At 39.6% G+C, this 268,297-nt stretch overlaps 3 protein-coding genes, 1 non-coding gene and 1 pseudogene across 10 annotated transcripts; 2 read left to right on the top strand and 3 right to left on the bottom strand.

Annotated features, from left to right (window-relative positions):
• Nucleotides 1–7,172: 7,172 nt before the first annotated feature.
• Nucleotides 7,173–7,291, bottom strand: LOC120618737 (uncharacterized; annotated as a pseudogene).
• A 37,375-nt stretch (nucleotides 7,292–44,666) lies between these two features.
• LOC120618417 (putative claudin-24) lies at nucleotides 44,667–45,329 on the top strand. The gene has a single exon (XM_039882611.1). It carries the CDS (start codon nucleotides 44,667–44,669, stop codon nucleotides 45,327–45,329), a length of 663 nt encoding a protein of 220 aa, XP_039738545.1.
• Nucleotides 45,330–46,829: 1,500 nt separating this feature from the next.
• CLDN22 (claudin 22) lies at nucleotides 46,830–47,509 on the top strand. Its single transcript, XM_039882610.1, has one exon. The coding sequence runs from the start codon at nucleotides 46,844–46,846 to the stop codon at nucleotides 47,507–47,509; it is 666 nt and encodes a 221-aa protein (XP_039738544.1). The 5' UTR covers nucleotides 46,830–46,843.
• Nucleotides 47,510–48,622: 1,113 nt separating this feature from the next.
• On the bottom strand, nucleotides 48,623–219,334 carry WWC2 (WW and C2 domain containing 2). 7 transcript variants are annotated; one of them, XM_039882607.1, is made up of 25 exons: nucleotides 143,651–143,675; nucleotides 140,220–140,329; nucleotides 129,513–129,716; nucleotides 128,630–128,706; nucleotides 107,686–107,765; nucleotides 102,898–103,027; nucleotides 99,507–99,653; nucleotides 98,831–98,904; nucleotides 95,132–95,374; nucleotides 91,041–91,130; nucleotides 89,615–90,234; nucleotides 86,079–86,208; nucleotides 85,648–85,755; nucleotides 85,401–85,481; nucleotides 85,222–85,308; nucleotides 81,948–82,140; nucleotides 80,206–80,370; nucleotides 74,640–74,761; nucleotides 72,589–72,787; nucleotides 71,347–71,511; nucleotides 70,095–70,187; nucleotides 66,495–66,737; nucleotides 54,760–54,887; nucleotides 54,499–54,613; nucleotides 48,623–51,433 (listed from the first exon to the last, which is right to left on the bottom strand). In XM_039882607.1, coding segments are annotated over exons 1-25 (3,666 nt in total). In that variant the 5' UTR covers nucleotides 143,653–143,675; the 3' UTR covers nucleotides 48,623–51,373. The 7 variants fall into 7 exon arrangements, with proteins under 7 accessions (XP_039738541.1, XP_039738537.1, XP_039738540.1 ...); XM_039882603.1 differs by lacking the exon at nucleotides 143,651–143,675 and adding an exon at nucleotides 219,167–219,334 and having other exon boundaries at nucleotides 48,685–51,433; XM_039882604.1 differs by lacking the exons at nucleotides 48,623–51,433; nucleotides 143,651–143,675 and adding exons at nucleotides 53,333–53,368; nucleotides 219,167–219,334.
• On the bottom strand, nucleotides 86,612–86,730 carry LOC120618779 (5S ribosomal RNA). Its single transcript, XR_005657289.1, has one exon. It is a non-coding gene; the product is annotated as a 5S ribosomal RNA (ribosomal RNA).
• Nucleotides 219,335–268,297: the final 48,963 nt, after the last annotated feature.

The following is a 268,297-nucleotide window of genomic DNA, read 5'->3' as shown; positions in this document are numbered from 1 at the left end:
TTTTTTTTTTTTTGTATTTTGTCCTGGTTTTTTTTGTATTTTGTCTGAGGGGAATGCCCGAAAGGAGAGTAACAGCGAAACTGTGTACAACTCTGCCCAAATCTCTGGCTGATTTCTGAACACACAGGCCAGAAGCAGACTTAAAGCGGCCCAACTAAGGACAGAAGAACTGAACTGAGGTTTCAACTGCTGCCCGACAAAGTCTGCAGTCTGAATCCAAACAAGTTAACTACCTGGTAAGATGACAACAATAACAAAACCAACACTGTTCAGTTTTTATAGCTGTTATCTGTGGAAGAGTTGGTCCACTAGGTGGTTCCTTGCTCATGACCAGAAGCGAATCTCTCTGCGGTCATTCTTATCCATCATACTGCAAACTTTATTTCATGTGCTTTTTCTCTACCAGGTCTGTCTCATAATTCTCTATAGGCACTTCTATCTCTCTTCTGAGCCATTTGCCACGTCTCCAGCCTTATGACCGTGTTTCTCCCTGAAATCCCTACCCTGCAAGGCAGTTTCAGTGTGGATTAGTGATGGACTCCACTCAACATCCGGAAGCAATTAGTGCCCACACTGCTTGGGCTCTGTTCCATATGTGAACTCATCTGACTTTTATCACAACTCTGCAAAGTAGGCATCATGCTCTCCATACTGTAGATAAGAAAACCAAGAGTCAGTAAAGTTATTCTCTAGGATAACAAAGCTGGCAAGTGGAAGGACCATAAAGGAACTTCCTTTCACGCAGTGCTTCTCCCTTTTTATTATTAATGGAGGTGGGGGAGAGGGCAGCTTAGGACAGCGTAAACGGATACCTTTGAATTCTTGGTGTTTTGAATATTATCTCTGTTGACACCAACCTGCTTCCCTGATTGTCACCTGTATTTCTGGCACTAATTCCTTATTTCACACATGAGGGATTTTATGTCACAGGCGAAAAGACTGTCGCTGTTCAGTGCCCAGATCCTGCTGGGTGGTGGGTCAGTAATCATCCAAGATAGGGGCGGACTTCCAGGAAATGAACACTTTAACAAAAATTCCCAACACCCACTATGTAGAAAACTGTGCTTAGACAAACGCTTTTTTTTTTTTTAATGATCTGATATACATAAAAGGAAAAGTTCACCAGTGAAAGTTAGAAAACGATGTTTTACTGTGAAAGTGTCTCTTGTGAAATGTCATGCTGGTTAATTCTACCATTTTTTTCTCCTTAGTGGCAGGCTGAATATATTCAGAGGGACCTTGAGAATTTGCTCCGAGGAAATGAGTGAATGTGGACCGGATACATTCGAAAAAGAATTGCTGCTGAAACAAAGCTCCATGGAGGGAACAAGTGCTAACTCTGATTTCCAGATTCCAGTTAAGATCATGCTCACCTGGTCTGGTTTCCCCCACAACATTTTATTATAAACATTTTCAAACGTACAGAAGAATGAAAAAGACTTTATCGTAAAGGACACACATATACCCACCATCTTGGCTCTATCGTTAACATTTTACTATATGTGTTTATCACATCTCTATCCATCTACGCATTTGTCAATTCATCTTAATTTTTATGTAATTAAAAGTAAATTACAGACATGAGTGCCCAGAAAGTTTCTGAGCTCCAGTCTTCCTTCTCTTCTGGTCATGGAGCCTGTCAGATTTACATTTGTTTTATCTCTGCCACTCTTAATCTAAGAGCTCATTTTGCTCATAGAGGTCCCCTCCGGTCTCTTCCCTTTCAGGTCCTTATCAGCCTTTTTGCACCCGTGGACCTATAGCGATGCCCACAACTCCCTCCCTCCAGCACGCCCAGGGGAGAGGCAGCCTGGCCTTGCAGAAGGGCTTCACCCCTTAGGAGGTCACCCTCAATATTGTGAGAAGGATGAGGCTGGGGATTAGGTTACAGTATCATCTTCCACATACACACATATGATACCGTGATTTATAATAAGAAATATATACTTAGTCTTCGCCCCTGTTTCTGGCATAGAGCTCCTAAAACCCTTGGAATATTCTAGGCAATGAGAGCAGCAAAAGCATCTTTTGTTAAATTAATGAGGTGACTTTTGGCTTTGTACCTAAAGATGGGGGATGTGGCCAGGGGACCCAACCATGTGATCAGAAGGTTGGAACTTTCAGTCCCACTGCCTGACCTCTGAGGAGGGGACATGGTCTAGAGGTTGAATCAATTGCCAAGAGGTTGAATCAATTGCCAATGGCAATGACTGAGTCAATCATGCCTGTGTGATAAAAATCCCAAAAGGATGAGCTTCTGAGAGCTTCTCGGTTGGTGAACACATGGAGATTCAGAGAGAATGGTACCAGGAGGGCATGGAAGCTCCGCGCCCTTTCCCTGTACCTTGTGCATCTCTTCTACCTGGCTGTTACTGAGGTAGTTATATCCTTTTATAGTAAACTGGCAATCTAGTAAGAAACATGTTCCTCTGAGTTCTGTGAGCCGCTCTAGCAATTAATCAGACCCAATAAGGAGATCTTTAAGACCTATGATCTATAGCAGGTTGGTCAGAAGCAGAGGTGACAACTTGGCTTTGTAACTGGTGTTGGAAGTGGTGGTGGTGGGGACAGTCTTGTAGGATGAGCCCTTAGCCTGTGGGAATCTGACACCATCTCCAGGTAGACAGTGTCAGAACCGAGTTGAGTTGTGGGATCCAGTTGGTGTGTGAGAATTGAGTTGGTTGTGTGGAAACCTCCCACTCTCACGTTGGAATAATTGATGATCAGAATCTTAGTCACTGTCAGAACACACCTTGCACATCCCCCCTACACACACACATACACACACACACTCCATCACCATCACCAACACAGCCCTACCAGCACCTACAAGGTTGGAGAGCCATCAGTTGGCCACAGTTGTGCAATTTTCAAAATTCCCCCAAAGTGTTTTCTGCTACTGGTGGTAGGCGGTAAATCATCAGAAATATTTTATTAATACAGATGTCCTTCTGAATCTTATACTAAAAATATTCACCAAAACCAAAATCAGAGCAAAAAAAATTAAAATGTACCACGAAGTATCTTTCTTTTCTGGTCTGCCACCTGATTTTTATTTTGAATGGATTCTGTTTCATTTTCCTCATCGTACTGGAGTCACTGCTAACAGAAGAGCAGCTGAAAAACAATATGTTCCCGTCACATTCCTTCTCTCATTTTCTCTGACTGTATTTTTCTTTCTAATTCATCTCCATGGGCTCCATCTCCTCAGTAAGCTCTATCCCATCATTTGTCCTCCATGAGTTCTTTTATTGTGTCTCTCTTATTTCTGAAATGGTTACTACTTAAATGTCCCACACTTCTTACATCTCCAAAGCATTCATAACCAATGGTATCTCCCTCCTCTCCTGCTCCGCTCCACGAGGAGTCAGGAGTATCTTTCCTGCAGACCTTGCTTGGAGCTGAAGGCAGAACTGAGAGCTCCAGACACCTGATTGTTTTCTTTCTAATGAACCAATCCATTTACTTAGATGACTTGACGCTTCAGTTCTCCACATCTAAGCGTGGCCAGCCCTTTAAAAGAGGAGAAATCTTTGTCAGAAATAGTCTTCCTTTTTCTCCAAGAGGCATCAGTAGGGAGTATCACTTTATAAAGGAAATGCAAACAACGATGTAGTAAGGAAGAAAGTTGCACTTACAGATTTCGCTCACCTTGATTTTCTTCTCATTGGTGCCCTGCCTCGTTTGGAGGGCTCGTCCCATCCCTTCCCACCTTTGATTGTGGAAAAATGCCAATTAACAAAAGATAAATATTCCCTAAGTTTTCAATAGTACCTAAAATACATGTAATTTTATTCTATTCCTGGCACATTTTGATGGCTTCCTAGGTTAATCGATCTTCTTATTGAATTATTGAGTAAAAGCCTTAAATGAACACATCAAAGTGTCCTTTATCTTTTTCTTCCCCAGCCATGGGACAGGCCAACCTTGCAGCTCACTTCCTTCTCAGAATACTGACACCGTCTACACAGCGTATTCATCAAAACCGCACTGGGTCAGAGGGTCCCTCAGGGCTCTCCTGCTCACACGCTGCCAGGCTTCCTTGTGGGAGACAGAGTCCTTTTTCTAGTCCTGAACTGAATGCTCTTTGTTTTTTTGACAGTTCACGCACTACAGTTCTTTTATTGTATTCTGATGCTCTGCCGAGACTGCAGAATAGGGCCAATGCTTTGGTTTATAAACAAAAAGGGTACATGTTTTCTAAATCTTCCATAATCTTCCATAATACCTAACTCACGTAACTTTATTCTTTTCCTGACTAGTGTTGATGGTTTCGTGGGTTAATGGCCCTTCTGATTGAACTACCGAATCATTAAACCTTGCATAAACAGTAGAAGTTCCTCTTCAGAGATGTTCAATAAAGCAGAAGCTTGACAACTATCCTGCAAAGTAGGGCTGTGTAGACCACCAGCCTGGAAAATTCAGTTTTCAATTCTGTTTTTCCTTGGTTATGTCCTAGGCTGGTTAATGGAGGCTAACTCAGGTTAGAAATTGAAGTGACCTGAATTCCTCTGGTTAAGATTTAATTTTTGCGGTACAACTATAATTAATGATGTCTAATAGCTGTGTTGTTCCTGAAAGGTTCTATGTGAATTCCATTTTGGTCATTGAATAATTTTCTCATTTACTTTCCCTATAAATTTTAGGATGCTTTACCTTGGCACCTAATTATCTTTGAAAGGCAGTTATTTCCAACGTTTCTCTTTCTGTTTTTCTGCTCAGAGGCTTCTGATAAGTAGCTATTACCCCCTTAATGAATGCTTACAAGTGCCTTGGAAGATACACTTGTAATAAGACAATGCTTTTATAAGGCCTTAATTTATGTCTTTCAAACAAAATTTCTCATGGTGGAGTTTCTTTAAACAGAGCACACCTATGCTGAGCAGTTTTGCAAATCTGACTGCATGTCAGGCTTAGGAGGGGCTACCTTAGAGGTGCCATGTAGCCCAGTGCGCCAAAACTTTGCAGTTCGAAAGTATGTTATCTCTCATGCTTCAGTGGCTTGGCTGGGCTCAGCTAGGTGATTCTCCCTGGCGGGGCTGGGTGTGGGGGGCGGATCTCTCAGGCACTCGTAATCAGATGTTGGCTGGGGCTGGAGTCACCTGAAGGTGCTTAACTGGATATTGAAGAATGCTTCTTTAGTCACAGGTCAAGCGTCTAGGCTGGGATGACTGGAATTTCTGGGGGCTGGCTGGGTGCCTCTCTCTCTCCAAAGTCTCTCTCCACGGTTAGCTTGGACCTCCTCACAGCATAGCCACCTCAGCGTAGTAGGACTTTTTTACTGCCAGTGGTTTCCCCATGAGTGAGCCATTCAACAGAGTGTGGTAGATATTATAAGGATTCTTCTGACCCAGCTGTGGAACTTATTTAGTGCCACTTGGGCTGTATTCTGTTGGTTATAAACAAGTCACAAGACAAAACCAGATTTCAGGGGACAGGGTTACACAAAGACATGGACGTAAGAGTCATCAGAGAGCTATATTGAGAGCTTAGCTACCACACCCTGGTTATAGGCCTATTACTATGTGTTCAGTGTAGTCTCATATTTGTAAAAAGGGCTAATTAAAGCTAAAGCTACTTCTTTCAGTTGTATTCCTGAGAACACCTAAGAATAATAATATTCTTAGGTGTTCTCAGGAATACAACTGAAAGAAGTAGCTTTAGCTTTAATTAGCCCTTTTTACAAATATGAGACTACACTGAACACATAGTAATAGGCCTATAACCAGGCAAGGCCTCTATTTCTGTTGTTCACAATCATATTCACAGTGCTTAAAACAATTTCTAGCACACTCACGGGCCCCATAAGAAGGCGTTGCATGGATGATGAGTGCCTCTACCTCCACCACAAAGCTCTCCCACCCCGTCCTCTTTTCTCCAGATGAGAAAATTGAGTCTCTGTGAGGCTGACTTGCTCAAGGTTGCATAACTCATACCTTGCAGACGAGTACCAGGGCCTCTGACTTCCTGTTCCTTGTCTGCATCACTCTCTGGCCCTGAGGGTGAGGATTCCAACTGCTGGCCCTCAAAAATCAATGCGCAAACTTGCCAGGATGGTTTCCTTCTCCTCTTTGCTGCCATAGACCAAGTTTCAGTTCCAAACTGCACTTACGTGGGTGACCTCCGGGCTCTGATATGTATTCTGACCTGTAGTAACAGAGAGCAAAGAATATGGATTCCTGCCTCTGGATTTGATCTGAGAGAAAGTGACAGTGAGATAGTTTTAAACAATTTTGGGAGCTGGTTCTCTGGCTGCCGTCGGCCTGCTGGTTGTGTAACTTTATTACTGCTGTCCATGTGCCAGAAGGGGTTAACAATGAGAACATTTTTCAAGTCTAAAAATAAAAGTCAATAAACAGATGATGAGGATTGTCAAGCTACAATAACTCACACACAACTGAATTTTTTTCTGAATCCCAACTATTTGTTTCCAACACTGACAACAATCACAGGAGCCATGGTTCAAATTGTCCCTTGTTCCTCCTCCTCACCTGCAGAGCTGATTTGAATGGCAGCCTGCGTCCTGTTCTGTCGGCTATCAGCAGAGCCATTATGAACCACTTGCCTGGGGTTAGGTTTATCTCTGCAATGATTTGCTTCAGGCTCAGGCGTGCTGTGTGGTTCCTGAGCAAAGACCCAAATTTTCCTGTCAGAGGAGAACACAAATAACGCAATTGTTCCTGAAAATTTTGTTTACAAAACCACAAGGAAAATACAATAATACAGGAACTATATTGAAATTAATTAACAACCTGAGATACTGCCCTTTAGATTTGGCTCAGGCTTCCAGTTAGCAGGTCTGTTTAGAACAGCTTCTGTATTTTCTCACTAGGCCCTATCGCTAAGGATTTCTTGCCTTGAAAGAACAAAGCTCTACTGTAATTAAATCAAAGGATGATATTATTCTCCCATTGAAGTGTAAAAATTGAGGAAGAGCTATGGTAAAAAATCATCAGAGGTCCGCCTCTGTGTTTTCAAAGGATGGTTCCATTTGGTGGCAGCTGCTGGGGTCAGGGTCAAGCTTCCTGATCCACATAGTTTCTTTTCTTTTCTTTTTTTTTTTTAAGGCGAGGCAACCCTTGGTTGACCTCACAGATTGCAAGGACCTTGTCAGCTTACAATCCCTTATTTTATTATTATTATTATTATTATTATTATCATTATTATTTTTACGCCTGCAGCACCTAGTCTTCCTGGGTGGTCTCCCATCCAAGTACTAACCAGGCCCGACGCTGCTTAGCTTCCGAGATCAGACAGGATCAGACTTATTCAGGGTGGCGTGGCTGTGGACCCGCATAGTTTCTTGATGGGGTCTCAAGAGGTCTGGCCACTTCTCGGCTTGTCATTGTGCTATGGGTTAGAAAGGAATCAGGGGAACTCAAAAATAATAAATATAAAAGTAAAAGGAGGAGGGAGAATATTATTGCGTGGAGAGAGGTCAAATCCCCTTGAGTCCTGTGGCTTTGATTCCTCTTCTAATCTTCATTGTGCACAGAGCTGAACCCTTCCATCCCGCCCAAAGGAAAGTCTAGGCTGAACACCCTCAAAGTTCCTTTCCTTAGTGTCTCTTAGTACAAAAGAGACAACCTGTCATTTTTGAAAGGGCACGGACAAAGCAAGTAAAAACAAAATAGCTGCAGAAAAGATCAGTAGCGTGCAAAAGTCAAATTTCCCAAAGACAGATTTCTGATCCTACCACGATATCCTCGCTCCACAGGACAGTGCAACTCCACAGGCACCAGGGCTGTCCTCATGTGATGGGTGCCCCCTTAATTCAGGTTAGCCAGGAGCTGATCTCCCCTTGGTACTGAGGAAAGCCCCGTGCCCAGATGCTTTGCTATTGAGTTCTGGTTTTCCAGCTGAGGGATTCACCACATGGACGCCAAAGGTTAATACAATGAATTGTTCACCTCTTGATGGGACCTGCCAACCCCCCTTACTGGAAAATGACATTCCAAGTCTGCAGGTCCACTTACATAACAATAGATAAAATATATAAAAATTTATGATCTTTGTATAATCATATACACACATTGTATCTTCAGACACTAGGACTTGCACAGATGAGGAGCTCAATAAATATTAGTCGAGTGAATGAATGAATAGCACTTTATTTCTCAGACTGATTTCCAGAGCAGAAATGATTGACATGCCTGTAGCCCAGAGAATAGTTAAATAAGCCTATTGAGGGATTTACCAACATCCCCAGGTTCTTCTAGACTGGGTCATTACCTAAGTCTTTTACCCTCTTCATTCCCTCTTTCCATCCACCCAAAGCCTTCTGCATGGATGCATTTTTGTATAGAGAGAGTCAAGAACAGGTTCGCATTAGTGAGAAGGTCTTGCCTGAGCTCTCCAAAGCAGTGGTGGGTATTGAGGGAAAGTAGGACTGACAGCGGCCCCTGCGTAGATGGAAAGAGACACGAAGGTTGAGTGCCATAGAGCACAGTGAAGTCAGGGAGGTTTGGGCAAAGGAGGATACGAGGGACCAACTTCAGCTTCTGAACAGTTTGCTAGAGGTATGAAGTTTAAGCATATCTTTGGGAAATTAAGCAATTAGCGTTCTGGAACCATATACACATGAAGGTAGGCTTGCTAAGTGTCTTCTTACAAGTGAACGGGACAATAGAAAAGTAACCAGAAACCCATATACATAATTGCTATGAACACGACAACGAGAAGCATTTTTGGCCTTAGGGATTGGCAAAGTTTAAGAAGAATGTGGGTTAACAGGGGTGCCTATGGAAGTAAGAACACAAGTGCCTACACACCTGCGAGGGGTAGGGTACATTAACACAAGGTGTCTGGGGAAATGATTAGCTAAGATGTAGCAAGGGCTTTATGAAAAGTGCATTTCCTTCTAACCAAAAAATACTCTGTACCTCCCCCATGAAAACACTGATCACACTTTATCTGAATTCCTTGTTTAATACTTAAATTCTCTACCAGACTAACTCTGAAGGAGGAACTGTATCTGGATTATCGTTCCATTCTCAGCATCAATAGAGATGTGTGTTCGGCACTCAACACGTGTTAATGAATTAGTGAATACCTCCCACTTCTAGTATGTATCCCCAGGAAACAAGCAGACGTGTGCAAAAATATTGTTGGAAGGCCATTTATCTCTTCACGCAGTGGTCCCCAACCTTTTTGGCACCAGGGGCTGGTCCTCCTATGAGAACCCAATGCCTGATGATCTGAGGTGGAGCCGAGGCGGTGATGCTAGTGCTGGGGAGCGGCTGCAAATACAGATGAAGCTTCGCTCGCTGGCCCTCAGTTCACCTCCCGCCATGCGGCCTGGTTCCTAACAGGCTGTGGACTGATACCAGTCCGTGGCCCGGGGGTTGGGAATCCCTGTCTTTATGCCTTCTAAAATGTCTAAAAATGAGAGATTGATCAAGTAAATTAAGGGAATCTATCCAATAAGATACAACGCAACCATTTAAAATGACGATCCATATTTATTGGCATGGAAAGATATTCACAATATAGAGCTATAGAAAAATAAAGCCAATTACATAACTGTACACCACCTACTATAGAATTTTTGTAAAATAAAAAAGCTGTGTGGTAGGAAATCAGATATTTTTATTTTCCTCTTTGGGTTTCTGTGTTGTCTGACTTAAAAGGAAAATTTTCTTTAAAAAATTCCTTTTACAGTGTGAAAAGCCAATAAAACCACTTTCATTTTGAAAACAATGCAATTGTTCCTTCCCATTTGGCCTTTCTCCATTTATGGGGCAATTATGTGTTGTGCTTGTGAAAGGGGGCAAAACGGCTCCAATTAGAGGACACGAGAAACTAGCACCTCATTAATGAAGGCATTAAAAAGAAGGAATTGTGTCTACTAGAGGCCCTGTCTTTTGTAGCAGACAAAAAAACTGAAAAGGCATTTAATAAAAGCCAAAAAAGTAAGAATGCATCACGGGCCACAAATTGACTTTGTGCCCAGTGAAGACTCAGAACAGCAAATCTGGAAGGATGAATCACAAGGGTTTCTATTCTTTTGACACATACGCGTAATTGTGCATAATTGTAACTCAGTGTCTGCTGCTTGGGCAGCCCTAAATCCTCCAGCCTTTGGCAATCACCCTTTTCCTTTAATATCCAAAGACATTTGCATGAGGCCCTATACCATGCTCTGGCTATGGGATGTTTGTGGCCTCCCACAATTTCTGATGTCTCCCAGATTTGGGGTAGCAGGGAGAGCTTATGTTCTCACAGTCATTTCTTGCTACGTACTCTTGCTTTTACTGAATCTGGGTGACTTGTCCATCTTCTCACCTCCTAAGACGGCTCTCTCTTCCGTACCGCTTTGCCCACCCCAGATACGGCTCTCCCCTTTCCCAGAGCACCAACAGCATCAGAATCTGATGGACGTTTAGGGCCCAAGAAGAATCCCACAGAGCTGCTCAGAAGAGGCAATGACTTGCAACTAAATATCAAACATCACAGCCCTGAAGTCCCTTCACAGCTGCTGCCATGGGACCCTTCTCCCTGGCTACCCTTCTCATGTGTCTGCCTGCTGCCATGTTTTCTCAGGCTTCCTCTTCCCTTCTAGACCCTTCTCTTACACATCTGCTCCTCTTTACATCTTCCAGGCCTACACAATCTTTTTCCTCTTGAACTGCCTGAGGACCATGCCTACGTTCCTCGTTCCTCTTACTTTTTTAAGAAGAGCAACCTAGCTCTCTCTCACTACTGGCCCTCCCCTGCCTATTCCCTACCCATATAAACTGCACAGGGGGCTTCATCTTTGCTGACCAAAAGACACAGACTTGTTTTCTTAACCATATGAACCACCAACTTTGAGTAACTACTTTTTTCCTAGGATGTGAAAACTTTATAGTGATTTAACTTTTAACTAGTAATTTCTTTTTCTCATTAAGTATACATAGATATCAGTCAGGAGCACCTAACTATATGAATACTTGCTACACTTCTGTGTATACATGCTTATGCCTATACGTACACAATTAGTTTTTTAAAATATATAAAAACTGGTAAATGCTTTAAGAATCTGTTCTCCTTTCTGTTGTACATGCTTTAGAGGTGAGGCAGCAATACAAGAGTGTATGCAAAAGGTATTTTGGGGTTTGGCACAGAAGTTTTCTAGAACTCTCAAAGCAGCTATGTCTCAGAGTGTATCTGCAGAGTGGGATCTAGATCCATGCAAAAAAGACTGTCCATTTTGATAGCAGTGCGGCTCTCCAAGGCCTTCAGAGTCCTCGGACTGAGAGGTTTTGGACTCTTGTCTCTTGCAGAACGTCCCCTGGAAGTTCCCTACTCAGCTGGGCTTTTTCTCACTCAACTCCAGTAGAGAAGGCACCGCCAGGGCCAGAAGAAAGATGGTATCCTTTGAAGTGGCTCCAGGATGTATAGTTATGATTTCTCCTTGGCTTACTCCAAGCTTTTCAATCCCTAGTCTCCATTGACGATTCAACAAATATTTGCTTTCCCCACCTCTTTCTGCTTTTGATTGCCCTGGAAATGTTTAATAAAGTATCTGACATTGAGTCTGTGGCTAAGCATTCAAGAAACACTACTAAAATTACCCAAACACATGCATGTGCATTGACTGGAACCAGCATAAATATTGTCTCAAAGTCATGTCCGGGAAGCATTATGGACTTATTGTGGGTATCCACGCTCTGGGGGGACATTTATAGCAACAGTGCAAAGGCTAGATAATGGCCCCATTTAGAACAGCCATTTAGTCCCATAAATACATTTCCTCAAATAAATCTGCTGATTACCCTCACACTGACTTGACAGCTCAGCCAAGTGCTTTGCCCTAAATGCTACAAAAGGCCCTGTCGTGTGTCCATCCACATCAGGGACCTCAGATGAGGAAATACAATTGGTGGGCCCTTTTTGGAAATGATCGCACAAAATGAAGAAAGAAATAGGAAAAAAAATCTCACAGGAGCAAGCATTTATTATCTAGCTAGCTGCCTATACGAAATCATAACTACTGCTTCAGGAAAAAATCGACCACAATTCAAAACCCAGACAAGTGTTACTACAAATATCTTTGAGATGACAAAAGGAAAACACAAGTTTTCTTTCAGATACACTATAAAGATGGCGGGTGGGAGGGGTGGGGGACAGTGTAATGCTGGTTTGTTAACTTGTTAGGGGGTCCGCTTGTTAAAAATTCTTCAGCCCCTCTCCTGCCCCTTGGATAAAGTTCCAGTTTTCAGGATGGAACGAAAGACGCTTCTTGGTTCCAGTGTGTCCTCTCTGCCACCGGTAGCATTCCACGATCCGCTCTAACCTTGCAAAACCACCAGCAAATGTCTCTTGTTCTCTGGAGTTTTCTCTCCTCTCCTCTCCGCACCTTTCTTCGCCTAGTGGAATCTTATTCTTCATTAGGAATTCAGTGTACAGGTCATTCCCTCTGGGAAGTCTTCACTGAGTTTCTTCCACTGCCGCTGACTGATTTGGATGTCCATCCTCCTTGTTCCCTGGGCGCTGATGGCCGTACTGGTCTTCTTGTGTGGTTTTCTTGTCCATCTTCCAGGAGGCTGAGAGAAAGGGCCGAATTCCTGGTGCTGGAACATAAGAGGTACTTGATAAACATTCCTTAACTAACAAGAGACGACATGTACTTGTTTCCTACTCTGTACCAAGCACTCTTCATTCATTAAGTCCTTCACATGCTTCATCTCTTCTCCTTCTCTCAACTGTCTTATGAAGAGGAGACTAGGAATAGCCTCCCTTTACAGGAGAAGAAACTAAGTCACAAAAGTTCTGAAAAATATTCCCAAGGTCAGTTATACAGCTCATGAGAGTTGGGGTCACGATTTGAATCCAGGCAGTTGGATTCCTGAGCCTGTATTTTTAAATACCATGCTGGTGGCGGGGTGGGGGAGAGAAGAAATGGATAAATAAATACACGATGGGGAGATATCTTTCTTGATGTTATTGCTTGAGAGTGGAGGCGGGCAGGAGAAGGTGGAGTTAACCTTCATGATAATAACATGAATCCTAATGCTTACACCAGAGCGTAGCCCCTGGCTCAAGTGAACCTGATGCCTGTTGTGGCTCCTGTGGGGTGGGGTGGGAGGAAGCAGGGGGGTAGGTAGGGGGTGGGCAGAGATGTTCTTTCTCTTGATATCTTGACTTCTTGACAATTTGTTCCTTTTGGGGGTAAATAATTATAGATTATAGGGGTTGGTACCAATTATTTCATTTTCTTATGCTATAAGTAACAGATCCCACTAGCCCTATTTACATCTACTTAGACATAATATCTTAGAAGAAACGTCTCCTCTCCAGCTCAGCAATTCCTCAGACTGAAGCTGCCACGTATCCCTCCCACAGGCACTGGTGTCCCAGCCACAAATCATCGGTGGCTCTATGACTGCCTCCTTCCAGGCTCTGATGGTTGGCCACTCAGAGTGAGTGGGGATGGACTGAGAGGTGATGAGGATGAATGGCAGGAGCCAATCCAGGAGGTGAAGTGGCAGTGGGCTCCAGTGGGGCTTTCCTCTGGCTTCTGCAGAGAAAATGGCTATCGGACACTACCCCTGGAGAAGGGCAGAGGGCAGACCTGCAGGCCATGTTCTTTGGACATTTCTAGTGCCTCTACCCCCAGAGCAGTGCTCGGGGCTTGGTAAGCCCTTGGCACATGTTTTTTGCCTGTGGAAAGTAAGAGGGAAAGGAGAAAGAATGGACTAAAGGAAGGAGGGAAGAAGGGAAAGAAGGAGGGATAGAGGAGAGGAGGGAGGGAGGGAAAGGAGGAAGGACCAGGAGGATACACAGAAGAGGTGAGGACTAGACAGAAGAAAAGAAAAGCCGTGGGTCGCAGTTACCTCAAGGTGGACTCACACTTGAGAGTGGGAGTGGTGTTCAGGGTGGTGGGTTTTATTTTCAACTTTTATGTTCACATCTTCTCTTTCCCAAACCCAGGTTTCTTTTAGGTTCTTGGGTTCATGTTAATTTTCCTGTCTACAGGACTTGGATTTTTGGTTGAACAAATTGCTACATTGTTTTTTGTTTGTTTGTTCGTTCGTTTGTTTGTTTTTTTGAGGAATAATTGACATATAATACCTTGGGTTTAAGCAGCCCTGCAAGATCCCACGGTGGCTCCAAGGGAGACGTCCTCAGTCACAACTCTTTCCTGTACTCACCCAGAGTCTCACGGTTCAGATCTGTTGTGAAACTTGAAATATGAAGTGAGTTTGCAAGAGGCATATTTTAATTTTATACAGAATTGTTTTTCAAAGCAGAGAATGATTCTGAGATTTCAGAATAGGTTATGGAATTAGTTCACTGAAATTCAGGTCCCACGATCTCCCCGCAAAGGTCTCCGAATGAGATTATATCTAAGCGTTACACAGTTGCTCGTTTTTTATTTTTCCTGGTTTGCCCAGATAGCGATGACGAACCTGACTCTGATTATTTTATCCCGATGAGGTCAGCTCAGTGAGAGATCTCACGGCGGAGACCCAGAAAATATCATAACTCACTCAAGATAAGGTCAATGTCACGGGGAAAAATCACACACTCTATAGTTAGGACAACTCTCCCACATGAGCTGATGTCCATTTTCAGACATGTTCTTTAATCAGTCCCTCCAAACAATGCATTCTCTATTTGCAGGGTTTGCTGCTTTAATCTCAGACAATAATGGCCATTCACTCACTCATGCCGCAGCTGCCTTCTCCTTCCTACTAAAATTCCTTAATTGGAATCACCCTCTCATTGACCTAAACCATTCATTACAAACTCTTCCAGACAGGCTCCTGATAACCCTGGAGGAGAGGTGGCACCTGTTTGTCTCTCATTTAAGATGCTTTTCCACTCTGGGAAGCTCTAGTCACTGCTCAGAAAACGAATCTCTCTCGTCTTCATGTTCACAACGAACAGCTTTCAATTTAGTAGCAAAACCTGGGATCACTTAGTCTTTGGGTTTCCTTATTTATCCAACAGGATGATTAGAGCTGGTGCTGGGAAATGCACTTCTGACGGGAATATAAATTGATATAATATTTCTGGAGAGCAATTTTGTACCATGTAGCAAAAGCTTTAGAATTAAATTAGTACAGAATTCATACTAATACTAATTAATTATAATTAACATGAGATAGTAATATTAAATACATGGCTAATAATTTAAAATTATTTGTTCAAACAAGTGTTTGTCTAGGTATTTATCTTAACTAATCATGGCTATGACAAATGATTGGATTATAAAGATGCCCATTGAGACAATCCTTATAAATGCAAAAAAAACCAGAACCACCAAAGTACATAATAATAAAGAAGCAGTCAAATTAATTCCTGGAGTATAAATAAATTTTTATAGCTCAACCACACAATGAACTAGTATCAGTCAGGATCTCGGATTAGAATAATCTAAGGAGGATTTCTTCACAAAAGGATTAAGTATGCAAGTGTGAGTCATGATGGGAGCCCCAAGGGAGAGGGCAGGAACACCAGCAAGCAGCAGCAGAGCCCTTACCAATTCTAGACCCAAAGGGACATGGAGTGGAGAGCACGACCGGAACGTGTAACCAGAGAGGGGCCTTGCAGAGTGGGAGCCAGGAGAGAATAAATACTCTCCGATTTCTGGTTCAGGCTCCTCTTGATTGAGCTAAAACCAACCACAAAGGTAATGGGCCCTGTGGATGGCATTCATACAGGGCGGAGGGCAGGCGGAAAAGGGCGGAGCATTGCGGAGAGGGTCTGCAGGAGCAGTGCTTAGTTTCCTGTGGCTGCCATGACAAATCGCCGCTAGCTTGATGGCTTGAAACAGACGTTTATTCTCTCATAGTCTGGAGGCCGGAAATCTAAAATCAAGGTGTTTGCAGGATTGGTTCCTTCTGAAGGCTCTGAAGGCAAATTTGTTCCATGCCTCTCACCTAGCTTCTGGTGGCTACCGGCAATCCTTGGTGTCCCTTGGCTTGTGGACGCGTCACTCAAATCTTTGCTTCTGTCCTCACATGGCCTTCTCTGCTTTTCTCCTCCCCTTCTCTTTTCTTCTAACAACACTGTCACTGGATTTAGGGCCCACCTGCCTAATCCAGAACGAGTTCATATGGAAACCCTTAATTTAATCATATCTGTAAAGACTGTTTTTTTTCCAAGTGAGGTCACATCACAGGACTGGTGGACATATCCTTTGGGAGGGGGGTACTATTCCACCAACTACAGGCAGGCAGACTCTATCTGGTACAATCAGGGAAAGGGACTCATGCAAACACATAGGTAAAGGGCCAAGAGAGCTGGAAAAAAACAAACACTGTGTTCTTGTCCATTTTTGTAGGAAAACCATACATATGTGTATCTAGGCCTAAAAAAGTAATTGCAAGAGCACACCTGGAAGTGTTAGAATGACTGTCTTTTTGTGATGAGATTACAGGTGATATTTATTGATTTCGGTTTCTACATTTAAAAAGATGATGCTGTATTACTTTTGTGATAAAAAAGCAAACAGAAGCAGAGAGAGAGAGAGAAAGAGAGAGAGAGAGAGAGGGCTGATACCTGGTGTGTTATGATCTGTGTAGGAGAACGAAAGGAGTTTGGTCATTTATTATATAAATATAATAAAGCCCCCAGGTATGATCAAGTATATGACATAATTTGATCTGCACTTCTCTCTCGATATCATAAAAGGAAAAAGGCATTCATGCTTCATTTTTAAAGTCCCAAAGCAATCCTGTTGTTTTCTGTGAAATCTTTAACCATTGGCTCCTGTCCCATCACAACACAGGAAAATGGCCACGTCCTGGCTTTGAGAGAATGGATGTAATCGTATTTGCTTACACAAACCAAAGTAGGGGCTGTGAATAACCATGCCTACAGGTGGTGAAATGCTCTGACATCCTCCTGGCCTCAGACCTTGGCGGGGTAAGAGCTCTTTCCCACTCTGGGTCTGCATCCTGGAAAGAAGGTTTGAAGCTGAGTGTATAGTGGCAGCGGTAGGGGCGGGATGGGTGGGTCTTTGAGTGTTCCCAGCAGAGCCCTGGCCCCTTCACTCAGTATCTCAGTAGATATTTTCCTATTTAGACACTTCTAATCTAGCCCAGGTCTCCTGTTGGAGCTTCTTCATAATTTGTTAAAATATCTTTAGGCCATCAACCTTTGTATAGGTGTGATGGACTGATTAAAGTTCTTTGCATTTCTTTCTCCTTGGGGATTGGTAAAATAATTATCCTAACTATGATTTGCAAGAAGATTAAGGATAAGATCTTCCATTTCTGCGTGGCTTTGAGGACGGCAGAAGCTGGGGGAACTCATGCAGTTAAGAAATAGGTACAACATGCAAAAGCTGGAGTGTCTGAGTAGGAGGAAAGAAAAAGGTGGAGCTCTGTGCTGTAGGAGGGAATTTGAAATCCCCTGTGATCCAGTTTATCTCCTGACACCTGAAGAGGTACACACCCTACCAGGAGGGCTCTACCTCTACCGAGGTTTCTTCTGCATGCATGGCCATGCAAAAGTTATTGAAAACCATCTCTTAATGGATAAAAAGTATTTTATTACCCAGTAGAGGAGGAAGGCATTCACAAGTTATTTAAACTCTTATTTTCCCACTGCACACTGTGTAAAATGACAAAGAAAAAGTTTTTGATAGTCATCCATTTGAGCAGAAATTCCATTTATCTTGCTAGCTGGAAGTCCCTGTGTAGTGGGTTGCATGGTGGTCTTCCACAAAATGTCTATTTGGAAACTATGAATGTGACCTTATTTAGAAAATCTACTTTGCAGAGGTAATTAAGTTAAGGATCTCGAGGTGAGATCATCCTGCATTATCCGGTAGGTCTTAAATTCAATGACAAGTGTCTTTACAAAAAGACGAGACACAGACTGAAGAGAAGACAGTGAAGACCATGAGAAGTAGAAGGCAGAGAATGGAGTGATGCCACCAGCCACTAGAAGCTGGAGGGGCATGGAATGGAATCTCCCATAGAGCCTCCAGGGAGAGCACAGCCCACCCCTTGACTTCAGACTCATGGCCCCCAGAACTGTGAGAGACTAAATTCCCATTGTTGCAAGCCATCCAGTTTGTGGCAATATCTTCGGCAGCCTTAGGAAGCTAATACACACTGTCTTTGCACATTATCCATTCTTGTATTCCTCTGGTCACCTGGTGGCCCTGGAGGTAGTTAGCTGATACCTGCCTATCATTCTAGAAAGCACTCTTCCATTAAAAAGTTGTAGCTGTTTTTGAGAGCATGTCCTTAATATATTTCAACTTGTCCTCTTGAATGTTTTTCTTCTATTTCTGAATCTCAGTTTCTTTCTCTTATTTCCTCTCTGGGCACCCCTTGACTTCTGACCCCCAGAGAGCTCCTCAAACAGGAGAGGGGATCCAAGAGGCCAGATACTGTGCTTCGGGTCCAGCCCAGCTATCCCAGAGCCCTGCTGTCATCTGTGATCCCGTGACAGACCTCCTCTTCCATCTTTTGCCCTTTCTTTTAGAACCTGAGTGAGTACTTTATCATTTTCCTGCACTCTCATCCATACAGGGAGATGGGGTCCCTCTCCTAAGAAGCTTAGTAGAACCCTTTCACTGTTGATTTCCATAGACTTAGTGGTAACCCTTTTGGTTACCACTATGAACCAAGTAAGATAGGCAGGGAATCCATCCAACATGAATGGCTTTGCGGGTTTGTTGTCAGTTCAATCCAGAACAGAAAAGGAGCAAAGAAAGCCATTCAGCTTGAGCCTGATGGGTGGGAAACAATGCAGGTGAGACAGAGGCAATGAGCGTACCAGAGCCAGGAGCCAAGAGCCAGGCAGGAGAGGCTTGACACCACGTTCAGGTCACCGAGTCTAGTCTACCCTGCCGGTAGTGCCAGTCTGGACCTTCGATACCTTTTTGATTAAAGTGAATCATGATAGGTTTTTGTGGCTTAAAATCGAAAGAGCCCAGAATCTTGCCCAAGTCTCTTATAACTGGGAAGCAATAAAGCAGGTCTTAGGACTTCTAGTCCCATGTTCTTGCCATTAGGAGTAGAGCGTATTCTAATCCATCTCAGATACCAGAAGCAGTCACATCAAAGAGGTGGTCCAAAAGCTCAGTAAATGATAAACCGAAAAAAGACCTCAATTGAAAACGGACACAAGATTAATGTCTACTATGTGCTTTCCTGCCATGCTAACACACTGGTGTCCCACGTGGAATCTTGTTGGTGCAGTATCTGAAACTCCAAACAGAAGGACCGTCTTAGCAGATTTGATGGTTTTGATGATGGCCAATCTACTTCCTCGCATGTCTGGTCTCAACTGAGAGATTAATCCAAAACTTACAAGTTAATAAAGCAACTGCCATATGGTGAGTACGTTTTTACCTGCCCCAAATTACCAGATGATAAGTGATGAGCAAAAGTTACATGATGCATAAAATTTGACATTTTCGAAGAGCATTACAAACCCACTAACCAAAGTGAAATTCATTGGATGCTCAAGTGAAACCTGACTTGTCCACTGCCTGCCCTGTATTCACTAGTCGGGAGAATCGTGAACCAAACATTTTGATCACGCCTCCTGTTTTTTTGTGCAGCCATTTGGACTTTGGGACTCTCTTTCTCTGATGAACTTGAATATGTGCCATCTTAGATACCCTCACTCTAGTTCAGATGACTGAGTGTGTGGCTTTCTGAGATTCCTCTTAGTTCAGAATCATAATCCTGCTTTCTCTCATTCTGTTCAATCCAAACAGGCCCCACATATTCCTTTGTCCAAGTCTTCTGCTTCTGCTCTTCTTTTGACCCCTGCTCCCTGTCTTGAACTTTGCTTCTACTCTCCACTACAATATGCCACTTGTTCCTCTTCTATTTCCACATGCCCCATTCAATCATCCATCCATCCATCCATCCATCCATCCATCCATCCATTCAGCTAGTGTGTAGTGAGCATCTGCCATGGGCTAGGTACTGTCCTAGGTGCTGGGAACATGGCAAAGAACAAAACAACCCAAAATATCCCTGATCTCCTGGTCCCTCTCCTCCCACGTCATTCTCCATTTTCTGAACTCTGTCCTTCCAGTTTCTCAGGCCCAAAATTTTGAGGCAATCCTTGCCTGCCCTCTGTCACTCATACCCCACATTCAATCCGTCAGCTCTAACTTCAGATATATCTAGAACTTACCCACTTCTCATCGTTGCCTTCGAGGTGCCTACTGGCCACCTAGGAGGAGACATGGAAGAGGCAGTGGGACATGTAAGTCCAGAGGTCAGGAGAGTGAGCCAAGATGGAGATATAAGGTCGGGAGTAGTTAGAATGCACGTATGAATTTAAAGCCATGAGATTAGATGTGATTACTAAATGTAGAGCAGAGAAGAGATCCAAGAACTGAGTCTCGGAACATTCCAGTGTTAAGATAAAGGAACCAGAAAAAGAGACTGCATTAGTTTCCTATGGCTGCCATAATAAGGTGTTACAACGTAGGTAGCTTAAAACAACAGAAATGTATTGTCTCACAGTTCTGGAGGCTAGAAGTCTGAAATCAAGGTGTCAGCTGGGTCGGTTCTTCAGAGGGTTGCGAGGGAGAATCTGTTCGATGTTGCTCTCCTAGCTGGTGAAGGCCAGCAGTCTTTAGCATTCCTTGTCTTGTAGATGCATCATTCCAATATTTCGCCCCAACTTCACTTGGCATTCTCCCTGTGCCTTCTCTTTCTGTCTTCACACGGCCATCTTCCTATAAGGGCATGAGTCATATTAAATTAGAGCCCATCAAGAAAATTATCTACTCTCATATGACCTTATCTTAATTAATTACATTTGCAATAACCCTGTTTCCAAATAAAGTCACATTCCGAGGTACTGGGGTTAGGACTTCGACATATCTTTTATGGGGAACACAATTCACCATGTAACAGAGACTGAGAAGGAGCTGCCAAGGGAATGAGCTGGTTCTGGAACGTAAATGAAGAAAGCGATTCAAGGAAGAGGGAACAAATACTACTGCTAGGTCAACTAAGAAGAGGAAATTGTTCATTTCACAGGACTGGTGTGGACAAAAGTCTGATTGGCATGGGTTCAAGAGAGAGAAGGAATAGATAAATTGGGGATGGCAAGTATAGAAAAATCTTTTTAGAGTTTGCTGTGAAAGAAATAAGAGATATAGAGTGGTCGCTGAAGCAAGCTGTGGGGTCAAGAGAGGGTTTTGTTGTTGTTGTTTAGTAGAAGAAGTTACAGCATGCTGTCAAGACAGATCGGTGAAGGGAAAAAAATTGATGATGCCAGAGAGAAGAGAGACTTGCTAGAGGGTATGAGATTTAGGGGTCAAAGGCAGGGGTTGGCTTAGAAAGGGCAGTGACAGCCCCAATAACCTAACAGGAGAGAAGGCAGAGTGTAGAGACTGTATGTTTACAGTAGATGGGTGGGATGCACAGGAGTGGGAAGGTGTGGTGGGGGGAGCATGTACAGGCTCTTTTGATTGCTTCTATTCACCCAGAGAATTAGGAAGCAAAGTCATGTGATTCTTCAGCAGCCCCATGGATCAGGGTGGCAGGTGGTGGGGACCAAAAAGTGAACAAATTTCCTTCAAGTCACCTGGTTAGGAGAAAAGCCAAATTAGGGTTCAGATCTCCTGAGTCTTAGTGACAAGGCTTTTCACACTGCGCCAATCACTAAAAGAGGATATTCAGCCTGAAGCTCCCCTCATCACGCCCCAGCCTGACTGACTGACACTCCAGTCCTTTGGGAAGCCCTCTGACAGATGCCACTGCAGGCAGGAAGCTTCACCCCGTGGGCTGTTCTCCAGCCACTTTGCTCTCACCAGTTGAGTTGTGCGCTTACCTCAAATTAGTGGTATTTGTTTCCATACCTGCTTATGCCATTTTTCTTTGGTATTAATTTGTAATTTAGTTAAACCTCACAGAAACTGGTTAACTATGAGTGGGAATTAAGTTTGTTTATATGAAAGCTAGTTTGAATGCTTTGGAAAAATTGATAGAGGTGAATAAAAAATTGCTCTTATATTAGGTGTCGGTGAGACAATTAAAGATTAGGAGAAAGTCATAATAATCTTAATGTCTTCTGCACCTGAAACGCTCAAGTGCCTTAAGTTTTTACTTCACTTTAAAGAAACCAAGAGTGGAACTGGTGCATGCTGAGTTCAAGTGCGGTTCCTGCACAAGAGTCAAAGAGACACCCTGGTCAGCTGACCCATTGTCATACAACGGAGTATAGCCTGATGTTACCGGATGAGTGGGTGAATGTGTCTTTCCGTCTTTGAAAGTAAAGTAATATGATTAAGGTGAATGTGTTTTGTTTTCCATGATTACCTACTTTATGAGACTGTTTTCATTAAATGACTAACTACCAACGCTGATCTTGTCTGATAAGAGGGCTCCTGCTCTACTTAGCAAGTTACTCATTCCTTATCTCCTGTTTGAACACAAAAGTGCACAAATCAGCAGTGGCTAAAGGCTCACATGCCTCTCTTTTAACTGTCTTTGGTTGTCGTTTGCCTCTGAGTCAAGCGCACACAATTTTTGACAGTGAGGTGACAAACTTAGATACGCACCGGGGCCAGGCAGGTAACATGAATGAGTAAAGTGGGCCAGTTGTAAGAAAAATCGATACAGATATGACCTATTTTCATTTTAAATGTGTAGGAATACTCTTTACACCTACGAATAAATATATCTTTTTTTTTTTCTTTTCTTTTAATGGAAACATTTGCTCCTCCCATCTGTCTTTAGTTTCACTGCTCTGGCTCAAGATGTGGGTGCCTGCCTAGAACAGGCAGATCCAGGTTTCATGGTGCCTGAGGCAAATGCAATTTTAAGGGTGTACTTTAAGAAAAGAATTGCAATATGCACCTATACTCATGAGCCACTTAAGTGCATTTTAAATTGCTCTCATTGTGTTGAGCCGCACAGATATGAAAGGACTTTAGATGAGGTACACTGACTTACTGATGAATACGTGCAGCTCCATCACTGGAGATACTCGTCTCCTCAGGTTATTTCACTGCATTTGTACGATTTTGCATGTTGTTTTATCTGACACTGTCAAACTTCATCACGACAAAAGATGTGTCAGTTACACGAAGTCTTGACATGATACGTTGGATATATAAAACACGCAACTTCACGCACAGATGTACTTCCTGCTTGATGCACTGCTAGAGATTCGTGCCCTCAGACACAGGGATTTTGTTAAACTTTATTTCATACCATTCGTCCCCAATAAAGAAATATGGTGCATTTATGGTGTGCTATGCATTAAGAGCTATATTTCCAACAAGAGAGACCTACAATGTTGACAAGGCATTAACGAGAACTGAATTCTCTGCTTCCAATTTCGTATGTCTGAAATTGGAAGGATTTTCCACAGACCAGCTTTTGACTCTATACATTTCAAACCTGTTTCTCCTCACACTGCCTGCGCGTTTTGTGGGGAGTCACTTATGGACATGTGAAATCGTATAACAAGGAACAAGGATATTTGTGTACTTGGCAACAATGTAAGAAGTTGAGATTGTAAAGCGCTGGGAAAAACCGGGAGGTAACTGTTCACATAGCAATCACTGCAAATTCCTTGCTACAGTTTAGCAGAGAGTTCTGAGCTGTGAGAATCTCATTGTTCTACTAGATAAGTAATCTGGCTAACCTTGGTTCTTGACTACTGTTTTTCTCATTGTAATGGTATAAGTAGTGTGTTCTAAATAAACTCGGGGACACAGCTTGAATCTGTGCTCCCTCCTGCAATTCTGTCTGTCTTCTTTCTTTTCCTCAGTCCATGCTCCCCCTTTCAGGTACCCTCAATTACTTTGTCGGCTGGCTTCCGACAGTGTTTCTGGTGCCAGCTCCTGTAGGTCACAGCCACATTGCCTTTGGACCTCTGAGCTGGCATCTTCCAGCCATGGTGCTGGCTGAGTCAGCACAGTGTGTGGGGAGACTCCTAGGGGCTTCCTACACTGGGATGGCTATCAGCAGCTTAAGACTCGGACATAACGAAGAGCCACATAAATATTTCCACTAACCTCAATTAAATGTACCCTCAACTCATTTGCTCTTTAGCCAAACCTCCCAAGAAGGAGATGCTCCAACTCTGACCCACATGGGGCTGGGTGGGGGGAAAAGTGACAGAAAAGGTGATAAAGGGACAATCAGAGCAGAGAGAGCGTGGTCTTGACTGATTGCAGTGAAAATATCTTACTCTTGCAAATTGAACAAAAAAATATGAGCATGTGAACAAATCGTTAGGGCCCCTCCCAGTGTTTGGAATGTACTCGTGCAGGCCAGGGGCCCTAAAGTTTAGTTTCATTAGCATCATGGAACAGAGATGGTTTTCGACAATGAGAAAACTAGTGAAGCTTTCCAGGCAAGATCACGGACTGCCACAGGCTGTGGCTCCCCATCTCCAAATCAGCCCTGGAGAGACAGAGGCATGGATTAGAAGGACTAACAAAAGTAACAAGCTCTGCTTTTTCCTGTTTCCTAAGAGGCTTCCGAATAATCATTGCCCGTCCATGTGCCACAGAAATCAGTGGCAACAATTCAGGCCATCGTTGCCTGTATCCAAGGCACGGGGATCAGGGCGGGACAAAAGTCAGGACAGGAAGGGGAGGGAGGGAGGTGGATGAGAACAGTCGGGGCTCCATTTGCTTCAGTCTTCAGTCTTCAGCTCCACCCTCTTCGGTCTTCATGGGGAGGCTGTCTTCTCCCCACATTTCTCACTTAAGACTAGACGAGAGGAAAGGAGTTGCGTGGTAGAATGGCAGCACTCAGAAGAGTTCGGCCTTGACCCCCTGCCACGGAGCTCATCCCTCATGCCCCTTAGCTTCCCAGAGGCACCCAGACTAGGACCTGGCCTTCATCCCTGATGAGCATTGCCTATGGGTGGCCAGTACTCCAAGGGAACATAAGCTTAGGCTTTCCAGGAGCAAAATATCGCAAAAGAAAGACTAAAAATTAGAGCAACATATACTTTTCAAAGCAGAACTATTGGAATACATGGACTAAGACTTTAAAATATTTACAATTTACATTTATTTTACTAGAAAAGGGAATTATCGGCAATAAAACAGGAATAAGAAGTCATTAGTTACAAAGACGTAACTAAAATTATTCACTAAGAAAACTTTTCTGGGTGAAATAAAGAACGTAATAGGTATGGTAGGAGGGTTTGGTATCAGACAAGGGGCAGCAGTGGGAGCTGTGAGAAGCTGTCCACATACATCAAAAGCCCAGCTGATGGCAGCCATGGGCGGGGTGGACCACTGCGATCATAAAACATCCTGAATCTTCAACAGAAGTCAGAAATCTTTTTTTTTTTTTAATGTGGATTCTCAGCAATTTTAAATGTTGTCTTAATTTTAAAGAAATACTGGACAAGTCAAACAAAATACATAGTCTATGGACTCCCGGTTTGCAAAATTTTAAGTGCATAGCCATGAGGTTCTGTTTAACTCAGTGGATTCGTAATGTATGAGCTGCTGATAGTCTATATGATAATTCTTCACATCGAGGATCAGTTATAGCATGAATTAAACTGAAGGTGTATTAGCTACACACCTGATATACAATAGAGTACCATCATTTAATGCCTATTTTGTGACAGGTGCTTTACACACATTATTTCATCTAATTCTTACAACAGCTTGAAAGATAGAATGATTATCTCCATGTTGCTGTAAGCCGAGGCTTAGTGAAGCCAAACAGAGCTATGCAGATGTGTGGTAGAGCACACACTGGATCCCACACTCGGGTTAGATGTGAATATACAACTGGACAGTGGCCAGATCATATTATAAAAATAGAACTCCAACCCATAATCTGCACAACCAGTCCAGGAAACCAACTCGTTACCTCAGTAACCAGCCCAGGAAGCCAGAATGCTCTCTCTAAGTCAGACTGTTATCTCTAGCAACTGGTCTAGGTGGCCAAATCATAATCCCGTGACAATAAGCCCCAAATGGCTGGGATTGGATTAATAACTGAAAGCTTCCATAATTTTTACCTCTGCTTCTGACTTAGGACCAACCAGAGAAAGCCCAATATGTACCCTAAATCATCACATAGGACACCCTGCTTCTAATTAGTGTGCTGGAAGTGTCCCTGGTCCAACAGCCTCCATTCAGGGCACACCTGAGCCTCCTTTTTTCCCACTACAAAGCTTTCCCCTTCCTCTGCCTGCCTGAGTCCCTGCCACAGTGCTAGGACGGTGGCTGGCTCCCACTTTGTTGTTCTCCATTTACTTCCACAGGTCTCGTGTTGAGACGAATGGTTTGAAATTTTAATCCAATCCAGTAAAAAGTAAAAATCATGAAGAAATTTCTTGATTGAAAAAACCTCTCTCTATATATGTATACATATATCTATGTATACGTACAATCATTATTGCTAGGTACACAAAGCAGGTTCCCTTGATATAAGTTCAGAGAAACCCGGCCCTCCCCATTAATGTCAACTATGATGTTTTAAACTGTCAGTAACTAAAAACTGACCCAAATTGGCTTAAACAATAAGCGAAGTCATTTTCTCATAACAGGGAGTCAGGAGGTAGGGCAGCCTTCAGGCAGTTGGCTCGGTGTGTTACAGTTTTACCAAGGACGCAGGTGTCCTTCATTCTGGCATCCTCCATGTTGACTTCCTCCTCCGGCCAGAAGCAAAGTGGTTGGGGCAGTTCCACGTATCACACATACATGAAAAAAAGGGACTGTCTCTTTCTGTGGGTCTCCTGTAGGGCGGAGGAAACATTTCCCTGTTGGGCAGAATCTGATCCCATGTCCATTCTGGAACCAATCGCCAGGAGGTGAGTAGAATGACTCTCAGTTCAGACTGGCCCACTCTGACTGATCGGCTTCCCCTAGGCACACAGTTGCACTCGGGGAGGGGTGGCTAACCAAACAAAGTTGGGTAGGGGGAGAGATCTGTTAGGAAGAAATAAGGGGGAAATAGACACTGGAGGGGCAGCCCACTGCGTCCACCACACTGGGCAATTGTCACTCCTTCGACAGTAAACTTTGTATTGGTTCTGCGATGACAAGTAACGATGTTCTTCTAGAATTATGCGTGGCTTTTTGTCTCTAGTGCAGATGCTTACGGCATATTTGAGGTAATGAACACTGTGGGATTGGCAAAAGAGACAGAATGTATGTGACAAGAGAGCAAAGTGAGCTTTGTATGTTCTTCAGTGATTTGAGGTGAAAACTGTTTCTAAAAAGATAAAAACATGAAATGCACACTTAATAAATACAATTATGCAAATGATGCACTTGTAGTCAAATAGCTACATTCCCCTCTTCTATCAAGCCCCCGACCAGAGGCCTGGTGTTGCGAGGCGGCTTCCAGTTCTTGCTCTCAGCGTCCCACCTGCCGCCCTCCTGTGTCCCACTGGTGCCCAGCTTTCCCTGGGGCCACTGCATGGGCCGCCGGGGGCGAGAGACCAGGGTGGGAGCACTAGGGGGCAGAGTGGGGTAGAATACAGTAGGTCTTACTTCTCACGTGTAGAATGGAGTTGTGCTACTGTCATGTAACCCCGAAGGGCTGAGTCACTGAGCACACACCTCGAGCCTCTCATGAAGGTTCTATTTGAGTGTGGTCAGGTGTGGCAGGACACTTGACCCCAAATCAGGATGTTGTAGGCAAACTGCTGGGGTTGGAGGAAGTGAATTTCAGTGGAGAAATGCCACAGCGAGGGGTGGGTCGGGGGGTCCGGAGGAAGGAGGCAGGTCCAGAGTGTGGAGGAAGGGGGTGCTACGCAGGGGGTGAGTAGGTGATGCATTATAGAGGTGTGGTCTTGAGGAAAGGGAGTTGTGGGGGCCCTCAGGAGGCTGCAAGTCACCTATGTCTCCCCAGAGCTGAAGTCTTGAACTCGAGTGTCATAACCCAAGCAGTAAAGAACTGACTTATTTTAGCTGCACAAGAGCTTAAAACAAGGAAGAGCAGAAACCATTGAATTGTAAATGGGTAAATTGTATGAATTATACCTTAATAAAGCTGTTACCAAAAAAAAAAAAGTCTTTGGATTGGAATGTAATAGACAATGAAAAAAAAGAGAATTGGTTGGGGCCATTTCCTGAAAGCCACAGTTTGCGACAGGGTTGGTGCTCACAAGCTTCTTAGTCATTAGACCTCAAATATCTTAAATGTTAAATCGTTCTCATTTACTTCTTGTGCATAACTTCTTCACATCCCAGCACAGCAAACACCATCCCAGCCAGCCCAATCGTCCTGGAAGAGAGGGGGACAGGCCGCCAAATTGAACATTTTCTACCTCCCCCTCCTCAATTCCTGCTGGGCACTATGTGAAGTAGAAGCGAGACAGAAGGCTTCCTTTGCGTTGGACGGGCTGGCTCGCAGTACTCAAAGAGAAGAGACACGTGTATTCTGTGTGAGGCAGGTGTGCAACACAATGTGCTAGTCAGAGACCAAGCGGCTTTGCGAACAGCAGCCTTATCCCTTATTTCCTTGTGGGTTCTCTTGTGGTGTTTCATTTGTAGAATGCTTACGTACTTTAAAAAATATGACTACATTCAGAATGTGCATGCTGCTTTTACATTCTATCCTTGCTTAAATATTCAGGTCCGGATGCACTGACGTGGTTCATGTACTTGTGGCTGTTAATAGCCACAGAGTATTTCATGTCACCGTGTAATTTGTTTAGCCATTTCCCCCTACTGTGTGTGTTTGGGTCATTTCACTTTTAGTCTATATTGAATTGCAGCTCCTGTGTATACATTTGTACATATTAGGTTTTTTTCCTTTGGAATTATTTTCTTGTTACATATTTCAAAAGTGGAATTGCTGGGTCAGACAGTTCTGTAGCTCTTGTTATGTATTGTCCAATCCTTCTCAAGAAAGAGAACCACTGCAAAGAGCCGCCAGTATTGTATGAATGTGCTTATTTTCTTAAAGTCTTGCCAGCATTGTGCTTTATTCTTAAAATAAAAATTGTGCTAGCTTAATAGATGGGAGGTTATTCTAAGTGACATGTCTGTCACTGAGAGGATTTGAAATCCCTCAGCATGGCATGGGGCCAGATGTTCACAGGTCTGTGTAGGGATCCTAATGCAAAAGAATGCAACAAGCTGCACCCAGACAAGAAAAATGGGGTCAATCAGGAGGCAACCTCAGCCATACCTGGTGTCCTTCCCCTATAGCATAAGCCACTTCTAAGAAACCACATGTGCAAGGCACACAGTTGGTGCTCTGTGAATGTTGACTCCACAAATTTTGTTCCCGAGGGCAGACTCCAAGAATTCTTGGATATTAGTCTGGACCTGTAAACTCTGCCTTAAAAGACCCTCCTTATTCACCTTTCCAGAAAGTGGTTGGTGTTAATGTGACAAGTTTGGTTTTTATGAAAGCATGAATTAAAATAGAGTTCTGTTGGTCTTGCAGGGGTGCTCTGGGAAATCATGCGGGGACTGAGAGTTCGCCTCTGTCCCTGCTTCTCCCCATGTACAAAAAGAGGAAATTCTATTCTCTGAGTGTTTTGAGACTCAGGCCCTAATGCATCCGACATCTCCCCTCCACCCAGCTAGAGCCCATGGTGCTGACTGAGTCCGGAGGTCCCCACAGACAGACATACCATTTAACCCAGATGACACTATGTTGGGTGTTTCCCCCTGGAGGCTGCTTCAGTTCTGGGCATGTTCTTGACTGTGGAGATTCTCGAAGTCAGCCAAGATGATCTTGACAGGAGAGCTATCGATACTTATTGGGGTTCCTTGCCTCCCAGCCTCTAGACCTGTTGTTTCCTCTGCCTGGATGACTTCTTCCATCTCACTGCTCTTGCTAATGCCCATCATTTAAACATCATGTGTTCCAGGCCCTCCGTCTGGTGAGGAGCTACTCTCCGTGCTCCCACAGCATCCTGTCCTTTCCTCTTTCTTGCACTCATTGCTCTGGACTGTGGTGATTGTGACCATGATTGACCCATCTCCACATATGCCCGGCTACGGTGCCTAGGGCATGGCTCAACATGGTGAAAGGATGGATGGATGAATGAATACATGTGACGATGAAAGGATGAATTAACTGATGCTGGTACTTACAGCAATCCAGGGTTGAATCAGAAATTCATGAGCTAGCCAGGACAAGTGAGCGCTTGGGTTCGCTTCACTTTGGAACCTGGACGTGAGTGAGACTGATACCCAAGTACAAAAGCAAGAGAAGAACTCTGGGATCCGACGGGCAACTAGTTCTATGGTTATCCTGCAGCTTTAGTAAAACTAATAATTTCTTCCAAACATGTTTCAGGCTCTAGTCTTTGTTCTAGTGACCTCAGAATCCCTTTATATAATGAGGCCAGAAAATAAAACATAAACAAAAATGATCAATTAAAATTTGTTGTGAGGAAGCAGATTTCCTTTTCTTTTATGTTGATCTACAAAGACGTTACAGAATAGCACACATGTCTCACAACCCATTTTAGGTCCATTAATCCTCTCATTACCACACTTCATTCAGTTTAATTTACATATATTAATGAGCAACTACAAAGTTCTAGACACACTACACTGGAGGGCAGGGTGGCTCAGGGTTCCTTGGGTTGGGAGTGGGTGCAGAAATTCTAATCTGAAGCCACTGCAAGGAAAACAAAAACCAACCAAACAAGCACACGAACGAAAAAAAGATTAGAGCTGCGAACTGTGCTAAAAGCTCCACCTAAGAACAAGAACACCCAGGGTGGCCCAAACAGAAGCTCACAAGGATTTGTAGGCAGAGGAGAGGGCGTGGGCGTCGTTAGTAAGGGGAGGACGCACGGTCAAGGTCTTATTTTGAGTGGCTACGGCAAAACGGTCCCAGAACCAAATGTGCTATGAGTAGAAAAAGCTTCCAGAAAAGAATAGAATAAGTCATTGCCTTTGAGGACTTTCTCAAACATCCAGTCATCAGGGAAGGCAGAGAAACAGGCTACTCATCACAGCACACAGAATGGGGCTGATAAAAGTGAATAATATTATTTCCCATCCATGACCATTTTAATTTTTTACAATGATGATAAATACGTTAACAATAACATTTTATTTAAGAATTTAGACGAGATGAACAGTAATCTTCCCTTAAGCAGAGTTTACTTAATATGTCTTTGATATTAAAGATGGTTATATAATCTTCAAAATTATAATGTAATCTTCAAAATTTTAAAGTTGTGTATATTTTGGAGAAGAGATAAATCGATAAAAACTAAAAATTCTTGTGACAATGTTTTACAATTTATAATTGTCTTAGCTAACTTCAGTGTCTTTAGGGAAGTAGATTACATGGGATATAAATTGTAAATTAATAAGTACAAATAAAATCCCTCGATTCTACTATTTTGTCTCTACCACAGGTTTTAATCACTTATAATTAAAATTTATTTGTTTTTTTTAGTATATTACATAAAGACAGCAGCAACTATTCTTTCTCAGGCAAATAGATATCCTATTTACTTTATAATTTTCCAGAATATACAGTTTCTCAAACTGAAAATCATAGATCCTAGACATCCACAAGCTTTTAATTTTGTATTTTTGTCTTAGCGATATATTTTTAGGTTAGCAATTATAAAGAGAAAACTTACAATGGTAATAATTTACATTTGATATTTTCATAAAAAGACTAAGTTTCTTAAGTTATTGTCTTCTCAAACTGGGGTTCATGAGCAAATTCTGAGAGGATTAAAAAATTATTTCCCTATAAACTCCTCAGGGTTAAGAAAGGCTGTTCTAATACATATTCTCATAATTCAAAACCCATTCTTTTCTCATTCTTTTGAGCTTCAAATGAGTGACATATTAACACTATATCTCACATTTTGTAATATCTTTTTGACATTAAATTATATGCCTATTTGTTAAAGATCTACTCCTACTCTTATTCCCTTTTGTTTTTCCACAGCAGGTCTTAAAATTTGCCAAGAAGCACCCCCCACCTAGCAAGATCATGACTTTCTCCATTGTTATTAAAGATGCAAGAAGGAGTTGAATGAATTCCGCGAGGGAAGTAAAATATTTTTATCTTTTTCTTCTTGTAAGGATTATGAAACTCTTTGAAAGCTTCACATTGTGACCTTCACAAAAATAAATTTTGAATTATGGAAGGGTCATGATTGCTTTACCAGTCCAATCAAATGCTGAAGACACAGTGGAATAAAATTCAGATACGGATGGTTTATTCGCAGTGTCTGATAGTTTGAGCTGGACCTTTAATAAGGAAACATCAAGGAGTAAGATAAAGAATTTCAATCTGGAATTACTCTCTACTGGTAAGAAATAAAGCATTTAAAATTAATTTTATTCAAATCCTGCCCAACTTTCTGCACTAAGTTCAAATGTCACTTTCTTAACGATGCCTTCCCAAATCAACCTATATCTTCTTTTTCCATGCCTGGCCCTCTCTTTAACGCATCTCCTTTATTCTGTACCTAGCCTATGGTGCTCCCCATCTTTACCTTGTATGTTAGTTATTAGATGGGTGTCTTGTCTTCTCTATAAGATTGTATGTCATCTGCTAAGGAGAGGCCACATCCAACTGCCCAAAGGATTCATAGCACACATTACATACGTATTTCGTTAATTAACAAGTAAATTCTTGAATATGAAATGTTGCTTGTGGGCTACGCTCCAAACTCTGGGGGACCATATGTATCCATCTTTGTGTGAGACAGAGATCCTACCACAGGGACTTTCATCTCGTCAGTTCTCAATAAATGTCAGCTGAATGGATAGGAATGGCAAGGGCACCACACGCGAACTTCAAAAGCACCAGAGATGCTCTGCATCCATCTAAGCACCTAATCTGGACCAGAATAGGTGGAACAGATGGTAACACCTTGGAGATTTTTTTTTTCACACTCTGTTTGAAATCCACAGATAAATCTCTTCATGCCACATCACCCCCTTACCCCAAAATTCCTTTCCAGAGTTGAAAATCCTTAGTGTGGTATGAGCCATTCAGTCATTCAACAATCATTTACAGCACCCTAATATATGCAGAGACGTGCCTCTGACAGGTTCTGAAGATACGGAGGTGAAAAGACGGACAGACTCTGCCCACAGAGAGCTCATGACCTAGGAAAGAGGGGACAGGGAACACAAATACACAGAAGTGGGTGGCTGGGAGGTTGGGCAAAAAATAGGGGCAGGAGGAGCTAGCTAGCTGAGCTGGGTCAGGTGTTTGTATTCTTGGAGTTTATAAACTCCAAGAAAAGGGTCCTTTGCAATGGAAAATGGGAAAAATTACATTTTCCACTAACTTCTAACTGTAATTTAGCATTTCCTTTAATTACGAATATGGGCAACAAACCAAAGTGGTTTAGTAGTGCCAGTGGTTTGACACCGATGGAAACCACAGATATTTTTGTATCATATTGTGGTTGTCGCAGATGTGCTGAAATAGTGACACTTGTCACCAATTGGAAACTATGGTGCAAGTAGTCACTCTGCCAGAGCTTGTTATTTAATGTGTTAATAAAGAAGCACATCTATTATTATTCAAAACATTTTAATAACTATTTCAATGTAATTGGCTTTCTTTGTGAGCTTATGCATTCTATCATTTTTCTTTATGCATTTAAAAACATTGTTCTGAAAAAGAATCCGTAGGCCTCATGCAAGTGCGCAATGGGTCAACGGCTCACAAAAAGGTTAAGACACCCTGAGCCCAGCCCTTTCTGATGGCTGCCAGCGGCCTCTCCAGCCTGGAAATCTGCTGTGACCTCTGGCCTCTGGGCCTCATATAGTCTGTTCCTCTGCCTGCACTGCCTGTTCCTTCTCTCTGCTCTGTTGGTTCCCACTGTACTTTTCACGGACATGAAACATCACCCATTCCAGGAAGGCTCGCTGACTGTGCAGCCCCAGCATAGGGAACGCGCAGCATATGTTCAGTCTCCCTTCTGCCTTCCACTCCTCACTTCTCTCTTCCTCTTGCTCCACCCTTATCCTGCTGCATTGAGTTGCTTCTTTGCTTGTTCATCTCTCTGAATGGCCTGTGAGCTACTTGACAGTGAAGATTCCTCTCTCTGTCTCTGATATCCTTTGCTTCATGTGTTTGACATGGTTGTTATAGGCGCTCAACTTGGGGATACATGGTGCAGGAATGAATGGGTAAATGGATGGATAAAAAGATGGAGGGATGGGTGCATGGGTGAGTGGGTGGATGAATGAAAAGATTCCCGGCAGGTGTAAAGCATTTCACATTTACAATCTCTTTGATGAATTTTTCTTCTCTTAGATAAAACATTTTCCTTTTTGCTAAGGCTGATGGAAATCCTTATGCTGATAATATCTCTAGCCCTCCTCCCAAAGCAGGAGCCCAGAGAAACCTGGCACGAAGCCAAGCCTCCCAGTCCCAGCTACAGGTCGAGCAGGTGGGATGGTGGGCACAGGAACCACAGTTGATGACCCAGGTACCTGATCCTCTTAATCTGAAGGCAAGTGAGACAGTCACACAAAACTGCCATGGATGTCCCAGCGTGAGAGAGGGGCAAGCTGGTGAGAGAACCATTCACTTGTGTCTGAGGAGAAAGGGAGAAAGAATGGGTTTCACAGGCAGGCAAGCCGAGCCGAGCATGCCTGCCAAGGCTTTTCTGATGTCACGAACCCCAAGTTCAGGAGAATCAAGTTGTATAAAGACTTTGGAAAAGGCACCTGTTTCAGCCAGTGTACAATAACCAATAACCCAGAGAAGAAGAAATGCAGTTTTACATCATCCTCTGCAGGTGGGTTTGAAAGACAAAATACTAAATAAAATCACAACTGTCATTTACTGAGAGGCTCTGATGTGCGCTGAGATTTCTGTCATTATCCCCACTCCTCTCAGCCCCCTGTGCATGCTGGAGTGTTGTTACTATTATCACTGTTTTACAGGTTAGGAGACTGGGGCGTAGCAGTTGTCTCCGTCACGAAGGAGTAAGCGGCAGAGTTAGGATTTGAACCCAGGCTTTTCTGATTCCAGAACCCAAGCTCTTTCATTTCCTTGAAATAACCTTTGATTCACGGAAAAGACTCATTCTCTTGGCAGGGGAAAATCCATGTCGTAATTCTGCAACGAGACCATTTTTATGGGTATTAGGTGGGGTTTTGAAAGGGCCTTTACGTTGACTGGGTGAAGCAGCGCCCCCTGTGGGAACTGCTGGGCGCAGCTTTATTCTGCGAGGCTCCATAACTAGGTGGGGCTGCAGCCGCGCATCTCCTCTTTTCAGAGGTGTGGTAACAGGTAACGAAGGGTTTATGGGGGAATAAAAAAGGCCATGACAAACAATATTGCTGGGCTCTATGGATTTCCTTTGCAAGGGGATTCAGGAGAGAAATCCCCATCAGACCCTTTCATACACTGTTTTCGGGAAACTGGGATGGAACAACCTGTTGAAAGAGCAAACAGCTTTGTATTCGGGGAGACGGGTGTGCCTGGCAGAAGCAGGTGAACTTTCGTGGAGAGACCCAAGGTAGGCAAATCCGCCCCCACAGACCTCTCGCCAGCCCAGGCAGCTGCCTGAGGCTGGGCAGCGCCTGTGTGGCTCTGAGCTGGAACTACCTAGCCGTCCTCCAGCGCTCCAGGCCGCCTCTCACGCCTCTCGGTTAGAGCAGCTGGCTGCTAAGATGAGTCCTCAGGAAGAACCACTGAATTAGAAAGGTCTTTAAGCTTGTGACCTGAGCTCTTCCACTGTGCTCCATGCTCTTTGAGATTTCAGTGGGGGGGAGGGGGGGGCGGGGCGAGAGCGGGGCTCAGGCATGATGGTAGCAGAGTTTTCCCAGCCCCAACAACGCGAGGCCTTCCTGAGCCCAGAAGGACCCTCCTCCATTGCCACGGGTGGTGGCAATTTCCTGCTTCTCCCTGGCGTGTGTCTGGGTGTAGTGAGGCGACCAAACTGGGGGTCATGGTTCCCAGAACCCAGGACTGGACATGGATGCTTGTAGGCACTTCACTCATCTGATTGCTTCTCCATTGATGGTTCCATGTAGTTGTTGAATGTGTATTTGTAACCCAAAGCTCTTAGACCCCAAGCCGCAAGAAGACAGTGACCATGACCTATGGCCAGCACTAGATAGTCAATAAACACTTCCACTGCATTCTGCGCAGACGGCCCTCCCGGGACCTGTGCAACGTGGAGGTGCCGATCGAAGGGCCCCGGCAAACGGGGCACAAGCAGCAATGAAAATTCGAACTTTACCTTTTGTTCCCTCAAGATCCTCATTTCCCAACTCCTGGCTGGGGATGACTTGGGCTCTATATTGCTACCGATGTCCCCCTTGAAGTCGTTCTGGATGCAGGACCAGAAGCCCTCTGTGATACGGGGCAGAGCTAGCTAACCCTGGGGGATCCACACGCTTATCGTGTGGAGCCCCAGACATTCCTGAGCAAACCCAGGGACTCGTCGGGATGAGTCTACACCTGTTGTTCAGAGAGTTGGTCACAGGATTCAAAAGGTTGTAAGTAGATGTCACAGGCACTGCCCTGAGTGGCAGTAGTCCCAAGAACCCCACGGACCTAGAAGCTTGAGCGGTCCTGTGCATGCGTCCTCCATGGGCCCTCTTGCATTAGGGAGCCCTCCTTGGCCTGCTGCTTCCTTTGCTTTTCATCTTCTCCGTCAGTAATCTCCCCCCAGCCCAGGGCTTCAACTATTACTCGCCGATCTGAAAAATTCCATTTCCAGCTGCAGCTTCTTTGCTGAGCACGAGACCCATGAAGCCACAGGGGTGGACCCTCAGGCACCTGGAACTCAGCCCGTCCCAGTTGGAGCTCAGTTCTGCCTGTCCCCACCCTCCCGCTTGTCCCTACCTGAGGCACCTCAAGTTCCCTTCTTGGTTAAGGTGTCACATTCTGTGTATTAATATTGCAATCTCTTCCTATCTTATGGATCACCAGGTTCTGGTGCTTCTACCTTCACTAGCTCTCTTGACTCTCTGTTTTCACTGCTCCTGGCCTACATTAGGCCTCAAAGCTTTGCCTTCGCTGCTGGTCTCTTTCCCTCTGGCTCACTCTCAATTCAAACCTAATAATGTCAATCTCTTGCTTCAAATCATTTTTAGCTTCTTTTCCTTGTAGGACAAAGCGCACATTCTTATACATAAAATACAAGGTCAGGCTGCCTTTGCCATGAAAAAGAATCTCCTCTCAGCAGCGTCAGGCAGGTTGGTCACGCCATCGGACGGGAAACATCCTCCTTCCCTGGCTCCCGCACCCCATGTCTGATTTTCCACTGGTGCTTCTCAGTCACCCGTGGGGCTCATCCCCCCACCCTTCTCCTAGATGCTTGCATTCCTAGAGTTTCAGTGTGCAGTCTCTCCTCTTACCTCATTATCCCTTAGTGATGGTGTCTCATCCATCTTTACATACCACATGAAGGCTAATGACTCCCAATTTAGGTCTTCGGCTTGGATCTCTGAGCACCAGACGCTCCCATCCAGCCACCTACTCACATCCCTATGTGGACGACTGATAGAATCTCGAATGTAACACAACTCAAAGAATCCTTGATTCTTCTCATCCTTCTCTCCCCTCATGTCTTTCCCACTTCAGTAAATGTTGCCACTAGCCACCCAGAGGCTAAAGCCAAGAACCTCAGTGTTGCCATTTACACCTCATCCCAACTGTCACTGTCTGCTCCTCATCCCCGGCAGCAGTCATCAGTAGGTCCTGCCCACTCAGCCACCAGAGGACACACCTGGAATTCTTCCATCTCTCGTCCTCGCCACTAATCCCTCCCCAGTCTGAGCGACATCATCTCGGCTGCAAGGGCCCCTGCCCTAACCATTTCTTCCAGCCGCCAAAGGAATTGATTAAAAACACACATCGGATCATGTCAGTGCTCCAGGCTGCAGCAAAGGAAAGGAATTACAATGAAACCTCAGTCTTTGTTCATACCCTCCTGACCTGCATGTGGTGCGCCCCCACCTCCCCGGCCTCACCTGGTCTCCACTTCACCTTGCTCACAGGTCTCCCACCACATTGCCCTTTGCTTGGTTCCCGAAACAGGTCAAGTGTGTCCCATCCAATTTTATATTCATGGTCCCGCTGTCTGGAATGGTTCCTCAGGTGTTTGGTTGACTTCCAAGTTGGTTAGTCCTCTGCTCACATGGTCCTTTCTCAGGGAGACGTAGAACATCTTATCAGAATCCGGGATCACCTTGTTCTTTCCTTTCTACTCTATCGTCTATCTCCCTACCCAAAGGGCAAGGACTGTGCATTTCTCGGTCATTTCTCTAAGCCCTGTGCCTAGCATGGTGCCTCACACAGAGTAGCCGCCCAATAAATATTTGTTGAATAATTAATAACTGTGACCCCAGACTATTTTTCTAGTGTTACTTCTTGTCATCCCCCCGGCCCCCCACCTCATCCTCCTTCTGGCAGGTCTCCAGGATCTGGGAAGAGGGGCTACCGCTCATGGCTCTGCCTCTGCTCCTGCCACCTCTGCCAGGAGTCATGCCCTCCTACCTCACTCTGCCCCTCCCCTGGATCCTAGTACAGTTCTCAGAGCATTTTCTTCAGTTAGTGTTCACAAAGACAAACACTCTGAAGATTAGGGCACCACCTGGGGCCATGGGTTCCTGCCAGAACGGAAAAGTGTGGGAGAGTGGAAAGAGCCCGCAAGCTGACTGAGCCTGGAGGCCAGGTCCTAAACAGGGGTGTCTGGTCTCCAGGCCTCAGCTCCCTTTGAAATGAAGCTGCTGCAGTGTCTGAGGTGTTGGCTGCCTCTGGGGTCCCGTGAGTCTCTAGACACTCACCTCCTTCAAGAGTAGGTGCCAAGGCTGTCACTGCTTTGCAATGATTTCCCCACTAACTGGAAATCGACCTAGCCACAAGCATTGTGAGTCTAGATTAATATTTAGAAAGGATTTACAAAGAAAAAAGCCCAGTTAATCCTAAGGTAGAGGGCTTTTCATTTCTATTTGTTTAGCGGGTGGAGACGGTGTCTATGGCTAGGACATCCCATATTCCTCCCTGTAAAGCCCCTTTGCTGTCACAGTGTCTGACTTGACAGCCACAAAGCCAGCCTAAGCTTCCTCGGCTTCAGCCCCCATGGCTGTCAGATGCACTCAGCCACTGACTCTGGTCCAAGGAAAAGGCCTTGGGGAATGCCAAGGGTTAGCAGGTACAGCTTCTACACAAAATGCAGAGGCAACGGTGACAATGGCCAAAGATCGCTTTCTACAGCATGAAATGATTAAGGCCTGGACTTCAGTGTTCCACAGGCTCAAGCTTAATCTTCTGCTCTGTGTATGGCAAGCTAATTGGCTTATTTAAACCTCTGATTCCTTATCTGTCAAATGGAGGTAATAATGTGCCAACATCCTAGGTTTCTTGTCAGGATAAGTAAGATAACACAGATAAAGCCCTTATCATAATGCCTAGCAAGCAGTAAGTGCTCAGTAAATACTGGCCATTATGATCACGCTTTATTCTGTCTCTCCTTCTCGTTGGTCACTGCACAACAGGATGTTCCCTTCACAATCCAGAACTGAGATCTCACATTATTTTTCAAGTTTTAGTCATTTAAAGGCTTGGAATAAAATCTCAGCTGGGGCCTCAGACACAGAACCACCAGATAATGATGTTCAGAAACTCTCCATTCACACGAACCCGGCAAAAAGGCTTTCAACCGGCTGCTGGAAATTCAGAGAGGCCTCCATGCCGGTGTGCACAGGGGAGAGCAAGTTGGTACTGAGTGGGGTTCTCCCAGTCCTCTCTTAAGTGCCGTCCTCTGAAACTGACTGAGGACACCCTGGAGCCGCTCCTAAATCAGAGTGACTGTGTGTGGGTGATCATCCTGTGTGTACATTTGCATACCCTCTGGTCTGGGAGGCCCCTGGGAAGGGTCCACATGCTCCCCTCCTATCTGTCCCCCAGATGTTCTGCTGGGCACTGAAGCTTAGCCTTGGGCTGTGGAGATGGTGGGCTCCTGGCCGGGCCGGGCAGGTCAGGTTCTGCCAACTCCCTGCCTACTCCACTTACCTCTCGATTTTTGCTGTTTGGTTCGAGGTGACTGCTCTGAAATATGGACGTGGTCCCTTACGCCTTTGTGTGTCAATTCCCCAAACACCATCAGCTGAATGACTCTCAGGACTCCAGACATTTAGGACATTGGTGGTTAAAAAAATTTTGTTTTAAAATTCATAGCACTTATCAATAACTTGCATTGATTCATTTAATTTATAAGTGCCAGGCAGGCTATTAGTATCAAAAAGTTTTGGATAGAGGAAAAGAAAAAGAACTAGTCCTTGCCTGCTGGAGCGTAACAAAAAGGTGGGGTGCAGGGAGTCATCAAAAGACTGAAAGGAAAAATATACCAACGAATAGAAACTAATGCTGTTCTGCAAAGTTTAATGCATCTGTCTGGGTCTTTAAACTCACAGCCAGCGGCTTCCTACGTTGGAGGATTTTTGGGAAGTCAGAGCCTGAAAGTCGTTCCCTGGCCTGACACGGTTTGTTCAGGACACTCTGGGTGGTGAACGGTTTGGAGCCGGTTGTCTTTTTTTTTTTCTCTTTTATAATATTTATTTTTTCTTCTCACAAGAATCTTACATGGCTTGTAGAAAATTTAGAAAATATAAATAATAAAAATAAAAAGAAAAACACCCATCTCTAGCACCCTTGAACATTCCGGTATACTGCCAGCCTTCCTGTATCCCCCCAAACGTAGCATCTGCCGATCTTGACACCTTTCCGGAACAGAACACTCTTGTTTGCTGCCTCACGATGTTTTGCCAGTGTTTCCATTCCGGGAAGGTGGGCGATTCGGTTCTCTTTTTTTAGAGTTCACTGATCGTTCTCAGACACGTCAGGGTGACCTTGTCACCATCATTACGAAAGGTACTGGCATTGGGAACACATTTCTAGCGTTGGCATTCCATATTTGTACTCACTATCATTTAGAAGGACCTACCTCACCCATTTATTAGACACATATTTGTTGAACATGTGGTAGGCACAAGGCGTTGTGCTGTGCGGGTTGTGAAAGCAACAGCGTTTCTTGTCCTGATTGCTGAGCTCATAGTATTAATTGTGATAATTACCATTTAGCAGGACAAGACATATCAAGAAAAACCAAATAAACTATAGGTTTTCTTTTGATCAAAAACTTGTGCTTGACAGGAGGAACCTCTGTCTTTATTCTCAGGTCAAAGTGACTAGGAGGCCAAAGGCGCCTGTAGGAGACAGGGCAGCTGTCCCTGTGGGCAGACGTCCCGGCCCCTCAGAGGGGTGCGCACTGATCTCCAGGGCCTTGGGATTTATTAGCAGTAATTTTGACAACAAGGGATTTATATCTGTCACTCTAACACTCTCGAGAAACACCTTGCGCCCCCACCCCCATCTCTCTTCCTCTGCAGCAGGGCCACCATCCCCAACTGAAGAAGTGGGGGCCAGAGCAAGCCCTGCCCAGGGGTCATGCAGCCGTGGCATGGCTTCAGGTGGGCTTGTCTCTGCGGCTTTTGTATCTTAGGCGAAGCTTATCATTGGAGCTATCAGTCAGGTTTCTAAAATGCAGAAACAATTGTCACACCCTTGCTTATAGTCCAAAGAAAATGATTTAGCTGTACATAACCATGCCCCACGGCCTCATTTTCTGTGGGCTTCCTCACTCTCTCCCCACGCACCAGCTGTTAAAACAGCTTCCCACCCACCGGACCAACTCTTCCTTTCAAGACACCTTTGCTTCCTTCCCCTGAAATAGCCACCCCTTCCTCAGCACCACCTCTATTAGAATATGTCACATACTGTCTTTTTCTTTGAGTTGGTCTTGCTTGAGAACAGGTCTTTGTACCCCTAGCTCGCACGTGGTCACTGGCACACAGCTAGAACCTGAACGTGGGAGGCTGAATCAGCGAGCCACTCTGGGGACTCCTTTCTCCGACGGCAACCCCAGGTAATAGGAAGAAGATGAGCCGATGAGGTAAACTGCACAGGCTGGCAATGGCACGAGTTTGTGCCAAACCTGTCAAAGTCTGCATAACCCAGAGAGTTCAGTTGTGATTATAAACTTAATCTTGAACATGAAAGCATAAAATCGAGGAGATAAAGAAGAGTCATTTTTTTCCATGCAGCACCTGCCATGCACCCCTGGAATCTAGATTTAGTCCACGGCTTCATTAACGGGTCAATCCGATTTACTTTTGGTGACAGATTAATTTCCAAAAACGACTACAAAAGTATTTCCAGTCCCACAAGCTCTTCTAGGACCTTGCTATTTCACCATCAGGAGATGGAGCCTACTTTTCCTCTCCATGAACAGGGCAGGTCTTTGTGACTGCTTCGTCTCTGAGGGAATGGCAGAAGTGATGGGTGCTCCGTGACTTCCAAGACTAGGTCAGAAAAGGTGATTCAACCTCAGCTGACACGGCTGGGAGCCGAGACATTGTCCCTACTGAGTGTCACCCAAACCGCAGATTCATAAGAAACATACATTTATATGATTGTTGGTTTCAGTGACTAAATTTTGGAATGGTTTATTTGGGGACATTTATCAACTCTTGCCCTAGACTGAGCCATTTCCTAAAATGTGTGTGTGGCTTTAGGCAAACTGGGATGATTGGTCACCCAAACTTTTCGTTTATCAGAAATGCACATGATCTGCCGACATCTTGGGTTCTGTTTGAGGCCTCCTCCTCCCGTTCTCCTCCTCCTCCCGTTCTCCTCCTCCTCCTCCTCCTCCTCCCTCCCTCCGTCTGCTCCCTCCCTCCCTCCTCCCCCCTCCTCCAGTTCTCTACATGTTGAACAATGTGGTGGTAATAGTATTTGTTTTCCTGAATTTAATTCCACCCCACCCCACGCCCATCCCCCGGAGCAGCATGGTCTAAACAGCTAATCCCCAGACTGAAAAGCGGAGTCAGGAGCCCCCAGGCCTCGGGCAGTGCTCCTGTCTTCCAGTCCCAGGGCTGTTCCCTGTGGTTTCCTCTGCCGGGAATACTCCCACCCTGCTCTTTTCATTTCTTTGAGTTCTCTTATTTTCTTGTTTCTCGATGGGCAGGGCCCGTAGCCATGCTGGTCGTGGTTTTGTCATCAGCATTTACTGCCTGGGAGGTGCTCAAAAAATATTTATTAAATGCTGGAAGAATAAATGAGTTGAGAAGACACTTAGAGATTATTCAGGTCCAGCTCTCACCATGGCAGAAATTTCCTCTATGAGAGCCCTGGCAGGTGAGCTTAGCCTTTTATAAACACCTTTGGGATGAAGAGCTCACTACCTCAGAGCAGCCTATTCTATTAAAAAAAAAAAGTTTTAATGTGATATTAAGAATCATCGCTCTGTAACTGTTAGCGATTGCTCTCTAGAGCTTTTTCCCTCCTTGTCATCTCAGCTCCTGGTGATGACGCCCTGGGCAAATCTCTAGCTCTTTTTGGACCCTATGTCTTCTTGCAAACTGGGACAATTTCTTATTTCGGTCCACTGAGGACAGCAATATATCTGAAGGGATTCTGCAAATCAGTAAAAGGTAAGAAAGAATTGATCTTTAAGATGATGGAGAATGCTGAAGACAGCCCCATTTATCCAACCCAATTCTAATGCTTGGTTCGGCTACATCAGGATGAGAGTTCTGTCTCTCCTATCTCCTATTGAGCAACATCATAAAAGATCTTCTCTGATCCTGGACTAGACTCACCTGCTGAACTGTGATGAGCAGTGGTTCCATCTCACCAGGGCAGAATCTCCCAGGGCAGTCACTCCCTGTTAGGAACCTGCGCGTCTTGACCCATGAGGGCCCATAAGACCTTGTTTTCTCACTATGGGTGCAGGACACCCAGGGGCCCTGCGGTCCCTGAAACAGCCCTGGGAATCTGGCATGTGACCTCTTGTCTTGGCCTGCGAGGCCCTGTGTTCTCTGAGGGGCCAGTTCTGCAATATGCTCTCAAGGTGTGGCCTAAATCAAACAAATAAACAAAATCGAAAACAAGATAAAGCCTCAAAAGTCATCCTCACTGTGGCTCTTGCTTTCATGCCATAGCCTTTAGTCTTGGAACTGCCAGGTGTCTTCGTGCTGGGGCATCTTTGTCTCTGCAGGTGTGGACAGAAAACACCTCTTGGACACAAAGAAATCACGCTTTACCCCAGGTCCTTAGCAAGGATGGAAGAGATCTTCCAGTGACATCTGGAGCTTCCCAGGATACTCCCTTCCTTGCTGAGTACCTCTGGGCATGAGCCTCCATCTCTTTCATTTTAATTAACCCAGTGAATCAGCCTCTGAGGGAAACTTTCCTGCCAAGTCCCGACTGAGTCCCTGTGACATGCAAGAACGTGGGCCAGGCTCTTGTGTAGGTTAAGGAAGTCCGAGGAGAGTGAAGATTATAGGGAGACAGTCTACCTTTCTTTACAAGGGCTTGTTTTGCATCCTGAAATCTCAGATTCGGCTATTACAATGAAGTCCTGTTATAGAGAGAGCTGGCCTTTTATCACCACTTAAAATCTAATTAATCCATATTGAAGCACAAAGATTTCTGTTGTCTTTTAGGGTGAGGGGTCACAGAGCCCTCATTGTTCATCCTTAGACTTATAATCATCGAGCATTGGGGATATAATTTTACTAAGCAAATTGGAAGGTAACAGATCAAATCCTTATCAGAAAGCCTAACTCATAGTTTTAACAGAGTCCTTCGTCCTTTACACGAAACATTATATTCGAGAAGAACAAAAACGCATTTCAGAGTGCCCAAGGAGTTAATGACCAAAGCTTATATTCCAGGCAGCATAGAACCAAAACCGTCACACTACTGTCAACCACAAAGACAGTGGTTCCTATAGGGGTGGCAAGAGTTGCAAGATTTGTTGCAATGGCTTTAGTCTTTAGAGTGGCAATGCAATTTGTTGGACTTTTAGCGTCTTTGCTGGGATGGGTTTTATCCATTATTACAACTTATCTGCCGCATTGGAAGAACCTCAATCTGGACTTAAATGAGATGGAGAACTGGACCATGGGACTCTGGCAAACCTGCGTCATCCAAGAGGAAGTGGGGAGGCAATGCAAGGGCTTTGACTCCTTCCTGGCTCTGCCTGCTGAACTCAGGATCGCCAGGATTTTAATGTTCCTGTCAAATGGGCTGGGGTTTCTGGGCCTGCTGGCCACTGGGTTTGGGCTGGATTGCTTGAGAATCGGAGAGAGACGGCAAGAGCTCAAGAAACGACTGATAATCGTGGGAGGAACTCTGTTCTGGACAGCGGGCATCGCAGCCCTGGTTCCCGTGTCATGGGTCGCCCACGTGACAGTCCAGGAGTTCTGGGATGAGACCCTGCCTGAGATCGTGCCCAGGTGGGAGTTCGGGGAAGCGCTCTTCACTGGCTGGTTTGCTGGGTTCTCTCTCCTCCTAGGAGGGTGTCTGCTCAACTGTGTGGCCTGCTCCACTCACGCTCCTCTAGCTTCCGGCCACTACGCGGTGGAAGAAACACAGACTCGGTGTCTATACCTGGAAAATGGAACTGCAGATCTGAACGTGTAACTTTGACAAGCTCAGAGAGACGTATTCTCTGCATCAACTCTGACGTAGGGGTCCACATGAGAAATGGGTCTTTGTCATGTAACTAAATCTGTGCTGCTCACATTTTCTCATTTAATAACTATTTTTCTATCCTAGAGTTCTCCAATCCTCCCAAACTATGGAGAAGAGGCAATCTTATATCTAAAAGAAAATTATTACGTTAAGCATTACATAGGTGTGAGCAACAAAATTTCATTGATCTGGTTATTTAAATCAAAATGTGGTGGCGGTCGTCCGAGGTAGTATTAAGCTTTAATGTGTTAATTTTATATTAGAAACTTTTTTGTTTTTGTTGGTAGCTGGAAATAACTAGTTTGTTTCCTAAAGAGAAAAACTAACAAACTGAAATCTTTTAAGCATTCTATACTGGCAAAACCAAAGGTTAAGCCGAGTCCAAAGTGTTAGTTCCACAATGATTACTTTAATCTTCTTTGCTCAGAGGTGGTTTGTGTTTAGGAAATTACAACACACGCTGTGTGACAGGGTTTTATGAGGCTTAAAGGTTTTTAGTACATCATGATACTCTCAGATTCAAAATACTGGCCAGTCTCCTCTCTTGTCTCTTCCCTCAAAAGCTTCATATTTAAAAAAGATAAAACAATTAAGAAAATTTTTGCATGACGAGATATTGACAGTTCATTTGCCCTAACAAAAACTTTCTTGGTTCGATGAAAAATTACAGGCTTGAGGATGTATATACTTTAGTGGTGCATCACGAGAGTTTGATTTTAACCTACGAAGTTCTATTGTTTAACTTTTCCACAACATAGAAAGTATGTTTAAGCAAAGGAAAAAAAAAAGTGTTTATGCACACATGTATAAATTTGACAAAAAGGCATGTGGGTATACAGACTTGGTATTTAGTTCAATATTGTTTCATATGTTATGTATGTATTTTTAAAAATAGGCTTGATTTAAGGTCTAGAGGGATTTCTGATAAGATTGATTTATTTGGTTAAGAAATACTTTCCTTGAACCTATTTTTTTAAAAATGATAACACTCAGTATTATCACAATATGTGTACTAAAATGTGAGAACTATAACAGATGAAAATCAGACAGGACCAATTAGTAAGATATAAAGCTGGAGGAGTTGAACCAAAACTGTCAATTAAACATGGTGCATTTAAACTTAAGTTTTTGAGCTGCAAGAAAGGTTGGGAACAACATGAAAGCCATTTCGACATTAACAATAAAAGGAGGGTTATTACTATTCAATGTTATTTTGGGGACAAACTATTAAACTAGAAAATTGATCTTGGCCACACCTTGGCATTACTGGTTTACGGAATTATTTCCCTATCCTTTTCTGAAACCTATTCAACGTGGAATCAAACAATAGCGACTCTGCCAAGAATCCTCCTATACACACAATGAAAAAATATTTCTTCGTTCTGCAAATGATAACCCAAGTATCACACTTTTCACAGACACCGAAAGGCAGGAGTTAGTTTGGCTAAAGCTCGCAGGACTTTATGATGGCTTTAATATTTAGAACTGTGGTACAATTAGCTGGAATTTTATTATCTTTGCTGGGATGGGTTTTATCCTGTCTTACAAACTACCTGCCACACTGGAAAAACCTCAATCTGGACTTAAATGAGATGGAGAACTGGACCATGGGACTCTGGCAAACCTGCGTCATCCAAGAGGAAGTGGGGAGGCAATGCAAGGGCTTTGACTCCTTCCTGGCTCTGCCTGCTGAACTCAGGATCGCCAGGATTTTAATGTTCCTGTCAAATGGGCTGGGGTTTCTGGGCCTGCTGGCCTCTGGGTTTGGGCTGGATTGCTTGAGAATCGGAGAGAGACGGCAAGAGCTCAAGAAACGACTGTTAATCGTGGGAGGAACTCTGTTCTGGACAGCGGGCATCGCAGCCCTGGTTCCCGTGTCATGGGTCGCCCACGTGACAGTCCAGGAGTTCTGGGACGAGACCCTGCCTGAGATCGTGCCCAGGTGGGAGTTCGGGGAAGCGCTCTTCACCGGCTGGTTTGCTGGGTTCTCTCTCCTCCTAGGAGGGTGTCTGCTCAACTGTGTGGCCTGCTCCACTCACGCTCCTCTAGCTTCCGGCCACTACGCAGGAGCAGAAACGCAGTATCTCCGTCAACGCCTGGAGATGACGAACACCTACCCGAAAATCTAAGCCAGACGTGATCTGGGGTGTCCACTCGGGAGATGCTGGCCCACCCTGGACTTGGTAGGGTTTCTTCCTGCGGAGTCACCCAGTCGTCACGCTTACGGTTTTCTAAAGTGCATTTTCCCTGTGGCTATTGGCTTCTAAAACTATAATTTCTTTCCAAGATGATAAAGCACTTTTATCTTCTACTCTGAGACCACAACCAATCAAGGCTTACTAGTAATCACACTCATTTTCGTGGATGAGTTTTTTCAGTTTTAAAATAGATTCAGTGATTGCACAGAACTGGTAAATAAAACGTCGTATTAGTATTTATATGTCTTTGGAGGTGTTATTCAGAGATGAATATTTGGGAATTGGAAATGTTACTGCTAATTATTTACTTCTTTCGAGTGTTTAAGATCACCTATTATACTGAAACTACAGTCTCACTGCAGATTTATTCAAAATGTATGACATCTGATTATACTAAAAAAATTGCTGGCTCTCTGAAAGCTCAAGAGTGAGAGATGTGGGCTGCATCTCTTTAATCGGACATGTCGGTGCCTTCACGGAACCCTTCCCACAGGTCAGCTGCATTCGTTCATGCCTTCTTTACTACGTTAGAAGTAGAGTAGAGCGGGGCAGTCTCATGTTTTGGAAGATTCACATGAAAGCCACCATACGTAAGCCTTTGCTCGTGGCCTGCGTTCCGCAGTCGATGGCCAACCTCACCCCTTCCAACCAGCAAGGCTGCCCCTGGCTCTGTGGAGCAGCCATAGCAGGCGCCGCAGGTCAGGACTGGTGTGTGTGGGCAGAGGAAGCACCGGATCTGGACCTGCTGCCCCTGGCTGTGAATACACCACCAGTACAGGCCGTGCCCTGACAGAGTTCATATTCTGGAGTCCTTTGTTTTACTCGAACAATGAAAATAATCTTTTTTTTTTTTTTTGAATCAGTAAGACATATTCTCCAAACAAGAAGTATTCACAACAAACTGCTGGCTTAGGGAATTCTTCAGGAAAAATTTTGTATTTGCTCAGTACACAGTTCAAGTAAACTCTTGTGTTTGAGCCAGTCCAGGATATTAATTGAAAAATAAACGACACTGAAATAAAGCATTAGGCAATATGTATCTTAAAAAAAAAAAAAAAAACCATTGAATTTTTTCCCACCCACAAACATATGAAAAGTGCAGAAACCAAAGTTAATCTATGTGATGTATTTGCACACTTTTACAAACAGGACAAATTAAAACAGAAACATATTCAGAATTTAACCTGATTAAATATTTAGTTCAGTCCTGAGCTTTTGATATTTAATACAATATAGATAAAGTAATAGCAAAAAAAGATTTTAAATTTATTTGATTTGCATGCTACAGAGATTCAGCTAAACTTTGTTCATTTGGCTAGCAAAATTCTTTTTGTACCTGTAATGCTTAGATTCTGATATACAAAATTATAATAATATACTGATAATTCAAACTTGAGAACTAAATATTACATTCTTTTTACCCTGTGCAGAATAAATTCTACCTTTAAAAATAGTATTTATAATATTAAAATTCATATTGACCATATGGTTTTGTGATCAAGTTATTAAAATGTTTTGTCACTGTGAATCATTTGGGTTAGTATAAATATAACAGGATTGTTAAAAGCTGCCTATAAATAGATAACACAACTGCTGATTTTTAAAGTGTGGAAAAGGATTATATTAAAATAAGTCGATGTTTCATGTTAGAAATGAGCAAATTTTGTAAAATAAAACCGAAAGCATCTTGGTCACAACCGTTAACTACCAGCCTGAGACAGATTTTATTCTTTTATACTTGTCTGAAACTTTTTGTATTACAAAAAGTTAACAGCGAATCTGATGATTTATAAAGCTGTGAATATTCCAATATAGCCTCTTCTATGTCAAACATTTAAAATGGCCAGAACCGAACTATATATTAAAACAGAACATAAATAAGACCGTAAATAAATAAATGAAGAAAATAAAATCGTACGGTACAACTACACATAATTCTATAAACATTTTCATGGTCGAATTAAGAAGCTGAAAACAGCTGACCTTCATTTACCTCTACATTAAATAAACTTCTGTCTTTCACATTTGACCTTGACAAGAATGAATGGTATTCTTTTTCTAGTTTTCCTCAGTCATTTAATAGAATGAACTGGACAGTCCTGAGCACAGGGCTGTGCTTAGTCAATTCACGAGGCTGGTTTTTGTTCAACGTAGTGTCACGTCCAGTTATAGCTTCTAAGATATTTGTATATAAGTGGTGGGACACTTAGAAAAAAAATAATTAGAGTTCTAGGCTCATGAACTGCTTAATTTGAATTTTGATTCTGATAAAATGAAATTTCCAAAATATGTATAATTACTTTCATGCCAATAAAAATTCTTGCTAATGAGGATTCTAGCTTAGAAATAGAACTTGTGTGTGTGTTTTCTTTAAAGGGGCCCATTCCTTTAAGATAATTTTGGCATTTCTAAAAAATAAAATTGATTTAGTTTGCTCTATAAGATGGCTAACCAAAAACTGCCTCTTCCAGTCTTACAGATTGAGTATGATTTAAATTGCATAAAACTATTTATTTTAAAACCCTTTAGGCTGGCAGAGCTACACTGGGGATTTGTTTCTTTTAAGAAGTGCTTGGGTTGGGTAAGCTAAAATTCTACCTTGGAAGATGCTTTAGTCAATTCACATCTCTAAACTCATTCATCTAGAATGGTTTTTTTAAAAAACAAATGACTCAGCCTATACTTCGAATTAATAATCTCACAGACACACTCTTCTCTTTGCCTCCAAACTCCTTACCATAAACTACAGATGGGATCCCCTAAATGAGAGCTGCAAAGTAACCGCTGGTAAATGTTAGAAATCTTTTTAATAAAGGGGCCACAAGATTTTTTGGCAACTTTGATTCAATCAAGAGACGCTTTCCTCTGTTTCTGGTTTCACCGAACGAGTGCTGATGTGTTTCCTTCCGCGTCACCTTAGAACACGGGCCACCACGTTCTTCTACTTGACACCATTCTCACACTGAGGACGAAACATTCTGGAGCACGCCAGAAACTCACCTTGGAACACTTACCCTAATTGAGGCTGAGTTAGAAGCAGCAGCTGTTCACTGCTGTTTATTTTAGTGTGCTGCAGGGTCACTGGCTTTTTCCTCTCATCTCCCTACCCTTAATGTCATAAGTCACAAGATCTGCAGTGTAGCCAGGAGGACTGCTCCTTGGCATTCTTATGTTCTTGAACTCAGCATTTTGTTTTTGTCTTCTTTAGACAAATAGAAAAAGACGAAAAGCAAACTGTTAAGATAAAGTGTTCCAACGTAGGTGACGGAAATGAACACAGCGCCTGCTTCAGGTGGCCCTGGAACTCTGCACTGGAGCTTCTGCTCACGCTTAACTTCTAAATGAAGAGCCGCTTTCTAGCACAAAAACGTCACATGGCACTGTTGCCATCTTCACAACCTACTCACAAGAAAACAGAGGAAAAGCAAAAACCACCTTCTGCTAAAGTGAGTTATTTCTCAACAGTCAGTTCAATAGGATATACACTGGGTACTGCCTCGATTCCATTTTTACAAAATAAAGCCCATTGGCAATACGCGTATGCTGGACAACATTTGTGTACCAGATCAGCCCATTTTGGTTATCTCATTTTTTTGCTTTTTAAAACATATAAAGATTATATTCAAGGTACTTTACAAATTAACATTTTGAAAATCTGATGTGAAATAAAAGCTCTTCAAGAGTTGACAGTTATAGTACAATCCCCCACCCCAAACACAACCACGTTCAGTCTTTTGCCCGCCCTAAGAAATAAACAGGTGAAAAAAATCATCTCTTCGGTGGCGGAATCACACGTCATCGGCCGGCAGGGACGGGATGCTTATCTTCGCTCTGGTGAAGTAGGCGATCTTCTCCCTGGAGTCGGAGTGAGGAATAAACTCACTTAAATACGATGTTGAAAATACTCTGTGACTATTACAAATGGTCCCAGGACCTCCAGCGGGGTCTCCACAAGCCTGGACAGGATCTGTCTCTGGGGCAGGACTCCACTAGAATCAAGATGGCCTCTGCCGTTCACACCAGGATCTAAGGGACGGCAGCGGCTCTAGCTCATGGTACATCATCTACAGATCAAGAGAGTCCGTTCCCTTCCGGGGTTTCCAATGTAAGGCGGGCAGGGGTCAGCCCAGGTATGAATGTCTCTCAACCAGGTAGCGGAGGAGTCAAGAGGGCCGAAATCCTAGGAAATTTCTCAGGAACCTCACGAAAAATTACATGATACTGAGAAAATTCTTTAAAATCAGGGTTATGCAACTTGACGAGTAATAAAAAACTTAAATGAAGGGAGGAAAAAAAAGGAACCCGACTGTTGTAAAGGAAAACTGTCCTGCGTCCCGAAGCAGGGAGAAGTAGAAACGACCTGAAAGGAAGAAGCTGAGAAAGAAACAATGGTTTCAGAGGTTAGAAGAGTGTTAAAAAATGAGGCTTTAGGATTGTATAGTTACCAAAGAGCAATATGTCTTTTTTTTCTACGAAATCTTCACCTCGTACATACTATGCCACCAACACGCATTTACTGAGGGCGTGTTATGTACGCAGGGCACGTTGGTGACCGTGAAGAACAGGCACCAGCCCCTCCTCTGAGGAACAGAGTCTAGATGGCAGAGGACGTGCGGGGTCAGAAGCAGGAACTCAGGGGGACAGACGAAGGAAACGAGAAGAAAAGGAAGAGTGAAAAAGTTATGGAAACGGGAATGAGAGTTATTTTTGTGGTACAGTGTCCTTTTGATTTGTTCAATTCCAGAAGAGATAAAAATCAAAATTAAAAGAGGCAAATGCGTGTGGTCGTGATTTTACCGAAGGCCACAGGCGAATGGAAACTAGGGACCCCCACCTGGACGCTTCCTGCAGAAGGGTTCTCTGGTGCGTGTGGTGTTTTAAATGCCTGAATTAGTTGCCAGTGTCCACATTTGAGATATTTCACATACAATTTCTGATTTCTAGCTTCCCTTGACAAATCAGAAGACCAGGGAACACAGGGCTCTGGGTTCCAGATGAAAGAGGAAGCTGGGGCGCCGCAGCCTGCGCATGGGCAGAGCACCCCAGGCCTGCCACCCCCCACTCCCTCACGGCCCCAGGCCCGGCGACAGTGACCAGATGCCTCTGTGTGCTTCCAGTACAGCCTGTCTCATCCAGTTCATCTCACTCATTTTCATCAACTACCCGGTGATATAAATGGGTTAGTATATTAGGGGACACGGAGTGTTTATAAATCTTTATTTTGGGTTTTAGCAGCAGCTGGGGCTTGTATGATGTCCCTGCTGGACGACATTGCTGACCTCAGAGGGACCACAGCACCAAAGGCACAAAAAGATTCCTCTCTCTACCCTGGAATTCCAAAAACCCAAGGAGCAGCATCTCTGTAAGTTGCTGGAGGGATTCAGCAGCCGCGTGGAGGCAGGAGAAACTCGTCTCTTTGCTATAAACTGTCATTTAAAGAAAGTCTGAAGCCCACGATGCCTTGGCTTCCTTCCCCCCCACCCTGGGCTCATTCAGTTAGCACCGACCTCCACCTCCTTCCTCTGGCCTCAGCTTCGCCTGGCACCCAGTCCCACCCCTCCCCACTAGGCCGGCCCTACCATGCATCTCGATGTCTGTCCCCACACATCTCCCCCTCCTGCCTAACAGCTTTGCAGACTCTTCTTCTATGTAACATAAACGCACACGCAGCCAAACCCAAACCCAAACCCAAACCCAAACCCACAAAAAACAATACAACAAAACCTTTTCTGTGGCCCTGCTCTCACCTGACTGGATGTCCCCGCATGGTTAGCAGTGGTCTCCGATCCCCTAGTTGTGGCGGGGGTGGGGGGATTATTTTTCTATCCTCTCTTTCCTTGCTGCATGTGACAGTAACAACAATCTCCTCCCCCTCCAGCCCCAGGCCACGCTCTCGTTTCTCCTCTGTCCGCTCCGGCCCTTCCTTTTCACATTCTGGCTACGAGTGAGCCCTCGATGGGCAGCGTCCCCCAGACCTACTCTGCCAGACGCCTCTTCACATCTTCTGGGATGTCTGACCCGTTTCCATTGATGGATGAAGAACCCCCATTTTACATCCCATCCTGACCCTTACTCCTAGCTCTGGATTTTTATTTCTACTTGTCTACTGGTCAGTTACCTGGGCTGTCCTACTGGAGCTGTCAGTCTGCCGTGCGCGAAAGCGGAACTCACCACTCTGACTACAAACACGCTGTCCCCCAGTGTCCTCAGCCTCGAGTGCTGGCACCTCGACGCAGTGCTCTGCCCGCCTCGTCACCCACTGACCTCCCATCGCCTGGCTGGGCCCCTCTCCAGTTCCTGCCCTGGCCACTCTCTGCAGTGCCTCTAATGTCGGCTCCACATAAAATCTACCCTCTTCACTTACTTTCATGCCTGGAGACTCCAGCTAGCTCCCTCACCAACTAAAACCCCAGGCGAATACCTTCGGCACAGCGTGCCAGGCCGAGTGTGGTCTGAGCCCATCATGCCCCACAGGCCCGGCTGCTGGCGCTCCAGCACACGCGGAGCTCGGCCTGACCCTGAAGGCTCTGTGTCTCTGTGCATGCTTGTCCCTCCTGCCCCGATGCCCTGCTCCAGCCTGCGTCACCGAGTGCCCGACATACTCGCACCCATTCCTCCTTATGGTTCGCACACGGCCTCTCTTGTAAACCCCCCGCTGGCTTCTGCGGGCCCTGCACAGTCTTAGATTCCTCGTGCGTGCGCTTGCAGGACCTGGCTAGGCCTTCAGTTCGCTCTTTCCACGCGGCATGGCCATGGGCTGCTTCCCTGTCGCCCCCCACGGCCCACCCCTTGGCGAGCGCAGGAGCACCTGCTTCTCTCTGCACCACAGGGCCCCATGTGGCATGTGGCTTACGGGGGTGCCCGAGGAATGTCTGTTGAATGAGAGAACAAAAAACCCGAGGCATATGCTTTTTCTGTACCTTCTTGTATGTGTCACTGAGATGCGCTACTTGCTTCTGAGAGCTGAGGACACCCTGGGTTCCTTGAGAGCCAGGCTTTAGTGGAGTCAGGACTGTGGCCAGTGGAGTCTGTACCCTCAGGAAGGAGCAAATGGAAACTCACATGTCTGGAGGAGAGGGTTCGGTGTCTCATGTCCAGACATTAATGTCCAGTGTACTCTGAGGAGGACTCCTACATAATTCAGGCCACAGGAGGACAACCCGGCCCAGCCGTTCGTTTACCTGAAGGACTGCACCTGCCGAGGCACCTTTCGGCTCTGTTCCCGGAGCCGGCACACATCCTTGGAGACCTGCCTCATCAATTTCTCCGCATTCAAACCTTGCTTCTGCTCTTCTTTTGACTGTTCGGCCTGGCAAAGGATATAAAAACACAAAAATCCCATAAAACACTAATTAGAAATTCCCCAAGACATACTATAAGGCTTGAAAGATTGCAAACTGGAGCCAGGCGGGTGCCTAGGCAGCTGATGACCGGTGTCTTCTCACCCCCAGGGGACGACATCAATGCCAAACTCATGCTGGGGTGGCACGGTCTTTGATTCGGGGCAAGTTTACTTTATAGCATTAAAAAAACCTTTTTATATAGGCAGTATGTGATCACTTTATTACATCTGGACGACATAAGAACCCTCAAAAAGGAAACTAAAAACTAATTATGGCACCGTGTCTAATATCTATTGTCAACATTTTGGTGAATGTACTTTTAACCTCTTATTCATCTTTTCAGCCCTTGTTTTCCCTATCTTAGCTACTTAAAAGCTGTTTATCGAAGTAAAATTTACATACCAAAAAAGTGCACATAAACGTATAGCTCAAAGGACTTTTACAAACTGAACACACCCATGTAGCCAGCACCAGACTAAGAAACAGACATGCTCAGTTCCCAGAGCCCCTCGGCCCCCTCCGGTGACGAGCCCCAAGGGCTACCAGCCTCTGACTTCTAACAGCATCGGTCACTTTTGCCTATATTGTTTATATAAATGCAATAGGATAGCAGGTCTGATTTCTTTTGCTCAGCATTATGCTTATGAGAATCATACACACTATTGCATGTGCCCGTAACCTGTTTTACTCACTGCTGTATAATATTCCACCATGGGACTTTACCACATTATCTGAGCTATTATCAATGGATATTTGGGTATTTTGCACGAATGCATTTAAAAAATAAAAATGGAACAATAAATACTATAATAAAAGTTCCCTTTTCATTCATTCATTCATTCATTCATTCATTCATCTATCCTTCCATCCATCCAATCAAGAAATATTTGGTGACTGCCTTCTAAAGAAAGGTTAGGTATAAGTTAGTGAAAAGCACAAACTCTAGAGCCTTATTGCTTGGGTTCAAATTCCATTTCTGACAGTAACTAGTGATGTGAATTTGGGCAAGCTGCTTGCCTTCCCTGTGCCATAGTTTCCTCATCTGTAAACTGAGAATAAGTACTTACTTCAACGGGTTACTGTAAAGTTTAAATAAGTTAATATGCCTGAAGTACTTAGAGCAGTACCCAACACATTATTAAATCCACTACTTCAGTGTTTAACTATTATTGTTTTTTTTTTTTTTTAAACTACATGCCAGGCACTGTACTAGGAACTAGGGATGTGGCTATGAACAAGACAGTAAATGGACCAAAAAGACCCTAAGATGCAGCTTTTAATAAGCCAACTCACAGACCATCCTGTCAGGGATACAAGTGACGGGAGTTTCTGATACTGCGAGTCAGAGTAGCAGGATATGTCGCAGCACACAGCAGCTTTCCAGAGCGCTGCCTGGGTAGCTAAGTCTCCCCAATGTCCCTGGTGAGATCTTGAGGGAAAGTGAAGAGGAAAGTTACCCTGTCTCAGCACCAAACATTTTGCTCAGAATTCTTTTTCTTAAAGTGGCTTTCCAAACAAATGCCAAAACCAACTCACATGTTTATAAGGTCTCTCTGTCCCCCAAAATGCAAAATAAATTAGATTTTTACTTCTGTCAGATGGGGATACCTACTGCTTTTAAGTGCGTATCGAGAAGACTGTTTTTACATGACACCGCATTCCTTGAGTACTTATGTATTATAGTCTTAAGTCTCCACAGAAAGCTAAATGCCTACAATGAGGCATCCTTTGCACTTTGCTAATGATAATCTACTGTAGTGACCTCTGATTGTTTTCATCGCAAAGAATCTCTTTTCCAGATATATTTTACTGCCCTCCTTTACTCTCCCTATTTTGAAAGATTTTCTTTAGAAAACTGGTCTGTATTTGTTAAGTAACAATTCTCTCTTGAATATTTTGTAATTGATAAGTTTAACTATCACTTGGATCTTCTGAACTTATGTAATTCAAGTTCAAAGCAGACAAAGGTGACATTTTAGTTCCTTTGAAGCCTTATCTTTAGTAAATGGATGCTTTTTCATTAGGTCCCAGGTAAGGAACTACTGACTTAGTAAACACAAAGAAATGACTTCTATCATGACGTGACATATCAAATGAGTAAATTAGTAATTATATTAAAGTATCGCTGTTATTCTAATTCTTGGTAACTTATGACTAAACCAATCTTCGACTGGCCACCTGCTTATTGACTTGAATGACAGAAAGATCAAGAAAAGCCAGAGAAGGAAGGTCCATGCTAGGCATACTTAGGTAAGACAATGTGACCAGGTTTCCTCAAGAAAATGTGCTTATCAGATCAAAAATACAACAGGCCCTGGGATCCTGCTCAGTCTTTTGTCATCTTCCATGTGAATGGAATCACGGCAATGTATTTTATCCCCTACAGAGAACTATTAAGACAGTCTCTCTAAGTAGTCTGATGGCTTCTGATAATGACCAGCATATTTTGTGGTGACTGCAAAATCACTTTGGAACTTGTTTTGTGCAAAACGAGACTGATGGAAACATGAAGACATTCTTTTTCCTGCTGAATAAGAACATACTTTACTGAAGACTACATTTGTTTCTGTGTTTATATATTTATATCTGTACCTATACCCATATCTTTCTTCAAAAATCTGGGTGACAAATTTTTGTTAGCTATTAATTATCAAAAGTAGTCAACTTTGCAGGCAGTTAAATATCCGTGTTGAATACTTTGTTGCAATCTTCAGGATTTAATTTTGTTGAATGAAGTTTATTAATATCTTTGACATATAATTTTCTTAGCAGATTCTAACTTTTAAAAATGTTAACATTTGTCTTATCATAAACTTTTCTGAACTTTGGCGTTTTGACAAGAAAACACTCTGAGGAAGAAAAAGAAATCTCTCCTTTGTAAGCAACATGAAGCTCCTTTGGAAAAATGCCAACCCTCCCTCGGCATACCTCTCCCTTTCCCACCCAACAGGTCATGGAAAGCTGCCTGGTTCACAAAGACCAGAAGCCACTTTTTATGCCCCAGATTTCAGAAGAGTGTGATTAACCTTCAGTTTACACAATGGGAGCCTGACCTTCAGAAAAGTCCAGTGATTTACTTACGGTCGCGTTAAGAAGCCTAACAGAATAAGGAGCACAACCCTGTCTTAATTTACAGTCCTCCGTTTCCTGCTCTGCTTCCTCAGGGGGTTGTACAATACACGAGGACACTGACTCTGATTCAGTTTTTATTCCAAGCTACAAAACAGACTTTCATCCACCAAGGAGGAAGGTTATGGAGTGTGACCCTGAGACCCGACAACTTCCCTGATAAGGGAGGCAAACCCAGGATCTGCTGCTGGCTTCAATAACTGCTTTTCTGGGAGCCATATTTTTTATTGCAATTGGCAGGCTCTTTGCTCATCGTTAGGCATTTTATGAGCGCCCTGCGAAAGTCTCGCACATATCCAGCACTGCAGGGACATGAGAGGGCAGTGCTTGAGTGTGTGCTGGTGTGTCCACATGTACATAAAGAAGAGCATGTGGAAATGAAGAGCAAGCAGGAGGGATAGGTCAATGGTTATTACCGATTTCTGTGGCCATAATGGAAGGTACACAATTGAAATAGTCTGTGTTTTCACAGAGCTGGCTATTACAAACTTCAATGGTGACAAAGAAAAGTACATAGCTCGAACAGTCTATCTGTACGTACAGAGTCAGTAAAAATGAAGATAAAATCATCAGGGAATCAGATTGTTTTATAAACGGTATAAATGTACTTTGTTTTGAGAGCTTTTTCTTTACTGTTGCTTGATGCAGAAGACAAGGACGGCGGGGCAGCCAGCTTGGAGGTTTCCGACAGTTCTATGAGATCTGCTCTGCGTGACTTGCGAACACCTTTATATGGGAAAGCTTCAAGAAATCGCACCTCACCTTGGACCAGAATTATCAAAATACTCCATGTGCCCTAAAAGTTTGGTTCTTTTAGGCCATGTAGATAAGACTTCAAGTTCTACACATTTCCCTGAATCTTACTTATCACTGGAAGCATATAAGATTTGATCTCAGACAGATCATAGAATTTTATAACTAGAAGTGCTCTTTGTGGCCCTCTAATCCAATTCTCTCTTATTTTATAGACAAGTATGCAAAATCCTATTTGAGCACAGAAAAAACAAAAGCCACAGATATGCAAACTTGTTCTGGCATTTTATAAGCTGATTTGTTTTTATTTCTTGTTTGATGAGAAAGAGGAGAGCTGTGAAGGGAAGGAACGGGAAAGGTGATGAGAGCGCAAAGCTTACTGTAGCGTCAGAGGCTCCAGCTCTCATCCCAGAAGTGCCCATGGGTCTCCTGGCCTTGCTGTTATCTAGACCCTATACAAGGACCTCCAGCATATACCAGTGACTTTTCACTGGGTACCAAAAGGTTAGCTACAGAGTTTTAGCCCTGTATTGCGAAAATAAAAACCAACCAAACAAAAAACATCATTTCGTGCATGATTTTCAACTCCTCAAAGGAGTTTTATACTGAGTTGTTAACAACATCCCCATATGGTGTTCACAGTAAGGATCTAGGAAAACAATGGCAATGGTATGGAGAAAGCCGAATACAAATGATTACAACAGCTATCTCAGCTCTTAATGACCCTCAGTTATTTAGATGTATCTATCTTCACGTTTAGTTAGGCTGGACTGTTCTTGAGAATTGGAAAACATATATTCTCACTGAATCAGACACCGCTAACACGTCAGCTCAGATCCTCTCAACCTTTCCTGCTTCCTTGTGTTCGCAGCTCTCTGGGGGTCTGGTGGACTTCACGAAGGCACAGCTAGAGTCTCCCCTCATGTCCTTCCTGAGCCTCTGGCCCCTGCCATAGGTTCTCCTGTTGAAGCCAAACGGTACCATGAGATTGTCTGGCAGCCACACGTGCACTCTGGTGGGACAATTCTTTCCCCTCTCTGCAGGATGTCTGTGAGATGCACTCTGCACGGCTTGTAGGGGCCGGTCCTATGGAAGCCAGGAAGCAGCATGTGTAGTGGCCACCAGCTTTCTCACCCCTCCTCTGCTCCCTGGGGCTGCAACCCCTTCACGAAGTTGTGGAACAGAAACGTTTATCTCAAGCTCTGCGCAATCACAAGAGTAGCCTCCTTGAGCTCTTCTTCTCTCTCAGAATCTTGGTGTGCAAACTGATTGTAAAACCAACTCAGTGCTGGTTCATCAGATAATGCAGACCAGAGATAGAATTAAATTTCTAAACGAAATCGCCAATGCAACTTATGTAAACATGATTACAATCATCAGTCGAAACTTATTATGAGCCAGAATCATGCATAAGTAGGTATCATTTAATGACTAAACAACTGCAAATTAAGAGAGAAAAAAAAACAAAACCATAAAGCACTATTTCACAAAAAACAGTTCTAAAGTGTCTCTCTTCTGAAGACACTTCCAAAGCTGCAAAAAGATGTGCTTACATCCTGCACTGGGCAGGACTCAGCAGACTGTGGCCTCTGAATCTTTACATTCTTGATGCTAACTGGAAAAACCCATCAGCTCTGAAGTATTCTGGGCAAATCTAAGTGAGCAGTTGTTACCTTATCTAAATGAGTGTTGTTACGTTGGTGAGGGAAGGCCTGTTCTGTGAGCAAAATGAATCCAATGTGGCATTAAAGTTAACTCTATCGGCCAACAACGCTTGGCTCTGTGCAGAACTGCTGCATTGTGTTGAGATTTTAAAAAGCAAAACTCCACATACCTACAGCAGCACTTTTACAGAGATGTTGATTCTGAGGTTGACACAGGAAATGACAGCACCAGGTAGGTATGTCAGCCAGCACCCACTTTTTAGATGGTGACTTGCAGTAAGGATAACAGAAATGCTAATAATTAGGTGATGAAAGGGGTAAATGTCACTCATGTCACACAAACGGTTGCCTGAATGGCAGAGATGACAGTTTTCAAAGAGGTTATTTACCAGGGAATTTATGTTCAACTTTATATTATGCCTGGAAAATCGGCCTGACACTACTATGATCATTTCTGTCACTAAGAATGGTATGACAGGTTGGTTTGACAGATTTGAAAACAAACAAACACGGGGCAGTCAGGCATCCTGGCAGTGTGGGAGGTGTGACCAGGCCACCTTCTCCTTATCGCTGCCATTATTTTCCTAGATCGTGACTGTGAACCCCACATGGGAAGCTGGGCACAGAATAGCATAAAACTCCCATTTCAGAACAGTCTGTCAGAGAGTTGAGGCTAATATGCAACACTATCTTATACAGACAGCCAGGAAATACTAACTGATTTGATCCGGTAATATCCCTAGACCATGGTACTCCTGCAACTCGGTTCCAGAGACACCAAGGCATAGCCTGGAGCAGGGGTGCCCACACGGGTGGCCGTGTCTAACACGGAGGCAGGGCGCAGGCCCGCGGTTGCCCAAGCTCTCCTGGAGCCACACACAGTGCCCACCAGTCAGTTTCTCATCACTCTCTATATGCTGTATTTATCTCTTCACCAGTTAGGTCCAGGGGAAATCCTTTATCAGAGTGGGGATAAACAAAACTCCAAAGAGGATAATACCATGTCTGGTAAGCAAGGTCAGAAGGCTTTAATGAGGCCAAAGAGATTTCGCCAAGGCTGGATGGGACATCTACTTCAAGGCACAGTAATGCGGAAGAAACAAAAAGGTTGCCTCATCCCCCACCCCACTCTGGGGTGCTTACATGCTAAGCTGAAGGCACCCTAGCAGAGAGAGGATTTGCACTGAGGTTTTTCTTCTTTACAGGGGACGCTTCTGCTCAAGTTCCCCCAAGAAACCCCTCTCAGAATTTTCTGCAGCTGAAAACAAACACACATTCTTGACTGGCTTAATAAAAGGAAATCATTAAAATGAACAAGTATGCAATAAACATCAACTTTTTCTCAAGTGCAGGTTTCAGAGGCTCTGAGAAATGCATCTAAGTCAGCCCTGATGATCTATCTCCTGGGCCATTAGGTTCTATGCTCCTTCCTGTTTTCATCTACTTGGACTAAGGGTTTCTTTAAAGTAGAAGGAAAACAAGCATTGCCCTAAAAACCTGCAAACCTCGAATCTTCCGTTAATAGCAGCAAAAATCTTGGCAGAATTCTATAATAAAAGACTGAAAAACTCATTCAGGACGAAAGTACATTTATGATACTTTTACCTTCAAAAGGATACTTCCGTACTGTATCTTTCGATCGGTATTAGACAGACTGCTCGGATCTTGCCCAAGCTCCTCTGACTGTATTTTGTGGAGATGGTCTAACCCCAGGGACTTGGAAGAACCTCCCCGTCTAGTTGATATCACATACACATCACCACCACACAATATTCCCAAAGAGTTCGTCTTTGAGATCTTCAGTGTCTCCCCATCACCTAAGATATTCAAGGCTTTTAACAGTTTTGCTCCAATCTACCTTACCTCCAACTATTTGTAGGAAACAAAATAGGTGCTGCAGACAAGATAATCAAAACATAAAAAAGATACGTCCTATATTTGTTACTAGAGTTTTCAACCTTATTTTTGACATTTAAGTCCTTAATCTATCCCGAGTTGATTTCTGTATATGAGGCAAGGATCCAATATCATCTTGTTCCACATGGATGATTTTTCTAGCTTCACTGATTCAACAGTCCCTCCTTATGAATGCTACCTCCGTCACAGAGCTATGCTCTACATACACACGTCTGTTTCTGGGCTGCCTATTTCATGCCATTGATCAGTCTCTTGATTCAACCTCCGATTCTGTACTGTCTATCTACCTTAGCAGCTTAACAAAGCTTGATTTCTTGCAGGGCAAGTCCCCCTCCTTATTTTTCTTCTCTAGAAGTATCTTCTTTTTAGCATAATAAAGTACTTAAATGTTTTTAATTTAAATTTTAATTTTTTCAATTATAGCTGATGTTAAATATTATATTAGTTTCAGGCATACGGCATAGTGGTTAGATATTTATATAATTTATGAAGTGAAAGTGATCCCTCTGATAAGACTAGTACCCACCTGACACTATACATAGTTATTACAATATAATTGACTATATTCCCTATGCTGTACTTTACATCCCCATGACTATTTTGTAACTGTCATTTTTTGCTTCTTAATCCTTTCTTCGGAAGTTATCTTGGCTATTCTTTGTCCTTTGTTCTTCATTAATTTATCAATTTCCATGAAGAACCATGTAGGCATTCTTCTTGGAATTACACTAACTTTATGGTACATTTCAGGGAGAACTGAGCATCTCCACAATATTAATGCTTCCTCTATATTGGGAGCTGGCAAACGATAACCTGCCATTTGTATAACACAGCCACAGCCAATTCTTTACATCTTGTCTGTGGCTGCAGCTGTGCTACATGGGAGAGTTGAGTAGCAGTGACCCTATGGCTCATAACACTTAAATGTGGCCTTTTACAGAAAAAGTTTCGTGGCCCCTGTTCTATATGAATGTGGTATTTCTCCATAAATTTAGGTGTTTTTACATTTCTTCTCATAAGGTTTTGTAATTTTCCCTCTCCCGTATTGCACATTTTTGTTAAATTTATTCCTTGATACTTGATATTCTATGATACTGTTGTAAATACTTTAATTAAATTTACTAGTTGATTCTGGTTGCTGTACAGCAATGCAACAGAGTTTTATGTATTCTTGTATTTACATATCTTGCTAAATTCTCTTAATATTTGTAATAACATGCAGATTTTTTTAATATACACAATTGTGTTATCTGTAAACGATTATAGTTTTATGTTTCTAGTTTCCAATCTGTTTCTACATTTTTCTTGTCTTACATTGGTCAGAATTCCTAATACAATGTTGAACAGAAGAGTGTTTAATGTCTTGTTTCTGATTTTAAAAAGAATGATTCCAGTGTTTGTCTATTTAGGACCACATTTGTTTTATCAAATTAAGGAAGTTCTCATCTTCTTAACTTACTAAGAGTTTTAAACATGAATGGTTATGACTTTTATCAATATTCTTCCTGCACCTATTGAGTTGATCAAATGGTTTTTCTCCTTACTCTGTTAAAGGAATTATACTGAAAGATTTTTCTAATATTAAAAAAAATCACTGCACAATTCAACATAGTCAAAATGTAATATCTTTTAAGTACATTATTAGATTCCACTTACTCATATTTTAGTTAGGATTTTTGCATCTATATTCAAAAATGAAATGGCCTGTGATTTTCCTTTTTGATAATATTGTCTACTTTTGGTATTAGGGATGATGGTTACACAGAATAAGCTGTGAGGTATTCTCTCTTTTTCTAGTATTTGGAAGAGTTTGTATAAAATAGAGAGAACCTATTCTTTGAAAGTTTGGTGGAAATTATGTATAAAACATCTAGACCTTGTGTTTTCTTTGTGGATAGATTTTTAATCACTGCTTTCATTTCTTTAAGAGGTATAAAATTTTCTTTCTTACCCCTCTCCTTTCATTAGTTCTAATATACTGTATTTTCCTAGATATTTGTCCAAATTGCGGGCATATAGTTTTGATAGTATTCAAATATTTTTTAAACTTCAAACTGATCTGTAGTTCTGTCCCACTTTACATTTATAATTTTCTTTATTTGTATCGTCTCTTCATCAATCTTGTCAGAGCTTTGTCAATTTTCTTTTAGTTTTTTTTTTCCCCAAAAAACCAACGTTTTGTTTTATCGAGCCTCTCTCTACACAATGGAGATTAGACAGCAGTCAAAGCAATGCACATAACAAGCAATTTATGGATGAATCTTATCAATGTGATATGAAAAAAAGTCCCAAAGTTTTTATAATTATTGATACCTAGGGATCCAGAATTTCATATCGTGATAAACTAGAAACAAACAAACAAACAAACAAAACAATAATAAACCTAAAGATGCAAAGCTCTGCTTGTATTTATAGTTGTAAAACTCCAATCTAGCTCTGAAAGCCTTTGACCCACAACAATCAAAAGATGCTTCTCTGTGATATTAAAGTTGGTCAATGTCAACCAAGAGTTTGAAATTATTGCTAATGTTGAATTGAAAGACTCAAGAGAGTGAAAATGATGACAAGTATTATTAAGGTTAAAAATATGTGTGGGTCATTTCAGCTTTTAACTCAATCTCCCATTTTGCAAATGACAGCCATGCTGTGGCCCTGCTCTCCTGCAGGCTCTTGTCCGTGGACCTTCCACTGCCAGGAACTCTCTTAGATCTTTACTATTGCGGAGTCCTGTACATGCTGGGCCTCTTCACCCCCACTTGGGATGAAGTTCTGCCACCCACTCTGAGACCAGCTGAAGTGCCACTTCCTCCATGAAACCTGATCTCAACAGGAAGCGATTTCTCTTGACCTGGCGTATCTGGCTCATCTCTTTTACCAAACCACAGGCTCTTTAAGGGCACGACAGTGTCTAATGATCCTGGTGTCTGCTATGGTGTCAAACATAAGGCTTACAATTCAATTCCCCACTGAACAGACATTTACCGAGATCCTACTATGTGCTAAGGTTTCTTTCTATGAAGTAGGATATAATACAGATATGTGATATGTTTTGTTGCTTAAACTCTCTTTAAAAATTACTGGTATCAGTTTGGTATCAATAATTCATATGTTAAATTTATAAGTTTCATCTAGGATTGTAGTGCTAGTCAACTAAATGACTCAAAGTTTCCCTATAGTACCATACACTGCATAATCAAAAACAACTCTGGGCCAAAAAGAGAAGTTTATATTATGGATAAGAGTTTCTATTAGCTTAAAGAAGCATCTGATCTATTTCAGATTTTCATCCAAGGAGTTGAAAGAAAACAATGTTTTGTCATTTGTAATATTTTAACTATGTGAAAAATTCTATTTGGATACTACATATGGATGTAAACATATACTCCTATACCAAAATATAAACTCTAATCTCGAGAAGATGAATCAATTTCATAAATGTGCAGGTTCTTGAAATTTTGGGTCGTATTTAGATAGGAGAATAACAGAAATATTATCTTAAAAATACCTTATTTTTTATCAGTGATTTACTCCTATCTTGTATAGTTATATGGTGAAAGACAAGGGAGAATGCCAATATGTGAAGTGTGACCTTTCTTGTAGGTAAAAAAGAATGTGAAAACTTAGGAGCATTAAAATTAGCAATACCTTTATAATTGATGTGGTTAATGAATCTTAAAGATCCACTCATAGAAATTTCAAAGAAAAGGTATCATTTACGTTAAAGGTTATACTATATTTATTTGCCAAGTCTCAATGTTGAGACAAAGGAAAATGCTGAGCAGAAATGAAGATGATCACTTCGCATTTGCTGCCCCGTCCCTGTCAGGAGGCCAGTGGCCACCAGAGCTGCCGTTGGTGGGGGGGGCGGCGTGGAGTGGTGGGGGGACCCCTTATCTGTACCTTGTGGGTGGCAGTACGACCCTTAGCAACATCCTGGGTTTAAAAAATATCTATAATGATGGAAAAAAAATGTATTCCAAATACTTGGCAAAGGATTTGAAGACTTGAGCAAAACTGAGTTGTGAAGTGGGTAACTTCTACATGGCAGACTTTAAAAAAGGTTGACTCTATGTAATCCCTCAGAGATAACGGAGACACTGAAATCTGTACCTGCTTCTCGGCTTCTTTCAGGAGCTTCTGGAATCTCTCATCTTCCAGCACACCAGGTGGAAGGTCCGTCTCTCCCTGAGCTTTCAGTTCTTCCAGCTTTTGCCTCAAGCCCCTCAGGGCCTGCAGCTCATCATTGAGGCGACTCTGCCGGGTTAGAGATGCCTGAAGATCCAGTTCTAAGTCTAGAGATGTGCGCACCGGGCATTCTTGTGCTGTTCTTCTAAGGACAGGTTGGCAAACCGTCTGGGTAGTGGGAAAACAACAAAACGCCTTGATTATATTGGCACTCATTATTCTGCTTTCCCTCCTTCCTGGCATATGATGAGGTGGGATTTCATTGCTCCTTGAGTGAGGCATAACCAGCCAAGTGACTTGCTTTGGTCAATGACAGGTGAGTGGGAGTGATGTGTATCACTCCTAGGAAGAAACTTTTCAAAGCTAGTGTGCCATCTGTACTTTTCTGTCACCTGCGAGAGAGACAGTAAAGATCCAGAGATGGAAGCCCCATCAGCTTGGGTCCTGAGTGAGGACAAGGGGCAGAGCATCCAGCCAGCCTGCACTGAACAAGTAGCTAAGCAAGAAATAAACATTTACTATTTTAAACCACATTGTTTTAAAGCTGTTACCACCGTACAGCCTAGCTTAGCCTGACGAATTTATTACACAAAGGCTGCCCTCTGTGAAAAACAAATACATTATAAGAAACTTACATTTCCTCCCTTTTAGGACACATAATTGTATCCCCACAGCTTATACCTTTTCCTATCATTTCCCTAAATGCCAGCCAGAATGTAGCTGGTCGGCAGAGCTAAGATTTGGACTCTCTCCTCCAATCGATGTGCTTGAAACTTCAGCTCCTTCTTCAATTTCCCACTGTCTAATATCTACTTTCACCCCCAGATTGCCGGTGTTCTTCCTGCAGCCAATCTTATCCATTTATCAAAAAATAATTATTAAATATGTATGAATAAATGACTGCTGTGGGTTTGTAAGCAAAACACTAGGAAGAGAAGACATAATTTCTAACCTTGAGGACTTCAATCAGAGACTGGCGGGAGACGATAAGCAACAGAAAACTGCCAAGTGGCGACTTCTGTGCCACAGGAAGTCAGGGAAGGGAGGGATCATTCAAGGCTGGTCAGACTCGCTTGAGGAAAGGAATTCGGGTGAGGCTGGGTGAGACAGCGTGGGCAGAGGGGAACAAACAGGGCATTTCTTGCCTAGACCGTTGGCAGTAGGAATGGAAAATAAGAGCTTACTAATAAAAACTGGTACTATTTGATACAAGAGAGAGGGGACTCAAACTTGAGAAGTATTCTAGCTTGAAGACCTGAAACAATGGTGGTGCTCATGACACATGAAAGGAGGAGGGCCTGTCTGCCCCTCTTCTTATTTCGGAGCCTTAGCTCAAGTCTGAATAGCTTTCATTGTCTGTTCCTGGTTCTAACATTCTGTAACGTTCTTAAAATCAGGTTCCCTTTATTCACCCTCTGCTCTAACAAACTTACTACACAGCAGGATCATCTAGACACATATCCCCTTTGATTGTATTACTCATTTTTCAAAATAGGAAATACTTCCTGGTTGTCACGCTCATGGAGCCTTTCTAAGGACCCCAAAGTGCAGTGGTCTGCTGGTGAATGTCTGACAACTGGCTCACTGATATACAGGGTTGGCCAATGTCTTTGGCGTGAATACTCCCGCCATAACTGTTTTCAAGTTGTTGATGTGATGTCACTGAATTGGGAAGAGATGTGTAGCATTGGCTTTCGTGAGCCAGTATGAGGCTCCAGCACAAACCTCATGCTTTATGCGCCTGACACTTTGCTTTTCTGGTCAGGTAAATTTTTTACTGATCTTTTCAGATGCTTCCATTCTCTCACACCCCTATACCTTTTTCACACTGTAACTCCTAAATCGAAATACAGTTCCCTACTCACTTCTACCGAACCTTATCTACTTTAAAAAACGTATTACGATCATCGCCTATACAGTGTTTCAGGATTAATCTTTGTCTGGTTCCAGGAGTTCTAGCAACTGAGTTTATCAGTAACCTGACTGTTATTCAGCTCTACTCAATTCATAAACACTTCTGGTTAAAATTTCCCTGAAGAGAGCTACCATCCTCTGAAAGGACGTGCTGTTTAAAAATGCAGGTGATGTATAAAGGAGTTGGGAAGAATTTTCATTCAAAATAATGGAAATTCAGGTGCTTTTTTAAAGGATAAAACTTGATAATCTGAAAGATCCACACCTCGAACCTTCCTGAAAATAACGATGTTATATAAATGCTAGCACATTTACCTTTACGAAAAGAAATAAGCTTATTACTTTCAAGTAACTAGGAAATTAAACCAGGGAACCCAAACGTTGCCTAGTCCTGTATCTAGTACTTTGCACAGAGTCATTAAACCAGAGTCACGAGTGAAGATAACGACTACCTTTGCCGTCTTCCCTCCCAGCCATCATCCACAGTACCTAAGCTCTGGCTGAGCTTGATCATTCCTTGTCTCTTGAATGTATTTTCCTGCCCGGTGTCACTTCATGCCACCTTCCGATAGCACCTGGTACCCATCCCCCACCTCCCACAAAGCTACCATTTTCTTTCAAACTTTATCCAGGTGTCAAGGCCGCAGACCTCCCCCATGAGGCCTTTCTGATTCTCCCAACCAGAGGAGCTCATGCTCTTCTTTCACCCACAATGCTCTCATCGTCCTGTGTGCCCTCCGAGTACCTCCTCTGGACTGGAAACTGCTGCAGGCGGTGCCTCATCACCTACAGAGCTGAGCTCGAACAGTGCTTTGTACTTACTAAACAATGTACTTTAAGCTGAATTATTTGTACTTACTAAACAATGTACTTTAAGCTAAATTATTAGTAAATAAATTATTAGTAAACAAAAAATTTCCCATTAGTATTTCAGCTCTTGGTAAGTAAAGAGGAATTTCTGAACTACTCGAACTGCCCAACCTTATTTAACTTATTTAAATATTCTGTCAGATTTATTTTTTAAAGGTCATCCAGAGACCTGTGGCCTCCAGGAACACTTGACTTAAGCTTACTCATCCACATTAATCCTAACCTTCTTAAAATATCTATTTTTAAGCAAGTTACTAAGACTGTTACTTCTTTACCGAAACATGCCCCTTAGAAAAGGTACAGTGTTACATTTTTCTCACAACTGCTCAAGAGCCAGACATGGTGTGGAAACCAGCAGCCATCAGCAGGAACGTGTGCAACCCACCCAGCTGGCCCCTTCTCCATAGATGCTGCAAACGAAATTTCTTGCCTTCATTGGCTCAGCATCCAAACCAATGATGAATGAATTCTCTCAAGTGCATTCTCTCTCCATCTCTGTAACTGACATAATGTGTTTTCCTGTCCCCTTGTGTCATTTCTCACCACCTACCAAGAGCACCTGATATCCATCCCCAATTCACAGCCAAAGGGTATTCTCTAACCTCATCTGCAATCACAGCGGCTTCATTCGATGGCCCAAGAGCGTGCAGCAATGACGCTCAAGAGTTCTGGTATTTATGCTTTGCAATAATGACTCTGGATCGGTCTAGGACAGGGGGCTGTTGCCAAGGGAATACGTACCCTTTTGACCCTCAAACTGCGCCGTTCAGTGGAGTTTCTTACAAACAGTGATTTTTTAGCCAGGGTCGAACTGTCACTGTCACTTCGATTTAACTGGCAACAAAGGATAAAAAAAAGATCACTGCACATCAATTGAGAAGTTTATCAGACAAAGCAGGTAATGATAAGAGAAGTTTATTTCTTTAAAAAGATCCTCCTCAAACAAGTTTTTCTCTGTCCTATGCTTTCTTAAATAACTTAATTTTTAAAAATAATTTAAACAATTGCTTTTCGGTGGCAGTTATCAAAAATCATGTGTTAAGATAATTATACATACTCTGAAATAATATTATGCTTTGCATTTTTTAGCTAATATGCAATGCTCATTTTTTTTTAAAAGAAAGGTTGATGTACAGAGCTCAAAATTACAGTTAAGACAATCTAAATCTAGTTTGTACAATCTAAAACACCCAGCCCAGGCAGCCCATTCTCAATTCCTCTTATTCCATGGCACTAGCCCCATCTAAGACACTTCACATTCAGTCATCATGTTTATTGTTTGGCTCAACTTATAAGAATGTAGGCCCTGCAAAGGCAGAGCTCTAAGTCTTTTTTGTTTAGAGAAATCCCAAGTATCTAGAAACATGCTTAATAGTAGAAGCTTAATAAAAATATTTGTTGAATTGAATGAATAAATCTAAAAAGTATTTTCTAAGCCATTTGATAATATTAAACCTATATTACTACAAATCGTGAATACTGATAAAAGTAGAATTTGGTAAATTGCTGCAAATCCCACAATCGTTCTCCACAGAGCTATGAATCTGACTCAGTGTCTGGAGGCATTATTAAAAGATGATTTCTGTTCTAAAACTCCATTCACAATACTTGGCTCAGCAGGACTAACATGGTGTACGATATGCAGCAGAAATATACAAAATAGAAATCTCGGGTCACATTAAGTTTCTGAAGTACAAATTTAAAGTACAAAAGCCACATCCTTAATTTCACTTATTGGAGAAGTAAATGGCATTAGAGCCAATGAAGCAATGGGAAAAGAAAGTAAAAACCCAAAACCCAAATTAAAAAGAACGGTAAGAGTTGTGATATTTTATGTATATTTTATAAAAGCATTTCCAGCAATTAGTACTTGTAGTGGGAATCTGAAGACTCCTACTACCCAGTGTGTGTAACAGGCTGCTGGCTGGTGGGAGTGGGGAAGCTGGGCTCCCAGCGCCCGGCAGGAGCGCTGGTCCCCCCACGGTCCCCTTACCCGGCAGATATACTGGTTCCGCTCTCCGGGAGAGAAGGTCTGGGAGCGCACAATCACGCTGCTCCTCACGAAGGGATGCTGCCGAGCACTCAGCCCGCCGCGGTCTTTGGGGCGAACTGCCATGCTGGCATTATCTGCCTCATCGGTATTTGTCTCTTTATCAACCTAGAAGAGAAAGAAGTCATTTGTCAGGAGATGACAGACGTGGATACCTTTGTTCTCCTTTCTTCTAAGTACAAAAATATCTAATCTTACAACAGAGACTCATCGAGCACTAGGGCCACTTCTGAGAGAAAGGTTTCACTGACTCCTGATGGGGACTCCCAGAGATGGACCCACAGTGGGTGGGACAGTATCTGTCCAAACAGGGTTACCCACAAATGGAGGTGCCACTTCTACCAGACTAGGCCTAAAGAATGAAGGTTTACATTTACAGAGGGTAGATGTGGCTCTATAAACAATCTTATTTGGGCGTGCTTCATCATTAATCATCATTAAACTGATTAGGTTTTTTTTCAGAATAGTAAAAGTAATTAACTATAAGAATATGACAATATACTACAAAGTTACAGGTTTACATAGAATATGTAATTAGATGTATACATATATATGAAATTTTCAGTCAGGGTACATATTTTTTTCCTCAGGAATAAAGAATTGAAAATTTCTAAACTTGTTACAAGACCCCAAGTTTGCCGGCATCGCAAAGCTTGAAAATGGTTTCCCCCTCTGGGGATGGCAGTCTTAATATCTCTCATGTAACTACCAAAGTCACGTGCTTAATAATTCGGCTGGTGCCTGCGCCTAGACCGAGCCACTTGCCATCTTCCAGAAGAGATTTCAGTCAGACTGCCCTCTAACCAAAATGAATTCAAACGTTTACTTCATGTTTGAAATCGAAATAAACTTACAACATTTACGAAACTTAATACAATTAAATAGTCATCCTGGTGTTTATCCAGGAAATTCTGAAAATGCTTTTAATTAAAATTTGCAGAACATTTACCGAGATCTAAATAGCACTGTTCATCTTCTTATATAAAATTTAAGTGGAGAATGAAAATTTGGGGCTCATTTGAAAATTTTAAAGCATTTACATTGCTTCATACAGCCTGCTCCCACGAATGTCTACCCTGATGGGCTTTGGCTAATCCTAATACGAAATTACACCTGAGGAGACAAACTTAGTCGACATGGTGCCTATAAGAGCTCTGCTTTAGGAGTATAGTTGGAAATATTCACCAAAGTGGGTATTCCAGAAGGTGGCTGACTTCCAAGGTCTTTGACACAGTTGTTTTCCTTCCTACTTGTGTCTTCACTCATCTCAGGCATATGCGGGCATGAATGTAGGTCTTCTGCATGGCTGCTGCCCTCTGGCAAAGTAACTTCAGCCTCTTCTTCAGCCACAATCTCATCTGAGGCCTCTCTCAGCATTGTTAACCTTTGGTGAAATAAAATGAAACCCATTTATGTCAAACAGGTGTGCTCTGGGAACAGTGCAACTGGGGCACATTCGCCTGTTATGTGGACAAGGAACAACACACTCACACATAATGATCAAGCCATTTCTTTGCTTGAGACTTGTACTAAATTGCACATGAAAAATAAAATCATCTCTAGCAATCTACAGCCATATCAACATAGTTTGGTTACTAAAAGGTAAATTCATGATACTTGAACTAATTCCTAGAGATTAAAATAGATATATACTGAAAATCACATATAAAGTTTAACCCCACCATTTAAAAATATCAATATAACAATATAACTTGGTATTATTTGTTCATTACTGTAAAATTAATCATACTATGGAATGGAGTGACTCTCTGCTAAGAATGAATGATTAAAAATACCCATTGTCAACTGTGCTTACAGTCTAGCAGAGGTAGAACTTTGTGGAAAGGGAGTTTTATTACTGAAATAACAGAAGACTCTTAATACCATATGACCTTGTTTTTAACAAAAGCCATGGTATGGTCTTGGGTGGCATTATAAGTGGGGGTCCAGAATATACATATGGTTTGTATTCTGTATAAACTCTATTGACAGGAAGGCAGAAGTACCAGAGTGGTTTTGAATTTCTCATGCTTTATGGAGTTTCATGTTCTTAGAATGCAAACACTTTTTCTACTGATAACTAGAAGTTAAACTTTAATTGTGATTGGTGACATACTGACAAATTGGCACAGATTAGTTCCTAAATGCCTAATCATGAAATGGACACAGGAGAGCTAGCAATGAATACACTGAGTTATAAATTCCTTTATGATACATACTAAGTGTATTTTTTGAAATGTGTGTGATGTAAAATTGCATTTTACATACACAAAGAAGGCTTGTTATTTAAAGATACCATGATGAAACTTATAATCACTCTCATATTTATTTTTTTTGCAGTGCTCTGATTTTTATTCACTATAAAGGACTTTCGATAACAAGGTATATCTGTACCTTTTTATATCACTGTAGTAAGCTGTTCCTCTCAAATGCCCATGATTTTGTTTTTATGATATATCTTGTTATTATAATTTTCAAAAAGCTTTATATATACACATATATACAAATGCATGCTAGATATGTATATGCATATATGGGTTAACAGTGGCTCAATCAAACATAACAATATAAGCACTATATATACAAAGTTAATCTAAGTGATTTTACATGTATATTTAAAAAACTAATGCAGTCACTCAAATATTGTTTTTAGAGAAAACAATACAAACCGGGAAAGATAGTTCTTTATACATATGTAAGTCTAGACAGAAGTTATAATAACTTTCTCTCTCTCTCTGTTTCTTCCCGCCTCCCTTTAAAGAATAGGGTATGAATAATGAGAAGAGAACAAAAAAGAAGGCGAAAGTGGTAACAAATAGAGAAATGACTACACAGAAGCTGTTTTCTAAATATCTGCTTCGACTTACTAGAACCTAAATAATACTTCCGGTAGTTTAAAGGAAAAGAGAGTCAGTTTTAAAATTTACCTATAAATCTACAATCAATTACCATACCTTTCAAAACAGTTCAAGACTTGAAGTTTAAAAAGCTAAAAAATTACTGAAAAATAAAGAATCTCGCTGATGTATTAACTTTGCCCACAATCTTGCCATTACCTCCTTCGACTCTCGAATGACCTAGGAGAGTTGTTCCTCTAGGGATACATGCCCGAAGCCACACTGCTTTCCATAATACTAGAATAAGATCTGAACCTATAAAGGTTTCTCTGAAAGTTTCTTATGAGAAACTAAACACATCTTTGAGTTCTCAAGAGCAAAAAGAAATAACTGCTTTACCAGTCTCCATCTGGACGCCTTTGCTCTTCTCCCTGCCCAGGTTCTTCTACTTCTTGTGCTAATTCTTGTTCCACGGCCAACAGCTCAGCTGATGTTCTTGCAAGTAAGGCTGACACTGCATCCTAGAGAGTGTAAAACATATGGCAATTAACATCATATGCTTCTAGAAATTTAAAAACTCATCAGAGGGGGACTTATGTTTCCAGTTATGAAAAAGAAGCTGGTATTCGGCCCAATTCTTCTGAGAATATGAAAGATGAATAAAATAAAACAAAAGCTAAGAAACAAAAACTCCAGGTGTTTTAAAGCAATGAAGAGCAACAAAGGCAATCAGGACTAGAGGGCCACGATCCCAAGCAGAAGGGAAATGCAAGGAGGTGAACCAACCATCACTGCCACTCTTTTCCCTTGGAGGCATATGCCAATTCTAGTGCTGAGGCATACGAGCTAAACAGACTGTGGCTGCCCTGTGGCAGTGTTGGTAGAATGCAAAGATGAAACCTGAGTGGAAGACCACCATGCAGTCAGCACACAAGGGACCAGAGAAAATGAACTCTAAAGTGAACCCAATATTCTGCGCAAGATTCCTATTGAGGCAATTGCCATTCCTAAGCTGCAAATGTGCAGAGCAAGCAGCTGAGAAACAAAGCAAAAACCAGCTGGTTGGAGGTTAAAACAGCAAGCACATATTTCAGTTGCCTCACCAACCTAGGAAGAGAAAATTTGGAATTCAGGTCCCCCAAGTGATCCAGGTGATCTGCCCATATTGTAAACTGCCTTCCAGAAGAAAATTAAATCCTCCCTGGAGAAAGCTATCAGCCAGAGACTCTATAATTCTTCATATATAATATTCAGCATTCCACTGAAAAAAGAACTGAAAGCCAAGAAAAAAAATAGACAAAAGAGGCAGACCCACAGGTGATCCATATACTGCAGTTATTTAGAAAAGGAACAAAATTTTACAATTAATATGTTCAAGAAAACTGAAGAAATGATGGAGAATTTCACTAGAATAAACATACACCCATAAAAAAAAAATCACATTAGCACATCAGAGTGAAATTGTTGAAATTTGGGGAAAAAAAAAAAAGGAAAATTCACAAGCAGTGAAAGAAAAAAAGATGCATTACCTCTGAAAGACCAACAATTTTGCAATCTCTCCTCTGGGTATCTACCTGAAAAATTTTATAACATTTGTTTGTAAAGATATATGTACCCCATGTTCACTGTAGCATTTTCACAATAGCCAAGACATGGAAACAACCTAAGTGTAGGTCAATAGATGACTGGATAAAGAAGATGTGATACATATATACAGTATAATATAATGTAATACAATATAATATAATATAAAGCTAACAAACGTCTATAGAATACTCTACCCAACAGTAGCAGAATATACATTCTTCTCAAGTGCACATGAAACATTCTCCAGGATAGACCATAGGCTAGGCCATAAAAACAAGCCTCAATAAATTTAAGAAGACTAAAATCCTACAAAATATGTTCTTTGACCACACTGTAATGAAATTAGAAATCAATAAAAGGAAATAAGAAATGAACAAATATGTGAAAATTAACACATTCATAAATAACCAATGAGTCAAAGAAGTCACAAGGAAAATTACAAATACTTTGACATGAATGAAAATTAAAACACAATAAACTAAAACCTATGAGATGCCACTAAAGCAGTCAGTGCTCAGAGGGAAATTTATAGCTGTTAGCACCTATATTAAAAAATAGAAAAGATTTCAAATCAATAACCAAACCTCCCACATTAATAAAATGGAAAAAGAGCAAAATAAACTTAAAACAACTGAATAAAGACTAGAGTGGAAATTCATGAAATAAAGAGAGAAATATTAGAGAAAATCAATGAAAAGATAAAAAAAGTTGATGAACCTTTAGTGAAACTAACCAAAAAAAGTAGAGTGAAAGCTTAAATTACTAAAATCAGGAATGAGGGGATATTACTATCAGCTTTACAGATATAATAGATAAAGGGCAATACTATGAACACCAGTATGCCAACAAATTAGATAACCTAGATGGGTAAGTTCCTAGAGAGACACAAGTACCAAAACTGACGCATACATAAAAATTCTGAATAGACTTATAACAAGTAAAGAGATTGATTTAGTAAGCAAAAAACTTCCCACAAAGAAAAATCCAGGCTCAGATAGTTTCAGTGGTGAATTCTACCAAACATTTAAAAAATAATTTATGTCAATTCTTCTCAATCTCCTCCAAAAGGTAGAAGAGGAGGGAAACTTCCTAATTCATTCCATGAGGCCAGAATTACCCTGATATCAAAACCAAAAATATTATAAGAAAACTATGAATATAGACCAAAAAAAAAAGTCCTCCATGAAGTAACAGAAAACTGAATCTAATAACATATAAAAAAATTATATTCCACGACCAAGTAGAATGTATCCTAGGAATGAAAGATTTGTTTAACATGGGAAAATCAACAAATCATATGAATAGAATATAGGAGAAAAATCGCATGATCATCTCAATAAATGCTGAAAAGCTCTTCTCAAATCCAACCGCCTTTAATGATAAAAACACTCAACAAACAAGGAAAAGAAAAAGAACTCCTCAATCAGATAAAGACATCTACAAAAAACAGACAGCAAATTCATCCTTAATAGTGAAAGACTGAAAGCTTCCCTGTGAAGATCAGGCACAAGACAAGGATCTCTGCTCTCACCATTTTTAGTATTGTACTGCAAGTTTCTAGCCAGGGCAAATAGGCAAGAAAAAGAAAAGACAACTGGAAAGGAAGAAGTAAACTAACTCTATTTGCAGAACATAGAAAATTGTAGGGAATATACTAAAAAGCTATCAGAACTAATAAATGAGTTCAGAAAGGTTGCAGGATACAAGATAAATAGACAAAAATTAATTGTGCAATGAATAATCTGAAAATTCAATTAAGAAAATAGTTCTATTTATAACAGCATCAAAAAGAATAAAATTAACAAAAGAAGTACAAACTTTGACTTTGAAAACTATGAAATATTGTTGAAATGAAGGAAGACCTAAATAAGTAGAAAGACATCCTGTATTCATGGGTCAGAAGACTTAACACTTAAGATGACGACACTCCCAAACTGACCTACAGACTCAATGCAATCTCTATCAAAATCCTAGCTGTTTTTTTCCCCCCATAAATTGACAAACTGATACTAAAATTCATATGGAAATGCAAGAGACCTTGAACAGCCCAAGCAGTTTCAAAAGAAAAAGTTCAATGACTCATATGCTCTGATTTCAAAATAACTATAAAGCTACAATAATCAAAGCAGTGTGGTACTGGCATAAGTACAGACATAAATATTAATGAAACTGAATTTGGAGTCCAGAAATATAAATGCTCACACTTATGGACAATTGATTTTTGACAAGGGTGCCAAGATAATTCAATAGGGAAAGAATAGGTTTTTTCACTAAATAGTGTTGGGACAACTGTATGCCTACATACAAAAGAATGATATTGGAATGACCCATTCCTCATATTACACATAAAAAACAACTCAAATAAATCAGAGACTTAAAAATAAAACTAAACTTTAAAACTCTCAGAAGAAAACACAGGAGTAAATCTTTGTGATGTTAGGTTTGGCAATGCCTTCTAAGATATGACCCCAACAGCCATAAGCAGTAAAAGAAAAAAATACACAATTTGACTTTTATCACAATTTAATACTTTACTGCAAAGGAAATCATCAAGAAAGTAAAAAATAACCCAGAGAATATGAGAAAATATCTGCAATTTATTGGATAAGAGACTTATATCAAGAATACATGAGGAACTCATAACTCAATAATAAAAAGATAAATAACCCATTTTAAAAAGACAAGGGATCTGAGTAGACAGTTCTAAAAAAAAAAAAAAAAAAAGAATGTACTAACGGCCAGTAAGTCCATGAAAATAAGCTCAATATCATCAGTCATTAGGAAAATGTGAATCAAAACCACAGAGCTCTCCCATTAACGCCCACAAACATGGCTAGAATCAAAAAGACAGGCTCATGACATGTGGCACTGGAACCCTCCTGCATTGCTGGTGAGAATGTAAATGGTGCGGCCATTTTGGAAAACGGTCTGACAGTTCCTTAAAATGTTAACACTGATTCACCATATGATCCAGCTATTCCACTCCAGGTATAGTCCCAAGAGAAACGAAAACATATGTCCATATAAACTCTTGTATAAAAATGTTCATAGCAGCATTATTAATAACAGGCAAAAAGTATAAATAGCCCAAATGACCATCAGCTGATGAATAGATAAATTAAAGGTAGTATATCCATACAATGAAATATTATTTGGAAATAATAAGAAATGAAGTATTAATACATGCTGTTATTTGGATGTTCCTTGAAAACATAATGCTAAGTAAAAGGAGACAGTCACAAAAGAACAAACATTGTATTATTCCATTTATATGAAATGTCTATAATAAACAAATTTATATAGAAACATTAGTGGTTGCCTTGGGTAAAAGGGTTTGTGGAGAACCAGGAGCAACTGCTACCTAATGAGTACGGGCTTCCTTTTGGGATGATGACAATGTTCTAATGTTAGCTTGTGAGGATGGTTGCACAACTCTGCGAATTTACTAAAAACTACTGAATTGTGTGCTTCAAATGGGCGAACTGTATACTATAAATGGGTGAATCGTATATGTAAATTACATTGCATAAAGCTGTTAAAAAAATTTATACACGGTGTGACCATTATAAAAGCATTCTAAAAGGTATAAATCATACTTCATCATCTTTACGCCTTACTTGGTGTCTACCACAAACCTGGGTGTGTAATGTAAGTTCTACTAACACTTTTGTTTCCCTTTTCCCACCTACCACAATGTCCACTATAGTTTCTTGCACATACTAGATGATCAATAGAGAACTGTTGCTTTAATTATCTGACTTATATTTAGTAAAATCTTTCCTTATAGACAATCTAAAATAAACGTGAACTCAGAAACAATATCTACAAATATAAAAATCACTGATGAATGGCCTCATTACATGTCTTTTTGTAAAATTTTTGAAGTACTTAAGTATGACTGTTGTTTTCAATAGACATTTTAATAGAAAATGCTTATGAATATTGATATTAAAAATGGAAACTAAGATACTGTTTAAGCTTAAGAATTTTTAACGTTTGCAAAATAAAATAGTTCCAAATGTATAACTTGACAGTGAACACAATGTAGGAAAGTATAAATTTAAATGAAAATGTTTTTTATGGTCGCTTAAAACAATGAAGCCTCAACATTGTTTTATTTTTATGGAAGGACGTGTGAGCAGAAACAAGCCATTCTTTTATAAACTATACTTGAAGCAGAGCTAGAAATTCCCCCTTCCCTTCCCTTCCTCCCTTCCTTCCTTCTATTTTTTAGGAAGCTGGGAGAAAAGGTAAACTGTGAAAGGAAAAAAGAAAGGATAGTGAAAGTGAATAAAAACACATTGGTATCATAGCATTCTATAGCATTCCATATTATTTTATTTAATTGTAATGACTTTTTTCTCTAACTTTGACTCACCAAGTCTATAGGATCTACTAATGGCTGGTTTGGTTGAAATACAGAATCCTCATTTTCTTCTTCATTCTTTTTGGAAGGCATTTGCTTAGAGGGAAGCAAGTTATACCACAGAGTGAAAATCTCATTGGAAAATGGTAAATCTGCCAGACTGATTTGAGTTCCAGCCTATGAGACGTGGAAAAAAAAAAAAGAGAAAATAAAATGTTTAAATTCATATTTGCTCCTCCTGATATAAGATTATTGGGCAAGCTTGTTTTAGGGTTAAAAAATGTAGTACTCATTATAAAAAGCATTGATGGATTAAAAAAAAAAATGACATGTTTTATATTTTCAGGTGTGAGTAAATAAGAAATAATCCCTCTAAAAGCCAACCTTGGGGTTATTTTGTGAGATACTATTTTGTCTAAACCTAATGATTACACATGCAGCATTTTATAAGTATGAAATTATTTTAAATAAAAGGTTTAAAAAATAAAAATTAAAAAATAAATGATTAAGTATAAAACATAATACGTCTTATAATATATGTTATAAGAATGATTTATTATTCAAAAGAATCCATATCAACTAAAAATTGTAAAAGAAACAAATGAAAACTCCACTGCGGTTCTTAAGTAAGAAATCAGCAAATTTTTTCTTTGGATAAGTAAGTTAGTAGAATGTCAAAAAAATTAAAGGTTAAAAGCTTTTCTATTCCACCGAATTGCACATATCAGCCAGAATCTAAATTAAACTACCATTTTCTAAAAGGCTATCAATTAACATATTTATTAACTTTATGGAACTTCTGACATATCTGACATATCTAAGCCTTCTGACAGCCTAATGAGTCTGTTATCTTTGCTTCTTTTCTTTCTTTGTCAGACAATATCAGATATTTTTTATATACAGATAAAGAAATATTAATAAGAGATCACTTTTTAAAAACGTTGTTCATTGTGAAACATGTGTTTCTATGTTTCCTATTGTACTGCAGAGAAAAGTTCAACTAAAGACCCACACCTTTGAATACCTTATGTAAATTTACGGATATATAATGATTTTCTGGTTATTATACACAATGGTGCGTTAAACTTACTATTCATTATGCACGAAGTCTCCTGCTTTAGAATTTAAATATCATATTGCTCTAAACAGCAACACGTATGTGTGAGAGCTTCCTAGAAGCTCTAATACCATGACTGGCAGTAATGAACTGAATAAAGGAACTATATACTAAGTGTCTTGCTTAATTTAAATTTGTAACAGTGAATTATGTGTGGGATGTCTTTTTGATATCTGGGTCCATCATTTACTAGCTGTGTGACTCTGGACACATTGCTTCTCTAAGCAGTCTTCTATATGAAATAGAGGGACTTATACCTTTTTCATAAAATTGTCAGGAAGATTAAATGAGATAATGTATACAAAGCACCTAGCACAAGCCTCACACTGAAATAAGAAATATACTCCATAGTGATAGTCATAACAGAAGTCAAAGTGCTTCTTTAGCCAAAGGGTAGAAATGGAAAGTAGATTTTACAGAAAATCACAATTTATAAGCAGGTGTTAAAGGTCTAGATTAAGAGAATAAAAACTTGAAATCACTACTTCGGATAATAAATAAAACCACCAGTGGCTCTGTCTGAGGCGTTGGGAAGATTTTTAGTGGTACCAGGGCTGACGAAATAGCAACTAGAAAATTCCTCCAGAATCTCCAGTCTTAAGATTTATTAGATAATGGCAATTACGAAAACTCCTACCAGGCATTCTTCCCTTCGTTGTTTACTAACACAGCAAAGGTCTACTCTCAGTGTCTTCTGCTGTAAGGCTGTCTGAGAAATGGCCACTCTGAACATATCACTGAATAAGATGGATTCCGTGGCTGGATGGACTTTTGTTCGAAATAGACAGCTGACATCAGTTGAGGAGGGAAGTAGAGCGACCCTAAAATACCTGCAAAGAACGAGAGCAAAATGGATCTCAGAGGTACTTCGATGATAATGGATTTACAGTCATCGTTTGAAATTATCTGCAAAAGAGAAACACGGGGGAACATGGAGTTTGCTATCAACCTGAAGCTTTGCTGCCACAATGGGTCTGGTCTGTCTGCGCTCAGCAGCATGGAGGTTCTGTTCCTAACTCGCCCGTGCTGGCTGTGCCCCTGCCTGTGCCCCAGCCTGCCACGCCCCACGGGCCGCAGCAAAGGCATTTGACAGGGAAGCAAATGGGAGCAACATCTGCCAGGCAGATAAACTGAACCTCCCACCCGCCCATGTACAGCCAAGTCCCAAATAAGTTATTTCTGAGCTTGGGAACATAGGGACACACTGAGTGGATACTGGTGACTTTGCCTCAAAGAATACACATTGAGTAGTAAACAAGAGATGCTGATAATCATGTCCCAGGAATGGAATACATTTTCCTACTAGAGGAAAAGAAAGGCTAAGTAGCATATTGTTACTAATATTTAAAACAGATGAAATTCAACAGCCCCCAAAAAGCACTGTCTAGCATCCCAGAGGTATCAGAAATGACAAACTGTTTTAGGAGTCTTATGCTTTGTAAAATTCAGAAGAGTTATAGAAAAAAAAGTTTCTAATACCGCTTTAAAGCAAATTTTCTGAGCATACATTATATGAGGACTCACAATTCTTGGAAACAGCATGAGATAATTTCTTTTAAAACCCAGAAAGAGAACACTCATTAAATGTCCCTCCCTCATTGCCAGGCTTGTCTAATTCATATTCTAAGAGATGCTTTTCTCCAATGATAAAAACTTAAATTCACATGGAAGACTGAGGAATGTCATATTATTTCTGTATTTATATAAACATGGATTATGGAGATTCAGCATTAAAAACCTAGTGGATCTGGGGCCGCTGCTGTTAAAGCTGGCGATTCAGCAGAAGAAATTTTTTTTCTCTGCCTTCACAGAAAAGCAATAAAAAAGGGGGGGCATGTCAGAGAGCTGGAATGGAAGGAAAGAATTTTCTATGTCTCCGGACTTTAGTTTTACTCTGTACCAGTGGCCTAACAACTTATGTGATCCTAAAATGTTGCCCTGTGGAACAAAGTGAAGTTTTACATGGTTAAGAGCCAAAGGCACAGGGGAAAGAAGATAATGGTACTTTCCCTCTCGTTCTACTGTAGGGGGTTTTCTCCCAAATGAGTCAGGAGCCACCCACAGAAACTGTCACTGTTGCTAACCAGCTGAGGCATATACACTCTGCTGGTCGTAATTAATAATCAAAAAATATGTTTTGAAACTAGGGGAAAAAAGAACTATCTTAATGGTATGTCATATGAGCTGTCATTTTTAGCAGTGTCATTATTTGGGCCGAAGCTTTCACGTATGGGTTTGAGAACGTGCTGCTATGCATCGCAGGAAGGTTCAGACCAATTAGACAAGGAACAAGCACACCAGCCGGGGAGCAGAAGCACCTGCTGTCCTCGTAACTTGAGAACTACTATTGGTCCTGACCTACACTGGCCATCATCATACCTCCAGAGGGCACTGGTTTGTGACTTCCTACAAGGTGAGAGTGACTGTGATCGGTTTGGCAGAGGTAGAACATCTGTGGATGCCCACTCGTACAATCTGAGTTTAAAGAAAGGACATGTTTTGGGGGAGTTGTGTAGCTTTCTCCTGGACTTGTGGGTTGACTTTCACTGTTTACTCATAGATTGGGTCCCTGGTGGACCTGTCTTCTCTCTGATATGCCGTAAAAAAATTAAAAGGCAGATAATGACACAATCCAATATCCCAGGATACTCTTTGGTAGACAGAAGTCACAAATAATATGAAGCCAGTCTTCCGTGAATACTACTGACTAGTATTCCTAATCTCAGTCCCAGAAGCAGGCTCTCTGGGGGAGATCTAGCTACTTCGTCATATGCCTTCCCTCCTTTCTGGGCTCGCTAATAATGTGGATCCTCCACGATCTGATCTCAGGAGGTCCTCCGCCCACTCCTCACCTGGAATCCTATCCCTCTCTAGCATGGATGATGGTCAATACATAGTCATCCACTAGCTCTATTCTCTTGCCTACTAAATAATCTCCTTGCAGGTCTTTTTTTCTTAGATCTAGTTTCTTTTTTGTGACAATTCTTAGAGTATTAGAAGGTGAGCTTAAAAGTAAACCCACAGGGAAAACATCCAGAATCCTCACGTTTACTCTATTAAATGTCCTTCTCCTTGAGGAATATAGTCTATCTTTAAGGGAAGCATCCACCTGGCAGGATACAGCGTCTTGAGGGTCCCCTCCCCAATAGCTCTTTCTTATTTCCAAGCCCTCGGACTAGCACATTCAATGTATATGAGAGAGATTCTGGATTCTAAGTCAGAGGTGCTAAGTTGAAATCTGGCTCCCTTCTGGTACTTTCAAGCCATGGGCCCTTAAGAGCGTCACTGAAACTCTGACTCCAGAAAGTGTGAATGGTGGTAAAAATCTCGAAATAGCTGTCAGGAAATAAATGGTACCTAAATGATAAGTGTGTAGCATTATGCCACTACTTCATTGGGATTTATGGTTTGATGAAGTGAAATAACTTTAAGAATTATTGGTCACAGGGAAGTGAATGTTTGATTACAAAAACACAGCACACTACAAGTAGCAAGATATGATGTTTGGCGATGTTATGCTGATAAATAAAACTTAATCAGTACGATTTCATGTAAAAGATCAGAAAATTCCTCCAAACCAACAGTGGTCACAATTAGGCAATAACAGAAATTTTAATTCTATTTCAAAAAATCAGGCCTCAACCCAGCATAATACAGAATTTCTGGATGAAAAGGGAGATAAAAAGGCTTGATTCCTATTCCTAATAATGAATCGGTTGAGTAAGAATCAAACCCAAACTGCTTTTTTTCACATTCTCCTTTTCTCTCTGTCTGTATCTACTGTTGATTAAGACATGACCAGCTCTTCTCTGTCCATATCTTCTTTGGATGGATCACTTGATTGCAATGTAAAATGATCATATGTGGACAATTTTAAGCTCCTCAAATTGTTTTTCACTGATTTTACTTACACTTTTGAAGTATGAGGTATCAGGAAGGCGTGAAGATTTCGGAGTTGTGCTATAATCACCATGAAACTTGACCTTTTTGCATCACATCTGTCAAAAGAGAAGCTGGTGAAGCGAAGAAAGAGCACTTGTCGCTGTGTGGAATTCTAGAATCGTCCCTTGCCTCATGCACATTCCTTTACCTGAGTCCGATCTGCACCTGGGCGGTCTCCACGATGGCAGCATCTTCTTCACTGTATGTAACATCTTCGACTTCACTAGGCCTGGGGACCGGGAAACAGTGAGCATGGAACGGTTTACGGGATGTCCATGGTTATGGTGACAGTTTGCCACTTAATGATTCCAAATGAAAACCTGAATTAATAGCACTTCTATACCACCCCAGTGGGACTGATGCCAGTGCAAGCTCACTCTGAGATCTTTCTTCACCTGTCAAGAGGAGTCTGCCTCTGAGACTTTAGGGGAAAGGCTTTCTGATGTCCGACTTTCCTGAGCCTCCCTGGGGTGTACCGCAACCCTGGACACATTCCAGGCTTTCTGAAATATACACGAGAAGCTTCATGTGCCAAGTAGGCAGTGGCCAACAACTTTACTCCAACATTCCCATTAAAATCAAGCTTTAAGTCTCAAAGAGGGTGAGGCGTCTCTGAGTACCCTGACCTGTTTATCATGTCCCTGGCTGACGGCATGTGCTTGGGGTACTGAAACTTTCAGGTGCACCTTTTCTGTAATGCCCTCAGCCCTGAGCACTGCATAGAGTGGACTGATGGCAGCAGCACATTGCCATCTATAACCCACAGGCATGGCTACGGGGAGATTCGGTGTAAATGAAAAGCACTCGTGTGGAAATGAGCCCTTACTGTTTCACGAAAGCTTCGTAGACCCCACTGTCTCCAGCCACAGACTCGTCAGATACAGCAGCGGACACACAAGAGCTTTTCTCCCCAAGCAAGTGGAGTACTCTTCTTTTTGGTAATGATTTTTCCACATCTACGGAGGGAAGAGTGACAGCACTAATTACGATTTCATATTAGGAAAAGTTAAATATAAATAGACACACTGTTTGGTTATGGGAAATCCAAAATATAATTCCCGTCTGAGAAGCAATGACGTTACCATTCAAATCAACAGATGTGGATGATTCAAGGCACTGACACTTATAAGATTCCTGGGGTGCCAGTTGTTTTGGTCATTATTTGAGGAAGAATATGGTTTTTCTTTGTCTGGAAATATTTTTAAGGGAAGGAACGAATTACACACATTCTCATTGGTCCCTCTCCTTTCTCTTTTAGGTATTCGCTGCAATTACCACACACACAGGGGTAAGAAACGGTTTGCCTCCCTAAGTATTAGAGCTATTTCACTGATTGATTCATTCATTCATTTTATTTAACGCCTACAGCACCTGGTCTTCCTAAGTGGTCTCCCATCCAAGTACTAACCAGGCCCGACCCTGCTTAGCTTCTGAGATCAGACGAGATCAGGCACATTCAGGGTGGCATGGCCGTAGATTAGAACTATTTCTGGAATAGAGAGCACCTGGCTTCTCAAGGGCAAGAAAGGACCCCGCATCTTTTGCTCTCCACATGCCACAGTCCACATCTTCTGGGCCGCTGCACTAATAGAAGTTAAAGAAAAAAAGTCTCTAACTTAGAGAATTTCTCACCAGCTAATACCATTAAAAAAAACTTTGTGCTACTGAATCTTTAGCACCAACTACCACTTAACTTTTATCTCTAACGTATATTCATACACCAGCATCCTGCAGTGAGCAAGGAGCATTCATTTAGAGCTGTGTTCCTACGTAATAAGCTGCAAGCCTGTGGAGTTCTTTCATCCTCCAGCCTGTGAGCAGGGATCAGTATTTGTATGCATTCCACCCCCTTCTGAGTCGTGACTTTACATCTTGTTAAGATGTTTAAGTTTTAAGGCTTCAGATTACAGGATTGATTGCTGGCAGTGGGAATGCTTTTTCCTTGATGATGAAGTGCCTTCTCTCCGCCCACCCCCCTTTGTGAAGGGTGAAGGTGATGACATGATTTATTGATTACCCCCAGGAATAACCACAGCAGCCTGAAATTGACTTTGACAATGACAGAGACTGACTGTGGAAGGACTTCGTAGTTATTCCAACTTGGTTTCTGTCATCCAGCAGGGATTGGTGCTGGAGAGCAAAATGCCTATAAAAGGAACTCAGCTTTACCTGCATAAAACTCTAGAGTACTGAGGGAGATGTCACTGTCACGGCCATGAGCCACCCGCCTCCACATGAAGGGCAGACATCCCCTGAATAAACCAAGCCTTGGTGACCTGACCTGAAGAGAATTAGTCTTTACGGTGAAATATATGCTTTCAGTTGTTTTCACTTATGAAACTGAATATTATCTGCAAACAAAGCTCTTGGATATATTGTCCCTTTGGGTGACTTTTTTAACTTTTAAAATGCATATTACATAATTTGTTTTGTGCAATTAATATATATAATTATATGTTTCATGGAAGCTTCAGAGACACCGATCGCTAGGCACAAGCTTCTCACAGACAGAGGAGCAGACCCAAGGGTCAGCAACCAGGCAGGACAGGGACTCCAGGCCTTGGGATCCCCAGGTGGGGATGAACCTTGGGTGATGTTCTCGCTGTTCTCTCTCCTCCATCTGGCTTCATTTACTGGCCCCTCCAAGTTGACTGAATGTTGAGAATTTGTCACTAGAGAACACTCCAAATATATGCAGAGCAAACGCAGCTTTGAAATGTTCAAGAAACGTAAGACCCTTCAAGTCTAAAGCACAGAACACAAAAAAACTTTCTTCTCTCTCCTGTTCTTTCCTCCTTTCATAGATTTCAATGGTCTGTGGTAGAAACTGTGTTTAGCAGAGCGCGTATTACTTATCATCATATGTAATAATAATTACCACAAACTGAGTGCCGGGCACCAGGCACCAATAGATGCTTTAGATGGATTATGGCATTAATCCTCCCAGGATCCTATGAGATAGATACTGTATCATCCCCGCTTTGCAGATGACAGACAACAAGCTGGAAAGAATGGATAATGTGCTCACCAGACCACAGCCAGTCAATGGGGTAACCAAAATGTGAGTGCAGGCGTAGCTGGCTCCAGGGGTTGAGAGCACCATACCGCACACTGCACGCCCGCTGGAGGTGGATGGAGGCCCGACAGGGGCTTTCTGCTTTGCTTTCTTGGAATCATTATGTAAGCACCACTCTTGTGCTTATTTTCTTTGTAGTTGGTTATTATTTCAGTAACACGTTACTTGTAGCTTTGGCACCGGCCAGGCAGCGGCACATAAACCATAGATGTCTCCTGTGCCCTCTCTCTGCCCCAGGCCACTGGCAGGCAGAGTCTCAGTCTTCAGTATTTGAAATCATAGAAACAAGGTGGATTCTTTAATCTGTTTAAACAGCTGAACTGCCCAAATGAGTGATACTCAGAATTCCTAGGACCGTAAATACAAAATAAATATGCTTCTGGAAACAGCAAGAAAATACTTCTTGAGAGGCCTGTCCTCTTCTGTGCTGTGGACACACAGTAACACATGCAGATCTGGGTCCCCTGGGGGCCAGCACTGGAGCTGTTATTTCATATTTTGTTCCAGGCTCCCTTTCTAACAGAACCACTCTCCGCCGACCACACCTGTGATCATTTGCCAACACGGGTACCATGCTGTCCTCTTAACAACCACATCTAATATATGAATAGCTTCTGCTTCCCCAAGCCAAACAATTACAGAAAAAGAAAATTAAATTCTCCCTCTGTTTCTGAATCTATGAGTGTAAATGCAGGAGTCAGAGCTCAGCCTGCTGCGTTTTCCTGGGCTGCAACTGGTGCTGCGGCCAGAAGAGGGCGGGGTGACACTATGCAGCGGAACCGGCTCTCTCCAAACTACCTCTAGGCAGAAAGGGAGAGTCCGGCGCGAAACAAAAATTGTATTTATATAGAATTCCCTGAACAACCTAAACATTGAACCCTGGTACTAATTAGCTAGTATGCTAATTGCTTTGCTTTTAGGCCAACTTTTTAAAAAATGCCCTCTTCTTTGCCTTGTTCTTTCTGAATCAGAATCTGTTGAGAAGTATGAAGTGTGTTCGCAAAGCATGTTCCCAGACAGCTGCCGTACCCAGAGGGTGTCTGAACAACAGAACAGATACCTAATGGTTAAATTACTATATAGGGGAAGTAATTTTTATTTGATAAAGAAAAAACGTCCAGGTATTTCAACTAAAAACTCCTCAAACGAAACCAAAATGAAAAAAAGAGCAGCAGAAAAAGAAGGGAGTCTAGTGCCATTTGTTTATATGGAAAGAATAACCCTCCAATCGTTCCCCTTAAAATAACTAAGAGGGAACACATGAAAGCCCCAAGGTCCCCACTTACCTGCAGTTCCTTCGTAGAATGGCTCCCTAGCACACTCGTGGAGGTCTTTATCCTCTAAAAGAGACTGGGACGCGCCTCCGGAGTCAGGATCCAGCAATATCTGATTTTCACCAAGGCCAATGTCTGCAAAATGGCTACTCAATTCACAGTCTTCAAAGTCAGCAGTGAACTGATGGAGAGGGACGTCGTGAGAAGACATGGGAAACGTGCCTTCTAAAACCAAGGGAGAGCCAGGAGGGGACAGGGAGGAAAGGGAGGACCTTGAGGACAGGGACGTCACAGACTTGGGGGCCTCGGTCAGTGGCGGAGTGTGGCCTGCCGCTGCGGCTGCCGCCCCGCAGGGCCCACTCTGGCCTGGTTGGCTGGGGGACTTGACCACTTCGTTTTCATGGATGGTGGTGATGGGTCCGGAAGGAATGTAACCACCCTTTTCTTGCAGAAGGAAGTCCAGTTTATACTGATAATCCGCGTCTATCTGGTCGCCCTGACTGGTGTAATAGAGCTCGCTGGAACTGAGGGAATTGAGTGACCCTCTGCTGGAGGTGTTCAGAGACCCTCGACTGGAGGCTAGGGAACCCAGGCTGCTACCAGATGACATGGACAGGGTGCTGGCCGAGAGGCTGAGAGAAGAAAAACACACATTGTAAAAACGGGTATGATATGGAAACCGCCCCGAGCACAAATCCTGCTGGCTTATCAGACCCCACAGGAAAGGAACCCAGTGAGGCCTAAGAACATATTCGATGACAGGGAAAAAAACTGCTATTATACACATATTTCCAGGTTTTTTAATGAACATTTTCAACCTGGCTCTCTAAATACTCATCAAGCAGCAATCCTACTCTTACTAAAAAAGAGTTACAAAAGAAGCGGGGGGGAATCAAATACCTATTGATAAATCCAGCTGCGCACTCATAAGCAAGTATATAATTTAAAAATGTGGAAGGAGGAGGGTAGACAGTACAACGTGTTAGTGCAGTTACTTTGTTTAACGGATAAAACTTTTTCGTTTGAGAGAGAAAAAGGCAAGCTTATAAAGAAAAAGAGTGATGCAAAGGCCCTGGGGCTTACCCATCAGTGAGTGTGTATTTAAATAGTGAATATGTGGCTAAATCTCCCTCACCCTCCTTTAAAAGGAGGGACACTGTGGAGAAATTGGGTCATTTTCCTAAGTATGTACTGAAGCTAAAATATACCTTCTTCCCACAACGAATTCCAAATATATTCCAAATATGACCTTTGGGTTCATGAAAAAAAAAATCTATGCAACTTAAAGTTTGGTCATCCAAGTTTTAATTGTACTGGTATAATTATGTTCTTTTCTTTTAAATAGTTGAACGTAAAGAGAAAAGTAATCAGAGATGAACAAAAACAAGCCTGAAGGTAGTCAAGAAAAAATTTCCCTTCGGGAACCAAATCGGTTTACCTTTTTAGTTGTGAATGCAGGTAAGTCGTTAACTTAGTAGTTTCTTCAAGTTTCTGTAGTAGCTCTTTTCTTCGTTCTTCCAATTTCAATCTAGGAAAAAAAAACCACAGAAATGAATTTATATATTAAACGATTACAATAAACTATGAAAACTTAAGGAAAAGAAAAGCAAGATTCTTATTCTACAGATACTACATACCCCAAAAAGGAGAAACCCAAATTTCGACAGAAAGCAGACAGAACCTCCAGCAAGAAGCAAAGTCGGCAGAAGCGTCCACGGCCAAGCCTACTACTGAAGGGGGATCTATACCAAATCTCAATGTAACTGAGAATTTTTTAAATTTGGTATTCCAACACTTTCTTAAATGAGTAAAAGAACCTCATGATTTTGAGATAAGGAAAGACAGTGAAGAAGTAAAACAAAGAACAAAGGTTACAGAATTCTACAGGCCTGCGACTGGGCTTACATTACTAAAATATTTAATAGCAATAACACAGAATTATAAAAGATCATCCTACGTATTAAATTTGGTAGGGGCTGTTCTAAAATAGTACCTAGTGATAAAAATTCCAATCTTAAATTTGATGAGAATTTTAGCAATTAAGACACAAATTATTCCAAACCGTTTAAGCAAGAAAGACAAAAAATGATTTCCTTTGTTATCTATAGCACGTCTCATCACCTATACCAGGTTATCACGAAATTTCATTCACTTGAATTCAACCGCACTAGTGTTTAAGGTTTTTAAAAAATTAAAGTATTATGGAATTGTGTACTTGAATAAGTCATTTTAAAATATATTAAGCACCCAAAGGTTTATGCAACTAGAAGCCTGCCTGAGGGTCGTCTCAGGGACTTTAGACATCATGGAAACAGCCCGCTCCGAGCGTTCAATGAGCAGCAGGATGGGACCCAGAAAACCAGCACGGTTTGTAGGCTTGGATTTGCCATATTGGTCGTGTGTGCTTAGGAAAGTCACTTAATCCAGGTCTCAGCTTTCTTATCTGTAAAATGATGATTATAATCCTACTGTGTCTACCTGCCAAGTCTGTTAAAGGGATCAAATGAAGAATGTGTCTGTGGAACTGCTCTGTAGACATCAAAACAAATCTTCCTTGTTCTAAGCCTCCCCATGCCCTGGAAGGTGGTGATATAAAAATTAGCTACTCTTCTTTGGAAAAAAATAAAATTTCCTTGGTTTTCAACTTCTTTGAAATGTTATGTATGTTTTAGTCACTAAGAAAACATGCCCATATTTTATTTATAGGCATCTATCCTTTGATGTGTCACCAATACAATTTCATTTTATGTTAAAATAAAAAGGTAATTCTTGTCATTTTGTTTAATACTTCAAAGGGTGATAAATTCTTAATTCACAGCTTTCAAAGGTGTATTTTGAAAAGGAGTCCAGTCCTTACTTTTTAAATCTCTTAAATATAAATACAAACTCAACAGGGAAAAATATTAATACAAAATACATTAACTGAATTAGAAGGTACATAAAGTTCTGGAGAAAGCCCCAAATCTATTAAAATCCACGTCTTCTGAAACAGGAAAAACACTTTCAAAGTAAAATTTAAAACTGCATATTTATTGTGCAAATGAAGGCTTTTCTGGTGTGTTAAAGAGACCTCAGTATGACATTAATGTTTCACACTGAAATTTAAAATCCAAAGCTTTTCCCGTCCCAGTCACAAGCGATCATCCCCACTCTGCCTTCTTCTAGGTGATGGCTCAGGCGCTGACACTGTGAACTTCTGAGGCTGGGCTTTCGTGTTCTTGTTCACATGTTCCCCAGTCAGATCCCAGCCTCCTGGAAGGCAGGCATCGGCTCTTTCTCCCTCTTCTACCCAGGCTGCGTGAAGAGTCAGTGCCCCTCCCCAGCTTCTTCCAGACCAGGAATTAGAAGAAACTGCATATCTGTCCCTCTAAGCCCTTCTCCGGTCTCTGTCCTCCTGGGTGAGAAGGGATCTTTTCAACCAGTTCCCTAAAAGATTCCGCCTGCTGGTCCTGCTGCTCCGCACCACCCACATGGCTACCTCTGCAAGAAGGGTGCGGGGCCTTAGCCTGGCCCTGCTCGTCCTGGGTGCCCCAATGGGGAGAAGCACCTGCCTGATCTCTCCTGATTCAGACTACCCAGAAATTTCCACCTAGGGAAAATTTCATAGCATCTATAGAAACAGTAAGTTCCTTTTCCATTAAAAAATAAATGACATTTATACCCCCATCTACCAGCTTTAAAATTTTCCCCAGAATCAGTGGCAAAAACATTCATATACAATCATGAGCCACTTAACGATGAGGATGTGTTCTGAAAAATGTGTTGGTAAGCGATTTCATCATCGTGCAAACATCACTGAATGAGCTTACACAAAGCTAGCTGGCACAGCCTAGCACACATCTTGGCTACATGGTGTACTATTGCTCTTAGGCTACAGGCCTGTACGTCATGTGACTGTACAAAACAACACAAGATCAAATCAAGAACAAGAGAAAGTAATTCAATCAAGAGATGCAGTGAACATGAGATGTATGAGGCTACCTACTGATGACGGCACATGATGTATCATTTTTTTAATTGCTTCTTTTTTTATTGCTCTTTACAACGAGCTTTTCAAAAGTACTTTTTCTAGAGCACACTCAAAAATAACGATAAAAAGTATAGTATAGTAAATACGTAAACCAGTAACATAGTTATTTATTGTCATTATCAAGTATTATGTACTGTCATAATCGTATGTGCTATATACTTTTTTACATGACTGGCAGTGCAGTAGGTTTGTTTTTACCAGTATCACCACAAACACATGAGTAATGCATTGAACTACAACCTTACAATGGCCACGATGTCACTAGGTGATATAAATTTTTCAGCTCCATTATAATTAAGAAATTATTAAGACATTTTTGCAAGATGGAAGACAATACCTCTAAGATTAGTGAGAAAGTAGGGAGCAATATTAAGATCTTATCAGCTAGAGAAAAGCCTAGTGTTTAAGGAATCTCATTAAGTGTATGGAAAGAATATGAAAGATGTTTAAAAAGTCCTATATTGCATGACTTTTTCTCATTTGAAAGCAATTTCTCTTTGCTGATGATCCCTCATAATGAGACCTCTCTTTCTGATGTCCTTTATCACCACTAGGTGGCGAGCTCGGTCACTGCTGTCTGGGAGTTAGCGCTGGCAGGCACAGATCACACATAGGACGTAGGATCACACATAGTGTCAGAAAATTCATGTGAGTTTTTGACGGTTATTATATGTGTGCAAACAAAAGTTTAAAAGACAATGTCTAGGCACTCAGAAACAAACTCTACTTTTAACATTACATTACTAGTCATTCCTGAAGCTCTAGCTCTAATAAAAAAGACAAACAAGACATCATACCTATAAAAGCTGATTAAAGCAAACAAACAAATGCCATTTTCTCTCTCTCCAGAACACATCTAAGAGCTGTTTACAGGCCCTTCCCAGATTCACATACTACAGAGTAGAGTTGATCTGATTACAGAACTGGATATTTTAGATTAAGTGATCATTTTACACGTTCCTATAGAGATCAGAAAATTGCTTAAAGTGTTCCCCTTTACCTTTTACCTACTTCAGAGGAGGGTTTCAAAGGACAAACACAATCCAAGTGAACATTCTGTGACCTGTTAAGATGTCAAAGAAAGCAAGCTGTCCTTTCCTGGTGAAATGAAAAGCAATAAATTTTTGCATTCTTGTGAGTAATAAAACTCAGAATAGGAAGCTTCAGTTGCAGTAATAGCCCAGATAATCTTTCTTATCAGAACGCAATAGTTTACAGTTATTGTTATCAGACTTGGTCAATGATGTACTGCATTCCTGGTTTTATATCAAGATTCCTTAGTTATTCAGCACCTGTCACAGGCATTTTTACGTTCTAACAAACACAGAAGGGCTGACGCTGAGGGGCAGTAGGGGGTGTGCCTTGTTGCTCTATGGAAAGTCCTTAGCTCTGGTTCTCAGTCTACTAAAGACAGACGCAGACCAGGGAAATGGCACCCAGGCACAGCTAAGCCGCACTCACAGGTTTCGCCTCTCCTGTCCCCAGGGAAGAAAACCAACCTCTCGGCCAAAGCTTGGCTGGGCGCACCCCTCACAGACAGCAGCTCCTCCTCCAGTCGCTGGCGTTCGGCTTCCAGGCGCTCTAATTCATCGCGAGTGCGCTTTTGTGGAGTGACGAACTGAAGCTCTTTCAAAAGTTCTTCTTTTTCATGAATCAGCATCAGCTTCTCCTTCTCAATATCCAGTGCCCCAGGCCAGGCCTCACTGTCCAATTTCGACAATTCGATTTTTAAGTTGGCCATGCTGAAATAAAGAGATAAAAGAGGCGTGCACATACTTAGGACTCCCAAGAAAGGGAAAACACAAACCAGGCTAAGTTTGGGGTTTAAATGCTAAATTTCCTCAGAAATTTACCAGAGAGGGGTGTGATCGCCTGGTATGAGTAAAAGCAACAGCCTATATCCCAGTCTCTGGGCTCTATACTTAGTTGTTATCTGCTTCATTTTCCCACTTTGAAAATATGAGTGAGCACAGCCACCTATCTGAAAAAAGGTGAAGGTCGAAGCACACAGAAGCTTAAAAAAGTGGAGAGCTCCGGGAACCCTGGGCAGGTCAGTCCTGATGTGTGACGACTACTATGTGGAGTGATAGGGGGATACCTGGAGGGCTTCCATAAAAACGAAAACAAACAAACAAAAACACCCTGAGGTAAACGATGCTTGAAATGCATTATAGATTTTTGTTCCTATAGAAAAAGATGCTGTCCCCTAGCAAAATGGTTGTCCCCAGGGTAGATTGGGCAGCAACTAGGATATTAGCTAATCAAGGGGGGAAGAGGGGAAGAAGAGAGCAGCAGATTGGCCAACCAGTATTAAAACAGTCGATCCATCAAGAAAAGGGGGCAAGGCTTGGCTTCTTCCACCAGCATTCTCCTTAAGCTGTGCACTGTGAAATCTCCTTCCTATCACGGTGTTGATTGGTGTCTACATTTATTGAGCTGGTACTGTAGACATCATTGCATTTGACCTGGCTTGCCTCTGTAGATAGTCATTTGGCTGCAAAGGAGCAGACAGCACCTGCTGGATCTCTAGCAGCACAGGCAACACCAGAGTGACAACAGGTGCTGAAGTGTGGGAATGGGGATGGGAGGAAGAAGAAGAAAAAGCAGCAAAGGGAAACTTCACCAGTTTCATAATTTTGCCTGAGCCCGGATTTCACTCTTTCTAGAGCATTATATTAAATGGTCAAGTTAATCCCGATTCAATAAGAATGTCTCATCACCTGACTCAAATAACTTGCTCTCTGTCACTGTGAGGACAATATGGATTATTCATAAGGTAAATGGCACTTGGCTGTTTTGTCCATAAGCACAAGATCAAGATACACTATGAATACAACTGATATTAGCACAAAGAAGCCATATTCTTATTTAAAAACAAAAAGCTGGATGATTACTTTATATGTTGTTACAGCACATACCAGAATATAAAAAACAAGCAGAAAGGGGAATTTTGTTTTTCCTTTTTGATGGACGAAGTTGTAGAAAGGAAGATAAAAGGTGAGCAAAAATGTTCAGGACAAAGATGGAAGTAGTTCACATTCTTGTGCCATAAGTTCCTTGTTTTAGTTAAAAATAAAATTGCCATCTTAAATTGGCACTGCATATATAATATACTTCCGATTTTCACCCACCGTCTGCATTTATGATAGATCTAACATCAGCTATTCTTCAGCTTTAACCACAAAACCATAAACAACTGTCTCAACGTACTGGAAAATTAATCATCAAAATGCTAAATAAGCATGGTATTATTAGCTTCATTAAGCACATAAAACAAAGGCTGGAGGAGAAAACAGGTTTCAGAGAAACACAGCCCGCCTCTTTACTTATTCAGAATTTAGGAAGAAAAAGCATTTCCTACATATACATAAACCCTTGAGAGTTACCTTCTTGACAGCATCACTAGTTACTTTAAAATAAAACCCCAAATTAGGTAATAAATAGCAATGCAACCAAATGGGAAAGAACCAGCATCTTAAGTTTTGATGCAACTGAGTTAACCAATTGAAATGGTAGCAACAATGGAAAGAAGGAAAGAAAGTCACCAATGGCTTGTGTGATCAGGCATTATTATGTAGGTCTTGAATTTTATATGGAAAGAGTACACCAAATCTGGGGAACAAAAGAGGAAGATTTGGGGGAACACCTGTGACGAGAAGTGCTGTGCGAGTTCCAGATGGAACGAACCATTAGGAGTCCAAGTAAAGCAAAAGCTCAAGTTGATCCAAGGGAAGTTGAGTCAAGTCCCACAGAACCCAAGGCATGAGGCCTGGCTCTCAGGGTTAATGCTAAGTTATGGCCATTCTCCTTCAGAAAACGAGGCACAAATCCTGGGCTTTGTTTACAGGAGAACCCAGGAGTTCTAACAACTAAAGAACCGGATTGCTCACAGCTGGAGGGCTGCAAGCTGCCTCCACCAGCAGCTTCCATACCACTGGTTCACAAAACCACAAAGCAACCCTCAATCTTTAGTGAAGGCAAGGTGCTACCCTGGGCACCGAGAAACAGGCAATAAAGTATACAAAATTCTTCCTAACCACAAGAAATTTATAATCTGCCTGGAAAAATTTATAAGCATGAAAACTAGCCAAGTGAAATGTTGTTCAGAGAGGCCAAGTGACTTGCTCAAGCTCCCATGGTTAATAATTTGTGGAACGAAGCTTAAGGTTCTTTCAATAAATCGAAGAACTAAGTAATATTAGTAACAGGCTACACAGAGGCAAATATTATATTTAGGCAGATCGAATAATTACTTTGTTAAAGCCAGATAACCTCTAAGAACTTTGGCCAATTACTTATAAATATCATCATCGCCAGTAACAATAGATATACCTCAACACCCATCTGATGGTCTTCCTGATGGTAGGAACCTCTAGTAGGTTCTCAGTTGAGCTTTTCATGCTCATAAAGGAGAATCGTGATAAATTTCTCTGTCACTTGCAAGGTGATAATGCAGTTTTTTTCCCCAGTGTCTTCCTAACTTATCTATCAATAGCATTTTTAAACTCTTAAAAGGGAAATGATATCAAATGTATCAGTAGGGCTCTCTCCCTCAAAATAAGCAAGGTGTCCTATATTATGAAAACAAGTTGGGTCTGCTTACTAGGTAAGAACGGTGAAGTCTCTTATGCCTTACCCATGCAGAGTCACAAGGTAAGAAAAAGAGAGTAGACGGTTTAATAGGAGTTGATAAGGAAAAGGAGAGAAACAAGCATCTCTCTTCCTTCTCCCAGAAGTCACTGGAACAGACACCTCAGTATCTTCAAAGATATTAGCAGGAGGTCTTTCTTCCTTTCGAAGCAAAGAAACATGCTTAAAGCTATTTATCTTAGAACTCATCAACTGTTATCAAGTCCTATACCTCAGCCACTGTATCATGTTTGTATCATCGCACTTTTAATTGTTACGTATTGTACCAGCTCAATGCTTCTTTCTTCCAGAAGAGAAGGAGACAATTTCATCCCCACACTTCTTACTAATTCTTGTTCTTCCTTTGGGGGCAGGGGAAAGGAAGAGAGAGCGAGCAGAGAGGGGACTCTGCAACCCCAACATTCTAAAACGCCGAGGGTAATCTCAGTCAGAGCACGTGTGGGTGCGCCCAGCAGATGGCACTCTAGGAGTAAAGATTAATTCTGGAAAAGAAAATACTGTCGGAGCCCCTGGACCACTGAACCAAACAGTTGTCCTACTGTTGTTACCTTCTTTTGGCTTCTTCATACTGAAGGCTCAGCCTGACCTTTTCAGCTAAATTTGATCTACTTCTCACTCCGATCTAGTAAAAAAAAAGGAAAAAAGTCAATTAACTCTGCTAATGAATGAAGGTAAACTGCTTTTGTTTCTGAGAAGTACAAGTAATTGAAAAACTAAAGAAGATGGTACTGAAATTGAGAACACCAGTTTAAAAAGGCACTTACTTTATAGTCCCAGTAGGGGCACAACATTTCTCTTTAATTCAAGCTTGTCTGTCTATCAAAGACATTAACATCATTTCCTCCTCACATTAAATTCAAGACAAAAAATATCACGTAAATATTTCTGGTATCTAAGAATTTATGAAGGGTATACAGGTCAATAAAATTTATGAACTAGAACTAATTTCCTCGTCTTTATGAGCCAAAATTTCCATCATTCAGCTTTCAACTGCATAAAATGTAAACCGAATAACTTCAGAAATGAATTTTTCCAATAGGCAAGCCCTACTGTTGATCTCTACCTATTTTACTTTCATAGCACATAACTCAAAGAAGCCTGATAGGATACAAAAACAACTGGGAACCCTGCTAATGGCCCCAAACGGGAGAACACACATTCTTATTGTAATTAAGGCCCATCAAGGATGGTGCTGGGGCTGGCCCTCCCACATTGGTAACTTACATCTCCGGAAATGCTCGTTTGTGACCCCGCATCAAGGGTCTGTCTGGAGAGAGAGAAATGAGAGTTCACAGGACTGGATCTCAAGTCTGGCTCAGATCTGCCAATGCTCTGATCCAAATGAAACCGCTCCTGCAGCTTAGCAAGACTCTGTTCAGGAAATACAAAGTACTTCATAAAGCTTAACATTTAAGAGGGCAAAACTTCCCTACCAGGTAAATTAAGTTGAAAGAGCTAATCTCTTTAGAAAAAACAAAGACTTTAATTTAGTAGGTACTTAGTGCTTTAAATTACTGAAAAAATAAGGGTAGAGTATAATTTTGCACATACGCACGTGACTTTGAAAGTATGTGAGAGCATATTAAATAGGTTATCTTAATTTTCCCAAGATAGCCTGGGAATTATTCACCCTGTGAATAATGCTCTTTATATTTAATACGTGTATTCCTTATTTTTAAAATTTCATTAAAAAGAAGTCTCTATTTTAATAAGAACTACTCACTTTATGCAGTAAAAATTATGAAGGCATGGAACACCTATAATACAATCTCATTTTAGAAATAGCAAGACGACTTCTTAGAAGACTTTTGCCATTATGCCATTTTACATCTGCACGGGACCTGAGAGATTATTTAGCTCACATTGATGTCGGTGATAAGGAAACTGAGGCCCAGAAGTCACAGTACTTGCAGCGGATCAGAGCCTGTCTATATGTCAACTGCAAGGTGCTGTCTACAGTGACAGTGACACATTTGGTGTGGTAAAGTGAATAATCAAAAGTGAACAACATGCCTGCTGTCCGCACCAGGTAAGCTTACTTCAGAGGAAGGATGTGAGCAAATTAAAGTATGAAAAAGAAAAAGAAAAAAAAATTATCTAAATTGCTACCAAAAAAACTTATAAAACACTGATAAAAATGGTAAGAAATAAATTATCAACTTTAAGAACAAGAATTTAATCCTGATATTTAAAATTCTCATGATAAGGAATTAGAACTATAAGAGATCTGATACGCACGCGCGCGCGCGCGCGTGTGTGTGTGTGTGTGTGTGTGTATACATTTTTTTTTTTTAGGGTGAGTTAACCCTCAAGAACCTCACACAAGTGATCTTGTCAGCTGGACAACTTCATTTTTATTTTTTATGCCTACACTGGTCTTCCTAGGTGGTCTCTCATCCATACCAACCAGGCTCCAACCTTACTTAGCCCAAGACTGACAGGATCTGGGTTGTTCAGGGGTGGCATGGGCCACAGATCAGATGAGGAGAGCAGTAGATATCGCAGATATATATATATATATATATATATATATATATATATATATACATATATATATTAAGGCCTTTTATATATTTTTATATATAAAAATTTATATATATATAAATATATATATATATTTTTTTTTTACCTAACCTTCTATATTTCTTTCAAAGGGATATTTAAGCAAAATGTATGTGCAAGAGGGATAAAACTTAAATGATCACACCAAATAATATGTCACAGAAAAGGACAAAGAGATCTTTTAGTGATTTTGAGCAAGTCTTTTCTATTTTTCCATCTGTATTATTATCAGTATTTTTCAAACCCACCTGTGATGATGATGCACTCAATTAATTTAGGTCATGATCATTATGCTTTTTAATGAAATAGAAGGGACTAGAAAATAAAATCAGAGTACACTGCTAGTATTAAGAGCAGGCATATTTCTGTGAAATTTGTTTTGTGTATATCTATAAGTAAAGATATTTGTGTGGTACTGGGTTTTGATGTACAATATATTTCTTACTGTGTGTCATGGTCAAAGAAGTTTAAAAGTCACAGGAGACGTCTAATGCCCCTTTCAGCTCTATTGTTGATTTGTGTTATCTACTGATTAATTATTTTATATATATTAGTAACTGAAAAGGAATTTAATCTTTTAATTCAGTCTGGCTCTGTATAAATCCAAAGTTTACATGAAGAATCAAAAATGACCAAATTGCTGAATTATAAGATTACAATGTAAATTTGTTCGAGTTCTATTAACATTTTTCAAAGGACCTATTATATGCATTTCAAGAATTAGTGATTTAATTAGCAGGATCACTGCAGAACAAAAAGGAACATCCAAGTAAAGTCTCGTGTGTTATGTTTATGTAAAACCATATAGCCTGGAGGAAGACTACCTGGGTTTGAACCCAAGTCCTGACACTTACTAGCTGTGTGACTTTTAGTAAGTTACTTAACTTTTCTATGCTGTAACTTCCTTGTCTGTAAATTGAGGATAATCTCAGTGCCTATCTTTAAAGTCGTTGTGAGAATTAAATGAATTATTTCTACGGAAGGCAAGCAGAAGATTGCCTGGCACAAAGTCAGTATATACAAGTACTTACTATTACTACTGTTGTTTTTTCTATTTGATCTCTTCTTGCGAAATTCCCAAAATGCAAAATTATATAGGTTTGAGAATATTTACCTAATTCAACTAGCATTTTGAAAACTGACATGAAGTAATCAAATACAGTTTTTAAACGTAGAGGTTCTACTAAGAATGCAAACATCACCATTGGCTCCAATATTTTCCCAAAGATACAGACTAAATCCTTACTCAGCTAGGTAAAGAATTCCAATATCTGAAATATAAAGAATTCTGAGCTTGTGATACGGAAAGAGGAGGAAGATATACACTCTTAAAAAAACAACAACACACACTTGACTTTATCTGCTAAATAGATATTCGGAATGTAGAACACTGATCATTGAATGGTTGTTTTGTCTTTTTTTCTATACACGAGGTTGAGTCGTTAGGAATTAAGACCTGTACAGTGAGAACTATACAGGTGTACCCAGGGGATCTACTGCCATTAGCAGATCTCCTAAGGTGAATATACAGATATCCCCATCCTGGGTCAGCATTCCTCACCCCAACCCTCGCTAGGACCTCAGAATCAGCTGGGGTGGGAGAAGCTTTTCTATGATCCTTACATAAGATCCTCCTTCCAATCAGGTATATCTTCTACTTACTGATGACAAGTAACATGCCCTTTATGTATCCTGGGCTGAGGATCACTGGTTTGGGTAACCCTACTTACCAGGGTTCCGCATGAAGTTTCCAGTGAGTTGCAGGTGCACAAGGATGCCATTCTCCTTATATGGGCTCCAGGACCTACTACCCACTGTCTCAAAGGCCATCCAAAGCCTGTCTTCAAATGAGCGTATCAGAACCTTGGAACCAATCTGTTTTCTTCCAAGGCAGCCTTAATGCCTATAACAACCTCCTACAGTACCATTCTGTATGAATGGAGTGGGTATGATAAAAGGCCATCCAGACTCCGATGGAGAACGTCTTCTTCAAAGAGAGTTTCTGGGCCCCAGAAGGTAGTAGTTTGACTTAACAAAATGTTCCATCACATACCTGCATCAGATCTTGTTTTTCTTTTTCTCCTGAGCTGATAGCCTTTCTGATAGATTTCAGTTCGGTTAGAATGGCTTTGGCTTCACTAAGTTCATAGCCACTCTGGCCTCCAGACATTTTTTTATCAATTCTGTTAAAAGAGTGGGGGGAAAAAAAGAAAAAGAAAAAAAAAAGACAAAATACAAGTTAAACAGACAGGAGGAACTGGTTTGGGATTGACTCAGTTGGCTGATTGTTTTACTCCTTGACTCTCACATACCAGCGACATCCTTTCAAAATGATTGTTTCTCCTCCTGTCTCTTCTAATCACTTCTAGCTAAGATTCTTTTTACTCCCCACCTCATACCCAGTCCCTTTCTAATCATTTTCAGGCTCAGTCTTTTTGATTTCAGTCTGTCTGGGTGATTCTGCAGCTGACAGAACTCAAAGCTCTTCACATGCTGATGCTGATCTCCACCCTGAGAAAGGTTAAAGACATAAGGAAATGATTTAGCAGAAGGACAGAAGTGTCAATAAAGTGGACAACTGCAGGAACTACAGGATTCATCACTGCCGCCTAATTTTACCTGCCATAATGTCTGTTGCAAAATCTAGCAGAGTGCCTACAGTGTGATAGGCTTTTAATAAATGGTAGTAATTATTATTTACACTAGTGAATAGCCTACAATATTTGGATCCTGTGATTAGTTTCTCATTTCTTTTTAAATATATGAAAAGTATTTATTCTTTTTTTGTAAGAACCATGTATTGGGATAAAATTGCTTGCCTTGCCAAATGAGTTCAATTCTAGGCATAAGGTAGAAGGGCAGACATGTTCATTTGTCAGCTAACACTAAAGAAGGAACTCTTCAATAGACTGATATATTACCCCTGCAGATCTGCTACCAAATGTCTTTATAGTTCTCAAGGTCACCCTATGTCAGAGGATTTCATGTAACCTATATCTTTGTTTTGAAGGGCCCAACCAAATTACCCAATTCTTTTTAAAAATGGTTTAACAACTTCTTCACTATCACTCTCCTGGTTCTTCCTACCACCTATGTTGCCCATGGTTCATTATGAACATAACTGGGCTTCACTGGGGGATGTGTGGCTATGCCTCCACCATCGGTCAACAGTTCTTAGACATATTCTTGGTCATATCCACAAAGGAAAGCCACTTATTAAATCACGGAAAACTGGCTCTGAGCTCATTTGGTTTAAAACATTTAATAATTTATATTTATTTCAACTTAAAGAGTACAATCTAAAAAAATCAAACAAAAAACAATGCCATCTTATTCACGCTTCCAAAGTTTACTAAAACAAGTGCAGTGTGTAGATAACGTATTTCCCCAAGCACTATTTTAGTAAATATTTTATGATGCTGAACAAGCAATTAAAGTCTTAAAAAACCCCCCAAAATAAAATACATTCTGTCATTTGATAATAAGTACAAATAATGAAATCTGAATTAAACTGAATTACGTACACACACACACACAGAGTTGAGGGTGGGAAGAGACCCTAAAGATTTAGTTACGCTTCCTCCAAATGAAGAAATTGAGGCCAGAAAGTTTATGCAAATGTAGCTCCTAAATTATCTAAACACTTAGCTAGTAGGGTGACTACCTTAAAATGACAGACTAGGCTTGGGGCTCTTATGACTATTACACTTAGAAGATTTGATAAAAATACTGGAAGTACTTTGAATATTGGTTAATTCCATTTATTTGGGAAGAGATTTATCAATGAAATCATTGAATCCCTTAAATATCAAAGTTAGTTGAGGCAAAAAACTTATTTTGATAATAATTTGTGAGATTTCGTGACATAAATCTCAAACTGTGTCAAGGTGAATTTCTAAAGCCCAAATAACTTTTCCATTTATGTAAAACCTACAGAATTTAATAGTACAATAAATTAATTTAGAAATCAACTTTAACATTTGAAAGTAAAAAGTAGGTGAGCTGTTTTCAAAAACAAACTGTAACATTTAAAAATAAAAGCAGGACTACTTCGGCACTGCTAATTTAAATTTCAGAGAGCTTTAAAAATAGATGAAAATTTCTTGGGTATCCATTGCTCAATTGAATGTTGAATATGACAAGAACAAGCCGTGTCGTCTCAGGGTCCACCAGGGAGCCCCTTTTGAATCTTTCTTTCCCTGCTTCTGTCGCCTTTGAATCTTTTTACTTTAAATGTTGTTGTTTTTTTTCCCTTTACCTCCACATTTTTCCTTTTTCTCTTCCACTTTTCACCTTCTGCCTTTTTACTTTTTTTTGATCCTAACTGACAATATAATAAAATATTAGCATTACTTGCTGATTTTTTAAAACAAAGTACTTTGGTTTTTGTTCTTAATTTGAGAAATACCATTTTATATTTTTCCTTAAAATTAAAAAAAATTTTTTTGGTTTATGTATAACCTATAATTAATTTTTTCCATATAACTTAGTCTTTTCTGAAAGAAATTATCATTTACATGACTTCCCTGGAAAATAAGTACCCTTAGATCCAAAGTTTCATGGAATCTGTATAAGCTTTTGGCTTTGTGGGTGTTTCATCATTTCCCCCTTTCAAATTCTGACTACACACGGGAGGTGGCAAAGTGGAAATACATTTCTTCCTGGTATCATCTACACATATGCTACACTATTGCTTAGGCCAAAGTCAAATTTAGAACCAAAGACTGAAATGAATAACATAGAGAATAAGACCACATTCTCTCATCTGGTATGAACTATTATACCAAGTAAAATGAAAGCTGAGTTTAAGTTACATTGTAATTCCAGATTCAAGAAAAATATTTCATTCTATTGTGAATGAGTGAAAAGTTGCAAAAGCTGCAGTGGGATTCTATTTAAATCTTTTCCTGAAATATATTTTTTGTTATACCCCATGTAAAAGTCTCTTTATAGTACCAGGAATGTGGTTTCTTGAAAACTATGGTCTCTGGGTTCAATCAATTATTATTCAATGTTATAGTCGTTGGGTGGTTAACATTTGAATGAAAACAGCTTTATTTTGTCTATAGTTAAGATCGACAAGAGAGGCCTTCTGATGTTAGATATCATATCTTCCTGCTCTTGGTTCAAGGAATTAGAATCATTACAAGAGAATGCCTGAGTTCCTACAACAAATGTCTATTGTTTTCTTGTGGAATGTTATTGACAGATTCTTAAACATGCCTTAGATTCCTATAAAAACTGCTTGTAAGCAAACTGCTTTGAAACAATACGGCATTGTTATATCAATATAACAAAAACAGCAAGTTTGGCTAACCTTTAATCCCGGGTGGTGACATGAGTTATAATTTCACGTGCCTCAAAAATGTTTAACGAATGGCTAAGCATTTTGTGGTGCTCTTTAAAATTTGTTTTCTCTCCCCACTCCTGCCGCAAAGCCCTCCTTTATGTTGACATACAATTACTAAATAACACATCTGTGTCATTCTCGGTCTGCTCAGTTTTTAGGGGAGCTCTGCAACCAACTGAAGTTCTGAGAACATAGCACTGCTTAAGAACTACATGGGGAGTCATAAAATACACCTGGGATGGAGGACTAGAAACATGTTATTTTAAGAGCTCTTCAGATTATGTTAATATGCAGTCAGGTTAGAGAAACACCAGGATGGGAGCATCTGAAAGAATAACATGATCAAGATTACATGAGGTGAGCAGGCAAAACAGAAGAGTGAGCCATTAAATCAATATCTGAAACTAAAGTCACATGACTGGTGGTCAAGGGTAGTGACTGGATGTCTTGAGATATAATTCATCATCCAAACAAACATACAGAACAAACAGCTTATGTCTGCCTGGCCAGCGAACATACAGGATCTTTAAAAGGGGTGACGCATTGCTGCCCTGGATTGCTACTGAAGGAGATGCGGAGAAGAACACAAGACGGATCAGGGAAATCCCTATAAATACTGCACCACAATTGGTGGCACAGAGCCCTGCATCACAGAGGAGGGAAGTCAAAAGCAGTTGAAGTCCTTTCAAAGGATACCGCCTTCTGGTCATGTATCTGTGAAAACCATCGGCTTCCTCCCTTGCATCAGCGCCCCTGGGGGTGGGGACTGTGAGAGGTGGGGAGTCTTGGTGAGCCTGTCAGGGTTTAGTTAGGCCAGGCCTCTTAGTGGGGAGTACAGCGACTTCCAGGGACTGGCAGTGGGGTAGGGGTTTCCAGATCCTGCAACCCTCTGTCATCTACACCTTCATTTAACCTGGCCCAGCCAGAGCTATGCCAACGGCCTATGAGACTTCAGCATAGAACTGGGAAGGACAGAAGGCACCTGGAAGTGAGGGACTCACTCAAGCTTCTCTGCTGACAATCCCAACTCACCCTCTGAGATCAGTCTCGGTTCAACTCTGGGTCATGGCTGGGGCTGACAGAGGCTGAGGGACACCTCCAGCCCATGCCTAGGGCAGCAAGAGGAGGTGCATTCAGTGCCGCCCTGGGGAAGAGCATGGAGAGGCACTTCTGTGCCCAGTCTCAGCCTCACACACCCTTTGATCTTGGAGCAGCTGGCAGGTGCCCAGGAGACAAAGTAAAGTTTTTCACTTTGGTTTCTTTGGATTTCCAACGATTAATAAAAACTTCGGACCTTTTCAATGTATATAGATTTTCCCAAGCTTTTTGTTTGTTGGTTGATTGCTTTTTAGGTTTTTGGTTCAGAACTTTGAGATTTTTACTTTATGTTTCTTTGAGAAATCTCTTATTTAATCTGAACTTCTATTTTCTTTGTATTAGTTAGTGGGCTTTGAATTACTCTAAAATCAATTTCGGCATTTTTATACTCACTGTTGCAATGTTTCAAAGCCTTGTTCTTTATAGAGCAATTCTTGCTTCATCTGCGAGAGTTCCCTCTTCAGCTTTTTAACCTTTTGTGAGAAATCAATGTAAATATGAATGTTTGTAAATAATTAGCAACACTGTTTTAAAATATAATCCATTAGTAAACTATTAAACGCATAAACACAGCCCTTGGTTGAACATTCACTTTACTAGTCTCTCCCTGACATAAATTAAATGAAGGATAGATAAATTATGTTTAAATTATCACTGATGTACATTATTACTAATATTTACCCTCATTTTATTTAGCAACATGTCTGTTATGCCCATTTTGTAATAAATAGCAAGTAAAGGGAGAGTCAGACTTTAAGCCAAGATATCTGTGACTCTAGAAGCTTGTACTCATCCTTCCTTTGCTAGGCGTCAGGACCACCGAGCACAACTCTGCTTCTCAAAGATGTCTCAGTGCCTCAGTGCTTCTGCATGTGCCAGAAGACTTCTCCCTCCGGTCTTCTATACTCAATTCCTTGTCACTCAGGTCTCAGCTCACATGTTACTTTTCGAATAGGACTTCTCTAACCACCCTACCCATGTCATTACTCTGTTTTATTTGTTCATAGTATTTTTCAAGAGCTGAAATTTTCTGTGTACTTGTTTACTGTCTGTCTCCCATGGGAAAGTAAGCTGCATCACACCAGCTATATTCCAAACTTCTAGAACAATACCACGCAAACAGTAGGTGATCAATGAATATCTAATGTCAAACTGATAAAAAATATTTTTTTCCTATTGCCAAATATATTCTTTGGTAATAACAATACTAAAATTCGATAGGTCAGAAGAACAGCTAACGCTTGGTTTAGTCACAAACTAGGGTTCTTCACATGGCTATCAGAAACTTATTTCTGTGTGTTAAGTTATAGCCTGAAATTTTAAGCACATTCTATTATATGGTATTTCAATGTGCTTTTGAACATTTATTTCCTATTTATTTTACACATTCCACAAATATTTATTGACTTTCCACTATGTGGCAGGTCCTGGGTCTGAAGTGTGAACAAAACAGACATGATCTTTGCCCTCAGTAGTTTTTTTTTGAACAATGGGGAGCCAGATATTGAGCAAATAATCATCGAATGAAATAAAGCTTGCCAATTACCATAGGTGAGATAAAGGAAAAGTTCAGGATACTTCAAGATATAAAAGGGGGTTGGATAAAGCCTGTCTGAGGAAATGATGTTAAACTGACGGGATTAGTGGGACTTCACTTGGTAGAAAGGGGGGTTCTCAAAACCCTAATCTGTGGCAGGGGGAAACTCATCAAATCTCTGGGATTTGAAAAAATGCTATTGTCGCTGGATTACAGAGGTGGTATGTAGCATGAGATAGGAACTAGAAAAGAAGGCCTGATTATATGGAGTCTGAAGCCATGTTGAGGATTTCTAAATCTTATCTTAAGAACATAAGAATCAAGGAGGGATTTTCAAAGTGTGATCTGCTTTAAGATTTTAAAAGACCACTGTGATGACTCTGGTGATTGCACCAGAGTGGCCAAAAGAGGTACCTGTACTGTGAGTTGGCATAAAAGCAGGGCTATAGAGAGGAGGGCCCAGAGGAAGATGCTATTTTGGAGGTAGAATCAACGGGACTTGATGAAGGATTCAATGTGGAGGGAGGATAAGGGAAAATATGTACCAAAGATCACTTCGCAGAGCTTGGCTTGCCAATTGGGCGCATGCTGGTGCTTTCCTAAAGAGTGGGACCAGATTTGGGGGGAAAGATCAGGATTTTCTTTAAGATATTTTGCTGATACCAACGAAACTTCAAAGGCAATTGGAATATGTAGACTCTGATGTTTAGAAGACGTGTCTGTAAGAGAGATACTAAATTCAGAGTCATTGACATAAAGACGATATTTTAAATGAATGAGAATAAATGGGATCACTCAGAGCACGTGAGTATCGAAAAGAGGAGAGAGTTCAGAAACACACCTTGGCCATCTTCATATTCAGAAATCTACTAAAGGAAGAGGCAAAATACACCATGAAATAGCAGCAAGAAAAGTTAGAGGCAAAAAATAGAGCGTCATGGAATGTAAGAGAAAAAGAGTCAAGAGGAAATCCAGGCACTATGAGTAATAAAATGACAAGGACAAGTGCTGTATAAGGCACAATACTGTGGATATAGTAAATATTTAATAATTTATCTGAGTGTTTGCCAGTTTGTGCCTTACAGCATTTGTATTTTATTAGGGAAAGAAAATACAAATAATTGTCCTGCAAGGCCAGATTGATAACTACAAAGAAGTATAAACGATGGAATCCTAAGGAGGAAAGGGCTGGGGATAAGGGCTGACCTCATTCACAGTGTATGGTGAAGACATTTCAGTTTTAGCATTAGACTGTTATCATGTCAAAGAGCCATCAGTAATCAATAGCTCATTTCAGATGTACTTTTACTTCTGACGGTACTCCCAAGAGCATTTTACCAAAAAAGATTATAACATTTTATTTTAAAACAACAATAGTTAATCCAAAAATCAATAGCAACTCAAACAGCTGGGCTGAAACCTGTCTTTACCTTTGAAAACACAGTTGATAAAAAAAATAGTGATAGCCTACTTAGAAATGAATTAAAATAATTAGTATATCTCACTGACAACAAATAACATTCTACTTAAAATCATTTGGGCTGTGATGACACACCAATTTTTTTCAGAAATTAATTAAAATCTAAAATTAACATTTGACAATTCAGACCTCCTCTCTTTAAGTGATGTGACATTTTATTGTATGTTGAGTGATAGTTATAGAGAAAGCTAACCTTTGTTTTGTTTTCTTCCGCATTATTTACTTTACCTAAAGTTAGTTGTAAGCTACTGTTTTTATTTTAGAGGTTCTGCTTAGTGGATTAGCTGAATGATTCTCAGCTCTGGAATATCAATATTGCATTCTATTTTGTTAGGTATAAAAAAGTCTGATTCTATTATATTGACAAATGAAAAAAAATATTATTTCCAACTAGACATTATTTCTAATTGCTCCTGGTGTTAAAACTATGGTCTTAATTATTTCAACAGCCTTTCTTCTTGGAGAACCATTTGACACTGTTAGCTATTAGAGGATCACTACTTCTACGCTTCCATTCTCCTACCCATCCTGAAATGTAGGACACAGAATGTAAAAACAAATGTCCTTAGATCCCAGCTAAAGGATTAAATTAATGCTGACTTGCAAATTTACCACAATGTGGACTCTACTAGGAAGCAATAATGAGCTAAAATTCAGGAGCACTTTATGTACTCCAGATATTGTGCTACATATAAATAGCTATTTTTTTTTAATGCCAGTTTATTTTTTTCATACTATATATACATAATTTTTTTAACATTTTAACATTTTATTTTCCCCCTCCCCCCTCCCTTCTGGTAACCACTCATGTCCATGAGTCTCTGTTTATTTGTCCTGTTCATTTGTTGCTTTTAGGTTTATATCTCACATATGTGATACCATCCAAGTAGTTGCATATGGCAGTATTTTACCTCTTCTTATGGCTGAGTAATATTCCATTATATATATGTACCACAACTTCTGTAGCCAATAATCTATTGTAGGAAATTCAGTTGCTTCCATGTCCTGGCCACTGTGAATAATGCTGCTACGAACCTTGGTGTGCAAATATCTTTTTGAATATGAGTTTTCAAGTCTTTGGGGTAAATACCCAGTAAAGGGATTGCTGGATCATATGGTAGGTCAATTCTTAGTTTTCTGAGGAACCTCCATACCGCTTTCCATAGTGGCTACACTGATTTGCAGTCCTACCAGCAGTGTATGAGGGTTCCTATTTCTCCACATCCTCTCCAACATTTGTTAATACTTGTCCTGTTGATTATAGCCATTCTAACAGGTGAGAGATAGCATCTCATTGTGGTTTTGATTTACATTTCCCTAATAGCTAGCAATGTTGAGCATCTTTTCATATATTTGTTGGCCATTTGTATGTCCTCTAGGGAGAAGTGTCTGTTCAGGTCCTCTGCCTATTTTTTGATTGGATTGTTTGGTTTTTTTTGTTGTTATTGAGTCATATGAGTTCTTTGTATATTTTGGATATTAGGCCCTTATTGGAGGTGTTGCTTGCAAATATATTTTCCCACTCCGATGGTTGTCTCTTTACCTTGTTGATAGTTTCTTTTGCTGAGCAGAAGCTTTTTAGTTTGATGTAGTCCCATTTATTTATTTTGCTCTTACTTCTCTTGCCTTTGAGGTCAAATTCATAAAATCCTCTTTAAGTCCAAGGTCCTTGAGTTTAATTCTTATTTTTTTCTTCTATGTTTTTTATTGTTTCAGGTCTTATATTTAGGTCCTTAATCCATTTTGAGTTGATTTTGGTGTGTGCTGATAGACAACAGTCTAGTTTCATTCTTTTGCAGGTGGCTTTCCAGTTTTCCCAGCATCACTTATTGAAGAGGCTTTCTTTTCTCCAATGTATGTTTTTGGCATTTTTGTCGAAAATTATTTGCCCATATAAATATGGGTTTATTTCTGGATTCCCGATTCTGTTCCACTTGTCTGTATGTCTATTTTTCTGCCAATATCATGCCGTTTTGATTACTGTCGCTTTGTAGTATAATTTGAATTTGGGAAGAGTGATGCCTCCAGCCTCGTTTTTTTTTCAGGATGGCTTTGGCAATTTGGGTTTTTTTGTGCTTCCATACAAATCTGATGATTTTTTGTTCTATTTCTTTAAGAAATGTCAATGGGGTTTTGATGGGGATTACATTAAATCTGTATAATGCTTTAGGTAATAAGGTGATTTTAACTATGTTGATTCCTCCAATCTAAGAACACGAAATATCTTTACATTTCTTTGAATCTTCTTTGATTTTATTTAATAAGGTTATATAGTTTTCATTATAAGGTCCTTCACATGTTTTGTTAGATTTATCCCTAGATATTTTACTTTTTTTGTTGTTGTAATAGCAAAAGGAATTGTTTTTTCCACTTCTTTTTTTTCTGACATTTTGTTATGAGTATTGGAACGCTATGGATTTTCGAACATTGATTTTGTATCCAGAGACTTTACTGCATTTGCTTGTTTCTAGTAGTGTTTGTGTGGAGTCTTTAAGGTTTTCTATATAGAGAATCATGTCATTCACAAATAGAGACAATTTAACTTCTTTGTTTCCTATTTGGATGCCTTTTATATCTTTCTCTTGTCTGATTGCACTTACTAGGACCTACAATGTTATATTGAATAACAGTGGTGATAGTGGACAACCTTGCCTTGTTCCTGATCTTAGAGGGAAGGTTTTTAGTTTTTCACCATTAAGTATAATGTTGGCTGAGGGCTTAACATATATGGCCTTTCTTATGTTAAGGTACTTTCCTTCTATACTGATTTTGTTAAGTGTTTTGATCATAAATGGGTGCTGTATCTTGTCAAAGGCTTTTTCTGCATCTATTGATATGATCATATGATTCTTATTTTTTAATTTGTTTATGTGGTGTATCACATTAATTGATTTACATATGTTGAACCATCCCTGTGCCCCTGGGATGAAGCCCACTTGATCGTGGTGTATAATCTTTTTAATATATTGCGGTATTTGGTTCGCTAGTATCTTATTCAGGATTTTTGCATCTGTGTTCATGAGAGTTATTGGTCTGTAGTTTTTTTGTGTGTGTTATCTTGACCAGGTTTTTGTATCAAGGTAATATTGGCCTCATAAAATGAGTTGGGAAGTATTGCCTCATCTTTGATTTTTTTGGAAGATTTTGAAGAGAATAGGTATTAAATCTTCTTTGAATGTTTGGTAGAAGTCACTGGTGAAGCCATCTGGTCCTGGACTTTTACTTTTTGGTAGGTTTTTGATGACTGTTTCAATTTCCATACTGCTGATCGGTCCACTTAAATTTTCCAGTTCTTGATTCAGTCTGGGAAAGGCTGTATTTTCCTAAGTACTGATCCATTTCTTCTAGGTTATTAAATTTGGTGTTACATACTTTTTCATAGTATTCTTGTATGATCCTTTGTATTTCTGCGATGTCAGTCGTAATTTCCCCTCTTTCATCCCTGATTTTGTTTATTTGTGTCCTTTCTCTTTTTTCTTTAGTGAGTCTAGCCAGAGGTTTGTCAATTTTATTAATCTTCTCAAAGAACTAGCTCTTCGTTGCATTTACTTTTTCTGTTGGTTTTTTGTTTTCAATTTCATTTATTTCTGTTCTAATTTTGATTATTTCTTTTCTTCTGCTGACTTTAGTCTTCATTTGTTCTTTCTTTTCTAGTTTTTTAATATGAAGCATTAGGTTGTTTATTTGGGCTTGTTCTTGTTTTTGGAGGTAGGCCTTTCTCTTATGACTGCTTTTGCCATGTCTGAAAAGTTTTGATATGTTGTACTATCTTTATCATTTGTTTCTATGTATCTCTTGATCTCTCTTTTTATTTCTTTTCTGACCCAGTTATTCTTCAATAGTATGTTGTTTAATCTCCATATTATCTGTGGTTCTTTCCACTTTTTTTATATAGGTGATCTCTAGTTTCAAAGCGTTATGATCAGAGAATACGGTTGGTATGATTTCAACCCTCTTATATTTGTTGAGGCTATCTCTGTGTCCCAGTATGCGGTCAATCTTTGAGAGTGTTCCATGTGCACTAGAGGAGAATATATAAGCATCTGTTTGGGGATGGAAGGCTCTGTAAATGTCAATTATGTCCAGTTGGTCTAATGTGTCATTTAAAGATGTTATTTCCTTATTGATTTTCTGTTTGGATGATCTGTCCATATCCGACAGTGGGGTATTTAGGTCTCCTACTACGATAGTGTTTTGTTCTGTTCCTCCATTTAGTTCTGTTAGTAATTGTTTTACATATTTTGGGGCTTTCTGATTGAAAGCACAGATATTAATAAGTATTATGTCTTCTTGGTGCATGATTTCCTTTATCATTATGAAGTGTCCCTCAGTATCTTTACCTTTTTTTATTTTAAAGTCTATTTAATCTGATATTAGTACTGCTACTCCTGCTTTTCTCTGAATGCCAATTGCCTGAAACATCATTTTCCACCCTCTCACTTTGAGTCTATATTTGTCTTTGGAACTGAGATGTGTCTCCTGGAGGCAGTATATGGTTGGGTTTTGTTTTCTGATCCAATCTGCAATCTGTGTCTTTTTATTGATGAGTTCAATCCATTTACATTTAGGGTGATTACTGAAATATGAGGTTTCTTATAGCCATTTTATCTTTTGATTTCTGGTACCTCAGTGTTTCCATTGCTTCCTTGTCCTTGTGTTCTGTTTTCTTTATTTTGGTTGGCTTTTGTGGGTTTTGCTTCTGGTCCTTCTTGTTTTATGTTATATACTTCAGTTCTAAATCTTTGGCCTATGGTTACCATTACAAATATGCGTGTGCCTTATCTCCATTCCCCTTTGCAAATCTGGATCTTTGAATCCTCCCCTTTTCAATCTTTGTTGTCTCATTTTGTCCCTATGTATGCTGAGTGTTCATTACTATCTTGCTATAGCAAATCTCTTCTTATTTTAAGCGTATAATGCCTTGTTTATAGTAAGGGTCGTACTCCTCTGCTTTTATCAGCCTGCTAGTCACCTTACTCTTAATTATGTTTTTTTTTTTTTTTTTGGTCATTTTGTTTTAGGTGAGCTGACCTCTTTCGGTATTTTCTGTAGTGCAGGCCTCGTAGTGGAGAATTCCCTCAATTTTTGTATGTCTGGAAAATCTTTATTTTTCCTTCATATCTAAAGGAGGGCTTAGCTGGATACATTATTCTAGGCTGGTAGTTGCTTTCATTCAATAGTTTGAATATTTGATTCCACTCCTTTCTTGCTTGTAGGGTTTGTGCTGAGAAGTCCGACGATAATCTAGTAGGTTACCGTCTTCTTTTCCCTGGCTGCCCTGAGAATTCTCTTTGTTGTTGATTTTTGATAATTTTAATACTTTGTGTCTTGGTGAAGGCCTTTCTGGGTTGAGATAATTGAGTGTTCTATTGACTTCTGGAATTCCAAGCTCCAGCTCATGCCTTAGATTTGGGAAATTTTTGGCAACTATTTGTCTGAAAATGCTTTCTAATCCCTGCTCCTTCTCCTCCCCTTCGAGAATGCCCATTATGTTTCCTCTTCTGACAGTATCAGCTAGTTCTTGTATTTCTCTTTCATTATTTTTCAGTCTTTGGTTTCTCTCTTCTTCCTTCTGATTTATTTCTAGATTTCTGTCTTCAATATCGCTGATCCTTTTCTCCATTTGGTCGACTCTATTTCCCAAGCTTGTTATTTGATTTTTCAACTCTTGCAGTGTGTTCTTTCTCTCCAGAAGGTCTATTCGGTTCTTTTTGAGGGGTTCAATCTCCTTGCTAAAGAACTCATTCTACTCAACTAGTTATTTTTTCAGTTCCTGAAATTGTTGATATGATTTGTTCCGGATCTCACTGAGTTTTTTCAGAAGTATCATCCTGAATTCTCTGTCATTTAAGTCACATATTTCTATGTCTGTAAGCTTATTTTCTGGAGACTTTTCTCTTTTTTTTTTTCCTGAGATGCCTTGTCACCTTGGTTGTTCATAGTGTTTAATGGACTACTTCTCCTCTGGGCATTAATGGAAGTATGTTCTGCTTTTTTTTCCCCAGAAAGACGATTTATTATATAATGGTCCCAACCTGTTGCAAATAAGGTGTTTTTCTCTTGGTTTCCAGTAGGTGGCGTCTAAGCCTCTTGGATCTCTGCTTTATATAAAGTCTTAATAATGTTTTTTTTTCCTCCTTATGGATGTTTAATCATCCTCGCTACCCTCAGTCTCAGTTCCCGCCAGTGTTAGTGACAGACAGTTCTGGTAGCATTTGCTCAGATTCCCCTGGGGCTCTATGGCGTCCTGTCTCAGAGGGTATTGGGGGAGGGGCTCTCTGGGTTGGGGGTTGGAGGCTGCAGCTCAGCCTCAGTTTTGCAACCGTGGCTGGTAAAAACCAACCGTTGTTTCTCTGCCATTCCCGCTTTTCTGCCATCCCTGTTTCTCTGCCTTCTGCCCTGATGATTGGGCACTGACGCTGGCTGCGTGGAGCTCACAGCTCTCTAAAGCAGGGCTGTTCAGGGAACTCTCTGCTCCTTCTCCCTCCTCCCTCCTTCTACAGGGAGCTAAGATTGCAAGAGGCAGCTTCTTTGTTTCTCCCAGTCCACCGCCTGACACTCGGGGTTCTGACCTGTAGTAGCTCTTATGCGCAGATCCCGCACTCAGACATCCTGGTGTGCAGTTTGGGTATTTTTTGTTGTGTTTCAGGTGTTCAGCTTATTGTTGTTTCAAGGAGAGAGATCTGGGGACGTCTCTCACGCTGCCATGCTTAATCCACTCGCCTAAATAGCTATTTCAATCCTCACAACTCTTCTCTTAGATAGATACAGTTTAATTTTTATTTAATAGGTGAGGAATCTCGGACCTAAAGAGAATAAGTAATCTGCTGAAGGTTTCATTCCTATTGAGCAGCAGAGAGCAGTCTAGAACCAAGGAGAATTTTTTTAGAGCTATGATTATAAAAGTTTTGGTTATTAATGGCATGATAATACATAGAAGATGAAAGACAATGTAGAATTGTAGCAAAATGACTGAAATAAAGTCTACAGCCTTTATTTTACGTTAGAAACTTTATTATTCCTATATCCCACTCAAACTGAAGATCTGAATATCCCCACAAGCCCTAGAACCTGTGTTTTTTTTCTCTTTACCTACTGGCCATAGCCAATCATCTCACTGTACAGGCCTATATCTATGTAATCAAATCTCAAAACCCAGAGGACCAAACTGGAGACAAGAGAGCCATGACTTCTGCACATTTCCTTCTTTCTACACTGACTACAGTAAAGCAGCTGATATCTTAAAGTGATTTTAATGTTATTTCTGAAAATCAGGAGATGCCATGATTAAGTGTGATAAGTAAAACTGTAAATCACAGAGCTTCTTATCATTTCCTACAATCCTACTGTAATAAATTTCATTTTAGCAAAAGAAAGAAGATGACAACGAAGGAAAGGTAAATTCCAGAAACCTGTGGACCTTGGAAAGATCCACAAGATCTTTCCAAGACAGGCAGGTTTCATAAGTTTGCCCTAAAAGTGAACCTGGCAACATTAACGCCATAACGAGCAAAATGACATTTTACTACTGAATATCTTCCATTTACCATGATCTCTATTGTCTTGCTGGGAGCTCCTGAGCAAGCCAATAAAGGGCAACTGTCAAAATGCTCCTTCTGGAAAGCATTCTCTTCACTGCTGCTTCCACATCACTAAAAACCCTCACCTTTAAGAAAAATGAGAAATTAGCTCCAGATAGTCACAGGATTGATGACAAAAAAAAATTGTTTTTGACTTTACTAAAGAATAGAGGAAAAAAGAATCCCAGATGCTGTTAGAAACATTTGTGATGTCTAATAAGTGAACTGTCATTAGAAACAATGTTGAATACAACATTGTTTAAAAAGTCCAAACTTTGGTTAACAATAGGAAGGAAAAAAATGTCACTGAGAAAAATTATATGAAACATTTATGAAATATACTACCCTGAGATACAAATAATAGATAAAAATATGGAAAGTCAATGCTAGATCTCCACAATTAAAATAAATCAGTAAGTTGCCATAGGACTCAGCATAGCCTCATTTAAGATCTCCTTTGTGAATATTGCAGGTGCACTTGAAAATAATATGTACTTTGCCGTCTTTAGATAGCATGATCTGCAAATGTTAATTTGATCAGGTTGGTTGATGATATTGTTTGCAATTCAACAACTGTGCTGATTTTATCTGTATATTCTATCAGTTACCGAGAGAGGAGTGTTGATACATCTGACTGTAATTGTAAATTTGAACTTCTCCTTTCAATGCTACTGGTATTTACTTCAGGTATTTGAAGCTCTGTCATTATGTATTTATATCTTTAGGGTTATGTGTATACATCATTATGTCCCATGATGAACTGAGTTATTTGTTAACAGAAAATCCCTAATAATAATATCCTTGTTCTAAAGTTTACTTGATATTAATGTGGCAACTGCAACTTTCTTTGCCATTTGTATTTTCAAGGTATATATTTTTTATTCCCTTAATTTTCAACCTGTGTCTTTATATTTAAAATAGATCTGATGTAACCATCACAGAGTTGGTTCTTATTTTAACTATTCTGATAATTTCTGCCTTTTAATTGAAGCATTTAGACCTTTTACACTTAATGTAATTATGGATATAATCGGGTTTAAATCTACTATTTTTATATTTGTTTCCTAACTGTCACATATTCTTTTATCCTTTCTATCTCTATTCCTACCTCTTTTTGGATTAACTTTTTTTTTTTTTTTTTTTTAATGATTCTATTTTATCTCCACTATTGGTAATACCCCTGCATTTTCTTAGTGGTTACTCTAGGGCAGGGATCAGCAAATGACAGCTTGTGGATCAAATCAAGCTTGTGGCCTAATTTTTCATGGATCATGAGTTAAGAACAGTTTTCATGTTTCTGATGATGTTCCCCCCAAAAAATGAAAAGAAAAAATCTGACGGAGACTGTATGTGGCCTGCTACATCAGTTTTGTGTTGCTGAATAAATTATCACAAAATTAGCAGCTTAAAATTACATTCATTTAATAGCTCACAAGGACTGGCTGGGTTCTCTCCTCAAGGTATCACAAAACTGAAATGGAGGTGTCAGCCAGGCTGAGTTCTCATGTGGAGGCTCTGGGGGGAATCCACTGTCAACTACATTCTTGTTGTTGGCAAAATTCAACTGTTGTGGCTCTAGGTAGGAAAACGATTTGGCTTCCTGGCTGGCTAAGAGCAAAGGTCACTTAGGTCCTTTCTGTGTGGCTTTCTCCATCGTTAGTATAGAAATGGTGCACGAAAGCTTCTTTATTTCGAACATCTTACTTCCTCCTCTACAATCAGCCAGAGAAATACTCTGCTTTTAAATGGCTCATGTGATACCTTCAGCCCACCAAGATGATCTCTCCATCTCTAAGTTAGCTGTGCCATACAGAAGAACTCAATCACAGGAGTAAAATCCATCATATTCAGCCTAGAGGTTATGCAGGGTGCGTACACTGGGGAAGGTGGGGAAGTGGGTGATCCTGGAGAATATCTTAGAATTCTGCTCACCATAGCTTCGAAACTTAAAATAGTTACTATTTGGCCCTTTATAGAAAAAATCTGGCCACTCTTGCTCTAGTTTATCAAATATACAGTCTACCTACAAATGATATTATATCCCTTTGTGAGTAGGGTGTTTGCCTTATGACAATATCCTTCCATTTTCCTATCCTTTCTGATATCCCAAATTTTACTTCTAAATATTTTATAAACCTCACAACATATTTTTATTCTGATTTAAATAAGCAATTATATTTAAAGAGATTTTAAATTATTAAGAAATTATCTATTTACACACTTATTTGCTATCACCTACATTTTTCATTATTTTATAAAGATCCAAATTTCCATGCAGTATCATTTCTATCTGTCTGAAGAAAGTCCCTTTAACATTTAATATATTACAGTTCTGCAGGCAATCAATTTTCACAGCATTTGTTTGTTGGAAAAATTCTTTATTTTGCCTTCATTTAAAAAATTTGTAATAATTGTCAGTTACAAAATAGTCACAGGAGTGTAAAGTACAGCATAGGGAATATTTTCTGCTTGTCTCCCTTCCTTCCTGCTCGCTCGCTCGCGCGCTCTCTCTCTCTCTCTCTCCTTCCTTCCTTCCCTCCCACTCTTTTTTTTTTTAATAACAGTCACCCTAATGGGTATATCTCATTGCGGTTTTGATTTGCATTCTCTTAATGACTAGTAATGTTTGTCATCTTTTCATATGCTTGTTGGTAATTTGTATATCTTTTTTGGAGAAATGTCTATCGTAGTCCCTCCCCATTTTTGAATTGGGTTGTGTGCTTTTGCTTTCAATTTTGAAAGAAATTTTCACTAGGTATAACAATCTACGTTGACATTTTTCTTTTAGTACTCTGAAGATATCAGTCCATTGTCCTGTAGAGCTTGCATGGTTTCTCATGAGAAGTCCGTTGTAATTATTATCTTTATTCCTCTGTATGTAATGTGTCTAATTTTTATGCCTGCTTTTAATATTTTCTCTTTATCACTGATTACCAGCAATTTAATTATGATATACTCTGATGAATCTTCTTTGTTTTTATTCTGATTTGGAATATCTTCCTGTACTTACAGATTTATAATTTTAATTTCTTCAAATATTTTTTGTGATTTCCATCTCCTTGCTCTTGTTTTGGGGACTCTAACACATACATTAGACCCTTTAAGACTATACCATAGGACACTGATGTGCTGTTAAATTTTTCTCAGTATTTTTATCATCTGTGTAATTTATTTTGCATAGTTTCTATTCCTACGTCTTCGAATTCACTGATTTTTATTCAACATCTAGGCTATTCTCATCCAGTGCATTTTTCATTTCTGATATTGTATTTTTAATCTGTAAAGGTTCCATTTTGATCTTCTTTTACATTTTTATTTTCTCTCTCTTCACCATGTTTTCCTGTACATTCTTAAGCATATATGTAGTATGTTTTAACATGTTTGCTAATTAAGTCATAGCTGTCATTTCTTCTTTTTGTTACAAGTCATATTTTCTTGCTCTTTGAATGCCTGATAATTTTTAATGTATAACTGGCTTTTACTATTTGGCCCTTGATGTATAACTGGCTTTTAATGAAATAAATATGTTTAAACTATATACTTTGATAAGTGCTGACATGTTATACCCATGAAACCACCAACAGAATCAAGATGATGAACGTATCATCATTGCCCCAAAGCTTCCCACTATCCCTTGGTAGTTCCTTCTTTCTGCTTTTCCCCACTTCTCCCATTCCCAACATGCATGGAAGTTTTTGACAGGCTGCTGGACACTGTGTATTTTACATTGTTGTTGGTGGATTTTATTGTTATTCTCTTAAAGAATGCTGGACTTTCTAGTAGCACTCAGTTAAATATTTTAAATCAATTTGGTCCATTCAAGGTTCGCTTTTAATTTTTGTTAGGGTATGTTTGAAGCAGCCTTTAGTCTTGGATTAATTTGGCCCCACTACTGAGGTCTCTACCTAATGCTCCATGTCTTACGAGGTCCCTCCATTCTGGATGGTGGAAACATGAACTATTAGCAGCCCTGTGTAAGCTCTGAGAACTGTTTGTCTTGCTGTTTTCTTTGAGGAGATCCTGTGAAAAATCTCCAGAACTTGCTCTTGCTCTCTTTCTCTCTCACTGTAGCTCCTTCCTCTCCAAAATGCTCCACAAATCCTAGACGCTTCCACTTCACTGAACTCTAGTCTTCTGTCTCTTCAACTCAGGCACGCCACTGGATTATGGGTGAGCCCTGTGCCCTGCACTGAAGATGGTACGATCTCAGGGCTCACCTCCCATTTCCCTTCAGTTAGAAACTAGTATTCTACTGCCTGTTAGCCAATGTCTGAAAACAGTTGTTTTACAGAGTTTCTCCAGTTTTTTAATTGTCTGTTGTTAAAGGACAATTCCTATAACAGTTAATCCTTCCTAGGCAAAATCAGAAGGTAGTGAATATTTTAAAAGATACCGATGTGATTCCAACATGAATATTAGGCAGAATATCTGAATTTTAGGCAGACTCCCTGTTGGACCTATTTCATCAATCTTTTTTTCTCTCTCTATAGGCACAGTATCTAAATTTGGGATCCAAGTGACTATTCTCAAATCATACAATTCTATTTCTCTATATCTTGAAGGAGCTCTCTCAGATTCTGGTTCTTTGACTAAGTAGAAGCTGTAGTACTATGTCTACCACCTTCGACTCTAGAAATAAATATGTACATGAAAATGCCGAAGATTGCAAAATGTATGTAGTATAAAAAGATGTTTTTATCTCTCACGACTTCATTGTCATGGCCTCAGGAGAGTGATTCTCCCAAAATTTAATGAGAACACATTAAGCCAATGTATTTATTGAGTATATGTCAAGAAAAGGTATTGAAATATTAGAAAGTGTAGTTTGAATGTATTCATTATAATATCTTTACCTCATACAGTTTCATATAGCCGTTTAAAAAAAATGAGAGAATGACTTCTGCAGGCTTTATAGAATCATTTAAAATCGATCATTTATGAATCATTATTTTCCTATTCTTGTCTGCTTAAACTGTATAGTCTCTCATGGGAGAAGTACAAAGCATTTAATTTTGTAAAATGCTATGAGCATTAAGGGTGTTTATGAATTAAGATGGACAAAACTAGAAGTCACAGCCAGAGAGATTGATATCACAGTTAATCTAGGTGAGGAAAAACTAAATATCCCCTCCCCAACAACACAGTGTCGTAGAAGAATTTCTTTTGAAGCATATATATATTATTTGGTCTACAGTATGATCCCCTTCAAAGACAGAAAGGAGATGAAAATCATTAGAAAGAAACAAAACATTACGAAATCAATAAATGTGATTAAAGTGTTATAGTTTTCTCTACTCAAGGTCTGAGCATGCATTTTGAAAAAAAGCACTAGTGGGCTATGAATTTTAATTATTTCAAGTTACTAGCATATCGTAATAGAGACAACACCAGTTCTTGCACTAGTCTCTCTCTCTCTCATTTTCTCTTTTAGTCTTGCTCTCCTTTCTTTAGTGACTGTGAGTCATTATCATTCTTCATTTCATTCAAAATTCACTAAGACTGGTTTACTATTTTCTAACCCACACCAACCACTACAGAAATTCAGTTCCAAACATCCTAAAAGAAGATTAACCAAACCTAATGCACGGTTTGGTGCTGCGCATTAGTATTGCTTTATCTCCTTCAATACCCTGAAATCAGGTAAGTCACAGCTGAAAGAATTTGGGATGTAAACTAAGATTTAAATGTAGTGCAAGTAAAAACATCTCTCTCATGTCTAGTCAAGAGATAAACCTTGTTTGTAGCAATTTACATTCTCAGAAGGCATATTTCTTTTCTTTCGAAGCATACTGTTATGATTTTTGTATGATAGTTATATCAGTGGTTAAAGTGTCTTAATTTGATGTACACTTGAGTTAACTCTATTCACAGTTATAAACTAAACCTTAAATTCAACTGCCATTCTTTTAAATCTGTGCCCAAGTTTACAGATTATAGATAACTTTTCTAAGTCAAAGTGAATTCAAATTAATTCAAAGTGAATTCAAAGTGAATTCATACTAACAAGGTGTGAATTCATTCAAAGTGAATTCATACTAACAAGGTGTGAGTGAATATATTTGGGACCATAGTACATTATTATTAATAACAGTGCACACTAACCAGCCATGTGTGTAGAGTACAAATAATTTAACCAAAGGAGCCTTTGTTCTCTCTTTCTCTCTCTTTTTTTTACAAAATTAAAAGTTGGATCAGAGGATATGCTACGGTGCTCAATAAATTTCTTAAATGCATTGGTATTTCTGAGGATTCTTTTACACTTCTAATACTTTATTTTGGTTTAATAAAAAAAATAGTAGTAAAAACCTTAATCAAATTCACTGAACATTTTCTCCACCAAATTTTCATCAAACCTCAACTATTTGTAATTTGGGATATATATTTTTAAAAACATTAGTTGAATTTAAGTTTTAGTTTGTATGAGATATTCCATTCCCTACTCCAAGATGACTATGGTTTAAGTCTCTATTATGAATAAATAATAAATTTTGCGGTAAAAATTTTATATTTCTCTCCAAACATTACCTTAAAAAGTTACGGTATATTAATAAAAAAAAGCATTAATTTATTCATTTCACTATTTCGAACAACTAGAAATAAGATGCCAAGAAGTTATCTTTATTCCATTTGACCAAGGAGGAAACTGAAACCCAATGATCATCAATACCTATGACCATAATATAAAATAATATAAAACAGATGTTTTAGACAGATGGTTCTCAAATACTTGACCCCTGCTAATACTGTTGCATCAAAACAATGAAATATGAAGTTAGCGTTTGGCTCTGCCTAAAAAATTGTTACTATAACCCAAAATGCTGGCAGGTACTCCAAGACACCAAAATGATAAAGAATTAGTTCATTCCTGAGTTACTATTTCTATGGCATTAATTTGTGAAAGGGACTATTGGTACACACAGGGATTCTTATGGGGTAGACGAGCCAAGAAAGGCCAGTTTATCAAATTCCATGAGACTCTGCCAAGTTACTCAATCACTTCTGAATGGTCGGGGCATTCTGAAAGTGGTACTTGGCCAAAATGTGCACAAAATAGCAGGGAGAGTGCACCATCTATCCCACAGTGTTCAAACCATGACACAGCTCAAAACATCACAATAGCAATGAGGGCCAATTTGCTAAGGGAGCATTTCTAAAAAGACATTTACATTGACGGAAAGTATTAAGCAAGCACCAATAAAAGAGATGAAGAGAGTGTCACTTCTGATTTTTAATTAATTATTTAAAAGTGTTTTATATCTTCTTAGTGATGGAAGGACCTTCTTGAGGAAGGTACTCCTGTATTCTCTGTGGTCGCGCAGTGACAATATATATGAAACACAAGCTTCTGATAGTAAGAGTATGTTAAATCTGGCATAAAATAAGCTTTATCTAAGATTCTGCTGCATTAGGAGCCAGATCTGGGGCGCGTGAGCATGTGGGCTCTCCTGGGATCTTCCCAGGATTGAGGTGGGGCTCCATTTCCTTCTACATGGTTATTTGTATGAGCTAGCCTATATATTTTTTGTTTTTAATTCTCTTCCTTAGTTTGCATCTTTCCTAAAGGGGGATTTACAATGTGTCTTCCAAAGATAAGTACTGTGAAAAATGGTTAAAATTTCAAAGGACAATAATGGCAAGTAATAACTTCCTGAGAAACGCGCAGCTCAAGTAAGTCCTGAGGTTTATTAAGAGTAAGTTTTGACAAAATATCTTCATTTCCCCTTTTCAGATAGGGTATCTAGCCTAGTCGATCATAGAAATGTGGACATAGAACAGAAACACGGCAACGAGGCATTTGACAAACCATCACAAGATACTCTTGAGAAATGTACAGAGAAATATGGGTGGAGTGAAAGAGTACAGGGTCTGTGGTGCACAGGAAGATGTTTATAGTAAAAAGACACAGAACGCTTCTATCAACGCCTCCCGAAATTTAACCCAGAAATCCAAACTGAGGAGAGGTTTAGCTTCCACAAAGTATAAACAAACATTTTTTACACTCTTTTTCTGAGAACAAGTAGAAAAGTTATGAGAAAAAAACAAACAAAACATCTATTTGAAAACACTGGCAAACTACCAAGGCAGCAAGAATTTGTATTAAAGACCCAAAAGATAAAGGAAGCCCATAGTCATGATCCAGACTGGGCACTGTTTTCCCTTTTGAGGCATTTGCATATGCAACAGACAATGAAAAGTTGGGAGAATGTAGTGGCTGGGAGCCCTGAGATACGAACCGGCAGTCCCATAAAGCTGAGCCGCTTGGGAGAAATCTGGAGTGCAGTCTCCATCAAGCATGTGGGGGCCTCATGAACCAGCACAGGGGTTTGGCTGGGATTCTGAAGAGCTTTTGCCCTAAGAGGAAGGGTAAACTGGAAATAGGCTCACTCTTACAAAAGGAATGAAATCCAGATTTCAGATCCCAAACACTGATTGAATTAAATTACCTACCCCTGGCCTAACTCCCTACAAGAAGTTAAAAACTAAATTCTCGCTGAAGGATGACAAGATCATCCAAAACCTCAAATTATCTTTATACTTTTTCATACATAACACATGGCTCTTAATAAAAAAGTAAGCAGCTGTAAGAAGTCAAATATTGACCAAAAATCAAAATCATTCTTCAGATCATACTGAAGATTCCAACATATAGGAAATCTAGATGTTACAAAATCAAGGCATGAAATTTAAAAAGTAACTGTGATTATTTTATTTAAAAATTATATGTCAATGGTCGAAATTTGGGCAAGTAACCGGAAACAAAAAACAATCAAAGAGAAATTTAAGAATTGAAAAATACAGTGAAATTAAGCTGAAATCAGTAATAAAAGATAATAAAATTCTAAACTATTTAAAAATTAAGCAACACGGTCATATGAGAAATCGTAAAGAAGTTGGAAAAGTTAGAAAGCATTTTTTTAAGAAGAGGAAAATAGAAGTTTATTAACATGCATACCTCATGCATACACATGGAGATACTCAGGGAAAAAATGCATCATTCTCTAAGGTGGCTTAAACATACGCTTAAATATCATCTTAATAGGAAAGGGGGAATGTAGGCCTCTTAGGAAAGAGTAAATGATTTTTGAGAAAGATGAATGGGTCCATAGAAGAACAGACATAAGATGTGACTGTGACAAAGTTTGTCTGGGTATGGGGTTCACTTCCAGTCTCCTCTCCTTTAATAAGAGTCAATATTCCCTGGCTGATGAAACTCCTCATGAGGGGATTTAGGACAACTAGTTCCTTTTGGAGGATCTGTCCTTAGGCAGATAAGGGGAGCTCAGAGAAAACCTCTCCCTGCATTTGCTGTTTTCCAAGCACGTATAGCTCAAAATAATCAATATACTGAAGAGCAAGGGAAAGCTAAAGACGCTCAATCAGAATGGCACAAAAAAAGATGCCAAGACCATAAAAATAATTTAAGGAACACATGGGACGCTATTAAGAGTCCAAATATCCGTCTGATCGGCATACCTGAAGAAAATCAAGATGTTGAACAGCTGTTTGAAGAAATAATGATGGAAAACTTCCCTAACCTGGTGAAGGAAGTGGACATAAAACCCCAGGAAGCTCAGAGGACCCCAAAAACCAGGGATCCAAAGAGGCCTACACCAAGACACACCATAATTAAAATGCCAAAGTTTAAATACAAAGAAAGAATATTAAAAGTGGCAAGAGAAAAACAGATAGTTACCTATAAAGGAACACCCATAAGACTGGCAGCTGATTTCTCAAAAGAAACTATTCAGGACAGAAGGACTTGGCACAAAATATTTGACGTGATGAAGACCTGGGATCTACAACCAAGGATACTTTATCCAGCCAAGCTATCATTTAGAGTTGAAGGACAGATAAAAAGCTTCCCAGACAAAAATAAGCTAAAGGAATTTATCACCACCAAGCCAGTATTACAGGAAAGGTTGAAGGGACTTCTTTAAGAAGAAAAACCATGTATCAAAAACAGGAATAAAGAATGGTGACAACTACATTCCTATCAATAAGCACCTCAAATGGAAAAGAATTAAGTGCTCCAACTGAAAGATAAAGTAGATGAATGGATAAGAAAACAAGACCCCTACATATAAAAAGGAAGGGGATGGAAAAAGATATTGCTTTGATGGACCTGGAAGGTATTTAAGTCAGACAGAGAAAGATAAACATTATATGATTTTACTCATATGTGGAATCTAAAGAGTAAAAAGGACAAACTAATCAAAAAACAGACTCACAAATAGAGTGGATGATTTGGTGATTTTCAGAAGGGGAGCCTTAGGGGCTGGGAGAATGGGGTGAAGGGTTAAAGAAGTACAAATTAGCAGCTGATGGATGGTCACAGGGATGGAGAGCACGGGAATGCAATTAGTATTAATATGTTGGCTAGGTGGAGGGTCAGAGGAGGGAGGGAGCAATTGGGAGGATCATTTTATGAACTATATAGATTCCTAACCAATGTACTGTATACTTGAAACTAATTAAAATAAATTAAATTTTAAAAATTTTGATTCAATACATTAAATGCAAATAATAAAACTACCCAGTAATGAAACACACTTTGTCTCAATAACAAGAACAAACTCAATCATTGAAAAAGTTCTAACAAAGGGAGAAACACCACCCATCAGGAATAAGTGGAGGAGGATCCCACACTAAATGGAGATTGCAGGTGACCACTAAAGCCCTATCCCCAACTTCAGAGTCTATGCAAATGTTCAATGTAAAACCGCAATAAAAAATTCTTACCCTTAATCGCGTGGTGGAGATCTCAGCTTTTAAAATATCAGGATCATATTTAGTACTAGATGAAGATCCTGAGAACACTTTTCAAAGAGAAAAATGAAAAACATAGTTACATAACTAGCTCTCAGTTTAGAATTTACAAACTCTAAAAACAAGATTTACATGCTTCTGTGGATACTTACTTACTTTACAATTCCTTTATTGTCATTCATCAGACACCTAAATATAAAAAGTAATCTTCAAACCTTTTATATATTTTAAAAAACTCAAGAAAGAAAATGTCATAAAGACTCTGGCATACTTAATTTTCTTCTGGATTTTATACCAATTTATAAAATCTTAGAGGACCTTATTGCGGGTACAGTTTATCAGAGCTTCGCATTATCCAGAAACTTATAATTTAATAAAACTTCTGAGTTTATCTTAGCTGCTTCTTTAAACAAGACCTGCTCCAAATGATCGGTTTTTGAGAAGAAAGAGAGGTCAATCAACTCAGGTGGACAACAGAAACTTCACTTTGGCTAATAGTTCAGTTCCTCCCCACAACAAATAGAGTGCAAGAATAGCAAAAAGGACTACATTATTTTCCTTGATCTGACAAGGCAAAAATTAATTCATGAATAAATAAAAGACAATCGGGCAGAGGGAAGAGAGAAAACAGAAGGGATACATAATCCCCAAATAAGGAAACTCTGATCTGAAACGGGGTCCAGGGGTTTTATCGAGAACTCTGTGGTGTGCCCCCTCTCCCCCAACACACACACACACAATGGCTTTAAGGGACTCTTCTGGCAGAGGAAGGAACAGGACCCAAAATGAAACTCCACTGAAATCCAAGTGCCCTTCTGTTATCTACGGTTTGGTCCCCATGTTAAACTGTACTTACAGCTTGTGTGAGAACTTGACTTCTCCTTATAGGCATCATTTAATCGTACATATTCATCCAGGGCCAAAGCCAGTCTTTGCTCCTTCACGTGGTACAGCTCCTTCTGCGTCCTGAGGGCATCCTGAGCCACTGAGAGATAGTCCTTGAGCATCTTCTCCTGTTCCCCTCTCCATTGTTTTCTTGGATCTTCAATCTGTGTGGTTTCTGAAAAAAAACAGAAGGTTATTTTTTTAGAATTTAATTTTGCTTTTTCTTGGGGGTGGGGAAGATTATCTAAGCGTTAGAAAAAGTCGCTATCTTTAATTCCTATATCTTCTAAGTAGTTTATTAGTATTTGTGAAGTGACTTCTCTAGAAATTTGACACAGTTTTTGTTTTATTTTACCTAATCCCTCTTCGTCCTCATCCCCCTTCAGGTCTTGTCAACAATTTACTATGACTTGAATCCATCACACACAATGTTGTCAAAGTAAATTTCCATGGCTGTTATCGGATCCCTTTTTTCAAGAATTCTCTGGCTCCCCAATACCTACAGAAGAAAAGCCAGGCTATTTACGCCAGCATTCAAGGCCCTGTATGATCCGAACCCAATCCACTTTCCATGGCACATGCTTCCTCTCTCACTGAATGCAGGACCCTTGCCATGTTGCCCTCTACAGCCCTACTCAAGGTCTGGTCTGCAGACCAGCACCTGTGCCTGCACTCTGTTATGTGTCCATGACAGTAAGTGTAGAAATCAAGAGTATTTTAAAATTTTTATACAGTTATTGTATATCTGTTAACTCTAATAATAATATCAAGAATTAGTTTGTATTTCCGCCCCCCCAAGATTTTTCTAATAATTTGTTTTTATTGTGTTTTACAAAAGTATCAATCAGTCCATAGTGGATTAGAAATTAAAAAACAAACAAACAAACAAAAAACTCTGGTCCTAGTTTGAGGAGAATACTTGAAGGCACAGTTCTTGGTTCTGCACTTCTGCACGTTAGAACCACCTAGAGAGCTCTAAAAAAACTCTCAGCCCAATGAGATTTTCTGCAGGTGGAACCCAGGCAACGGTAGGTTTAAAGCCCCTCAGGTGATTCCAATGAGCAGCTGAGGCTGCACACCCGTGCTCTGCCACAGGCCGCACACTGCCTCCTCTGTGAAGTTATTCAAACTATCCAAGCCTACACTTGCTCAAACTTGCCTACCGAGCCTCTCCAACTCCTCCCTTGGATGCCACAGTAAAGACTCTGGCCCAGGCTTCCTCTTGCACTCCTTCTGCCACCTACCTGACCCATGGCTTCCCCATGTGGCCCTGTGTGGTCACTCAGTCACCTCTAAAAATTAAATCCAGGTACAATCAGAACAGGTGGGTCATATGAGAATGACTATGAGAACCCATTCCTGACCAAGTAGGACAGGAAAATTAATTTATTAATTTGCTGGAGTGTCTAGTGGCATGGACTGTCTTCAGAATGCTTTGTGTGTGAATCCCAATCTTAAAGAACCCCAACTCAGTATGTCTGGCTGGCCCCGAGGGCTACAGTGATATGAGGTGATCTGACGTGACTACAACAATCCCTAGAGGCTAGTTCTGGAAAAGTTCAACCTGGTTTCTAGGGATAAGGGATAACGCTAAACTAAAGTTGTTCAGGCTGTGAAGCCAAGGCCACCGTAGGGCCAGCAGAGGCCCCGGCTGATTAATGAAGTGGCCTGGGTCCACCAGACACACTGCTACCGCTCTACTTTCTTTAAAGTAGTATTTTGAAAACTAATTTTTAAAAGATGTGAATATTTCAATATGCAAAAGAGGAATATCTCATGTAATTGTGGGACAAATATGTTAGAGTAGACGTTTAAAGAAGAGATGCAGGAGGGGACAGCCCTGGGTGGACAGCCCCTCTGGTCAAGGATCTTCGAAGACATCATCACCGTGCGGGCAGCCTGGCCACGTGGGGACCATGGAGAATAGGCAGAGATCAGCCAATAGGAGCCTTCTCAATTTTAAATGTTCATTATAATTCAGGTCTCTGGCTGTCTAAACATGTAATATTTATATATATGAATGCAACCTGACTCAAAGTACTTAAATTATCCTCTAATGAATAGAACTTTATGGTCTTTAAAAAGCTTTTATAACTGTGGATGACCCGCAACAATCCTCACTCCTAGTATTCACACTCTTGAATATGGGCTAGACTTCGTGACTCATTTCTAATGAACACGACAGAGACTAAGTGATGGGACATCACCTGAGACTAGACTACAAAAGGTTGTAATTGCCATCTTGATTTTGCTCTCTTATCTCCCTGGCTCTGGGCTTTTTTTGCTCTAATGAAGCAAACTGTCATGTTGTAAGCCATCCTACGGAGAGGCCCACTGTGGCAAGGAACTGGGGGGAGCGGGGCCGGTGGAGGAAGGTGGGCCACTGGCCAGCAACCAACAGATCCTTCACCAGTCATGGCTGGAGATGGCTGCAGCCTGCTAACACCTTGAAGAAAGCTGTGAAAGTCCTTGAGCCAGAGGATCCAGCTGAGTCTTGCTTGGATTTGTGACCCACAGAAACCATAAGATTATAAATGTATGTTAAGCCACTAAGTTTGGGGGAAATTCGTTATACTGAGATATATAACTAATAAATTAACTGAATAAAGAAATAATATAAATTGAAATGTATGTGAAAAACTTGTAATATTTATAACTTATAATAGTTATAGTAAGATTTTACTCCCAGTTCTCTCTCAATATTCTTTAGAGGGTTTATCTAATCATATTTCCCTACATTTTGGAGAATTGGCATACTTTCAATAAAATACCTGTCAACAGCTAAACTGCCATAAAACACTGAAAGTAACAGTGACTGACACCTAAATGAATAAAGTGTAATAATAATAATAAAAAACTATCATTGTTTGTTTTGGATGGATCAGTAGAAACATTACAGAAACTAACTCAAATATTGTGCACTATGGGAGATTTGGTAGGAAACAGTCACACTTGTGAAATACAGCACAGCTCAAAAATGGACAAAAGTGCATTCCCAAAGGCACCTCAGGGGCTTCGTAAAGCAGGACTGCGCTTCATCTCTATCAGCTATGTTTGCCGAATAGATTTGTGGAGAATATTTATTAAATGTAAACACTGAAAAAAGAATATTATACAAATGTGGTATTTTTTATTAATACCTGGTGGCCTTGGGAGATCATAGTATTATAATGCAATATAATTTGCATGTCATCTACTATATGAAAGAAGTAATATAGCACTTACTGTTAAAATGTCATGTATCTCAAGGAATTTACATTCCATCAGTTTTATAGATGTGAAACTTTATAGACAGAGAACACACTGTGAGTTACAAGAGCTTATCATGGGGGATAATATTAGACTCTTCAGAGGAATATTATTTCTGTCTATCATGCATATTTCTATTTTTTCTTCTGTGCTCAGGAAGAATGAATGAAATGGATATGAGCAACTTTTCTTATCTTCTTTTTTAAAGACTACTGCTATGTTTATTTATTACTTGTTTGTTACTTCTACAGACAATTACTGACCATCTACCACATGCACCAGGGGAAACGATGTTCAGGCGTGATCCTTCCAAGAACTTATAAAATATAAAACACATTGTGACACATGAATTTATAAAACCACACAACTCTTTTATACAGTAGAAAGTAATAGGAGCCTTGAGAGGAGAATGCTTAAGTGCTACGGCAATTTAGAGACACAGGGATGTCCCCTGGCTGAAAAAGTAAGGTTCGATGCAACAGGCAGTGATGAAAGGGGGCTTTGAAACGTTCCAGACAAGAGTCCCGTAGGAACCGAGGCCCTGTTCACTTCTCTGTCCCTCTTCTCCCGTCCCATCCACACCAGCCTTCAGCTGCAGGAAATTTCTTCTCTTTCCTTCATCAAGCCCTGCTTTCTGTGGCCTCTCCAGACCTTTTACTTTACTTGTGGTCTTCCTTCTTGCAGGAAGTTTCTCCTTTTCCCAACCTCCAAACCCTACCCCAAATCCCTATTCTCTAGGTCTGGCTAACTCATTCTTTGGGTATTGGCTTAAAGACCTTTCTCTAAGTAGCCCAGCTACCCCCTTCAGAATGCGTAGCAAGCTTCTAGTTGTTCTCCTTTGTTCTCTTAGCGTGATGATGGCTTTTTTTTTTACCACATTCTACTATACCTTCTCATTTTCCCCCCCAAAACTCCAAGAACTTACTGGGGTGATGTGCATATTCTGTATCTTGACTGCAGTGAGAATCACAAAGGATTACACATTGTCAAAATTCACTGAGATACACACTTAAAATCTGTGCATTTTCTTATATGCAAATGAGACCTCAATTACTAAAGGAAAGACAAAAAAATTAGAGTATAACTCTTACCCTACCAAAAAGTGATTTACTCCTGGTTATAGTGATAATATAACCTTATAAACCCAAAACCTTATAAACAGTACTTCATAATTACCTTCTGGTTAGTTAGCATTCCCCTCCAAAATCTATACCTTCACTCCACACACACCCCTACTAAAAGCTGAAATCCTTCATAAAACACTTAAGGCCTAATATAACTATCATTGTCAAGGTCAAATCTTTTACTTCTAAATATTCAATAGTGTTACAGAGAAATAATATTAAATAGCCAAACATTCTTTATTTCATTTTTTATCAAGATAAAGAGAAAATAATGCTGAAACTACACAATGTCAAGATACAACATATGTGCGGACCAGCTGTTATGAGAAGATAATACCATTTGCTCCCTACACTACTTCACAGGAATGTCTTTAAGATTAATGAGATAATGGACCAGATCCTTTTTAGTGGGGAAACTACTTGCTGTTGGTAATTGGGGCACTTTAGGGCACAGTAAATCCATCAGGCCACTGAGACGCCGCTACCGCACTAGAGCAAAATGGCAGACGTAAAAATTTATAGTGAGAATCAGGTTTTTAAATATTCAGAATGGTGCTTTCTGAAGCATAATTTATACTTGAAATGCACTTTAATTTCTTTGAAAACAAACAGAAAGCTTTTAATCTGCAAGTTAAACAATAAAGCTCTTCCTTCTAGCATTTAAGAGTTTATCATTATACTAAGTACCCAAGGATAAAAAACAAAGATGCAGCCACTATTCGCAAGAAGCTGACAATTCAGTGAGTAAAGCGTACAAATAAATAACTTAAATAAATATGACAAGTGATTTTTAAAAATGCCTTAGTACCTGGTACTATAGAAATACCTGGACAGGGACCCTAATTCAGGATGGAGGTGGGGACATGCAAGTTGGAGGGTTGGGTACTAGAGATGGCCCTTGGGAAGCAGTGGGGCCTGAGCAGATGGACCCTAGAAGGATATGGCAGTAGGCCAAGAGGGCCTAAGGGCTGGGCAGAGAGTGCTTGGGGCTAGAAACAACAAATGCAAAGAAAGGCAGAAAAGCCAAGGAAGCACAGGGCATAGAGGGACAGTCCTCCAGAGCCAGGGCAGGGCAGGAGATGAAAATGGAGGCCAGCGGTGGCAGACAGCAAAGAGCCTAATAGTAAGGAATCAAATATACGCATTCGGAACTCTGGGAAAGGCTCTGAGAGACAAATTTGGCAGCCATCGGCCTCAAGGAAGTAACTGAAGTCATCACCCAGGAATATCTGCAGAGTGCAAACAGAAGACTATTATGGAAATCCTACTAACTAGGTACAGGCGAAGAAGAAATAAGCAAGAGAAAATCGGGCAGAAATAGCCAGGTATGTAAAAGAAATTCCAACAGAGGGCGTCATGAAATCCAAAGGAGTAAAGAGCCAGAGTGACAAGGACTCTGTCAGATCAAGGAAGACAATACTATGCTGTTGTTTGGACTTCATCATTTGTGGGGTCTCAGGTGACATCCTCAAGAGCAGTTTCTATTGGCAAACAATGGTGGAAGTTGAGTTCATAAGGATGGTGGCTTTCAGTCAGTTTCACGGTGAAGGGAAAAATAGAGAGGACCATAGCTGGTAAGGGATTTGTGTTGAAAGATGGTTTTGAGTATGAGTGAGTGGGAGAGAGGAAGGGAGGAGGGAGAGGCAGAGAGGAAGATTGTTTTATTTGGGTTTTTTTTTGTAGTTTTGGTTTGGTTTTATTTTGAGAGTTTCTGTGTTTAAATACCAAGATAAAAGAACCACTAGAAATAAAAATATAGAAATGGTGAGAGAAAACTTTAGAATCAGGAAATGACTGGTAAAGAAGCAAAGCAAAGTAGGAGAGAAGGACGGGAAACAAAAGTTAAGAGGGATCTTCGCGTGAGGGGGGTGGTGTTCAGAACACCTGTCCCTCTGAGAAGAGAAAGCCCTGAGGTGGGCTCAGAACCCCAAGAGTCTGGACGTAGTGGGAGGGAAATAATTTTCTCATTTTAGTGCCATGAGAGCTTATTTCTGTCAAACCGAGACAAGTACGCTTGCTTTGGATTCCCTAAATGATATTTAAGAAAAAAAAAAAACTTTTATTCATATAAAATAAGTATAAAAGTGAGATTTAAATATTTATACATTATAGATATTCCACCGAATTGTTTATTTTCAGTGACATAAGAATGAATTATGACTATTTAAAAAGAACTTAATTTTACTAGAATTAGTTCCTTCTATAACATTAAAGTATTTGGCTGTCAATCCTTGATAAGCAATAAAACCTAGTATATAATAATATAGTATTGAGAAAGGGTTATTAGAAAATGCAAAAATAAAAGGTAACTTTAAAACCCACAATTAAGATTTCTTCATGGAATGTACAGAAACATTCTAGGGAGAGATAACATCTCTATGAAAAAGTTACATTTTTTCTAATATAAAAAAGAAGTGGAGACAAAACATATAGAAACTTGTTGTTTGTATTTATGTTAAACTAATGTATGCATAAAAACTGGTTCCCAAACTATGTGCACCAGATGTAGTTAGTCAGGTTACTAACTACATGCATTTAATGAAAAATTGATTTAATACTTCCCAGTCCTTGCTTCTTTCAACCCCTCTATCTTATCTACCTGTGAGAATTAGACAATCTCATAGTCTTCAAACCTATTCTGCCATAACTTTTAGTGATTCACACTGCTGCCACGCTTAATAGTCATCATCTCTGATGCCACTGGGTTGGGGGTGAGCATTTTATTATCCATTTTTTGGTTGTCTCTTAGGCAGAGCACCTCTTTTTGGTATAAATTACTGGAGTGAGTCCCTCATCCCAGTCACACTTTTCCTGGAGCCTTGCACCAGATCACTTGGAGGCACAAAGCCTTCTCGTCCAACCCCACACACCCCACGAACTTCAGCCTCTGCAGATTTGAGGCGCAAATGGCGCAGTTCGATCAGTTCTGGAACCCCTTCCAATCATCCTGGGAAATGAAGATTTGCCCAGATAAAGAAAGACCTCAACAAAATCAACGCAAGGGTATTTTCACAAATTTGATATGTGACGTAAACACACTTTACATATTTAACATTTTTAGATTTCTAAGAGATATTAATATGAGTTTTTTGTGCCTCTCAAAAACTTCATGTACCTACACAAGGGCAGCTGCAAGCCATCACTAATAAACGAACAATAAATAAAATAATTTTCTATAATGATATTGTTCCTAAAGATATTAAACAGTATTGTATTATATAAATTTTTAATATATGAATAGACCTAAGAGAATTAAGATAATAAGTATAAATGTATTATGTATTTTTCAAAATCTATAAATATGAAATTATTTTTAATTGAAATAAGAAAAATGAATATCAGTATTAATGCGACCATATGAATAAATTTTTCAAGGGGTAATAGAGTTAAATATAAATAGAGGGGAAAAAATGGTGTAGATAGAAGCTCTGTTCATCCCTCTGGCAACCAAAGCAAAGTTGTGACAGAAACAAGGAGCAGCAAGAAGGAAAAATCGCCTGGGATCTAGATGAACAAGCCTTACAACTAGGGAGAAATCTAAGAAATCACCCTGCAAAGGCAGAAGGTAGGACGAGGGGAGGACACGGGGCTGCCCGGTCCGCAGAGGCTGAGTGAGACAGAGGCTGCAGCAGCAGCACAAGCTTCTTAAAGGGCCACATCCTCGAGCAAACTTTCACGGTAACGGACCTACTCACTGTGAGCACTAGTGCCGATTCTGTTGTGCGCAGGGGGCACCAGAGACTTATAGGGAGACGTTGTCAGAGTGAGGGCCGAGGAGAGATTCGCTCTGAACAGAAGTGCCAATGGTATCTATTGTTCATGTTGAGCCCTCCCCTCTCCCAGTGCCACCATGGCTGTGATGTCATCAAACTGGATAACAGAGGCTGCTCTGCCCAGAGGATTCCCTGAAACCCCACCACCCCCAACTCGCAGCCCCACCCAACCCCATCCAGGTGTATCCTCAGTGAGTCAGGTGCTCTTTGCTGAGCAGCACCTAGACTCACACGGGAGGCAGCTGGCCTCGGTTTCTAGTGTGGCCTTTTGAGGTAACTATGAACACAAGCACCTGCAGATTGCTTGCTGAATCTTAACAGGTGGCCCCGGAGGGGTAGAGGCTTGGGCTAAATTTGGCCTGCAGCGAAATTTGGCCTTCTCAGGACTGTGCCACTGGACACCTACCTTCACAAATCCACACTAATAAGACTGAGAGATTTAGGAGCTTTGCTTAGTACAAAGAAACAGACACGGAAAGGCAGCCAAAATGGGAAGACAAAGAAGCAGAAATCATAGAAGAGAACAGAAATACAGATATAATGGAGTCAAGTAATCTAACAGATGCAGAGTTCAAAACACTGGTTATAAAGATGCTCAATGAACTTTGAGAAGTGTCGATAAATTCAGTGAGAACTTCCACAAAGAGATAAAAAACATAAAAATGGAAATGGAAATTATAAAAGGAAACCAGTCTGAAATGAAGAACATATTATCTGAGATGAGAAGTATATTAAATGAATAAAGGAATAAACGAAGTGAATAAAGAAAAGGATCAAATGACCTATTTAGAGGACGGGAAAGCCAAGGACATGCAATCAGAATGGCAAGAGATAAGATCCCAAGACTATAAAAATAATTTAAGGAGCGTATGGCACACTATTAAGGGTCCAGATATCCATCTGATTGGCATAACTGAAGAAAATTAAGATGCTGAACAGCTGTTTGAAGAAATAATGATGGAAAACTTCCCTAACCTGGTGAAGGAAGTGGACATAAAACCCCAGGAAGCTCAGAGAATTCCAAAAATCAGGGATCCAAAGAGGCCCACACCAAGACACATCATAATTAAAATATTAAAGGTTAAATACAAAGAAAGAATAGCGGCAAGAGAAAAACAGATAATTACTTATAAGGGAACACTCATAAGACTGGCAGCTGATTTCTCAAAAGAAACTATGCAGGACAGAAGGGCTTGGCACAAAATATTTGACAGCATGAGGACCCAGGACCTACAATCAAGGATACTTTATCCAGCAAAGCTATCATTTAGAGTTGAAGGACAGATAAAGAGCTTCCCAGACAAAAATAAGCTAAAGGAATTTATCACCACCAAGCCAGTATTATAGGAAAGGTTAGAGGGACTTCTTTAAGAAGAAAAAATACAAAAGACTCACTTCAGATTAATAGACACACACAGACTAAAGAAAGGGGATGGAAAAAGACATTGCTTTGATGGATCTAGAAGGTATTTAAGTCAGACAGAGAAAGATAAACACTACATGATTTCACTTACATGTGGAATCTAAGGAATAAAAAGAACAAACTAATCAAAAACAGACTTACAAATATAGTGGACAATTTGGTGACGGACAGAGAGGAGGGCGTTTTGGGGGGCTGGGAGAATGAAGTGAAGGGTTAAAGAAGTACAAATTAGTAGCTGATGGATGGTCATGGGGATGGGGAGCACAGCATAACGAACGCAGTTAGCATTAATACGTTGGCTAGGTGGAGGGTCAGGGGAGGCAGGGAGCAATTGGGAGGATCATTTTATGAACTGTATAGATGTCTAACCAATGTACTGTATACTTGAAACTGATTAAAATTAATAAATTTAAAATATATATATATATATATATATAAATATAAACACACACATACACACACATATATAAACAAACCAAAAAATACTTCAAGTGTGTGTTTTAAAAAGTTGTTCATGGCCACGGTAATCCTCTGTCTTAGCCTTCCCATGTCAGGGATGTGACAGATTTAAAAGCTATTGAAGTGAGAAGTGTTCCCCTTCCAACCACAAAAAAATCAGGAAGCAGAAACAAGACAAGGTTTAGGGCTTTTCTGTAGCTACAGCTGCACTGTCCAGAGTTGGTGATGAGCATCAGTTCCTCCCGTGACCCCACCATCGACACACACGCAGCTGTGCCATTAGACCAGACTGTACCAATGTCCACCTTTTCCATGGCAAGGACAAGAGGAAGCCCAATCTGAAGGTGCAGTGGTCACAGCAGGAGGAGCCAAAGGGTTCATGGTCTCCAGTGGCCCCTAAACCTTCACTCCCTACGAGGCAGGCAGACAGACCAAATGCCTACCTCTCTCTGTCCCCACAAGCCCCACTCTACACACATGCCCCAAATTCCAAAAGTGGTTTTGGAATTTCAGCTAAACATTAGTCCCTGAGAAAACGGGGCTTAAAATAAAGAAATACACTTTATAAAATGTTTACTTTTTTGTATGACTCTAGATTTGGGGGGGATTACTTTTCTGATATATTTGCTTTGCCAAACAGAATAACTTACTGTTGACGTGATCGATGTAGTAGACACCAATCTGAGGGTCAAACCCTGCTTCCCATCCCCACGGCAGCTCATCCCCAACGCAATCCGCAAACGACAAGGGCTTCGTTAACCTATAACAAACCAGAAAAATGCACAGGTGATTCTTTCCATCAAACCATATAGGTCAAAATTCAGCGCCCTAACCACAGTTAAATGTGCAGGCTGCCTTTCCTTTTGGTTCTTGATCGTTTGTAGAGATAGCACCGCTGTGTTTGAAACCTTACAGAAAAAAACGACAAGGATAAAATACAGAGATGAACATCCAAAAAAAAAGCAATAAATCATAATACCCTTTTGAGAGCTCACAGCTTAAGACTGCGATATAAATCTATATAATAAATAAACAAGGGCATCTTAAATCAGGAAGAAGGAGGGCTGGGATCTAGCTGCAAGTAGCTCTACAGCTAGTTATCCCATTAAAAAGAAAAATTCGCTCCAGGATTTGAGTATTGGCATCATGGAAGTCATCATATCAGTACCTCTGAGGCGAGATATACATCAGGTTACACTAACTTCAGGTTTGGATGCTCTTTATATAAATGAATTAAACACTTACATAGTGGTGAGGTCCACTGTGAGTTCTTGAGAGGTGAGACAAACATATTTTGATAAGTATCTTATATATAATAGTCACTCAACAAAATTTTTAACAGACCGAAACACACAAAGCACCTATTATCAATGTAATATCACCTTCTGAAACTGCCTTATACTCTCTTTAAGCTTTAAAACTAATGGGGATTATGCTGAGTGAAGTCAGACAGAGAAAGATGAATACCATATGATTTCACTTATACGTGAAATTTAAGGAACAGAACAAACTAATCAAAAACCGACTCACAAATACAGAGGACAATTTGGTGACAGAGAGAGGGGGTTGGGGGTTGGGAGGTCTGGGAGAATGGGGTGAAGGGTTTAAGAAGTACAAATTGGTAGTTGATAGATGGTCACAGGGATGGGGAGCACAGCATAGGGAATGCAGTCAGCATTAATATATTGGCTAGATGGAAAACCAGAAGAGAGAAGGAGCAATTTGAGGGATTGTTTTATAAACGATATAAATGTCTAACCAATGTATTGCATACTTGAAACTAATAAAAAAAAAGATGATAAAAAAAATAAAGAAACCACCGTTTCCTTAGCAGAGTATAGGTTTCAGACTTAATTATGGGTTGATTTTCTCTCTCACTTTCTTCATTTTTGGTTTTAAGATTTTTCCTGGGTGTCAGAGCAGCCACCAGCAGGCTAGCACTACAGATTAGTGATGCCCAGTTGTAGAGCGGCCAACATCAGCTGACATATCTTCTAATTCAATGCAATGACACCCCGCACCATCCTACATAAGAAATCACCTGGAATCCCTTTAATTCATGCAAATGAATATCAACGATCTCATAGCTCAACTGAAATATAGCTCGCTTCCAGAATTACATCAATCATCTGAATAACAAAGTACATCATCTACCCTCAGAAAATTGGGAGAACAATATGAAGAGAAGGGAATCCCCATTCTTCCTAGGCCTAGCCTGCAATAGCTCTCCTCCAAGGACATAAAACACCAATGAATGAAAGGAAGGAAGTGTCTCTCTTTACCCCTTGGAATGAAGTCTGCTTCTGAAGATGGCTCCAGGGATACTAACCTTCGAAACCAGTTCATGTGACAGAAATACAACCAGCTCTGCCACTGACTCGCTGGGAGACCCCCTCACTGAGCGCCTCTCTGCCTCAGCTTCCTTCTCTTTTAGGTGGTGATCACACCTCTATCCTCTCCCTGCAATTAACTATCTCCAAAGATTAATGGAAAGATAAAAAGGGATTAATTTACAACAGTGTCTAGGACACGGTAAGTAGTCAATCAATGTTAGCAATTAATACAAGCATGACATGTGAATTGTCTCATTACTCTCTGGAGGAACTGAATCAGACAGCATAGTCTAGAACAGTGGTTTTCAAAGTACACCTCACAATCAGCAGCATCAACACCTAGGAACTGGTTAGAAATAAATTATTGGGCCCTTTAGTGGACCTACAGAATCAGAAACTCTAGGGCCCAGCAACTTATGTTTAATCAAGCTCTCCAGGTAATTCAGAGAACTTGGGAACCACTGGCTCAGAAATTGAGCTTAAGATTTGGCATCAAAGAGACCTGGGTCAAACCCTGTTCTGCCACTTACTTGCTGCACAACCTAGGGCAGGTTAGTAACCTTAAAAGCCCCTGTTTCCCAACCTATTTTTTAAGGGCGGGCGGGGGAGGAAAAGCTTAAATGGGAACTAAAGAGTATAACGCCTGACAAATGGTAAGCTTCAATATATATATTAGATGAGTGAAATGAATCTCAGATGTGTTAAGCAATGTGCCCAAATATGGCAACTTGCCATATTTACTTTTGCAAACCAGGAGTCAATATGAACTCGATCTGAGTCAAAAAACCGAGCTCTTTAGAATTGTGCCCAAATTCCATTTTCTATCATATAAACTGCCCAGGAAAATTGAGTTTTCTTTTGACACAGAAATTAGATACTATATCAAAAAATCCGCATGCCACAGGAAATGGCCTTGTCTCCATACGCTGTCTATAAGACTGATCTTTGATGACTTCAATAAAGCTGATTAGACAAAGCGCCGGTGCCAGGATATTCGGCATGTTACTCTGTTTGAGGATTTTCTTTCCCTAACTCCTTTCTCAATGCTGTCTATAAAAGGTACATGCATTCTAAAGAAATGAAGAATAAGAAGACTTGGAAATGGAAGTTTAAATGACAAAAGAGAGATACTATACAAGTTTTATCTTGGCACCAAATCAACATGTTTAAGCATGAATATGACATGAATATATTTAATAGTCTTAGAATCAGAAGTCACAAAAGCTTCAGAACATGTGCTATAATTACAAGTCATGGTAACTTGATTATACTTGGAAATAATCCAGTTTTCCCCATTAATTGTTCAACAGATAATAAGTATTTTATTAACTGTCGCTGTTCCAAGACTAGAATTAGATCTATATGATATATATAACTGTGAACTCAGCTAAAAATTCAGACGTTTCCATTCCTGGAAAGTTTAACATAAAAGTTTCCTTGCAGCGTCACTTCAAAAGTCAATTTAATACTTTATTTTCTGTATCTGGATAAATATATATCTTTTCCTCACACTCTATTATGAAGCAAACCCATTCATACATATTTGTAAATTTCGAAATTTTAGGATTTAATTTTTATCCAAATTACAAGATATAAATAGAATAACATTCTCAGGTACCAAACCAAATTAAGCAGTCAGTTATGCTGCTATCCTGATAAAGGGAACATATTACTATGATATACAAAGAATAACACTAAACAAATAACAGATGTATTCCAAAATTAAAACAATATGAATTAGAACATACATTGTAAGTAGAAATGTTGATTAGCTTCTAAATTTCTTCTTGTTCTGCCCAAGGAATCTCTGAAATATTCAATCCTTCTTTGATGTTAAGGAAGCGAAAATGGATGGAGTTTGTTTTTTGTTGGTTCCCCACAATGGAGCAACATCATGCAAAAAGCCTAAAATTAACAAGAGTCTTTATGCTAAATTCCAGAGATAACTCTTTGCTTAAAAAACAGTCTTCCTTTGCACCGTGACTAATGTGAAAAAAATGGCAATTTACTGCAGCACTTTGCCAAAGTTTACGTATAAAATTTGAACTTTGCATGGTATTTCCTCTCCTTCTGGGCACTGTATCATTCTTTTACACAATCTGTCATTTAGTATTTATTCTCCCATTATGGATATCTGTTCTATGACATGAGATGCCACACACAGATATATTTATTCTTCATAATTACATGATGGTGAATACTGTGTGCGCACAAGCACAAATCCAGGAAAACTGAGTTTGTACGTACTAATTGCAACAGAGTGTGTACTAATTGCACCAAATGAAAAAGCACTTAACAGAGAAACCATTTTCGGGTTAATAAAACTCTTGCCACAATTCAAGCCTCCCAAATGCATAGTTTAGCATGAACGTGAAAGGTCTTAACAGTTATTTTTACTTGGTAGCATCTGCTGCTGTCATTGTTTAGCTAACTCAAAGCGGAGTTCTCACTGTCAACTGTCTGATTACTACAGAACCTGCCCCCACAAACATCTCAATCTCACAGAGAGAACAGGGAGAAAGGAAGGATGGGGTTCACAATTTGAATTTTAAAGGGAGAGGAAAATACCAGAAATCTTTCTATAGTTCTGAAAGAATTTTAATTTATAATGATGTTGATTAGTCCTACCTAAACAACTTCTGTTTCTATCACTCTTCTAGCCATGGAAATCAACAATGCACAGGAACAAAGAGAGGAAAGAGTGAATGGTGGCAGCAAGAAGAAACGGCTTTTAAGAGAAATTATACAAACCACTTCAGAGGAGGGTAACAAGGTTAGTTCTATGTCTTTGAGGAAATTAGCTTCATTTCTTCAAAAGGAATTACATTAGACAGGAGAACTGCCAGAAAGGGAAGGCCCCAGGCCTGGTGCAATGGGTCAAGGAGGAGGACCACTGCTCCAAGATTCAAACGACTCACCCAATGTTCTGTAGCTGGTAAGCAGCATAACTGGTAGTCTAACCAGGCTCATTTCTTCAGATTTAGTTCATGTCATCTCTGCACCTGCTTGAGTCCTCAGACAATTCTCTTCTATGTTGGCCCTAGGTCTGGTCTTCCTATAGCTTTCACCACCCACTGGCGCCACTTTTATCCCTTGGTGCCCAAAACCAAACCAAACCAAAACAGAACAAAAACTAATATAATCCCCTTCCATATGATGGGCTTTCCAATATTTGAACACAATAATCTCAAACCCAAATGCCTGTTCCTCTCACTGTTTCTCATATTCTTCCTCCACGCAAAAGCCTGCCAATCTGCCCTTAAACCCATCCGTCTCTCCCTCCTCTGCAATCTCACTCCATAAACTACTGTCAAGTATTAATCGCCTCTCATATGATTAATTTTTTCTTATTCATCCTACAAATGTACTCAATCCGCCATACCCTAAAAAGTCTTTCCCCAAATCTTCTGGCTCCTCTTTTGACATTTACTTCCAAACTAATTCTAGAGATTTTTCATCTGGAGGATTTAGAAGTCCAAATCTCCCTAAGGCCACCCAACCCAATTCCGTGGTTACTTCATGAATATACTTCTGAAAGTCAATATTTGTCTGTGTTTTTCTTCAGAGGAGCACATTACTTACGCTGCTGGTATAGGGACCCAGATATATTATTTGCAAAAATGTCAATGCTTACAATATTCTATGTATAAAGAAGCCAACTTTTACATATAATATTACATTATTAGTATGTATTATTACATACTAATAATACAAAACATTTACTGAGTGCTTACCATCTACCACGCATGCTTATATATATATAATATATATAATATAATACATATACTATATATTATATGTATTATATGTATACATAATACATATAATATATATATTATATGTATTATATTATATATATTATATATATGTAAGTTAAATCCTCGTAAAACGGCAAAGTAGATACAATTATCATTGCCATTTGAATAGCCTGTGCAGGAAAAAAACCTTACTCATAATCAAATAAACATGTGATTATACAACACGTATTTCTCTGCCTAGTGAACACTTGTAGTTTCTCGCCATTAGGTTTACTATGCAGTCTGTGGCTATCGCTATTGTTATCTAATGCATAGATTTAACTACTGATACATTACTTGGATTTGACTATCCACCAATTTCTGGAATAAGTGGCAAGAAAGGGGTCCCTTTAAGATGTTCTGGAGGGAGAAAGTGGGAGTGGGGCCTGGTCTGGAGCTGACACTGCTGACTGGCTGCTGCCCTGAGCGCACCTACTCTCCGGCGATAACGGCTGCACGCTCTGCTACACAGGTCTTCACACTTAAACCCTCCTGACAGGGGCTCTGAAGATGTAAGAAATAAGTCCAATCCCAGATAAAAGAAAAAATACACATAAGGACACCCAACTCTTCAATTCTTTAGCGATTTGACCAAAGATTGAAAGGAGCTTTTAAAAAATATTTACCTCTTTTTGACATTTGTAGACTGAATAGCAATTTCCAAGTAAAATTATATGATTTATACGTGTGATTCTTAAGCGAGAGGTGAAAATGATTCAACTTAATTGTTTATATTGTCTCTTTTAGCTAAAAAAAAAAAGTAGTGCTAATAAGGCCAAAGTTGTGCATTACATCTCCCACAAGCTTTTTAATATAAGATTGGCTTGAAAAGATGTTAATTTAGAAGAGTGGTTCTCAAACCTAAGTGTACATCCAACTCACCCAAAAAAGGTTTATTAAGACAGACTGCTGAGCCCACCCCCAGAGGTTCTGACTCAGTAGGTCAGAGGTAGGAGCCTAAGAACTGGAATCTCTAACAAGTTCCCAAGTAAGGCTAATGCTGTTGGTCCTTGGATCGCACTGAGAACCATGGGTTAAAAGGCACAAATTACAGCTCTAATGCACCCACGGAATGGAGAAATGGAAAATAAATTCCATTTAAAAATGAACTGGAGGCAAAAGCCTGTGCTTCAGAAATAGCTGTATTATGAAAACTATGAAATGTTTAGACAAAATTAATGGCTTAATAATTCTTGGATTTTGGCAGTTTCATTTCATTTTAAGTAAACATTTTTTTCCTCAAAGGACTTTTAAATAATTTTAAAACAAGTTCTTCAAATGCAAGTCTTTCTTTTTCTTTCATTTTCCCACTTACACATGAAATATTAACAAGTATTCAACATCATTAGTCATCAGGGAAATACAAATCAAAACCACAATTAGGTACCAGGTCACAGCCACCGGGATGGCTATAATTAAAAAATAAAAAACAAAAAACAGAAAATAACAACTGTCGATGAGGATGTGGAAAGATGAGAACCCTGTACATACATTGCTGGTGAGAATATAAAATGGTGCAGCTTCTATAAAAAACAGTTTAGCAGTTCCTCAAAACCTTAAATACAGAATTACTATATGACCCTGCAATTCCACTCCTAGATGTATACCCCCCAAAACTGAAAAGAGGCACCCAAACAATTACATGTACACACACATTCATAGCAGCAGTATTCACAATGGCCAAAAGGTGGAAACAGCTCAAATCTCTATCATTTATTATCATTTATTATTTATATATCTATAAACAAAGTGTGGTATATACATACAATGGAATATTATTTAGCCGTAAAAAGGAATGAAGTAAATGCTACAATATGGATGAACCTCCAAAACATTATGCTAAGTGAAAATGCCAGACACAAAGGGTCCCGTATGGTATGAATCCATGAATATGAAATATCCAGTATTGACAAATCCATGAAGACAAAAAGATCAATAGTTGCCAGGGGGTAGGGAGAGGGGTAAATGGAGAGAAACTGCTTAACGGGCATTTTGGTGTGATGGAAATGTTTTACAAGCAGCTGGATAGAGGTGGTGATTGCACAACACTTAGAATGTATTAAATGTCACTGAATTGTTCACTTTAAAGTGGCTAATTATGTGTTATGTGAATTTCACCTCAATAAATTGTTTTTAAAATAAGTAACAAGTTATAATAATGCCAAGACTCCAAGTAAATAAAATATTTTCGCAAGAGGAATTAAATAAAAATATGGGAAAAAATTCAACTTCGCTATAAAAATAAATGCCAAATAAAACAATAATCAGGCTTCATTTTAAGCCTACTAGAGTATCAAGTTTTTGTTTTGTTTTGCTTTGTCTTAATAATGATGAAACTTAGTTCTGGAGAGGATGTGAATAATCAGTCACTTTCATTTATTGCTGGTGATTTTGTATCTTAATACAGTCCTTTTAAAAAACAATTTGGCAATATTAAAAAACCATTCAAATGTCGATTCCATCTAACCTAGGAATGCTATTCTCACACAGTGTTCCTGAATCCTGTCCCACCTGACACCCCCACAAAGACTCAGTAGCCACCTAAGGCATCTTGCCACACACACTGTTGTCTCTCCCACCAGCCTATGAGCTTCTCCAAGGCAGGGCCCCTGCTCTGTTCTCTGTATCTCCAGCACAGTGCCTGCCTCATACACAGTTGTTACATAATCAGTGTTGACTGAATGGATGCAAATTAGGAAGGAAGACAGAAATGAAAACAGTTATATCATGGAAGGATAGTCATTTAACAAAATTTTCTATTTACATGTCTATAATAATAAATGCATTTACCGAAAACAATATGAAGATTGATATTAAGGTGATAGTTGATAAATATTTCCTGACAATGGATCAAGACAGGAGAAAAATCTTCCAATACTGCATCAAAATAGCTGGTCCTATAATTTATTTTAGTTTATTATAATTACATTTAGGTTTCATAAGTGAATAGCTAAATAGAAAACAGATTCTTAGTTACAAAGAGGGAAAAGAATTTATCTCAGATGGTTCAAGAACTCAGCAAGTTAAAAAAGTATTTAACCCTGGAGAAGAAAACAGTGGTGTGCAAACACTTTATCTTGAACCTCTTTTCTCTCCTAAGTGCCAAGAAATGTTTGCTTGTTGAATTACTTGGTTTTGGAAAACAGTTTGAAAATTTAAGTGGATATGCTAGCAAAGAAGGTAGGAATGTTTGAGAGAGGAATAGGGCTAACAAGATTGAACAAACAAACAAACAACGACCAATCATTCTCCTACCTACAGTTCAAACAACATGTAATCATTACGGATTTCATCATAGATGATAATTGTTCAAGGACCAGGACTGGAGGAAGCTCGAGTATTCACTCTGGAGAATGTGCTCCAGTCAGAACAATAAGCCACTGGCACGTGGCACACCCTCTGGAGGGGCAGAACCTTGTTATAGTCAACCTAAAGAGGTTAATTAAAGAATTAAAATTAACCTATATTATTTTTATCAAACGTAAGGAACTGGGAAGATGTTTTTGAATGCCTATAACCTTATTACATAGGAATAACCACAGTTAACACTATATTTGATTTCAGGCTATGTTTTCTTAAATAAATATAAATACATATGGATATGGATACACAAATAATATTACGCACATTTTTACAAGATTGGTATTAAACTAAATAAACTATACATATACTATAGTTTGGAGGCCTGCTTTAAAAAACACAAGTATAAAAATCTCACTATGAAGAATACATAAAATAGGATAAACTATTATTATATTCCCTCCTTTATTTTCCTATAGAATGAGATATACTCCAATATTTTAGTATCTTTTCAGTCCATCTATAAAGTCATATGCTTTACAAAACATACAAATAGGCTCATACTATGTGTATTTTCTACAACTCTATTCAGTTTGCAATACAAGTTAGAAATCTTTCAAAGCGCATAGATGTAGTTTACGTCGACCTTCTAATACCTACATACATTGAGTGGCTTACAGTCCATCATTTAACTAACCACTAATTAAGAGATATAAGTTTCAACTTCCTTCAAGAGAAACTAATGCTTCAATGAACATGCTTGAAAACATTTTCAGCTCTACCAATATTTTTTAGAATAAATTCCTGGCAATAAGTCAAGGAATACATACACTTTTTAAATTTAAAACTATAAAAATTCATGATAGAACTGATAAACACAAACTGGCATTTAAATTTTTTAAATTCTGATATTCTCCTCCACTTGGGCTTTACCGGCGTGCACGTAACAGAATGCCCCTTTACCCACACTCCACCGTCCCTCGACGCTGTCGCTGGGAGAGGAGCAATCTAATAACTACCAGTAAGGTTCGTAACTTTTCTATGTTTATTTGTTTCTTTTGTGAATTGTTCTTTTTTAAATCATGTTGTCCTTCTTAATGATTTGTAGTAACTTTCAATATATTTTGGTATTAATACTTTGTCAAGTTGCAAATTTTTTTCCCGAGGATATTACTTATCCATGAACTTTGTTCATGATGAGTAGATCGATTATTTAAAAGTGTTGGGAAAACTGCATAGCCAGTTAGGAGATAACAGCTAGATCCTAGTTCTTCCTTATAACAAAATTCATTCCAGATAAATCAAAAGAATTATTTATGGTAAATGAAACTAAAGCATGAAACCTACTAAAAGAAAAGATATACGAGAACTAAGACTCTGGGTTCTATTCTTTTCAAAATGTAGTCCTTTAACACTGCCATTGAAAATAAATGGAAGAAAATAAAATGATACAATAAAATTTTAACGAATTGCTAGCAGAGGCTTAGAGCTTATGGCTTGCTCTCTCTGTTAAAAAGACAACTAATAAATATTAGAAAGGTGTTAAACACATACTAGCCCCAAACAGACTTTCTCCTTGATCTAACTGAAGAGCTGAAAGAAAAGTCAAATAGGAAAAAAAACATATGACTAAAAGTTACTTAAATGTGATGTCCCTGGTTCCATTACATCCACCTTGGGAAACGCGGTTCTCGGCCAATGGAAGACCCCAGCAGGGGTGGCATAATTGGGACACATTTTAATTTAGGCGAGTGAACCTAACTGTGATGCACTGAACAGAAGAGAGACTCAAACAGTGGTTCTCAAAGAGTGGTGCCCCAACCAGCAGCATCAGCATCACCTAGGAACGGGTTAGAAATGTAAATCATCAAGTTCCTCCCCCAAAACTCGTAAATCAGAAACTCTGAGGGCGGGGCCACATGCTTCCAAGGCCTGCTACAGTGTGAGAGGCAGAGGACTGGAGAAAAGCTGAAAAAGAGCTTGGTTTTCCATTTTCCACCAGGTAATAAGCACCTGCAATAGAGAAGGTAACCAACACGCTGACAGTGAGGAGCGCTGCTGAAAGGGAAGTAATAATAGGATTTGAGGTTGCCACGGAGGAGAAAAGGCACCTAGTAAATGCAGAGTCCCCAGTCCCTGGACATTTGAAGGTAGAAGCTGGATAATGAAAAGTTGGGGGTGTTATCAAAACAATGTACTCGACACGAAAGAGGCAACTGAGAAAGTCTACAATGTCTTGGTTTGGTAGTTTCAGAGGAGTATAGTGGTACAGCAGGAGTAAGCAAAATTATCAGGAGTAATTAATTAACTTTAAAACATGTTGTGTATGAGGTGCCAGAGGAACATGCAGGTAAAATATGGACTAAAATTTCCACAGGGAGGACAGATGACGGATGAGATTAATGAGCCAGGCAAGGCCTTGGGATGTGCCTACATTTAATGGGACAAAGGATATAACAGTAATAATGCTTAGAAAACTGACTTCAACTGGAAGAGGAAAAAACCCACCTCGGTCTCTATCTTTTCTTTCCTGCCAATAGGAAGTATTAATCAAACTACCAAAAAAGGAACATTTCATCCATGCATTCACCAGGTCATCAAATATTTATTGAACTAGATGCTTTTTTCACGCACTGGGATATACGAAATGTGTTAAACATGTTTCTAGTCCTCCGGCAGTTTTCCCACAGACAACCAGCTACTGTCGTCTAGGTGTACGCCGTCTCGTGACATAAAATGCTCCCCTGAGTCGTAGCTAAATGTTTGGAAACAAATGAACTCTAAGAGTGCCTCCCAGTTCTACCATCAGAAAATTAATCGATTAATACCAGTGAAGACATCTCTGTGACAGTGGAAGTAGGTGGAGTGCAGCTGAACACAAAGTAATCCTCATCACAGAATGTTAGCTCCCTGAATGAAAGCACCCACTTTTCTATCTTATACCTTCAGAGGCTGCACATCCGTTAGATGAGACGTAACCTTCGGAGGTTGGGGAACCCAGGCCGGCAGAGTGGACGTCGGTGGAGTCTCCTTCTCACACACTAAGTCCCCAGTAACTATCTTCACTCTCTTGATCACCCTGACCACAGGAGGCAAGTACTGGTCATGCTTGAATTTAATGATCTCAAGCTTAGCTTTTTATTTTTTTAAACAGCATTACTGAAGTTTAATTTAAATACCATAAAATTTGCCCATCGTAAACATACAAATCAGAAATTTTTAGTTAACACCATGATACAATCTAGGTTTAGCACATTCCTACCACCCCCAAAAGATACCTTGTCCCTGTTTGCAGTCACCGCGCCATCCCTACTCCTTGCTCTAGGCAACCACTAATTTACTTTCTATCTATACAGATTGGCTTTTTTCCAGAATTTCATATAAATGGAATCATACAATTTGTGGTTTCTTGTATCTTGCCTCTCTCATTTAGTATAAGGTTTTTGTGGTATATCCATGTTGTGAGTTTCAAGAATTCTATCTTTTTTATGGCTAAATAATATTCTCATATGGATATACCACTGTTTGCTTATCCATTCACCAATTTATAGACATTTGGATTATTTCCGCTTCTAGCTATTACCAATAATGCTGCTATGAACATTCACATCTAAGCCAAGCTCTTTTTCCTCCCAAATCTAGCTTCTGAGAGGGGAAGAAATGACCCTTAGTGGGGTCATTCCCATCACTTAGTGAGAAGGACCAGGTTTTATGACACAGTAGACACAAGTTATTGGCATAGTGGTCTACAAACACTAAACATCAAAGAAGAAAGAAAATCAGCCAATACCAATAAGATGCCCTCATTAATACCAGGAATTCCCAGGACAAGCTGGCAAAGGGTAGAAACACTATACTACTTCACAGCTAGGAGCAGGACATTTGCACTTCAGACACCAACTCCACCAACTACTGAAAGACCTACCAAAAAGAGCCCAGGAGATGTAAAGGAAAACCAGTCAACCTGATACATAGGTAGCAAAAACAAGCTTTTATACACGCAGTTCCCTCTCCCTGGAATATCTTCTCTCCATCCACCTTCCCACCATTGTGCCCTTCCTGTAAGGTTCACCTTCCTAAAAAGTGAGTTCGAGCATCGTCTCAGGGAAGCCATCCTGTTCTCTAGGCTGTCACTATTTAATAATATTGTAGAAGCTTTGGCTTTGGAAATATTTTCTTACTCAAATTGGTCACTTTTCACACTGTTTACATTCTTCGGTTTACTTATCTATTTGGTTCATTGAGTTCCTAGTGGTTTTTTCATCTCTGTATTCTAAACACATAGCATGGTACTTGGTGCTCCCCAGATGTCTGTTAGAGAAAACAAAAAGCAAGTGATTTCTAGCTCTGTAGAGATCCAGACTAATTGGAGCCAACATCTACCTAATCATTCCATGGGGTATCTGAGAGCCAGGTCGAATGTAACTTATGTAAAACACAGCTCTTGATCCCCTCACCCCCAAACACTGCCCTCAACCTCACTCCTTCCCCATTTTGGAAAATGGCACGATCATCAATCCAGATGCTCAAGTCACCATCCGGGAGGCAGTCATCCTTGACGCTTCCGTCTCCGTCACGCCCCACATTCAATCCATCGTAAATCCTGCAGGCTCAGCCTCCCACACAGAGTCCCGATCCACGCAAGTTTCTTCACTGCCACCTCTCTAATCCAAGCTACTAGAATCTCTTGCCTGGACTGTACCCTAATTTCCTAACTCACTGCTGTGTTTCTACTCTTGTCCCTCTATAATCCATTCTCCACACAGCAGTTGACGATCTTCTGGGAAAAGTTTTTAAAAATCTTTCTTTTTATGTAAAATTTTAGGTAGAAATTACATGAGTACATCCTCCTTGTATAATACTAAAATACTATCAGTAATGCTCAAGTTCCCTTTGGCCACCAACTCTCATCCCAGTTCCCACACGCCTCTCCTCAAAAGCAGATGTCTGCCGTAGATAGAAGTCACTGAGATTTGCAAGCCGCTTCTTAACTCAGCAGAGCTGACTAACACACAAGTATATCTAAGGGAATGACATCCATGACATCACCCAGTTGACTTCTTTGATGTTATTATCATGTCTAATTTATCTTGTTTATTGCTATAGTCTCTCCTTTGACCTCCCCACAGCCTGTCTTGTCTACCACTTGTAGCCCTCGGTAACAAGAACTACGGCTGGTGCTCATTCGCATGTGTTCAATGAGGGTACTTTCTGGTGACCACTACATCTGTACTGATGGCCCCTGTCAACCACACACTAAATCACTCTCAGGATATACCAAGCTTTGCACTGAAAAGCACCTCATCTTGGCCTCGAGTACAACCAACACATAAACCGAAAGAATCATAGATTTTTTTTAAAGCTCCAGGGTTGGAATTTCAAGAATCAAATATCAGAAAACTAAGAAACGTTCCCGAGCAGTCTAAGGAATGGTGTTAACAGACTACAAATCAATTCCATACCTAGTGTTTGCTTTACTAGTTAAACACATGACTGGATTTTTATAACTTATGTGCCGGCTTTTTTTGATGGTATTTCCTTGTGCTCTCCAGCCCCTGTTTTCCTCTGGCATAGCACCAGATCCTCCAAGCACTAAAAATTAGATGTATGGAATGTCAGGAATGTCTGATAACTATACTAACTTCAGAGATCAGCCCTTAGTTATAAACAAAAATGCATGCCCTTTGAGCTTTGACTCAAATTCAATCTGAAGCAAACAGAAGTCATGAGGCTGAATGCTGGCAAAGTGTGCAAGGTGAAGTGGGGTGGGCTGGGAAAAGCTCTAAATATAGTTCTTCATAACTGTGAATATAAATAACTGTTTCTTAATCTAAAATGTTAATGAACTGCAATTGCAAAGCATTGCTTGGTTACCTTTTAGATTAGCAGCACCTGAGTTAGTAAAGCAAATCGTTAAAATGACTTTATAAAATAAAGTTCCTCCTATATTCCCATATACTTTCACTAACATCTCCTTATCAGGGCTGCATCTTTAGTTATTTCTCCAGTTCTTTAGGTGCTGGTGCTGTTCAGGGTTAATTACTATGCAAGATTAATTATGCCTTTTTAAGGCAACTCTACCAAAACGAGAGAAGAAACCAAGAAAACTAGAAGACATGGGATCAGTAGAAGAAAAAGAAATGAAATCTGCAAGATGACAATAAATGGAGATTCTGTGCACATGACACCTGCAGCAGTCACAGTGATTAACCAGTTTAATGGGACACCAAGCACAGAAGAAGCACGAGGTTTGAAACGTTGTGACTGAACGTTCTGAAAGGAGATTTATAATTCTGGCGGCAAACTGGCAACAGAGACATAGAAAGTTAAAAAAAGAGACAATTATTAACTATAGAGAAAACTAAAAGAGACTCAATCACAGTACATTGGATTGGTCATCCAGAAATAACATTTACATAGCCATAAAAACGTAAACATTGAATACTGGTTTCTTTATAAGGTGAATAATACTCCCAGAAGGGGAGGGGCGTGTACGTGAGAAGGGCGCCAGTCAGAGGGCTGAATCCTCAACCACAGTGAGAGGTCAATTCTCAAAATCTACAACTGAAAATTCAAGACGTATAAATATGTTATTTAAAAATATAGAAGTAAATACCAAAAGAAACCATTCGATATGCAAGCGTGGTTGACTCTGAGGAGGATCAGGTGTGGGAAGAGTGGTGGGTAAGGGGGCTGCTGCTCTGCCTTCGAAACCTATTTTATGTTTATTAATCTTTTACAAATAACTTTGTAAAAAAAGTTGCAAAATCTCCCATAAGTTTCCAATTTTAATTTCAAAAGTCAGAAACCTTTCTCGACTGCCTCTACTGACTAATTCAAATTTATCCCTAAAGAGATCTCACATAAAGTTTGAAAGTTACATTTGCTCAGAGCTCATGTAAAGTATACTTTTCTGTACTCTAAAGCACATAATCTAAAAATTTGAAGATTTTATCAATTTGAAGATTTTAGTATAAACTAATTTCTAGTGAACCTTAAATAGAAAATTTAAATATTATACCTTCTTCTTCTAGCTTTTATTTAGAAGCCCTGTTACATTCAATATAGATAATGTAAATGAAAAGTCTTCTGGAGAGTGTTAAAGCACAACATAAATGCTTTTATTTTCATTTTTGAACCCTTTACCCTTCTCTCAAAGAGGCTATATTCTAATTGGAAAGATGAAGCATGTACAGAAATATATATTAGGCACTTTGTGCTAGGAACCACGTGAACGGTACTAAGAAGAAATGAAGACAGTTGGTTAGAAAACCTTTCCGTCTGGTTGCATCTGAAATGGTGGTCGTCAGGCTAAGCTCTCATTAGTTACCTCATCCCTCCATCTTATAAAGCAGAAAAACAAAGTAATTTGAAGAAATTACTCTTTTAAATGTCCTAATACAATGACCATTCCTCTGCCCTATTTTGTTTTTACCATGCTCTCAATAAATAGCATTAAAAAAATCAATATAAATGTAAAGCTATGTCAAAAAAGTGCATTTCAACATCCGAGACTCCACATGGTTCACCTTCAAGGAGTTGTTTTAACTCCCCCTGTACCGCCCCCCACCCCACCGCCATAACACTCACCAGTTCCCAAGCCTCTCAGAAGTGCTCTCCTCCTTACCCCACCCACTCATCCACTACCACCCAGCCTTCCCAACGACTTAAACTCCAGAACCTCACAGCTGAAAAGTTTGCCCATGGAAGCCCCTGCAACTGTTGTCAGATATCCGAAGATTATACTCATGGTTTTCAATGTTTTATTTCTATACACTTTGAGCTTGTCCCTCACTGTGACTTTAAAGTGTCTGTCTCTTGAATCTAAGGTTTTGAAGCCAGAGGACCCACTATTTTCTAGAATGGAAATCATTCTCTGGCCAAGGGTATAGCAACTGTTAATCTACTGTTTTTGTCTTTGTAAGTTAATAAACATCTGGAATATGCATCTGGAACAATATCCCAGCATTATTTCTATTGCATTTTTATGTTTATTTTGCCCAACAAACCTATTATTCTCTAAGTAACTTGAAAACCTATTTTCCAAAGAAAATAAAAGTCATCCTTTGAAGTACACTCATCTTTTGAAGCTCAGATTGGTGCCCATGTATTGATTGCATAGCAATTTCCCCACTTAGCTAAACATCTACCTAATTGTTTATATTAAACTAGGATCAGGTTTCAAAAGTGCTCCTGGGATAAAAACAACTCTACACAATATGTTCATTTGATGATGCAACTATTAGATATTCAGTAATTCACTGGTTTAAAAGGAAGTTGTAGAACTGAATTTAAAACTTTATTTCTTTATACTAGGTCTTGAATCTCAAAAATTACCTCTTTTAAGTAAATACTATGTGATATAAACAAACTGAGCTTGTATGCATAAAGGTATTCACCCCTATCGCTTGGGTATACCTCGGTCATTCCAAAATTGTATTCTCACGGGATTTCTCTGATAAACATCCAAAAATTTGATATGAAAACTTAACTTTCCATAAAGGTGTAAAAAAATATAGAAACATACCTGTCAGTCTTTCCTCAAACCTTAACAGCTTTATAGTAGCAACATATCTAATTTCAACGAGAATCAATAATGATTACATTTATAGTAAAATATAGTTCTTACATGCCAATGATTTGTAAACTTGCATTTATTTGATCAATTTTGCTCATTTTACTATTTCAAAAACAGTTTTAAAAATACAGATACAGACTTAATACTTTATGCCATAAAGAGATGAATTTCATCTTTAAAGATCATTTTTAAAAAACTCTTATATTTTTATACGTGCCATAACTTAAAAATCCCATTTCAATATGTGAAAATAGCATCTAATGGCCTTTTTAATTTTTGTCTTTAATGACTTCTACCATAGCCAGCATGCACTCTGACACTCAATGGACAAAGAGAGGGAACAATTGGTTTAACAATCTCCCTTCTTAATGTTTGCTTTCTTCAAAGAATTTCTAGGCACTAGACATTTTAAAAATAAGATTCGACATCCTTGAAGTAGAGTAGACCTCTTTACTTTATCACAACTAAGCCAAGACGCAGAGACACCGATGTGACTGGGCCAAAGTAAATCACAGAGTCTGGTTTGTTTGTTGCTTGATAAGGTTTAAGGGAGTCAAACATTTGGTGACGGAAGGAAATTTAGCTTTGGGTGGTGAACACACAATGCAATATACATATGACGTATTATTGAACTGTACACTTGAAACCTATATAATTTTATTAACCAATGTTACCCCAATAAATTTAACTTAAAAACCCACAGACTCCCCCCAAATACAGTGAAGTAAAATACCCATTACACAAGAAATCAGGGTATTTAGGTTCTTACCCTATTTGTGCCAACAGCTTAATGGGAGAGTTTAAACATTTAACAATTCCTTTGACTATTAGTTTTCTTCATCTATAAAACAACAGTGTTTGATTCAAAGGTCCAAAGTCACTTTATGCTCTAAAGCTTAATGGTTTTTTTGATTCTGCAATACTTCGCTGCAGATTGTGGTAATTCATATCTGATTTCCCCACTGACTTACATAGAAATCTAAATGATCCTTACTGGCAGTGGCCCCTAACCATTTTGTTTTAAACCCCAGTGCCCCCAAAGAGACCTTTACTATATGTGGCAGGAAATACAAAGATCTTTTTAAATCTTAAAAAAAAAAAAAAAATTGTTCACTGACTTCCACTGCCAACCACATAAAATCTAAGGTATCTGGTCTGGCGTCAGGATACGCAAAATCTGACCTCAACTCGCCTTCCCAAACTTTATCTGCAATGATTCCCTTTCCTGTTCCCAAAACTACAGTCAAACTAAACATGCTTTTCCTAACCACACCAAAGTCTTCTTCCCGTTGCCCATGTTTTGGTTCCTGGTGTTGTCTTTACCTAGACTGTTCTCTATCTCCGCAGAGGATTAAGTTTCACTGAATCCTCAAAGCTAGGGGGACCATATAATTTATCATCCAAACTAGGACAATTTTGACGTGAAAGGGGATATTAACTGGATGGAACACTGGGATGCCAGCAGTAAACTGGGGCTTATCCAAGCAGACTGCGACATATGATCACTCCACACAGAGCCCAACTCCAGTGTACATCTACTGGAAATAATCTCCCTCCCCTAAAACTTCATCGCACTTGTACCTCTTTTCAATTACCCTTTCTGCTGCATATTTGAGCTGTGTCTAACAAGCTTTATCACCCTAACCAGTCTTAGTCGTGACATGATTCAGCATTACACTCTCTACAATGCCTAGCTTACAGAAGAAGTAGGTGCTCAATAAATGCTAGATAAATGAGAGAGCTCTTAGGTACATCTAACTCCAGCATATAAAATTAGCTTCTTTCAAATTAGTACATGCCTTTTTAAAATCAGCACCACAGTTCACACAGAGAAGAACCACACTCCTTGGCCACACCGAAGAGCCCACCTCCCTCAGAGATGTCCACATACTCTGATGGCTTGTCCTCATAGGAAACTTCCCTGGTGCATCTGTCTAATTCATATATGATGTCTTGTGTGCTGTGACAGAACTTGTATCACCCAACTACCAGGTGCCTTGCTAACAGCTACACGTCTAAGCTCTGAGGCAAGTGCTACAGAACTCTGTGCTTCCCATTTGTGAGGAGACATCTCATGAAAAGCACTGTTTCACCTTCGGAGAGCATTAGATCTTGGGATAGAGAGCAGACAGTTGTATACTTATTATACAACAGGGTTCTGACTACCCTGCATCCCCAATTATTTTCTTTCTTTCTTTCTTAAAGTATTGGCTGCTTTCTAGTCATACAGTCTAGGCACCTTGGGGTCCAAATCTATACTCATTGATCTTTGTACCCTCCTGAGCACACAGAATAACATACATAGTACATACTCAATGAATACTGGTTGCATTAATTTTTAAAAATCAATGAGAGAATGACCTGAGGTCGTGCAGCAAGTGAAATAAGAATTCCCTTGACCCTGCTGAAGCATGCTTCACATACACACTGATTCAGGCCTGCTTCATTCATATATTCCAACTCCTTAACATGCAAAACATCCTGTGAGGTAGATATAATGAGTTCCCATTTTACAAAACACTCTGGTTCACAGAAACAAAGAGCACTGTCCAGAAGGAGCTGCTAAGTGATGGAGCCAGTTCTTGAATCTACACATTCTGAATAGCAAGACTATCTTGGTCCCCACAGGAACACTGCAATGAACTTGACAGGTATGGCATTTATATAACAGAAAATAGCTACAAGTCCATAGCTACTCTCATCCCTGAATTCCACAGCTATAACACACCACAGCCCCACGTGTCTTACCCAGTTCTGTTAGTTTTCTGAAAAGTGGGAAAGGGAAGCTTTCCTTAGCTGTTTCTTTCAGCCACTAGTATAGACAGACCTGACTATGTCAAAGCGGGGTTAAAAAAAACATAAATGAGATGAAAAAAGAGTTTAACATACTGCAAAACTAAAAGTAGAAAGCTTTAAGTATCATAATATCAGTGTAGCACTTTATTCATCACAAGCACACATTACAATATTGCTATGTAAATGTATCAAGTTTATTTTGGGGACAAAATAAATGAGGCACTTTATCATCCAGAATGTCCACCTGGAGACAAATTCTTTTACTAAAACAGAAAGTCATATGAATTAAACAAAAGCATTTTTAAAAAATCAAACACTTATTTTTTGTCCAAGTATACCATATTTAAATGCTATGTATAGGATATGGATGAAAAATGAAAACTTGTACTTTGTGCCAGTTTTCAAGGTTCCTTCATTACCTATACAATTTCTACATTCTTTCTTTGTAACAGTAATTAAATGTAAGCCTCGACGGGCTTCATTCCCATTTGCTACGAGTCTGAAGGCATGAGAAGTATGTAGCATTTATATAACAGGAAATATCTAAAAGCATTCTGCTGAGATTTCCTTCCCCCACACCCCCTTCCACACCCATTCCTTAAACTGCCTTCAAAAGGCCTGCTGTGTTCTTTCAAAATTAAACATGAGTTACTAATAGAAATAGTGTGCTATTCCTTAGTTTGTTTAGACACCACATCTCCACTAAAGTTGTATTTAGCCTGGCTTCAATAGCTCCTCAAGCCTAGCACCTGACCCTTAATGCTCAAATATTTTAATGCCATGGAGGTCAAATATGCTTTTCTGTTGTTATCAGGGTGGAATTTAGGAGGAAAAGAAGAAAGCTTACCAACTCGGCTTTCCATTCTCCACATACCAAACCTTAATCAAGAGGCCCTTCCAACGTTAGACATGAATGTGGCTCTGACTCTCAAGTCAGGAGAGGCCCTTTCACCCCATTCCAACCCTTCTAACCCTTACTCCCTGACTCACCCTCACAGTAACTTTGCCTAACCGAGGTTTGAGTTCAAATGGAATGTGAAAGGCACAGGCTTGGGAATGTTTATGGTATATTACAGGTGAAGATTGTTAAGACAGTGTTTAACTGAGTAACATTTATTAGTTATTATTACCTCTGTAATAGTACCTAGTAACAGTTATTAGTACTTCTGTTTAAATATCCAAAATGTACCTTTTCTAAAGGATATCGTCGGTCAAAAAGTCATTATAGCAATGAGAATGTGGATGTCATACTGGAGGCTGACACCTGGAACTGCACACAGCCTGGTTTCTGAAAAGATCTGTCCATGTCCCCAGAAGCCAATCGATGTCAGGGAATACCCAGAAGATCTGGCTCCACTGAGGAGCATCCTTCTAATAGGTGGGTCTAGGTGGCCTAAATCTGACCCAGTCCAGGACCCATACCCACTGGAAAGGACTCACTTCTCTACCAGCTCCAAAGCCATACATATTACAAGGTTCTCCAACAGTGTAGACTGGCTTAAGAATTTCCCAAAATAGTTTTGATTAAAAAAAAAAAAAAGAATAAGAAAGAAAACAGGAATCCTTAACTTAGTTCTAGCTTTCTCTGTCTTTTGAAGATTAATTCCCAATCACTTCTTTCTGTTCCCATTAGTTTAAAATAAAAAAAGTGTCAAATCACATAATGCAGGACACTGATCTGCATTAACACTTTCCAAGTAAAGTAACAGGAAGTTTAAGATTATCAACTCTTACTAAATAAAAGAGCAGAAAGTGAATTTCTTCTACAGAGTTTCTTAGTTGCTGCTCACAGAAATCACTTTGTTCAAACTGCAAGAGAGAATTTTAATTTCAGTTCCATTTTCTCATTACTCTTGAAAACTCTAAAGGTACCATTCTGTTAAACTGAGCCCCAGCTGAATAGAGTAATTCAGTAACGTAGCTCAGCTGTCCACAGGAACACTAATCTCGCTTTATCTAAAATTAATACAACCTGCAATGTTCAAAGAAACCACTCCCACTCATCTTGCTACTTTGATGAATCAATTCTATGTGTAATAATGTTACAAAACTATAAGGCATCCACTAGCTAGATCACAAATCACCTTTGTATTATGACCTAGAAAATACCCAACATCTCTTCACAAGTAGAAAACATGTAAATTAATGATTTGAGGGCTATCCACATATAATAACACAATCAAGACAAAGAATACTTCCAAAGTAATTTGGCACTGACTTATAACTTGGCTCAATTCAAACAATCAAAATGAAAAATAATAAAGGACATAGAGACACATCTTGATTTACTAGAGTTAGGTTCCAGAAGCTCATTTGTTAAGTTAGCTATTTAGCTTTCAGCTCACTTACTTGGTTAGGCCCCCAAATCAGATCACAGAAGTCTCTTAACCTCACAGTTTACCTAAATAAAGTTCTCTGCATCCTCCCCGTGATATGACAAGGATTTTGCTTTTGTTTTTACTAGAAGGATCGCCATTCTATTCTTGTCAGCCGTGAGCCTCATCTCTCTTCTGGTAGTGAGAGAACAATTTCCCAGCTTCAGTCCACTGCTGCCCGCAGCCCACGGTAGTGGGTGTGGGGTATGGACCCGTGAGTATGGAACCACTGCAGTCAGTGTAACCCTCGGCACACTGAGTGCTGCACCTCCCAGGACACAAGCTCTAATCTCTCTCTCAGTGGCCACATGGACGAGTCTGCCTGCTTCCCTTTTTACTGTTACCACTTTTTCTTACTGCCCATAGTGTTTCTCCTTTACGGTTCACTGAGGAAACAGTCTTACAGCTTTACTTTTATCCTCTTTGTCCCTGATGCAAATCTGTGCTATCCTAAGGCTTTTCACTGCTAGTCACTCAAATTAAAGGACTTCTCTTTACTGAAGTCATCTCCTCTCACCAAAGTGCTACAGAAAAGACCAAAAATTGGACACTGGACACACATCGATGCCTCTTGAAACACAAAAGAAAGATGAATACATCTGAAAAGTCAAAGTTTATATGACTAAGGAATTGTGAATCTAACCACATGCTTTAGAAACCAAAGATAACCACTGAACTAGAGTAACGAGACAAGGGCAAACGGCAATGCTACTGGGGAGCAGAGCCTGTGTGGGACAGGGAGTGGCAGGGGAGAAGAGCCAGGTGATACAGCAGTACCATTCTTATGAGTTAGACAACCGAGAGGTCCCACAAAAAACCAGCCTTGCCAACTCTGCAGTCCAGAAACACGGGAAGGTGAGCCAATGTCAGGCAGGGGCAGCTGGAAAATAAGCTGCCGTATAGAGTACTGGGGAGCATGTAAATGTTACTAGGGAATACCATTAAGAGTCTAGAATAGAGCTCGATGTGTCACACCATAAAACACCTGATAGGAGTTGCTGAAGGAAAGTGAGGGCGATGGAAGGCAAACTGCTATTTTTAATACAGTCCTCACACTGCGTGGCAGTGCAGGCCCATAAAAATGAACGTGCAAGTCAAAATCATGCAAAGTGATCTTAATTAACAGAAAAGACTACAATTGTTGCATGAGCTTTAAACATTTTTTAAATCTTTAAGAGCTCTCTATAAATGTATAGAGAAATGAAAACACTAAAAGTAATATTTATTTAGTATACTATAATTTAAAACATTAGAAACATTGAGAATTTAAAGCGTTTCCTTTTGACAAACAGAGACTCGTGGACATGGACAACAGACCAGTGGTTGCCAGAGCGGGGTGAGGGGAGACGGAGTAAAAGGCGTCAATTAGGTGGTAACAAAAAAATCTATGGGAGGTGAACATACAATGTAAACATATACATGCCTTAGTGTTAAAATGTACAGCTGAAACTTACTGGATTTCGTTAACCAATGTCACCATAAAAAATAAATTAATTTAAAAAATTTGAAAAAAAGTATTTTCTTGTAAAAAACTTATCAAGAGTAGTTTGAACAGGGCTTACCTTCTTCACATTGTATAACTTAGGATATGTGTATATTTCTATACCTTGACAAATTGCCATACTCCTTTCTAAATTTGGATCAGCTGCCAACTTAACCAACCACACAAAAAAGCATCTCAATCAGTCATCTGGTACAGATAAAAGATCTTGGGTTACAATATCATTGTTTCAAGACTTGTTTCCATTGTGTTTTTTTTCCAGAGGTAGGCAAAATCATTTAACTTTTAAAGCACAACTACTACTGTTAGTGCTCTAGGTCACCTTGATTCTCCTGGGCACTTAAATGAAAATGTGAAAATTTGCTTTTTCCTAGCAAATACGACTTCACCAACACAGCCAATGAACCAAGGAGTTCTTTCAGCTTTTATAGCCTATAATCTTAGATGGACTTTTGGACAAGTTACTGATGCTATAACTAGAGATAATGCATTTATTTTTTTATAGCTGAATTTTGGAAGAAATATGACGTACATCAGAAAACATTCAAGCATCGTGGCATGAAGTAACAGTGAGGAATATGTGTGCAGAATGGCAGAAACTTTTACTACACTGTGCACATAATCTTGCAAAATTTGTATCAAACATAGTTATAGAAGAAATAGCTGACCATGAGAACTTGTGTCACAAAAGATGTAAGATCTCGAACTGGCTATAAGGTTGTTAAATACAGATAACTCTTTTATTAGCAGGCAATCCAAATGGTGACTTAATTGAGACCTATACTTATCTATCAGTATGAGAATCTTAATGCTCTAGCATGATTGTTTTTCATTTCTTTGCTACACTTTTATTTTTACTGGCCAATTCCTCCTTTCAACTATTCATTCTTGTAAAATCACGTGTGGGTTTATCACTAGGAGACAAAGAGGCAGTACAACTAGTACACACTTTGTTGTCTGCGTGAACTGAATAACAGATGCATAGTGACAATCATGGACAGAGTGGAAAAAACGAATGTGATTTGTCATTATCATGATGCACCTGTGTTATTTATGCAGTGATTTGTGAGCTGAAGCAAAGTTTGTACTTTACTCAGTTACTCACAGTTAATATACCGTGGTAGCTGAAATATGAACCGTATTGCTGGAGGCCTGATATTATTAAAGTAAACCATGATAGCTGATGTATGTGCACATCAGAACCACAGAAAGTGAGGACTGCTTTATTTCACTCCACTCCCTGCTTAAAAATTACCTAGACCAATTAGGCTAAAGATTTAGAAATGTTATTGAAACAACGAAACTTTAGGAAATAATAAAAAGAATTCTAATCCCTGACCAAGTATGGAGAAATTAATTATATAAATAAGGCCTATGGAAATGAGAGAGGAAAAGGAGGGGTCATAATAAAATTTCACTATAAAGAACATTAATTCACACAATTAACTTACTGTGACTGAAGTATTTTTAAGAAGAGAAATTCTGTATGAAAGAAGATTCTGAGTAGCAGTAGTAACGGCAGCTATGTAAAGCCAAATCTCCTAACACACTCTCTAAAATATAAAAAGACAAGTTGAAAAAGCAAGAACAAATAAATTACATAAATATGCCCTCGGGACCACCAGAAGATTAGAGAAATTTCAAATTCCCTGTAAGTAAAAAATAAATACCAAATCTTGGTGAGCTACTGTCAGTTCTGCTGTAACAGACATTTTGAAAATGCAAAATTTGGTGTTCAAATGTGACTGATACATTAGGGAACAATTAGAACACAATGAGAAGTCTGAGTTTGCTTATGTTCATTTTGATCTGTAAGAAACACTAGCTGAATGCAGAAAACAATGCCCAGCTGAATCAAGCTGGTAGGCATACTAAGCGTGTGTGCACACACACACATACACACCCACACACATGCACGCCTTAAAAATATTCCAACCTCAGATTACCACAGGAGTTAGGGGCCACACACATCCACATCTGCTGTCACAACTTTCCATCTAATGAAATAACTCACAATCCTTCCAATATCACTCCCACAAGCAAACTTCAGATATTTCTAAAGGTATAGAGTCATATTTATTAGAGTATTTATGTATTTCTAAGGACTTAATATATGTAAAATGGTGCTACAGTTTTTATTAGGGTTATGTGTTGTTTTTTTTTAATGTGCCATTGATGTTTTTTGACAGCTGTGTCCTATTATGGGCTGAATTGTGTCATCTCCCTTCTCTATCCAAAATTCATATGTTGAAGTCCTAATTTCCAGTACCTCAATGTGACTGTATTTGGAGAGAGAACCTTTAAAAAGACAACTAATGTAAAATGAGGTCATGCAGGCGGGCTCTAATCCAACATGTCTGGTGTCTTTTATAAGAAGAAGGGACATTAGGACACAGACATCAGAGGAAAGACCATGTGAAGACATGTGGAGAAGACGACCATCTACAAGCGAAGGAGAGAGATCTCAGAAGAAACTAACCCTGCTGACACCTTGATCTTGGATTTCCAGCCTCCAGAACTGTGAGAAAATAAATTTCTGTTGTTCAAGTCCCCCAGTCTGTAGGACTTTGTTATGGCAGCTCTAGCAAACTAATACATGCCCTCAAACCCATTTTCCCATAAGCTCGTGGTTTTTATTGTGTGATTTTGCATACCATGATGATTTTTAAGAATGCATACACTGATTAGCAGGAGGGGCAAGATGGTGTAGAGCATGGAAGCTTTATCTCCTCTTGCAACCACACCAGAAATGTGACGAAACAGAGCAAACAGTAGAGTCACCTGGGGTCTGGAAGAACAGAGGCACTACAACCAGGGAGAGAAATAAGAAATCACCCTGCAAAGGTAGGAAGGGGCAGAGATGCAAGGCTGCCTGGTCTCGAGTGGCTTAGTGAGACAGAGGCTGCGGCAGCTACAGCCGGCATGGGCAGATGTTCCTCTTAAAGGGGCCGTGACCGCGACCGAACTTCTCCAGTGATGAACTCACTCGCTCTGAGCTCCAGTGCCAGGTAGGCTGCTGGGAGTGGAGGGGGCACCAGAGACATATGAGGCGAGGCAGGGTGGTGGTAGGGAATGCTGAATTGTCAGGCTTCAGGGCAAAGGCCAGAAGCAAGGCTTTCTCCTGGGCAGAAGTGCTGGCGGCATCCATTGTTCCTCTGTTCAGCTTTTCCCGCTCTCAGAGTGTGATCGCAGCCATAGCTGAGGCATCATCAAACTGGATAACAGAAGTCGCTCTGCTCAGAGGACTCCCTGAAACTCTGCTCCTCCCGACTTTAGCCTCGCCCAAGCCACATCCAGTGGGGTCCTCGGCATGCTCTGTGCCCCTTGCTGAGCATCTCTAAGCCCTGCACTGGTGGCACCCAGCCTTGGTTTCTGATGTGGCCTCCTGAAGCAACTACAAGCACAGCATGAGTATCAGCCATCTGGGGACTGCTTGCTGAATCTTACCAGGTGGTCCCGGAGGGGCACAGGCTGGGGCTAAACTTGGCCTACAACTGGACACCTCTCAGGACTGTACCACTGGATACCTACTACACAAAGCCACGCTAATAAGACCGGGAGACTTAGGAGCTTTGCGTTGTACTTAAAAACAGACACAGAAAGGCAGCCAAAACGAGGAGACAAAGAAGCATGTTCTACATGAAAGAACAATGATCTAGGAAAAATGAAGTCAAGCAATCTAACAGATGCAGAGTTCAAAACACTGATTATAAAGATGCTCAATGAACTTAGGGGAAGAGTAGATGAATTCAGTGAGAACTTTAACCCTAACTGTGAAAATACTTGGAGGGGGTAATCACAGCATATTAAAGGGAAGGAATTTAAAAGTATATCCCAGACTCCAGGAGGTAGTCTGAGAAAGGCAACAATTTGGTAGAAAAAAAAGGAGGCACTTTTTGGAAACTGCATTGTAAAGAAAAACAGCAAGGGGATATTGAGAAACTTGCAGGAGAAAAAACTTTTCAACAACTGAGAGGCACATAAATCCTCCCTTACCCACTCCCCAGCCCCGCCTACCAAAGCCATCCGGTAGAGCGGCCACACTGGACAATGTTTTCGGAACCCTGACAGACAATTCCTTAAACAGCAGACCAAAGTTAACACCAGCAATGGGAAAAAAGGATGTCATACACCCCCCAAATACGAGGCAGTGAGAAGGACACAAAATCACTTCTGGGGTATTTCTAACAAATATGCATAACCTTAATCTAATCATGATCAAACAGTGAACAAACAAAAATCGAATGACATTCATTATACAAATGATGGATAGCCAAATAAATAGCCTTCAAAACTGTTAAGTTCATCAAAGACAAAAAAACATGGAGAAACTATCCCAGATTATGGGAGAATAAAGAGACATTATAACTAGATAAAACAGGCGAGTCTGAATTGTATAGTAGACTTGGGGGCAAAATGTCCTAAAAAGCAGGGATACCAGTCCGTGGCCTGTTAGGCACCAGGCCACACGGCAGGAGGTGAGCGGCAGGTGAGCAGCATAGCTTCATCTGTATTTGCAGCCGCTCCCCAGCACTAGCATCACCGCCTCAGCTCCACCTCAGATCATCAGACATTAGATTCCCATAGGAGCACCAGTCCCCGGTGCCAAAACGGTTGGAGGCTGCTGCTATAAAGGGGAATATTGGGACAATTTAGCACAATTTGAATAAAGTACATAGAATAGATCCTTGTACTGTGACTATGTAAGTGTTTAGGAAATGCGAACTTAAAGTATTTAGGGGTAAAGGGTACAATGTCTGCCACTTACTCTCAAATGGTTCAGAACAAAAATTAATGTGTATTAGGTAATATATGTGTGGGGGAGAGGAGGAGGAGGGGGAGGAGGAATAGTAAAGCAAACATGGTAAAATGTTAACATTTGAGGAATCTGGGTGAAGGGTGTACGGGGATTCTTTGTACTCTTTTTGCAACTATTTTGTAATTATTTCAAAATAAAAAGTTAAAAGAGAGAAATACATTTTGCCTAGCCTTCCAATGTGTAACTTTCTGGTCAAGTTCATAATTCATTCACTGAGAACAACAAGGTCATGGCAGAATAGACGGGAGTTAAAATTCAAGAACAAAGAACAAAAGGGAATTGGAAATTCAAGAATAACATCACCTCATCTTAAATTTAGAAATTAAAATAAATAAACTTGTAATCAAGCTTCATAATACAAATTGAAAACCCCTGATTTAAACCACCAAATTTGCCAGGAAGCACAGGGAAAAATTATTTCAGCCTCTGCTTGGGTGTTCTTGGGTCAATGACTCTGTAAGGAGATTCTGGATTAGGAGTAGGCACTCATATACAGTGAAGGACCAAAAAAAAAGTTTATATTATATGACATTTTCTTAAAATACATCGTATTACTTTCAAGTGGATATAGTCCAAGCAAATGCTAACAGAGGGAAGAATAATGGAGTAACAGCTCTTACACAACTTCATCCAATACCAGCACTTGACCCAGGCACCCTTATCTCCCTAGATCACTACAGTATGGTTCAACCTAGTTGCCCGCCCCAGTCACTCTCCCTGTTAATCTCTCTAGCTACACTCTCCCAGATCCTTCATTCTAAAATATACCTTCCATGCCATCACTCCTCTATCAAAAAACTTTTTGAAAGACACTTATAAAGAATCATGTTCAAATACCTTACCCTCGAGATCCAAGGTCTCCTACTATCCAGGCTCTAGCTTCTTTTCCAAACTTGTTCTCTAATTTCCCTTCAGCCAAAACTAGCCACCGTCTATGCCAGCCCCTAACGCTTTCCCTGCTGGTCCTTAAGGGCCACCCAGGGGCCCACCAACTCCATGAAGCCTGTCTTCAGCACTTCAACCAACTCCCTATATCTGCAGCTCCCAGCTCAATTTACGGGCTCAATAAATGTTTGTTATAAGAATAAATATTAAGCCAGAATGGTGAGAATGTAGCAAAAGTAGTTGACCATTTTGATTTAAAATGTTTCGAAGGAAGAAGGAAGGAAGGAAGGAAGGAAGGAAGGAAGGAAGGAAGGAAGGAAGGAAGGAAGGAAAAGAAAGGAAGAGAAGGGAAGAGAAGGTGATTCCCTGGGGACCAGAATCTTCAGCAGTGGGACATAACTCCAATATACAATCTTTACAATTCAAGGTAATCATAGAAATAGTTAACACATCTTGAGCACCTATCTAATCATGTAATCCTCATCAACAAACCTTTGAGTTAGATATGACCTTACAAAGGAAGAAACTGAGGCTGAGAGAGGATAAGTAGCTTGCTCCAAATCACACAGCCAGCAAGGGGCAGAGCCGGCATTCAAATGCGAGCAGTTTCCAGAGCCCACATTTTCAATCATTACACATATATCAAATAAAAATTACACATGTAACCAGTATGAATGTATCAAAAAAAAAAGATCTAATAAATGTATCCTAAGAATTAACCAAAAAAGTGTAAACTTTGGGTTAATTTTTAGAATGCAGTCTAATTTAAACAATATTAAATGATGATATATTTTTTCTTTTCTTTCTTTTTTTCTTTTTTCTTGCTTTTAAAAGCTACCTTAAGTCACTGTTAAAATAGCGAGATCAGAGTCTCCATCAATCTGGCTAACACAGGTGGCCCTGCCCTGGTGATTCCCAGAGACCTTGCCCCACTCAACTTGCTGGCCCACCCAAGCCACTTCCAGAGGCTTTTCCATATAAAGAGCCTGTCTTTGATTCATGCTGTGGACTTTCCTAAAATCTCTCAAAGGTTTGCAAAACCCAAACAAGCAGCATCTGGCCTCGGCATGCCCCATACCTCTTGCAGAGCAGCCCCAAGTCTGGCAATAGTGGCAGCCAGCATCGGTTCACAGTTTGGCCTCTTGAGGCACCTCCAAAACCAGAGCAGGTGGCAGCCACCTGCAGATTGCTTGGTGACTCTTGCTCTGTGGCCCTGGTCAGGGTAAAGGCAGCAGTTGAACTTGGCCTGTGGCAGGGCCCCTCCCAGGAGGACCCAGGCTTGCATGCCTTGTGGCTGGCTTTGCACTGAGCCACAGCACTGCTTGGGGCTGCATCTGGGGACAACACACCCAAAGGGCAGACGAGGCAGCCATCAGAGCCCAGCTAAAGCAAGTCCATATGTTTACTGCAGCATTATTTACAATAGCCAAGATATGAAAGCAACTTGGGTGTCCATCAAGAAGAGATGAATGGATAAAGATGAGGTGGTACATACATACAATAAAATATTTCTCAGCCACAAAAAAAGAATGAAATCTTGCCATCTGCAACAACATGGATGGACCTAGAGGGTATTGTGCTGAGTGGAACAAATCAGACTCAGAAATACAAATGCCATATGATTTCACTTACATGTGGAATCTAAAGAACAAAATAAACAAACAAAACGGAAACAAACTCATAGATACAGAGAACATTTTGATGGTTGCCAGATGGGAGGAGGACGGGGGTGGAATGGGTGAAAAAAGGAAGGGATTAAGAAGTACAAATTAGTAGTTACAAAATGTCATGGGGATTAAAGTACAGCATAGGGAAAAAAGCCAATAATACTGTAATAACTAAAAAATATAGCGAGCCTATTAATTATAACTACTTGTAGGGCAATAATGACTACTAAAAACTGACAATTCAATTATTAATAAGAGGATGAATATTTTTCTTTAATAACTGATTTTTTTTAAATGGGCATACAGTTTAAATGTTTACTTCAGTTATGAATATAAATTACAGTGTCTTTTAAAACCAAAATGAAACAAACACAAATGAAATTAAAATGGCCCTTTCCAGGTGTGTTCAGCTTCTCAAGCTCCAGATGGCCAGGGGACCCGATAGCTAATACAGTCCTAGCACCCTAGAAGCCTGCCATGAACTCTGTACTGCTAGGTAACTAAGCAGCAAGCTAAGGAAAATCTGTCTTTATAGCAACAGTCCAGCTAACACATGAATAAGAATGACTGAATGAGATCATCATTTTGTAACCTCCAATTAATTCACAGATGTAGACACCTGGCATTAATGGCTCAAATTAATGGCTCAAACTGATTGCCTTCTTAATGTCACTGAGAAACATCTCAAACATTGTGTGCTTTCTACCACCAAAATATCTATATATCTATATATACATCTCTCTCTCTCTCCCCCTACATATATCTCCCTCCACGTATATATATGTATATATATACACATATATATCACACACATATATATACACACATATATACACATATATATTTACATACCTACATATACATATACCTCCTGAATTTGATCAAATGTCTAGATCTACTATTAATTTACAAAAAATACAAAATTGCATAATGAGGATGCTAGCAGGAAATAGGACGAAGAGAGAATCTGTGGATTAATAAACTTAGAGGACATTTAAAAATATCAATTCATAGTGTTTGTAGCTTTATCAGGATAATTATTTTCATGAGTAGGAGCTACAGAAGGCTTCTGGGGTGGCTGGCAAAGTTCTAGTGTCCTGGGTGGTGTTAGAAGGGTATTCTCTTTACAACGATTCATTAAGCTATGCATTTCTTTTATGTTGTGTGTGTGTGTGTGTGTTTTATAATAATAAAAGAGTTTTAAAAAAAGAAGAATGAGATTCTAAAGGTAATTCCAGATTAGCCAATAGCAGTTTAAGTAGGTGCTGAGGGGCTCAGAGCATCAGTAATAGAGTCCTCTACTCCTGCCCCCACCCCAATATGTTAAAAATAATTTTGGATTTAATACTTTTACAAAAAGGAATTGAGAAAGCCAGTATGAAAAAAAGTCAAAACTCGGAGGATATACTCACAATTCCTTTACTATTTGGTACTCTTTGTTTTGAGTTACACATCAGGGACACCATACAATCTTTATAATGCCTGTGTTTGCCCTGTCTTTTCTTAAAAGTTAAATCTCACACCTTAGTGTGGCGTGAGAAGGAAGTTCGGTGAGTATATCTTAATTGCTCATCTATACTAAAATAAATGCTTTTCAGATCTTTTCTTTTAACTTATTCAAGACACCCTGATTTGGGAGAGAGAGAACTTCTAGAGACTCCCACTTAAATAAGAACGTCCTTGCTGCAAGGAGGTCAAACTTGGGGACAGAAGTTGCAGAGGAACACGGATGATTACTTCATGAGCTAAAGCTGGAGCCAGGATTCATACAAAGGAGTAAAGATGTACTGTGATTCCCCAAAATCTGGAGCCCGCTCTGTCACTTAGCGATTGCCGTCTCCGGAGAAAGCAGCCATATTTAATCTAAGCAGAAAAATGGAGGAGGCAGGAGGGAACATAAATGCAGACTTTGGTAAATATTACACTAGCTCAACAGAAAAATCAGAGCTGTATCTCAATGTTCTCTAATATTAAAATGTTATCTAATATTAGAATGGAGAGGAAGATATAGAAGCAGTATGATAATATTAAATGTAGTCACTTAGTTAAAAATCTAAGATCTAGATCTAATTTAAATAAAGTTAAACGAGCTTTCTATTCCAGGTTTGTTAAATTTCAGTATTTATTAGCAACAATATAAATATGGAATATGTCATTACCAGATTAAACCTTGGAGATAACTTTGTGGGTTTTTTTTTTTTTTTTACAGTATTTTCCAGTAGCACTTTCAATCCAAAAATCCACTGTTTTGCCAAGACTGGTATTTTTATATGATGGGGGAAATGTGCATACTTAAAGTACTGTGAGAGAGCTACAATCTCGTACACTGCATATACCTTTTGTACTCAGGGAGGTAAACCAGAGTTTCAGGGCGGCTTTAGGAAAATCGGCTAACTCCAGAAGTATAATTTTACAGGGTTCTAAAATTTCTTATAACCTACTTTTATTTTTTTAACTACTCAAAACAAAAAGATTAATCAGTACAATCATTCTAAGTATTTATTTTATAAAGGCTGTTCCCATTCACACTGAACAATGAAACAGAATGAAATATATTAGCATGTGCAAATATATACTTCACCAGAGAAAAACATGTTTAACCTCACTATTTTTATATTTGTTTGATATGCTTTCAGGTTTGTCTTTATGATGTTTCAGAACACAGAATTTAAAGGAAAGAAATTTTTGGACAATCTTTTGTTTTATATCACTCTAAGTCTCTCACAACAAAATTGAAATTCTAAATAAAACACATCAGAAATTTCTGTGCCATTTTCGGCTTTATCCTAAAATTTCATTACTTTTCATTGTTACCTTTTTTACAACATTGAGTAAAAAGTTGAAGAGATTTTACCAATTATAAATCTCTGAAATTCACTTGGTACAACTGCCACATTTTAGGTCTTGATAAATGTAGAAATCTACAATAACACCAGGGTAATCTGAGTATGAACTGCATGTTATCATAGATGTGGAATCTCCCCCCGCCGCCCAAAACTTCACCCTGTGGTACAGTTACTTGTAAAGAAAATAATATGGGTTATAGTAAAGACCTCAGAAAATCAGTCATAACACAGACTAGCTGTGTGGCTTTGGGGCAAATTACTTAATCTTTCTGAGCCTCCATAGCCTCACAGAAAATAGAGATTATACTATTTTATGTTTGTGAAAATTAAATGATGCTATACATATATGTAAGCATCCGGGATAGAACAAGAATTCATAAGTTCCTATTTCCTCTTCTTTTCTCTTCAGAAATGTTGAGATGGAGGGATAAGAAAAGTTTGCCTGTGATGCACTGCGTTCTAGAACAGGGCTCTGTAAGTGTGGTCTCAGGACCAGGAGCACTGACATCGCCTCTGAGCCTGTTAGAAATGCAAATTGATGGTACGGCCCCAGCCTAACCTAGCAAATCAGAATCACTGGGAGCAGCCCAGGAAACTGTGTTTTTTAATAAGTTGTTTCTTAAGAACATTAAAGGTTGAGAACTACTGATCTAGAAATACAAAGTATTTAGATGCAGCCTGCTCTTATTCCTATCTCACTTCTGATCCTTGCTTACCTCTCTCTCCTTCCCTGTTTGTCACTCCAGCTTCTTCAACCGCCCAGTAGACTCTTGATGTCACTGGCGCAACTTCCCAGACCACAGCTGCTTGCTACCCCTCCTGGCGGTCCTCTCTCACTGACAGTGTGGTGTCTTTCACATCGCCACCCCCAGCACCATCTTTGTACACAGACAGACATCTGGAAGGGCCTGGTATCCACCCAGGCTGTACATTACCCTCATGAGCAGGCCGGCCAGTGCACACTTAAATCCCAAGTCAGCTTCCCCCATCTTGTCCCAGAGAAAGATTCCCAGCATCATTCTGTCAACCCATGGTACTTGGGGCATAGAAGAACTCCCAAGGACTCTAAATTACCTACATCTCATTTTTAAGCCTTTTTCTTTGGAATTGACAAGTCAACCAAGGAAGGTTTGACAAACCTAGCTGTTTCGTTTACCACAACTGAGTCCATGCCCACACCCCTCTTCCTTGCCCCAGTTGCAGAAAATGTTCATCCCAATCTTTTTAGTGAACAGATTGCCAGCATTCTGAAGATAGCTCATTACACTTTAAATCTTTAATCACTCTGTCTCAAGACAAGACAAAGAGAGCAACACTCCTGCAAATAAGTATTCTAAATGAGAATTATGATGTACACTTGCCTGAGGTGTATAAACTGGTAGTTACTGGCCTGGAGTGACAGCATTACCCAGTTAGGGTAGACAATCCATCACCTATGATTTCCAAGTCCTGGCAATCTATTTTCCTACTTCCTTTTATTCTCTGGACTTATGTCCTCTCAAAGTCTAGTTCTATCAATACCCAATGCTGACAATTAGAATGAAATCATGGCCTAATTTGTTGGCTACAAGAGACTGGCCCTATAATGGCACATGCACATGGAGTTCCATCAGAACTCCACTTGGAGGAAGCTCCAGGCCTAGGGAAAATAGAAGATTGAGACCACTATTCTGGAGAAGAATTATTTCAGCTGCCCGTAAAAGATAAGTCACTACAATCTCTGCCATGGTGGAATCTGGGGCAGACACAACCAAAAGCTGGTATCAAGACCTTCTATCACTGATGAGATAACTAACTAAGGAGTTCATCCTATGTGTGTCATAATAAGCTCGTAAAGTCCTCAAATCAAAACTTCCGAACCTGGGAACTTCATGCATCTCTGACAGTGAAGTCAGACTAATGCACTTCAGAAAGGTAAGAGACGAAGGCAGGTATGTCCCGTAAACTACATAGGAAAATTAAGATATTATAGAAGAATATTTAATGATATTTTTTTAAAAGCCAATCTAAGGTTATATCTTTAATTAAGTTCAGATCAGAAAATTGCTGTATTGGCTCCAGAAGTAATTTGAATTTACAGTCTCACTGCTGCTACGTGAGAGGGCTTATTTCATGGTACTACATCCATCACTGGCTGTAATAATGTTTTTAAAGCTTTGTCAGTTTCAAAGGGGTAAAAATGTTTTTCTTTCTTATGTATTTTTGATTACTAGTCAAACATTTTTTCACTTTTTTTTGTTAGACACGTGCCTTTCTTCTTTTCCATTCTTTAAGCAAACTACTGCACGGCAATCTTGATAAAGATGTCCTTTTTACTTACTCTGTTCAGATGCTGTTAAACTACAGATAAAAGGGAGAGCAGCAAAAACTAAAAAATATATCTTGATAGTCAATCTTAAATGAGCGTTATATCAAAAAAAATATCAAAAAGCAATTCAATAGCATAGGGCAGGAAAAATTTAGGGGTGGAAAAAAGAACATCATCTAATCTGATGTCTTATTTTACGCAAGAGGAAACCAAGGCCTAGAAAGCTCGTCCAAGGTCATGGAGCTCAGACCAGTCAACTAGACTTCATCTCTCTTGGCCCTTTAGTCAAACATTCTTCCCACTATATTGTTCTCTCAGCTCGAATCCCTGAAAGAGATGGAATATTTATGGTATTGGGTAAATGACTGTCAATGCATGATCCTACCTATCTAGTAAACAAATATTTCTGAACAAGAAAGACCAGTCACACAGTATGAGAAAGCCCACTGCTCCTTGTGGTGAATTTTTGTTGCTTCAGCTGCTAGTACCCCTTCTCTCCTTCTGAGGAAAGACTGCCCTGCCCCCTCCCATGTGGCTGAAGTTGGGACCCCCTATCCCTAACCAACTCACCAACAAGCATGTGACCAGGATGGGCCAATCACATTTGGTTGCCCACAGTGATTACTTTATAAATAATGATTTCAATAATATAAAACATGCATGAAAATAAATTATAATTAGAAGATAATATGCAAACAAACATTGTTTTTAAATACTGGGTATATGGATAATTATTTTAAAATTCTTCAATATTACCGATCTAGCATCTTTCCAACAAAAATAAAAGAAAAATGCTTGCTAGGTATATTTTCAAATAGCTTGAAAATAAATATTGCCTGGAATTTTCTTTATTTACTTAAAAGTCGTTTAGATTCACTTACTTTGAGGCGGTTGTAATCCTAAAATTTTTATAAATAACACATATTTAATCCCTAAAACGACCCTATGAGTAAAGAGGGAGAAAAATCTGCTGCCAGGCTGCACAGTTAGTAAGCCGCAGGGCCAGGACGGAAACTATGCTCTCAACCACCAGGCCATTCCGCTTCTCAACTGTGGGGCTAAATTCCTTAAACTTTCTCTCCATCCATCTATGGAGTCCGAACTCTAAAGCACAGAATTTTATGAGCACACTATGTTGCCTATGACCGTTCTTCCTTGTGTTGTGATTTCTGTCAGATTTCATCAGCCACATAAAACCAAATCTAATCAGTACTTAAAAATACATGAAAAATACAGTGGTTTCAAGAACACCCTAGATGTTACTGAGGTGACGCTTTTTCCCCAATATTTAAAAATAATTATGTTCCCTGGAATATTATCTTCTAATTGCAATGCAATCTGTGTTTACGACAGATGGTGTTCTGGGTTCAATGAACATCATTAAACAAATTTTGCCCTGTTGTAAACAGTTAGTAGGAAAACAACTGAAACCAATATAACCTCTTATTAGTGAGACATTTCATGAATGAGTAATGACATCTGGGATCACACAGTTTCTCTCTACAAAAATTTCAATTAGTCCTGGCAGCCACGGCCTTAATTATTACTTTCAAATATTAATTTTAACTTTCAAAAGAATGATTTAGCAACACTCCAAGATTATGAAATTAAGCCAAGTAGTTTTCTTCACCCTGATATATTTTAGCAATAATCTCCTAAGTAAAATACTCTCTAAATCTGTAAATTTTTTCGATTTCCAATTGAAATTTCAAAACAGAATACTAAATTAAACACTAAGATTTTATGTCAACAATTATTATTTATTCAAGTCGAAACGGTCACATTTCACCAAACTACTACATTATCTTTGCAACCACTCCACCACATATACACACACCAGAGGGAAAGCTCCCTGATTCAGACTAATAAAGTACTTAAAACTAAAGTAATGAAACTGATTAACCAACTATTTAAAAGAAACTTAACTTTGTTGCTTTTTAAGTACTAATTCAAACTAGGGAAACGAATTCATCACAGAGAAGTTCTGAAGATGCGCAAATGGTATATCAACTGTTCCCATTTACACAAGATTCTGAAATGCAGGGACCTGAAGATGCTTGAAAAGTTTATTATCATTTCCTTCTTTACATCTCTGTACCCATAATTTTAATTTCATATTCACTAATAGTTTAGCCTCTCTGTTAAGAGTTCACACTAGGAACATTAACCTATACAAAATCATGACATAAGTCAAAATACGTACCATTTTCAATTTTAGTAAAAACTTTCAATATATTTCATTTCACATTTTAGAAATAGAACTTAACAATTCTTGCTTCACAATGTTTGTATGTTATTAAAAATTTATAAAACAAGAAGCCTGATAACCAGAGTCCACTACTTAGACTGGTTTCCAATTATCCAGAGGTTCAGGTACTTAACAAGATCTAGTTAGCAAATGAGTCTCAGCTCTCAGGCAACACTAGTCAATTAGTAACGAAATGCTGGTGAGGACTGAGGCAGCCAAGAGCCATGCCTGGTGTAAGAGTGTAGGGCCATGCTTGAGTCACCCACACCCACTATTAATAAAAATCCAGAGGCCGCCAAGTTAATTTTAACATGAATTCAATAAAACATAATTTTAAAAGAAAATTAGCCTGCAAAACTGAGTTTCACATTATGAATTCCAAAGCCAAATAAAAGTGATTTGGGGAGAATACTTGTCCTATCTGGTGATTCATTTCTGATAGTAACAGGATGAACTTCACTGTCCATTCTTGACAGGAGAATTTTCTTATGCTTCACTTTAAAACTGCTCATTCTGGGAAGAAAACTGCATTTTCTTGGTTTTTACTTTATATATAATTTATGGAAGGAAGTTGAACATTCTTGTGTTTCACTTTACAGGATGCTAACAGTAAAACCGCCCAGCCCACACCCTAATACCCTTGGGTAACATTAGCCTGCTGCTGAACGCAGGCCAGAACGTACACCGTGTGGCTCCATTCCAGGGCTTCTCATACTGGTGCCGGCCAGGGAATGTGCCTGGGGGCAAGAGTATTCAAATCCGCAAAAGAGACAAGGCATTTAAAGTGGTATTTCAAAATTAAAATAGGCACAAATACATTATTTAGAAGTACACAAAATTGGCATGAATTTTAGAAGAAAACAAGACATTACAAAGAAATGTTCCTTTTATGGAAAGATCTGGACACACACACTCTCTCTCTCTCTCTCTCTCTCTCTCTCTCTCTCTCTCTCCTCTCTCGGGTTCAATCTTTGCATTAAGAACACTTCGGTAGAAAACTTAAGAGAAGCACGACATGACTCCATTAGTGTGCATAAACTGAGGACTGACTCAGAAAGTGTAACAGCTATCTTGATTTTAAAAGGATAGGAGGGTGGCAAGCTGATCCTTGGAACAGCACTTTCCAACTAAAAGGTACATTTGAGTAGAAAAAGCGTTGTTCATTGCAGTTATATCTATACCATAATTACATTAATAACAGCAATACTTAACATTTACTGAGCATTTGCAGGCATTATGACCCCAAACCCTGGGGATGTCACCTTCACCCTACTGGTCAAGATTTCAACTAGTGGGTCTTTGCGTTTTGTGTTACAGCCCCTCCCTCCGTCCGGAACATTCTCCCAGATATTCCCCTGATTCACGCCTTTTCTTTCCTACCACTTTTCTAAAATAGCACCCCACCCCACCAAGACTGCTTCCTCAATCACCTTATTCTTGTGGTTTTTTTTTTCTTCACATCACACAGACATTGTGCTATGTATTTCTTAGTGTGTTTGCTTGTTAACATGTGTCCCTCTGCTATAGTATGTACTCTGTGAAGGCAGCACCCTGCTCTGTTATGCTTCTCACTATATCATCAAAGCCTACAAACAGTACCTGGCATACAGCAAGATAATTAAATATTTGTTAAATGAATGACTACTAGACTGTATCTATTTAATCGGAAATGTACAATATGAAACATGAAGATGTCAGATGCATACACCTCCATAATGATACACACCTTCCAATACACAGAAAGACAAACTCCCAGGGTCTCCACAGCAATGCCACAGCCTTATTTTAACAACACAATACCACCTCGCTCCCTACAGAAATACCAAATACTGTGAAATAAACCTGCTGGTGATATATATGTGAACCTATATCGCTCTGGTGATAACTATTTTTAAAAAACTGACACTCACTAGAAGGTAATAGAGAACCTATTTAGGCATAGAGGATGCTATATTTGTCCCCTGGGGTGGTGGTGGGGTGCTATGGACTGAACTGTGTACCCCTCCCCAACTCATATGTTAGAGCCCTAACCCCTCCAATGTGACTTTGGAGATGTGGCCTTTGGGAGGTAATTAAGGTTAAATGAGGTCATAAGGGTAAGGGCCAAAATCAGAGTGGCCTTACAAGAAAAGAAAAAGTGAGATATCCTTCTCTCTCCACGCATACTCACCGAGAAAGGCCATGTGAGGACACAGTGAGAAGGCAGTATCTGCAAGGCAGGAAGAGAGCCCTCACCAGAAATCAAATTGGTCAGCACCTTGATCTTAGACTTCTAGCCTGCAGAACTAGTGGTATTTTATTATGACACCAGGAACTGACTAGTACTCAGACAGAAATCAGATGATCCTTAACAGACTTGAAATCCTTCAGAAACCCGTTCCGCTTCCTCTGTTAAAAACTCCCCACGTGGTTCCTCACAAACCTGTCTCATCCGCACAAAGGCGTGGTTCTGGTTAGGATTCCCTGCTTCAGTAACAGAAGTCAGCAGTTCTGGAAAGGTGTTGCTACTATCTCTATGTGTTCTAAGCTTCAATAAATCTGAAATGGAGACACTGAGAATACAACTCGTTGGGCTGTTGAGGATTAAATTAACCTATGGTAAATGTTTAAAGCAGTGTATGGCACCGAGCAAGTGCTAAATGATATTGGCTACTATTATTAGAGGCACAATGATCCAATTTTACTCCCAAAATGACAATATGCAGTGGGTACAACCAGTACCCTCATTTCAGGAAGCAGGCACAGTTACAAAGGTCATACAGTTATTAAGTAAAAGAGGCAAGATTCGAAATCAGGAAGTATAACTCTGGGGTCTAGACTCTTAAATCAGTGACTGTCCCAGAGTGAAAACTCTGTAAGGTTGTTGCTTTTATTACTAAGGTCATACCATAATATTAGTAAAGAAAGCAAAAGTGGACATAAATCAAAAAAGCAATTTATTTTTCCTTTTCAATGCTGTTCTTATAAGGTCTCATCAATCATTTTGTCTAAGAGTAAAACTATAATTCTATTTGTTTATTGAATAGTATGCTTCTTTATGTGCACGAAAAATTGTTATCCCAATGTATTCTTGCGTATTGAAAATTTCTAAGTTAATAGTTCATGTTTATGACCCATGTGTAAGTCAATACCTTCCCACTAATAACAGTGCGGCGAATCTGCTTTTGTCTTTGTCTGCAGGCAGCATTTGACCACTCTCCCGTTGAAGCAGTAGTCTCAAGTCTTATGTAGAAAGAATCATTGCAATAACTACCTGTAGAATATACATTATTTTCAAGACACAATATTCACTAAAATAGCAGCATAATAGACTATAAAGCAAGTTTTGATAAAGTCAAAAGACTGGCACTATACATACAAATTCTCTGACCCCAGTTCTTTTTTTTAAAGTAACTTTTATTTTTCAATTACAGTTGACATACAATATTATATTCGTTTCAGGTATACAACATAGCAATTAGACATTTATATAACTTACAAAGTGATCACCCTGACAAATCTAGTACCCATCTGACACCATATATAGTTACTACAGTATTATTGACTATATTCTCTATGCTAAGCTTTACATCTTCATGACTATTTTGTAACTACCAATTTGTACCTCTTAATCTCTTTCTCCCCTTTCTCCCATCCCTGACTCCCTCTCATCTGGCAACCCTCAAAATGTTCTCTGTATCTATGAGTTTGTTTCTGTTTTGTTTGTTCATTTATTTTGTTTTTTTTAGATTCTACATATAAGTGAAATCATATGGTATTTGTCTTTCTCTGTGTGACTTATTTCATTCGGCATAATACCCTCTAGGTCCATCCATGTTGTTGCACATGGCAAGACTGCATTCTTTTCTACGGCTGAGGAATGTTCCATTGTATATATGTACCACTCCATTATCCATTCATCTACTGATGGACACTTAGGTTGCTTCCATATTTTGGCTATTGTAAATAATGCTGCAATGAAGATATGTATTCTTGAATTAGTGTTTTAAGTTTCTTCATATACTCAGAAGTAGAATTACTGAGTCTTCTTTGTTTCTTGTTAGAGCCTTTGTTTTAAAGTCTATTTTGTTTGGTTTAAGTATAGTTACCCAGCTTTTTTTTCATTTCCATTTTCATGAAATTTCTTTTTCTATACCTTTACTGTCAGTCTGTGTGTGTTTTTCAATCTGAAGTGAGTCTCTTGTAGGCAGCATATGTAGGGGTCTTATTTTCTTATCCTATCTTTTGATTGGAGCATTTAATCCATTTATATTTAAAGTAATTATTGACAGATATGTAGCTATTGCCATTTTATTATACATATTTTTAATCTTTTTTTTCCCTTCTATTTCTTAAGAAGTCCCTCTAACATAATTTGTAATACTGGTTTGGTGTTGATGAACTCCTTCAGCTTTTTCTTGTCTGGGAAGCTCTTTATCTGTCCTTTGATTCTAAAAGGTAGCTTTGCTGGGTAGCTAATCTTGGTTGTAGTTTCTTGCTTTTCATCACTTTGAATATTTCATGTATCAATCCCTTCTGGCCTGCAAAGTTTCTTTGAAAAATCAGCTGACAATTTTACGTGAGCTCCCTTGTAGGTAACTAATTGTTTTTCTCTTGCTGCTTTTAAGATTCTCTCTTAGTCTTCAGCCTTTGGCATTTTAATTGTGATGTGTCTTGGTGTGGGCCTCTTTGGGTTCAATTTGTTTGGAACTCTTTGCGCTTCCTGGAGTTGTATGTCTATTTCCTTCACCAAGTTAGGGAACTTTTCCATCATTATTTCTTCAATTAGGTTTTTAATTCCTTGCTCTCTCTCTCTTCTCCTTCTGGCAACCCTATGATGTTGTCCCAGAGGTCCCTGAAACAAGCCTCGTTTTTTTTTGGAGTTATTTTTTCTTATTGTTGTTCTGATTGGGTGTTTTCTGCTACCTTATCTTCTAAATCGCTGATTCAATCCTCTGCTTCATGTAATTTACTGTTAATTCCCTCTAATGTATTAATGTCAGTTACTGTACTTTTCATTTCTGACTGGTTCTTTTTATGTTTTCTATCTCCATTGTTATGTTTTCTATCTCTTTGTTAAAGTTCTCACTGAGTTCATCTACTCTTCCCCTAAGTTCATTGAGCATCCTCATAACTAGTGTTTCAAACACTGCAACTAGTAGATTACTCGTCTCCATTTTATTTAGTTCTTTTTCTGTTCTTTGTTCTGTTCTGTCACTTGGGGCATGTTTCTTTGTCTCCCCATTTTGGCTGCCTCCCTGTGTTTGTTTCTATGTATTAGGTAGAGCTCCTAAGTCTCCTGGTATTAGTAGAGGGATCTTATGTAGTAGGTGTGCATAGGACCCACTGGTACCTCCTCCCTCGTCACCAGGTGCTCCGGGTATGTCCCTTGTGTGGGTCGTATGTGCCTTCCTGTTGTAGCTGAGCCTTAACTGCTGTTGGCAACTCACTGGGAGGGACTGACCTGCAAGGTCATTGGATGTGAGGACTGGCCATGACTACAGCGGAAGAGCTGTTATGCAAGGGCTGACCCTAAAGAGCAGGACTTGCTTTAGTTGGGCTCTGATGCCTACTTAGTCTGCCCTTTGGATGTGTCATTGTGGAAGTAGTTGGGTGATACTCTGGTGTGGCCTGAAGCTGGCCACTGGGTGTGTTGGTTCTGGGGCCTCTTGGGAGGGGTTCTAGTGCAGGCCAATGTCAACCGCTGCCTGTACCTTGCCTGGGGCCATTTGGTATGAGCTATAAAGTGATCTGCAGATGGTTGCCAACTGTGCTGGACTTGGAGGTGCCTGGGAGAGGCTAAGCTGCAAACTGAGGCCGGCTGCCAGTAGTGCCAGGCTTGGGGTTGCTTAATAAGAAGTATGGGGCATGCCAAGGCCAGATGCTGCTTGTTCGGGGTTTGTGAACCTTTGAGAGATTTTAGAAAAGTCCTCACCATGAGCCAAGATAGGCAGTTTCTATGGAAAATCCACTGGAAGCAGCTTGGGTGGACCCGCAAGTTAGGTGAGGCAGGGTCTCAGGGAATCACCAGGGTAGGGCGAATGGTGTTAGCCAGGTTGATGGAGACTCAGATATGGCACCCACCTATGCATGCAGGCTGAGCTGGGGGAGGGCTCAACAAAGGAACAATGGCTTCTCCCAGCACTTTTGTCTGGGAGAAAGCTGCCCCTCTAGCCCTTGCCCTGAAGCCAGACAATTCAGTTCTTTCCCGTATGTCCCTGGCACCTTTCGAATAGCTACCCCAGCTCTGGAGCTCAGAGCAAGTAAGTCTGTCAGTGAGTAAGTCTGTGTGTAGGCCTTAACTTTAAGAAGAACGCCTGGGAGTCCAGCAGCCATCTGTCTCACTCAGCCACAATCTCCACTGGTTTTCACAGCCAAAAATTATGGGGACTTCTCCTCTCGGCACTGGAATGCTGGGCTGGGTATCCTGGTGTAGGGCTGGGACTCCTCACTCTTCGGTGGGAGGACCTCTGTAGCCAAGGTATCCCTCCCGATTTTTAACCACCACATGTGAGTGTGGGACCAGCCTGTTCCGTGTCTCTGCCTCTCTTATTAGTCTCAATATGGTTTCTATATGTCCTTAGTTATAGGACTTCTGTTCAGCTAGACTTCAAGAGATTCTCTATGATGGCTGTTCTGTAGTTTAGTTCTAATTTTGAGGTGGTCATGAGGAGGCAAGCACAGCATTTATCTGCTCTGCCATCTTGACCAGAAACCTGACCCCAACTCAATTACATTAGAAATCAAAGTCAATAACAAATCGTGGTTTGGAAATTCAGAATGATAATTCTAAATAATTATGGGTAAATGCAAATAAAATAGCTAACAACTATAAAAATTTTAAAACTAAATGATAAAGGAAACCCTGCATGTGAAAATATATGAGATTCAGGTCAGCAGCATGTAGACAGAGTTACTATCTAATAAGTGTATTTTTAAAGCAAAACGACCAAAATCTAACATGTTAAGAATCCTAACTTTTAAGAAGTTTTTAAAAAAAAAAATCAGTAAAATCAACCTAAGTAGAAGTATAGAAATAATTGGTGCATAAAGTAATGAAACAGAAAACAAATGATAAAGAGAATGAACAATGTGAATGTCAAAACTCATTTCTTTGAAAAGGAAAAAACTGACTAACTTGTAACAAACACAGTTAAAGAAAAAAAGAATGAAAATACAAATAGACAATGGCAGAAATGAAGAGGAGACAAAGCTATAGATGCTACCTAGTTTAAACACATGTGAATTTATTATGAATCACTTTATGCTAAAAATTTGGACGTATAAATGAAATGGACAAATTCTTAAAAAGTGAAATTTAAAAGAACTGAATCAAGAAGAGAAAACCTGAATAGTTTCATCGTCATTAAATAAACTATATGAGCAGTTAAAATGCTACAGCCACATGATTTTATAGGCTTGTTTAACCAGTCAAGAAAGAAATCAGGCCAATATTTCATCAATGATTCAATAGAACAGAAAACATGTGCACAGTCCTCAACTCATTTTATCCTGGTGCATATGCTCCATACCAAAATTTGACAGGAAAAAATTGGGAAGGACAATTGTAGGTCAAGTTCACTTATGGAAACATCCCTGAAATAAGAATACATCTTATACAAATGGCACTTTAAATCTGAAAAAAAAAAAAGTATTGGCAAACCAAACTCTGGCAATAATAATAATAATTCATAACCAACTTGGGTTTATTTTAGGAATATAAGCTTGCTTTAACATTTAAATATCAATTAATGTAACTGTACCATTCATGGAAAAAAATCATTTGATTATCTCAAAAAGAACAGAAACCTTTTGATAAAATTCAACATTACTTAAAAAAGAAAAAAACAAACAAACAAACAAAACCTCTTAGCATGCTAAAACAGAAGGGAACTTCTTTAACCTGATAAAGGTGTCTACAAAATACCTATTTACTGTGAAAACATTTTCTGTAGGATTTAAAAAAAAAACAAAGATGTCCATTATTACTACTTCAATTCAACACTGTATTCCAAGTCTAAGCTAATACTGTATGGCAGGAAAAAGAAATAAAAGGATTAAGGATAAGCAAGGAAGAACAAAAGTGTCCTTATTTGCAAGTGTTATCATTGTCTTCATATAAATAATATAAAAACTTTCCCTACCAAATATTGAGATTTGTTGTAAAACTATATTTACGACAACGTGATAATAGCAAAAGAATAAACAGACTACAATGTGATAATAGCAAAAGAACTGAATAAACAGAGGAGTTTAATAGCACCACAAAAATAGACCCATACAAAGACTGACACTTAATACATAGAAACTGTTGTGGAAGATGCATCATTACTGCTCAGTAGGAGAAGTTAAGACTTTAGCTACTTAGTACTGTGGTGACAAGTTAGATACAGGGGAAAAATGAAATTGGTCCCATTCCACACCCTATTCTCAAAAACCAAGTCCTAGTGATCTGAAGACCCAGATGTGAAGGCAAATCTCTAAAGTTTTGCAAAGATAACATAATGGAATGCTTTATGACTTCAGGATACAGTTTTCTTGAACAAAAAACAAATGCACAATCATAAATGAGAAGATGAACATATTTGACTATATTAACTTAAGAACTGCCATTCATCAAAAACTCCATGAAGAGAGTAAAAAAATAAACCACAAACTGAGAGAAGATATTTGCAGCACAAAGAAGTCACAAGAATTTGTTTCTAAACTATTTAAGGAACTCTTTAAGAATCAATAAAAAACTAACAAACCAATAGGAAGATGAGCAACCAAAAAATAAAACAAAACAAAACAAAACAAAACCCTACCCATGAATTTAAAAGAAAAGGAAAACAATTAGCCTATAAACATGAAAGTATGTCCGACTACATTTATAATTAGAAAAATGAAGAATTAAAATCACAGTGAGGTACCAGTACAAATCCACCGAAATGGAAAAAAATTTATAAGTCAGACAACTTCAAGTTGCCAAGAATGTGTAGACCCAAGAAATCTCATTAAATGCAGAAGAGTGTAAACTGCTTTATAAAAACAATCTTCTTTTGAAAAGTTGCCTTTACCTAGGTAAAGCTGCATATACAACCGTACAACCCACCAAATCCAGTCCTGGATATACACTGGGGCATCTACTCTGCACAAGTGCCCAAGGAGACATGTAAAAATGCTCAGAGCAGCATTGTTCATAATAGGGAAGAACTGGACACAAACCAATGCCCACAGCTCTATCTATAGAACATAAGACTACAGAGCAGTAATTATAAATAAGTATTAGTCATCTACATGGATAAATTCAAAATTTTAATTTTGTGTTGACCTTAATGTGTTCTTTTTATTGTAGTCCATGAACATTCTCCCTATTGATTTAGGTACTCCTTGATTTCTTTCTTTAGCATTTAGGAGCTTTAAAGATTACAGTTTCTGTACATTAGGTTTATATCTATGTATTTTATTATTTGGAAGCTATTGTAATGGTATTGTTTTAATTTTGGTTTCTAATTGTACACTGCTAACTTATAAAAATACTGGTTTAATTTATGTACATATCGTACCCGCAAGGAGACAAAGTGTAAATCCCTACTCCCTAAGTACATGGTGACTTCCTTCCCAAGAGGACAGTATGGAAAGAGAAGAAAAAAGTAAGTTTATAGTAAAAAAAAAAAAATCTTGACAGCCAAATGAAGGTCAACATCAGTAGTAATAAGTCTTAGAAGCACCTGTGCTAATGGTGGTAGATGACAGGCTAGGGGGCCAGTAGATAGGGTGATTTAATTTGAAGTTCAATTTCATTTGTATTCTCTGTGTTCCTATAAAAAGTGCTCTCTAACCCCAGAAGGCATGCTGTAAATATCAACTAACAGTTATTGACAAGATGCCTGTCTCTCTGGTCAATATAGTCAGTAATATCTTCTTCATGACTTTCAGATAAACCAAAACACAGCCCATAAGGTGGTGTCCTTAATATGTGCAGTAGTTAACAGCCTTTACTATATAACCTCTATACCTACTACTGCAGTATAAAGATTACAAGAAGCAGAATTTTCCTTATGCCACTATCTGGTAAACTTCTCCAAATATAGGACAATTGTAGGTAAGGGTTTTCAAGAGAAAAAAAAAGTAGTTCATTTGTCACCGGAGCACTTAAAATACAACATTTGGCATCAGAATCAGATGCATACAAGGTTTACACATAAGATCTTGAATAGAAGCAGAAACTCCATTTCTTGGCACCATTTACAAATTCGAATACCTTTGTTAAAGGCATACCAAAGGCAAAACTCGTATTTCCACAACCCCTGCATTTCTCCAGGCTCCTCTTGATACAAAATAACATATTCCACTGGACTCTGCAGTAAAGGAGAAAAGTCTCAGCTTAACTATAAAAAAAGCAAATGTGTAAAATTTTTTCTACTATTGGCTGCCACAAAAATTTAGAATGTTTACCAAAAGTCAGCCTGACAAACAATAAACTAGCTTCCACTAAGAAACAGAAGACAGCTTTCCTTCTGCTCCTTCTCTTTTTGCAAATTAAATCTTAACTTTATTTTAGCAACTCCCAAGGAAAAATTAGGACTTCCAATCCTGATTAATCTACATTCTCCTCCGGTTTCAGGGTGCTGGGCCCCCAAACCCTCAAGTGACTCCCTAGGCAGCTTCTACTTACGCACTTCTTTCACTGCCCCTTCAGCTTGAGAGAGACAAAGAGACAGAGAGACAGAGAGACAGAGTGTTCCAGAAAGTTTCATGGCTTTATTTATGATTTATATGTGAATCTCTCAGCATACGGATAACACTTGGTGACAGAAGATTCCGAAATGACCAGCCACAGATGCTTCCAACCTTCTGATTCCCTATAACCATTCCAGATTGGATCCGGGCCACTGTGTTTGAGAAAGTCAGGCTTGTTAAGGTATAAATACATAAAATTCACCTTTTGGGGGTACGGTTCTACTACTTCTGACAAATGCGTACTACTATACAACCACCACTCCAATCAAGAAATAGAACGTTTCCATCACCTCCGAAAGTCCCCTCATCCCCTACGTAGTCAAGCCTCCTCTACTCCTGCCACCACAGACCTGTTCTCTGCTCTGACAGTTCTTCTTGCTCAAGAATGTCATCTAAACCAAATCACACAGTAGCCACCTGAATTTGGCTTCCTTCACTTAGCCCATGCATTCGCCACGTGGAGTGAAGGTGATACCATCTGCAAAGAGGTGAAAACTGTCATTCGCGGGTGCAAAAATCTGAGGTCTTTCAACAGTTTTCAACGGTCTGGGAACTCCAAACAGCTACAGTACATATAAGACAGACGATATATTTGTGGTATTAAAATTTCATGAGGGTAATGGGCAATTAGGGAAGAAAATATGTAAAAGGGCTGGAGCAGGCATACTATTACTTTTTTAAAAAGGGGGTAGAAGGGAGGTAGGTGGGGTGAAACGGGTCAAATATGTGGTGACAGAAAGAAATCTAACTATGGGAGGGGATCGCACAAAAAAAGAAAGAAAATAAATAAAAGATTGAGAAACACTGATTTAGCACAACGCATCTGAGATTCATCCATGTTGTTTCATGTATCAATAGTCTGTTGCTTTTTACTATTGATAGTATTTTGGTATTTAAGTGCCAGTTTCTTTATTCATCAATTGATGGACACATATTTTCATTTCTCCCTAGGAGTGGGATTTCTGGATTGAGGGGTAAAGGTAGATTAAAGTGTTTGCCAAGGAGCTATACCATATTGCGTTCCCACTAGCAATGTATGTGAGTTCCAGTTGCTCTCCATTCTCAGCAGCACTTGGTATTATCAAGTTTTTTCGCTTCTTTATTTATTTGGCCATGCCAATAGGTATGTAGTGGTATCTCATTATGGTTTTAACTTGCATTCCCTGATGACTAACAATACTTTCTTAGCATCTTTCATGCATTTATTTTCCATCAATATGTCTTCTTTGGTCAAGAGCCTGCCCAAATCTTTTGCCCATCTTTTATTATGTTGTTTGTTTTTCTATTACCGTGCTATGAGAAAGGGGTTGGTTTTAATTGTGGCTGAAATGAAGGGTTTTTTTTTTTTTTTTTTTAGAAAGTTAGGGCTTTGACAAGAGGGAATATGTTTATCAAATAAGTTGTATGCACCTACCACACAACTTTCCTTATAAAACTATTATACTTTAACTACCATAATATTCATAGTTCCTAAATAGTTACATAATGTTTTTGTTTTCTATAATGTTTTCTATTTCTAAAATGTTTTTGTTTTTGTTTTGTTTCTTTCTAGGGTAAAGACAAAGCCTATATAATCTTTTTAAATTAATGCTTAGGTCGAACTTGACAGCTATCACACTAGGCCAATGTCTTTAAATTTCTTTGACTAGAGCCATCTTAAAGGAGCTAAATTCTTCATAAGCCATCTCCTCCATCCACTATTTCTACTCTGTTTTGGAAAAAGAACTCAGTACTAACAGACACTTGTGGCTATGTAAGAAAAGTCTGGGGAAGACTTTAGCAATGAGCATATATATGGGATGTTTCCTATTTTAACCATAATTCATTGATATCTGAAGTTTTGTTACTGGAAAAGCGAGGGTAAAAAAATAACCACTGTTGTAAACATATATCACTACATTGAGTTAAAATAACCCAGAGGACCAAAATCAAGATAATAACACTCGGCTAACTGAAATTAATAATTAGAAAACAAAAGAAGCAATTGAAAACAATGACTACCTCAAGACAACACTAAATATGAACATCCTTCCTGAACATTGCCCTGTACAAGGCATGCAAGGTATACTCAGTATGTGTTAAATAAACGAATGACCAGAAGAAAACTGTGAAATTCCAGCTACCTGTTAGGTACCTGTAATAAATAAATTTTGCAAAGTTGTGTGTCAGCCAACTTCTTGGCAGAACACTGAATTAAATTTCTCAGCAAACTCTACTAACGTGCTAATTGCTGTTAACAAACAACAAATTGTAATTACCTTTACAAACTCATTCATTGGGCTTTAAAAACCACCTTATAGAATTGCATATCATTTTCTCAAAGATTAAAAAGAAGTGCCTTTTTTATGCACTTTCCACTACATCAGCATTTTGACCAGGTCACTGACCAGGATGATCTCAACCAGTCTCAAAATATCAATTACCGTTGTTGTAAATATGTATTAATCACTATACAATAACATCTCCCAAATTAATATCTTAAGACTAACCTTCTCTCCTGAGACTAGACTCCAATAGTAAAGTGACCACTCGACTTCTCCACCTGCATGTCTCACAGATGCCTTAAACTCAACAGGTCTACAGTTGAACTCAACCTTGCCCTTCCTTACTGTTAACTAACTTGCTAAATGATATCATCATCCATTCAACTGCTCAAGCCTAAAAGTCAATCCTCTGTTGCTCCCTTAACATCCCACTAATCAACAGATCTTCTTGTTGCTTAGCGTTAAATTTCTTTTATATACAGTTACTTAACTTCCATCTCCACTGCCACTATTTGACCAAGTCAACAACACCTCCTGCCTAAACTACTGAAATGGCTTACTAGTTATCTTCCACCTCTACAATACTATCCCTCCTCCGTTAATCGGTTTTCTACTTCCCATAGACTGGTTAAATAAGCTACAGTACATATTTACAATAGAATATTATGTAGGCATAAAAAAGAATGAAACAGGCCTTTCTATACTGCCATGTAGTGATACATAAAATATGTTAACTGAAAAAAGTAAGGTATGTAGAACAGCCTATATAATATTTTGCTATTTGTATAAAAAAGGGCGAGAAAAAATAAACAGCTATGCATTTGCCTGTATGTGCACAGAATATCTATGGGAGGACACATAGGGGAAATGGAACTATGTCTCCAGGGAAAGGAATTAGAGGAGGGAAGACAGACATGGGAAGGAGACAACACTGCTATATCCTTTGTTATCTCCTCTTGAAAATCAAATTATGTCATTGTCTTTCCTATTTAAAGCATAAATAAAATCATAAGGAAAGAAAAATAAATCTTGCTCTCAGGATAAACTACCAAAACCTTGATCTAGCCTCTACCTAACTCTCCAATATTATATCAAGCCTTCCCTCTCTCTCCGTCCATGTCTCTATAAATCTAGATAGAAAGATAGATGGATGGATAGACTGACAGATCAAGCGCTCGATTTCTCTTTCTCGTGCCGCATCTGCACTAGATTCTTTCAAAACCTCCAAGACATCAAGTTTTGCCCTGCTCAGGCTCTGCACATGCTCTCTCCTTTGTCCCCCAAAATGGTTTCATCCAACCCCTTTTCTAGCTAACTCCCTTCTGGTTTCCATTTAAATGTCACTTCTTCAGTGCCCCAAGAAAACTTCCCTGACTCCCAGAGTAAGCAAAGGGCCACACAGCACACTGCTGTTACACCTTGCACTTCTCTTCTTAATGCTCACGAAGCTTAAAACAAAACTTCCGTCCTATATCTGTTTACACATCTAGACTCCGAACAACATAAGGACAGCGGCTGGGTTTGTCTTAGCAAACAAGAAGAAATTTGGCACCCTGAAGGTACAGAAAAACGCCTCATGTGCAGTTTCCAGGAGAGGGGAAGGTGACTTGCCACGAATCTGGAGCAGACAGGACCTGACACGAACCCTCACACAACACAGGCACTCAGACACTGGCTGAACGAATAAACACGTGGACAAATGAAGAGACCAGGGTTTGGATCTAGCTTAGACACCTACTGACAGGGTCACCTGTGGCAGATTATTTAACCTCTGTAAACATCATTTATAAAATGAAAACAGTCACATCTGCCTCTTAGAGTTTCTATAAAGGACTAACAAGATACCAAAGAATCATGCATATCATCAGCGCCCTGTGGAAACCAAGGAATGAATGACCCAGGCATCCCCAGTAAGAAATGAACAGAACCAGAGCTTATATCCCTCACGGTTCAAGAGATTGCTCTACCATGATGAAAAAAGAGGCATCTTTTATTTAGCATAAAAACCAAGACTCACAGATAAAACTAAAAGAGAAAGATACTTTGGAATAGAGGCAATGTTATAGTGAACAAGACAACAGCAGTAGAGGCTGCAGCAGCCTGTATGTAGAGTTCCCAGGCGAGAGAAGAGCAGATGCTGAAAGTGAAGAAAAAGGCCAGAGACAAAGGGCATGACAGCCCTGCACCCTGGAGAATGGGAGGAGGGGGCTATGCCCTACTGCAGAACGGACAGATTCTGCAGCTGCACAAAAGATCAAAGACTGCAGAGCTAGGTCTATCACAAAAGCCATTAAAGCCATGGAGTCTAACCTTTTCTCATGAAAGGCACGGGGCCAGGAGTATACAAATGGTTAAGCTAAACGTAATGAGAAAATGGACATCTGCACAGTACTTGGAAAGAATAAGTACACGAATATTTGATGGATTGGTACAAATTGATTCATCTAACCTGTATATTATCAAGATTAGAAAGGGCAGCTATACAAATTCTTGGCACCAGCAGTGATGAGAAATATACCACCTTGTGAGGTGACCCATTCCATTCTTCAACAACTGAAAGAATTAGATTGTGATTCACTATAAGGAAAAAGATGCATGTCTTTTTATTGTGTCCACTGGTCCTAGCATTCCCAGGTGAGGTCTAAGCTTTCTTTCCCATAACAGACTTTCAAATATTTGAAGATTGTTATAATTAGGTGACCTCATGTTCTCATTTGCCCAGGACAGTCGTAGTCTATGCCCACCAACCCAGCATAATTCTTAAAAGTGCCCTCTTTCATTCTCAGAGTCTTGGTTTGGACAGTAAATTATATGCTCACCCAACCTGAGATACCTCCCCAGGACCTCCCCAAATACTCTCTTCTTCAGACTGAGCATTGACCTTCTCACCAACCATTTTTCCTGTGACATAATTCCCAGTTCCTTCACCATCCCCTAAGCCCTTAGCTCTGCATGACCTCCAGGTGACCGATGTCCTTAAACCAACTACAAATATATTCTCAGTATAATGTCACGGAATAAAGTCAGAATTTCTTCTTCTGATCATATAAGAGCACCTTAGCATTTTCGGAAAACAGATCACACTGTTTATTATGTTGAGCTCAAACTATCAATTAAAATTGTTCAGTCCTTTCCCTTTGTATGTCCACCAGGCAATACTGTATTTAAACAACAGTTTTAGATCCCGATGCAATGTCTTACACTGTTGCATTAGATTTTATTTACTTGATTACCTCAATCAAGTCTACAATACATTAGGATACTGATTCTGTCATACACTTTATCTTGACCCATTTTATCCTATCTGCAAGTCTGATAAATGTATATTTTCCTCTAAGATAGTGATGAAAAAGACTGAACTTGGAGCTATTGTCAAAATCCCAGAACAAGCCCCAAATAACCTCCTCTCCAGGTTCCACAGATCCCTCATGGACGCTTTAGGGTATGGTCACTCAATTACTAATATGCCTAACTAGAAGGTTAACAAGTCCATATTTCATCATGTTCTTCATAAAATGTAAAATATCTTGTCTAGATATACAGTAGCCCCCCTCTCCACAGATACATTCTAAGACCTCTCGTGGATGCCTGAAATCGTCGATAGTACCAACACCTATATATACTATATTTTTTCCAATAGATCCATACTTATAATTTATAAATTAGGCAGATTAAGAGATTAACAATAACTAGTAATAGAACAATTATAACAATATACTGTAATAAAAGTCATGTGAATGTAGCCTCTCTTCTCATTCTCTCAAAATATCTGATAACGAAGACCACTACAAAGTGACTAACAGGTGGGTAATGTATACAGTGCAAATACACTGGACAAAGGGATGATTCACATCCCACCGGGAAAGTATAAGATTTTATCACACTACACAAAATGGTGTGCAACTTAAAACTTATGAGTTGTTTTTCTTTTCTTTCTTTTTTTTTTTTTTTTTTAATTTTTTTAGGCAAGGCAACCCTTGGTTGACCTCACAGATTTCAAGGACCTTGTCAGCTTACAATCCCTTATTTTTTAATTTTTTATGCCTATAGCGTGGTCTCCCATCCAAGTACTAATCAGGCCCAACCCTGCTTAGCTTCCGAGATCAGATGGGATTGGGCTTGTTCAGCGTAGCATGGCCATAGACAAAACTTATGAGTTGTTTATTTCTAGAATTTCCCATTTAATATTTTCAGATCATGGTGACTGTGGGTAACTGAAACCAGGGATAACGAAACCACAGATAAGTAGAGGATTACTATAGTAAGCCTACCGTGTGAGACTATTTTGGAACATGTTATTTTGGAGGTAACATCTGGATGTCAATGTAGAAATATCGCGAAAACAGAGAACAAGGACAAAAGTTTATTCGCCCACAAATATTCACCAAGTTACTCAATAAATACAGCTTCTCATATGTGTCAAGCACTGTGGCTGGCCCTGATGGTACAAAAGCAACAAGGTAATGGCCCCTACCTGCATGGAATTTTGAAAAACACTCATTTTTAAAGAGGTAAAAAAAGAGCCAAATGGAAAAAATAACTGAATAGGGAGTCAAAAATTAAGGTGGAGAACAAGGAAGATGTCTTATAGCAGGAGTCAAGGAAAGAGACTTGATGAGGAAAGTGTGAAAAGAGACCTTCACCTTGGATCATGGAAATGACAGGTACACATGTCACTAGAAGGCAGACTAGTCTGCAAAGAAAAGGTGAGAGTGTGGCCTTGAACATGTTCAACAGTCATGGGAAAAAATACTCCTGATGATTCGAAGATTAAATGTGTAAAATGATTCCTTTTTTAAAAAAGACTAGAAGAAAAATAAATGAATATTTTCATAACCTTCACATAGAGATGGCCTTTCTAGGCATTTTACAAAACCCAGGGGAAAAAAAAAAAAGGAAAAGACTGGGAAATTCGATTCAATAAAAATTCAAAACATTCAACCCTGCACCTAATTCAAAATGCAACTAATCTTAAAGTGTAGTAAATAATACAGAATTTTAGTACAGCGTTCTGCTTCCTTCTTATAATTCTTTTCTCATTTTCACACATAAGTATAAATAAACTAGTGTGTGCATACGTAGGCCACAGAAGACTTTCTAAATCAGTTATTTCTCATATTCATCCAACCAGGTTTGATGTAAAAGCTAATCTATCCTTTGACCTGAAAATATAGTAACGTGTAAATCCTGGAAAGTTCTAAGGAAATTGCTTCTATTTTATCTGCAAAAGCTCATCTGCTATTCCTAAGAAACCCCTAGTTTTATTTGCCTTGAAAATAACAAGAGTGGGTAGAAAGAACATTATATGTCTACCACCAAATCATATTCTGAGGCACATACTGAATATTTTGAGGAGCCCCATGATGCCTGCTAGGTTGAGAAAAACACGGATCATTGCATCTGATCCTCTTTTCTGCCATAATAGGATCCCAGAGGATTAAATTTAGCAACAAGCTCCCAGTAGCAATCTTTACTACAGAATATATAACCCTGGAAGAGCAGCACTGGCTTCATCTCTCAAACGATCCATAACAATAACTGGTTCTCACCCAGTTCTGGTCAGAGGTGGACAAAAGTTATCTGAATATTTGAACGGACAAGATGGCAGCTTCTCAGTTGAGGACAAACAGGCTCACAGAGACAGTCTCTGCAGAAGCAGGAAAGAGTGGACAGGTGGAGGAACTGGACAGGGCTGTGAAGTAAGCCGGGGTCCTAGGGCATAAAATTTGAGGAGGCACTAGCCCTCAGGGTCATGCAATGCAACGCCAACTCGCACCTGCAGAAGCTGGAGAATGAGTGCCTCCCTACGTCCTGTACTCTAGGCCTCACCTTGTGAGGTGTCCGGCCACAACCAAGTCCAGCCCTGGAAGGAACAGTGCCAATGCTTCTCATCTCACCAACCGGATGCATTCATGAGAAAGTCTTAAAGGCATTCCAATCCAGTACAGCTTGGAATACGGGGTGTTACTTCTCTCTTCTACTTTGCAGGGAGGAATATGGGAATGAGTGTGACTTCTGCTAGAATGCTGATGATAAATAAACACCTACAGACTGGAGGCAATTCAAATAAGAAGTGTACAGTTTTCTACTTTGATATTAAAAAAATTCTTAAGAAGGCATACTAAACTGAGCATGGAAAGTTTTCAATACGCTTAATGTTATGTGGGGGTAGGAGAGAGTAAGAAAAGGACAATATTATAAAATTTTAGACCCAATATTACATGATGTAATACTAACATAAATATTTCTAATTTTAATTTTCTTCACAATTGAGCACATAGACAACTGTCTGAAATCAAATAGGCATTTGATTGAAAGGAAGGATTCATCACATTTTTCACTAATATTCATTTTCAAATTTTTATAAAATAACAAATTTATTTGAAATATATGAAATTATGAAATATAACATAATTACATAGATTATATATTCATATAATAAATATAAAAATAATAATATGGCTTTATAGGCAACGACAGCTCCAATACCAACACAGAACAGCTGTCAGGGAGCACCCATAAATAGCTAAAAATGTCTGTCAGATCATTTGACTTCAGCTCCTGAAGGCAGATTTCAGGGTGCCCTTGAACTGTGGGTCATTTGAAAATAGAACTGGTGAAAATTGAGGATGCACCTATACTTCATTCCAGGAAGGCATACCTTGTTTCACGTAAGAGCTTCCAGTTCTGAGCATGAAGATGATTGAAAGGAAAGACTGCAATTCTAGGCTAGTCTCACCCCCTCTCCAATGCCAAACACACACTAAAAGCAGCCCTCACAACTCCGTGTGAGCTCCAAACTCCGAGGCAGGGCATAGTGCTGGGAGATTTCATGCCCTTGGGACAATTTTTTTGGCCACACATTCCATCAGAAAAATTTAGTGTGTCTCGTCATTTCTATGCTTTTGTGGAGAAGTTTGTGCTATCATAGATTCTAAATTCTGACATAAAGAGGAATTCAAACCCAAATACTGATGAATACAAAATAATGATGAAATCATAACATATCAGAAACTTTGATACAACTAAAGCAGTGTTCAGTGATCTGTAGTAAAGAAAAAAGTTATCCTTGACCTCCTTAGGGTCTCTGGCTGGGTCTGAAAATTAACCTGACAAAGACTGAGTGACAGAGAAAAGCACAAGAGTTTACTTAATAAGTTTTATGCGACACCGGAGCCATCGTAAGGAAATGAAGACCCAAAGAAACAGCCCTGTGTGTCCATTTTTATGCTAGGTTTGATGAAGAGCTAACAGTTGCAGAAAAATCTGATGGGATAACATGTCTGGAAATCCATCAGATCAAATGAATATTCATAGTATTTAACTGTTAATACTAATAAATAAGTAATAATGAAAATAAATTAAGCAATCTCGAGTAACAGAAAATGAAAAACAAAGCAGAGGAAAGAAATGAATAAAAATAAAAGCAAAGAGTACTGACAATAAATTCAAGAACTGGTGAATTTAAGAAGAAATACCCAAATAACTGAGCGATTAGGTAATTTAAACCAGAAAGAGAAAAAAATAAAAACGCAAAACACTAAGTAATAAATGAGAACAGGAAAACAACCAAAGACACAGTAGAAAGGAGAGGAAGATTAAGGGATTATCTTGTCTAATAAATTTGAAAACACTGATGATTTTCCAAGAGACTACAAAAACCATATTTATCTCTGAATACAGGGAAAAATCTAATCAGCCATATAGATACCAAAACAATTATCCAAGAACTAACCTCCCTGAAAACTGTGAGATCAAGTAAGTTATAAATGTGAACACTACCAAATTGCAAGAAACATACAATTCGGTGGTACTTGAACTGTTCCACGGAAAAGAATGAAACCTTCCAAATTCTTTTTAGGAAGTCAGTACAACATCAAAAGCAAAATCTAATCAAGGGATCATCGAAAGAGAAGAAAAAAATTAGACTATTCTCATTAATATTAATGTAAAAATCCTAAATAAAATATTAGCAAATAAATTCCAGCAATACATTTTTAAATGACCAAGCGGGCTTTAAACCAAAATTCAAAACTAAGAAGTCTATTAATAAAATTCCTTATATTGCTTGCTTAAAGCACAAATTATTTCTAGTGAAAAGAAATGTGGAAAAATTCAAAATGTGTGTTTAATATACATCAAAACATAGAGACAAATGAATATCTACATCTACGGCACCAAGATTTAGGGAATGTGTTTTTCCTTCCTGCCTTCAGATTTAAAAACACAAAGAATTATAGATATCTTTTAGGACAGACCCCCTTACGCAATTCTCTCCTCAGAGGAAATTACTATCCTGATGTCAGGGTAGATCATTGCTTTCAAAATCTTGACCACATACATATGTATCCCTAAATGCTGTATACTCTAGTTTTGTAGGTTTAAAAAAATTACACAAATGATATGCTCACTATAAATACACTTCTGAAACTTGCTGTTTCTCTAAACATCACCATCAAGATTTTTCTGTGTTGATATATGTAGGAAAATTGTAGCTCATTTATTTTAACTGCTGTAAGCATTCCATTATATATAAACCATAACAGTTGTTTAATACAATCCTCTATTGATGGACACTTGGACTGTTGTCAATTCTCTGCTTTTACAACTTATGCTGCAATGAACTTGCATGTACATATATGCGAGAGTTTCTCTAGGATGTACAAATGGAATCCTGGGATGCAAATGTTTAAACTGACATACATTGCCAACTGCTCTCCTTAGTGGTAGAACTGATTCACACTACTATCAGCAGTGATGAAAGTTTCGATTTTTCCCACATCCTCTCCACACTTGATGTTATCAGGCTCATTACTTTTAGTAAATCTGATAGAAATGAAATGGTATTTCACTGGAGTTTTACTCTGCACCTCCCTCAGTCAGCACTAGTGAAACTGAGATCTTTCCACATAGTCATTGATCATTTGGGTTTTTTTCTGAAAACTGGTTATTATTTTTACTCCATTTTCTTCTGTGTTCTCATTTACAATTATGTCATACAGATATCCACCTACCTATAGTTTTCTAATAGCTTAAAATCTGCTTTTCCAAGTTGATTTTCCATATTAATCAACTTAAAAATTTTTGCATATGTGAAAGCACAAGGATCCAAATTTCAATTTTTTAATAAAGATGGCCTATTGTACCAGCACTGAATAATCTATTCTTTTTCCACTATTTTTGTAATGACTAAAATGTAGATAATGTTTACAAATCAGGAATAAAAATAGCAACCATCCAACAACAAAAAAGTAAAGAATATGAAGACTTAGTTCACAGAAAAGTAAAAAGTGGCTTTTAAAGAAATGAAAAAAATGAAAAAAAAAGTTCTCCCTCACTCATAATAGGTGAAAAATGCTATTTCACTGCCATTTTAACTTGCATTTCTCTTAACAGTAAAAAACATCAAATGTTTTGAAAAACAATGCTTGGTGAAGGTGTGGGAAACAGGCATTAATTCACAGGTTGGCGAGAGTAGAAATAGGTACCATATCCATGGAGAGCTAGTCAAACGACCTATCAAAATTGCAGATGCATATACCTCTGACCCAGCCTTTCACTTCTATCAATCTATTTGCAGGTAAGAGACAATGCTAATGTCAGGGAAGCACTGTTTGTAACAAAAATAAAAACTGGGAGCAACTTAAATGTCCATCAATGAAGAAATGATTCATAAATGGTTCAGTACATTCATAAGATAGAACAGTAAGTGGCAGGATATATCCTATGGAATGGAACAATTTCTTAAGCGAGGGGGGGGAAACAAGGTGCAAAATAGTATTACAACTGTATCAAAAAATAAAAAGCTAAGATATCTATAGACTGCATACGTATGCACATGTAGGTTTGTATATGCAGAGAATTATCTCTGGAAGAATACATAAGAAACTGGTGACTGGTGACAGATGTCTGCTTTTGGGAAGAGAAACTGGAAGCCAAGAGTGGTGGGAAGGAGATTTACTTTTCACTGAGCATCTTTGCTCTTGAATTTTGTAAGATGCACATGTATTATCTACTCAAAATTAAAATTAAAATTTTAATAATTTGAAGGAAAAAACTACTGACTGATTCTGTCTTTGCTAAAATAATGGGGCTCACCTCTTAGCAGGAAGGAGAAAGGGGATTTCATTTTGCCCCTAAAGACTGAGGACCACAATAACAGCAGAGCCGCAGAGCCCAGGAAAGACAGCAAAGATGGGGCAGGTAACAGAATTTTTCATACAAATGAATAAACAAGCAAATGAAGTTAGGAGTTTAACATTAAAGAGCATGAACATACCTACCTTAAGGTGTTGTGGTAAGAATTAAATGAGCTAAGACATGTGGAGTACCTAAAAGAGTGCCTGGCTTAGAGTAAACACTCTGTAAAGTTAAGATCATTATTATACAATCTAGGTTATACTCATACAGGTGTATATAAACCTACAGTTACCCCTCAGGTGACATATACAGTGCTGGGAAACACACCAAAATATTTGCATCCCAACCTTCAATGAATTTATAATTTAGCAGGAGAGACAAGAAACATGCATATATACTTATATACACACACACAGCCATTCATAAAAGTGAAACACATTATACCTTCAAATATTTCTCATATTGGATAAGAACTAATGATCTTTTGATTTCTGAAAAGGGACAAACGAGCTTAGCATACTGGAAAAATTTAAAGCCTAAGGTAAAATTCTGGCTCCCTGCCTTCTAATTAAACCTCAGTTTCTCATCTATACAGATAATGTCACCTACCTTCCAAAAACTGCTATGATATAAAGACAGACATGTATACCAAAGGAACAGAAAAGCAAGTCCAGAAATAAACCCTTGCATATATGGTCAAATGATCTTCAGCAAGGGTGCCAAAGATCCTTGATGGGGAAAGGTTAGTCTCTTTAACAAGTGATGAAGGGAAAACTGGATATCCACATGAAAAAGAATGAACTTAGACCCTTATCTTATACCATATGCAAAAATTAACTCAAAATGGATTAAAGACATAAATGTAAGACCTGAAACTATAAAACTCCTCTTAGAAAAGATAAGAGAAAGATTCATGATATTAGATTTGGCAATGATTTATTGGATATGACACTGGATATGAATATACACACGGAATATTAGTTAGCCTTCAAAAAGAAGGAAATCCTGCCACATGCAATAACATGAATGAATCTTGAGGACTTTATGCTAAGTGAAACACGCCAATTATAAAAAGATAAATACTACTTGATTCCATTTTTATGAGGTATCTAAGTAAAACTCTTAAAACTGTGGGTAGAATGGTGATTGTGAACAGCAGGGGAGGAGGAAAAGGGGAGCTGAGCTGGTCAATGGATATGGTTTCAGTTTTGCAAGGTGAAAAGGTTCTAGAGATTTTTTTGCACAACCATGTGCATATTGTTGATACTACTGTACTGTACACTTAAAAGCAGTTGAGATGGTAATGGTTATGTGTTTCTGATCACAATAAAAAGATGCTGTGATAATTAAATGAGATAATGTATTTAGCACACCTACCATACTTCTAGGCACATAAAAGGCCCTCGATAAATAATTGGGATATTATCATGATTATCAATTCTGAGAGCTCAAATGATGGTGGCTTTTAAAGATACTAAAATAACCAAATGAAATTTAAATCAAGTAATAAAAAGTAAGCAAAGAGACGGAAAAAGAGGAAGGCTGGTTTACGTACACACACAAGCACACACAGAGACACACACTGCTATCGATCAGTACACCTGCTACAGTCAGGCCAAGTTATTAGGTTAAACGACTTACCAAGAAGGCTCAATGCTATCAACAGTTTTCCACAGAGAAATGCATTTTTTTATATATATTACTTTAGTTGAGGGATGAGCAAACATTTTGTAAAATGGGCCAAATAATATTTTAGCCTTTGCAAGCCATACGGTTTCTATCACTACTCGACTCGGCCATTACAGTATGAAAGCAACAATATGCACACAAATGGGCATGGCTATGCTCTAAAAATTTTATCATGGGCAGTGAAATTTGAATTTTATATAATTTTCACACTTCATGAAGTAAATCTTCTTTTGATATTTTTTTAACCATTTAAAAACGTAAAAAACGCATGGTTAGGTTACAGGCTATTTAAAACAACAACAAGAACAGGTTGGGGCAGGATCTGGCCCGCGGGCCAGAGCTGGCTGACAACTGCCTTAGTACAGTTTTCATTGAAACAAAAGAAGAAAGATATTTTCTGTTTAGATGATGTTTACTGTATAAAAAAGTTTTTACTTTATAAACTAATTTTGTAACTAAGTCATTGAAAACTGGATAATGCTTATTTTACCTGGCAAAATTAAAATACGTAAATATTAAAACTGTTCTCTCCACTGACAACCAACAGATCAGGAACATTTTCCTACCTCTATATTAAGGTAACAATGATACAAAAAAATTACACATATTAACAATTTCATTGTTTTCCTCCACAATATTATTTTTTTTAATGTTTTATGTTTTCCATCAATCTTATATCAGAGGAATTTAAGAGACTTTCCCCCAAAAACACAGACCAGGTAAAATTAAACAATATTAAATATGAATGAGAATTTATAAATATCATGATTTTAACTCTTACATTATAAATATGAAATATTTGATTTTTCTTCTCTGTAAAGAGAGTTTTTATTTAAATAAACAGCAAATTATGTGTATAATAATAATTCAAGTGGCTCAAAAGTAATTAGATAAAATCATGTCTTTTCCCCCAACCTGCAGTCTCACTCCCCAGAAGTGACCACTAAAAAAGATTGCATGTTCAGAACCATTCTAGTTGACAAATATCAGAATATATGAGTATATGCATATGTATTTCAACTCAAATGAAATCACAGCAGATACCTTTGTATCTCAGCACCAATACATCTTTATCAATTCATAGTATTTCATTCTATGTGCCATGATGATTTAACATGAATAAAGGTGTTTTCTCAATAAAAATTATATATACACACACCATTTCAGACAGCTGACCTTCTCACCTTGAAAATTCTAAAACAACTGGTTTTCCAACTACGTGATTCTTCATTTTCCTCCTCAAGACCAGAAAAGGAAAACCAGCTTTTTCCTGTTTCTTCAATCCCCAAAGTATTAATTTAGTAGGATTTAGTCTTAAAGTAGTAAAAACATCCTTTCTTTACTTGCAAAGGTGACTTTTCATCTCCACGACTGGGACATTACTTCTGATATCCTGATGAAATCAGATGTTCAGATGATTTCCATTTACACTGTGACTTTCTTTAAAACCCACCGACAAACAAATTCAAGGTCTCTGGATGGACTGCTTAAGAACTATATAATTATCACCACGGATGAATATCAGAATAAAGAATACAGGAGTAAAAGATGGACCGGGAAAAAGGAATTGAGAATAGTGGAAAGGAAATGAACTTAGTATACAGAGGCGTAGTCTTTTATGATTTACACATTAAAAACTTTCTTTAATGGGTTCAATGAATAACCATCTCAACTACTACATGCTCATTTTAAGTTCCCACTCTTATCCTAGAGTATCTTTTAGAGCTAACGCTACATCTGTGTTTTAAAAACTGGTATTTTTAACAAAAAATATTAAAATCTAATTTAAATTTTAAAAATTAAAATTAAAACTTTTAAGAAAACAAATCACTGTTCTGCAACACAAAGTGCATGGCTACACAGAGAGGCAAGTGTGAGGAGGCGCCTGATGCTCCCTTCTGAAAGGGGTGAGCTCCATGGGTTCTTCTAAAATCTTCATAGAGAAGTTATGTTTTCCTTCTGTGAACTGTGTGAAAGACTAGAGCGTCAGGGTTCCTTCTCCAGAGAGAGCTGGGGCAGAAGCGAGAATGCAGGGAAAGGACAAAGGGCACCTCTTAGCAGAGTTGCGTATTCTCAGAGGGAGAATTAATTACATTATCACTATAAATCCCTAAACTGGCCCGTTCCCAGACCTCATGCCTCTAAGTGAGGAGCCAGCTTCCATCGTCCAGCCACATTCCTAGCCCCTCTCGAGAGTGAATCCACAGAAATCTCAAACAGCGCTGCCTTCAGCAGGACCAGGGCAAGCTCCGCTTTCATTCAAATGGACTAACGTGTTTTCTCTACGACCACCACTAATTTAGGTAAACACTGCTAGTTTAAACAGCACGAAAGAGTATAATCAAAAAAAATCACACAACAGGACCCGACAGCAAGTCTAAGCAATCACCAGGAGTCAGTAAAATTTAGACAGAAGTCGGGTGGAAAGCAAATGCTGTCAGGACAAAAGAAGTCTTTAAGAATGAGATAAAGTGTTGTGTGGGGAGGACCAGAGACAAGGTTTCCAAAAACAAAAAAGTTGGGAAGTTTCTGATAAGTCACGGCCTTTCCGTGCAAACCAGCACACACCGCTTCTTTTTGGCCACAATAGGAAACCCAGTCAGACCACTGGCTAAAAGGACTCAACGCTTGGCTAGCCGGCTGCAGCCCCTTAAAGTCTTTCCTCATTTGAATAGTATTTTAGGAATGTTTTGTCAATGTGTCGGATGATTTTCACTTCTACGGCATTCTTGCCTTCACCATGATAATTATGGACATCCTAACAATTCATTTCATAGGCAGAACATTCCCAACTTTAAATGATGACCTTTTTTTAAACCGGCTAAAATTCATATATTTATTTGTCCACATTTTCTTTAAAAAGGTTAACTTTAACAACTGTTGCTCATAGCAACACAGGAACAAAAGATTTTTCACATGCATAATCTAAGCATTTAATTAAAATTCACAAACTTGGATCTCAAACCAAGCCAAAAGTAGCAATTTAAGAATACTAGATTCCCAAATAAAAGCAGATATACAACATGTTGTTAAGCCATCACAAAGGCAAAATAAGAAGTGCAGTAACTTGTGACACGGATAAAGGAATGCACAAGTTAAAAGATTCCTACATAATCACCGCTTTAGTGACTTGTATTTTCCAAGTAAGTTTCATGGCATAAGTAAATTAAACAAAAATACACCATCCTCCCTCTTAGTTTTTATTACTTCCCACTTATGAATGCTAGAGCCCGAATCCAGATCTAGGCAGAGTTTAAAGCAAACTATAACATGGCAATTTACAGAAAGATTATTTTTCCCCCAAGACTTAAATTCAACTACGACAGTCAAGGTAAAAAAGAATTCCAATCAAGGTCTGTAATTTACACATTTGCGGTGTAAACCAGGCATTCTCAGACAACAGATTGTCCACTAGGGTTTAAATCAATGAAAAAACAGAGAACTCTAGCAAAGAATCTGGGAGAACTGGGACTCAGCTTTATCACTTTGAAAATTCTCCGTTCTTAATAATCAGTTCACCTGTCCTCAAATGGGAGAGGGGGTGTGGGAGTGGGGAGGTACAGATAGTGTAGGGGACATATTTGGGAAGGGGAGAATTCCACAGAAGCTGTGGTACAAGGTCAAGGGCTTTTAGAACCAGAAGACAAGGATAAAAAGAATGTATAGCACATGAGATATCAGCGTCTAAAAGAACTTAGAGCATTGGAAAATGACAGCGGAAGTGACGGAATCAAATCAGGCTTTACTTGAGCACCCAATATGCGTAAGACATGGTGCCGGGACTCCTGTGAGGGGGCGTCGATAAACAACAGTGCATGATTCGACCAATGGAGACTAACAATTTTGGGGGGAAAATAAAAACTAAATTCTGAAAAAGTAATGGTCAATTGGAAGAGTCAAAACCTCACATATAATTTAGTTTTAATACAGTTTTAAAAACACGCACCATAAAAATTAAGGCACTGGAAGATAGTGTGGGACTAAATTGTTAAGGGAAGCCTCAAGTATGGAAACTTTGTTAAGTCCTAAAGGATGGCTATGACTTCTAAACCCCAAATAGGAGGCCAAGAGCCCTTCTGAGTAACAGTCAGAGGCAGTACACAGTTTAAATGCACAGCTTTGAAGTCAGAGAGACATGGCTGAACTCTGCCATCACTGCTTAACAGCTCTGTGCCCTTAGACAAATTACTTAACCTTTTAAACCTCATTTTCTAAAACAAGGGCAAGAGTGGTACCTAGCAAATGTTTCATTTATTAAGAGTGTGCACAGAACTAGAAACAGAGAATAAGACAGATACAGTATTGGCCTTGTGAAACGCAAGATAACATATGTGTAGGGCTCAACAAACAGTACTGATATCACTGTCATCATTTTCGTCATCATCAGAGCACAGTGGTGGAAAGTATAAGATATGTTCCAGTGAGAACAAATAAATCATCTTAGCTGGAACAAGATTTCATAAAAAAATATTGGCATGCCTCAGGACTCAGTCCTGGAATCTCTTTTCCTTTTCTCCCAGTAATTTCACCCATCCCACAATTTTAAAATACTATCTATCTATACCCAAATTTAGTATCTCCCCAACTCCAGACTCCCTGTCCAGCTGCCTATTAGATACCTCCATGTGTATGTCTTCATAGGCATCTCAGATCTATAAATCTAAAACAAGACTCTGGCTTCCTGATCCAACTGGATACCAACCAACCATGTTCCTCCCTGGGTCTTTCAGTAAGTCAGTAAATCACCAAATCCTTGATTCTTCTCTTTACCTCATGCCTCACATATCCAAAGCATGAGCAAGTTCTTTCACTTACCTAAAAAACATCACCGATTTATTCACTGCTCTCCACTGCCAAAGCCATCATTCCAGCTCAAGATCTATTGTCTCTCATTAGATTATCTCACTGCAACAGTTTCTATGATTCCTTCTCCATGGAGCAGGGAGCTCTTGTTTAAAAATGGGTAAGACTACATTACACACACACACACGCCCCGTCATTGCTCCATTCAACTTAAAATGGCTCCCAAATACCATTAAAATGTTGATGGTCTACAAGGCATACATGATTGAGACCCTTTTTACCTCTCCGTCTCATCTCCTATAACCCCCCTCCCTCTGTCTGCACTGCAGTCACACTGGCTGTCTTTCAGCAACTAGAACACCCCTACCCCAACCCCAGCACTAGGACAGTGTAGTCCAACAGAACTTTCTGCCCTGGTGGAAATGTTCTATATCTGCACATGTGGCTATTAAGCACTTAACATGTGGTGAATGAGACTGAGGAACTAAATGTTTATTTAATTTTGACTAATCTAAATAGCCACACACTCCTAGAGGTTATCATGCTGGACAGTGCAGAACTAGCCTTTCCTCTGCTGGGCTATTCTTCTCCCAGACCTTCACAGGATGACTCTTTCTTCTCCTCGTGTCTCAGCTCACTGTCAGCTCCTTGGAAAGGCCTTTCCTGACTACCCCACCCAAAGCAGCTCCCATTAACACCATTATCACTTTGCCTTGTTTATTTCGATCAAAACACATGCACTGATGCCTTTATGATTTGTCTTCCCCAAACTAGAATACGAAATCTGTAAGAGCAGGGATTTGTCCATTTTGTTCAATGTTAGGTCCCCAAGATATATGTGCTTGGCATATAGTGTTATCAGTGAATGTCTGACCAATGGCTGAATGAATGAGTCGGTGAGTGACTGACTATGGGGTCAAGTCAGTAAAAGCAGTTAGGAGACCAGTTATACAGAGTGCTGGAAGAAGGAAAGAGTCCTTCAAATACTATGGATCCAGGCTCTGCAATGTTCTTAAGCGCCCCGTGGGGGACAGGCAGGCTGAGAAGGCACAAAGGAGCAGAGCACATGCACAGCAGGGCTCCATCCTCAACTGACCCCAAATCAATTTTATGAGAACATTAGTGATACAGACACACAGATGCTCCTTACCTATGAGACATTAGGAAATGTCTCAAGGAGGTTTCTACATACACTCAAAAGGCATATCTTCACAGAGGAAAAAGGACTGAAAGGGGTATTAGGCAACCAAATTAGCTTTGTAGTATCTGGATCTGCAATAGCAAACTAAGGCATTAAGGTTACATTAAACATTCAGCCAAGTTAAATACCGGTTTATAGTCATACTGCCCTATGAGAAATGTCATTAGCTGTGTGACTTAGCAGAAAAGGGGAAAGGGAAGCAATGACGGGAGAAAGTAAATGATCTTTTTCTAACAAGTTCAAACACCCCGATAATCAGCAGAAAGGAAAGAACACATAACATGGACGAAATTACTGACCAGCCAAAATGAACAAACCTAGATTTATAAGCTAACAAAACTGAAAACCCAGGGATATCATGGGCAATATGGATTGTAATTATTCATTATCATAATTTCAAGGAAAAAGATTGGCATTTCGATTTATCTCTATTAAAAACCATAACACTAAGGAAAACTGCAGGGTAAAGTTTTGAACTAAATGAAACTACATGCTCTTCAAATCTTTTGCAGTAAATGTTGTCTACCCTGCTTTAAACTTGACCAAATATCAATGCCGCTTAAAAAATTACCTCTCATAAAATGGAGCAATGTTGGTAAAGTACACAATGCATCCCAGTCCATACCTAAGTCAGAACTTTAACCAGGAGTTTACAGAACAAATCTCTGTAAGTCGATGTTTACTACTGCTGTCAGCACTCACATTCGGAGCTGGTGACCACCACAGCTCAAGCCACACCAGAGAAAACACAGCACTGCAGAAGCAGCAACAGTCACCGGGAAGGAAATCCTCTTCGCCTGCCAAATCCTGACACACTCATTTTACAGAAATGCCAGCGACACTTTGTAGCTAAAAGTCAGTCACTATTTTAGTAATCAAAATACTGTCTACATTTCTTTAAAATTAATTTCCTACTTCCAGCTCCAGGGAGACCAAAGCAGGTTAAAAGAACGCCTCTGTTCAAATTCTCTGTTGAGACCATCATAACTGCTCACTCGGTTCAGCAGTAAAAGAACAGTTCCCAAAGCTTAACTTTGTTACTGCACTACTACCCGCTTCCCAGCTGGCTCCATTTTCATTGCTACTATCGTCCCCCCAGGCCCATGGTTTCTTTACTGACATCAGGGCTAAAAGTATAGGAAAAATCATTCACAGAATAACACAGTTTTAACCTTTCACAGCACCTTTGGAACACCCTTAACTGCGGACAGGCACCTGCCTTGTAAAGATTATACATGGAATTCTTTTCTACTTGATCATTATCATCAACTTTGTGACAATATAAATACTAGCAATACGTCACTGGAAAGTCAGAGTTTCTAACTACCAAAATAGATTACTATAAGACTTATACTTCCAACAGTGAACTGTAAACAAACAACTATGGTATCTCCAAAAGTTCACTTTTGGCTGTTTTTCTCATGTCCCTATGTACTATTCCAGCTACTTCGGAGGAGAATGGGTTTGTAAAACCTTAAGTATCATGCTGTGTTTTCCATGAGAAGGAAAGTAACATGAGGAGCAAGGCAACTCTACAAGTTCAGCGTCCATGTCTGATTTACCTTTATACTACACAGTGCCTAGAGTCCACCTTATTTGTGAAGTAAATGATCAATGATCCCTGATAAATATGCTATTTTATCATATTAAATGTTTATATGAATTATTTCAAAGACTTTATCATCTTATTTTATATCAGAGGTTGCTAAAATTTTCTGTAAAGGGCCAAAGACCAAATATTTCAGGTTTTGTGGGCCACATACAATCTGTCATATATTTTTCTTTGCTTTTGTTTGTTTGTGCAGAACGCTTTATGGTGTAAAACCCAGAGGTCTATACAAAAAGGAGGCTGCAGGCTGGGATTTGGCCCTTGGGCCATAGTTTGCCCACTCTTGCTTCTCAAGTATACCAAAAAACCGTAATTACATAGAATGCTCACACTTTGACTGAAGAAAAACACTTCCAACTGTTTTGTGTGGGTTTTTGTAATTTAAAAAAAATAAACTATGTTTAGAACAGTTTTAGATTTACAGAAAAAAATGCAGTTAGTACACGCTGTATTTCATGTTTCCATATATCCCACACTCAGTTTCCCCTATTTGAACAGATGAACCAATATTGATACAATATAATTAACTAAAATCCACTTTTTTCACATTTCCTTAGCTTTTATGTCTTTTTCTCTACCAGGATCCTATCCAGGATACCATATTACATTTACTCATCATGTCTCCTTAGGCTCCTCTTGGCTATGACAATTTCTCAGACTTCCCTTGTTTTTTGATAATGACAGTTTTAAGGAGTACTAGTCAGATATTTTGTAGAATGTCCCTCTATTGAGATTTGGTGGGTGTTCGTCTCATAATTAGACAGTGGTTTCTCGGGAGAAAGACCTCACATACACAAAAAGATACCATTGTCATCACATCATATCAAGGGTCTATCGACATGACTTAACGACTTGATATTTACCTTGATGCCTAGCTGAAGCAGTGTTTGTCAGGTTTCCTCCAACTGTTTTTTTAAAACACAATTAATAAAAATTAATTTCATTCTTACCATTTATAACAAGCTAGACGGTTTTAAACGTCAAATCATTTTGAATAAGCTGACTGTAAACTTTCACACACATCATGATTCACTATCTATGTGATTCACATCTATCCCTCATAAAATATATCATATGAAGACAAAAATTAATTTGTACTTTGCTAGTATATTTGACTTTCAATTCTTCTCAACTCTTGTTTCCCACCCATTAGAAAGGAAGGAGGTAACCATTAGGCTGAATTAAAAGGATTCTAAAGAAAACATAATGGACAATACTCAGATTTTCTCTCACTTTTTAAATGATTATTATGCAAACTAGATTGTAAGCAACCTGAGCTGAGACAAATCTTATCAGCTTTATATCTCTCAGAGTCCAGGGTACCTAGCAGGTTGATTAATTTATATTTACAATTTCAGTGTTAAAATAATTCAAAGCAGTCAGATATGGGGGACAGGGAAGAGCAATGTGAGACTAAGAAGAACTAATTCCTCCCCTCTAATTTTTTCTTGGTCAAGTTATAAGTGAGAGGACTCAGAAAGGTGGGGAGAGTGGAAAGGGCTGAAAGTCTAGAATGAAAGGGGGAAGCGTGGGTCAAATTAAGGCTATCAAAACACTCCGAAGAGGGAAATGCAATTCAAAACCACAGGAAGACACTACTTTGTGCCCACTAGAAATGCTTAAAAAAAAGAGAAACTAACAAGTGTTGGTGAGGATGCAGAGACACACTGCTGATGGAACGTAAAATGGTGCAGCCGCTATAGAAAATAGTTCGGCAAATCCTCAAGAAGTGAAATATGTGACCTAAGAATTCTACCTCTAGGTATATATCCGGGAGAACTGAAAGCATATAGTCATACAAAATTTACACACAAAGGTTCACATAGCACTACTCATAACAGCCAAAAAATGGAAACAACCCAAATGCCAATCAGCTGAGGAACGGATAAACAAAGTGTGGTATATACACACAATGGAATATTATTTGAACTCATGCAAAGGATTGAAGTACTGACACATGCAACAACATGATGAATCCTGAAAACATTACGCTAAGTGACAGAAGTCAGACACAAAAATCATATGATTCCATTCATATGAAATTTCCAGAATAGGCGAAACCATAGAGACGGTAAATAGATGAGTGGTTGTCAAAGGCAGCAGGGGTGAGAAAAGAACAGAGGGTGAGCTCTTAATGGATAAAGAGGTTTCTTTGTGGGGTGATAAAAATGTTCAGGAATTATATAATGGTCATGGTTACACATTGTGAATATACTAAAAACCACTGAATCATACACTCTAAAATGGTTTTACATGGTGACTTTTATGTGATTTTTCTTCTCAATAAAAATAAATAAATTAAAAAAAAAAACACTGAAGGCATTGAAACATTCTGAACTTACATACATTGGTAAATCACTTTTGAACCACAACCTATATACATAACTGTGCCTTTAAAAATCCCTTTCCTATACTTTTGTGGTAATTTTTCCAATAATAGGAGCTTCAGAAATGGATGGGAAAAATTAGTCTAAAATTCTAAAAAGAAATCAGTTCAACCAATAGCAATCAAGTTCACAAGACGAGCATACACAGACTCAGGCCCTATCTCAAGAAACGTACACCGTATTGGGCTAACGGTTCCCTACCATTTCAGTAACTCCGTCAGCAACATGAAGCTGGCCACATCCCTCTATAGTGGTGGCATCATTTTCCCAAAGACATTTACTCAAGCAAAGTAAGCAAGTGCCATTTACAGGGCACCAGCTCCAATGCCCTCAGGCATGCAGTGCAGGGCCTGATCAGGCTGCGGGGCAGCTGCCACACTCACCCTCAAACAGGGCTTCCTCACGTGAAATCTAAAGAGTGGCTTGCTTGAAGGCTACGGTCACAATGGCTGACTACGCAGCTAAAAAAGTGACTTATTTATAAATAATAGTCTTTCTTGAAAAGGCAATTACTGTCTGGAGTCTTCCAACAAAATTAAACTGCAAACTATGGACTATTAAAGTCACTGAAGAAATCTTTAGTCATATACTAAGCACTCACTGCTCACTCCAATAGGCATTATAGCAAACTGTGTTGAAAACAAGAAATGTTTCTTTGGGAATTTTTGGAAGACAGCATAGTTTAGTTTAAGTTGGTGCTTCCCAAAATGATTTTTTAAAAAAACCTTCTTTTAACAACCTCTTCACACTTCAAAACTATAATCACTCAGATAATCCACAGTGATCACTTGGCACCCAGACCCGGAACCACATTCAGCAATATATGACCATGGCAGTCGCGACTAAGATTATCAGTGCTAATTTTGTTTTCTTTGCACTTATAAGTAATTCACATCTGACAATTAGTCAACATGTAGCAGCTTAATTCTCTAATTACTTTTAATCTAACTGGAAAATCAATTAACTCTGGTCGTTGGTAGTTATGGGTAAATTTTTTGAAAGCCCAACAATATGAAATTGGAATAAGAGAGTAGCTCAACTAGTATTCTTTGATTAATTTAACACCTTTTTTCATTAACTGACCTAACCAACACTCAGTTAAAAATACCACACACAAAGAAACAGAAAGCGGTAAGAAGCAATCAGGTCTTCTGAGGGGCTTACACTCTAGCAGTAGGTGTAGCAGTAGGTAAAATTACTTGCTTTGACTTTGAAAGACAATACAGAGTTCCTCAGATGCTAATCATGTGCTACAGATGGCACAGAACACCCAAAAGTTAACTCCCTCTTCAAGGATACCCGGCTGAGATCCTCTTTCTCCTCATTGTCACCTTTCCCATCCCCCAGGGTTTCTTCCCTTCAATTAGAAATTAAAGGTTGCGCGATGTCTGACACTAGCCATAAACCAAAGATTATGGTCTATCAGCAAGTTTTAACATAAAGTCACCGTGTGGTGGCAAATCCTTTAAATTCAACTAGACAAAGTCATTGTATCTCTGGATAACATTCCATCCAACAATAGAAAATGAGCAGAATTCTACTAGGAGTTTGAAAAACCACTCAACCTGTCTCTGAGGCCTGTGTACGTTAGCCCTCTACTGCTCCAAGAGGCAATAAATACATCCAAATTTTTTCTTCTATATTCAATACAGTTTTTTTTTTTTGCACCAGACCATTTGGCCATGATCTATGGCCTACCATAAACACCAACTGGTGTGGTCAAAGGGTGTCCATGGTGAGCAAAATAGAGATGAATGAGGGAGCAGACCTGCAAAATAACACTCTTGGGGGAGGGGTCAACTGAGGTTGAAGGTGAGGCAAGAAATCATGGACGGGGAGATTTCCCCAAGATTAGTGGGGGGAAAGGAAGAAAGAGGGCAAAGTCAATACTGTTACAGTAAAATTGTAACCTATTCAGGGATTAGACAAAGCTCCTAACTCTTCCCCCATATAGAATTTCTATTGTGCCAAGAATATATTGAATTTTCAGTTCTACCTGGACCTGAGCTGTGGTTCAATAGGGTCAACTTGATGGGTTCCCAACCCACACTCCCAAGGCGTTCATGAACCAGACCCCATGTGTGGCTAACTCAGGGATCACAGAATCGTAAAACGTTGACAAGGGACCTTTGAAGATCAATAGAGATTGGTCAATCAGCCTGAAAAATCAACACTGTGCAAAGAGGTTCTACTTCACTCCAAGACTGCCCAGCATGTCCAGGTGCCCAGGCAATCTAAAGGAATGAAAAGGACACAGGCTCTGTAACCAGACTATCTGGCTTCGAATCCTGACTCCGCGTCTAAAAGCAATGGTAACCTCTCTGTAACTCAACTTCCTCATCTGTAACTGTAAGATAATAACGGTACCTACCTCACAGGACTACGGTAGAATAAAATAAGAACACAGTTAAAAGCTTAGCACAGTGGCTGTCACACAATAAACATGGAGTAAATATATGCTAATATATCTACTATTTTCAGAGGTAACCTGAACTACATACATATTTATTCAGTTCCTAAACTGGAATGACAACACTACAGCTTCTACTATTTGGCTCGGCCCTAATTAAGGGCTCCCAAATATCCCTATGAAGTAGGTGGTATTATTTTTCTTTTAGAGTTGAAAAATGTAGTTTTACAGGGATTCAGAAACTCATCTAAACTTACTCAATAAGCTTTGATTACATCCCAGCAAAGTTTGCATTATGTCATCTATCTCCAAAAGCTTAAAAGTATTTTAAAATAACACTTCGGTATTCTAAAATGACTACTTATTGAATGAAATTATATTCTTGTAAAATCTCCAGACCTTTCCCCACTAAATATGCATAATTATTTATACAATCAGAAATACCTCTCAAATTCTAATCGACTATCAAAAACACAAGATTCTTTTTCTTAACATAAATATGACTGAATAAATCATCATGATCATTTTAATCAAATGGCTTTAAAAGTTCAAAAGTACTGCAGATCCACAGTTTATCAAGTTACTTTCCTTCCAGGACTTGTAATTTGATCCTGTAGAAGAATAGGCACACTTTAATTGGCCTATGTAACATCTCTCTTTCCATATGTTTGGTAAGTGTGTAACAAAATTGACTGGAGTCAATAGTTACTCCAAATATCCTCTCCCAACATCTCTTATTCCATTCAAGACTTACAGACACTTACTTTTCCTAAAAGAAAACACCATGAAATATGTCAATGTTGACACTGATCTCATGGAATACTTTTAAAACTTGAACACTTAGATCCAGAAATATTTGTAACCAAATTTATAAATACTTAAAGATCCAAAAGCTTCAAGGAAAACTGGAATAATAACAAGTCATCTTAATCAAAACTGTCTCCAACAAATGAATTTGTTACCTAGTTTCCTGAAAACAGAGTTCATAATAATTGTTAATCCATTAAAAGTTTAAAAAGACATGCTTAACTTGCTTAGGAAGTAGTGATATGGGAAAACCAAGCCATATAATTTTACTTCACTTTCTATTTGTTTAACCTAGCATTACATATTCTTATAACCCTTACTGGTAAACATAAATGAAATGATATTAATAAAATATGGAAATGGAAAAAGAGAACCTAAAATGCCTAAATACTTCAAGAATGCACTGCAGTTTCAACAATCTGAAACTTCAAGTATCAGAAAGCAGAAAGAATTATCACACAACTGTAAAAGTCAAATATTTATACAGGTGCCTTAAAAGTCACTGTTGCGTGCACACCACCATCACTGACATTTACTACCTGTTAAGTAGTTTCAAAGTGCAATAACTGGCTTGGAGCGTGAAGTTTATGACAACAACTAATATGTCTGGAGAGACAATAAAGGTGTGATGCTTGTCATAACTTTTATCAGGCCAGCAACAGACAGCTAGGCTGTGGCAAGACAGACTGCACAGGTGTCTTTTCTCATTTCAGGAGGGAAACCTAAACCGATACCTTCATGGATAATTTAATGAGGATTGTTTCATAAATTTACAATGTCATTTATGACTTTCTTATAATTGCTCTTTAATAGCTTTCAAAAGCAATATTCTTATGATAAAAGTAACTGAGAATACAAAGTATGAAACTATTTCAGCTTCAAATTGAGAAAAGGGAAATGTTTCATAGGAGAAGCACCTAGAAAGGTTGTAAATCCCCAAGGCCACATTCCATAAAGAGCCGAAAAGAAGTTTTAGAAATGATAGAGTCCAAAGAGTGGAGTCAACCCTAATAATATATGTATTATTTAAACTTATAACTAGGAATACTTCCTTAATGGAAAATTTATAAATTTATAATTAGGATTATCTCCTGTTATTCTTATAATAATTCTAAGAGATTTTCCTTTTAAGGCTAAAAAGAAAGATGGGATAGGGGACCAACATTTCTGAACATTCAGCTACATTTTAGCTTCTGAACTTCTTAGACGCTGATTTAGACGATTATCACACTTCTCTTCGCCTCCCAAGGAGAATAAAAAGTGTGTGTTGAAAACTACAAGAAATCATGCTAAGCTCAAGTCAGAATTCCTCAATAACCAAGGTTCAGTTTCAGTGGTCATTTTACAACTTACTTCAAAATACAATCTGCCATTTCAAGGTCTGGGAATCAGTTTAACTTTTCAAGTAAAAACTAACACTAGGCAGTAAAACCCCAAACAAACGTTCCTAAATTCTGAGGGGCGAAGCCAATTACACCCACTACCAAGGCCCAGAGAGGAAGGGTGTACCTGGGACTCCCCTCCACGTTCAGGACCTCCGGGCCTGACCTGTGGCGCGCCCCATCAAGAACTCCCGGTCAAGGCTGGGAGTCAAACACCGACAGGGAGATGCTACAGGTGATCTGAACGGCTGGTCCCCCACCTTGCACTTAGGCCTCCTCCGGGGCCCTGAGCCCGTCCCGCCTCCCATGCCCAATGTACCCTCCAGCCTCAATTCTGCCAACTTTAGGCGGTAGCGTGCTTGTAAGAGGGCTCAGGTGGCCCCTCTGGGTCCGTTAACTGGACACGGAGTGCCAGCCCGAGGCGCCCATTCCACCGGTCACTCCGGGCCCGGAGTGTCTAAAGGTCCTGAAGAGCGTCAGGAAATGGATGGGCAAAGGGGGCCCTGGAAGGGGCGGCTCCGACTGGCCCCTCCAGGGCGCCTGGCCGGCTGACGCCGCCCGGCTCGGGCAGGGCGCCCCACGCCTCCTTCCCGGGACCCGTCCCAGCACCGAGGCCGGCGACGCCCCACGCCCCACGCCCCACGCCCCCCGCGCCGCGGGCGCCGCCGCTCGGCCGGGTCTCCGGGACAACAGCCACAGCCGCGCTTCCGAGGCGGGTCCCCGCGCCCACCACGGCCCGGCCGCCCACCTGTCCCGGGGGTCGATCCAGCTGGTCCTCCTGGTGTTGTGGTCGATGTAGAAGACCTTGCCGTCGTAGTCCCTGGCCTCCTCCCAGCCCCGGGGTAGCGGCAGCTGCCCGCTCCCGGCCCTTCTAGGCATGGTCAGCGGCCTCGCCGGCGGGCGGCGCCTCCATAAGGACCGGGCGCGGGACGCGGCGGGAACGCGACTGTCCGGCTCGGCCGCCGCACCCGACGCGGGCGCCGGCGAGGGGCTGCGGGGCGCGGGGCGCGGCGGGGCCACGCGCGGGGGGCGCCTCAGGAATCAGTCCAGGAATCCGCCGGGGATCAGTCCACCATGTCTGCGTCGGAGCAGGCGATCGAACCCTCCTCCTCCTCCCCGCGGCCGCCGCCGCTGCCTCCGCCTCTTCCTCCTCCTCCTCCCCGTCCCCCTGTGGCCGCCGAGGGTCGCGGCGCCCAGGCTGCCAGAGCCGCCGCCGTCTGGGCTGGGATCCGGGAAGCTCGGCTGAGCGGCGGCCTCGGCGGCGACGGGCCTCTTCATTTGCATGCGATTAGCATGCGCCCCGCCCGGGCCCGCCCCCGCCGCTCCGCCCCTCGCTCGGCTCATCTGCATGCACATTCCTCGCCGCCACATTCCAGGGCTTAACCCTGCCGCTCCCGAGGCCCGCCGCCAGAGCGGGGACGCGGAGCCGAGCCGCGGCGGGGAAGGGGAGCCGGGGGACTGGGTGGCAGGGACAGGGCCGCGGAATGCACCGCCTGCCCCCTCCCGTTGACCCCAAATATCTCCCTGCGGCCAAACGTCTCGGGTTTTTAGAGTTTCGGGACGGAAAGGAGAGCTAAAGAGAAGTCTCCGCACCCTTCTCAACCTTTTTCTGACTTCTAGGGAAAGCACAGGACCTTCCAGAGGAAAGGGGTGGGAGGAAGCGCTCTGCGGAAGGAAAAGGCCCAGCAAACACCGAGGGCACAAAGGCTACCCCACGCCGCGCCCTGAGCCGCTTAAGACCCGAAGGCGGTTGCGGGCGGTGGGAAAATGTGAAAAGCACCGAAAGCAGTCGGTGGCGCGTCCGGGAGGCGTCGCCCCCGGGGCCTTTGCAGGGCGCCTGGCCCTCTGTGACCTCAGCCCGGGGGCCGCGGGCCTCGCGGCGGAAAGCGAAGGCGGGTCCCTCGGTCCAAGAGCTCTGCGACACGCCTGCCCCAGTGGCTCGCGGGGGAAACTCCAGCCCGACCCTGAGAAGCGCCTGGGCCCCACCCCCCATCTCCATGGCTGTCGTCGCCACCGGGGCCTCCACGCAGGGCCGGGTCGCTCCACTCGCGGGGGGCCGGACATGCCACCGGAGTCCCCTCTAACGCTGGCTTCCGCTGCAGGAGTTTAGGCTCCTTGGACGTAGACGTGTCCGGTATCCAGCCCTTTCCATCCAGCCCCCGCCCCGGGAAGTCCTCCACCCAGAGCCCAGCCATGGCCAAGAAGGTGTGGGCGACATGCTGGAGGAAGCCCACAGCGGCGGGAAGCCAGGGTCTTCTAGGCCCTCGATCAGCCGTGATGGAATGTGGGTCTTTCCTCATTCCACAAGTTTTTATTTATTCAGCAGCTACTAAGTACTGGTCGGCACTGAGGAGGGTCTGTATGGAGGTCATGCTCTGGAGCGGACAATGCCAGGAGCAGCAGGACTGGCAGGGCCTGGACACAGAGCATTCACTGCTCCCAGCCCCTGGGTCTGGGAGAGAGCCTTGCAGTACCCAAACTCCTCTCGAGCCACGTCTACACCACCGTCTCCTACTCCTATTCTTCCAGGTTACTAAGCAGCTTCTTTTAAAGTAAAACACCCAAGGAGGACCCGGCAGCTCAGTCATTCACCTGGTGTGAATTCGCTTAATCCTGCAGCTTAATACATAATGACTTCCCAGCTTGTGCAGGTCACAGAGTTGGGCAGGGCCTTTCAGAGGGCTTGGAACAAGGGCCTTCTGGCTCACAGGCCCATCAAGGAGTCAAGTGAATTGAGATTCCGCTACGAGGCGTGGAGTGGAACTGGCACTGAATCCTCAGGCGGTGGAGGCGTCTGCAGTCAACCTTGAAGGTGGAGGATGGTGGTCCTGGAGTATAAGGACCCAGGGCCGGGCTTGGAGCTGCTGGTCCGCGGGAACTGAACCTCCCTTCTCTGGCAAGGATCTTAGAAAGGCTGTATTTGCCCTCGAAGCTGTTTCGGGGAGCAAAAACTTTAAACCACCAGAAAGAAACTGGAGAGCTGGGAGCTCCAGGAAAGGAGCAACCAGCGAGAGCAAAAGGTGGGGGATGAAATCTCTCACTTTACTTTTTGGGACCCGCCTCTTTTACACCCAGGAAGCTAGGCTTCACCCTTAAGAAAGAGATGCCCCCACCTCCTGGACAGTGTTCTGCTCACTCCATTCATCAGGAAGTGATCACACAAGGCAAGCTTCCATTGGTTTCAATGAGATACCACATCCTGGTAGATAATCTTAAGGTTGGACTTCTGAAGGCTGTGAAAAAGATGGGAACTGTCTAAAATTAATCTCTCACATACTGAATGAATGTGCTTTATTTTAGACTCTTCTAAATTGGCCCACCTGCATTGTCAAAATTTGCTTTATAATATACTAATAACACCATTCAGCAACCCAAACAAAGCTTTCTTGTTTATTCCTTGCTTCCAGGCTCTCCCACCCCCAAAAGTTAAAAAAAAATATGTGTTAAACTAAAATGTCTACATCCTACCATTTAAAAAAAAAAATAACACACTTTGTTGTTGCCATAATTTAATTTGTTTCACTGGATGAATTACAGCACAATACTTCTTGGTGTAATTTCAAAATTGATCGGCTTTCAGGTAAGTATTTTTATCCAACTTCTAAAACCAGTGAAGAATCCAAAATAGCACATAGTGGTAAATGGCATTTATTGTTCCATATATATTGAGACTTCAAAAAGGGACGCTAAATAGACAAACAAAACTCTAAAGCAATTAAGAGACAAGCTCACTTCTCTCCCTCTGTTTGGCACAGGAAACATTTGGTCACACAAAAGCAGTTAAGATGACAGAAAGGAAAGTCGCTACTCTGCAGACTTCTTTGTCTTGATCAAGTTTGAACTCTGTTGTTCTGAGTTCACACAATTTACAATCATCCCTTTGGAGAATTTCTAATGGTTAAGATAATAAAATTTCATTTCATTTCTATTCATATTTGTAAAAATAAAATAAGGGTAAAGATTATCCCTATTTGATAGTTGGGTACATTTAGATGTGATTTGGGTTTCAGCTGATCATTGGCAAAGAAAGATGATGCAATCTGCTCTCCTGGATGCCAGATTAACCCAGTCTATGGAACTATACACCAGCCATTGCAAGTCTGTTTTCTGGCCTTCAATTCCCTTTTCTCCTGGCTTTTCATTCTCTCCACTATTAATACTCTGTGAGAATGAACTGCCATTAAACAAAGCTCCCCCTTTGTCAATGTCCAAATCCTGGGTGGCAGGAAAATTAGTGATATCAAACATGAGAGTAGACATTGAAAATTATTTCAAAAGCTACTTTAGTTGCATCTCTCCAAATTTAAGGTATACGTATGTACTTTAAATCCAGCAATCCCAGTGCAATGATTTTACCTAAGGCTGTCAAAGTTCCTCTTGATACACAAGGATGTTCACTGCAGCAAGTTTGATAATAACAAAACTGGAGAAACCCCCAGTGTCCACCAGTAAGGGACTTATTAAATGAATATGCTGCAACCATACTCAGCGTTAAATACACATGTATGTGTTGATAAGGAAAGATATCCAGGATATAAGTGAAATAAAGCAAAGTGCAAAAGGACACTTGTTCACTTCACTGGCGGTAGGGCTAATCCTAAAATGTAAGGAACAACCCAGACTTCTACATAATTCCTAGTGTCAAAGAGAATTCAGAGAGTAAAATAAGGGAGTTATTACAGAGAATAAGGGCTGTCAGAGAGGCCCCATCAAAGAAGTATACAAGAGGAAAATAATAATAAAAGAAAAAGGATGCAGTGGAGATGAGCACAAAGATGATACCAAAACAGACAGATGTGGTAGGGTGTGCTTATAGAACGAATTGGATGTGCAAAGCTCAAAGATGAATCTGGCATGAAGAGCCTAAGGCTAGCTGGAGCCATTGGTACAGAAGACTGGCGTATGATAGTGTACATATGAGAAAGATAAAGATCTGGATTAGAAATAAGGCAAGGTGGGGGAGCAGGGGGCTAAAATGAAAAGGAATGATCTGGTAAGGATTTGCTACTGATTAGATTAAGAAGGGAGAGGTGAATAGACCAGAAGAAGGAATCTGGCAAGATTTCAAGATTTTAGGCAGTCAAGAGAGACTCGAATAGATGAAATAAATGAGGAAGTCCCAAGGGGGATCTGATATGGGGTTTGCTTTTGGAAATAGAGATACCCAGCAGAAAGTTAAAGGGCAGGTCTCAAGCTCAAACAAAAGGTCAAGACTGCAAATATGTGATTAGATGTCATGCATCCAAAAGTCTGTAGAGGGCTGAGGATTCAGGACTGAATCTGGGAAAGGAAACGTTGGTGCAAGTCAAATAGAATTAAGTAACCCATCTATAATTCTATTTTTGGCCTTTGCCTCTTCAGTAATTTGATATGAGTTAGTTTATTTCTTTGTAAGATGTGGGCTCCATTTTCAATGATGTGTATAAGAATTAGTTACTAGTGTGTAAACTATCTCTGAATGAATTATTGTTACATCCTTTATAATTAGGCTAGTGAATCAACTCATGCATAGGACAAGAAGAACTGGTTTTCAATATTTTAATATCCCTGTTTCCTCAAGGAAATTGAGGATTATATAAACTGGAACTTCTTTATAAAGGGAACGTTTCTTTTTTTCCGAGTCAAACTAGTGACTTTTTTTGTTTTTTTGCTCTTCTGCAAACAAACTAGTTAAAATAAATAACATCTCTAATTATTGTAAATAGGTAACCTTAATCCATAATTTTTAACTTTTATTGTCTAGACAGCCCTTAAGAAGACAGGCATGTGATCTTTAAGAATTTCCAGTTCTGGGCCAAACCAGAAACCTCAATTACCATAACCACTTCCCCTCCAGTAAATTATTACACCAACACCTTAGGCAACAACAGTCATTCCAATTCCATAATAAACAATATTAAACAGATTGGTTTTACCTTAAGTCACTGCAGATAGGAGACCCACACTGAGCAAATTCTGTGGTTCCTCAAAAGGTATTGAACATTTAAAGTCTGTCTTAGAAGTGAAAAGGAGCAAAAGCTCAAATTCCATGTCTACACGTGTGAGGTTCTCAGAAGGCGCCTCTTGTATACTCTGTGGGATAGACTCTTAGAGGACGTATTCATTTACATTCTTTCTTATATAATGAAATAATATGAGGTTATATTTTCATTTTATCATTTTTAATTTACATTTTTACCCATTCCAATCTTACAGTCTATGAAAAACAGCTTCTTTAAAAGACGAATTGTCATCCCTCATCCCTCTTTTAAAACAATTTTACATCTCTTTTGTAATCCCTCTGGATTTTCCATTAAAATTTTTATTTCTACTTATTTTTCATCTGTCTCTCTTCCCTACTTCATCTTCTCTCTTCCCCTCAGTTCTTGATTTCCTGATGTTGACTCGCTGTGAAATTGGCTTCACGAACTTTAGTTAAATTATAATCTCCTAAATTTATCTGATTTAAGGATATTCAAATGGAATAGGGGAAATAAGTCTAAGTAACAAAACATATTCAGAGAAATATATTATGCCAATAAACATATGAAAGGTATGCAATATCATTGATAACAAATGAAGTGAAAACTAAAATCACAGCAAGATACTCATGCAGCCACTATTCTGGCAAAAATTTTAAGTTTAAGAATAGCAAGTGTTATTAGGGAAATGCAAATCAAAACCACAATGAGATAGCATCTCACACCTGTTAGAATAACTATAATCAACAGGACAAGTAATAAGAAATGTTGGAGAGGATGTGGAGAAAAAAGAACCCTCATACACTGCTGGTGGGACTGCAAATTGGTACAGCCACTGTGGAAAGTGGTATGGAGGTTCCTTAAAAAACTAAGAATTGATATAGCAATCCTTCTACTGGGTATTTACCCCAAAGACTTGAAAACTCATATCCGAAAGATACTTGCACATCGATGTTCATAGCAGCACTATTCACAGTGGCCAGGACATGAAAGCAACCGAAGTGTCCTACGATAGATGATTGGCTAAAGAAGCTGTGGTACATATATACAATGGAATATTACTCAGCCATAAGAAGAGACGAAATACTGCCATTTGTGACAACAACATGGATGGCTCTTGAGATAATCATGCTAAGCGAAATAAGCCAGACAGAAAAAGTTGAAAATCACATGATATCACTTATATGTGGGATATAAACTTAAAAGCAACAAATGAGCAGGAGAAATAAAGCAACTCATGGACATGGACTATAGACTAGTGGTTACCAGAAGGTGGGGAGGGGGGAAGAAGGAAGAAGTAGACAGGGTAAAGGGGGTCAAATATAGAAGGGATGGGGGAGGGTGAAGTGGGTAAAGGGGATCAAATATATGGTAATTGAAGGAAACTGGACTCTGAGTGGTAATCACACAATAGAATATACAGATGTCAAATGATAATGTACACCTGAAAATTATGTAATTGTATTAACCAATGTTACCCCAATAAACCTAATTAAAAAAAAAAGAATAGCAAGTGTTGGCAAGAATGTGGAGCAGTAGGATTTTCATCACTGACAGATGGAAAATGCAAATTAGTACAGCCCCAATTTGGCCTTATCTGGGAAAATTGAGAATATTCAATTCTCAATTCTCAATTTTGCACTCCTAGGTATATCCCTGGAGACACTCACACATATATGCATCAGATTCACGTACAAGAAAGTTTATAGCAGTATTATTTACAATAGCTCCAAACTGAAGCGTGTAGATGTCCAATAAAGAGTGTAGTAGATAAATAAATTGTAGTATATTTAGACAATGGAGTATAATATAGCAATGATAAAAGAATGAACTACAGCAACATGAAACACCTTGAGCAATTACTATTTTGTACTATTTTGTATTCACACACTACATGTGCTAATTATAAGTAAATTTTTCATCTATTAATTGAAGCAGGTTTCCTCGGTGTTAGGATAGGTGTTGGGTATTCCTCACACTTCAAAATAAAGCTATATTTCTGTGTGTGTGTATGTGTGTGTGTGAACGAGAGAGAGAGATACTATTATGTACTATTATAAACATAATATTGGGTTTAAAAAAGCAAGAAACAAAAGAATTTGTATAGTATGATTTCATTCATACAAAGTTCACAAAAACAGATAAAACCAAACCATACTGGTTAGGGATGCATGCATAAGAGGGAAAAGTATGAAGGAAAACAAGGAACTAATTATCACGAAAATCAAAATAATACTTTCTTCTACAGAGAGAGATAATGTTGAACTTGAGGAACAGGACATGGGGAGGAGAATTCTGATAATGTTCTTTTTTTTTACCTGTTTTATATTTACTTCTTAAACTGTATGTGCATATTTTATACATTTTCTGTATGTTATATTTCTTCTCTCTGTCTCTGTCTGTCTCTCTGTCTGTCTCTCTGTCTCCCTGTCTCTGTCTCTGTCTCTCTCTGTCTCTCTCTCTGTCTCTGTCTTTCTCTCTCTCGCACACATAGAAATATAGCTTTATCTTGAAGTGTGAGGAATACCCAACAGTAATCCCAACACCCAGGAAACCTGCTTCAATTAATAGATGAAAAATTTACTTATAATTAGCACATGTAGTGTGCGAATACAAATGCCACACTAAAGGTTATTTTTTTTTTAAGTCGACTGAGATCCTCTGTTTATTCATTTGCAGATTTGGGGAGATATCTACAAATAAAATCCAATTCCAATAATTCAATTTAAAAAGTTATATCCTGTGGGGTAAAATGAGTCAAATATGTGGTGACATTAAAGAATTTAAAAAAAAAAAGTTATGCCTTTCAAATTTTTATTCTATACTAGAACTTTTTAAAACTATAGTAAATTATGTGCAATAATAATTCTACATATCAAATGCTCTATCTGATTACTAAGAGCTGGGAATTTTAAAACGGCTTTGGAAACTGGTGGTGATGAGGATGGCAGGTAAGCCAGTGGGGGCCAAACTCGCCGAACTGTACAGTGCGTAACAGTTTTTGTAGCTCTTACCCTTCAGCTCATCTCATTTCCTTCTGCATAAAAGATCCAAATCACCTCTTCTAGGAGTTACCTAAACCATCAAATCAAAAATAAAACAAATTTCTAACTCATCCATTCAACATTTATTGAGTACTGATTATGAACAAGGTTCGGAAGGCTAAAATGAGGTGAATAAGAACAAGATCCCTGCCCCAAAACAGCACAATACCTGGGAACATCCAAATCTCAGTATTTGGATGTTCCCAGGTATTGTGCTGTTTTTATGTGTTTAAATGTCTGCAATCGTGTTGGTATAAGACTGTTATCTTAATATTTAAAAATATTAAATATAATACTATTATTTAACATTTTTAAAATAAGAAATCTGAACCATTTAGTTCTGGAGACACACCCAAGAGAGTTAGACTCTACTTTTCATTTTGAAAAATGTGAAAACTACAGAAAAATTGAAAGAATAATAAAATGATAAGATTCACCAGAAGTCATTAACATTTTGCACATCGTTTTTATTTCTCTGTCTATAGATAATAGATATAGGTGTTTTTACTCAACCGTTTGAAAGTAAATTACAGGCTTCATGACATTTGACTCCTAAATACTCGATATGAGTCTCCTAAAAATAAGGACATTCTCACATAACCACAATATTATTATCAAACCTAAAAGATTTAAATAGATATAATAAATATTATCTAATATACAGTCCATACTCAAATTTATCCAATTGCCCCAAGACATCCTCTGTAGCTATTTGTTGTTTTTTCTTTTGTTTATTTGTTTGTTCGAAACAGGATGCAGTCAAGGACATCATTTTGTCCTGTCTCTTTAGTTTCCTTTTAGCCTTGAACGTTCTTTTGCTTTTTAAAAATCTTTCATGACAATGACATGGAATCTAAGTTGGCAGTTTTGCAAAATATCCCACAATTTGGTTTTCGAAGATTAGATTCATACTAAAATTCTTGCCAAGAAACCTCTATGTTAGGTCGTGTGCTTCTCACTTTATCACATCAGGAGGCATATGAAGTCAGTTTTGTCCTGTCATTGGTGATGCTCAAGTTGGTCGCTCAGTTAAAGTGATATCTGGCACCATTTTAAAGGTATCTTTTATCCTTCATACTTAATAATTATCTGTGGGGTGATACTCTGAGACTATATGAATATCCTTTTCCCCAACAAAGCTTTCACCCATTGGATTTGGCATTTATTGAAAATCCATGCTTACATACATCAATTATTACATTGATAATTCCAACCTATGAAATCGATCATTGGTTATTTCCTTCCCCCATCACTTCTTGTCTCCAAAACTCATTTTCCACAAAGTCTGTTTTTCTACATTTATCAGCCAGTATTTTTACATGAAGAACTTTTCCTCCTGGATTATTTTTTATTCAGTGTTTTATAAATCATCATTGTCACTTTTTATTGTGGTAAAATATACATTACATAAAATTTACCTTTTTAACCAATTTAAGAGTGCAGTTCAGTGGCATCAAGTACCTTCGCATTGTTGTGTAACCATTGCCACCATCCTTCTCCAGAACTTTTTCATCCTCCCCAAATGAACTTTGTATCCACTAAACACTAAGTTCCGATTCTCCACTCGCCCCCGAATTCCTGGCAACTACAGCATCTTTCTTTTTTTAATGCTCAGATTGTCTCAGATTTGGCTGATGGGAGCTCCTTCAGTCTGTTTCCTGTGTCCTCCGACATGTCCCTGACATTCTTTGAGCACTTCCTTGTTTTCTGGCCCGAAAAGATATTCCAGGCTCCTCTTATGCTTTCCCCGTTCCAGAGCTGGAATCGGCCATTTCTCCAATGATCCCAGGTCCTTTTAGTGGGGAGTGGTATTGAGAAACTAATGCGTGAACATCTAGGTGAACTTACTGCTCTTGAAGTGTCATCCAGGCCCTCTTAATAAACACCTTTACATGTATATCCACTTATCTATCAAACCCACAAGTTCGCATGAATTTCTTCAATTCAAATCCGATACCACAACATTCATTCTAGTCTTGTTTCCTTTCCATATGTGTAACTCCCTTCTCAAACAAGGAGAAATCTGACTCTCCTTATCCTTAATGTCCTTAGGTATTTAAACGCTATCCCTAAATGTCACCAACCTCTCAAGGCTGCCAGTGTGCTTTCCCCAACGAGGTGTCCTCCTCACCCACTCTGGCCTGCACACCTCACATCTGGCTCACCCCCTCCCCGAAGCCTTTCTTCCCTCCGTGGGCTTCACACCTGGTGCTGGGCCACACAGCTGTGCAGGGGCCCTCTTCACCACACTCAGACTCTACCACCCCAATATCAGGGCACCCTGCCCCTTCAAACGGTGATCCTCTCATCTGCTGGGGCTCTGACAGCCCTTCCGTGGAGACACTGTTTTCACCCTGCTTGTTTTCTTCTCCATCCATGGGCACACTTTTCTTACTCCTCTTGGGCTCCGGTATCCCACACTAGGCTGCCCCTCTGTGTGGATTATCTCCTCACCCAGCTAGGGCTCTGACTCTTCATGCTCATTAGGGCAGCAGTTCTTAAACTTTAGTGAATGAAAAACTCTCTTGATGACCTCGTTTAAAATGCAGATTGCCAGGTCTCACAACTAGAGATTCTGATTTGACAGGTTGAAATGAGAGACTGAATTCCACACCCTCAACAGGAACCTCAGGTTGCTTCTTATGCAAACAGTCTGAGTGACAATTTAAGAAATACTGTTTTCATCTGGAATTACTGGCTGCCTGAAAGACTGAACCAATTTGCAATTCCACCAGCAGTTTATAGCAATGCACTGTCCCAAACCTGTCTATACTATGTCTATACTCCCAAGGTACCCGCATAGTGCTGTATAAGTGGTGCTTAATGAATGTTGGGCGGGTGGATGGAGGGGTGGATCCTCTTCCCCAGGCCTTAGTTTCCTAATATAAAATCAGGGTCCTGGGTTAAATCAGTGTTCCCGAACTTGCCTGATGATGAACATCACCTAGAACTCTTGTTAAAAATTCAGATTTGGAGGCTAGGATCTACTAGATCAGACGCTCCAAGGGGAGGGAGAGAGAATGTGTATTTACAATAATCTTGAGTTTTTTATGAATAAATTCCACGTTACTCCTTTGATTAAGTGAGTTTTGTAAATATTGCCCTGATAGACTGAACGTTCTCCCTGGTTCTACAAATTTTAAAATATTTTTATTTTGGCTAACTATACAAGACTTTATTTAATTGTAAGCCATGAGCCATGAACTTTAAAGGGAAAAGTGGAAGATAAATACAGAGCAACTATAACGCTCAGATAAGATATGTATGATGAGAGATTTAGGACATATCTTTTACATCATTGTCAAGGCTAAATATTTCAGATGTTTTTACATTTTTAAAGAAACTGCCACAGCAAAGATTTAAAATATTCCTAAAATGTCAAAGTTGCATACTGATACTTCTGTGCCGCTTTCTCATTGGGAATGTTAAAGCGATTGAGTACTACATAATAAAATAAAAACCTCAAACTTGAAGGAAGATCAGACTTCAAGGGAAAAAATAATTCAAGTTTCTCAGTGAAAAGGAAATAAGAGCAGTAGAAAACCATAATAATGATAGAAAGGGATTGAGAGTAGATCCTATGACGCCGCACCAAATGAATGATGTGAAATTTGGAGAAGTTATGGTTAACAGGTTTGCCACAGAGGAATACACTGATTCATATAGAGCAAATATTAAACTGCTGAAGATTATTCATGCTGAAGTGGTTCTTCTTTATGTACTATATTGATTTATGAATCATATTTACAAACACACTTAAAATTCAAAGTCATCAGGTCACTGTTGGCTATTAGGCACTTTGGTTAAATAAATCTTCTGGTATAGACTTTTTAAGAAAGTTAATTATTGAGCACTTACCATGAGCCAGGTACTGCTCTAAGTGCTTTACTTTTACAAACTCATTTAAACTTCCCATCAGCCCCATGGAGTATGTGTTATTATGGCTCCTTTTTGAGAGGAGAGAAAACGGAGGCACAGATCATTTAACTTGTTTACCCAAGGCCACATAGCTATTAAGTGAGGAAACTGGGACTTGAACCCAAGGAGACTGACTCTATGTTCTTGGCCATGTCATAGCAGAGAAGTGCTTAGTGTGGACAGTTATTATGAGGAGCACATTGCCTCTTTGCTCTCTGTCTTCATTCAAAATTGAGTGATTATAGTTAGTAAAGGTTTAGGTAGACCCGAGCCAGGTTTCTCATTGTTTAAAAAAAAAAAAAAAGTTACACATGAGCAAGGGGAATGTCGAGAATGATTCTGTGGTCCTAGATTAGTGCTGGAGACATTGGTATGAACTCCCACTTAGTTTAATATAGGCAGATAGACAGACAGATAATTAAAAATATGGGTGTATCCATGAATTTGTATACACACATGTATTCCTTAGTTTCTTTTCTTAGAGGGCCTAGAAGTAATGATACCTCAGTATCAAGGACTATACCAGCATCCAGATTTTGGTTTCTAATACCATTCTCCAATAAAAGGAGACAGAGATCCTTGGAGAAATGACTGATTCTAGGGATAGAGCAGGGAAAATACAAAGTGAGCGTGGAGCATCTTGTAGTGTCGGAAGGTAAAGATGTGCTCAAAGAACAAAATGATGAGATCTCAAAGGGACACGGGAGCCAACTGTTATAATTGTGTTTTCTTAGGTTCTGTATTTGTCTATTTGGTGTTCAGGAATCACAGGGCCAAACTAACCACCAAAGTTGTTTGCATCCCCCCTGCAATACAGCTTTTGTGGATGTGTGAAAATTATGTTACACATCCTCTAACCAATGCCAAATCCATATTCCCAACCACCTCTTTTATGTAACTCACATACCAAGCTAATATTTCCCGGCCCTATATCAACCCAGGGCCAAGTACCAGACAATTAGAAACAGTCTATGCCCCAAAGCCCACACTAGCCAATCCTAAGCTGTTTTCTCTTTTCTGCCTTGCCTTTCCCGTAGAAACCCCAGTAAAGGCTTATGCCTTACCCCCAAGCCTGGGTCCACCTCCCAATCCAACCTGGTGCTTCCTCACATGACCCTGCGTGGCGTGTCATGCCCTCTTCTCTCAGGAACTGTAAGTAACAAATTATTTTTTTCAATGGCAGCCTCTCCATGTTGTCACTCAGTTACCTCTGTAAATTAAAATCCTGCAGGTACATTTTAACACACTAATCTAAAATAGCCTAAAGTAGCCAAAACTAAACCAATCTGAGCAAAAAAAATAAATAACATAGTTTTGGGTTATAAACTAAAATAAAATAAACATACATGAGTCCAATAATAAGTAAACGATTACATAAATAAATGTGGAGAAGAAACAAATCTTCCTTTCAGAAAAATTCCAAGTAATTCATGCAGATACTTCTCTTTCCAGAAGAAAAAGCCCAATCCCCTCTCTCTTGAGTATAGGCTGGAGTTAGTGACTCATTTTAAAAAACAGAGTAGGGAAAAACAGTGGAGAAATCTGGCAACACTAACCACGTAATCAAGGTTAATATTCCTAGTGATGGCATGTTGATAGCATGTACTGGTATGATGTTTCCACACAACCCTAACCTTAGTCATGTTGTGAGAAAAATATCAGACAACCGCAGATTGCGGGACATTCTACAAAACTGCTCAGGAAAGACTGAGCAACTGTCACCAACCAGAGTAGACTAAGGAGATATAACTAAATGCTATCTGGCTGGATCCTGAAACAGAAAAAACATGAGTGAAATCCAAAGAGAGTCAGGAATGTAGTGAATAGTGATGGACTCACGTAATTTCTTAGTTTGACAAAGGTGCCATGGTTTTATAAGATTTTCACATTAGGGCAGATGGAGTGAAGAATGTGAACAGTCCATACTATAACTTTTCTATAAATTGAAATTTATTCCAAACTAAAGAGTCGACTAAAAGAAAAACAGCTTAGGTAGACATAAGACAACTTCTTTTCTGTAAGATCGAATATCGTACCAGGAGAGGAAATCAAGTGATATGAAACCTTACTTGGTGGTGATATCTTTATATGTGCAAAGACCATCATTGCCTTTCACAGCAGGCATGTTGGTCCGCTCCTAGGGCAGGAGGCTGCATCATTTGCTATCTTGAGATTTCTTCCAGTCTATGATTCCAACGTGATAAGAATTTGATTTAATTCAATTCATGCAACATTGGCTATTAATCTGTGAATGCCAAGAAATATGTCATGTGGACTATTTTGAAATATTATATATTTTTTATATAACAACTTTTATTATGTTATATAATCAAACCTCATACAGTAACATTTTTTGATATGAACAAGAATGATTATAATTTTTTAAAACACACAGACAAATAGTACTAATTCTAAATCATTTTGCTTGCTTTTCCAGTTTATGTGGACTAATAACGATGCTTTTCACAAATCTAATATTGTCGAATAGTTGTTTTGTGCAAGACACTGCAGTACATTTGCTGAAGTGGCATTGGTCACAGGTTAAATGTTCAAAAATTATAACTCTAAAGAACAAATACACTACATTATTTAAGATATAAAAAATGAGATGTATATAAAAGTCTATTTAAATAAGTAATGCGACACATCTGTGCACAATCCTTAGATGAAAGTTTTTGTTTGTTCTTAAAAGTTCAGTATAATGTAGAGGAAATAAAGTTCAACCATTTAGACAGCCAAATAGCAGATGTAGCAGATGGACTCTGAACTGCCATAAAGGCCAGAAAATTCTCCTGACTTTTTTGGCTTTCATATTATAACTGGCATGAAAAATCCATCCTTCTGCCATTGTGGTTATAAGTTGCATAGCCTTAAGCTTTTTCATTCTTACATACTGACCCATCAAAGTTTATATCATGGGTAATAGAATAATGATTATAAAGCATTCACTTAAAAATAAATATGGGCGATTGAGCACCATAAAGCTAATTTGGGCTCCATGCCCAGAGATATCACATATTAAGATGTCCTTGACTTAAATATATTCACTGAAGCTACATAATAGCTAAACCCTTTGGTGGATTTCTACTTAACTCTTTGAAGGCAGGAAAATGTATCATAGGACCGACCAGTGATTTATAAAGAACTGTAGGAAGGTTGTTCATACTACAATGATTTTGTATATGACTATATACAAGGCAATATACATGTGTGTTTGCAGATACCTGATTAAAAGCCATGGTCACCTGTTCACTGTTTGTTTCTAAACAATCTGGCAGGTCTTTGGTTTTTGAGTGAAACAGCTACAAAGTTCACTCCTATGTTTTGCTCTGGTTTCTCAATACAAAAAAAAAAGTGTGTTGACAAGTGACAACAAAAAGTATGTTGACAACAGGGACTTTTCCTGTTAGAAGAGAGCTTCTTGGCTTTTTTTGGAAAAGTCCAAGGTGGAAAGCTGGAAGACTTCCCCTACAGAGGGGTGAATCAACCTCCTACCTATTGTCCAAGTCCAGCATTTGGCTTCATTTGAGGATTGCTGGAGTGTGAATGCCTCTGCTATCCTAACTTTGCTGAGAATCAGTAACTTGCCTGGCCGTAAGTCCCTGCAAGTGTCCAAGACCAGGACCATATAGGTGCAAGTGTAAAGAGCTATTGAAGAACTATGAAGAATAGAATAGTCACAAGAAGGAATGACTCTGAATCCCACGATCCTGGTACATGAAGAGATGCCACTGGAGAGCTTGACTCTCGTTTCAGAATCTGCTGAGTTTCCTCCCTTCTTACTTATTTCTCTTTCAATGGACATGGAGATATGCGTACGTATTCTTTTCTCTCTTTCTGACTATACTTTTCATGAACATCTGTCCAGCAACTTTTCTTAGGAGCACTAGATGAAGCTACAATAACCCAGGGGAAAAGCTTGAACGTTGGGGATCAGAAAGGTCTTAGCTGGATTCCTGCTCGCACCACATTCCAGCTGGGTGACCTGAACAATCACTTAACTTTGAGCTCCAATTTTTTTTATTTGTTACATGCGAACAAAAGCATTTACCTTACAGAATTGCAGTGAGCATTAATATAATGTCTAAAGGTGTCTAAGGTAGAATACTACTATTCAGAATTAGTTCACTTGCCCTTCTGCTTTCCCCTCTTCTGGTCTCTAACAGTCTTATGCTTCTTTGCCATCCCTCTCTGTTTATCTCCTTACCCCAAAAGGTAATTTGCATTATCTTGGAAAGAAAGAATCTATTTTAAAATATCTTGTCCTCACTGAATAAATTTTAAAATTCTAAGTTTCTAGAAATCTTGTGACTTTAAACTTTTCAATGTCTCTGACAATAAATGTTGTAATGGACCCAAAACTAATACAGTATTGTATGTTAGCTATATTTTAATAAAAATCTTTAAAAAATTATAAATAGACTTTGTTTTTTTCCCAACCTCTGAACACTCTTCCTAAGCTTGAGTATAGCTCTGTGTGGGAACCTTAATGGCAGGCTGGGAATGTTTCCTGCTGGAGAAACCAGAAAGGAATAAAGGTGGTATGTCAGCTTAGTTTAGCCAATCTGATGCTCCAATGTGGTCCTGAACTGGGCTCAGCCAATCAGGTGTTCCCAGTGGGATATGATTGTGAGATGCATGATTCAAAGAAGAATGAAAGCAGCTGCAACACCTGTCTGCAGGTACTGCACATGCCTGATGCCCAAGGGGCCATTGTGCCTGTAATAGGCCAGGCATTCAACAGTGGACACAGCTCAGGGCTTTGATCATGGAAGTGGCCCCTTTCACCCTCAGGCAATTTCATCCAGACTCTTGTGTCTTCTTGTTCCAGACTGCTCCTCTGGTATTCTATCTTAGACATCTTTAGACATTATATTAATGCTCACTGCAATTCTATAAGAGGTGAAGTGTGCCTGAGACCTTTCTACAGCCATTTCCGGTCTTTTGGGCTATTGCCTTGGGAATCTCTTACCTAGATAAAAGTAACAGACTACCAAGCTTCTTTTAGGAAGCCTCACTGGTGGATACCGCTTGAAATTTGATTTGGTCACCTGACTTTATTTTGTTCCTCTCATGTCTTTATTTCCGTGTGTGCGAGTTAAGTGCATGTATGGGTACCTTGGTGTGTTTCTTTCTCCTCAGTCTTCTCAGGTGAGAGTCTAATGCGGCATCAAAAGAGTTTACGGAGTTATCTCTGATTAAAGACCAACAGCCAAACCATAGAACATTCAGGATTTAAAGATGCTTGTACATACCACAATTTTAAAAAATCTTTCTTTAAGTGTATAAATGCAATGTTGAATGTTTTTCACTAAATTATATAGTACTTCCTGGGCTGACAATCCCAAGGCAAAAAGCACATTTAAATAAATCTACAGTCATAACAGATGTAATACATTTGAAGTCATAATACAGTTACTGTCTTTGCATTTTTCAATCTGAGGCATTTTAACCATCTATTAGTTATTGTTTCTTTTTCTTTTCCTCCAACTGCTGCACCTAGCCCTCAGAATTCACTTCACACTATAGAGAGAGCCAAAAATCAGTGTCGGCTCATGGAAAAATGCTTCCATTCCACTTAATATTCAGCAACATCACTACCTTTTCAGCTCTCTGCTGCTGATAGCAAAGAAGTCACTGACCAAAATTCACTGTGCAGAAGCTAAGCTATGGAATCTGCCTAGCTGTGTGACCAAATGCCCGTTAGGCATCTTCAAGCTGTATCTTGCTGGCAACTCCCCAACCAAATCCATTAACTTTTCATCCATATTTTTTCATCCTGTTTTCCCTACCTCCTTAATTATGTTCTTAGTGACCTAATCTACGAAATCAATCATCAGTTATCTCTTTCCCTCAACACTCTCTTGTCCCCAAAACTCATTTTCCACAAAGTCTCCCTTCCTTTTCACCTTCTCCCCATCCCCAGATGCTGTGCGAATCTGGGACTCATCTTCATGTGCCCAATGTCTTGCATTAATTCCTCACTATTTCCCCTACCTTCAGTTTCAGATCTTTATCCTTCAAGGAGTTATTTTCCTAAACCACAAATGATATTATTTTCCTCTCAAAATATCTTGGTGGCTCTTTGTTACCTAATTTGAGCCTAAATTATTTCCATTGGCATTTGTGATTTTCTATGATCTTTCCTTTTTAACTTTAAAGGATATTTTAAAAAATATTCAGAAAATCACCCAATACACTTTATACTACTGCCATATCAGACTATTTCAGAATCAGTGTAGGCCGTCAATCCTGCAAACAGCAATCATGTATATTCTGCAAATAAATTGCCCTTGACTTCCCTTCAAAGTAGGTCCCATACAGTAAATGAAACAAAGAATTCTGATATTTTTTACAAATGTTATTTTCAACTTTTAGATTCTTATCACATCTTTTTCCCCCAGTTTTTTTTTTTTTGAGAGTTAATTGACATACATCATTATATAAGTTTAAGGTATACAGCGTAATGATTTGACTTACATGTATCACAAAATGATTATCACAATAAATTTGGTTAACATCTATCATCTCATATAGGTACAACAAAAAAAGAAATATTCTCTTTGTGATGAGAGCTTTTAGAATTTACTCTCTTTTATGTGTATCATACAACAGTGTTGACTATAGCCACCATGCTATACATTACATCCCCAGTATTATCTTATAACTGGGAGTTTGTACCGTTTGTACCCATTGACCACCTTCCTCCAATTCCCCCTCTCTCAACCCCTGAAAATCTGATAACTTCAAATTTGATATGTTTTCCTATTAGTTTGAGGTTTTTTTTTTTTGTTCTTTGTTTTTTTAAGATTCCACATATGAGTGAGATTATACAGTATTTATCTTTCTCTGTTGATTAACGTTTCACTTAACATGATGTCTTCAAGGTCCATCCGTATTGTCACAAATGGCAGAATTTTTTTCATTTTTTTATGGCTGAGTAATGTTTTGTGATATATATGTATATACATACATCTTTACTCATTCATCTGTCAATGGACACTTAGGTTATTTCCATGTCTTGGCTATTGTAATGCTGCATTGAACATGGGGATACAGATATCTCTGAGATAATGATTTTGTTTTCTTCCCGCAAGTGGGATTGTTCGATCATATGGTAGTTCTACTTTTAATTTTTTGAGGAGCCTCCATACTGTTTTTCATAGTACCGCACCAAGTTACATTTCTATGGACAGGACTCCAGGATTCCTTTTCCCTACACCCTTGCCAGCCCTTGTTCTGTCTCGTCTTTTTGATGATGGCCATTCTAAAAGGTGTGATGTGATACCTCATTGTGGTTTTGACCTCATCACATCTTATCCACATTAACCGATGGAGCTGAGGATAATAATTTGGGTACATGCATCCTCATTCATTTCAGGCCATTTGCAAAACTTCAAGAATACCATGGACCTGCACCCACTATTTCTCAGTGCCACTCCTCGGGAAGTGTCAGGAATGTAAGACTCAAGTTCAATGCTATGAAATGCATTTCTAGCAAGGCTGATGACCCTCGAATAGATGTTAGAATTCTTGTGAGAAATCCTGCATAGTAATGAAAAGGAAATGGAACGTCACTTCTATCTTGTTCTTGCAGGCTCCAAGATCCAAGGTTTCCTAACGATAGATGTTCAGCAGACAGAGAACTGAGTCTTAGTAGAGAAGGGGAGGTCTGTATGAAGAATGCGATTTTGGAGTTTTCCATATCTGGGAGATAAACATAACTGCTGTAGATGCACTGTTAGCAGAAGGAGAGGAGGGGTCTGACTGTCAATGTGCACATGGAGGACGGAGAAATCAGGAAGAGTGGTCCCAATCATGCACATTCCCAGACTAGAAAAAAAGAGATCCCAACCTAGCGATCAGAGCTTAGATAAATGAGAGATTAAGAAAAAAAGAGGAATATCTCTCAGTTATGTTTTATGTCTTCTTAAGGGTTCAATTCAAATCTTTGTCAACACAGTTTAAGAACATTGTTTTACTTTCTACTTTACTTGCTTTAAACTTTCAAACTATGTTGGTATCATTCTCCAGCGTGGGCAGAGGGAAGGTTTTGTAAAAAAGGGTTTCTTTGGGGACCATTAAATATAGTTTTTAATCTGTTTCACCTGATTTTTATTTTAGTAATACCCAGAAGAATATTCATGTATGAATCAGCCTGAAATAATGAAGTTTGGAATAATTGTATTTTTGGGAAATAGGTCAGTTCACAGCTACCATTAAAAAGGTAACATCTTTTAGCAATAGTTCTTTCTGTATGTTGGTTATCAAAACTATTGCTATGTTACCTGCTCTGTGTGTTTTCAATTTGACATTAATGGTTAGAAATGTACTTTGGGGGGGTTAATTTTTGAAGAACAATGACTTCAGGTTAAAATATATGGGGAGTTGGGGCCCAAATTCCATCAATAAGATTATTCCAGCCGTACTTCACCGGATTTGAAAAAGTCCATACCTATTCTTCCCAAATTATGAATACTTGACTAACAAATATCCATACACAAAATCCATAGTTGAAAAAGGGCTCCTCCAACTCCAGTCCGCTGGGTTGTACCTGGGACACCCAAGGGGTCTTAAGATGATGCTGCCACCTGGCGGTCAAAAGGGCTAACTAATATCTACCCTAAAACTATTTCCGGGGCATCTTAATCTAGTTCAGTTCAGTCCTGCCCTGTTCATAAACATTCATTAAGCTTATAGGAGGGCCAGGCATTGTGATAATTACTCAGCGGACAGACCTGCCTCTATCTACTTTTCCTTTGTTTTTTACCATTTACAGTTCAGTTTATTTAATCTCATGCAACTACTTTCTTGGGAACAGACTCATTCTCCTTCACTCTCTCCACCCTCCTTTCCTTTCTCAATTCTTACTTTAGAAATGGTTATTTCCCTTCTCTTTCTTTCTTAGGTTCCATTTGTGCACCAACAATGACACTAATCATGACTTAAAGTGAAAGTGTTATGCTAGACATTGTTTCAAGAAAAAAGGAAATCATAAATTTTATGATTTTTCCATGAATTTCTAAAGGACTTCAAAAGGGCTGAGTTCTACAAAAGTCTCCTTTTTTGTGTGTCTAATTGTATCTACAGCACTTTTGCCCACTTTTCCTGATGCGCCAACATTGAAGAAAAAGATTTATAATTCTTTTCATCCATTTTCAATTTTCTAGCAATAGTAGTAAATGTTGCTTTTTACCATCTTTTGTAAGTATTGACCATTTAAGCTTATTGTGGGTTAAATCTTGAGATTATTTGTAAACATAATCATCATTAACAAAACTGTATTTAGGAAAAATTCATTTTGAGTTCAAAGAAGTAGCTAAGAGTTTTTGAAAATTCTCACTTAACATGAGAACTTTCTGCAATTAAAAAACGTAAGTTAGGGTCTACTTCATTTAGAATATTAAAAAAATTGCTACTTCATAGGTTAATTTATCATAGAATCTCTAAATAACATGATCTCCTGAATGCATTTATACTGTGATTCAATTGTAAAACATTTAGAAATAGAAGTAATCATAAATCCCATGGAAGTAAACATAGATAGAGCTGGTCAGAATCAAAGAATTTGGTAAGAATGATACAATTTCAGAGTTCTGTTAGTTTCACTAAGTGCGCACATATCTGAAATATTCTTATTTGCAATCAAAACAATCGGGAAGACTAATTATATTAAGAAATATATAACCTTCAAACAAATTCCTAGAATTCCTGGTGGAATTGCTCAATCGAAGGGTACGTACCTTTGTCATTTTGATAGATACAGCCAAATGTCCCTCTATAGAGATCATATCACTTTTGTCTATCATTTTTTCAATACTGAAAGGCATCATTATTATCGATTTATACAGTCAGTGTTTATAAGTTTTATCCGAACAGTTAAGGTTTCCTTTGCTCTCCATGCCTTCCTCATCTCTGGCCCTCCATATGGGGTCATTTTCCCTTTTAAAAGTATATCCTTTAGAATTTCCTGTAGTGAGTTAGTTTTTGCTGGTGGTAAACTCTCTGTTTTGTTTGTCTGAAAATGTTTTTATCTGCCCTCCATCCTGACATGACTCTAGGCTGACAATTATTTTTTCGCCTCACATTAAAGATCTCGCCCTTGGTCTTCTGGCTTCCTGCTGCTGTTTCAGGTCAGGTCTCAGTCTGGCTGGGTTTCTTTCCAAGGCAATTCGTTATTTCCCTCTGGCCGCTTAAATTTTTTTCTCTTTGGATTTTTAAAACAGTTGTTATTGTTTTAGGGTTTTAAAAAAGTTTTGTTTTAGTTTCACTTGATGTGTCTAGAGGTAGAAATTTTTTTTTTTCCTGATTAGGATTTGATGAGCTTCTTCAATCTGTGCATTTGTCTCCTTTATCAGTTATTATAATTTCAAATATTGTCTTATTCTTTTCATCTTCTTTCTAGACTCTCATTAAATATATTTTAGACCTTCTTATTCTATCTTCTATGTTTCTTAAAATCTTCTTTCCTATATTTTCTGTCTTCCGTGATGCAAGCTAAATAAGTTCTTCTGACCAACGTCCAGCTCAGTAATTTTCTCTTTAGCTCTGTCTAGCCTGCCGTTAAACTATATTTGAGTAATTAATTTCAGGTCTTCAATTTTAGAAGTTCTATTTATTTCCTTGTTAATGTAATGTTTATATTTTCTGGTTCCCTGGAGATATTTTCAAGCTAACTTTTTTTCTTCTCAATACATGAAAGTAGTTGTTTCATAGTATGTGCTTAAGAATTCCAATATCCGAGATGTCTGTGTGGAGGCCATGAAAACGCATCTCTCAGATCTCTGGTTGTAGGAAGCATAAACAGTTGATGCGCCAGCAGCTGTGTCTGATATCCACTACCACTTTTAAGCGGAGGACATGTCATCTCTCAGCCAAAGACTGTGCATAGCAAGGCCCATGAGGGATGCCTGTTTCGGAGAGACGTGGCACTCCTCTGACAGGTGACTTTGCCTGAAGGACTCCCCTTCTGCTTTACTGAACTTTCTTAAACTTTCGGTTTTAGGCTCTCTCACCTAACTTTCCTTTCCTTTCTCCTTCACAGGGGCCAGGGTGAGAAATGTGGATTTGAAATTACTCCATGCACTACCAAGTGGGCCAAGTGGCTGCTATCCTGGTTGGTCAGAGGGGCATGAATAGTCCCTGGCACAAGGTAGGGGCTTCATTGCTGATGAGTTCACTGGTATTGATCTAAAAAAATGTCCCAGCGGAGGGGCCGCAGCAGCAGTGCAGGCATTCGAGCAACATGGGGGGATGTGCCTACAGAAACAGCGAGTTAGTTGGATGGTTACTGCTAAATTGTACTGGTGCCCTGCAGAGGGCTAATGAGAAACAAGCAGTTAACCGCTAAGCTTGGGAGCCTCAGTGGTAACTTGCAAAGGGGCCCTTCTCTCCAGTAGCGGAGGAGCAGATAGCGAAGCAGCAGGCTGAAGACAGAGCAGTTGGAGATGTTTGCATGCTGAACCAAAGCAGGTCTGTCGCACAAAAGTTAGGGCCCTGTTGGAAAAAACCTGGGATTCTGAAACACGGGATGGGGACATCTGAATGAATGCCCTGTGGATGTTGGCTCTGTAAGAGTCTCCCCACCCTTGCCTCCCACCCATCCTCCAGGCTGACAGAGGAGGCTCAACTTTCCCTCCTAAGTCAGCACTTCTGCTATACCGGGAGACACTGTAGAAACCTTTCTCCCACAGGCAACAGTGTCTCCCCTTGGGAGTGCCCCACTTCTTCCTCTCTCGGCTGCCAGGATGATAACCAGGGTTAAATCCCAGGACAACCCAGTGAAGACGTGTGGGCATGATAAGAGAGGAAAGAGACCGTAAACTGAGAGACTGACAAGAATTAGCCAGCATGTATGGTCAGGGACGGGGGGCTTTGCCCTGCAATCGAAATTTAAGAGGTGCTCGATCAAGACTTGTGGAATGTGAGGCTGGATAAGAAATTTCTTGGGAGATAGAATTTACTATCCTGGCAAAACCCCAGGAGATAGGCCAAACTCCTTGTTGGGGTGGCTCTTGGAAGCCTTCAGAGAAAGAGGTGATCAAGACACAGCTAAGGGGAAATGCCTGCAAGGTAGAATATGTCATCCCTGGGGCAAAACAGACAGGCAGGTGGCAAGGTTTTCTCATTAGCTGGAACCCAAAACAAAGGCAAGCATGGAGGAGCAGGGGGCTAAGGGCAGTCATCTGAATCACAGGTCACAATCCCTTGCTCAGTTCCCAGACCTGAGCCAAATTTCAGACACAGAACCCACAAACTAAAGAGATGGCCGGGGCTCAAGGAAGAAGGCCCCTGCAAGGCCACGCCTAACATGGATGCATATTCTACAAGTATTTCCCCAGTCCTGCCCTGAAGGGACCAATGGCATGATTTATTTACTTATTCTATTGTCGCTCCACAATATTTTATGACAATAACCTCCTCCAAATCCTCGATATTTACCATTGTGCTCTCCAACTCCTCACCCCAGGGGTGAACATCCAACTCTTTAAATATTTGGGGCGTACTGTATAGTATTTTTGTCTTTCGCATTCAAGGAATCTGAAATTACTTATACTTCACTTGAAGTTCTTGGAATGCAAAGAGTTGTGTGGCTTCTAACGAATAATATGTTTAAAGATATTTTTCTCCCTGCAATCCCAGCTCTCACCTCAGATAATGCACATGGTAAATGGTCAGTAAACCCTCGTGGGTGATAATGCTGACGATGTCTGGTCAGTCACCAGGAGCACTTTGAAGTAGAGTTTTGAGTTAGATATTTTTAAAGCACATCTTTCTTTTCTACACTGAACTGAATTATTAAGGTTAAAAAAGTTTACCTGATACTTTCTAACAACTGAAAAACTTTGAAAGTAGTTGTGTCATGAAGGGGTATGAATTGAAAATCAAGCCCCAGATCCAGTTCAAAGACCAGTCTGCTGGCAGTCCCTTCAGCTTCTCCAACCTCCTGGCACAGTGTCTGGACAAGCTTGTGTGATGTTGGTAGCTGGACAGCTGCCAATTGCAAACCTATCAAAGAGGATGGAAAGGAGAAATCCTAGAGCTGTTTTGGTGGGAGACTGTGAGGTTTCCAGCAAACCATTGGTTGCTTTTTTTCCACAGTATTGTCCGATCGAATAATCTATAGGAGCAAAGTGCTTTAAAATTTTCTTTTCCTTTTTAACAATGAAATACATCAAATGTAAAGAATACCTAAAATATATGTGCAGTTAAAGAGAGTAATAGAACGAACAGGCACGTAACAACCCAAAACAAAAAGGAGAACATAGCCAGAACCCCAAAAGTCCCTCCCTCATCCCTTCCTGTCCCCAAGAGAAATAATAACCATTTATCTCGACTTTTCTAAGAATCATTTCCTTGCAGTTTTACCATCTATGAAAACATAGTTTTGCCTGTTTTTGAATTTTATGTAAGTGGAATTTTATTGTATGTATTATTTTGTGATCTGCTTTTTTTAAAAAAAATAAAATTAACCATTTTAAAAAATTTATTTATTTTAGTTAGTTTCAAGTATACAGTACATTGGTTAGACATCTATATAGTTCATAAAATGATCCCCGCCATTGATCTCTCCCTCCCCTGACCTACCACCTAGCCAATGTATTAATGCTAACTGCATTCCCTATGCCGTGCTCCCCATCCCTGTGACCATCCATCAGCTACTAATTTGTACTTCTTTAACCCTTCACTCCATTCTCCCAGCCTCCCAAAACCCCCTCCCCTTTGTCATCAAATCGTCCACTATATTTGTGAATCTGTTTCTGACTAGTTTGTTCTTTTTATTCCTTAGATTCCGCATATAAGTGAAATCATATAGTGTTTATCTTTCTCTGACTTAAATACCTTCTAGGTCCATCAAAGCAATATCTTTTCCCATCCCACCATAATTAATTATGGTGACATTGGTTAACGAAATCCAGTTAGTTTTAGCCATCCCCTTCCTTTTAGTCTGTGTGTGTCTTTTAATCTGAAGTGAGTCTTTTGTATTTTTTCTTCTTAAAGAAGACCCTCAAACCTTTCCTGTAATACTGGCTTGGTGGTGATAAATTCCTTTAGCTTATTTTTGTCTGGGAAGCTCTTTATCTGTCTTTCAACTCTAAATGATAGCTTTGCTGGATAAAGTATACTTGATTGTAGATCCTGGGTCCTCATCCTGTCAAATATTTTGTACCAAGCATAGTTTCTTTTGAGAAATCAGCTGCCATTCTTATGGGTGTTCCCTTATAAGTAATTATCTGTTTTTCTCTTGCTGCTATTAACATTCTTTCTTTGCATTTAAACTTTGGCATTTTAATTATGAAGTGTGTTGGTGTGGGCCTCTTTGAATCCCTGATTTTTGGAATTCTCTGAGCTTCCTGGGATTTTAGGTCCATGTCCTTCACCAGGTTAGGGAAGTTTTCCATCATTATTTCTTCAAACAGCTGTTCAACATCTTGATTTCCTTCAGTTACACCAATCAGATGGATATTTGGACCCTTAATAGTGTCCCATATGCTCCTTAAATTATTTTGATAGTCTTGGGATCTTATCTCTTGCCATTCTGATTGCATGTCCTTGGCTTTCCCGTCCTCTAAATAGGTCATTTATTCGATCCTTTTCTTTACTCACTTCGTTTATTCCTTTATTCATTTAATATACTTCTCATCTCAGATAATGTGTTCTTCATTTCAGACTGGTTCTCTTTTGTAATTTCCATACTCATTTTTATGGTTTTTATCTCTTTGTGGAAGTTCTCACTGAATTTATCTACACTTCTCAAAAGTTCATTGAACATCTTTATAACCAGTGTTTTGAACTCTGCATCGGTTAGATTACTTGACTCCATTATTCCTGGATCTTTGTTCTGTTCTCTCATATGGCTTCTGCTTCTTTGTCTTCCCATTTTGGCTGTCTTCCCATGCCTGTTTCTTTGTACTAAGCAAAGCTCCTAAGTCTCCTGGTCTTGTTAGTGTGGATTTGTGAAGTAAGTGTCTGTCCAGTGGCACAGTCCTGAGAGGGGTTCAGCTGCAGGCCAAATTTAAGCTAAGCCTCTGCCCCTCTGGGGCTACCTGTTAAGATTCAGCAAGCAATCCACAGGTGCTTCTGCTTATCATTGCCTCAAAAGGCTACACCGGAAACCGAAGCCAGCTGTCTCCAGTGTGAGTCTAGGCACTGCTCAGCCAGGAGCACATGACTCGCTGAGGCTATACCTGGATGTGGGTTGGGTGGGGCCGTAAGTTGGGGGAGTTGAGGTTTCAGGAAATCCTCTGGGCGGAGCAACCTCTGTTATCCAGTTTGATGACCTCGCGGCTATGGTGGCGCTGTATCCTGTGCACTGGAAGAGGGGAGGGCTCAACAGGAAACAATGGATACTGCTGGCACTTCTGAACAGGGAGAGTAGAACCTCGACCCTCACTCTGACAATGCCTTCCTGTAAATCCCTCGTGCCCCCTGCGTGCAGCCAAATTGGCACTGGTGCACAGAACAAGCAGGTCTGTCACTACGAAAATCCACTCGCAGACGTGGCCCCTTTAAGAGGTGTTTGCCGCAGCCTCTGTCCCACTCAGACACTTGAGACCAGGCAGGCCTGCATCTTTGCTCCGTCCTACTTTCTGCAGTTGCAAGGTGCTTTCTTGGATTTCTCTCTAGTTGTATGGCTTGTTTATCAAGATCTCAGGCGATTTTTCCTTGCTGCTGCTCCTTGTTTCCATCACAACTTTGATTTGGTCGCCAGAGGGATGAACAGAGCCTCTATCATCTATACCATTTTTTCCCTCTCCTCAAAATTAACCATTTTTAAGTGCACAGTTCAGTGGCATTAAGTAGTCACATTAATATGCTATCTTTACCATCATCCATCTTCAGAACTTTTTTCGTCTTACAAAACTGAAACTCTGTACCTATTACACAATAATTCCTCATTCCCTCCTTCCCTAGGTCCTTAGAAATCACCATTTTACTTTTGTCTCTGAATTTGACTACTCTAAATAGTTAAATAAGTGGAATCATCCGTTATTTGTCCTTTAATGTCTGGCTTATTTCACTCAGCACAATGTCCTCAAGGTTCAACCATGTTGTAGCATGTATTAGAATTTCACTACTTTTTAGGCCTGACTGATATTCCATAATATGTGTGTGTGTGCATGGTGTACACACATTTTGTTTACCCATTGACCCATTGATGGACACTTGTGGCACTACCACCTTTGGCTAATGTGAATAATGCTAATATGAATATGGATGTACAAACATCTCTTCAAGTCCCCGATTTCAATTCTGTATACTTAGAAGTGAAATTACTGGATCACATGGTGGTCCTAGTGTTAATTTTCTGAGGCACCGCCATGCTGTTTTCCACAGCAGCTGCCCTGTTTCACATTTCTGCCAACAGTGCATAAGTGTTCCAGTTGTTCCACACCCTTGCCAACACTTGTTATTACCTTTTTTATTTTACAGTAGCTATCATGATGGGAATGAATATCTCACTGTGGTTTTGATTTGCATTTCCCTGATGGTTAGTGATGTTGGGCATCTTTTCATGTGCTTATTGCCATTTGAATATCTTCTTTGGAGAAATGTTAACTCAAGCCTTTAACTGGCTTTATGTTGTTGTTGTGTTATATGAGTTCTTTATATATTCTGTCTGTTAACCCTTTATCAGACATATGATTTGTAAATATTTCTCCCAGTCTGTAAGTTGCCCTTTCCCTCTGTCAATTGTGTCCTTTGATGCACAGGTTTTTATTTTGATGTAGTCGAGTTTATCTAATTTTTCTGTGTGTGTGTGTGTTTGATATCATATCCAAGAAATCATTGTCAAATCCAATGTCAAGAAGCTTTCCCCCTACATTTTCTTCCGAGAGTTTTATAGTTTTAGGACTTACATTTAGATCTCTGATCCATTTGAGTTAATTTTTGTGTATAGTGTAAGGTAAAGGTCCATCTTCCTTGTTTTGCATGCAGATATATAGTTTCCCCAACACCATTTGTGGAAAGACTTCTTTTCTCATTGAATGATCTTGGCACCTTTGTCAAAATCATTTGACTATATGTGTGTGGATATATTTCTGGGTTCTCTATTCCATTTTTCTATATGTCTATCTGTTCACCAGCGATACACTGTTTTGATTACTGTAGTTTTTAGTAAGATTTAAAGTGTGAGATCTCTAACTTTGTTCTTTTTCAAAATTGTTTTGGATAATTAGGGTCTCTTGAGATTCCATATGAATTTTAGGAGGTGGCCTCCTTCTTTTGCTCAAACTTATGCTTGTAAGTTTCTCCCAAGTTGCTTTTAGTGATAGTTCACTTGTCTCCATGGCCACATTTATCCAGTCTACAACTATTGGACATTTGGGTCCTTTCCATTGGGGCTACTAAGAACAATGCTACTATACACATCCATATGCATGTCCCTGGCACAGATGTGGAAGAGTCTCTCTAGGATATGTGCCTACGCACGGAATGAGTGAGTTACATAGTATGTCCATCTTCAACTTTATAGGGTAGTATCAAACTATTTCCAAAGGATTTACACCTATCTACACTCCCACTAACAGTATTTAAGGAATCCCATTGTTTCAGATAGTCATGCATTTACCAAATTTTTGTTTATTAAAGTAAAAAGTATTAGAAACAACCTAAGTATCTGTCAATGGGCAGTTGGCTAAATATATTATGACATAGCTGTATGGTGGAATATTTTATATCCATTAAAAAAGACAAGGACAGCTATACTTTATGAGATAGGTGTTCAACACTGTTCTAAGTGCCTTATAAATATCATCTAATTTGATCCTTACAATAGCTTTGAGAGGTAAATATTATTCTACCATGTTACAAGTGAAGAAACTGAGGCACAAAGATATCAAATAGCTTGCCTAATTTCACGCAGCTGATGAATGGAGGGACCAGGATTCAATCCAAGGCAAACTGATTCTGCAGCTATTATTACGTGGTCCAAAATCAAATTTAAAAAACAAATGAAAGTAATCAAGAAAATCAAAAACAAATTCATTTAGTTTTCAGGCTGCCTAATCTTTACATGCAATTTTTTTCCAACCAAAGCTCAGAAAAAGAAATACGAATTTTCCCCATGGCCACCCTTTTGAAGTACAACCTCATTAGAAGAGTTATTAAAAGTTAAAATATCTTTATTTCTCAGGCATAACAGAGCCATTGATAATTCTTTTTTTTTTTTTGTAGAGTAGTCAAAATGTGATACATTTATACTTTTTGTCAACTCCAGCATTTAAGTAGTTTTTAGAGACTGAAAGAGTCAACTCTTATTTTAAAACATCTCTCTCTGCAAACACCTGTTTCCTCTCACCCCTCTGCCTCCCCCTCTCAGCTGATAGCCTCGCGTCTTGCTTCATAGGGACAGGCAATAACCACCATGTGAGGAACCACCTCAACTTGTCACCTAAACTAAAGCTACCCATATCCGCTGCCTTCCCCTTCTTCTTTCCACAGAAGAGAGAGTCTCTCCTTGTAGCAAAGGTCAGATCTCCCACATCCTCTCAACCCCATCCCTTTCCTCTCTCTCAGGAAGCTCAGTGGACCAATTACCCCCTTTCTCCTTCAAATTCTCCTTCTCAATTCAGCCTTCCCCATAAGCATATAATCATGCTCTAGTGGTCACCCTTAAGCAAGCAAGCAACACATATACATTGACACACACACACACACACACACACACACACACACATTGGGAAATATAATACACATGACACACACACACACACACACACACTCTAAAACATCCACACAATAAACCAGACATCTGGTTAAGATTGTGCGAGGATAAGATCGTGCGAGGAGTTATATTTTGATGTGTGCCTCTTCTCAAAATGTATCATAATGAGAGGTAAAATATAAAAATGGAACCCAGAGATTCACACTGAACTTAAAAATAAGAAAACATCTCTATGGACCAGAAATAGAACAATACGGCAAAGAAACAGGCCAGTTGGGTTCCAGATCCAGACGAGGGCTCTGAGTGGAAGGCTGGGTCCAGTGTGGTGAAGGGGCTAAGCAGGGCGCCGTGTTGAAGCTGGGGCTGGGCTTGCAAAAGGAGATGGAAGCAATCGGCTCTTGAGCATTGGGTAAACTATGTTTTTTTATTTGCCGTATTCTGATACTTTTGACATCTGGGGCCTGGCTTCCTGGTTCACAGACAGGTGTCTTTTCAATGTGTCTTCACGTGGTGGAAGGGAACAAGGAGCCTTTCTAGGGTCTCTTTTATGAGGGCACTAAGCCCATTCAGGTGGGGTCTGCATCTCCCAAAGGCCCGACCACCTGATACTATTACACTGGGCATCGGCTTACAACATATGAATTCTTGGGGACACAGACATTCAGTCTGTTGCAAATGGTTAGACTATAAAAATATAAAGAGCTCAAAGAATTAGGAAATCCAAAAAAAGAGCTGAACACTTACGAGAAATAGAAAAAGGAGAAATAATGAGGACAAAATAAGATAATCTAGATGAAAAGTAGAAGAAAACAAAATGGCAATTTGAATCTGGTAAATAAATTTATGGGGACAAGAAGTGTTAATTTTAAAAAGAAGAGAAAAAAACCCCACCCACCCTGAAAATATATTAAGCAAAACACTCCCTTTGGGGGCTAAGGGTTTTTCTCTTCACCTACAGGAGAGATCTAACTGCTGCGCTCACATCATAATTCCGTGGCTATGAACTTTTTGTGGAGTTGGGTCTGTCACCAAAGCATTGTCTCTAATTAGGGATGCGGGCAGCCAACTGCTGGTTGTAATTTGGGGGCAAAAGAACAGAGGCAGTGTCCCCAAAATATCACATGTAAGGCACAGCACTGGAAATTAATATTGATTAAAAATAATGTATATGAAAATACATTATAAATTTTAACATGCCATACAAGTGGAATTACAATTATGGAAGGTAAGAAAACACATATTGTAAGGATAGGAGTTAGTTTTACAATAACATTTTATCAGGCATTAGTACATAATAACCTTTGTTAATTTCTTTATTCCAAAATCTTTCTTGAGTGCTTGCTGGAGATTAATGAAACACAGTCTCTGCCTCATGAAACTCGCAGTGTTTTAGGGGAGGTTGGATACTAGTATACAATACCAGAGGGAGTGGAGTACCAGGAGAGCAATAATGACATCCTATGGGGCAGGATTTGGTCAGCTGTGAGCATCCAGGAAGGCTCTGAAAAGGAGGTGGCATCCTCCTGGACCTGAAGGACAGGGAACACTTGAATATTCAAAGATGAGAGAGGGCTCAGCCGGAAGTAGTTCTCTTTTTTTCCACATAACATTTGGATAATTTTGCCAGTCGTTCATCCCTGCCTTGAGAGGAATGGACGTGGGTCAGGCACATTTGGATTAGGAAATAGGAGGCAAAAGTCTGACATGGAGACCCTCTTAGGGATCCTTGGACACTTAGGATGAGCTGGAGTATAAAGGAGTATGCGAGTATCTAGCTAAGGACTTCCACTTGACCAGGGGCACTCTTGGAATTCCAAGTCTTAGATCCCTACAAACTTTTCTTCATAGCCAGCCTCCGGCAGTGTGTAAGCAGGAAACAATGAGTGGTGACCATGGAGCCTCTGCTGCCTAGTCACTGGGGAGTGCTGGTAGGGTCAGTGTTGATCTCTGCACCAGCTCCCCTTGTTCAAAAGAATTAATCTAATTATACAAAACTCTACAGCCGTAAGCAAGTTTACTTATTTGTAAATAATTTGAAAAAGCAAGTAGAAATCTTCTATTGGACTACTTGAGAATATTTCAGAATACAGAGGCTCCTTTATTTAAATTATCAGAGCTCTAATATCCTTCCATTTTTACATCTATGATGGATGACCAGTTTGAACAGTCCTGTTTCTTAGAGAACCGGGATGCCCCATCAGTGCTAAGTGGTGGATGGTAGGCAGCGGTTTTCCCCATCCTGCTCGCAGAAGTTTCCATTGGGAAGTTTGCCCTGAAGTACAAGTTTCTCTAAGGGAATCAGTGTTGAAGGACTGATAATGAATTATGAACATGTCTTAGAGATGCTTGTAAATGATCTTACAAGCCAAGGTATTTAGAGGTGCTGGTAAGTATGAAACACATCAAAGGTCTTTGGTGGCTGATGGTCCAGATCTTGTTACTCAGAGAAAGTTTAGCATCTCTCTTAGAAATGCAAACTCAGGCTCACCCTAGACCCAGAGCCCCAGGAGATTTGTATGCACATTAAAGTTTGAGAAGTCCTGGCTTAGATAACCTTGAGAGAAGCCAATCACCCTGCCACACCCCTAGTACGATTGTCTAGCAGAAGGAAAGTCAAACATTACTATTTTACTTACTCTAATATTAGTGTTAATATCAAACAGATCAAACAATATCCTAATTATTTCCCATCAATATACATGATTTTACTAGTTCCACTGGTTTTCTTTAGTCCTCAGAAAAAACATTGAGGAAATTTAGGACATTTAAATCCAAATTAAGCTCTGATTTGCAATATTCACACTAGAAAGTGTATTAAAAGTCAACACAATACTTCTGATTATATGATTATTAAAAGTAGGATACTGCCTTTAAAAGGCCTCAGTTTGCTGTATCTTATTTTTCTCATGTAAGGCCTTAGTCATTAAATGAATGTTTGTGAATAAATATCACTCTTATTTTTAAGATCTAAAGACAGATAATTAATGAACTATACTGATAATTAAAGAATTTTAATATTTATAGACATTTGTCACTCTACATTTTAAGATAATCTTATATATGTGCATTTTGATAATTACAGTTTATGAACATACACTGTGAACATATAGCTGTAACATTGTCAAACTGATTATCAGGAGGCTTCCTTGCTGATAAGCTATTTTTAAAAGGGGAATTATTTTAAAAAATCAAAGTTTTCCTAGAATCTTGTTCTTTCTTTGTTAAAAAGTTTGTTGTACGCTGTTCAAGTCTCTTAAATTTAGCCTAAAAATATACCTTACAGCCTTGGATATGTTGCTGTACTGGAGTGATAGCTGTACTTGGTATCATTTTTTTAATATGTGAAATGTGTCCTTAATTGGCCAGAACTTTTGCCTCATGAAGAAAACTCTCATCGTTCTTGATCTTCAGTAACTTTCCAGTTTCTCCCGAAGCGCCTCTGAAGACACCCTGCACAGGGCGAGAGATGCCCTTCCAGCTTTCTCCACTTGCCACCAGGCGCAGCATCCCAGTCCATTATTGTGTGGTTGATGTGGGTAGGGTTGTTTCTCTCTTTTTGAACTTGTCTTAAATATCACCCCAGATTGGATTTGCATCTCCAAATACAGAGTGGATTTAAAACAGCCCTGAAGCATTAAAAATGCTAGATTCATTTTTATTTAAGGTTTAGCAACAAGGATATCAGTTTCTTATTACAGCATAGTCTATGCAGTATCGATTTCTCCAGTGTTTCCCAAAGGAAACTATGGCCATCTATGTGGGTGCCATGCCCCGGAAAGAGAGGGGTATTCAGATCTTTCCAGAGCTCTTGCATATAGCCCTGAAGTTGACACTGATACCCGGAGAGCCAAAAATCCTTGTGACCTCTCTGTGAGAGCAGGGAAATCTGGGTGTCAGAAAATAAAGTCCTTGATTAAGTCTGTCTCACCATGGGCCCATGTATCCTGCTTACTCCCTCACCTCCACCTCCTGCACCCATGGTTATGTCCCTGGTTCCAGGACATGTAATCAGAATGATCACACTTGGCAGCTGGCAGAATCCTTAGAGTGGTTCCTTGACTGTGGAGTAAGACTATCATAGTAGGAAAGGCCAAGTGGAAGCTCTTAAAACTACCCTCTCTGACCATAATAGTAAATGCCTTGTTTCAAAGGGAGAGCCGAGATTAGGGCTATTCTCAAAGACTTAAATACTTTAAAGTTTGACCAAATAATTCAAAATAGTGGTCCTCACTTGAGCCCCATTTATTCACCAGTCTGGCCCCGACGAAATCTGGATAGATCATGGCAGATAATAGTGGGCTATCACAAACTTAACACATAATAGCCCAATTTTAGCTGCTGTTCTGGATGTGGTATCTTTTCTGGAGCTGATTAACTTGGACTGGGTCTATGGTATGCAGTTATTGATCTGGAAAATACTTCCTTTCAATGGCCACCAGGAAGGAGGACCGGTTCTCATTGCATGGGAACTGCGGTACGCTTTCATTGCTTTGCCCCAGCACTGCCATTCGCCCACTCTAGTTTATTCCTATTAAATTTCAGGTTTTCAGGGATGGTAGCAAGTATTTGATAGTGTGTCAGCTAGTTCCACATATATAGATAATTGAATGTAAACCTAGAAAATATGATGAACTTTTTAGCTAAAGCCTATGCTCACTGTCATGTGGGTGCTAACCCAACAAGCCTGGCCTAGTCAGAGCTGTAGGACAGAGTTTTGACTTGGGAGATGGTAGTAAATATATTCCTATTAAATTGCTGAAAGCCACTGGAAATCATAAAAATAGTTGTTATGGGTATTAATGAGGTTATGAAAGTTGTCTAAAGACTTCAAAATCTTGTGTGATCATTTTTCCTTTAAATTACCAGTGTACCTCAGTGAAGAAAGGCGGTCTACACTCATCGTCTTTTTCTGCATATAGTGTACACTTAGTGGTAGCAATTTGATGACAATTACATATTTCACTATTTCTTTCAACACTTAATTAAAACTAAAAGGCATTTTTTCCCCCTACCAACTGTTCTCCGTGAATAAGCAGTGGATGAATTGGCTATATTGTCCTTTAATTGGTTAAATAATCATTAACTATTTATGTAGTGTGGATTTTAAGAGATAAACAGAATCAAAAGCCATAGAGAACATCTTCCCTGTGGCATATTGTGCATATGCTAGGAGCAGAGTCACACTCTGATCTCAAGGCTCTTGTCAATATCTGCCCACAGGAGGACATACTAGCAATTGCTATGATGTCCATCGGTGGCCTCCTATAGAGGCATTTTGCCAAGAGTTGTTCTCCTCTCTTCAAGCATAATATTGGCCATTAACTTTGGTCTGTTTTTACATTTCTTAATGGTCATTTCTTAAGGGTTGTGTCACCGACACCTGTTACTGTCACTACCTCTTCTTTACCTTCAGGAATAAAACTTAGAAAGCGATATTTTGCTTTTATTCCAGAAAACCTTGTATGGATGCTAGAAAAGTCACTGATAAAATGATAAAATGTTTTGATGGCTTTGTGTCATTATGTGACAGAGTTTCAATATAGACTATGCATGAGGGACAAAGAGTGAATGGATTATTTGTGGAACAAAATGCAATTTTCAGACATTCATCATCCTACGTCCTACTCACACTTTTTCTTTTCCACTGCTTGATCACCTTTCCAGGTTCACTTGTCTCGCCGTGTTCAAATTCACATTCCGTATTTGCATTGGAGTCTTGTGCATTATAATGTGTATGATGTTGTTCTAAGTTGCAGCATGTATGTTATTATTTCATTTATTGTTTTATACTACTCCAATAAACCATTTTGAGCCACAGATCCACTTTCGTGAAATGGAGCGAAAATGCAACATGTGAGGAAAGAGAAAAAGTCATGTCTGACTAGGTAAAGCCGTACCGTGTAAATCATGGAAGGCAGCAGATCCAATCTATTGAACGGTTCCCCCTCCAAAATGCTCAACACAGTTTGTAGCTTATGTGCAAGGTCTAAACCCATCATGCTATCAGTACTTTAATGGAATTTCTGTGAAAATCATAGTTTATCGTACATTTAAAATTTGTGATGTGTATATGCACAAAATTGGTTTATAGTTTTTCCTCTGCAGACACCTGCAGGCTGCTTGATAGACTGCTAGGGATGACCTGTGGTCTGCAAGCCACACTGCTTTGTGGCTTCTGTCTTCCCCACCCCAGAGAGTATATAAATATCTGCCTGCATTTACTAAAAGTTTTTTTTCATAGTTTTATATTTTACATTTAATTTTTTAATTCTCTGGACTTAATTTTGGTGTATGGAAAGATATTAAGCTCTCCTCCATCTCCCCAAATAGTTAACTGATTATCTTAGTTGTTATTTATTGAATAAATTTTCTTTTCTCCATTTATTTCAAATGCCACATTTATCGTATAATACTCTCTTATGTACCTTAGGCACAATTTCAGCGGTTTCATTCATATCAGCCCTGTATATGGGACTTTCTTTATTTTCTGTTCCATTCATTGATCACTCATTCTATTCTTGCACCTGTATCATACAATTTTATGTAAGCTTAATAAGTTTTAATATTTGGTAGTGCAAGATCCACTGAATTTCTTTCCTATTTTTAAAAAAATTAATGGCAGATTTCATTATTTCCCAAGGGATGTGTTCATTACTTAGTGGTTTTTTGGAGGAAAAAGGCTTTGGAATAATTGGAAAACATTCTACAAATATGAGAATTTGTAGAATTTATATTTTACATTTACATTTTCTTATTCTAATTATTATTATTAACACAACACACAATTTTAACACAATAAAAAATTCTCATTTTTGACATCTCAGTTTCTGATAGTAGTAGCAATATTAAACATTTTTTAAGAACCCCTTCACATTATGATTAAGTTTTCCTAGTCTGAGATTCTGAGAACAATAAACCGATATGAATATCATCAATTAATGCAATGCCATATTCTTTTCTCTAGTGGATTGTGGAAATTCTGCCACAATATACACACCAAAGCAATTCTGATTCACACAACATTTCTGGGATGCCAACATTTGCCAATTGAAAAGTAAAAAATTAGTCAGCAAATCGGTTTCTTTGTTTCTGTGATGCTAAGCAATCAATTTCTCACATTTTCCCTTCCCCATAACTGAATTAACTAACTCAGCAAGTTCAATTTGGGCCCAAGGAGACACAACTTTAAAGTAGCACCTTGTTAAACACAGACACATACACACACACACACACACACACACACACACACACACACACACACACACACACACAACCCGTAGGTTTTATGAATCATTTGCATACTCCAGAGTGTCAGGGAAAGCATTTTAGAGATCCAAACGGTTCACAAAGCATCTCGTGATGAAGTGATCTGAAACAAAAGACCCATCGGTGGCCTCGTATCGTTAGTAGTTAAATATGATTTGGCTTCATCAGAATTCATGAAATAAAAACAGAGCGGATACCACAGTGTGTACTTGTTATGCCAAGTTAGGTTTCTCTGCGAACTTCAAGAGATTTTTTTAAAATGTTGTTTTATTATATTTGTAATTAGCCCTTGTAAAGACAGGCTCTTTTCGATTCTGCTGTGATTTATTGCAGCTTTCATTACAACAAATATCCATGACCCCTGATGCCTAACTATAAACAGTGATAGTTACTAGCCTCATTAGGAGACTAGCAGATGGCTTAGAAAGTCCTCATTGGAGCTTAAACCCATTTGCAGCTTGCAGTGCACAAATATTTATCTTTAAACAGAGCAAAATATGTCAGAATGGGTCTGCGTGCTCTTTTTATTAGTATTAATGCATTCTGGTCCTAACAAGAAAAATTTCTTTGATTATATATTTTTGTTTGTTTGTTTTTTTGCTTGCTTACTCTAAATGAAGTGATTCTCAATTTTTTTTTTTTGTCTTCTTATCTGTTAGAAGAACAAACAAAGTTTTGTCAATGTCTTACTTTTATCTTTTACTCATTCTACAAATACTCACTAAACTACAACTATGAGCCAGGCTAAAACATGAGAGATGCAATGATGAATGCAATATAGTAGGTGCTCAATAAATACTTGCTGAAAGAATTAAACTAAAGTTAACAGTTTTATTTTATATAATGCTCTCCAGCTAAATAGTACTTGAACACTGTTTCCCAGATATAGAACCATATTATTTTTGTCCATGAACATTTCCTTTAAACTATAAAATGTTAGAAATTTGAGAAAGGGCTTTATGTTAAAAACTTTTCTTAGTCCAACACATGAAATTTTCAGTGCTAAGAGTTACCTAGATAGAATAATAATAGTGAACATTAAGTACCTACTATGCGTCAGCACTTACCTATGATAAATCCTTTATATTTATTATCTCACTTAATTCTGTAAAGCCTAACCAATCCATCGAGAAGGTACTATTTTCCCATTTACAGATGAGACTAAAACTTAAAAATATTAATCAAGTTGACTGAGTTCTCCCAGTGGCAGAGCCCAGATTCAAACGGAGGTAATCTGACCAGACCCTACACTACTTTCAACCATCATTCATTAATTGCGACAGCTTTCACATCTAGACATCCACATACCTACAATAGTTCATGCCTACCCAGCATCTTTTGGGAGACTACATTTATCAGCACTTCACCATTCAGACTTTGGAGCCAAACTGCTTGGTTCAGATTTTGGTTTTGCCATTTAAAGCCCTGTGACTTTGGGTATGTTACTCGTCTTAATCGTGCCTTGTTTTCCTCACTTAGAAATTGAAGATGATTACAGTACCCTCTTCATAGAATTGACATGAGGATTAAATGACAATATGCAAAGCATTTAAGAGAGCGTGTGGCAAATAGTACATGCTATTATTACACAATTAGCTATTACTACCATTATTATTACATAGTTCACAAAGAGCCAGTTACTCTTATTTGAGCTCAATGTGGCCACACAAGAATTCATACCCAGTGTTGTTACATCTTCCGATTTTAAGAAGAAGACAGAAACCTAGATTTTTAAAAATCTGAGGTCTCTCAATTTTTAAATGTCAGCAACTAATGCAATTTTTCAAAATTGCCGAGTGAGCCAAAGAAATTGTGTCTGTGGGCCATATTCAGCCGGTTTGTGATTTTTAGTGGAAGAACAGTAGTGAAGACCCATGGAATAAGGACCAGAGAATGCGGACACGTGGATGGGGAGGGTCCGAGTCACCTGGTACAGCCCAGTGTGTGCAAAGTCTTTGGGAGACTCAGTCACTCTGCACATAATTTTATAGGCTTAACTTGGTCTCACTGCTTAGTTCACTCCATTATTTCTACCTTGAGAAAATTCTATTGGGGGCCATGTCATTCACATATTTTTCTTTTTTTGAAGATGATCGATTTGAGTCAATTACTTAAATCAAAAAGGAATCAAATGATAAAGTTATAAGATTTCTATTAAAATTATCATATATTTATTTCCATTTCTACGATGGTTATACCAGAGTGTCTAGGCTTTGCCATAATATACTGTGGTCCATAAGACAACACTAGGCTAATTAAAAAATATTCTCTAAATTAAAGTTAGTTTATCTGCCAGGTATATAGCCCCTGAGTCCTTCACAACCTGGCTGTCAGCAGTCACAGCAGAAATCACTCTGACCTCAACTCCTGCCCCCAGCGCTCAGCCCCACACTAATTCCAGCTGTTCCAACAGCTGCCCAGGGATGCCCTCCAGCTGATACCAATATCCGAGATAGATATATGGTTTAAAAGGCTCAGTAATAGTTGATGAGTACCCTTGTTAACTTCAGGAATAAACAAGTAAATAGATCCACAGGACACCATGCAATCAGAGATGCTGTGAAAGGAAGTAGAATGTATGAGCTGACCGCATCTTTCCTCCATGCTGTCCCCGGGGGGCTCAATATATTTACCGCTCAATAGGGAAAAACCATTTGTGGTGGGTTCCAGTCTCTCTCCTCTCTGTTGAAGAATATCATGCTCAGCACTGTGTTTTTATGGGTGATAATGTTCTATTTATTCATTTGTTCGTTGATTTATCAAACAGTTTTCGATCTCCTACCATGTTCTGGGCATCATAGCAGGGAAGTGAGGACACGACAGTGAGCAAGCTGCAGTTCCTGCCCTCAAGTGGCTCAAGAGCTTTGTGGGAGATGCAGACCAGTGAAAACACAATGCACAGGAATGAGAGCTAGGAGATGGGCAAATCAGGGGAGGCTTCACAGAGGAAGAGACATCTATCTCCTTTACCTTACAGTGAAATCTGTATCTTCCAATACAATTAGCTCTATCTGTCTGATTAGAAGGCAGAATGGCCAGCCCTGAGATGTCTCCTGGAGTTGGAAGTCAGAACTGGAAGGAAGGACTCCTCAGGACATATACAGTAGTGCAGCCTCTACTACACTCTCCCCACCCCCTCCTCCAGGACGAATCCTATCATGAGAGCGCCATGATGCTGGGACCCTGTGGGCCAAGTGCGTGCCAGGGCCCCTCTTCTTATGTTCAGTGGGGAGAGAGTACGGTGCTGCTCTTTCTCTCCATCCCTCTCCTCTTCCATCAGTCTAAAACTCTTTGCGTTGATTTCACTGCTGTCTCTTGCTCTTGACTCTTTTTTCTTTCCTCCCTTTGTTTTCCTCTCCATCTCTCACTCACTATCTTCCTGGGGTAGAGCGTTTCCTTTTATTTTGGGGTCAAGAGAGTGGGAAAGGGGCTGTGGGCCCCCAGTCTCTTTGTGGCTGCACTTAGCTGCTCAGACTCTGCTATCTACAAAAGGATGGCCCTGCAAGGGGATTTGATATGTGGCTAGGTGCAGTCACATGGAAGAAGAAAGCCTTTTCTCTTGGTTATCTGTCCCAGCCTGTCTCTGTTCTGGGTATGTAGGTGGGAATTCAGGAATACAAGTATGTCTAGGCAGCCAAAATGTCAAGCAATTACACTGTTCCAAAGGGGAAAGGCTAAATGAGCACGTCCCACTCAAAATACAATTGTGCTGATGGCACCAGGAGAAATGAGTGGCTATTTTAGACTCGGCCACTTCTTAAAATAGGAATGCTCACTTGCCAGGAATTAGCGAAAGATCACGGATTCACTTCAAGGTATAGCGTGTGGCTTGCCAGCAAAATGCTGTGAGTGGGCAAGGATAGGGTGGGGGAGTGTTCAGGGAACTAATGACTTGGGTTGGAGTGAAAACAAGAATAAAAGACTTGGTATTCAATTCCCACTCCCTTGAAACACACTACCCTGTGGGGGCCATGCATAATTAATGATATTACCATGCAACAGTAGGACTACAGAGATCCACTCATATTGATGAATCCTTTTTCATTTTTATTACACTTTTCAAGTATGCCAAAAAACATTAAAAGTTCATAAAAGAAAATAACTTGGCGTAATCGTGACTGATCTCATACCTGAAAATGAGTCTGTGGTACCACAAACTTACCAGCCATCTGCGCTTATTGGGACAGTCCCATTTTTCACTATCTGCAGACCCAGATGTCTGGACGTTCCAGGTTAACTCTTGGGTTGAGGTATTGGCTTTTACCAGAAGCAACAGCTTTGTGAGACTAAACTCCATTTGATTTCAGAAATAACTTTGAGAGAGGAAATAGACATTGGTAAATAAGGTGCTGAATTTGTAAGCCGATGAGCATTTATTATATCAAGCAATATTGATTGACCTCTTCAGCCTAAATTTCATTCCTTAAATTGCAGCTTACATAGGGTGGACTACACAATAGCCGAGACTTTGCTACCTCATAGCCCCTACTGCTCTAGCCAACTGTGCTGAATCTCTGCTGCTCAAAAGCAAGCAGGATGCAAATCCTTCTATGCCACACACTTGGGAGGTAAATAGGTTTCCAGTCCTTTAATAAATAATTCTAGTTAGTTGCCCACCCCCGACACACACACAAAACCAATAGGATGCAAGTGAGGAGGAAGCATCACCTGACAATGTTGAAAGGTAGATTTAAGGAAGTCTTCCTGTGTGTGGCAGGGTCCTTAATGCTCAGCACACGCTCCCCGTGCTCGCCTGCACAGTCAGCCCCTGCACTTTGGCAGAAGTGAAGTGGATGATGTCATTTCTGGATGAGGAGGGTAAGAGCCAGTGGGAGTTCTCCACTCTCTTCTGCCTCAGCAGTCCTGGAAGCAGCATGTGGAATGGAGGAAGCCAGCAGTTTTAAGAAACCTGGCTCAATGACATGGAGGACACCACTCTGGAAAGTCACCAGGCCCTCATGGACTTTGTGTGAGCGGGAAATGAACCTTTGTGAAACCCTAAATCACTGACATTCTCACTTGTTCTGACTCCTATTTCTTACCCGAGCATATCATCACCTACACACATTACTAGACTGCTTATCTTTTTCTAAAGCAAAAACAAAATCATAAGTCAATCAGTATTTGTTGCGTCCCTATTATGTGCGAGAAGACATAACAGTGAACTTTCTCCCTGGGTAGTATTTTCTCCTTGGGAGCCTCTAACACACTGAGTCACTGTTCCCAGGAATGCCTGAGGACACCCCAAACTCTGAAGGCTGGTGACAATCCGATTCAGGAATATCTGTCACCCACCGCCCACTCCTGCCTCTGATGCTAGAAACTCAAATTAGCTTTTGATGTTTAATGTCATTTAATCTTATCTATTGACTTATTTAAAACAACTATGACTTTCTTAGTTTTAAGTATGCATTAAAGCACATTTTGTACTTGCTGGCAAGTACAAATGAAGTGATCTCTTAAAACACATCATTGGAAGTAATTTCAGATGCTTCAATTTCTTCCCAATTTAGGCTGCCATCAAGCCTTACCGTTCCCATCACAAAACTTCCAAAGTACCATCTCTGCACCTTCACCCCTAATAGGCTAAATTTAAAAACTAACTCTGACTTTTGGGTGTAGAGTAAGGGGTGGAGTGGGCAGAGCAGAGAAAGACAGTCGTCTCTGAAAGTTTCATGAGAGGCTCACTTTTCATAAAATCGTTTTGAGTGGTGTACTGATGGAGCTTACCCTCACTCAGAAAGAGTGTTGGTATCCTCACGATGGAACCTTAAGTAAAGAATAACGAAACTTGGTTGAGGAAAGAAAGTAGGGAGAAGAGAGTGATTAATATACTCAGTTTGTCAAGTGCAAAGAAATTTCAGCGAGCTGTAAAGTTCGAGCATGGGCATAACTTTTTATTCTCCTTTGACGTGTGATTATGCTTACTAGCTCCTGGAAGTTAACATTTACACACCAGCTGTAGCAGCAACACATTTTACATTCATTTGCAAATTAGTTTTCAATCTAGTATATCTCCAGAAAAGAGAAAAAAAATCCTGAAAAAATAGCCCTCATAAACCATATTTTTGACAGAAACTAAAGGGAAGAGGGAAAAGTGAGAACTCAAGATTTGCTAAGCGTGTAATGTGGCCAGTGCTCATTGCTGTAACGCGCATGTCATCATTTAATTCTCACTATGTTATCTCCATTTTTATTCAGGAGGATGCTGAGCCTTGAAAGAATATGGAGATTTCCTATGTCCAGCCAGCTGGTCCTGCTTGGGAAGGGTAGAGCTTGCCTGCAGGCAGACTCCCGCCCCTCTGGCCCCACCTTCCAGCCAGTGTTCTGCCTCATCCGGTGGCTCTGACTGCTACGGCCTCTCACCACCCTCTGCTTCACTCCCACCCCAGTGAGGGCAGGGGGCTGGGCCACCCCAAGGACCCACTCCCAGAGGTTGCACAAAGCTCAGTCAGGCCCTTTTTGTCTCATTCCAGAGTTAGCTTGCTTTGCCATTCTGCCAAACTCGGCCACAGGAAGATGCCACACCACAGCTCTGTCTTCAGGTTACATCTGGTCCAGCTGGCTCTCCAAAGGAATGAGGATGTGCACTTTCAATGGGACAAAAGTGGGTTTTGGGAAGGGGCAGAAACTCATAAAGCATATATATATACATAGTACAGAAACAGAGATCTCCGGCACACCTGTGCTGTGGCAATTTCATGGAAGGGAGCGATTAGGAAAAAAAAATCTAAAAAGTCTCCTCACAGGGGTGATAATGATAAAAAAAAGTTGAGAACATTGGGCAAGGGGAAGAGTGGAGGCCTGAGAGGCATGGGTGGCTGTTCAGTGAGTTGCTGGATCTGCCACTGCCTTCCTTGGTGGCCTGGCTCCATCATGGGTGTGACCTGGAGCCCAGGGCTCCTCCTGCTCTTTCTCACCCTTTCTGAACATGGAAGTCCACGCCAGGCACAGGCCACAGCCAGCAACGAGAATGTGTTACACAACCCGACCTTGTGCTCTCCATTTCCTCCCTGGGAGCTTCACTGGGGGGTTTATCTTCCACACAGAAATAGTAAAAAGACTTCAAGGGAATGAGCAGTAGTCCCCTTCCTTAAGCAGCCCGGGGACACTTGAAGTGGGAACACTCTAAAGGGCAACGATCCAAAGACCTCTTCATCTATCCAATTCACGGAACCCCCAGGTATGGCGTAGGTCAGGGCCGCGTGTGAAATCCTCCAGCTGCTCTGGCATAATTGGCAACAAGGGTGGGGTAGGAGGGCTTTTCAGGAAACGAAATTAATCTTTAGGTCGACCTAAGGATTCCTCCACCAAAGTGAGATTTGAAGCTTTACTCCTGCGAGCTCAAGGGTCTGTTCTCTCTCTCCTACAGGGGACTGTGGAAGGGGCTGCAGTGACTGATTCTTTTGTTACTTCTCCACTCTTGACAGAGTAGCATTTAAGGCAAGTATCCTCTGGGTTACCATCCTGCTCATCAGTTGTTGTTTTAAAAGTTACATCAGCTGTAGTACTAGGTACATGAAAAAAAACAAAGAAAGGAAGGAAGGAAGGAAGGAAGGAAGGAAGGAAGGAAGGAAGGAAGGAAGGAAGAAAGAAAGAAAGAAAGAAAGAAAGAAAGAAAGAAAGAAAGAAAGAAAGAAAGAAAGAAAGAAAAGAAAGAAAGAAAGAAAGAAAGAAAGAGACAGAAAGACAGACAGAAAGACAGAAAGGAATGAAGGAAGGGAAGGAAGGAAGGAAGAAGGAAGGAAGGAAGGAAGGAAGGAAGGAAAGAAGGAAGAAGGAAGAAAGAAAGAAAGAAAGAGAAAGAAAGAAAGAAAGAAAGAAAGAAAGAAAGAAAGAAAGAAAGAAAGAAAGAAAAGAAAGAAGAAAGAAAAGAAAACTGAAGAACAGTGCTCTAATATCTGTGCCTTCTCTGCATGTGACAGAGCATAACGTGTTTTCACTTACTTGCCTTTGTCTCGAAGAAGGGAAAGGACTATTAAAGATTTTTAAATGTGAGATAAAGGAAGAGTTCTGTTAATGGTAGGAAGAAAACTATACATTTAGGTCAGTCACTAACACACTTAAAAGAAAGTGTCTCCAGTGACCATAAATAATTGGATTTCTTGCAGGGGGCACACAATGCTTCAGATAACTCCTTTCCCCTTTATGTAGGTTTTTGATACCTGGTAGGAGGGAGTGGGGGAGAGACACTTCACAGTGGATGGAGGTAGATAAAAGGGAAAGATCTGACAGTTGCCATTATTACCGTGCCGTATCATTTACCTCAGCCAGGAGTCACCAACATGCCGGGTCACCCCCGAGGTTGAGGGCAAGACGAGAAGTTTACACAGCCACGCGGGGTAGCTTGCTGGCTGGGGGCGTACATCAAAGTGTGACAACAAACATGAGAAGAAGATTTGTTCAGGTACAGAGATCAAGATAACAGTGCTTTCCTTGCAATATTCTACCTCTTTGGTGGAAGGGGCGCTTTAAATTTCAGCATCAGTTCTTTCCGGGCTTTTGAGAAGGAGCAAACGTAATTAAGGGTGTCGTGGAATATTGCGTTTCTTTAGAAGTGAGCTCTTCCTAAAAATTTATTGTTTCACTAATGTCTTCCTCTGTACTAACTCCAGATGTGAAATAGAAATCTCCCTGTTTTATTGTGGTAAAATATACATATATAAAGTTTCTCATTTTAATCATTTTTAAGTGTACAGTTTAGTGGCATTGAGTACATTAACAGTGTGCAAACATCACCACCATCCATTTCCAGAACTTTTTCATCATCTTCAACTGAAGCTCTGTACCCATCAAACGCTAACTCCCCATTCCTTCCATAACCCTATAACCTCCCAGTCCCTAGTAACCACTATCCTACTTTCTAGCTCTGCAAATTTGACGAATAGGTACCTCACATAAGTACAATCAGACAATATTTGTCCCTTTGTGTCTGGCTTATTTCACAATGTGAAATAATGAAACTTGAATGAAACTTGAAGCAGAATGTCTTCAAGTTTCACTCATGTTGTAGCCTGCATCAGAATTTCATTCGTTTCTAAGAGTTAATAACATTCCATTAAATGTATATATTACATTTTGTTTCTCCATTCATCTATTCATGGGCATTTGGGCTGTTTCCATCTTTTGGCTATTGTGAATAATGCTGCTGTGGATATTGGTGTACAAGTATACTTAAGTCCATGCTAGTAACTCTTTTGAGTATATACCCAGAAGTAGAATTGCTGGATCATATGGTAATTATATGTTTAACTTTTTGAGAAATGACCATGCTGTTTCTCTCCTACCCCCTGCCTTTTTTTGCACCTTAAACCAATGTGTTTTTTTTATTGGGCATTATATGAATATATGTTATGATGGTAAAATGGTTCCGTAGACTAAATATTTTGAAATAAGTTACACTTTTCCACAATGGCAGTGTTTGCCTGTATAGGGTCTAAACAGTACCGACAGTCAGCTAGGGGGTGAGAGATACCCAGTGAGTGTTATTTCCCACGAGATACCTTATTACAGTGAGATCAGCATGCTGTCTTCAATGTTAAGCCAAAGGCGTCAATGGAGTAGATGTCACTAATCCAGCATGGCTACTCTCCACTCGGGACATCGATTTGCTACCACATGAGAAACCTGTGAGTTCTGAATTCGGTTCATCAACGCCCAGTTCCCTGAGACTTGCGAGTAGCGGCAGTACAGGGAGACTTAGGAGACCTGGGTGCTAATCTGATCCTGTCACAAATTAGTCTCTTAATAGGGTCATTAAGCCTCTCAGAGCCATACATTCCCTAAGTGACCTTAGAGCTTTATAATTCTGTGATTTGACAGTTACTTTGATACTATGCTGTTGCCAAACATTGATAATTCCTAATTCTGGCTCCTTTAACAAATCTAACAATTTTTTTTAAAAAAGCTGTAATAATTCTAACTTTTTATTCCTGGTTACTAACAGTTTTCTGCTCAGTCACAGAGGATTTTTTGTTGCACCAACATTTTGGCAGCTCCTCTGGGTGCTTGTGGGTTTGTCCATTTGCCCAATGTTTGTGAGTTCTTCTGGTCTCACCTGTTTCAACATTATGAGTTCCAAAAAGCACCCTTGGAAAGAAGAAAACACTGGAACTTCCCAAAGGAGGAGCATATCCAATGGGTGCCTACAATTGACTACACAGAGATACCCATTTCCCTGCAGTTAGAATAAAATTAAGTGAAGAAAATAAGATTTTACCTGTGCATAGAGTTACAGGTCATTTTCCCCTCAAACACCACTGTGAGATAAATATGATTTCCTGGGTTTTTACGAAAAGAGTGATTTGAATATTGGGTCTGGAGTTCCAAATTCAAACTGGTTGTTTATTGTAGTTCTCGTTATAACAGGGCTTGGAGGCTAGCCAGAATTTCCAGGTGCCATTCGGAAAACCTGCAGGTGGGAGTTTCGATTTGCAAGAAATTAAAACAACACCCAGGTTAAAGTGCCATTTCTTATTAGCTAAGATCTTGGCCAGGCTTATAGTGGAAAAGGTTGATTCTGTGAAGTGTGCCATCCAGGTTGTTGGATTCTATGATAGGTTCATTTGTTTAAGACAGTAGACATGGGTATTTGTGTTTTGTTACTGAATCCTTAACCTTACATGATGAGTAGTATGACTCCAAGAGATCTCAGATTTCTACAGTGATTAAGGAAACCATACAATTAATGTGTTGCAGCATTAGAGAGGTAGTGATATGATAAATAATAAAACCGTACTACCACCGTTTAGCGGGTATTTAATTGTGCTATATCAAAATTTAAAATACAACAAAGTGTATAATACATATATATATGATTTAGAGACTAATATTCCAAAGACTCCATCGCACAGATGAAAAAATAATATTTCTAGTACTTTAAGCCCTGCGTGCCCCTTCTGCAGCGCATCCTACACTCTCCCCCGGCAGTAGTGATTTGTAACTCTGGCTACACATGAGAATCACCTGGAAGGCTTTTAAACCATGATGATGCCAATCCTGATTACACATTACAACGGGGG

The sequence above is a fragment of the Pteropus medius genome, unplaced genomic scaffold (assembly GCF_902729225.1).
Source record: "Pteropus medius unplaced genomic scaffold, Ma_sr-lr_union100, whole genome shotgun sequence".
In the NCBI taxonomy this organism is placed as follows: domain Eukaryota; kingdom Metazoa; phylum Chordata; class Mammalia; order Chiroptera; family Pteropodidae; genus Pteropus; species Pteropus medius.
The sequence above is the reverse complement of the archived record's forward strand: the minus strand, read 5'-3'. Positions and strand labels throughout refer to the sequence as shown.

What these genes read in the sequence shown, in the direction of transcription:
- LOC120618417 (XM_039882611.1), top strand. Translation starts at nt 44,667, where the DNA reads ATGGCTTTAGTCTTTAGAGTGGCAATGCAATTTGTTGGACTTTTAGCG.
- CLDN22 (XM_039882610.1), top strand. Translation starts at nt 46,844, where the DNA reads ATGATGGCTTTAATATTTAGAACTGTGGTACAATTAGCTGGAATTTTA.
- WWC2 (XM_039882603.1), bottom strand. Translation starts at nt 219,297, where the DNA reads ATGCCTAGAAGGGCCGGGAGCGGGCAGCTGCCGCTACCCCGGGGCTGG. An exon ending in TGGATCGACCCCCGGGACAG is followed by an intron (nt 140,330 to 219,166) that starts GTGGGCGGCCGG and finishes GGTTTGTTATAG; the next exon opens with GTTAACGAAGCCCTTGTCGT. An exon ending in AGCCAAGCTTTGGCCGAGAG is followed by an intron (nt 91,131 to 95,131) that starts GTTGGTTTTCTT and finishes TTTTTTTCCTAG; the next exon opens with ATTGAAATTGGAAGAACGAA.